Source organism: Sorex fumeus, unplaced genomic scaffold (assembly GCF_029834395.1).
Source record: "Sorex fumeus unplaced genomic scaffold, SorFum_2.1 ptg000033l, whole genome shotgun sequence".
Classification (NCBI taxonomy): domain Eukaryota; kingdom Metazoa; phylum Chordata; class Mammalia; order Eulipotyphla; family Soricidae; genus Sorex; species Sorex fumeus.
In genome coordinates this window covers 30928502-31172627 of record NW_026606090.1, presented here as the reverse complement: position 1 = coordinate 31172627, position 244126 = coordinate 30928502, and the positions used below count along the sequence as shown (strand labels likewise).

Genomic DNA, 244126 nt, shown 5'->3' with positions numbered 1-244126 from the left:
ATATTCAAGGCTCTCTCAGAGGTAGGAGAATGAGACCCATCATTGTTACTGGTATTTGGCATATTGGGTACGCCACGGGGAGTTTGCCAGACTCTGCCATGTGGGCAGGCTACATTCGGTAGCCTGCCAGTTTGTCCAAAGTAGGAATGAGATAATAAGATGTTAAGCTGAAATATAATGCATCTTTTTCTTCTTAGTAGGTCTCATTCTTGTAATACATTTTATAATGATGATGTCTTGCAATGGCCTGTAATATGGCAATAGGAGAAAAGGAAAATGAATATTACAGGCAGGTTAATTAAAACATTCCTAGAAATTTGAAACTGAAAACAAAGTGTAGCCCAAATTCTTCTCAGTATGAGCATTCAGTCATGTTGGAACAGCTGTTTTGAGGGGAAGTCTGGAGTGAGTAGGGGAGATGAGAATTTGAACCACTCAACAGCCGTGAACTCAGGCCACACTACTGACACTTACTTCTAAGAGTGTCAGTGGGGTGGTGAGAGCACCTTCTGGATGTTGACTGGGTTAAGCATGCCCTGGGGTGGAACCGCAGAAGGCTGCTCTGGTCTGACTAAAGCCAGGCATGTAAGCAGCCACGCTTCTCCGCCTTTCTTCTTCACAGATCCACCTCTGAAAACTGGAGGAGACATCAGAGACTCCTCCGTGCTCTTCAGATATTTTAGAAAATCTCTCCCCCTGGATCTGTGCTGTCCCTCAGACATTCCGTGTTCTCTCTACTGGATGAAGCCCACAGAGCTCTGGGGGGAGAACACGCCAGGCCTCTGAGAACACTCTTGAGGCTTCCCAGTGTTCCAGAGGGAAGAGTCAGCATAGGCCCCCCAGAAGGGCTCCTGGAGGTCATGGTGCAGGCACTGAGAAGAAGGATTACCTGACTAGGTCACAAGGAACAGACACCATCCTCCAATGATCCATTAACCACTGACACCAGCCCCAACAGCCTCAAGACAAAACTTCCTGCTCTGTCTATGACCTTGAACTTCTAGTTCACTTTCCCAAGCTCTTATAAACCCAACCCATTTCCCGTAATTTAACCCTAGCCACAACCTGAGAGTGGGCTGATTTTGTGGGACATGTATCCAACATCTCAATTTGCTAGTCCTTGATTTGAAAAAAAAGAAAAAAAGATTTTTTCCTTGCATCAACTTCTATTTTTCTTTTTCTTTCTTCTTTCTCTTTTGTCTTTCTTTCTTTCTTTTTCTTTCCTTCTTTCTTTCTTTCTTTCTCTTTTTTCCTTCTTTCTTTCTTTCTTTCTTTCTTTCTTTCTTTCTCTCTCTTTCTTCCCTTCCTTTCTTTCTTTTTCTGTTTTTTGTTTGTTTGTTTGTTTGGGGGCTACACCAGGCAATGCTCAGTTGTCACTCCTGGCTCTTCTTTCAGGAATTACTCATGGCCATGCCTGGGGACTGTATGGGGTGCCAGGGATTGAACCCAGTTGGTTGCATGCAAGGCAAATACCCTGCCCTCTATACTATTGCTCTGGTATCCCTTTGCGTCATCTCTTATCTCCTAAACATTGGCCTTGAAGTGATAAGCACCCAAACTTGGATTTGGTACCCCAGAATGTAAAATAGTAGATAGGAGAGTCTTCAAACATTTGGTCTGTCCATGGTAGTCACACATCTCTGCACAGTCTTGAGAGTGAGGTGGTAAGGACAGCCTAGGATACAGTCACAAGGACAAAACTAGGAGACATGAGCAGAGGCAGAAATGATGGTAGAAGTGATGGGGAAGGGGTGTCCCTAATGTCTAGCTGGGACTGACTCATGAGACAGGGTGATCATGACCTGAACAGAAAGAAATCCCCATGAAAGACTTACTTTGGAGGCGTGAGCAGAGAAGATTGGACGGTGCAGATGCAGATTATGTTTGAGGGATCTGCCTATAAAAGCTGGAGGTACAGGGTTCAAAAACGAATGGAAGAAAACAGCTTTTCTTTCTATGTTAAAACTCAGCGGTAGGGCGTTTGCCTTACAAGCAGCCAACATGGCCGACCCGAGTTCGATTCCTCTGCCCCTCTTGGAGAGCCCGGCAAGCTACCGAGAGTATTTCGCCCGCATGGCAGAGCCTGGCAAGCTACCCGTGATGTATTCGATATGCCAGACACAGTAACAAGTCTCACGATGGAGACGTTACTGGGCCCTCTCGAGCAAATCGATGAACAATGGGAGGACCGTGACCGTGACCGTTAAAACTCATTCCTTATCAGGAAATTGGGGATGAATAGACAGAAAAGAAGATTCCTATTGTGTGGGTACAAAAAAAATCATGTCAAAGTTATCCAGATGAAAATAAGGCCTCTGAGAGCCATGCCAGAAGAATAGAGCCCACGTTGAATAGCCAAATCTACTTTGTAAGTAAGAAGGTGCCCAGGCTAGACAGCCACCTTTCCTTACTCTCTTGGCAATCTGTCAGCTTCATGAATGAGCTCTGGAGAGACCAGTCAGCCTTGTCCAGTGACAGCCAGTCTGACGGTGCCCAACACACAACGGGAAGTCAGGAAATAGCAGTTGACAGATTGGCAGACCTGAGCGGGTGGTGAGGAGCTAAGCCCTGGCTTGGACCTAGGTGAGACTTGGGAGTGCCAGGCAGCCTGGCATTCGCCTGCAGAGCGCCCACTGCTTCTAGGACTTGGCCGTTAGGTCTCCATATGTCTCGCCTTTTACACAGCCCTCCCTCAAGTTCTCTGCCCCTTCCTTCACTCCTTTCTGTATTTATTCCTCATAACTCTGAGACCGTTCTTAAATCTGTACATCAGACCCTCTTACAAACAGCCTCAAGGCAGTTACGTATCAGAGGATCAGTGGACTAAAAAGAATAAGAACAGAGGCTGGAGAGAACTAGCCCAGAAGTGGGGACGCTTGCCTTGCATGGAGCCAACCCAACACAGCAACCCCTCATCTGAACTCTGAACCCCACCAGGAGTGTTCTCTGAGCACAAATCCAGGAGTAATCCCTGAGAATAGCTGGGTATTACTCCCAACCAATAATAATAATAATCCAAAAATAAATTCCTACCACAAGAGTCACAATGACTTTAGAATTAAGACTGTTGCTTTATCTTGAGAGAAGTATCCAAAATATTTATGCATCTCAAAATTCACATAAACCAGATTTTGTTTTTCCAGAGGAATAAATTTAAGTTAGGGAACCAGTGCACCTAGAGAGTTGAAACATACAAGATCTTACTCTCAGAACCTTGTTAGGATGGTACTGATGGTTACAACCATATCACCACCAAACCACCAACAATTTTCCTTTATCTATCTCAGGTTATACACATTTTGCTCAGCTAAATTAGTGGTACCTCTGCTTATCAGCTACCTTATATGATCTAAGCACCTACATTTAAGATTTACTCCATTCCAGGAAAACTGTTTTCCTCCATCCTACTGGAAGTTTCTGGGTCTTCCTTAGGGCATCCTATGTCTGTTTTGATTTGGAGGCTTAAGTTTTTCAGCAAGCCTCCAAATTGGAAAAGTTACATCTCTTGGCTATGTTTGCAAATGATTTTTGACTTTTTGGTCAGGGAAACTCGTGCCACTCATTACATTAGTAACAGTATGATCACATAACTGGAGTAGCAGAGCAGTTTTTTTCTGTCCACAAGATGACTTTTTCTCTGAAATAAAAATAGCACAAACATTCTAATCTTCAACTTGAAACACGTTTTTTGAGACAGGGGTTGGGAGATTCCAATGGTTCAATTTTTTATGTATAAAACAAGACAGCTCTACAGAGCATTAGTCTGAAGTGCACATAAAATGTGATCACGTATTGATAAAAATCGAAAGGGCCTTGCCTTTGGCAATATTTTATATTGCAAGATGGCATTCTCCGGACCATTTCTGGAAAAATACATATTGCAGGCATCAGAACTTTGCATTTTTTAGTTAATGAATGAAAAGACAGAAACTGCAGGAAATAAATAAAATATGAGGTCAAGCAACTATTTGTGGGTTTTGGTAAAATTACTTTCAAAAATATTTCCAAAGTGTGGTTGGGATGTGGCTCAGTGGTAGACTCACATGTATAAGGCTCTGAGTTCAACCCCCAGCACTGATAATATAAATAAAATAAAATATTCTGTATAAATAAAATAAAATATTCTGTAGGTGAGATAATCCATCTTCTTACAGATCTTTATGAGCTTATTGGTAACTGTATCATCAGTAGTTTGGGTACTGATTTAAGAAGTGAAAAATATAGGGGTCTCTATTGGAATAAAAAGTAGACTACAGAACAGAAAAAAAATACATATAGGATACGCTCCAGACTCCGAAGGTAATACAGGGCTTTGGAGTCAAGAAGCTTTTCATTAATAAAGCAAGGATTCCAAATTTTGGATTGTGAGTTATACTAATAAAAAGTGTATTTAAAAAGTCCAAATTCCAGTAGATGAATCATATAAAATTGAACTGATACTCCCCGAATACCCTGAGTGTTTAGGCTCATTGGAACAGGTCCCATATTTGTGGGTGTGTGGCTGCACCCAGCCCATATGTCTTGCTCAGAGCTAGACTCGGCACTGCCCAGTCATTGATGGACTGGTTTCGATTGCTGAATGTCTCCCTGGAAACAGACCTCCACTGAGGGGAGCTTTGCAGCTCAAGTTCGGAGCTCGTTTCCTGGGTTTGCCACATCTAATTACAGACCCTCCCTGCCTCATCTGGGCTCCCAAGTTCCTAACTGGACAGGCTCCAGCCTGTATTGCTGCCGAACTGCCATTTGGTTCCTCCAGTCCAGGACACCCTTGCCCTGCAGGCCAATCCATCTGCAGCTCAGTGCCCCAGCCACTCACCTGGTAACAGTCAAGTCAAATCAGAAGTGAGTATCGGCCCTCAAAGAGTGACCAGAAAACAATGATTCTTTGTCACGCAAAGAATGTAAAGAAAAGCTTTCTGGGGTAGAAGTGAGAGTATGAAACACCCAGGAGAACTGAAACCACCCCTGAGGTTATACAGCCCTTTGGTTGACCTGAACTGAGAAGCTAGAAAGTTCAGGTCTTGGCTGTGCTTCTGGAAAACACCCAGGTCCTGTGGCTGACTCTGTTCTATATGGAATGCTGAGAAGAAAACAGAGATGTCTGGGGGGGGGGGGGGGGGTGGTCACTGGATATGACATAACACTGCAATGAAGAAACTGAGTCCAACAAATTGTCCAGTGGCAGTAAAACTGGAGCTCCCCACTCAAAATAGGCTTCATTGTCAGGAAGCCTATTCCCTGAGCCATTAATAGGTTGGAGGAATTCCACCGGGGCTCTTATTTCATAACACTTTTCCTCAACAATGATAAGAATCCTAAATTTTGATTTTCACTTCAAAAATGAATTTCCACAATCAGCTTAATAAGAAGCAAATTCCTTCCCTCTTCCTCATCTCCTTTACCTCCAACATTTTTCCTGCCCTCCCTCATGCCATCAGAATTCCCAACTGTCGTTCTAGATTCTATCTCATGCTTCCTTCCTTTTCCCACTCTCACCCCAATCCAACTTCTTACCAGTTGAACGATCCCATAGATGCCAATGACCTGGTTAGTCTCCACTCAGAGCCTTCATTCCTCCTTGCCATTTTCATTCATCAGGACTCCTCCTGGCCCACTGCCAGGCCACTGGTCCAGAGGACACCTAACCTGGGGAACCAATCTGTAAATAGCACTGCAGTAGCTTGTGCTTCTGTGTCTCTTTGTATCATTTCTACACCATCTGATGTTTGATCTGAAGAGTTTTGCCAACACAGGCTTTAGTTGCCATTGGAAGTTAAACAGGCCCAGTTGAAGAGCAAGTACTTCAGAAGTGGTACTTGCACTGTAATCATCTTATGGAAATCTCAGTGTTTTAAAAAGAAGTATAGTTTAGGTAATATGGTCACAATGGTGTTAAAGCTTATGATACTGATGTCATAAGCTTTAATAGTCATTACACTCCATCACCACCAAAGTGCCCATGGCCCTCCACCACTGTCCTTATGTCACCTCTAGTCTGATCTTCATGTCCCTCTACCCTTCTTCCCACTGTTCATTGATTCCGTAGATAAATTTTGTATGCCAAGCCGCCAAAGTTGACATTATTCAATCTGGTCTGTTCTTATTTTCTATCTCTGTATTCCACAGAAGAGTGAGATCATACAGTATTTGGTTTTAACTCTCTGACTTATTTCGCTTAACATGGTACCCTCTAGTTCCATACACATGGAAATAAAGTGCATGATTTTATATTTTCCATAACCACAACATATTTATGCATTCATCTGTCATAGGATATTTGAATTGTTTCCATATCCCAGTTAGTACACTAAGCACTACAATGAGCATAGGTGAGCACGTGTGTTTTTCTGAATTAATATGTTTGAGTTTTGGTGTAGATACCAAAAGCGAAATTTGAGTCCCATGAGAGTTCTAGTCTTACTTTCTTGAGAAATCTCCATATTGTTTTCCATTGTTGTAAGTGCAAAATGCCAGTCTCATAGAGTTCTGAAAATTAAAGTGGAATTTGAACTCTGTATGTGTACGTATGCACTATGTATTAAAAAAGCCTGGATAATGCCTGTTGCACAACAGCTCACTAGGTCAGACAGAGCTCTCCCTTCTTCTCATATTTATGATGAAGCTAATTGATTCCTCTGAGTGAGGGCAGGGCTTACTGACACACTTCTAACAAGAGAATCATTGGACCTTTACAATGGACTAACCCATTCCCATTACACTCTCACTGAATAATTAATTGCCTTTAGTAAATTTCAGTTTTGCTCCTAGTTTTGTACTAGATTAACCTCTGACCCATGAATTTCAACACAAAAAACCTGTCTTCCTCAGTGCTGACCCAGCGCTTATTCCTGGCCAACACCATTTTCTGCAGGGGGTTTCTGTGCAGACTTGGGTATGGAGAGAGCTTTTGAAGGATGTAGTATGAAGAAGGTGGTTGGGTTCACTTCAGGTAAACAAATGTAAGAGGAACAAAAGTCTAAAACTGAAATATTTGGGATATAAAAATGTTAAAAATCAATGAAAATAGTTTTTAAAAAGTTTAAGGAGAAGCAGAACACAGGAGTCAAGGAAGGCAAAGGCCATTGGGATTCAAGTTGGAGACACTGATTTATCAGTCATTTGGTTATGACCAAAAGACTGGACTTCCTTGACTAGAGTTAAGGATGAATATTGTGCCTTGGAATGCCCATTTCAGATGGAGTGATCCTGATGCCAAAGCTCCTTCTGCAGCTCTAGTGAACTGTGTGGGGCGAGCACTGGGATAAGCATTCCCACGAGGAGTTGGCTGGCCACAGAGCCAGATGCCTCAGATTATCTTCAAAGGCAGGAGCTGAATTGAAATATCCATCAGGTTTAGCTAATATTTCAGAAATAATCTATTTTTCCTCTTTATTTCAGGGATCAAATACAGAATATCACACATGAAAGGAAAATATTCTACCAATCAACCACATCACTGGCGCTATGGTGTTAATTATTTTGCAATATATAAATATATCAAACGAGCACATTGTGTGCCCTGGTATATACTGTGTCATATGCCAATTATAACTCAATAATGTTGGAACAAAATGTCCATTGCATAAAGCAACAAGGACCTAGTCACCTAGTCAGAGTTGTTTCCACATCATGCTGGGTAGAGAGGCATGTAAGAATTTAGAAGGGAAGAGAATCAGAATAGATTTCTTCTTTTCAAGGAACTTTGAAGAGAAGAAAAATGGAGGAAGAGTGCATTGAGTATGGCACTCATTAATGGTGCATATGGTTGTTATCTACCAGACTAAGAAAGGTTAAAAAGTATAGTAATTAATCATCACAACTTTTTATTGATTTAATTTATGATCATTTTAATTTCTAATAACCTTATTTGTCATTCCTTTGAGATTTATTGAACCAAGTAATATGTAATATATTTGCTATATGCCTGCCACGGGACAGGGACATGGGTGGAGAGACTGATGTTGGAACATCTTATGTCTGAAACAACTCTATTATGAACAACTCTGATTAAAGAGTCTTAATAAAAAAAGAAAAGAAAAAAGTGAGAGAAGGGTATCTATGAAGAAAAAAATAGATCAAGTTTGATTGCTCATTTAGGTCACTGTCACTGTCACTGTCCTCCCATTGTTCGATTTGCTCGAGCAGGCCCAGTAACGTCTCCATTGGAGACTTTGTTGTTACTGTGTTTGGCATATCGAATACGTCACAGGCAGCTTGTAAGGCTCTGCCGTGTGGGTGAGATACTCTCGGTAGCTTGCTGGGCTTTCCGAGAGGGGCGGAGGAATTGAACTCGGGTTGGCCATGTTGGCTGCTTGCAAGGCAAATACCCTACCGCTGTGCTATTGCTCGATAGCTCATTTAGGATGGAACTTAAACAAGTTTGTGAAAGTGGTTGCAGGTATGGGACCCAGGATCCCACCAATAGGATGAGCTATATGAGAAAGGGGGTTAGATGAGTTGATGGAAGAGCTCAGAGTGGGAAGAAGATGAGGAAAAGAGAAACTCCAGCACAGAGAACTTATGGATTCCTGGAAAGCCTAAACTTCCTCCATAGAACAAGGCTGCTATCCAGACAGTACCTAAATGTGCGATTGTAGAAATTTTTCAACGTTGTGGCTCTTCCAACAGACTGCTAATAATTTTAATAATGGAGATGACAAGTCTTGAGAATATAGGTCAGCCACGGCTATAATCAGAATAGGGCCCAAGAAAGGTTCTGAGGGTAAGCTCCAGTCCCCTGCATGGTCTGAGAAGGATCGACAGGAACCACATCATGCAACAAGTGGGGAAACAAAGCTGTGGATGTCAGGACTGAAGTGCAGCTCTCCTGGTTCAGACCAGCACAGCCCACTTGGGTGTTCCCTAACCACTACCTTATGTGCCCACACCCCAAGAAGTAGATAGTATACCTTCTGCCGGCCAAAAATATATTAGCTGGGATCGATAGACTAAAACAGAAACTCCAGTAAACTTCTGTCAAATATCAAATCATATTTTAGATCTTGAGAGCCCAGTTAACCTCTGTACATAAATAAAAATGAGCCTGGCTCCATGCTAACAAAATTTGATTTTACAATATTAGCAAAGAGCCACAATGTTAGGACTACAGTACTGCAGTATTCTAATGGGACTAGAACTCAAAGCCCTTGATATAATTCTCAAATCACAGCTCAGAGGAGCTCAGAGGACTAAGAACAGCAATCACCAATGTGGGGACCAGGAGATAGTGCAGCAGTTAGGGCTCATGCGTAGCATGCACCCCACCAGGGTTTGATTCCTGGCACCACGTGGCTCCCTAAGCATAACAGGATGCAGTCTGGAGACCCCAAGCACCACAGATTGTCACCCTGAAGTCCCCAAAACCACTGAGGTAGCCCAGGAATCTCAGGCTGCCTGACCCCAACAGTCTCAGGCCTCAGGCCCTTGCATTTGAACCCTGCTCTAAAATAAACAATGTATGAATATTTGGAAATGATGTGATAAAGATTGGCATTTTTCATTTTGCTTTGGATCTCACACCCTCAATGCTCAGGGGTTACTTGTGGCTCTTCACTCAGGAATTACTCCTAGAAGTGCTCAGGGGAACATATAGGATGGCAGGGATTGAACTCAGGTCTGCTGTGTGCAATGCAAACGTCCTAACCACTGTACTATTGCTCTGGCCCCAGCCTCTGTTTTTTTTGTGTGTGTGTTGTTTTTCATCACTGCCTCTCCTCCCCTGAGCTGCATTTGTTATGAATGGGGGCCTACCTGATCCAAGACATTACCACAAGGCTTTTCCACCTTCAGGTTACATACTTTTCAGGTAGCAGGGAAGGAACTGGGACCTCTGATAGAAAACTAGCAGTGAACTATGCCATCAAATCCACCCGACACTCTTGGAATACATACTATCACCATTTTAGAGCTGAAATGACAAAGAGTTGATGATATTAGGAACCTCAATCTGCCATCTCAACAGGCCCATCTCCTCAGCTCCTGAACCTCTGCTTGCAGTTACACCCTACCAAGTAAGATTACTCTCCAGCCTCCACGCCGACCTCTGCCACTTCAACTGGACCAACTCCACAGTTTCTGAAGCATGCGCTGCCTACAACAGCTCATCAAATTTCACACTGTGTACAGTTATACTTTCTATCATTGGGTGAAGAAGGGCAGGGAAGGTAAAGAACAACTCTCAGCCCAATTTTTCAGAGAGTCCTGGTGGGGGTTAAGTACAAAGGTTGGACTTCAGCACAACAGGAATACAGCAAACCCAGTGACACAACCATCAAATTTAGTGAGTGAAAACAATAACAGAAGGCGCAACCAGCTAATAGATCCTCAGAAAATGACTTCAGTGACACCATTGTGAAGATGTTTAATGTGCTCAGAGAAACGATGACAAAAATAGTTGGCAAAGCACAGGAAAGTATGAGTACTGAAATTAGAAAGCTCAAGCAGAAATGAAGAGCCTGAGAGGTGACATGAAAACTCAGGAGAAGCTTGAGCATAAGAGGAACAGCAGCTGAGAAAATACTCAAGAAGCTTCAAGATGGTATGGAAGAAACTGTTAGAAAACAACAATGGGTAGAAAATTGCCTGGAAAGAAATATATTCATTTCTTTCATACCAGAGACTGGAGGGAGGAGCTCAAGAGGACCCATATAAGAACCATGAGAATTCCTGAAAACAGGAAGGCAAATCCAACAAAGCAACAATAGCTAAAGAAAGAGTTTCCCAGAGTTGAGGAATAAAGGCACCAAGATCAAGAGGTCCAGAGGGTCCCAGACATAAACAGACTCTAAGGGCACCTTGTATTCAAGACAACAAAATCCAAAGATGGAGACAGACTATTTAGAGCAGCATGACCAAAAAAAGGAACTTACATATGAAGGAAAACCCATAAGACTCACAGAAGATCTAGCTAATGAAACTCCATGAGACAGAGAAGAATTGAGGAATATAATACAAATATTCAATGAACTTAACACATCACTAGGAATACTCTCTCCAGCTGGGTTGTCATTCCTATTTGAAGGGACAGCAGAGAGCTTTAGGAATAGGCAAGAACCTGGGAAGTCATAGCCTCAAAACCAGTCTTGCGATAAGCACTAAAGGAGTTTTTGTGAAAGACAAGACAAACTCCTCAGAACTTGGCATTGAATATGGCATCCACTCATGGTACTTAGAATGGTCCTCTACTACATTAAAAAAAGAGATGTTTACCCCTATCCTGGTAAGATATTTTATACATTTGTAATAACAAATTAACATTTCATTTATATGGAGTGTTATAAACCTGATCGGATATTTTTAAGACATCCATAGAGATGTTTATTACAATTCTTTTTAAAAAATTTTATCGATTCACCATAAGATATAATTACAAGCTTTCGTGTTTGAGTTACAATCACACAATGATCAAACACTCACCCTCCACTCATGCACATTCCCCATCACCAATCTCCCCAATATATCCCCCCTTCCCCACCCTCCCACTGCCTCCATGGTAGGCAATATTCCCCATACTCTCTCTCTCCTTTTGGGCATTATGGGTTGCAATGCAGATACTGAGAGGTTGTCATATTTGGTCCTTTATCTACTTTCGTCACACATCTCCCATCCCGACCGATTCTTCCAGCCATCACTTTCTTAGTGATCCCTTCTCTATCCCAACTTTTCTCTCCCCACACACTTATGAGGCAGGCTTCCAACTATGGAGCAATCTTCCTGACCCTTATACCTACTGTCCTTAGGTGTCAGTCTCATGATGTGTTATTTAATACTCCACAAATGAGTACAGTCCTTCTATATCTGTCTCTTTCTTTCTGACTCATTTCACATAACATGATACTCTCCATGTTTATCCACCTATAAGAAAATTTCATGACTTCATCTCTCCTAACAGCTGCATAGTATTCCATTGTGTACATGTACCAAAGTTTCTTTAACCAGTTATCTGTACTCGGGACTTGGGTTGTTTCCAGATTTTGGCTATTGTAAACAGTGCTGGAATGAACATGTTTATTACAATTCTTTACTGATTAAGCAGTAGCTATAATATTTTCTAACAGAAAGCCAATATTTCCTTTCTTAGGATAAAACACACTTTTATAATTCTATAGACCTATTCAGATTCTCCACTTATATTTTTGTAAGTCTTTTAACACTTACTGAATTTTACATTTGTAGAACGTATCTATTTCCTGTAAATCTTAAAATGTATTAGCACCAACTTACTCATAATACAAAGTTTTTAACATTTATATACCTGTAAAAGTATAGTTTTTGAAAAAAAATTTCCTTTATTAACTTATCACTGATTCACAGTTTTATAAATAGTTTTGCTCTATTCACCTATATGTATGTGTACCCATCTCCACAATTGAGAAAAAGAGATCATCCCAAATATGAGATAAATAAGAAATAGGAAGGGAACAACAAAAGGTCAAACTCATCAGAAGTGAAGTATTTTCTCTATAGAACTGAGCTTACGTGGTGCAGTGGTGGCAGGAAGGGTCTTTGGGACACTAGTGGAGGAAGGTGAGCTCTCTGGTGGTAGGTTAAGTGTTGCAATGACGTGTCCATGAAAAGTAGGAGTAACAATATTGCAAATCCCAGTACCTAAATAAAAATGGTTTTAAAAAAGAAACATCTCAAGATCACTAAATTAAGTGTCATCATCATTTAAATCCAGATCTGCTTAATCCTAAAGCTTCTGCTCCTTCCAGTACACTAGAAATCTCCAGAGAGAGCAGCTGGGCCAGCAGCAGTACCTGGAGACTTGGCAGAAAACTAGATTCTCTTTCCCCAGCCCAGAGCAGAAAACTAGATTCTCTTTCCCCAGCCCGGAGCAGGCAGGGAAGACTGTGAGGGTAGAGTCCACCAACCTGTTTCAACGAACCACCACAGGGTTCTGGTTCAAGCTGACATGGAACTGCCTTCCCATTAAAAAAGGATGTCATGACTGGTGCCGGATGGTCGTATTTTGCCACCTAATCGCCACCACATAGTCCTCACACGTTTTTTTTCTGTAATACCAGGATAATTTTTAAAAATAGATTTTACATAGTGGTAGCACCTACTGTGTTGCCATAAAAAAGTTGACATGATAATATATGTAGGACTGCAACGGTCTCTGGAGTGAGACATGTATAACCTAGTGTAGCAGAGTCTCCTGCCCCTGCGCCTGGCTGTCCTCGCTGAGGCCCCTTGGAGGGGGCGGGTTGAGTTTCCCTCCCCGCCCCAAGCAGAGCTCCAACAGCCTAAGACCTGCAGAACTAGCCACAACCATGCTGAGACCACTCTCCACACGCATGAAGGTACCAGCAGAGGAACAAAGGCATGCGGGTCCCAGGGCTGAGATCTCTAAGCCTTCTCGGATTGGGGCTGAGCATCCTCCACCCAGATCCTCCAAATTCCAGTAGGCGGGGGTCACACCCACCAACTGACCCCCTGGCGCTATGTAATCCCATCAATGGCCAAGACCCAGAGACTACAAAACCCAGCTCCCAGAAGAGAACCGCGCAACATCTTACTATCTCATTCTTACTTTGAACAACCTGGCAGGCTACCGAATGTAACCTGCCCACACGGCAGAGTCTGGAAAACTCCCCATGGCGTACCCAATATGTCAAATACCAGTAACAATGATGGGTCTCATTCTCCTCACCCTGAAAGAGCCTTGAATATGGCACTCTAAAATCTCAGGGCTAGGATGAAAGAGACGTTACTGGGGCCTGCTCGAGGCAATCGGCGAACAACAGGATGATCGTGATAGTGATAATATGTGATGAGAAGACTGGAAACCACCTGTGTTGGCAGGGACATGGGGAGAACGCGACCTCATTTACTGACGTGGGAACATCTGGTTCAGCCTCTATAGAAAACAGTATGGATATTTCACAAAGTAGGCATAGCACTCCCAGATGGCCCACTATTCAACTTACTGGCTTCTCCCTGAAAAATTGAAAAAACATATGTGCACACCTATGTTAATTGCAATGCTACGGATAATAGTCAGGATATAGAAACAACCCAAGTGTCCAATGACAGGTGATGGATATAAAAAGTTATGATTTATTTAAACAATGGAATAGTATGCAGCTAGAAGAAAAGATGAAATCATGAAGTTTGCTGCAAAGTAGATAGAACTGGAGGGTATCATGTGAAGTGAATGAATTAGAGGGAGAAGAACAAATACCAGATGATCTCACTCCTCTGCAACTACAGAGTGACAAGGAAATAGTATCAAATGATAAGAAGCCTCTCCCCTGGATGACAGCTGAGATCACCAACTGTGTAGGGTAACAATGGGGCAGGGGCAGCTAGAGGTGACAGGAGGACACTAGGGGAGGGTCAAAGGGCGCCAGGTGGTGGCAGTGAGACACACTGAGTATGCAGATCAAGATCACAAACATGAACACGGTTGAAAACAGGTGCCTGAGACTATCAGCAGTCAATAGAAATAAATACAAATGAATCTGCGATGATCAAGTAGCGACACGTACACCCACTGAGAAAGGCTGGGATCTGGAACCTCCATGCATCCCCTGGGGCAGTCTTGGAGGAAAGAGGGCAGCCAGCACCCAGGGCACCTCAGGCAGCCCCATAGCTAGGTCTCAGTGTTTTTATTTTTAAACATTTTCGGTATTGATTGAGGTACTGTGATTTACGATACTGTTGATGATGATCTTTAAAGAACAACAGTAGTGACAGAGAGGAAGCATGCTTTGCCAGATGTCGTTGACATCATTTCTTCTACAGAGCTGTGGGTCGTGCGGAATTGCCAGCCAGGAGCTTGGTCCCCCAGTGACAAAGCATGGATTTCTGAAGAGCTGCCATCCCCTGTCACACCTGCTTTTGGTGGACATCCACTGTGTGTGTGTGTGTGTGTGTGTGTGTGTGTGTGTGTGTTGCCCTGCGGGGGGTTAGGGGACTGCAGAGGCAGGGGAGTTGTCAACTTGCAGCCTCTGGGAGGGTGGGGATGAGCATTAAGCAGATACCCCCTCTAACTGGTGGATTTCATTTTCTACCTCTCCCAGGTGAAGGGTGGGAACACAGCATGAATGAGGGCGCAGATGCCTGGGTGGACCCTGCACACCCCCTGCCCAGCTATTCTAGAACAAAGAGGCAGGACAGAAGGATTCACTCTTTTCTTGGATGGCAGTGCTCACCAAGCTTGCCCCGCTGCCAAATGATTCAAACCAGCAGCAGTCCCTACCCAGCAGACCCAGCCCACAGTCTGCTCTCGAAACTTCCCAAACCAACGCCGAAACTTGCCCCACCCAGGCTGCCTCTGGGCCAAGAAACGAAACAAAAATGCAAGGAGAACAGTCAAGGCCCAGACAAGTAGGTGTGCTGCCGTGTTTTATTAAGCTGTGCTGATCGAAGCTTAAACAAACAGGCACTCACACCTACAGCCGGGGAAGGGCAGGAAGCAGTCGCCAGGTGTGAGACTGTGAGCTCAGGACACCTGGAGTCCACAGGAGCACCCTGGTCTCCTGGAGAGTCCCATGCCCTTCAGGTGCTCAGAACCCATGCTGTCTTGGAGCATTCCTGCCCAATGCCATGGGAGCAGAAAGAGCTGTCATGTGAAAGCGCCCAGAGAAGCAGCTCATTTACACGGGATCCGTGTCAGGGGGGTGCTATTATGGCCTGGTGCAAGGTGGGTTTCTTTTTTTTGTTTTTTTTTTTTGGGACCACACCTGCCAGTACTAGTGACTGTTTATATGGGTTACTGGGAGTTGAACCCGGGTCGGTCACGTGCAAGGTAAAATTGCCCTACCTACTATGCTATAGCTTCAACCCACAAGCTGGGTTTCTTGATGTGGGATACTGTTTAGACCCTTTGTTTTCTACAACTAAGGCAGTTGTGGAAGCAATTTTGATTAAAATTAAACACTAGTCAAACAAGTAGTTCATTCTTCTATTTTCTGCTGCTGCTTTGATTGAAGAGTAGTTCCTCAGATTTATTTATCAAATATTTCAGATCAAGGAGTCTCGCAAAGGAGAATAGCACTGCACTGTCCTCTCGTTGTTCATCGATTTGCTCGAGCGGGCCCAGTAACGTCTCCATTATGAGACTTGTTGTTACTGGTTTTGGCATATCGAATATGTCATTTTTGCCATGTGGGCAAGATACTCTCGGTGACTTGCGGGGCTCTCTGAGAGGGGCAGAGGAATCGAACTCTGGTCGGCCAGGTTGGCCACGTGCAAGGCAAACGCCCTACCCGCTGTGCTATCAGCCTTTCGGCTGAGATCAAGTGCAAAGGAGGATCTGCAGTAATAAGCCATGACTCACCTCCCTTAGCTCCCCCAAATGACAGTAAGGTCAGGTTGCAGCACTATTGATTTTCCAAGTGCTCATTATCTGTCTTTTCTGTGGGGGCAGGCTATTAAAGGCAGAGAGGGTAAAGATCACGCCTCGCTGATTAGCTCACTGCAGAGCAGCCTGCCAGTGCTGGGGACAGGCGCAACTCTCCTACATGGCTGGCGACAGGACTGTCTCTGTAGATCCGATTGAAAAGCATACTGGTTGCCCACTAATCAAATCATGTATTCTCTGTTTCTTGGGATCTGCACGCAGTTTGAGATTAGAACAAAGAATTTGAAAATGTTCCATGAACCTGGCCACAAGACAACATGACATCAGAGGCTTGGTGGGAGGCCAGGAGGGGTGGACAGGCACAGAATTTTTTTGTAGAACTAGAAGCAAAGGAGAGTTTGAGTCTGCAAATACAGATAAATTTCATTTAGTTGCAGGTCAATCCTGGCCCATACATAACCTAGACCTAAGTCACTGTCACTGTCACTGTCCTCCCGTTGTTCATCGATTTTCTCGAGCGGGCCCAGTAACGTCTCCAGTGTGAGACTTTGTTGTTACTGTGTTTGGCATATCAAATATGTCACAGGTAGCTTGCCAGGCTTTGCTGTGCAGGCAGATACTCTCGGTAGCTTGCTGGGCTCTCCAATAGGGGCGGAGGAATTGAACTCGGGTTGGCCATGTTGGCTGCGTGCAAGGCAAACGCCCTACCAGCTGTGCTATCACTCCAGCCCAGACCTAAGTAGTATGAGTAAATATAAACAGTCCATTCACCAGATCAATACAACTCTAAAGGTAATTACGGGCTCAAAGGAGGGAAACGAAATAAAAACAAAGGGGGAACTGTCATGACAGACTCCAGCCAACGGAGATCGGAAAGTGAATCCTTCCTTCTTTATATACTGCTTCATCTCACTAAAGTTACGTAACAACTTGAATTTTTTGCAAATTGGAAATGCCGCCTCTTACCTGGTGGTACAGTTCTGGAAAGGTGAGCCCGTGTCCAATTGACTGTGGGTGCTATTTAGTCACACACAGCAGCCATTGGAAGAACCACAGCACAGGACAGCTCTGTCTGTATCAGTTTAAGTGCTGACGTGGAGGACCAGCCCCAACAGATTCTTGCCCAGTAAGACCTAAGAGCTCTGGGCTAAAACTCAAGCACCTGGCCCAAGTCAGGCACTACACACCCTCGCCGTATAAAATGACACAGTCCTCTGGCCAACTGGCAGACGCCAACACCCGCTCCAACCTTCCACAGCCTGCTCCGCACAGGGAACCGGATCAGGTTCTTCTGGTTGGTTTCTCTTTCCCACCAGCTGTCAGCTTTTATTTAAGAGAGGGGAGGGGTGGGGGGGGAGGAGAGATAGGAGAGAGGAGAGAGACATCGCAGAGAGAGAGAGAGAGAGAGAGAGAGAGAGAGAGAGAGAGAGCATCAGACCAATGGACGTCTTCTCCACACTCCCTAAGCCAGACTTCACTTGTGTAGGCCAGCCGGGAGGTGTTTTTTTCTCCACGAAGGACCCATTTCTTAGACCTACTCTCCCTTCCTGACATAAAAGCCTCATTTTCCTTCACAAGAAAGGAGACAGAGAGAGTTGGAAAATGAGGAAGTTCTGAAACATGAAGATGGATCATAAAAAACTAACAGTGAATGCAGCACAATAGGCCCAGACCTAGAAAACAGAATAGAGGGCAAGGTGTGTGTGTGTGTGTGTGTGTGTGTGTGTGTGTGTGTGTGTGTGTGTGTGCATGCCTGCACCCATGTGGATTGGTATGTAGAAAGAGATGCTTTACTCAGTGGTTTCAAGGTATCTTGGTAGAAAAAGCTTATCTTAGGGATAACAACCTAGGAAGGTAAGTTACAATGGGGGTGTTACTTGGGAGGCCTTGCAGCCTTATCATAAGTGGACCCGACAAATTAATTTCCTTTGTCTATTTATTTAACCCCAGCGTGTGTGTGGTGGGGGCGGGGGGAGGGCACCAGAAGCGATTGTATCAACTCTGTGAGAGGTCAAGGAGTCCTGTTCTTCCTGATGAACACTTGCTAACTTGGTGACAGGAGTTGCAAAGTGACTAATAACTCTTCTGGGATAGTTGCACTCACCACTTACTACTCTCCAAGGCCCTGAGTTTCATGCTTCCCATTTCATCTTCAAACTAAACCTCTAAGAGATAGTACTGTAGAAAATCAATACTCCAGAAGAATGAGGGAGAGAGAGAGAGAGAGGGAGAAAGGATAGCTCGTTCTCAACAGCATGAATTGTGGCCCACCGACAAACATCTGGAACTCTCTTTGGTTGTCACCACCCCCAGATGCCACTAGCTTACAGTGGGCTTCAGTTAGGGCTGCCAGACTTGCCACCATATACATCCTGCGTCTCATGACAACACCAGCTCCAAATGTCAACAGTGCGGAGACTGAGAAATTGCGATTTTTTTTTTTGTGGCCTACAACGTACTTTAAATTATATTATCCTGATTTGCCTTTATAAATATTTTAACTAGGTTATCACTTGATCTCTTGGCATCCCGTTACTCATCGATTTGCTCGAGCCGGCGCCAGTAATGTCTCCATTTGTCCCTGTCGCGTGCTAGTGTAGCCCAATGGCGTCTGCTCATTCTAGGAACAAGAGCCTCAAACCGATCATTCAGGAGTTGACGAAGAAGTCTGACCATCTCGTAGGTGGGCAGCCACATGATCTTTTGCTGTCCCTTAGAATCCAGTCGGTAATGGCTCTAGTCCAGCGGTCATCTCCAAATCTCATTATGTGTCCAGCCCATCTGATTTTTGATGCCTTGGCAAACGAGACAGCGTCCCTGATTCTTGATTGTCGATGGAGGTCGGAACTCCGGATTCTTTCTCTCATTTGACTGGAGTGTGATATTCCAAGCATAGCTCTTTCTATTCCTCTTTGAGAGACCCGAATAGCGTCCTCATCCTGTTATCATAGGGCCCAGGTCTCTGAGGCATATATTAATGCAGGAAGAACAGTGGAATCGAAGATATGTGCCGGGAGCCAGAGGTTCTTTGTCCTCTTAGCTATTTCTTCGATGCTTTTGAAGGCATTCCAAGCCACTCCATCCTCCTGCGCAACTCAGGTGCCAGGTTATTCGTCATGTTGACTTCTCGACCTAGATACACATAACTGTTGCATTCAGAGATGTTTGTTCTGTTGAGAGCAAATGGAACATCAGGTATGAGACCATTTCTCATAAACACTGCAGAAGCCAGGAAAAGCATTCACAACGCCTGCCCGTTCTTCGCCAACTACAAGACCAAGATGACTGCCCTCCGAGACCAAGAGCTCCCCTCCGACGTCCTAATGGAACTATCACATCTTCCAGAAGGGCAATGGAGAAGATTTTCCATGACTTCTACTCGGATCTCTTCAATAGCCACATCCACCTGCCCACATACCAAATTCCACAGGATGGATATGTCGTTCCCAAATTTCTCCCTTCCAAAATCTGACACGCCATTTTGTAGGTAAAGAAGCAAACAGCACCCGACCCAGACAAGGTCAGACCCAAACACCTGAAGAACCTGCCATCAGTACTCATCAATACACTGACTCGGCTCTTCACATACTACCTGTCTGAATGCAAGGTTTTGTCCCAATGGAAAACTAGCAGGACTGTACTGCTGTACAATAAGGGAGACATCCAAGGCACTGACAACTATCACCTGATCTGCCTGTTGTCTGTTGTCTACAAGCTGTTCACTCGAGTCATCCTGATTAGGATTGGCAGAACATTAAATGAAGGACAAACATGCAAGCAAGCCGGGTTCCGAAAAGGATTCAGCACAATCAATCATATCCACATAATAACCAAGCTCATTGAGGTTTCTCGGACGTTCAAGATGCCGCTCTGCCTAACGTTCATTGATTTAAAGAAGGCCTTTGATTCTGTTGAGACGGAAGCGGTCATCGAAGCCCTACCCAAACAGGGCATTCAAACTCAATACATCAGGATCCTCCGTGAGCTCTATTACGATTTCACCGCCAGGATCTCACTATTCTACAAGGAAGTGATTATCCATGTCAAGAGAGGGGTTCAGCAGGGTGGTACCATTTCACCGAAATTCTTCAGTGCCACCCTCGAGAACGTCATGCGACAACTGGAATGGGAAGGAATGGGAGTGAAGACAGACGGTCAGCAACTACACAACCTCCTCTTCACTGATGACATCATTCTAATAACATCAAACATTAGCCAAGTGGCACAAATGCTGGCCGACTTCGACCGTGAGTGTGGAAAGGTCAAACTACAGCTGAATCTCATGAAGACTAGGTTATCAGCATACACTTTATCACTGAGTCACATCCCAGCTTTAGCCATTTTATAGATGAAAGTTTATACTTAATTATGGTGAATGGTTTTACTACCATTTTAGTGAGGAAACATCAGGGCACCTGGGGCTCCTCATAGCCACTCTGGACTCTTTCTAGTCCCTACCACATACTCTCTATTAAAATAGAAATGGAGCCATTTACAATGACTCTATATTGGTGTTGTTGGTCATGGCTGAACTGGGTGACAGGCACCTAGGGACCACATTAAAACAACTCTTACATTCTGATCTTCTGAATTTTCTCTAAGTTTTGGCTGTGTTATTTTTTTTTAAGTAGCTCTTTGGAAAGTTGTGTTGGGTTAAGTCAAAACTAATTGCTGAAGTGAGATTTCAGCTCTGCAGAGCTGTCCCTGTGCTGTGGCTCCTCCACGGCCTCCCTTTTCAGGCAGCTCCGAGAAGTCCCTCACGAGACCGTGGGTGCAGGCTGAGCGCACAGCAGGTGGTGTGGCCTGTCGGGGGTGCCGGTCACTTTCAAAAGGTCACAGTGAGCTGCTCTGATTTATTCCAGTCTCTGCTCATCCCAGAATGTGTCTCCTGGGAAGAGGGGATTTCACACCCCCAGGATGCGGGGCTGTCTTGAAAGGTGGCTGCCACCAGCTGTATCTCTTCACCCCGACAGCTGACGAGACCGAGGCTGGGTGGCATAGGACCAGGCTCCCAGACTTTCCAGAGAAAAGCAAAAGGACAGGTAGGCACACTGTCCATCTTCTCCCACCACCGCCAATGACATGCTTTTGGGGTGACAATTTGACAATGCTTAGGCATAATTTCCTTGCTAAAAAGGGGGAAGAAAGGGGCTGTACTAAAAAAGCAGGCAAGCCGGACATACAAAGCTTTCCTGCTGTTACCTATCACTCCCACAAGACAAACACGGGCCACACCTCCCTCAAGTCCCTCCCAAAGAAACAGCCAGAGCCCAGGTTGGGCTGGGAGGAGGACGTGAGGCAGGCAGTGAAAGTGCCAGGAACATTCACCTGTTCCCATGGCAAAGGTCACGGGCTGTGACCATCACCCTCCTGGGATGGGCAACCCTGCAGGCACCTGACAGGAGGGAGGAGCCCTGGAACGGCGGATGGTTGCTAGGGTCTATTTCATTGGTGTTTCCAAAGTCCATGGGGGGGGGGGGGGATCCTGAGGTGAAGTGGGCAGGGGAAGGGGAAGGAGAGACAACTGCCACACCCCAATTAAAGACAAACACATGGGGTCTGGAGGGGGGTTTGGGGGGCAGTGCTGCCAGCAGGTCAAACTGGACCCACGAGGTGAGTATATCAGCAGCCTGATGGAACCTTCAGGCTCCCTGATACCCCAAATGCTGCTGTGCCTCTTGTCAGACTCCAACAACTCAGGATCAAGTTTTCTGAGAAATTAATTGGCCCAAAGTTAGGTATGTGGGGGCCACGCCCACCAACCACCTCCAGCTCAGTTACATATGCTCATTTATTGGCCTTGCTTCGGAGACCTGTAAATAAATCTCAAAAGAGATCAAAAGCTGCAGTTAATCTTGGATCCGCACAAGGCTGAACAGACCAGGGTAAATTCGAGTGGGGCAGTTCAGCCTGGCGCCTGCCCAAGCAGAAACCCAGCTGTTGCTTCCTCACACAATCCAAAATGGCCACCCTGCCTCCGGCCGGACTCCACTGCCTCAGGACGGATCCCACCCAGATATTAACCCGTTGAAAATCCAAGCACGTGGGTTTTGTGACTGAAATCTCCAGGCTTTCTGAGTTGCGATCGGCTACCTCCCCCCACTTCCCAATACTGGAGCACTGGCAGTCACCCCCATGAACCAACTCCAGCTCCACCATGTGAGCTCCACTACTGGCCTTGCCACAGAGACCCATAAATAAATCTTGAAAGAGACAAAAAGTCGCAGTTAATCTTGGATACGTGTATGACTGAAGAGACCAGGGTAAATCGGAATGAGGAAGGTTGGCCTGATGCCTGCCCAAGCAGAGCCCCAGAGGTCACTTGCTGCCACAATCCAAAATCGTTGCCATACCCCCGGCCTGACTCCACTGTCTCAGGAGAGACCTCACCAAAATATAATCGGCTGCAAATTCGGGTATGCGGGTTTTCTGGCTGAAATCTCCAGGCCTTCTTGGAGTTGAAATGGGCTACCCTCCCCCGCCCCACCTCCCTGTACTTCCAGAAGCCTCAGCAGTCACGTCCACACCCCAAAGCTGCCACTCTGTTATAAAAGCTACTACTCCAGTCTTACCGTCCCAATAAAAACACTGAATGCCCTGAAGAAACACAACGACCTCTTAGTACTGCAAAGCATAGTGCACAAAAGGAGAGAAATAAGAAATGTGCCTGCCACAGAGACAGGATGGGTTGTAGAGACGGGAAGTGGGTGTCGGGGATGGTGGGAGGGAAACGTAGGACATTGGTGGTGGGAAAGGTACACTTAGGTGGAGGGATGGGTGTTGGATAATTTTATGACCGAAACCCTATCATGAACAGCTTCGTAATGGTCTATCTCATGAATATTCAATAAAAAAATACCTCCCCCCAAACAAAAGCCCTCAAAGGATCCAGGAGAATGTGAAGTAAAGACAGCTGGAAGCAACAAAAAAATAATCAAACATAAAAACGCATTCGATCCTCCCTCCACACACGGTATTCACTGTTATACTAAAAGTCTGACACCCTGTGTAGTTAAGGGTAGGTTTCCATGAAAACAAACACAAATCCCTATGCAAGTTCTATTTCTTTTTTCACCAAAATTCTTATCATGAAGGTGGGGTTTAGGGGGAAAGGATGTCCACAGGTTAGGGAAAAGAGTTTAAAGCTGACTACCCAGGGTTGAAGAAGTGGCTCCAAGGGCTGAATGCACGCTTCGATGAGAGAGAACTGGGTTAGATCTGTCACCGAGTGGCCCCCACTTGTATAGAACAGAGTAACCCCTGAACACTGCCAGGGGTGCAAAATTCCAAAACCTCTGAGGAACCAAAACCTGTTTTATGCATTACTCAATAAACACCTAAAAATATACACATATCTCCAAACAACCTAAAAAGTAGAGTGAATTCAGTAAGTGCAGAACTGCAAAAAAAGAAATTTGATTGACTGATTGGAAGAAGGTTCTGAGAAGTCCATTTGAGCCCCAAGCAAAATTATAAGCCAGAGTGTAAGTTCTGTGATGTATAAGACAGAGAGAAGAATTTGACTTCGAACCAACTACTACTCTAGTTGTGGAACAGAAAGAAGTTGTCAAAGAACTCAGCTTCTGCTTTCATTGAAACATAAAAAGTGATAATTTAGACAGCTGTGTGGCTAATGGCCAGGGTGACTTTATTTCAGGGAACAACAACAAAAAATAACACACAAAATATAATGATTTTCCTAGACACCACAGTGACTGGCTTATTTCATTTCTGTTTTATCACTTTATATGGAAAAAAAATCAACAGACACACACTAAAACATACCTTGTGGCCCCTTAAATTAGTGAATTTAAAATTAAAAGTGAAGCAATATTTTGTACACTTTGATTGAAACTCTATTTACAAATTAAATTGCACTTATGAAGATAGCAACATTTCTAATAGGTTGCTTTGATTTATTGTGTTTTTTTTCATATCTTGATATAAAATTTAAAATGTTTTCTTCAATACAAATCATACTTTCTTTTTGCAGCACATAATTTATCACCTGAATTTCCAGAACCATTTTTCTCTTGTGCTTCTCTGCTTTATTACATGTTACAAATGGCACATACCTCTTTCAAGAAGATACAATCAACATCGCACTCAATGTAAGAGATTCATTCATAAAGAGTTAATGGGTAAGAAAAAAAAACAGGAAAGAAACATTATCAGTCCAATCCTTTGGTTCATCTTTTTTAAAAAAATGAATTGATAAAATTTACAAATCAGGGGTTAACTTTTCTTTCTGGTAAAAATCAAAACTGACAAGTAGACTGCTGATTAAAATTCAACACTGCTTAAAAAGTACCACATTCCTCAACTTATATCACTGCTTAAGGACTCAACCAGGTACAACTGTATTGACATGACAACAGGATACAGTAAGGCACAAGCGGATGGTACAAATAAAAACAAATACTTTAGGACTGGTGTGTTCCTTTTCTGCACAAATGCTAAAATATGTACCGTTTTCAAGATAAAATAACAACAAAAGACATTTTTGAAGGGGTTATGAAACTATCTATACAAAAAATTTTTTAATTTATACCATCTGAGCTGCCAAAAAAGGGTTTTAGAAAGTACTGACTTTTCCCCAGACATAAAACTTTCATCAATAGGTCCAAGAGACTTGGGTTCAGGACGTTCCAGCATTCGAGCTCTCTCCCTTACCCAATGTAAGACAAAGCGAAGGTCATACGATTACAGTAGTGCACGCTACTTCTCACCATCAGCTGCCGTTCAGAAGGTGCCCAGGGCACCTGGTGAGCCCTGGTGTGCCGCCCAGCGGGGCCCAGGGAGGAAGGCACTTCCACAGAGAGCGTGGACCGCACCCTGTGGCACCAGGCAAGGCTGACAGGTTCTGCCTGCCCGAGGCTCCTCCACAGCAGGGAAGACACGGGAGGTAAGACTGGAACGGAGAAACGCTACACGGATGTGGTCACTCGGTCAATGGCGTGATTGACCTCGTTTTTGTTGGAATCCAGTCCTTTAGCAGCATTCATGTCGTTCCGCAAATTCTCCACTGTCTTTTTCATGTTCTTTAACTCCCCCGGGTGTGGTGTCGCTCGCCTCAGAAGTGTCCTCTAAAAAAAAAACAGACAGTGGAATGAGTGGCCAGGGTTAGCTCCCTCCCTCTTTCACATGAGTAGTTGATGGCCAGGGCCTTCCCCTGTACATCTCCCCTTACCCCAGATCAGAGTTGGGGAGAAAGCTGCCCTGGGACCCCACACGCGGGCCAGTTGCTTATGGAGGATGAAAGTGTTGCCTACAAGTGATCTGGTGGGGATAATAGGGCCACTTTTGGAACATTTAAAAATGTTTGAGATGGTAAAGGTAAAAGGTAAAGGCCCTCCCGTTGATCGTCGATTTGCTCGAGCGGGCCCAGTAACGTCTCCATTGGAGACTTTGTTGTTACTGTGTCTGGCATATCGAATACTCTCGGTAGCTTGCCGGGCTCTCCGAGAGGGGCGGAGGAATCGAACTCGGGTCGGCTATGTTGGCCGCTTGTACGCCCTACCCACTGTTCAAGTTCCGTTGTTTGAACAGCAGGGGGAAAAAAAAAACACAAAAACCTTTCTAAGGCATGGGATGTGGAGGAAGAAAAATATAATGGGGGGAAAAAACTTAATTAAAGTCATTGTGATGTTCTACTACTACCCCAAGTGGTTTTGACTTTCTTCAACCCTGAGGCACTAGGAGATGAAGAGAAGAGGAAGTCAGAGTGATTTTCTTATTTGGCTGCTGTCTGTGCTACTTATGGATTAATCAAGACAGTTCACATTCTCCTAAGAAAGACACAGTGCTGGAAGTAACTGGCTATAGTCAATTATTAATTGGAGGTGGTCTTAGGGATAAAACCCAGGAACTCAGACGTGCAAAGCATGTGTTCTACTAGTGACTCACATCCCTGGCCATGGCAATTACGTGTTATGTAACATGTTACATGCTTATCTACCATGAAATAACACTGACATCTTCTAAATTGTAAGTCTACGAATTTCACAAGAAGCTAAAGCAGGTCAACAAAACACTATGAGAGCAACTCAAGAGGCAATGAAGTGACTGGTGATAGAATCCCATCCCAGCAAGTCAGGAGGTCGGCATTAAGAGTTTAAGTCACTTGGTCATGCCTGATTCCCATTTTCACTCCACTCTGTAAAAGCACATGTACCCTGTTAGATAATCTCCTGTATGGTGATAGCTGGAATAACAATGACTACAGACAAGAATTTAAAACCCACCTCTGTGGTCTGAGAGCTGCAAAGGCTCCCTCTAAATCCCATTTATGACACATTCGACTAAGTCAAGGAGCTTGAAGAAGCCAAAATCAGCTTGTGGGAGGACTTGAAGGATTTCCTCTGAATCCTAGAGAGGTTGGATAGCTGAGGGACACTTTCGAGTGTGGGTGAGAATGTGAGGTGGGGCAGTTTTTTCACATCTTAGTCCTCACTACTGAATTACAACCTGGAAAGTGGACTGCCAAAGACCACGGCCCACAGTGGGATGATGATGGTGTCCTGGTTTCATGGAGGAGAAAATCCAGGTTTAACAGAAGGCAAGTCCATGAAGGAATGTCTAAGGTGGCAATAGTGATATGAGGGTGGTGGTGGCAGAGGACAGAGTTTATGATGAACAGCAAAATGTAAAAAAAAAAAAAATCCCACAAATATCTGTTATTATTAAGAAAACAGTGGGGGGAAGGGACACCCCCCCCCCCCGTGGGGTTCTTGGAGGCCCTGGGCCCTCCATATCACTGGCCCATCAGGCAGCCTCAGTCTGGCCAAGCACTGCCGCGTGACCTTTGAGCTTCTGAGCACTGTTTTGGAGGTAAAAAGAAAAAGAACTGAGTGAATGTGTGGTGAGCCATCAGCTTCACACTCAGGAGTCCCCTGGTGAAGGGGGAGAAATAAAAATAGAAAACGGTGGAGGTGGACCTATCACACATATACAACAAACAAGAGATTTTTTAAAAAATGAATCATAGAAAAAAATTTTAAAAAAATTGAAAGTAGAAGGCAAACATGAAATAGAACATTAAAGGCATCTATACATGATGCCTATTTTTAGTCAAAACTGATTTTAGTTTTGAATTCACATAAAGGCCAAGAGCCTCCTCCACTACCGTTTCATTGTCCTCGTCCTCCTTCTCATCTTCCAAGAACCGGATGGCGCTGACTCTGTGCACGGCACGCTCGTTCCAGGCCTCGTCGGAGACGTCACTCACCAGGTTCTCCAGCGCCCCACAGCGGGGCAAGTTCTCTGTGGGGAGGAGATCTCGGTCAACAGAAGCCTCGGCCAACCTGAATAGTTGCTGCATTTCCAGAGGGAAATCACAGGTGTGATCCCACAAGCAGAGGCCCAACTGCTCAGTCTTGGCTTTATAAAACAAACTCCAGGGGGCCCAAATGATAGTGCAGCAGGGAGGGCACTTGCCTTGCATGTAGCTGACCCAGGTTGGAGCCCTGGCATCCCCTATGGTCCCTCAAGCACCACCAGGAGGAACCTCTCAGTATCTCTGGGCATGGCCCAAAACCTGAGCTGAAAAAAATCTCAAAACAGGCCCTGGGGCCTGGGTTTACCTATGTTTTCAATAAAGTCTAATTTCATTTGAAGATTGTATAAAGTACGTGCTACTTGTATGTGTGCAACATGTCACTGTCACTTGGAAAGTCTTTCTTCTACCCTATGACTCCTGGTCCTCATGGGGTACTCATGCTGAATCAGGGACTTTTCTCAGGATCAAATTCGACCACTTTGTTCTCTGGGGTCTTAAATACTCATGGGCCAAAGCGTGCAGCGAACTGTGGCCTTAGCAAACCCCCGCAGTTTTTTCATCAAAACCTGCTCTCAGGGGCTGGAGCAATAGCACAGCAGGTAGGGCGTTTGCCTTGCACGTGGCCGACCTGAGTTCGATTCCCAGCATCCCATACGGTCCCCTGAGCACTGCCAGGAGTAATTCCTGAGTGCAGAGCCAGGAATAACCCCTGTGCATTGCCAGGTGTGACCCAAAAAGCAAAAAAAAAAAAAAAAAAAAAAAAACCAAACAAACAAACAAAAAAAAAACCCTGCAACCTGCTCTTAGCACAAGACTTAAGGTAAAACAGTCTGATGTTATACTGTTATCACTATTTTTACTTTTAGGCCATACTCAGTGGTGCTCAGGGCTTATTCCTGGCTCAGTGCTCAGGGATTACTCCTGTAGGGGCCGGGGGCAGGGGTGGGGATCATGTGGACAGCTAGGGATCAAACATGGGTGAACCGAGTTCAAAAGCAAGTACCCTGCCCACTGTACTAACTCTCTAGCCTCTGTGTGTGTGTATGTTGTGTGTGTGTGTGTGTTAAATATATATGATAATGAGTAAATGTATAATGATTCAAAAGAACTCACTGGCTTAAAAACAGTTTGCCTGTGGTGTCCCACACGAGTCCTCAAAATTATCAGTCTGGATTTTACGAGACTATATTTTCAGGAGTCAATGTGCATTTTCAGCTTTAGTTCTGACCCCAAGCCAAAAGTCTACCGAAGAAACTTCAAACATGGATGCGGACGCACTTAATCCCAGAGGAGACCCACTGCCAGCTCACCCAGGGTGGTGGTTTTCAGCGTGGATTGGATACACGGCAATGGCCTTGAGGAGCGAGTTTATGGATAGAAACTAGCTCCTACTAATTCTCCAAGTTAAAAATTCACCTGGGCAGGTAGGTTCAGAAGGCAGCTGAGGAAGTAAGACGCAGGTTAGGATCTTTTCTCCTGTGGTCTGGTCTGTGTCCATCTGGAACGTAAGCAGAGGCTGCGACTGGTTGTCAGATAACCACAGAGCCTTCAGCTTCAACGTGGTCAGGGACAGAGGCAAATGCAACAACCTAAGTGAAAACAGGAGACACCGGATCTCAGCGGACATCATTGAGTCAAGAAGAAATTCGACCTCCTGAGACTGGATTCAGTAAAAAGACACCACTCTGACACTGCAACCTGGGGTTCTTCTCTCGTTGACACTTAGGTGGGGCTCTGCTCTGCTCTTTGCTGTCCCTTGTCTCTCCCATTGGGACCTCCAGGCCACAGAGCAAAATATGAAGGAACAATACAGCACACTGCTTTTGTCCTGGTCTAAGAGATCTCAATGTAAAGGAGAAAGCTGGGCGAGAGGGCGGTCGTGCGGTCAGCATCTTTAGGGAAGAACTGGAAGACCTGAGTCCTGCCCGCTTCAGAGGCAAAGGCCTCCCTGGCTTTAGGGCTGCAGAAGTCACAGGATCAACTATTGTTTCCGGTGGCATCTTTGGGACAGGAGGAAGGCGCTGCCTGAGACGTTGAAGAGTTTAAGTCGTGGTGGAAAATAACGTTTTGTATTTATTTTTCATGGATTCCCTGTGCATTCTCAGGGGAGATTATTTTAGGCATCCTACTTTAAACCTTTATCTTTCAGTTTCAAGGTGCTCCCATTTCATCTCCTATGTGATAACTGATATTAATATCAGGTTGTTTCCCTTTCAAATGAGATGCCACGTGTTAAAAGCCCTAAAAGAATTACAATATGACACCTCAAGAGTAGGGTTCTTGGTATTGTTTTTGCTTGCACAAATATCCAACAATTGGCAGCAACCGCCTATCATATAAATAGCACTCAGGTAATTGGGACTTTGCCAAAGATTAATCTAATACAGTCATTTTCAACAAGGGGCAATTTTGCCCCAAGTGGAACATCTGGCAATGTTTTTAAACACCTTTGGGGTGAGGGGAGCCCTGCTGATATCTAATGATTAGAGGTCACAGATGTTGCTAGGCAGTGCTCTACAAGGCATGGGATAATTCTACGAAAAAATAAGTATGTTGGGGGCCGGAGATGGTACAGTGGGGAGGTGTTTGCCTTGCAAGTAGCCAACTTGGGTTTGACCCCAGCATCCCATATAGTACCCTGAGCACTACCAGGAGTGATTCTGAGTGCAGAGTCAGGAATAAGTCCTGACACTGCCAGTGTGGCTTCCCCTCAAAACTATGCAGCCACAAATATTAACACTGCCAAGACAAAAACACTGTTTTAATGAAAACCAATGCTCTACACAAATAAAGTTTACTTTGAAAACCACCAAACCCCAGAGATTCCAGGAGTTGAGGGTTTGAAGAGTTCAAAGTTCTGTTTATTCAAGTATTTTTACTTTAAGGATGACTCGCAGCAAAATGACTTCAGAGGCGAGATAACCGTCACCTTTTGTTAACTACAACATGAGACATACTTCCTTACATATCTGGCCCATTTATTCCAGAAGAGATTATACGACAGCATGGACTCTTGGGTTTATTTCCTTCATAAAATGGTATACCCACCTCTGCTCAAGGCATGTGGGAAGCCTATGCATAATTCACCCACAGATTAATCTGGCATTATCAGAATTGTATACCATTTTATATGGACAGACTTTTGGAAACTAAGTTAGATTTTTACATAGAGATATGAAGAGGGACAGGAGTACTAAATAGTAAAATTAATCTGAGTAAAATGTAAGCACAAAGTGCTTAAGTTTATTTTAAAGACGTAAAAGGGTAATAAAATCAGCACAGAGCATAACAACAAACACATTATCAACAAGCTTCTCAGAACCTTCCTGTAGTGCAAAATAATTGTCATGCGTTAGTTTCGGAAATGAGGACCTGTTTTTCTGCTCCTCACAATCAGCCCAGTAAAAGGTCTGTTGGTCCCACACAAGCACTGGACAGAGCAGAGGGCAGGAGTCGGGGTTAGGTCCTAAAGAAACTGCAAAGATGTCTTTAGACAAACACCTGGGGTCACCGCTAAACTTATTATGACAGCCAAGATATGGAAACAACCCAAACACCTAACTACAGACAAACAGTCGAGAAGTTGTGGTATATATGCACAAAGAAACACTGCATTAAGGAAGAACAAGATCACACAATTTGCCACGGAGTGGATGGAACTAGAGAAGACGATGCTGAGTGAAGACAGTCAGAAGGAAAGGGACAGATACACAACAATCTCTCTTCTACGTGGGACTTAAAGACACACACCAAGGTACCAACAAAGGGCCAGAGGCAACACAATGGAAGATCAGATTTACACAAGGGAGGTGGGGAGGGCTCAAGAAGGGAAGAGTCCTGGGGTGCTTGGGAGAGGGAGGGGGCACAGGTGATGGGTGTGGTGTTGGAATCCTGTGCATGGGGAATCATTGATAGCATTGTAAACCAAAGAATCTCAAAAATAAACAAATTCTACGCAATGAGAATTGTATGTGCTTGAGTCCCTGTGAAAAAGAATTGATACTAAGGTGTTTCACTGAGTCATATTAGGGGAGAAATATGCATTTTTTTAACCCCTAGCATCCATTTCATATGTGACAGCTTACCACGAAAAGGACCATGCAATGGGCCTGTGGGGACAGATGACTTCCAATTCCCCTGATTCTGCAGCAGCAGTTCCTTCAGTGGGAAAGAAATGGAGACCTCCTGTGCTTATACAAACAATTGTTTCTCCCACTGGCCTCCAGTCTCTCATACAGAGGCCCAAAAGCAAAGAAGTGGATGTATTAAGTCAAGCACTGAATGCTGTTCTTTAGAGAAATATCTATAGGGACCAGAAAGATAGTGGAGGGGTTAAGATACTTGACTTAACTTTAAGGCACTTACCTGATTTTCTCCCATACATTGCACATGTTCCCAAGCACACCAGGAGGGACCCCCGAGCACAGAGCCAGGAGTAGTTTCTAAGCATGACCAGGCTGTGGTCCAACCCCATCCCCCCCAAAAAAAAAATCCCAACAAAACAGGGGAAACTACCTGTAACATACCACACTATTAAATCTTCAAGCACACTGCCTTTTTATTTTACTGACCAAAAGGACCATTTCTCTGGAAAGCAGGTTATTTCTGTCTTAAAGTAATTTAACCTAACATTCACCAGAATGTTAGTTTCAAGTCTTACATAAGTAATCTACAACCAGAATTCCTATTTTTCTTAGTCACAAAGGCATAAGGAAAAAAACATCTAGATTTCAAAACTGGCACAAATTAGAGAGACTCAAACATAGTCAAACTAACTTCTCCAACTAATACTGGCTTCCCAGACAAGAGCTAAAGCCAACGTATAAGGCTAAATGGACCATCCATAACAATTAACAACTTCTAAAGATTACAAATTGTATGGTAACAGCAAAAATAAGTGACCAGGTTCTACAATGGTCTTATATTCACAATAACTAAGTCATGCAACAATAATGAATTGTCTATAACACCTCTAGTCTGAGAAGTAAGATGGTCAGCCTTAACCACCATGTACACACACACACACACACACACACACACACACACACACACACACCCCTCTGCTTCTCTTTGGTGAACCATCCCGCCCACACTCCAATTAGCCTCCACTCCAAAGAATATTCCTGCTTTCCAGAGTGAATGATATCATTTCAGTGTATTCTGTAACCTTTTGTACCCAACAGCATCAACACAAGAAACCAATCTCATCTGTTCACATTTTCCTGTTCTGCTGGAGGCCATGTTCCCCCCAAATAGAAAGTCTATGGTTGCCATTTCCATCAGTGAAGTGGCATAAGAACTAAAACTGTAGCACTGTAGCCCTGTCCTCCTGTTGTTTATAGATTTGCTCGAGTGGGCACCAGTAACATCTCCATCGTGAGACTTGTTACTGTTTTTTGGCATATCCAATTCACCACCAGGAGCTTGCCAGGCTCTGCCGTGCGGGCGGGATAGAGTGGATACTCTTGGTAGCTTGCCAGGCTCTCCAAGAGGGATGGAGGACTCGAACCCTGGTCGACCACGTGCAAGGCAAATGCCCTACCCGCTGTGCTATCGCTCCAGCCCAAGAACTAAAACAAAGGAATTAATACAAACCATGAACCTCTTATACCTACTATTGCCTATGACCTGCCAGGTCCCAAACAACCTTCCCCACCACTGAACTACCGTAGCAACTACAATGTCAAGTTTGTTCAACTCCTAAAAACAATATGGAAAGTATCATGCTAAGCGAAATGAGTCAGAAAGAGAGGGATAGACATAGAAAGATTGCATTCATCTGGGGGATATAAAGTAACAAAGTATGAGATTAATACCCAAGAATAGCTGAGATCAGCACCAGGAGGATTACTCCATAACTTAGAGGCCAGCCGGGTATCCTAGAGGAAAGGGCTATTCAGATAGAGAAGGGAGCACCAAATAAAGGATGTTTGGAGGATCCTCCCAGGAGGGGAGATGCATGTCGAAAGTAGACTATGGACTGAACATGTTTGCCACTCAATGCCTCTTTTGCAGACCACAACACCCAAAAGGAGAGAGAGAACACAGGGGATTGCCCTGCCACAGAGACGGGGAGATGGGGGTTGGGGGTGGGAGGGATATTATCCATGGTGGTGGAAAATGGGCACTGGTGGAGGGATGGGTATCTGATCATTGTATAATTGAAACCAAAGCACAAAAAATTGTAAATCTACAACTTTAAAAAAAATAAAATAAAATAAAGGGAAAAAAAAAAAACAATCGAATTAATAGTAACTATTATTGCATAATTGATTCTGGTTTCGCCAACTAGATTCTAGTTGCAAACCCAACTCCAAACTTTTCAAAAATGTTTCAAGTTCTAAATATTTACAGAACATAATCTGTGAAAAAAAATTCAACATTACTAATGTAGCAAAAGGGACAAATTCCTTTACTGTCAATTTTCTACTTCTTTATGGGAACCACTTTTAACATTTGGGTGTTTTTGATGAGTCTGAAAACAACACTGAGAACAGTATGTACTAGCTCTTTTCACAGAGGCGCTCATTCTTTAACTGTATGACAACACGTTTGTGTTGCATTTTATCCTTTAATATCTAATTTCCCTCCCCCCCTTGAGAGAAAACTGACATCTAATATTGGGGATGTTTAAGATATCCAATGCAATGATCTATGCTTTTACCGCAAAATGATTACTAGAACAGGGTTCATCACCTCACAGAACTACCTTTTTTGAGTGAAAACATTTAAAACTCGTCTCTGTCAGAGATTTCCAGTGTATACCCTTCTCTTTCCCTTCTGCCCAGCTTTTGTCTTTGTTACGGCAGTGACCAGTGACCACACATATGCTTGGCCAGAGTACTCTCCCATCTACATGTTCTGTGGGGTCTCAAACAGGGATTCTAAAACCTCATTTCCTTAGGCTGGCAACCACAATCTGTTCTGTTTCTAAGTCTTATTTTTGTTTTCAGGTTCTACAGATAAGTGAAATCTTAGTCTTCCTCTGTTTGACTTAGTCCACTTCATGTCTCAAGATTCATCCACGATGTTGAAAATGAAAGAACATCATTTCCTTTGAAAAACAGGGGCTGGAGTGATAATACAGCAGTAAGACACTTGACTTAGATGTGGCCAATCTGGCTTTGGTCCCGGGAACCCCACATTGTCCCCGACCCTAGCCTGGCAGAAGTAATCTTTGAGCACAAAGTCAGGAGTAAGCCCTGAACACTGTTGGGGCTGACACAGAGAAAGAAAACAAATAAGCTAAAGAGAAAAACTAACTGAACTGTCGAATCATATGGCATAGTCCCATTTTTTAAAATTTCTTGGGATGCCGCCATGCTGTTTTCCATGGTGGCTGTACCAATATACATTTTCACTGACAATAACACAAGAATTTCGTCTTCTCCATCTTCTCCACATCCTTGCCAATATATACCACCTCTTGCTTTGGTTTTAGCGACAGGGTAAGTAATAAGCACTGTAATAGGTATGAGGTAGTATCAACATTTTTAACGGTAAGAATCAAAGGTATAAACTTCTTCATTGGAAGTCATTTTTTTCTAAGTATTGGTTCAATTCGTACTACAAAGAAGATTCTCATATAATCAAATTTAACTGGTGGGTACTCCTACGGGAGAGTTGAAAAACTAAGGTAATGTATCCTTCTGTACCTTCTCTGCCACTGTCACAAAAGGCTTGGGCTTAGTTTCTCATTACATTTTATAGTTCTATCCATGCTATACCTTAATGTGTTATACTTATACAAAGCAAAATATTCAGAAACTAAAATTTAGTATCCCTTCTATCATCTGCTAGTTTTATATGCTTGAGAAAAGAGGCAGAAACTTCTGTGCAAAAGGGTATGATTTCCCATGGTATGGCATTTTTGTAGGCCAAAAGGCTGACACAGTAGCTTTTTTTTTATTAGTTTCTATGTTGATACTTTAAATAAGTAGTGATTAAATATTTTAATAGCCTTATATTTGGTTATGAATCTATATATACCTAGAATAAATGATACACTTGGCTGACTCAGATGACAGCTATGTAACAAATTTTTTAACTGGGTTTTCTCCACTCCAAACCAAGCATATTAAAGTCCAACGTTCCCTTCTTTTGAGAGACTTGGAGCATGAGGTCTTTCATGTGGAAAACATGTGGACAACAGAGCCATCTTTCTACTCAGCAAACTGTGATGTAAATTCCTATTCACCAGGATGGCAAGAACCAGGGATTAAAGTAATAGAAGGGCCAGAAGGATCAGCCCACAGTTTGGAAGCCTACCTCATGTGCTGGGGGAGAAGGCAGTTGGGACGGAGAAGGGACCACTGAGTCAATGATGGCTGGAGGGATTTCTCAGGATGGGAGATGTGTGCCCACTCAGTATCTGTATTGCAAACTATGAAGCCCCAAAGTAGAGAGAAAGAAGGAAGGTGCCTGCTACAGAGACAGGGGGTGGGATGGCAGGAGGGTTACTGGGGACACTGGTGGTAGAAAATGTACACTGGTGGAGGGATGAGTGCTTAATCATTGTACGAATGAAACTCAATCATGAAAGCTTTGTAACTTTATCTTATGGTGATTCAATCAAAAAACTTGAAAAAAAAACAGACAAAACCCCAAAGAGTCAAGAAGTCATATTAGGATTAGCTTTAAAAAGATGGGCACTCCCAAAAGCCAGCACTCATCCCAATGCCGGCTAACCACTGCCATTTCTTTAGCAGTGCTGCCTGCAATCCATCAGCAAAAATAACAACCAGGGGCTTGGTGTCTGACCTAGGTCCCAGCACTCTTTAGATTGGTGCCATTTACCATTTAAAATCATTGCACCCCTTTCCCCGGCTGAGCACGACTTCTAACTGTCTCGCATTCAAAAGCAATTATTTTAATTCCCTGTGGAAATGAATCCGTGACCTGAGCTACCTCACAGTAGTTTGCTTTACATTTTGTGAAACAATAACTTTTAACATTTTCCTTCAGTGGGAAACTACTTATCAAGGCATTTATCACATGCTGGGCACAGTGAAGGCACCAACAGTCCCAGGACACATAAAACATAATGACTAATTTGAGGAAACTTTTAGTGGGTGTGTGTGTGTGTGTGTGTGTGTGTGTGTGTGTGTGTGTGTGTGTGTGTGTGTGGTGGGTGGATGGGAGGTGGCGTATGTACCTGTAACTAGGGCAGTTATCATCTGGGGCTGGAATCCCTACGTTTGGGGAGATTTTACAGAGAGACTCAGAAAAAAAGGCAGCTTCTAGGGATGAATACAAGCCTGAGAGACAGTACAGTGGGTCAGGTACTGTGCACACGGCTAACACTGGCCTGAATCCCTGAGCACAGAGCCATGAGCAAATCCTGGGCATAGGCAGGTGTGGTGTGATCCAGTCTCATTCCCACACCCTCCACCTGGAAAAAAAAAAGAGCACAAGTAAAGAAAAAAAAGTAGGGTGATAGAGAAGAGGCTCCAATGTGAAAGAAATAAAGCTTGAAGAGAAAAAAAATTTTTGGACTGTGTCTCACTTGGCAATTCATAACTACACTTGGGAGGGAAGTTTTTAAAGTCCCAAGAGGCTCAGGGTCACTGCTAAAGCCCATTGAGATTCCTCATTAAAATCTAGCTTCAGCTCATTCAGGCTCTTTTTGTCAATGAGGAAACGAAGGCACATGAGATGACTAAGCAAAAACCAGTTATGAAAGCTACGATAACATGGGTCTCCTGGTTCTTTTTACACTCCTGTCCGGCTGTTCTGGGAAGCATTTCACAGGAATATCAACTTAGAGTCTGTCCATCTGAGCAACTTAAAGATACATAGCAAGATGGCAACAAAGATCCGCAGGCAACATAATGGGAGACCTGATTCCCATCACTGAGCTGGAGGGGTGGGTTTAAGAGGAATGTTGGGAACAATATAAAGTAAATCTGTCATGTGACTAAGGAGACAGGTTGGGGTTGGAGTTGGGAGAGAAACTGGGGACACTGGTGGAGGGAAGGTAACACTGGTGGTGTTAGAAGGCTAAATGTCTGAAACAACTGTATTACGAACAACTTTGTAAATCATGGTGTATTGATAAAAATAAAAATTTAAATTATAAATCCATAAAGGCGAAGCAAGTTTGGACAAACTTGCAGGCTATCGAATGTAGCCTGCCCACACGGCAGAGTCTGGCAAACTCCCCGTGGCGTACCAAATATGCCAAATACCAGTAACAATGATGGGTCTCATTCTCCTAAAGAGCCTTGAATATAATCTCAGGGCCAGGATGAAGGAGACGTTACTGGGGCCTGCTCGAGGCAATCGACGAATAACAGGATGATGAATGATGAATGAATGAAAGGCGAAGCAATGATTCAGTAGTGGGTAAAATCATTTTCTCAAATTCATGCATGCAGAAATGAAACATTTGAAGCCAAGCATCCTTGTTCCAGACCACACTGGGGTGTTCTTCTTGACCCTCTTTTCTCAGCCTTCTTAAGGGGATTTGGTACTTCTGGAATAGTATTTTTAGATCTGCATGAGGAAGTCCTGTCTCCACCCTTTACCTAAGAATGGGTCAAGATTTTCCTAGTTTTTCCAGAGAAGCAGAAGGAGCACTTCCTCTCAATTCAGATGTTGGCCCCTATATACCTGATATTCAAAATATGTTATTTTTCTCATGTCTGTGAGAGTACCACACATAAACTATAATAATAAAGTTTTTAATAATTAAAAAAAAAGGAGTACTGAGTCCTTGGGAGAGGGAAGTGGGTACACTGGAGATGGGTGTGGTGCTGGAATCAAGTGCATGAAAAAACATTATTAACATGGTACACCAAAGAATCTCAATCAGTAAAATTAAAAAATATGTTAATAGCATGGCTTTCTAAACTGCGGATCACAGAACTGAATGTGGGGGGTCCTGAAAAAAAATCTTGCAATATTAAAAGATTTCTAAACATACAATTGAGCACAACAAATTCAAAATCAAATATGTAATGAATCCAAGATGTTTCTCATCCATATAACAAGTCACATGGTTTTGGGCTTTTTTTTTCCCCTTTTCTTTTCTTTTTTTTTTTTTTTTGAACAAAAGGGTCCCCAGGTGGTGAAAGTTTAAGAAGTCCTGCTGCAGGGCATGGTCCCAGGTATCTGCTCCCCTCAGGCTCACTCACTGCAACAGTGAGCTTGGGGGTTCCCTGAGGCCTGGGCAGCTCCACTGATCAATACACTCTTCAACACGGAGCAGAGGAAAGACGATGAAGCAGCAGAGCATGTGAGCATGAAGAGGCACTTGTTCCTCATGAGCAAAGCAAACAGGAACATGCTTACCTGTTCCCTGCCACGTCCAGGACGTGAAGCTCCATTGCCTGTGAGAGCTCTGCGGGGATCCGGGTGAGTCTGTTGTCACGAACGCAGAACACAGTCAGGCTGCAGCAACCGCCGATCTACAGTGGGGAAGAAAAGGCGTTGTTTGAACAGCTTCTGTTCGATTAGGTAAGTTCACGCTCCTTTGACAAATGCAAGCTCTGTTCCATTCTTATCAAGAATTGTCATGCCCACTGTCGCTGTCCTCCTGCTGTTCATCAGTTTGCTCGAGCGGGAAGCAGTAACGTCTCCACTGTGAGACTTGTTGTTACTGTGTTTGGCATATCCAATCCGCCATGGGGACCTTGCCAGGCTCTGCTGTGCAGGCAGGATACTCTTGGTAGCTTGCTAGGCTCTCCGAGGGGGATGGAGGAATAGAACCCGGGTCGGCCACGTTCAAGGCAAATGCCCTACCCGCTGTGCTATCGATCCAGCCCTTATCAAACATTAAATATGGCAAACACACGCTGATCTCAGTTATGACCTGCTCGTGAAAGTACACAACTCACATCTCAGTCCTTGCCATAGTTGATATTATTATTAAAGCAGGTAATTAAAGGAAATTGAGCTATTTGTATGGAAGGAAGAAGGAAGAAAGAGGAGGGAGGAACAGGATGAAGGAGAAGGGGGAGGAGGAGGAAGGAGGAGGGGAGAGGGGAGAGGAGGGGAGGAGGAAAAACAGAAGGAGGAGGAGGAGAAAGTGGAAAAGGAAGAGGAGGAAGAGGAAGAGGAAGAGGAAGAGGAAGAGGAGGAGAAGGAAGGGAAGAAGGAGGAGAAGGAGGAGGAGGCGAAAGAGGAGGAGGAGGAGAAGGAGGACAAGAAAAAAGAAGAAAGAAGAACAACAACAAGAATTCAGTGATTCTCAAATAAGCTGGCAGTTGTTTTTACAAAGGGAACCTAACCAGGAGAGTAGAAAAATAACTCGATCCCAGACACAACCTTCTGCAGGACTCCACACAGGACTGTATTCTTCTTAGACTCGCCATCCTCACTAAAATCAAAGACTGGCACAGCTCGCGAAGGAAACTATGAGGTCTCTGTGACACACGGAAAAATACTCCAGAGGCTCCCAGTTAGGGACTTGAATTCCCAATGATATCTGCATGTATTTTCTGCCCTTTCCTATTTACGTGTGTTTAATGAGTATATCACATCTTTAAAAGCAGAAGGCATAATCATGAAATTGCAATGCAGTTATCTTCATGGGAAAGTTTGTGAGAATTAATGTAAAGGTTCTGTCCGTCAGAATTAATACAAAGATTCCGAAGTAATATATTTCACTGCAGTATTTACCCATGATGGACGGTCAATAAAAGTAAGCAAGCATGAAGCCACAAACTCACATCCATCTCCAGCCATCTGGAAAACTTTCAGATATGTAGAAAGGAGTTTAGATGGTACCTTTTATTTCTTTGTGTAGACATTTTTATCCAATAAAACTGGTTAATTCACTCAAGGTACAAAATTGCTTGAACTTTTGGATTCTCTTTCCATTTGTATTTGGGCCACTCCTGGTGGTACCCAGGGTCCACTCCTGGTGCAAGGCTTGGGGGGTCACTGCTGGTATTGTGAAGGGAAATGTGATGCAAGGGATGGAATCAGGCCCCCTGGCTAATGCCTGCACTCCAGCCCTTTGTATTATTACTCCTGCCCCAAAAGCACTATTTCTTACAGAAATGCCTTTCTGCTGTCTTTCTCAAGTTTGTCAATCACACTGGTATTAACTAAACATTCTCTAAACTATAAAATATTCCGTAACTGTCTAATAGCACAAACTATCATGTGAGGGATTCTAAGATGGCCTAACTTAACACATAACTTCATATAATCAGGGTGCTTGTCATGCAGAGTGTACATCCTATGTACTTACACGAGAAGCCTACATACCAACCAATATTTTTCTCAGGTAAGTATGTTTATATACACGACATACATTCGTTTACTGATGAAAGGTAACTACTTATCATGTGCTTATATGTATAGTAAGGGGGAAAATTTTCTTCTAGAGGAATCTTTAGAATAGGTTTTCATGTCTTGTCAACATGAGGCCTCAATTCATGTCCTAAGAGCATTCTGCAACAGAAACTTGTGTGGGGTGTAGCATTTCTCCCTTTCCCAAGGAAGATAATCACTGATTTTACTCCAATACCCTGGAATATCATAGAAAGAAAATAATACAAATCCAGATTTGAGGACAAGATCAAATTCTTTGATAAATTTAGATGGTCCTAACAACGATCTACTCATAGGAAGGGAATCCAAGGATCCCCTCCATTACCCCTCCATAATCTTGTTCCTTGAAAGGGTCTGTGTTCACAGTGGGCTTGTTAACTAAGGGGAGGTCTTTCCTGTGACTGAGGTTAGATATCTCTCAACACTGCTGTCCTGGCCTCGCTTTATGTGTCTGGTCTCTGTAGGCAAGAATAGCAGAAAACGCTAGCTCCTCACTACATGAGGTGCAATGACTTCCCTCCTGCTCAGTGTGCAGTGCCAAGACTCAATCCTGATTTGGGCACCGTGTCATGAAGTTATTCATTGTCCCAGTCACCTGTAGGGTATCTGCTTAGGGTCTCATCCTATAAACCACGTGAACATTTTCAATTGTATTAGGTGCATGTAATATCTAATTATAAAACCAAAACCAAAAAAAAAAAAAAGAAGCTTTGATTACAAAGCTTGTTGGGTAGAGTTCTAAATGTTGTCAGAGTGATAAAAGTGATGGGCAAGTTGGCATACTTGAAGTGTTTGGTGGGGGGAATGAACTGTTTACAACCTTTCTATTCTTTCTCCTTTCTACTCTAATCTGTAGGGCTGAACAGCAACTGTACTCAGAGCTTGCTAGGCGTGCTGGGCTGTCGGCAAACTGACTTCCTGCTCTCCACTAAGTGTGGTTCTTGGAAGTTGATGCCCTGCAGCAGGGAATGCTGGGATGCCTCAGTCAGTCCTCCTCAAAGGCACGCACTGTCCCAGACTAACATTCAGAGTCCTCTTCCCAAATCAGCCAGGAAGGGATGGCTGGAACCTTGATTTTTCAGAAAATGCGATTAAGCAGTCAAACCCATAATTCAAAAGATACAGTTCTCTGTACAACGTCAAAGGGGACTGCGGCGCAACAAAGGGAGTGTATGCTTTGAGATCATACAGATGTGGGAGAGAACTTAGGGTCAGTCATGTGCTTTGTGGGTTTGGCCACATTACTTTAACCAAAAGTTAACTATAAGGATTATATGAGAATGAAGCCACAAGTATAATTTAGCACCTATCACAGAGCCTGGCTTATTGCTGCTGCCAAATAAATGTGGTTGATATTGTTTTTCTAAGAAGGGATGTGAAAATTCCAACCCCAGAAGTCTGGTACAATCAACACTCAAACAAGTGTGGGATCTGTGCTGATGCTAGCAAGCTCATCCAGGATCTACCTAAATGTCTTTAAGCAATCTGTCTTCCTGGGAGTGTTTCACAGTGCCAGAACATGCTCAGTACTGTCTCATAGCTATTATTCACAAACATTCTTGCCTTTCCTTTTGGGTCTGGGAGATATAGTTTACCGGTTCTTTCGCGGTCATGAGGATAAAATGTCTCCATCACTTAGAAATTCTGGGAAGCAGAGTAACTGTTTAAATAACTCATTACCAGTTATGTAGGAAGCTGATATTTTTAAACTCTCTTAAACCACATAATAGCACCTTCCCAGAATACAAGGGGTTGGACTTGGATTCTCTGAGAGTTACAGAATATAACTGAGAATCGGGTTTAGCTTTTTATAGTGTTTCAGTTTTAGACTGGACTGTTCTCAGCTGTTCGTTACTGATCTAATCCCTCTCAAGGAGATGGGATCTGTAGATCATTTAGAAAGCCTTTCGTCAGGTCAACTTGCAATCAGTATAAACTGTCTGCCCCTGACATAGCACTAAAGAACATAAGCACACTGATTCAAAGATTCAAAGAGAAATACTTTCCCTTTTGTCTGCTTCTGTGCCACTTTGCGAATGTCTACCCTAAATGTAAGGGAGCTTTCATTTCCTTTCAATAGCTTCCTGGTAATACTATTTACAACATAACCAAACCCACATTTCACACAACAAGAAAAATGTATAAAAAGCAAAATATGGTCAAAATACAATCTAAATGGAAATCATACGATGTGTAATTTTAGAAGACAAAGATTATTTTTGCCCTTTCTCATTATCATCTGTGTCATATTATTCAATGCTCCTTTCTTCATAAATATTTTGACAATGTGGCTTTGGGACTCCCTGATTTTTGGTCACCACCAACAGCTACAGCATTCTACTTTTCTAATTATACAAATACAACATACGTTGACTGGAAAATAAAAAACATACACATGTACACATGAAAGTACACTGGATATGTAACTCAAAATAAATTCTACCACAAAGGGATAATCAACATTAACAATTTTGGAGGTCCAATCTCTTGGTGTCATTCCCATGCATTTGTGATTATAAAAATCAACTTTAGCAAAAATTCGGGCCAAAATATGACATCAAGAATATTGTCCCATATTTTTACCTTTCTAAAAAGATTTTATCAGCCACTTCATTCTATGGATTTATCATAAATTAAATAAATCATATTAGATACTGCTGGCTAGTTCTTCCATTTCTCTGCTGTGCAATCTGGGACAATTAATTTCTCTGTATCTTGGTTTCACAATCTGTTGAATATTGATAATTTACCTATCCCTCGTAAAACTATTGTGAAAATATGACAAGAATAAACATGAAATGCCTTGGCACTATGCCCAATATGGGGTGTGGCACGTTAGCTGCTCCTGTGTGTAATAAATTTCCTTTTCCATCATTCTTTATGTATATCTGTAATTCTTTATTAGAGATAAATTCTTGAAGTGGACTCACAGAATTAAGTCTTGCACATTTTGGAGGAGAGTGTACACTGGTGAAAGGATTGGTATTGGGGCACTGTATGTATGAAACTAAATCATGAATAGCTTTGTAATACACACTCAATAAAATATTTTTGAAAAATAAAGAAAAAACTGGATCTCAAAAAAAAAAGACAAAAAAGACTTGCACACTTTTGATTCTATTACCATAGTCCCTTTCAGAGAAGCCATGTCCATATTAACAGACTTTTTCCTGTACTTTTGCCAACGTGTACTTTCTAAAGCTTTGAAATAGGTGAAAAAACTTAAATTTTTGTGAAAAATGGCAGAGCTAAAAATTTCCCACAGTAGCCTTTTCTCTTTGCCCTTTCTATTAATCACTTGATGCAATTATTTGGGATGGGGGTGAGGAGTATAAAACTTGTTCTTATTTTTATCTACTCTCTATATCTTCTTTTATCTCCATGATGCCCAAGAATATGTAAGAGAATAAGGGAAAGCCTTCATTTGTGATGGAACATTACTCTGCGTCCCAGGTGCCCTCACCTCTCTGAAGGTCAAAAACCTAATTTTCACATAGACAACTTTACCATTTGCATCATCTTTACTGAATTATTTTCTCTCTCAAGTTTAGGAAAGTTCCTCCATACTGAAGTCCAGGGTCAACAATGTTTTAATATTTTTAGGTAATAAATGATCATTTTTAATTTGCCAATAATTTTATAATATAAGTTTAGAGTCTAATGAGAACTTATACTAAAATTCTTTTAAACAATAACAATAAAAACACAGAAAGTGACCCACAAATGAATATATCATTATGACAGTTTTTTTGCATATTGTACAATTACGTAAAGGTAAGGTAAGGTAAAGGCCCTCCCGCTGATCGTCGATTTGCTCGAGCGGGCCCAGTAACGTCTCCATTGGAGACTTTGTTGTTACTGTGTTTGGCATATCGAATACAATTACGTACAGGCAATTAATGTTTATGGGTGCCTGGTAAAGACAGGACTTGGTGACCTTCAGATCCTGTCCTATCTTACTTGAATGGGTAACTTGTGGGTCAATTAGGGTCACTTAAGTTTTGACTCAATAGAAAAAAAAGACTGAGGGGAGTGGGGGCAGAGCAATAGGACCCGCTGCTGGGTGCTTGCCTTGCATGCAAGCAGGAGTAACTCCTGAGTGCAGATTCAGAAGCCCTGAGCATCTGGGTGTGCACCCAAAAAAAGAAAGAAAAGAAAGAAAAAAAGAAAGAAAGAGAAGACTGGGCTTTAACCCTTCTTCCAGCTAGAAGTTCTATATAATAGAGATATTTGAAGGTACAATTTACCTAAGGGATATTATTGGTTCTCTTCCATCAGACCTATGCTCACATACAAGGTAGACCAATTCTGCCTAAGGAATCATATTTCAATACAGACCCTTCTTACTTCTTCCCTCCACCCAAAATGAGTTTTTTTTTAGGAAACCTCCTTTCCCAGAAACATAAACTTAAGCAACAGGATGAGAAATCAAAGACACAATCAGTGGCTTGAAAAAAACAAAACCAGAAGCATGCCATGTGAGCAAATGAAGCAAATCTAGAGTTTCCATTGGAATAGCATTATGCCCACAAACTTGAATACGGTGAAGACAGATGAGCCGCCAAATGAAGTCTTTTAGAATTTCTGAGTCACTTAAAATGTAATTCGCAGAACAGCATCCTTTAGAGAGAAAATAATCTGAACAAATCCGACAAACACATAATAAAAGAAGGTTCCATGCAAGTCATTTAAAAACAACAACACTGAACTGAGGAGAAAATATCCAGTACTGCACAATGAAGAACACACAAAGCAGTCAGCTGATTTGAATCTTCATGCAATTAAGCGAAATGGAAGTCAGAGATGCAACTGTGGTCTGATTAATACTTACAAGTTAACAAGTTACCTGACTTTTCTAAAATTCCAAGCAGCTAACAATTAAAAAAACAAGAGACATTCGTTGATTTGCAAATGTTTACCACAAATAACACCACAGAACACAAACAGACTTTGTTATTGTGACCCACACAGTACATTTTTCTCTTCAACCATTTTGGGGGAAAAAAAAAAGCCAATACATGTTGCTACAGACTAAGGAACTGTGCTATGAAACAGACAATACCAACTGAAAAAAACACAAGAATATAGAGCAGCACAATATATCAAAGCAATGGCATATTAGCAAATAAAGGGAATAAGATATTTAATAGATAAAGTGAAGTTGGTCAGCATTTGAGTGTAGGTACATCATGCAAGTGACTCAGCTGTTCAAGAGGAAGTGATCAAGTTTTGAAAGGAAAGGAAACAATTGGTAAGGTGTAGGGTTTGATCCAATGGTATCAAGCTGGGACACAGAGTCTCAAACATACACAGTCTCAAACCCCCCCTTACCTCCCCCCGCCCCACCTCCCGGCTGTCTCAAGACCTGCCACAGTCATTCAAGGCAGGATGGCGCACCCAGACCAATGCGGCACAGCTGAGGTCAGGAGGCTCTCAGTGGTTTGGCTGCCCTGTGCAATGGTCAGAGGCAAATACCCAACCATTTCTGCTGGGTTACCAAAGTATGACCCACAGCAGAATTGAAGACATGTACTTGGTGCAGTTCCTACTCTAGGAACTGAGTGTGGGTGATGGGTGCAGAGTGGCGATGGCAGTGAGGAAAGACAGGATTCCTAAGATCTAAACCCTCTCAGCCTGATGGAACAGCGAAGGAAAGTGGCGTTGTCTTTAGACCTATCGACAAAACTCTTAATGCCAGAAAAATTACTCAGATGATGACGTAGAAAATGGATAAAATACGAAAGCTAAATAAAATGGTTTGGGGCTAAAAATATTTTCACAAAGCTTTCAGTTTCCACAGTCCAAAAAGAAAGAAAGGAAGGAAGAAAAAAGCTGTTCTAGGATATTTATGCCACAACCAGCACATAGTAGGTTTAATCCTCCCAACACAAACATTAAATGCAAGAGAAAGGGTGACTGTGGTGATAGTTTTACCAAAAGCAGAGTCCTTGTCGAGAAGGTGTTATTCTAAAATAACCAAAAAGGAAGGCGGAAGCTGGAGATGGGAACTGAAGCTTTCTGAGGGGTAACATGAGAAGTCAATCTGGCACTGATCTTTGCTTGGCATTCACCGTGGCAATACTCCTAAAATGTACCGATTTTCTGGACTGCCCTCAAAAAACAACAACAAAAAAGAGAATCTGATCTTTCTGTACCAAACTGAGGTCCTTCTTGTCTTACAAGGTCACAACAATGGAAATGGCCGTGCTGACTGCCACACCTGAAGAGTGAAGCCTTCACTGGCCAGGCAAAGACATGCAGAGGCTGGGAGTCGGGAGCTCCTTCTCTGGAGCTTCCGTCTCTCCACCCCCCCAGCTCTAAGGAAAGCTACTCATGGGCCCACTCCCTCAGTCTTAAACTGAAGCTCGCCTCATGACCACAAGAGCTGTTCTGAGGTTTCAAGGGGTCAACAGACATGAAATTCCCTAGGCCAGTCCATGGCATCAGAAAGACAAAACAGTCTTTGTTTTCTACTTCTTCCTTGTTGATATGCCCCATCTATCATCCAGCCCCATGTATGGGAGAATGCATTTTGAGCAGAGGAAAATTAGTGTACAGAAAAAAAGCAACTCCTATGTTTTATTTCATTTAGAGACTGGAACCAAAATGTCTTGATCAGTAACAAGATCTCTTGGTGGAGTCCCAGTGTTTCTGAGATTTCTCTCTGCTGGAAAACCGTTATTTACATGCTGGTGTTCAGACTAGTAAGATGTCAGAAGGTGATCCCATTTAGAATGAAAAGCCCCTGGCTTCCAAAATGGGGGTGGTGACAGCCAGCAGTTATCCAAGGAAAAACCTGGGACACCCTGGGAAGAAGAACACACTGGGCAAAGGAAAAGAAACCAAGCTCAAATTAACCCCTTCAGAAATACACTAGGAAAATAAGAAGCCCTCGTGTTCTAGCTGACTGGACGGCTTCCCTGAAACTATTCTGAGAAAAGATGTCAGAAAGTGTCAGAATAGGCCATTCCAAAGGAAACTATACCTGGCCAGCAAGAACATCACTGAACACAGAGCCTTTTCATGTGTGGTCCTGAGGAAGGAAAGGAGGTCCACCCCCATCTCATGGGTGCCCTAAGCACAGTTTTAAGCTAAGCTATAATGCTAATTTAGAAAACAAGTTCAGGGCCAGAGTGACAGTATAGCACGTAGAGCATTCGACTTGCACAGGCTGACCTATGTTCAATTCTGGCACCCCATATAGTCCCACGAGTCCACCAGAGTGATTCCTGAGTGCAGAGCCAGGAGTAAGTTCTGAGTTACATTGCCAGATATAACCCCCAAACCAAAACAAATAAACAAAAATAGAATTAAGAAAAATTAAGTTTAAGTTCAAAACCTCGTCCAATCAAGCCCTCCTGGATCTAAAGAGAAAGCTTTCTTTCTAAACAATGCCCTGGAAGCCTGCTTATTTGATCTACAATGGGTTTCCTCACAGATCCCTGCATTTCCTCCTCTCTTGACAAAGCTTAAATGCCTCTTGGCCTGCAAAGAGATGCTCTACAAGGGATGGCGACTCTTGACGCATTGACAAGAAAAATCCTAGGAATCCAGCTTTAGCTTTCATTTTGCCTTCCTCTATGAGAATGCCTTTGTGGAGAGCTCATTCACTCCTCCCCAGACATGAACACTGTTCAGTGTTCAAATGCCCAGAAACAGGGCTGCATCAGCATTAGGATCCATGCTTACAATTCCCTTGGTTCATGCGCTAGTTTCGTGTCACAACAAAACTCCAAGTTATCTATTTCCTCTTGCAAACTAACTTCTGCCAGTGATGTCTGTATGGTATATTGGTATCTTCTGTATGTCGAGCTGGAAACCTGAGTCATTCGTCATCCAACTACACAACCAATCAGTTCAGCTTTCCCAACAAACTTACAGTCTTGCAGACCCACTTATTCTCTCATTATTGTTGCTCATTCATTGATGTAATTCCTCCAACCATCTCTAGATTTACAAGGAGAGATCACACTTCAAAAAGGATCACATACGTCTTTTAAAGTATATGACTTTTATTTTTAATCTCCGGTGAATTATTTCAGTGAAATGATAATTTTTTCTTAAAGCACATACCTCTTTTGGTAATGACACTAATTTATTTCTGTCTGCATTCAAGTTACTCAACTTCTTAAGTTTTCCAATGCTCTTAGGTAAGGCCTGTTAAAGGAACATTTTAATCAGTAAGTTAATATTCTGCTTGAAAAAGTGTGGCAAATATTAAAACAGCTCTTTGCAAGGACCTAAGGAATAGAATTTTATCCAGCTTCCTCCCTACCCATGCAGGGAAAAAAAAAATGGTAACAATAGTTCTTGAGTACCAGATATTTGCAAAGTTCACTCAGGGGATGTAGAGTTCAATATTTTACATCTGTGTTGAAATGGTAGAATGTTCCAGTGAAACGAAATCAAAGGCACAGACCAGGGAATAGAGAAACACCTAGCAAAGGAGGCAGCTCATCAGTCCCCAGCTGAAAATTCACATCCAGAGTCACTCCTTTCCTGACTGGACCCTTGAGAACTGCACTGAGACTGTGGTTTAGACGGTGATGGGCCGCAGAGTTCTGGCTACAGCTGGAAATCAGGACCCCAACTGGGTGCAGAAGGCCCAGGAGAGTAGGAGGGAGGGCCGCCAGGGGAGCACAGGGCCCCCTGGAAACAGGCTGCGCCCACGACTGGAGTGGGGAGTGTGTCTGTGAGACTCGCATGGAATCCAGGCTGAATACCAAGTTTGGAACTGTAATGCTATTTGTAAGACTGAAACCTCAAACCACAGTAGGAAGATTCACTCCCTCCCATCACTCCTGCCAGAGAAGGCCTCTGACTCCTTTTTGTCAAATTTTTTTTCTTGATCAACTGGGCCAGGGGTTCAGTGAGAGCATCTGATGATGTGGTGGGGGCAGGGCTACTTCCAGTTTGCCCTGGGAGGTGGCTCCTGGCAGTGCTCAGGACCACCAGTGGTAGCAATGGAAACTTGGTCCCAGTACACAAAGCATGCGCTCAGCCTGTTGAGATGTCATGATTCACAAGTTCTTTTTTAAAGGTGTAACTTAAGGAAATTTCCCTACAGTCCACCCAAATTACAAGTATAATCTCCTTGGCAAGTCTTTTTTGACAGAGAGCGCACAGGATGAATCGGCATTTGAAATGCATATGACACTTACCAGGAGCCGGTTTTCTGTAAGAACCAATTCGGTGAGGCTTTCACAGTCCCCAACCGTGTCAGGCAATTGTGAGAGTCTGTTCTGATCCACCTTCAAGATTGACAGTTTCTTTAGTTTTCCTGTAAAAGCATCATTTAAACTCATTAGTTGTTTTCCAATCATCACTTGGTCCTTCCTATCTGCTGCGGGGTTTTTTTTTGTTGTTGTTGTTGTGTTTTAATCAGCCATTCATTCTCCCTGCCCCGCAACCGGCTTTTCACATTTTGAAATCACATTCTCACTTATATCACTAAGAGTAGGGTTAAAATAATTTGCATAGAGCATGAAAAACAGCCAGCAATTAGAAGCAAATCATTTTAAAAGTTACTACCTAAAAATAGTCTATTAAAGCCTGAGCATTTAAAGAAAAAGCAAAAGGCTCTCGAGGGCTCTTTAAGAACAGTAGATGTTTCTTGTACAAAAAAAAAAAAAAGACTCTCACTCCTTACTTAAGAAATCTTTAATACCTTCCTTGAAAAACCTTACTCCTGGAATAAGCAGCATACTTACTAAAAGCCAAGCCAGTAAAGTGCAGCTTATCATCCATAACGGAAAATGATTCAGTGGTGGGTTTGATCATCAAGCATTTCTGTCTGTGTAGAAGGAAGCAGTCATCTCTGGAAAGACTTCTACTCACTCCCTGGGGAAGGCCACCAGTGCTGGGTGTAACTGAGCATCTCAGAGCCTGATAGGGTGAGGGAAATCCTCACTGTTCCCGGGCTTACTGTAAACTACAATCTGAGGGTCTGCATCCAGAAAGCAGATATTGCCTAACCCGTACAATGGGACCCCCAAAATGTAGGATGGGAGTACTATCAGGCCTTATGTGCAGTTACAGGGGAGGACAGAGAAACTTACTCCAAAGCTCTCTGCAAAAACGTAGCCAAGACACACTGTCCCCATGGGCTTCTCCCATCTTGCTCACAGAAAGGAGAGGCTGGCATGCCCAGCCCCACTCAACTATCACAGCCCTGACACACCTGCCCGCAAAAGAAGTCCACCACAGAAACTCAATGCTGTGAGCTTTTCCCTCACATCTTCTGGTAACTGGGCACTCACTCCTTCCTTCCTCAATTGATTTGCAGCAGAGTTTTTACACATTTCCCCACCTTCATCTTTTTTCCCCCCTCCCGTACCATCTCTTCCCCTGAAGTAAATTTTCTGTTATCAAGTCCACTGGTCTGTCTTTTCATTTTTGTTTGGCCTGTTCATCAATTCTGTGTCATTACGCTACACCTGTAAGCTCTTTTTCTTTTCTTTCTTTCTTTTCTTTTTAAATTTTTATTAGTGAAACACCATGAGGTACAGTTGTAGACTTACACATTTTTGTGCTTGGGTTTCAATTATATAATGATCAAATACCCGTCCCTCCACCAGTGCCCATTTCCCACCACCACTGATCCCAGTATCCCTCCCACCCCCCATCCCACCCTGACTCTGTGGTAGGGCATTTCCTTTTGTTCCCTCTCTCCTTTTGGATGCTGTGGTTTGCAAAAGAGGCATTGAGTGGAAACCTTGTTTGGTCTATAGTCTACTTTCAGCATGCTTCTCCCATCCTGGGAGGATCCTCCCAACACCCTTTATTTGGTGCTCCCTTCTCACATGTACTCTTTTCTCCTGGTTTTTCACAACACTTAATTCCCTAGAGCTCCTTCCATTTTTCTTGTGAATGGCAGAATTTCACCTGTGTTTTTTTTGTTTGTTTTGAACAGTTTCGTAGTATACTGTTGTAAAATGTAATCTGTCTTCATTATCCAAATCACCCACGTTGGTTGCTTCCATATTTTAGCTACTATAAATAATGCCACAACAAATACTGAAGTAGATATAACTTTTTACCAGTTTGTGGTGGTACCAGTGATCAAGCCCTAGCCTTCCTGCACGTAACCTAATACTTGCTGCTTTGGATGTAAACCATTTTCACAGGTTTATGGTGGTATACTATCGTGGTCTTAATTAGAATTTCCCTGATTTTTCATGTGCTTATTGACCAACTGTAAATCCTCTCTGGACAAAAGATTTTTAGATCTCCTGTCTACTTCTTGACTCAGTTATTTATTTGTTTTCTCTTAAACTGCCTGCATTCTTAATATTCTTTGACTACTAACTCCTTTATCTGATGCAGGTGGGCACTGTGTTGCTTTCATACTTGTTTTCATCAATGCTCTGTCCACATTTTAGCTTGAAAATATTCGCTTCATATTTTTGGAAAGGGTTCTGTTCATATTCTCTTTTAATGTACAACATCTTTTACTTTTACTTTTAATCTAATCCAATTGTTACTTTCATTTCCCTTAGACTAGGGTGTAATAAACCTATCGAAAGCACTTTTTAAGAAATCAAATTGAGAGTCACGGGCTGAGATAGTATAGTGGTTAAAGCACTTTCAAAGCACTTGCCTTGCACAGGATTAACCCAGTTCAAGTCCCTAAGCAACTCCAGGCGAAAGCCCTTAGCACTGCCAGGTGTGACCTCAATGGCCATGTCCAAAATATATAAATTGAGATTCACAATCTTTTATTTCATATGTAATAAATGTACTCCACAGGCATCTCATGCCTCCTACTTCCTTTTCTAAGCAACAATCAACCTCAATTGCTACAACTGCTTCCACTGAATATTTCTACTAACAGTCAAATTCACCATCAATTTTCTAACCATATTTCATCAAAATGCAATGTCTATCTCCTGCTGAGCAGCTATTATCAACTTTCGCTTTCATCTCAACTACGTATCAGAAAGGAAGTGGTCCTCTGTACCCAACTATGTAGTGTCCCCAACTATTAAAAACCTTTTTAAAACTTCCTTTGATGTTTCACAAAGCATCAAACATAGAAATCCTATGTCAACTGTATGGTTAAATATAGTTTCTGACCATTTCAAAGTAGTTTTGCCACGGGAAAGCTGCTCGTTCACATCTATTTATGCCTTCTCCATTTCCATTTATTTTCTCACCGTGGACTTAATTCCTTTATGGTAAATGAAACAATCTGAACTGTTTCTTTTATTTTTTGCTTTCTAAATAAGCAGCATAGAATGGCTTAAGTGAAGGTAATTCGCAGCATACTACCAAGGTCTCAACTTAACACAGTTTCTCTGTAACAGTCCTCCCTAAATCATGCAATCAGGTCTATTTAGGATGTCAATTAGAAATTTCTTAGTGACTGTGCATGAGCCTGAAACTCATTTTTATTAGTGTACTGAGCCCTATTAAAATCACTGACAAATTGTAGATGAAGTAGATGAGTCAATACTTGAAAGTATGAACACCTAAAACTGCGACTGAACCAAGACAACAAACACTTGATTACAGAGAAACTTAAATGGTAATGAATATTTTCTGCACACGTGATTTGAAAACACACAGAGCAGCAAGAAGAGTCACATGTCCTTCACCTAAGCATGATGACCAAAGGATCCAAGTTCAGTCCAAAGGCTCCAGACAACACCCAGTACCTACAGTGGTCAGTGTCTCAATACGTACCGATGCCATCTGGAATGACTTCTAGTAAGTTCTGGGAAATGACTAAATCTGTTAGTGAAGTCAGGCCACTAATTTCTTCAGGAAGTCTTTCCAACCTGTTTTCAGAGACATCTAAGCATAGCAGGTTCTTCAGATTTCCTATTTCCTACATCAATGACAAAGAAATACAAACTCAGGCATTAAAGCAGTAACGAGAAATTTGCTACAGTAATTATTTTGGGGGCTGTGGGGGGGCAATCAAATCTCAATGTAGTCCAAAGGATGCTTCTGTAACATATACTTGCATATACTTGGATAAATTTCCAGATTCCCTTCCAATGAAAATGAGAAACTATGAATCACAGACACAGAGCTGAGAGGGATGCAAAAACCTCTAAATTTCAGAAAAGCAAGAAATTATTCTCACCAAGTAGGAAGAGACAGGCACCAAGAATGAATAAATGACTATAAGGGCACACAATAAGAAAAAGGGGGGCTAGTCTCTATTCCCTGAAATTCAGCAAAGCATCTCTTCAAGGCACACTCTGCCAGCAAGCCACCTGCTTCTCATCTCCCACGACAAGCAGTACTTTTTATAAGGAACATCAGTGTGATCCTTGGCAAAACTGGAGCTCAGAGACCCACAAACACCTCTACCTTTAGCAGCAATACAGAAGAGAAACATGGTTTTTTTTTTTTTGAAGCAGTTTGTCTGGAACTAGGGACAGTAGTATTACGAGAAGTTACTTGACTTTAATAAAATTAGTATTTTCTATTATCTCTTCTCTTAATCTCTACTTTCCATTCCCAGTGGCACTATCATAAATTCCTGCTTACCCTCTTACCCAAGCTGTTTGCTCTGTCTACTCAAATCAGAGCCCAGGAGGTCTCAGTCTATGTTCTAATCTGTGCTTCTAAGCTTTCCCTCCTGGAAACTCAAGCTAGTACTAGTCAAGGATTCGCGTAACCCACTCAAAAGGGGGACAATTCATGGCTCCCTGGTGTCTGAGTATAAATTCCTCAATCTATATTTAATCTGGCTGATAGATTCTTCCCTGCTTCTCTCCTGCCTCATATGCATCCTATTCCTGCATTTCCTACTTTTAGGACTCCAGAATACATTTTTATTCCTTTACAGGACACAGTCTACTTTTGTTCTACTTTCTTCATGAATTTCCTTTAACAATGTCTTTGAATCCTTTTTACTGTGCCATCAATGAACACACACACAAAGTTCTAATCACATGAGATTGTTTGGTGTGTTTATTCTGGTTTAATAGCCATTCATACGAGAAGCAAATGTGATTTTAAATATCCATTTAATCTAGAACCACTGGAGTTTTGTGTTTAGTATGAGGCATTTGGACATCATTTATCTGCATCGTGAAAAGTACTCTGGCTTTGAAGATACCAAGGAGATGCCTACTTCTGTGGGTGCAATTTGCTTGCACAGATTTCTTGTCGACCTAGCCAGAAGGCAGATGTGTTTGCTAAGACTCCAAAAGCTGTCTGTGTACTTAGAAGCCTACACACAATAAAAACATTTCATTTGGAACTTGGTTCTCACATGAGAGCTGTATGAAAAACCTGAACACCATGACATGCCAGCAAAATCATAAGCATTATTTGGAAAAAGACAAGAAATAAATGCCTGTAACATTGTTTTTGTATCAACTATTCCCGGGCGAAATGTGGTCAAAATTATCCCAGAGTACTTGGCACACCACAAAGAGTGGCAGAAATGTATATCATCAGAATCAGGAGGCCTGGCAATTTATGAATTTGCTGGCTTGAACTAAGCCATACGGACAGCAAAGATGAAATAAAATACAGATTTCAAGAACGAAAGGGTATATTTTCTATCTTCAGAAATGGTGGGTTGAGGATTTCAATTTTTCTATGGCAATAGAGCATGATGAATGCTCAATATTCCTTTCCAAATGTTTTTTTTTCAACTAATACAGTTGGCATTCAAGATCTTTGCTAGACGGAATCTTCAATAGAAGCACGAGGACGCTGCACGTGATTTTATAATGGGAGGAGACACGGTGAAGTACCACTCACCTGAGGTAATTCTGACAACTGATTTCCATCCAACCAGAGATCCTTAAGATGTAGGAGAGCTCCAATTGACTCTGGCTAAACAAACAAACAAATTATGTTATGCTAACAAAGGTTTAACTTTCAGTTTTCTATGAAAAAAAAAAAAGACTTCTGGGGCCAGAGAAATGGCTCAATGGTGGAGCACAGGCTTTGCATGCAGGAGGCCTAAGGATTGAGGAGAATGTTTGCTCAGACTTCTCCAATATCAGATCTCCTTCCTAAAAAGCCCCAATTTCCCCAGGAGTGACAGCCATTTCTGCTTATGTCCATCACCTGTAGTCCCTGCCCCTCTCCACGTCCCCCTCCGCCACCCCTCCCTCCCTTCCTTTCTCCCTCTCCCTCCCCTCTCCCTTTCCCTCTCTCTCTCTCTCCTCCCTTCTCCTTCTCCCTCTCTGTTGTTGTCGGTGCCAGGGATGGAATCCAGGTCTGTGCATGTAAGGTATACGTGCTAGAACCCATGTCCATGCATGTAAGGGACATGCTTTTCACTGCTGAGCCACAACTCAAGCACTGAACTTTCTATGATGCTCTCAAGCTGCCTTTGTAGAAATACCAGTTCATAGCAATCACTAACAACCCACCTGCCCAGCCAAATATTCTGTGATTATAACCTGACCAAGTTAATTCAAATCTCTCTCGAGTGCACACTTACCAGATTATATATTTCATTGTTTCCTAAATCAAGTTCTTCTAGCCTCCGTAGTTGAGCAAGAGAACTATAGAAGGGAGAGGAAAAGGAGCTCTTAGAACTTAGAATTGCTGAGCAGAATGGTGTTCTCACTTGGTCTAGTTTCCAAAAATAAACTCCTTTTAGATGTTACGGTAGAAGATAAAGCACAGGAAGTGTTATTAAGCTCATGCCTCCCAATCTTTCCGAAAGACACCGCTTCTTTCAGACAAAATATTGTAGTACTTTTCCTTTTTTAATGCTAAATTAATTTAGCCCGAGACCCTCTTAAAAGTTTTCCCAGAGACTCACTCAGGAAGATATGTAAGAAGATTCTCTCTCAGTTCCAGTGACGCCAGGTTATAAAGACTAGAAATGAAGAGGGAAAAAGGTGTAAGGAAAAATTCCTGAGATTCTTCTTACTGCCCTCTTCCCACATATACACACTAAAACTTGCTTAGGATGAAAATATATGTGACTACCAGCCCCCAGCCATAAAAAAAAAGAACATAATCTCTACCTCCCAAGTCTTAATATTAACATTTTAAATGCAGTGTCATCATTTGAAGGCACCCTCATTCGAGTAAAGGACAACTCCTGGAACACAATATATCTTCTGGACATTAGGATGTGTTATTGCCATAAAAACAGTCATGTCTTGAATCTCATGGACATATTCTTCACTTCAGAGTGCTTTTTCAAACCTCAGTGAGAGCCAATCTCTACCAAAAAGGGTATTCAGAATCCAGAAAGCCGAAGTGTGCTACATAAGATTGAAAGTCACGGGGCAAGTGGAAGAAGTACCATAGAAGGAACTGTCTGTCAGGTGCATCAGGGATACGTAGAAATGTACCTTACAAGTGCTGGGAACACAGGAATTATAATAATGTGGCCTCTATTCCTCTCACAACCCAGAACGGTTCTCTTTAGATTTTTCTGCCTCTTGGGTATAATGCACATCTACTGGAAGCCCAGCGAAATGAGTGAGATGATGTTCTCCCAACCAATTTTTTATCTGGGTTGAATTCTGATAGGTAATAGAAATCCTGGATCTCCAGAAACCCCAAATATCCAAATGATGTTAGCACTGACCAGACACCTGATAAGAACTATTACTTATCTAACCCCCTCCAGCGCTGTACCAATCTGTGCCAAGAGACTATTCCAGGTTTTGCTGATATCACTGTGTAACATCAAAATTTGGAGTACTTTTATTTGTGAATTCACAAAATACAAAGAATTATCCAAATACTCTAATCAACCTTTATCCTCTATTCTTTTTCCAACATAACATCCAGAATAGTGAATATAATGAATACTAACAAAGGTGGCTTCACAACATTAAAAAAATGTAGATATGATTTGCAAGAACAGTATATACACACTAATGTTCCTCTAAATCAATATATGTTACAAAGAAATATTACAGATTTAATACCAACATTTTTCAAAAATTATATAACCAGGTAGTTTTCTGAGGCTATGTTTACACAGAAGAAACAGCAATAAGAAAGAATGGAAGGTGAGAAAACTATTGCGCATTTATCTATTTTCATTTCTTTTGAAAAAAATATTGTAATTGAGGTGTCATCGTTTATAATACTACTGAAATACATATACCAATCTCCGTTATCCACACGAAGGACACTGAGGCATTTATAGGTTTGGTTATTTTAAAATTATGATCAACACTTAGAGGTTATCTTTAAATTTCATCCTGAGGCTAAAAGGTATAGGCCACAATGGCAATAAGCAAATAATGCAAAATGCCAAGAGACCAGTGGACATACGTAACTTAATAATAGTGAAAAGTTAGATTAAATGCACAATGTCCATCCCTATTATGCTAAATTCCAGATACAACACCCTGCCAAGTAAAAGGGTTCTAGGTTCAGAATCCTTTTCATTCGAACCTTATTAAGCTCTTCCTGACATTAATAAGTTATTATTCACATCATTTAAGATTCTGAGTTTGAAAGGTTGTGAAAATACCTACTTTTGGTTATTTCCCACCGCACATTCACATCCACATTCTAGCTATCCATAAGCAATTTTAACCGATAGAGAAAAACATGAATGTGTGAGTGGGGAAAAATATTCCTGCAACCTTTCAAAACTGAGAAAGTAATTCTCTGACATCACATTTCCCCATCTTTTTAAAATTAATAAATGTAGACACTCTAATCAGACCCCCTTCCTGCTGAGGTGTCACCTATGGATTGTACATGGAGTCTGAGTCTAAGACCCAGAGGAACTACCTCGCTGGATTAGCTCAGCTGAGGCACTCACCACTGAAGCACCATCTCACATAAAATGAATATGAGATTATACGTGTGTGTGTGTGTGTGTGTGTGTGTGTGTGTGTGTGTGTGTATGGGTGGGGGGTGGCAATTAAAATTTATTCAACTTTCCCTTCAAGTTAACACACACCACTTTGAGCCTTATTTCCCTTAAGTATCCCCTGTGTTTCAACAAGAGTTCTGCACAGAAACATAGCTACATGATAACATCCATCACAGAAGTTGTCCCCAAGACAGAAAACCACCTCGGAGGACGGGCACCGAGAGGCTGAAATGTTGGTGCCAACCAACTGCTACCTGAACACCCACTGGACGAGGAACAGAAAGCAAAGAAGCAACGCTGACCGCAGGTAGGCCCAACTCCTGCCTGAGTGGACTTCAGGGCAGTCCTGACTGGTCACTCCATTTTTAAATTTTATTTTGAAGGGGAGGTGCACACTCTGAAGTGCTCAGGGCTTGCTCTTGGCTCGATGCTTAGGGACCACTCCTAGCAGGGCTTAGGGAACTTACGGGAGTCTGGGATGGAAGCTTAGCTGGCCTAACTGCTGTATTGGGTGTCTGGGGAATCTGCGTTGTTAATCACTAGCTTCTGCCATCCCTTACTCTTCGGGTGAGTCAACTGAGTCAAGCCAATTTTGTGAACATGTAATTCATTTAATAAATGTGCAAAATAAAATATTCAAAAAGAATTAGCTTCTCTCCCAACTTTGCTTTAAGTTTTTCTTTTGGGGCCATACCTGGAGATGCCCCCGGGACTGTATGCCACGCTGAGGATCAGCCATGTGCAAGGCAAGCACCTCACCTGCTGGACGTGACTCCAGCCCTTCTCCCAACTCTGAGCCTTGTTCATCCATCGCCATCTATCTCACACTTTAAAAAAAATTACTTCTGCATCTAGAGTTTTCCCTGATGCAGAGACAACAGACATGCGTATATTCTATTTTCCCACATGCAAGGGAGTACCCTATCCGTGCCTGGCACTTTTTGCTCTCCTCACCTAGCAGGTTATTCTCATTAATTCGCTGGACAGTATCTCACTGTCTACACACAAGACTTAATTTCTTTACTAAACTCTCCGTTATTACATATTTTACCCTTTAATTTCTGGGTAACTGCATTTCTATGTAGTACTGTCAGCATGACGTCATCCTACTACCAAAAAATTTTATTTTTTTAATCTTCCCTGCAACTCCTACCACTTTTACCACCGAGTGAGGTTTTAAAAAAACCCAACAACTAAATAAGCTCCAAGCAGGAAAAAATGTGTTGAAGCATTTAATCCTGTCACACAAATGCTTACTGTCTCACACTAAATGCTTTAATGTTCTTTACAGCAGGGACAAAAGCCATACTCTTTTGTAAGTCAGAACGTAGGCCAACTGTATTTTTAGGATTCTATTTCAGGGACTGGATGAGTGGTTACTTTAAAAAAAAATTTACATCTGTTCTCTACTACAGTTCAAAAAAAAAAAAGCTTTTTAAACCACTTATATTTTTGCCCCATTTAATATACAAATTCATAGAAAATAAAAAATAAATTAAAGGCTACACTAAGATAGCACAGGCAAACAAACGACAGCACAGCATAAAATTCTTAAAATATAAGATCTATAAATATTCAAGGCAACAATAAATTTAGTAAGGAAAATTGTTGGGGCTTGGGAGTTTGTTTATACATATTTAGTAGTTCATGCTTTTCAAAACCAAATTAATTTTTAAGGAAACTTCTGTTTAGAAATTCTATTATCGTAGTAGCTTTGATTTAGAATTTTTCTTAAAAGCCATTGGAGAAAAAAAAAACTTTTAAAAATAAGCAGATAATTTATGATGAAAATTTCAAAGCATCAAAAAAATAAATCAAATATATCAACAGTTTTTTAAAAAAGATTTATTCTTATTATGCAACACATATGCCTAATACATCATCAGCCTAACAGTAGGTCTTATTTACAAAGGCCATATCGCTTAGCTCAAGCCCATTAAATTAAGATCACAGTCCCAAAGGCAGCGAACACAAAGTCAGACCCATTTCTTTACTTGAATCTGCTAGAGATCTAAGGGCCTATTTGCCCGACTTCTACTACAATCAAATATATATGTTTATTGATAACAACCATTTAATGACTGACAACCATTTGGGCACTGTTCCAGTCCATTATATATGTTCCTTTTCCTTTATGAAGGTTCTATTTTGAAGAGGAAATTTAATAAAACATACCAGAAATGTTTAGATATATTTAGGCTTTCTTTCTGGAGGATGGGGGGGGGGGGGCGGGGGTTAGCAGTTTCTCTAAGGGCAAAAGATATGGAAACTCAAGAGATAAATCCAAACAATAAAGACATAACAGCATGCTCCCAGACAAAAGATGGGATTCCTGGATCCTTATTAGGAATTCCCGGTGAGGTTTTCATAGTTTCCCAAGCTTTACCTGCCTCCACATCACCTGAACATTATGGACATTCTGGCTTTCTGTACCTGTCTTACCACAAGGTGCAAGTAACTGAGAAAAAATGAACTTAGCAAACCAGAGTTTCCTCTAATAAGTGATGAGGTCTGTTATCTTTCACCTGGACCAACTTTAAGATTTCCCAAGGTCTAATCTATTTTCAATTTTTGATTAAATATAATACACATACTATAAAAATCCACCATTCCCCCCCTATTTTGGTAGTGTAGAATAATGAATCCAGGTCTCATGTATGCAAGGTAAAATCAACCCTTTTTCTTTTTTAATTAGTGAAACACCATGAGGTACAGTTGTAGGCTTACAAACTTTTGTGCTTGGGTTTCAGTTATACAACGATCGAGTACCCATCCCTCCACCAGAGCTCATTCTCCACCACCAATGATCCCAGTAGCCCTCCCACCCCCCACCCCATCCACTCCACCCCACCCTGCCTCTGTGGCAGGGCATTCCCTTTTGCTCTCTCTTTCCTTTAGGGTGTTGTAGTTTGCAACAGAGGCATTGAGTGGCAATCATGTTCAGTTTACAGTCTACTTTCAGCACGCATCTCGCATCCTGAGCTAGTCCTCCAAATTTCCTTTACTTAGTGCTCCCTTCTCTATCTGAGCTGCCTTTTCCCCCAGCATGTGCTGCCAGTTTCCAAGCCATGGAACAGACCTCCTGCTACTTATCTCAACTATTCTTAGGTGTTCGACTCCCATTCTGTTACTTTATATTCCCCAGATGAGTGCAGTCTGTTCCTCTCTTTCTGGCTCACTTCACTTAGCATGGTACTTTCCATGTAGAACCACTTGTATGTAAATTTCATGACTTCATCCTTTCTAACAGCTGCATAGTATTTCATTGTGTAGATGTACCAAAGTTCTTTAACCAGTAATCTGTTCATGGACATCTGCACTTCTATGTTCATTGCTGCACTGTTCACAATAGCTAAAATCTACCCCTCTGATGCACAGAAAGCAGTGTTTTGTTTTGTTTTTTAGTATTCACAAGATTGCACACACGTTTAATTCTAGAAAAATGTCATCATTACAGAAAATAAACCTGAAGTCATTTGAAGTCATTTTTATTCTTACCCTGCCCCAAATGCTCCCATAGCCACTAATCCATTTCTTGTTTCTAATGATTTGTTTATACTGGGGTTTCATATAAAATTCGGTGCTACAAGGTCACAGAGTGTACAGGGGTTAAAAAAATTTTCTTACCCAGAGCCGACACTGGTTCAAACCCAACCCACCTGGTCCTCTGAGCACTTATAGGAGCAACCCTGAAGGGCCCACTGGGTATGATTCAAACAGCTCCCCACAAACTAATCAGAGAAAAAAAATTAAATAAACCATAACATTTTAAATTGAAATGACACAACATGGGGCCTTTTTGTATCTGAGTGCAACATATTGTCAAGTTTCATCCACACTGTAACATCAGTGCATCATCTCTTGGGGGGGGGGGGGGCAAGTAATATTCCAGCACAGAGATAATAACACATTTTACTGACTTATCAGCTCATGAAAATTTGTCTCTACCTTTTGCTTTCACAAACACCTCTAGGAACACGCATGTACAGGTTTTAGCATAGGCATGCTTTCAACTCTCTGGGGGATATAACTAGAAATGGAATTGCTGTGTTCAACTTTAAGAGGAAGTGTTCTCAAATAAGGTCCTATATTATCTTACATTTTGAGCAAAAATATCATGCAGGAGGATATCAAATTTTCCACATCCTCACCAATATCTGATTCCCGAGTTACAAAGCACAATATTAACTGTCTTCCTGTGTCCATACAGAAAGGACATTGCTTACAATACAAGTTCAGTGTCCTTAGAAGGATCTGATCTTACAAGCTAAGAGAATCTGATTAGGGAGAAAAGGTGATTAACTGGCTGGGGAGGAGAGCATAGAGACAGAGTTACAAATAAACAAAAGAGTGGGAGTTACTTGGGAGCACTGGGATGGGTATGATCCGGTTAACCTAAGCTACCTGAGGAAGGAAAAAACAGTGTTATTGTACATTTGATAAATTGTTTGTCTTTTTTTAGTGTCTTCCTGGTGAGTGTGAAGTGGTATTTCACTGTAGTATTGACTTACATTTCCCTGATGATTAATAATGCTGAATATCTTTTCATATGCTTTTGTCATCTGTATATCTTCTTTGACAAAATGTCTAACAATTCCTTTGCCCAATGCCAAGCAAGGAGGAAGTGAGGAGAGATGAATGAAGAGCAAGCTGGGAGTGACACTGAGGCATTGGTGGACAGCCACAAGCACATTAGTGGTGTTAAGATTTGGTAACTGTGTGCATCATAAACATTAACACCTTTGTAAACTGTGATCTAAACTACAGTAATGGAATTTCATGAAACCTTTTAAAGACGCTAAAATAAAATCTCCTGCTCCTTTTATATTAAGTTTTCTTTTTATTATTCGGTTATGATCACATAGTCTGAAGTCTGTCCTTATTGGATTCATAATTTACAGATACTTCTCATTTATCCTGTAAGGTAAGGTAAGGTAAAGGCCCTCCCGTTGATCGTCGATTTGCTCGAGCGGGCCCAGTAACGTCTCCATTGGAGACTTTGTTGTTACTGTGTCTAGCATATCCAATACTAGGTTATATTATTATTTGTTACCAGTGAACTTCTGGAGCGACGGCACAGTGGGGAGGGCATTGGCCTTGCATGCGGCCAGTCAGCTGACCTGAGTTCGATTCCTACGCCACTCTCGGAGAGCCCGGCAAGCTACCAAGAGTATCTCGCCCGCACAGCAAAAGCCTGGCAAGCTACCCATGACATATTTGATATGCCAAACATAGAAACAACAAGTCTCACAACGTTACTGGGTCCGCTTAAGCAAATCGATGAACAATGGGAGAACAGTGCTACAGTGCTACAGTGACCTTCAATACTTGCACAGAGCTTTTCAATTTTAATGAAGTACTATTTATCGATTATTTCCCCTTTCTAACATGGGCTTTTAGTGTCATAGCTAAGAAAACACTGTCTAATTTAATATTATGGACAGTTAGTTACATCTGTTTATTTCTTTTACGAGTTTTTTCAGGTTGGGCTGTGATATTCAGGACTCTAATTCACTCGCAGCTAATGTTTGTGTGTGTTTCGGGGCAGGAGTATAATTTTAATCTTTTGGATAGTTTGTAAAAGGAATTGTTTCCTTAAGGAGCCTTTAAATATAAAATCATGTCAATCTGCAATTTTTGAAAAGTAAAAAAAAAAATAATATGTGAGCTCTCTGGAAAGGAAGATGGCGGCCGCACGGGAGCCTTGTGGACAGCAGGTTTGAGCCGGGGGCGGGGGGCAGCAGGGGCCTCATGGGAAGGGGGGCGTTCTGGGCCGTCCTTCACGCCCGACCGAGGTCACCAGTTGCCCCCCACGAGCGACTCTCCAGCACGGCCATGACTCCAGAGCACAGAAACCAATCTCTTAACTATCTAACTTTTAATAGAAATACTTCCAGGGTTAATAAGTGAAACAGCAGAAATCCAAAACCGCGCAGCTGCAATAGCGACCTCGCGACATCATTTTATTCTTAAACCAAGCTGTAGAAAGCAAATCATTTCACAACACTGTTTCAGCATATCTGATTGGGGGGGGGGGGTCGTAAACTCTAAACAATAATTGTGTATCTTCTATCGAAACAATGTATCTAGTCAAAGTAGATAGAGTATTAACTAGAACTCATCTGCCTCACAGGAATTGTGAGGGGTGGGAGGTGGGGTTCTATTGGGGTTCGCGGTTAAAAATAAGTATTGGTAAAGGGAAAAGTGTTTGATACTTACATGACTGAGACCTAAACCCGAAAGCTCTGTAACTTTTCCCACAGTGATTCAATAAAGAAATAAACTATTAAAAAAAATAAAAAAAATTAATGTGATTTATTTGATTAGAAACTGATACAACTGGATCTTAGGAGATGTGTTTCCAGTATTAAAATGCTGGAAGACAAAGTTACTCATTGTACCTGTATTGGAAGTTTCCTCAAAATAAAATTATCCTACCTCTCAAGATCAATATTGCAAACCACAATGCCCGAAAGGGGGGGGGGGGGAGAGAGAGAGAGAGAGAGAGAGAGAGAGAGAGAGAGAGAGAGAGAGAGAGAGAGAGAGAGAAAATGTCTGCCTTAGAGGTAGGCAGGGGTGGGGTTGGAGGGTGCTGGGAGGGAACCTGGGAAACTGGTGCTGGGAAATGTGCCCTGGTGGAGGGATGGGTGTTGGAAGACTGTATGACTGAAACCCAATCATGAACAGCTTTGTAATGGTCTATCTCAAAGTGATTCAATAAAGAAAATTAAAACAAGTAAAATTATCCCTTCTGGTTATATCAGTAGCTTTCCCAAATGCCATATTTGTTTTGTTTTATTTGGGGTTGGTGGAGGGGGGCATACCTGGCGATGCTCAAGGGACCATCTGTGATGCCCAGGATCAAATCTGTATCAACCACCTGCAAGGCAAGTGTCCTACTTACTGTATTTTCGCTCCAGCCGTAAAGTCTTTGTATTCTTTTTTATTTATTTATTTATTTTTGGTGTGGGGGAGAGAGTAAAGGTGGGGACCAACACCCAATGATGCTCAGGGCTTACTACTGGCTCTGCACTCAGGGATCACTCCTGGTGTAGCTTAGGGGGCAATATAGGGTTCACTGCACCTAAGACAAGCATTTAAGTGTTTTAATAAAATTTTAAAACGTAACTGTTACCCGGGCTGGAGTGATAGCACAGTGGGTAGGGCATTTGCCTCGCAAGGGGCCAACATGGCCAACCTGAGTTTGATTCCTCTACCCCTCTCAGAGAGGCTTGCAAGCTACTGAGAGTACCTCACCTGCACGGCAAAGCCTGGCAAGCTCCCTGTGATGTATTCGATATGCCAAACACAGTAACAATTGTCACAGTGAAGAAGTTACTGGGCCCGCTCGAGCAAATCGATGAACAACGGGAGGACAGTGACAGTGACAGTAACTGTTACCGAGGTACTGTTTCCAAGGCCTCACTGAAAAATCAATTTTCTTAGTATAGCTCTCTTAAAGTCTACCACACATTTGGAATTTTACTAAGAGGCTCTCCAGAAACACTCCCCTCCTCAAATGCTCCCTTCCAGACTAACTTGGCAGCTTCCGTGACAGATGAAGTCATTTATTCAAAATTATCTATAAAGGATTTAAAGAGTTCTTCTAAAAAGTCAAATTTTGACGCCAGAAGATAGTATGGGGGTTCTCTCTTAGCCAGCCCCAGCTTGGTCCTCCTCACACTGCATATGGTCCCAGAGCAGAGTGAGGAATAAACCCTGACCAATGCCAGGTATTCCCCTCCCCCAAAAAATAGTGCACGTAAGAAAAACATTTCATGAAATAGAAAATTCAGAGGCACATGTTTATTCTAAGACTTCACAGAGTAAAGTAAGGCTATTTCATGACAGAAACCGAGTTCAAATCCCACTCCTCCCACCCACTGAGACACAAAACCGGGCAGATCATTTGTCCCCACTGTGCAAACGAAGGTAATGAAACGCTGAATGCCCAGTGCTGACTTCTGAGGTGTGGGTGTGCAGAGACAGGCGAGGTGCCTGCCCACCACTACGTGCTGCTCCCACTGGGCAGGTCAGGAGCACCTTGCCTTAGCTTAATTCCATTCGTGCCAGGGGAACGAATCCGACTGCTCTCACTGATCCCTGGAATAACTCTGAGCTTCAGATACAAAAGCAGAAAAAGAAACATGATAAACGTCAGAACTATTATTAAAAGGATGACGCTCACCAGTTTTTCTAGGAAGGCATTTTCCTCTCATGGTTTCAGACACTGGGAAAATCAGGCAACACCAACCTACAACTCATCTTCATTGGAAGGTTTCTTTCACCAGCACAACGAAAAGTTCTCACAGTTGTTTCTTCATATCAACTGTTTGTAGAAACTAAAGTGTAGTACAGTAAGCTTTTTTAAAAAAAGTGACTGTAGAACAGGCCCTTGAGGTCGTAGCACTAAACTTCCAGAACCTCACTGGATTGCTCTACCATCTTAGAAGCAAGCAGTGGAAAGGAGACGATGCTGTGTACCTCATCGCACATCCGTTTCATATTTAAGTCAAGCCACGCTGAGGTGGGTAAAAGCACTGAGTTAAATGTACGACTGCCACTCTTTCTTATTACGACATCTTATTATCTCATTCCTATTTTGGCCAAACTGGCAGGCTACCGAATGTAATCTGCCCACACAGCAGAGTCTGGCAAACTCCCTGTGGCGTATCCAATATGCCAAATACCAGTAACAATGACGGGTCTCATTCTCCTAAAGAGCCTTGAATATAATCTCAGGGCTAGGATGAAGGAGACGTTACTGGGGCCTGCTCGAGGCAATCGACGATTAACAGGATGATTTGTGATTTTGTGATTTGTGATTTTTATGTATGTCATATTGTATAACTCTATAACCATGAGAGTAATTTTCAGAGGCATACATTTTTTAAGATGTTAGACAGATGTTATTATCTCATTCTTACTTTGGACAAACTGGCAGGCTACCGAATGTGACCTGCCCACACGGCAGAGTCTGGCAAACTTCCCATGGCGTACCCAATATGCCCAATACCAGTAACAATGAAGGGTCTCATTCTCCTAAAGAGCCTTGAATATGGCACTTTCTTAAAATTTATCTCAGGGCTAGGATGAAGGAGATGTTACTGGGGCCTGCTCAAGGCAATCGACGAATAACAGGATGGTCGTGATTCATGATTCGTGCCACTCTTTCAGGGTACCACACCAATGACACCACACAAATACGAAACAAATAGACTTCTATAGAGACAAAGGACTGAAAATGCTTTGATGTGTGAGTGAGGAAAGAGCAGGGCAGGTAACCCTCCAGTTTGGAATTTATTTCTTCCGATCACTGGGGTAGGCTTGAGCCAAAACATAGTAAAATCTCAGTCATTGAGAGAAAAATCACTGTGGAGGTTAGGGAGAGAGAAGGCTGGTTTACAAAAGAAAATTGCAAAAGAAAATTTTAAGTTCACTTTCGTAAAAGGTTTGGAAGCTTTCTGCTCAGTTTGAGAAGACTGGGGGATCTGGGGGAGGGTCTATGTCCATGATGAACTTGGAAGTGAGATACTACAGCCGTTAGACCCTTAAAAAACAATTGCTACATCAAGCATCTGAAATAGTGGTCTCCAAGCTAACTTGAAAATATTCGTAGCAGGCATTTTTGAGGCAAATATCAAATGCAGTAACAAAAATCCAGAACTTGTGCTCCACCGGTACAAACAGGGACCAGCGAAGTCTACCGATCAGAGATTGATTCTCACTCCACGGTGCTCTAGAGATTTCTAGAGGAATCCCAAGATGCTCACAAAAGAAGTGAGAGAACAACTTGTCCCAAGCTTCCCTGGTTTTCAAACAGTGTATTCTAGAATGCTAGCCTCACATAACCAAAAGTACACATTCATAAATACACATGTAGGACTTACTTTTAAGGATAAAACAGATATGAATATATATATTTTAAATGTAGGAGATTAAAAACAAAATATCTCTTAAAGCATTTTACATAAGTGACAAAAATCTTTTACTTCTCATTGAGAGAAATGTAAAAAAAATTCCTTACCATTTATCAAAACTTTTTTTTTATATGTGGGGACAAAACAATTTGCTTCTACATTGTTTTGACAGTTGGTATAGTGCTTTAATAGATAAAACTAAGATAGAAGAAAAGGACCATCACCAAATTATCTGGATCCAAGAACCATATCCATCTGCTACATTTTTTAAATCATTTTACTAACTTAAACAATTCTTCTGATTCTGGAACGATTTTTGTTAAAATTAAAGATCAAAGCCCTGAATTTGGCCAATAAATTATTACTTTCCCCAAGATCAAATACCTGTTCATGAAGACTGATTATCAGAAAGCACTATAATAAAATATTTTTTAAAATTTGAAATTGGGGGCTGGAGCAATAGCACAGAGGGTAGGGCATTTGCCTTGCATGCAGCCAACCCGGGTTCAATTCCCAGCATCCCATATGGTCCTCCAAGCACCGCCAGGAGTAATTCCTGAGTGCATGAGCCAGGAGTAACCCCTGTGCATCGCCGGGTGTGACCCAAAAACAAAACAAAAAATTGAAACTGAAATGAACAAAGCGACTGACCCACTGACAGATGACGGAATAAGGACGTGGCTTTATCTACATATTCAATGAACTATTACTTTGTCGCCGAAAAAAGGGTAAAATCATACCTACTGAAGAAAAAAAAATGGATGGGACTTGATAATTATGAATAACTTTATTTAATAAACAAATAACTATTTAAGGTATTTATTTCATTCACAAATACTTCAAACAAACTGGCCAAGAACAACAAAACTAGGAACCCCTATGACAATGAGTTGAAATGATTACACTGGGCAAGAACTAACGGTTGAAAGTAGGTAGAGGGACTGATTACCTTTCATACCTATATTGCAAATCATAATGCTCAAAGGGAGACAGACAGAGACAGTGAGACAGAAGTAGAGACAGAGAAGAAAAGTGCCCATGGTAGATGCAGACTGGCAGGGCCGGGAGGGAAACTGGGGACACAGGTGGTGGGAAATGTACCCTGGTGGAGGGAAGTGTGTTGGAACACTGAATGACTGAAACAATTCATGAACAACTTTGTAACTGTGTGTCTCATGGTGATTCAACTAAAAACAAACAGGCAAAGCTAACTGCTGCCCTCTGGTTTCCAGGGAAGTGGGTGGGGGATGGAGAGAGATCAGAATAGAGGACTTCTGTGGTGGGAGAGCACTGAACCGCACTGGTGGGATGCTGGTGAGTCCTATAACGGCACTGGTGGGATGGCGGTGAGTCCTATACATACAGCAGGATGAAACTATCCCCTTGCAACTCAAAAGTTTGTGAGTCAATGATAAATCGATAAACTAGGGAGCAGAGCGGAAAGTTGCAGACTTAAAAGATAACTGGAGAGTTTTGGAAAACCCACCAAAGGTGAGTCAGTTCCTCATTCATTACTGAGCATCACCTTTACTTTGAAGGGCTGAACAACATGCTGACGACGTGTCCTCACAAACGAGGTGAGTGAGCGTGGGACATTTGTATTTGAGGAAAAGAAGAGATGTGAATTTTTCGGAGGTGGCCAGTATGCCTTGGGTGGTTCCAAAGATGTCCATGATCATTCCATACCATATCACAAAATACAGTGATTGTTCTACTAGCTAGGAAACCTGCTTTAATGCATAGCAACCACACAGGTGGGAACAAGTTCTGCAGACGGGAACCCCGCACTGGGGCACCCGGGCAGCGATGCTGGGAGAGATGCTGCTCTCCTCCACAGGCTCCACGAGCCAACGATCCTAGTCCTGCGGACTGACAGCAGCAACAACACTGAGCATGAGGGAAGGCAGGGAAGCAGCAGGAAACGCACCGGAGACCTGCAGTGTCTGACATCTGAGAGACACAGCACTAAATACCAGCTGCTAAATACCACGTGAACTGTAGTTCAAAGAGTCCGGTTTCAACACTGTCTGGAACTCTCTGCCTTCCCTTGGAAACCACATCTTTGCAAGCGGGGTTTTCATCAGCTGCTGTGATACAAGGCAAGAGGAAAAGAAAATAAAGTGGGAGTTCAAGAAGCTGAGTGGGTCACAAGAAGTACCTACAGCCCACAGCAAATAATTGGGAATGTTTAGGAATGAAAGTAAATATTCCTCCAACTTACAGGTATGACTTTTTCAAGCCACTATTCTTTTCAAACAAAAATATTAAGTAGTTTTGACCTGTTTAACATAAGAATTGTGGGGTGGGCTGGAGAGACAGGAGAGGGTTTAAGACGCTTTTCTTGCATGTGGCGAAACCCCAGTTTGATCCCAGATTTAACCCCTAGCACACATGCAGTCCCCTGCATACAAGTACGAGTGATCTCTGAACACTGCTAGGATAAATCATTGTTTGAGATCGCTGGCATACTAAGAAAAAATGACTGAGCCCTAAGGATTCCAGTTAATGACTGGCAGGTACAAAACTAAGGTTTGGGACCAGGAGAGCACGTGCTAAGGAGATGGATGTTCACAGAGCCTCTGAATTTCCAAACCAAGAGCCTGCCCATCCTTTGCTTCTGTCTTACCCATCCTTAGCGACCAAATCCATGAGAAACTCCACTTCAGAACCAGTATTCCAGTAAGACAGACCATTCAAGTGGGCATTTCAGGTGCCTTTGACATTTTTGTGGACGGGCATTTTCCCCACTGGGCTTCAGGCAGGAATCTGAGGCGCGGCTGGGGGACAGGAGCACTTCCTGGGCTGGAGCGATAGCACAGCGGGTAGGGCATTCGCCTTACAAGCGGCCAACATGGCTGACCCGAGTTCGATTCCTCCGCCCCTCTCGGAGAGCCCGGCAAGCTACCGAGAGTATTCGATATGCCAGACACAGTAACAACAAAGTCTCCAATGGAGACGTTACTGGGCCCGCTCGAGCAAATCGACGATCAACGGGAGGGCCTTTACCTTTTACCTTTTGACATTTTTGTGAATAAAAAACATTTGTGCCTTGTGCACAAAACCAGGCTGTTTGCACTGCTTGCTTACTAAATATTCAGCTAAATATGTGCAAAGAAATAATTTGAGGATTTTTTGGTGAGCTGAAAAATATTTTCATGAGCCAATTTCATTTGTTTCAAAAACTGCTTTGTTAAAAGTTTAGCGAGCTGGGTGCAGAGGTGATGTGTCAAGGCAGTAGCTGCCTTGCTGTGTGAAGCTGAGAGCACAAGGCCCAGGTCTGCCCCAAGCCCCCAGTGGCAATCCCTGGCATTACTGGGTTTGAGCCCTAGCACCACAAATGTGACCCTGGTAGAACACATCCAGTGTGTCCATTCCCTGGAAATTCCAACTGGGACCCCAACATCATCGTGACAATAAGAGAGAGACTGCTCATGCGTATCTGCACAACTCTTTCCAGAGCTTTTTCAGCAGGTCTCGGACACAGAGGTGCCCAATATTCTCCAAAGAAGAGATTGGTTCTTTGATTGTTTCTTTCTTCCAAAAGAATATGAGGTGTCTTTAGAGTGTGTGAATCTTAAGCCCAAAAGGTAGAAATCATGGAGTTTCTGGATACTGTGATAATGATGATCAAAATCCTATTTTGTAAACATTCCAAAACTGGACAAACTGATGTTGTAAGAATCAGTTGATCCACTTATCTGACTCTGCCCCACCATAACCACCACATGTTCTTACTTCCTGGGTAATTATTCACTGCAGGGTTCAAGTTCAAGTAGCATTTTATTTTGGAAGAAATCAGTATACATAAAGCCATAATAGAACTGTTAGCTGACTGAGTTTACAACAAGAACAAGACCAAAACAATACTTTTATTATGGATACAATATATACAAGAAATCCTGAACATAGGCAAAACAGAAATAGAAGCTAATGGAAAAGGATGTAATAATACAAATTGTAATTTATTTTTAAATGATTATTAAATACCACTCTCTTTTAAAGTCCTGAATGGGGAATGAGTGGAGCACTCTGGTTTAAGAAGATACTTTTCTCTGAATGCATTAGACTTCTTTAAAAAAAAAATCATGGATCAGGACCAGAAGGCTGAGAAAGACTGGAAGGTACCAGAGAATTAGATTCCAGATACCCTGAGCAGCAGAAGGAAGCATCAGTTTGGGTAGTTAAATGACTTATCTATTAACAAGAAATACATAAACACGGTACAGCAAAGTGAAGTGTAAGAGCACAAAACCCATATTCAAATGTTGCTTCCTCTGCAACTAATCCCACAAACTCAGGGGCTGCCAGAGTTAGGGTTTCTGCTCCTTGTCTCCTTCTCCCAAGGGGTAAGGAACATGTTATAATCTGCAAGTCTAGTGGCATAATGCTAAGATACTAATGTGCAGAAAGAAAATTATGAACTTGCTCACTGAAACCAAATCAGCCAGTTGTCTTCTGCCTGCACAGAAGGGCAGGGAAGGTGGGGAAATGTCTGTTAAACATATCAATCTATTTTGCAGGCCTGAGAGAAAGGACAGAGGTTAAGGTGCTTGCTTTGCAAGTGGCCAGCTCTGGTTTGATCCCTAGCACTGCCTATGGTCCATTGAGCATCACCGGCAATGATCCCTGAGCACAGAATTAAAACTGTGACCCTACAAAAAGACAGGTACCCGTAGAACCAAGATATCTGGGTTTAAGGAGGTATCGGGCATGGTATAAAAGAAGTTGTACGGTGTCCCTGCATGACCATCCAGAAACTGAAGGCTGCCTATAGAGATGTGAAAGTTGGCAACAGATGAAGCTGTCGGCATCTCCGGTTCAGCATCCTTAGCAGTGGAGTATGTGGATTCAACCTTATCTCAGAATCCTCATCAAGAACCATTCAAAAATGCTTAGAACTATATGCTGAATAATCATGCAAAGTTCCAGAGTGAAACTATGAGGGGATCCCTCCCAGCTCATGAGGCCCTTTATTACTCATTCTCTTTACTGGACTCATTTCAATTTATGCCTTGTATGAAAAAGTACAACATTCAAAAGGAAAAATCAGGAGGCTAGAACCGTAGTATAGTGGATGAAGTGCTTGTCTTGCAGGAGGCTGACCTGGGTAAAATCCCAAGCACCCCGTATGGTCCTCTGAGCCCTGTCAGGATTGATTTCTGAGCACACAGCCAGGAGCAAGCCCTGAGCACAGCTAACAGTGAATCCCTCCAACCCCCTCAACAGACACACAAAAGGAAATCAGAATCCCTGGATAGACAATAGATGCATCGAAAAGTATTACTTTTTAATCGTTTTTGTTTTGTGAAACTTATTTTACAGAGAATTTCGGCATCCTTTAGGACTTGGGAAAGAATGCTAAGATGCTCTACTATGGGCACAATGCTTTTTCTGTGCTGTGAATGAAGACACATGCCACTATTTCATGCATTGGCTCGTAGACCACAAAAGAAAATATAAGTATATTCAAGAAGTTCATCATAAATTTTAGGTCTATTTGTAAGGGGAGTTGAATATGCACATGCCCTGGAAACCTTCATTCTTGGAATGGGGATTTTCACTAGAATCATGCTTTTTTCGGTTTGATGTGATTCTTTTTGGGTAAGGGTAGCCATTGGTTTGAGAGAAACAATTGACGTGTATAGCAGTTATAATGATCTTAGCAACTTGTCATGACTCATCTCTTGCTATGCTGGTTCTCAGTATCACACATCTTGTGATTTTTGCAAGAAATTCATTAGAAAGCATGCTTCAAAATTACCTGGAGGGAAAGAGTTTTGGAAATAGACACACAATATGCTGCCTACCATGAAAAGATGAAGAAGACTGACAAAAGACACAATAATATCTAAACCTTCCTGAAGGAACACCTTTTCCAGAATCAAAGCCCAGAGTAAACTTTGCTTCTGTGAAATAGAAACAAGGCCGCTAAGCAATTAAAAAGAAGATTAACAACCTTAAATTATCTTCCCAGTGGGAACTTTTTGTACTTCACATACACATTCTGTGTGTGTGTAGAAAGAAGTAAATGCATATTAAAGTACAATTTTCATGAGGAATTGGTCTTACAATCATGTTCCTAACCTTATAAAAAAATTTTAAGTAATGAAAGTGTTGATCTTCGTCTTTTCACCCCGTAATACCTTAGGTCTAGAGTTGAAAGTGGTCTTTAAGCTTCTGTTGCTGTTGTTTTAGGGCCACCCCTGGCAGAGATCAGGGCTAACTCTTGCCTCTGTGCTTCCTGGTGGGACTCAAGGGATCAGATTCGGTACCAGGGATCAAACCCAGCTCAGGCTAGGTACAATGCAAGCACCTTACACACAATACTATATTTCGCTGGCCCCTGTTCCTTGAATTTTTTAAATATGTAGTGGCCAAAAACGTCTCAATAATGTGCTCAATAAAAGTGAACTTTAAATGTTTTTAGAATTTGCCTAAAGATCAGAATGGGATGAACACAATCGACTGGTGCAGTGACTAAGACTGGAAATCAGGGGCTAGCCAGACCCAAGAAGACTCAATAGGAGGTGACCAACTTGGAGAATGGTTTTCTTTCTCTGGGGGGCTCTTTCTCATTGCAATATTATTAATGGCATCTAAAAATCAATGCATTTTGAGTTGGGGCAAAAGAAGCATTTTAATCTAAAGGTTTTGGGGTTACTTGATTTTCAAAAAAATATTGGCCTTTATTTCTGCTACTGATCCTTTCTTTAGATTTTATCATGTTTTCAATGCATTAAAGCCGTATCTTGAAACTCTTGAGTTGCTTGTCTTTGTACCTTGAACTACTGCAATAAATGCAAGGTTTCTTTTGGTCTGATTATACAGCTTTAAGTTTTAACCGTACACTGCCTCACCTTTTATTCTTCTAATAAAAATTTCAGAAATCATTAAGTTTTTGAATTTCATTTAAAAAATCTGTAGGGGGGCTGGCACGATAGCACAGCGGGTAGGGCGTTTGCCTTGCACGTGGCGGACCCAGGTTCGATTCCCAGCATCCCATATAGTCCCCGGAGCACTGCCAGGAGTAATTCCTGAGTGCAGAGCCAGGAGTAACCCCTGTGGATTGCCGGGTGTGACCCAAAAAGCAAAAATAAATAAATAAATAAATATGTAGGAGAATATAACAGAGTACTAAATCTGAAGCTAACAATAATTTTTGTTTATATGTTTTAGCATATCATCATATTTCATATCTCCACATAACACAACACATATTTGAGGAAAGAAAATTTTCTGAGATTAAAAAACATCAACAACAACACTGCATCTCGCTGGAATTCTTTCTGCAGAACAGACATCTACCAGATTCACTGCAGTTCTCAAAAAGAGAAAAGAAAAAGTTATTAATTGAGTGTCTGAGAACTTAGGCAGGACAGGAAAATGCAAGGGAAATCCTTTATGACGACCAGTGAATACTGGCCCACCAACCAACTTAGACTGTTAAGACTTGCCAAGCTGGTCTATAACTTTACATGGTTAATATTGAGCCTCAGCCATGAGCCTGCTGTAATACAGAGTCCTGTGGTATGGAAAAAATCTGCTAAGACACCTCAACAGAATCGTAGGTAACATGTACCCAAACATTAATTTGGCAGTACACGGCAAAGATTTTGTTTCTTGCCATGGCTGTCCGCCGGACCTCTAAACCGGAGGTGTGGTGTGGAAAGACGCTCATCCCATTTCACCCTTCTCCCAATTCCACCCCAGCTCTCCCAACTCCAACTCCTCACTCCCTGTCCTCAGGGCATAGTTCACCCACAAGGTCGGAAATAACTGCTGTTTTGGGACACAAAGTTGTCCTGGTGGGTCCTCTACCCGTAGCTGGCTTTAAAATTAATGAGATTTTGGTTTCTAACAGTACTTAGTAACCACCCATACAATTCATGCATTGGAATTCACCAGTTTAAAGAGAGGTTCCAAACCCAGCAAACTACGTTTCTTACTAGGAACCATGTCAGCCCCCTTTATAGCTATTATATTTAGGGGTGACTGGATGTGAAAATATGAGAGGCTGGCTGTTTTTCTTGAGGGGGGGATAATGAAGATTGGGTGAGTGGTTTTCGGAATAAAAACACAAGAGCTCCAAGAGGGAGAGAGGTGGAGCTGATGATCTCAATACCCTTTCACCCTGAAAACACACACGGGACATGAAAACTTACTTGCCAATATTTTCAGGCAGGGACTGCAATGAGATGTCATTTACAGAAAGACATGTCAAATTCTGTAATTCAGGAAAGCTTTCTGGTAATCTAAAACAAACAAACAAAGGTTAATTACAAAAGAAAAGTGCATACTAGTATATACTAAATGTGAATAGAATCATTTCTTTCAACATGCTAATTAATGTAACTTCCTAAAATTCTATGACATATGACAACTTTTTGTTTATTTCAGGGCCATCCTTGGTGATGTTTAGGGACCTGGGAAGTGCTCTGGCATGCAAAGCAGTGTTTTCAATCACTGGTCTGCAGAAATCCCCTGCAAGTCCATGAAAATGTTATTGAACTACTATGCTAGGCACATGTACAATATGCCAATGTCAATAAGTGAACCAATCATTGAGACATGGCAAGGCTGTCCTATCTTCTACTTGAGACATTTATTCATAAGGAAATAAAACAAAGACTTAATCCAAATAGAAGACTGGCGATGGTAAACATGATAAATTCTTAGTGATCGGATGATCAAGAAATAAAGGGATTACATATCAAATGAACAATAAAAAGGGGGAAATGTTCTGAGAATCATGTGTGCACCCTGGGTGGGGGGAAGATGGAGTTGTTGCTGCTAAAAGTGCACAAAAGTGAAAATACAATGATTATGCAAAAATAAAGACAAATTTTAACCCAGAAGATTATATAAGACAGATGCTCAGAATATTTTTCCCAGAACAAATCTTTGGATTTCTCAGAACTGGTCAGGTTACAATTGCCATTTGAGAACATTTTTCTTTTAATTTGATTTAAGATGCCAATCATATTAGCTAATTATGTTTTACTATATTCTACATAATTTTTGTATTTCCCTTAGATTCTACAAAACTAATATTTCAAAACAAAATTATTGTTTAAAAAATGACAAAGTTTATGGTCAGTATTTCCATAGTTATTAGTACTTAGGAAGGGAGAAAAAAGCTAACTGAAGGCAAAAAGATCTCCACATGCTGAACACAGTGACAGTCCGTGCACACGAACATGCTCAGAGAGTAAACAGAAAACAGGTTTAATTTTTTTCAGGGCTGGAGGTGGGCAGAGGTGATCTAAAGATAAGCGTCTAAATTAGATTCTTTTCAGGTTTCTTTAAAAAAAAAAAACAACTAATCCTTCATTATTGTTTGATACATTTAATACAGGTAATCCCAAGCTTGAAGACAAATCCAGGCCTGCCAGACAAGAGTATTCACAGGGATTTCCATAAATATATCTTAAGAACCTTTTGCAAAGTTCTTTGACAAGAAGACCACGTCTATAACCTAACAGGGATAAGATGCTTGATATAATTAATAGGATGCACCCAACATATTTTGAGTTATTAAAAGGAACCACACCAATTTTATAAACTTGAAACTAGCTACGATTCTTTTAATTATAAGGAAAAAAATCAGAGTGCATTATTTTTTTTTTCAATTGGCTGCAAACATTACCAGTTACCATAGCGTATGAAGCACAGATCAAAAACTGAGAAGACGGAATTCTAGTCTGAAATGACACCCAGAGATTTCCTGGTCTCAAAAAAAAAAATGGTCAATTCACCTATTCAAGTTTCTGTTTCTTTAACCATAAGACAAGTAGGCTAAGCAAAATAATTTTTAAGTTGTCATCCACTCACTGAGATAGTTTAATTCTTAAAAGAACATGTCTGCCAATTAGAATGACTTTTATTTAAGAAACCTGTCAACTACGAGGCCAGGGTACAAAGTGAGCAAAACCTCACACAGTGTGTCATAGTCAAGAGAGTTCTGAGACAAAGGAGATGCACCTACAGATGTCGAGAAAGGAGAGCTTGAGGAGCAGAAATGGACACTAAGCAGCCGACGGTCTACGAACAGGAGCAGCATAATGAGTAGCGGCCAGACGGTGCAGGGGGCCGTGCAAAAAGGGGGGGTCTGGGCTTAGACCAGGCCAACAATGCCTGATCGCTAGCGCTGTTTACTCCAGAAGTTAAAGTCGGGTTGGACATACAACAATAAATTAACTCTCTCCATCTAGTTGGGGAGTGTTGGTCAAAGACATAGCTTGAATGTAAACCTTGAGTATTTGGGGAAAGCATGCAGAAACTGAAGGGAGAGTAACCAGGAAAAGACAAAAGGTAAGTAGATGAACCGTGGGGGGGGGTCTGGGGGAGAGTAGACCAGCACACGAAACAAGTAGTCTACCAACACCTGTACTACTGCAGAATGTGGTGTATGACAACCGAAGGCAAGGAAGTGGACAGACAAGTCAGGGCTGGTGCTGTGGTTCATCTCTTTCTTTTTTTTTTTTCCTGATTTCAGAAATTGAACCCAGGCCCTCGCACTTGCAAGACAAATTTTCTATAACTGAGTCACATCCCTGGTGTTTACCTCTATCATAGAGGAACAGGGAGCTACACTATGGTTTCAAGAGGGTCAACTGCAGGGACAATGGTCAAGAAAAAGGCCAGCTATTATGGTCCCCAAAATGGAACTGGCCTCAATGCCTGCTGACAGATGAAACTGGTGCCTTTTGTGACAGCACGGATGGAAATTGAGGCGGTTAAGTTTGGCAGCCAAAGACAACCGCCAGATAACTTTGATCACTTGTGGAATATAAATAACCAAAGCAAACAAAGTGCAAACCTACACAACACACAACAAACATTTCACAACACAATCTCACTCGGAAAAACACAATCTCTTTCAGAAAAGTGAAAAGCTAATGGTGCTGTAAAACTTAAACAAACCCTCACAACACAATCTCTCTTGGGCTATGAAGATAAGGTCGTGGCCAGAGAACGGTGGTACAGGGGTGGGGGGATTCTTGAGGACAGTGAGACTGCACTGGAACTCTGGTGGTGGGGGTTACGGTAAGGTTTTCATAGGAGTGAAGCTGTACTCTCAAAATGTCGTGATACTGGAAACCAGAGTAAACCAGGAAAATTCTATTTTAATGGTTAAAAACAGTCTTTTAAGAAGAAAGCAAGTTGTCGAGTATAAGATTACTGGACTTCAATTTTTCTTAAGAGTGAATGCTGTTAATTCGGTGAAATTCAAAGGAGAGAACGCGGGAATATATTAAACATATTTGTAATATATTTACTTGTTGAAGCTAAGGAGTTTATTTATGGGAGACACAAAACTTTCAAAAAAAGCATATCCCAGAATCCACAGAATAAGAGGGTCCAAGCAATTTTGAACTGGCTGAAATAAATCTCCAAATTTTGACCTCAGTTTTCCTTGGTCCTTAAAAAAAATAATAAATAAGAAGGGGAGGGAAGGGGAAAGGGTGGGCAGCGGTAGGGGGAGAGGAAGGGAATGGAAAGGAAGGGGAAAGGGAAGCAGGAAAGAAGGAGGGGAGTGGTAGGGAGAAAGAAAAGAGAAGGGGGAATGAGAAGGGGGAGGGACTAAATGAAAGGGGGAGGGGAAGAGGAAGAGGGAGGGGAGGGGAAGGACGGAGGGACAGAAGAGCAGTTCTTCCTGAGGCTGCGTCCACAGCGGTCTTGAGGAAACTTGAAAACCAACCCAGAGAGACCTCCGGAACACAGTGCAATGGGCCTTCCCTGCTTGGTCACACACAGGAAGCGACTTATTCATCCTGGGGACACAGGCCCCCGGGCGGCCAGCAGCCAGCAGGTACTCCGGGCAGTGTGTGCTTTCATCTCAACACAGGAAGGACAAAAGTGGGGCCGATACTAAACGGTGAGAGGTGGCTCGGACCCAAAGAAATCCTCTCAGCGATGAGGAAAGTGATGGTGCCGGTCAAGTTTCAAAACTCAAAATGGGAGGACAGATGGGAGCGTGCAGGGTCGGGGGCAGGGCAGAGAGACGGTCCAGGAATTATCTGCCTGATCCTGCCTAGGTCCCCAGCACCACAGCCTGTCCCCTGAACACAGAGCCAGGAGGAAGCCCTGGTGAGCAGCCCCAGGTATGCCCCCACCGAAAAATAAGTAGAATAAAACAACCGGAACAGGCATTAGAGAGAAAGCTGAGACAGTAAATATGTTTCAGTATTGGACTCAAGAAAAAAAAAAAGCTCCAATAAGACTTTTCTTATGAGCAATGTCTCTGGGAAATTTATCACTCAGAAGTCAATCCTATCACAAAAGAGACTGACAGATCGATCTACTTCTCAAATTTATCAGAGAAGTTACCTCAGAAGTGTGCTGCTCATTTCAGTTTTGAATACATATTACTCATAACTCCTAACGACATTCTTTTGATGGTCCATGGAGCGCCTTTCATTGCTCAGTGCTATTTATGAGGACATCTCTGTGGACCCCAGTCATGTCCAAGACAGCCGGCTACCTAGGTCCCTCCAAAATGCTTAACTGGTTGTAATCTTAAGTTGGTTCTCAAAAAAGAAATCTTTAGTACGAAAGAAGAAAACAAGCCAAACAGTTACCTGGTAAGTGGGTTTCCACTGAAGTCAGCGACCTGGAGTGCTTTACAGAATGAGATGCTTTCTGGAATTTCAGGTATATCTGTAAAAGTAGGGGGGGAGGGGAGGATCATTTACCACCACAGTTAACAGCTTCTCCCAGCCTCACCATCATTTTCCCAAACTGAGCAACACTGAAGTAGCCCAGTCAAGTTTGGGAACCTCTGCTTAAGATGAACCAGGGTCCTAAGAGAATTATCTGGGAATCATTACCTCTATTCAAATCAGACAAAGATTTCAAAAGTCTTTCTATTTACTCAACAGAAGGTATGTTTACAGAAGTACTTTAAAAGAAGAGTTTGCAAAAACAATTACCATTGATCATCATCACCATTCTAAAAGTCAGTGGCAGAGAGAGGCTGCAATTTGCATTAGGCTTTTTCCTCTTAAGTTTTCATGTGGCAGTACTAGTACAAACTATTTCAGAACATACCTTTTTAAATTATGTATTTTCTTCTAGTTATAAACATAACTACTTGGAAAACAAAGTCCAAAGAAGAATCTAAAAACCGCCAACACTTTCATCAACCAGAGATAACATCTGATGCTGGTATATTTTTTCTTAGCTGTCATATTTTTTCTTAGCATACAGACAGAAAGTACATGTATGACTATATGAATAGACTTCACTTCAAATATAATCTAGTAATAGATCCCTGTCTGGTTTTTTTTTGGTCACAGATCACAGATCACAGATCATCCTGTTATTCGTCGATTGCCTCGAGCAGGCCCCAGTAAGGTCTCCTTCATCCTGGCCCTGAGGTTATATTCAAGACTCTTTTAGGAGAATGAGACCCATCATTGTTACTGGTATTTGGCATATTGGGTACACCATGGGGAGTTTGCCAGACTCTGCTGTGTGGACAGGCTACATTCGGTAGCCTGCCAGTTTGTCAAAGTAGAAATGAGATGTCATAATAAGATGTCGTGCAGCCGCGAATGCGGCTGCGCAGTTCCGGGAGCTGGTTTTTATAGTCTCAGAGTCTTGGCCGCTGATGGGATTACATGGCGCCAGGGGGCCAGGTGGTGGGTGTGACCCCCGCCTACTGGAATTTGGAGGATCTGGGTGGAGGATGCTCGACTCCAATCCGAGTAGGCTGGGAGATCTCAGCCCCGGAACCCACGTGGCTTTGTCCCTCTGCCAGTACCTTCATGTGTGCAGAGAGAGGTCTCAGCATGGTGGTGGCTGGTCCTGGAGGTCTTTGGCTGCCGGAGCCCTGGTCGGGGCGGGGAGGAAAGCTCAACCCGCTCCCCTCCAAGGGGCCCTGGCGAGGAACAGCCAGGCGCGGGGGCAGGAGACTGCACTGTTCTCATCTGGGAGCTGGATTTTATAGTCTCTGAGTCTTGGCCGCTGATGGGATTACACGGCGCCAGGGGGCCAGGTGGTGGGTGTGACCCCCGCCTACTGGAATTTGGAGGATCTGGGTGGAGGATGCTCGACTCCAATCCGAGTAGGCTGGGAGATCTCGGCCCTGGACCCCGCGTGGCTTTGTCCCTCTGCCAGTACCTTCATGTGCGCGGAGAGTGGTCTCAGCATGGTGGTGGCTGGTCCTGGAGGTCTTTGGCTGCCGGAGCCCTGGTCGGGGCGGGGAGGAAAGCTCAACCCGCTCCCCTCCAAGGAGCCCCGGGGAGGACAGCCAGGCGCGGGGGCAGGAGACTTTTTTTTTGCACTTAACATTATTTCACAAACATTTTCCCTGCGATTATTTTTCCAAATAGTGTGCCATTCTTCCACCCAAAAAGACCACTGTGTATTTTTTCATACTTCACTTAATCAATCCCCTGCTGCTGGACATTTAGGTTGTTTCCAAGTTCCTGATGTTATAATTATATTGATGTCCACTTCTGATTATTTCTTTAGGCTAAGTTCCCAGAAATGTAATTACTATGTCAAAGGTATTAGCATCTCTCTAGCACTTATTAACTATGGTTAAATTGCCCTAGAGGGGGGTAAGTCATACCTATTTAGAACATCCATCAGCCTCTGCAAGGTTTTCAATCCAACATCTGTCTCCTTTGTTTCTCTTCAAAAATTTTTATAGCAGTAAACCCAGACAGTGCGAGGGTGAGGGCAGGAAGGACAGACAAGTTGGGGGTCAAATTCAGGGACCCCCACATGCCAGAAATGTGATCAGGCACTGGAGCTATCTCCCTGAGTTTGCTTCTCTTCAATTTTAATATGTGATTTTTAGAAAGTCAATGTCATAGGCAAAGTAGCCCGGCAATGCTTCTCATTATACCTCTTTTGTCACTAATGAGGCTTAAGAGCTTTCCCCACATTTATTGGCCACTAAATACTATGATTTTGAATAACCAAAATGGTTACTTTAAAATACTCTTTCTCTTGGTACAAAAACCTGAGATTATAGCTCTTTATTATAGCCATAAAGGGCTAGTTTACAGCAGTCAATCTTAAGAACTTTTGGACATGTTAACACTAAGAAAAGCCGAAACAGAAAAGCTTCTTCTGGTTCCATGCTCCTTCTTCCATCAGTTTGACAAATGCCAGCTGAGCCCATGTATATTATTAATGTTTCTAAAGTGGGGGGGAGGGACAAGGAGAAGGAAAACAATAAAGCGGGGAGAAATGGAAGCCCTGGCTCAACCATAACCAAGAAACAGAATCAATCAAACTTGACTCAAATTTAAAAGCTCAAAATATGCAAATATGTGGGTATGTCATCTTCACTCTTATTTTCTGCCTTGCAAGGTCATACAGATCGTAAATAACATACACTGCGATCCTAGCTTCAAATCTGTGTCATAAATATCTATCTTTTCAGAGAGAACTTATGCACAGTTGAGTGTGGAAGAGGTTTATAAAACACACAAATATTTGTAGGCCCCGCAGTATAAACACACCTATTACAACTTTACATCTTGCCAGAAATCATTTTCATTTCCATTATGGAAGATGGACTCTTAAGGTTTAGAGAAAGGAAGACGGTGTTCACTAGAGGTCTGTTTCACTGAGTGCCAGTCTGGTACTCCGCTGTGCCACCCAGACTGAATGAACAGAGCTGATTCGCTCGGGAACGCATTCTTACCCAACAACACCCCAATGAGGATGCTGGCCTCATTCTGTGAGGGGCTGGTCAGACTCTGTGCCCTCTTCTCCCACCCCTGCAGGTCCTGGGAAGAAGTTTGTTCTCGTAAGACTGAGGTCCAGTCACCTCACACATACCAAAGAAGAAGACAGAATTGAGATTTAATAAAAAGTACATTACATGGCATTCTGCTCTATCAAGAGATAGAGAGAAGACATGTATGTCAGTCAGGCAGAAGCCCTTACTTTCTCTATCGCTGATGCTTGGAAAGACGGACAAACCAAGGGAACACAGGAATAGCAGATGCAGGAAGCTCTGGTCCAGACTGCTGAGAGATGTAGGGGTCCGAGGATAACAATAGCAACTGCCAGGCAACACACTGATTCAGTACAGGAGCTGACTACAAGGTTTATTGTACGGAGAGTTACTCCGTCTAAACTGCTGGCTAAGAAATACTTTGGATGTAAAGATTAAGTTTTTCAGATGACAACTGCAAGTACTGATTACCAGTTTGGCTTGGGCGAGTTACAACAGAGAGAGAGAGAGAGAGCGAGAGAGAGAGAGAGGAGAACATCCTTTTATTCTCAAATACCAACCAAAATATCATCTCCTTGGGGTCTCTTTCCTGGGGCCCAAGTTTAGACTTGCTTACAGGGTTTACCTCTGTAAGATCCTTGTAAGACCTGTCAGACTTGGGATTCAATAATGGTTAGTTGAAGGAGATCACCCTTGATAAAGATGAACTCACTGGGAAGAAAGACCACATTAGCACTGTCTGTTGTATTCCCTAAATTGGCAGAGCATTAAGCAGAGTCAATGGGTTCTGAGTAGTACAAAAATGAGAAACAGACACTTTCAAGTTTCCTCAGGACAGGTCATTCCTTCCATTGAGTCATGAAACACCTCCACTGGCTCAATATTACTTCCACTTTACCAGTGAGAAAAGTGCTCAGTCCCGGTTCTCTTTCAAGAAATAGTAAAATTTTACATGTGTGTACAGTCATAAAATTAACACGGCATGTATATATACACATACATTCACACATGCACAAATGGGTAGGTTTGCTCTCTCAATGAGGCTGGCCTAACTTTGTACCATTGAAGATTATACTTTGAATTCTTTCGAACCTCCTCTCTAACCACTCATATTCAATTCCAAATCCTTCTCACAGGTGCCTGCTCCCTCTCCCTCTCTCTCTCCTTCTCTTTCTTCCTTTCCCTTTCCCTCGCCCTCACTCCACTCATCACTATCAAGCTAGCTCTGGCCGCAATTATCTTGATGACTATGCGGAACCAGGGATCAAGCTGAGGTGACCTCTTTCTTAGTCTCTCCACCTACCTGATTCATTTACCATCATATTAGACAGTCGGAAGAACAATCTGGAGCCCTTTTCCAAGTCTACAAGGTTTGTGTCTCTAGGCAAACAATTAAGTCTACCTGTACCCTAATTTCCTTATCTGTGAAACACATCACAGGCAGATTATTTTTAAATAACGCCAGCATATCATACCTGAACATCTGCAGAAGTTCAGAGAAGGGAGAAAACTAGACAAAGGAAGCTTCTCTTTCATGCCATGGTCACTCCAACAGAAGCACAAGCATGAATGTGAATTTTGGAAGCAGTGGGGCACCCTAGGTAAACTGTGATTGACAGTACAATTTGTCTTGAACTTCGGGATTCCATCTGAGAGTATCTGGAGAGGTTACGAAGTTATCTTGCAAGCCTATTACCAAATGCCATGTGGATCATTTTCAAAATGAATTTGCTAGGCAAGGAGTTTCTTCTTCTAAAAAGGAGGCAAATCCTGATTCCAATTTAAGGGTATGAATAAAGGGACATAAATGAAGCTTGTGGCACACTCTAGTTAAACTTTTTATTAATGGAGGGAGGCGGGAACAGACAACGTAGCTCAGCAGGCTGAGCACATGCTTTCCCCATCGGAGGCCCAGTTCAATCCCCTGTCGAGGGTGTCAGCACACCAGAAGTATTCCCTGAGCACCAAGTATGGCCCCATGTCCTTCCCAAACCCAAAATAATGGTTAGGGATCAGTGAAGAGGATCATTATTTTCCACTGAAAATCAAATAATTACACAGTTGTACTTAATAAAAATATTAAATCTTGGGGTCAGAGAACCAAGACAGCAGTTACAGCACTTGACCTGCATGCAGCTGACCCCAGTTTGATCTCTGGTTCCACATATGGTTCCCTGAACCAGTACGGCCAAGAGTGATTCCTAAGTGAAGAAAGAGTTAAGGGGAAGCCTTAAACATTGTAAGTAATATCCTCAAAAGTAAACCAAACCAAATGATGGTGGGTCTGGGTAAGGCCTTGCATACAGCCAACTGGGCTTTTATCTCTGGCACTGCCCACACACCGCCAGGAGTGATCCCTGAGCACAGAGCCAGGAGTAAACCCTAAGCACAACCGGGTGTGGCCCAAAGAAGAGCCTCACCGCACTCAGAGACCTTCACCCAGTGCACCTTCGTCGTGAAACCACCTGAGCCTTACTGAGCTCTCTGAGCACCAGGAAACCGTCCCGGGCTCAAGGGCTTACAGAGCCCACAGGCAAAGAGGTGAGGACTTGTCCGTGGACTCCTTCCCCACCTGCTCTATTTCCAACGCATGTTGCTTTGTCTTTTAAAGGAATGAATGAGGCCGGGGTGGGAGCGATGACTCCGCAGGCTGGAGCACATGCTCTGCCGGCAGGCAGCCCAGGTTCAAAACCTCCAAGCCACTCCACAGTGCTCTGAGCCCTGCGAACTGCCAAGTTTGCCCCAAGTGCTGTCTGTTTGCGTGCTACTTTTAAGAAGAAGAAAGGCGTGGGGTCAGGAGAAACTTCACAGCCCCTGCCGCTGGTGCCGAGAGCCCCGCCGGAGTCACCGCTCTGAGTCTCCACCACCCGGGAGGAGCACCCACCCTCCGTGCTGGCTCTTTACCCTCTGGTTAAATTAAATAACTCTATTTTCAAAGACAGAATAAAAATAACAAGAGATTTATAGTATGTGAGGGGGGGGGAGGTCACCCCTGGTGGTATTCAGAGGCTACTCCTAGCTCTGTGCTTGGGGTCAGTTTGAGAGTGCTCAGGGGTCTTCTTCATGGTGATGAAGGCTGAGTTGGGGCTCGCTGCAGATGAGCATAGTGCCTCAATTCCACCACTAACGTCTCTGGGTGACATTGGACTTTAATTCTGTGGCACAATTCATCTTTCCCAATTGATTATGACTTAGTATTGAAATTAAATTAAGTACTTGGTCAAGTTCAGAATATTTGAGTTCATAATTATCTCTCTCTTTTTTTTCTCTCTTTGGGTCATACCCGGCGTTGCATAGGGTTTGCTCCTGACTCATGCACTCAGGAATTACTCCTGCCGGTGCTCAGGGGACCATATGGGATGCTGGAAATCGAACCCGGGTCAGCCGTGTGCAAGGCAAACATCCTACCCACTGTGCTATCGCTTCAGCCCCATAATTATCTCTTGCTTAATACAGTTCCCACACTAGGGAAAAAATGCAGTAAGCATAGCTGACAAAAAGCACTAATAGGGTGTCATAAATTTTCAATGAGATGTAAGATGCCAGCTGCCCAATACTTCGCCCTCCTGGAGAGCACTTGTTCAAAGGTGAGTATGAAAACTTCTCCCAACATTTTGCTCCCTAGACATGCAGCCTCACTCAGCTCAGGGATGTATCTCTGGTTCCCACTGTCTTCCTTTACTGAGATAGTGAGTAAGGATGACGTACCACACTGGACCTGGAATCAGAAGACATATCCCAGGGCCAGTATCCCTACTTAACAGAGTTGTAAACTTCAACTGCTCTGAGCCTGTTTCCTCATGAGTGGGGTTTTTGCATGCTCTGACTCATTCACCAAGCAAGACAAGGGGTGCTCAAGAAGCCTGGGGCCCCCTGGGAATTCTCAACCAACCAGGCCAGCAGTTCAATGCAAGGGCCTGAGGGTACAGTGCTACTTGGCTGCTGTGGGGCTAGGGATGACCAAGTCACTGGAGGAAGTCGTAGGGTCTTCCAGAGACACACCAGTGGTGTTCAGGGGGTCCTGTGGTGCTGAGAATTGAACCAGGGCCAGCCATATGCAAGGGCAGTAACTTACTGCTTGCTCTCTCTGATCCTGATGAATATTCTTGTTCACGCTTGGCTCTTCAAATACCAGTGCCACTCTTGGGAAGCATGTGCACTATGACCCGCGCTGGCCAAGGCCACTGTGCTGACGTGTGCAGAGCAGAGCTCCGCTCCCGGCCCATCTGCCTCCCAGCTCAGGAAGACAGTGAAAGGGTGGCTGGCAAGACAGACAGGAGCAGCGCTGTATGTGATGGCACATACCCGGTGCCCGAGGAGACCACACGGAGAGACAGGGAGGGCAAACTCACAGGCCTGAGAGCCCGAGCTACCCCTGGCCACCAGGGAGGTCGAACTGCAGCTGAGGAAGCAAATCAAACTCCTATTACGGGGCGGGAGAGGCAGAGGGAGGAACTGAGGAGCTTGGAGAGAGCTTCACAGAGGCGACCCAGCAGGAAGGGAGACGAAGACTACTTGGAACTCACTTTCGTCTTGGGGATGACACAAAGCAGGTAGTTTGAGGGGAAGCCAAGAGACTGAGGAGCCAGTGGATAAGCAGGAGGCGGTGGATACAGAGGAGGGGCGTGTGAGACCGCGGCTGCCCAGCACAGGTCGGAGACACCGTTCACTGTTGGCAAGAGGAATGAATGAAGAGCTGATGCCGTTCTCTGAACAGGCAGCCAAATTTGTTCGTTGAAAGGGACTGACTGCTATTTGGACAGAGCACTGTCTGTCTATTTTGACTGCCATCTGTCCTGACTGGGAAGGGGTCTGGTTGGAGTGGGAGTGTTGAAATCTCTCGGTCTTTTCTTCAATAACAACCATTTTTCTTAATCGAAATACAAAGATTACAACCTTGCCTCGGAGTTCCAGTCATAGAAATATACCCCACTCCAGGTTTCTCAGACAGGTGAGGCAGGTATGCCTTCCAAACACCCAGGAATAGAGAAGAAGGGGGGTTGTAGCTTGAAGAGAAACACAAGGGCCAGGGGGAGAGTTGCAGCAACGGGGCGCAGTTAAGGTGGTTGCCTTGCACGTGGCCCACCTGGTTTGTTCCTGGGCACCTCGGATGGTTCCTGGAACTCCACCAGGAGTAAGCCTTGAGCACAGCCAGGTGTGCCACCCCCCCCAAAAAAAATTGCAAAACAAAACCAATAAAAAAAAGGAAAATTCACCTTTTTTGGTAGGAATGTGGAGTTGGAAAATCTGTGTTGTGTGCAGAGCCACAGAGAAGTGAGTGGACAGGAAGAACACTGCAGAAGCTGACTCCTGTCTGTGCTCAGGTGACCAAAGGCAACGTGGGTAGTGTTCAGTATGGGGGGATCTGAAGTGTGAAGACGGGAGAATCGTGACTCCAAGGAGGGACGGGAAGGTGGCCAGGGGGCAAGAAAGCCTAAACATTGAGAGCAGTCTCTTGGGATGAGACCCGCCGATTTGCAGCAGAGGCAAATTGTAGGATAATACTGTTTGTCCTTTCTGCCTTGCCACAGGGAGCTTACGTTTGCTGGGTTACTCCCACCACAGTGCTCCCATTCCTGTGTTTAGTTGTAATCTCTTTCTTTTTTTTCTCCTTACATCCTTTGCACGGTTAGTTACTTCAGAGCAATAACTCTTTGTGTGGACACAGGAAGACAGTTAAAAAGACAAGCCTGTAACTTGGGAGCTAACTGACACCAGATAATATTTACTCCTGGGCATCTGTTTTCTCAACTTAAGCTCAGTTGCCCTTACTTCTTAGCACCCAAAAGCAGGGTCCTGACGAGGGACTGGATGGACCCAGGGCAAGCGTTTAGCTACCCTGACATCAAAACGGGCCTGGCCAAAGTGCCGTAACACTTAACTGTAAGTTCAGAGCATGGTCTTGGACAAATTCTGTCATGATCCAAAAAGGAACATCTAAATTAGGACCCTGCTAGGGTTAGGAAAGATTCATCTGGTCTGAGCACTGTAGTCTGAGATCTACAGCGAGATGTTCCCAGGAGAGGCACCCTACAAGCTTAGTGTAGGGTGTACTGTAGTGTACTGTAGTATACTGTGTAGACACAGGACTATAGTGTACTGTGTCCATACAAAATAACTAATGTTAAGAAGTAGAATTAAGGTGTTAATTAATATGTTAATTAAGTTACTGTTCTAAGGAGAAGAGAAAGACAATATTTACAAGTTAATAGAGTCTGATTAGGAGATAAAGTGATTCACCAGTTGGGGAAGTAGAGCACAAAGAGGTTCTAAGGAGTGAAAGCACTGAGATGGGAGTAACCCAGTAAGCCTAAACTCCCTATGGCAAGGCAGAAAGGACAAACCAATGTTATCTGACCAGCAAATGGCAAAAATCCTATGGTCCCAGGCAAGAAGCAGGTCACCACCACAGTAAAAACTAGTCTCAGCAAAAAATCAAACAAACAAAAAAACAAGAATAAAACAAAATAACATTGCATCTGCCAGCCAGTGCTGCAAGGCGAGGGCCGGGTGGTCTTGTGGGCATCGAATGTGGGACCCGATTATGTATGAAAACCTTGAATCAAGGCCTGGCCAAAGGCAGGATTCAACCAACACAGGGAATCCACAAAGCACAGAGAAGAAAGCACGCGTGCTTGGAGGAAGAGACGCTGACGGGCTGTAGTAAAATGCTGAATGTTGTGACTTTGGGCACACTCGGTACACCGTGTTGCTTCATTTAGAATTATTTACTACTTGGGTAAAACAAGGTCCTTGTGTGCCAAGCAGGCTGGCTGAGGAAGACAGTCTGAGGACTGCGCTGCAGGCTGCCTGACTCAACCCTGCTTAAAAATATCTGGGATTGTCAAACAAGACTAAATATGAAGGCACGATCCAAGACTGCATTTGCTGCCACAGCTGTTCCCCTGGGGGGTGCAGGAAAAGAGAGGATGCTGAACGGCGGGTTTCTGCAAAGGCTTCATCTCATTTATCATATTATTCCAGTGCCCACAGACCCACCCAGGAGGCAGCCAGTCTCACAGACAAAGACGTAAGGAAGCCCCACCAGCCTTTCCAGGGCTTGTGAAGGGAGTGAGCTGGGCCAGCTCAAAAGGGTGGACAGAGAAACCTTTGTCCGTGTTCTACTTTGGGTACTTGTGCTAAGCACAAAACTTTCCTAGTCTGGGAGGTTTTCACCTAACTCCAGCCATAATTACCAAAATAACCTTTAACATCTCAGGTTTTCCTCCTCCCCAGCAGAGCTGGTTAAAACACAAACATATCTTTTAAAAAATAAAGAAAAGAAAAAACACACAAACACTTTGGATATAAGATTCTAATTCAAATTCGCATATATACACAAAACTCTGGCACCAAGTAAAATACCAAACACCCCCCCCCCAAAAAAAAGAAAAAATAGAAAGCACTGACCGTCCTATAAAACAATGCAAACAGTTTGGCATTCTTTTCTTTTCTTTTCTTTTCTTTTTTCTTTTTTGGGTCACACCCGGCCATGCACAGGGGTTACTCCTGGCTCTGCACTCAGGAGTTACTCCTGGCGGTGCTCAGGGATGCTGGGAATCAAACCCGGGTCGGCCGCGTGCAAGGCAAACGCCCTACCCGCTGTGCTATCGCTCCAGCCCCTTGGCATTCTTTTTAATGACCCACCTCCCACAATAAAATATATATGACTCTGACTGATGGTAAAACTGTAACTAAACATCCAAAACTAAAACCCAAAACGGAAAAGTATTTGCATTCATCAACTATTATAATACTGAATCAAAATTAGTTCATTTAAATTCTTCTCAATAACATGCACACAACAAAAAAAAATCACAACTGGTATTAATATTGAAATTCTCTTAGGTTAATGGCATTTGCAATCTTTTGATCCAAAAATAAAGTCTCTTTCATCTTCCCTAGACCCCAAGAATCTTAACCTCCTCTGAAGTCAAGTTCGCCCCTGCAACTAGGTGAGACCCACGTTTTAGGTGAAGAGCAAAGGGCCTGGCTTATATTGCCTTGGGAAATGCACCAAGGATGCTGAGTGTTATACTACATGATCTCTGACACATTAAGCCCCCCCTAGATTCTATCCCCAGCACCATGAAATATCAAAGAATGAAATACGCTTTATCTTTCCATCAGAATTTGTGTTCCTTGACAGCTGGGCGAAATATCCCGCTGCACTCCGTGTTGGTCTCCATGTCCCCAACCACGCACAGGGTTTGTCCACTGAAGAACTTGATGGCAGGCACAGTCCTAATCCTAGGGAATAGGCTGTCCAGACACCTAGGAAGACTCTCTTAGGAATCAACCAACTGAAGAGACGAGAGGACAGAGGGCCCAGTGACAGGCCATCTGGTTGGTTCTCCACAGCTCTCAGCAGCTTTTCTCAGTATCCATCCCTACTGCAGGTCCAGTAAGATCAGAACAGCACCAAAGCTGAGGACAGGAGAACTGTCCTGAGCACTTGATGGAAGAGTTGATCCCCACTGCTAGGGTTCTGGTTCATCAGGTTCAGGCACCAGAGAAGGGCTCTGTGTGGCAAGCCATCCCTCCTCAGTGACATGCAGACACGAGGACCTTTAGGCTGACTCAGATCCATGAGACGTTTCATTGGTTGGCCTCAGCTCTGACTGCAGAGCCAAAACACCTGAGCCCCCATCACCTGCAAATCCAGTGAAGCGGTCAGGATGGCATGTGGGCAGGATTTTGTTCAGAAAATTCCCTCTAACCTAAAAGGCACCAGCTGAGACCACTACTGATGGCCTGCTGCCCGCCAGTCTCGAGTGGTGTCTGATTCCACCCACCATCTGCCTACACAATAAAGCTATTTCAGCTTCTTGACTGAAGCAAAGGCAACAGTTAAGGAAGGGCTGCGCTGCTGGTTTTGTTAGGTTACCTCAGCTGGAAGGTGCAACAGCTGTGTAACTAGGGAAAGCTGTTTTGTTGTTGAGTTAAAGATGGGAACCAATGGCAGAAGGAGACGGGTAAACAGGAAGTGGGGCTATTTAAATGCCACCTCCCGTTCTCCAATAAATGTTTTCAAATCAACCTCTCTTTTATTTTTCCATTTAAAAATAAAGCCTACAGGGAAAATAAATCCCGGCATCTGCACTTACAATTTAGTGAATGATGTGAAATCCATTTTGAGCAATCCCTCACCTGTAACACAAAGCAATCCTCTTCCACCTCTCTATACCTGCAGACTGACCGACATCAGTCTGTGGATCAGTGGAAGAACACTAATGAAATGTCCTATATTCTGCAGGACTTCCTACAAAGAAAGGTGTTAAACTAGAAAATAAAACACAAAGATATTCTTTAAGAAGTTCAAAAACATAGTGACAATATTTAAAGAAATGCTGTAAGAGCTAAAAAATCATAGTTTGTCAATGATTTGAGAAAAAGGCATGGCATAATGCCTTTACCTTCTTAAAATGAACATCAGAACTTCAAAGGATTCATCATATGAGGCATGCAGATATAGTTTTCTGATGCTGCAAATAGAGGAATGTCCCTGAGTTCTTAGAATTATAATGAGCATTACTCATAATTCACTGTTTTGAGAGAAAAATTGCAGAACTAATGCTATCTTTTGAATTAGAGAAAATTATAGGAAATTTGGGACTGAGAATCAAACATTGTGTTTTAGCTAAATTTCACTCTGCAGGTTATAAATAATAGCAAGTTAGGTTCTATTTCCAATTTCAGCCAGGGCCAGGAGAATCTGGAAGTGGGCATCGGAATTAGTGACTTCTACTGAATATATAATATTCAGGAATAATATCCAGGGGTTGCACTAAGAAGCGACGCTGCCTTGTGGTCCTTAATACACGTTGAGTGACTGGTCTGAAGTGTCCAGAGCCTGTTCCTCCGATCTCACAGTCTCCTCTCCACCAATTCAAGTTTAGGACAAGAAAAGTAAGAGAGAAAATAATGTGCTTGTTTTCTTTTGCACTTTTTTTTGAGATATAATGTGGGTTATCATAATGGATCTTTGATTTTTTTTTTAATTTTTATTAGTGAGACACCATGAGGTACAGTTGTAGACTTACAAATTTTGTGCTTGGGTTTCAATTATACAATGATCAAATACCCATCCCTCCACCAGTGCCCAATTCCCACCACCACGGATCCCAGTATCCCTCCCACCCCCCATCCCCCCCATCCCACCCTGTCTCTGTGGCAGGGCATTCCCTTTTGTTCTCTCTCTCCTTTTGGGTGTTGTGGTTTGCAAAAGAGGCATTGAGTGGCAATCATGTTTGGTCTATAGTCTACTTTCAGCATGCTTCTCCCATCCTGGGAGGATCCTCCCAACACCCTTTGTTTGGTGCTCCCTTCTCTATCTGAGCTCCCTTTTCTCCTAGCAAGTGTGGCTGGCCTCAAAGCCATGGAGCAAAATTCCTGGTACTAATCTCAGCCACTCTTGGGTGTTAGTCTCCTATTTTGTTACTTTATGTTCCCCAGATGAATGCAATCTTTCTATGTCTATCCCTCTCTCTCTGACACATTTCACTTAACATGATACTTTCCATGTAGTAAACTACAAAACGCTACTTCAGGAAATAAAAGAGGACATGAGAAAATGAAAAAAATGTCCCCTGTTCATGGATCGGGAGAATTAACATTGTCAAAATGGAAATACTTCCCAAAGCACTGTACAAATTCAACACGATCCCTATTAGGATACCCATGACATTCTTCAAAGAAATGGAGAAAACACTCCTGAAATTCATAGGAAACATTAAGTCCCCATGAATAGCTAAAGCAATTCTTGGGAAAAAGAAAATGGCAGGAATCAAACTCCCTAACTTCAAACTCTACTTCAAAGCAGAAATAATTAAACAGCATGGTACTGGAACAAAGGCAGAGCTGCAGACCAATGGAACAGGGTTGAATATACTGATATCTCCCCCCAAGCATATGATCATCTAATCTTTGATAAGGGGGCAAGAAAAGTGAAGTGGAGCAAGGAAAGCCTCTTTAACAAATTGTGCTGGCAAAACTGGATGACTACATGCAAAAAAGTGGGCTCAGATCTCTGCCTAACGCCATGTACAAAGTAAGATCAAAATGGATTAAAGACCTCAACATCAGACTGGAATTCATAAGGTACATTGAAGACAAAGTTGGCAAAACCCTCCATGACATTGAAGCTAATGGTATCTTCAAAGATGTTACGTCACTGGCCAAGAAAGTGAAAACAGAGATAGACAAATGGGACTATCTTAAACTAAGAAGCTTCTGCACCTCAAAAGAAACAGTGACCAAAACACAAAGACAGTCTACAGAATGGGAAAGGATATTCGCCGAATACACATCTGACAAGGGGTTGATATCCAGGATATACAAAATATTGGTTAAACTGCACAAGAAGAAAACATCCAACCCCATCCAAAAATGGGGCAATGAAATGAACAGAAACTTTCTCAAAGAAGAAATCCGAATGGCAAAAAAGCACATGAGAAAATGCTCTACATCATTAATCATCAGGGAGATGCAGATCAAAACCACAATGAGATACCATCTCACACCTCAGAGACTGGCCCACATTCAAAAGAACAAAAGCAACCGATGCTGGCGCAGATGTGGTGAGAAAGGGACACTCCTTCACTGTTGGTGGGAATGCCGACTGGTTCAGCCCTTTTGGAAAACAGTATGGACGGTTCTCAAAAAATTAGAAATTGAGCTCCCATTTGACTCAGCAATATCACTCCTGGGAATATATCCCAGAGAGGCAAAAATGTATAGTCGAAGTGACATCTGTACTTGTGTGTTCATTGCAGCACTGTTTACAATAGCCAGAATCTAGAAAAAACCTGAGTGCCTGAGAACAGATGACTGGTTAAAGAAACTTTTTACACAATGGAGTACTATGTAACGATGGATCTTTACATTTTAAAACTGGGGAAAAACATATTCTGAACTGAAGTCATTGTTCCATAAACAAATGTGACAAAAAGTCATACCTGATATTAGTTAGCTTGACTCCATTAGGAAGTATTTAATTTCTGTTGGGTGTTTTTTGGGGGAAAGAAGTGACAACTGGCAGTTCTCAGGCTTACTCCTGGCTCTGCTCAGGGGTCACGACTCCTGGGCTGTGGTGTCAGGAATTTAACCTGGGTGGTCGAATCAGGCAAACCCCATACTCACTGTAGTAGCTCTTCAGCTCTCTGTTAGGTTATTATATAAATGACCCCAAGGTCAAATCCAAACTCAAATTAGTTTTCCTGAATTGAGACACATATAGGATCCTGCTCTGGAAGTCTGATTACATAGTCCTTGGGTAGGATGGGGAAAAGATCTTCCCCACTCCACCCCCAGATTCTTGTGTAAATATCCACAGTGGAGTAACTCTGCTTCAGGAGAAGAAAGACCATACTCTAAAGTCTAAATTCCAAGATACAAAGACACCTGCTTGCATCAGTTCTGAAAACCCATTTATCTGTGGTTGAAGATTGCTGGGCTGGAGTGATAGCACAGCAGGTAGGGCATTTGCCTTGCAAGCGGCCAACATGACCAACCTGAGTTTGATTCCTCCGCCCCTCTCGGAGAGCCCGACAAGTAACTGAGAGTATCTCGCCCGCACGGCAAAGCCTACCAAGCTCCCCGTGATGTATTCGATATGCCAAACGCAGTAACAACAAAGTCTCACGATGGAGACGTTACTGGGCCTGCTTGAGCAAATCGATGAACAACGGGAGGACAGTGATAGTTATGACTGGTAGAACATGTTGATTTGCTGACCTCAGTCATCCTTCCCCATTTCCCTTTTTGCACTACAAATATAGTTTTTTCCACATGGTCTGAGCATCTCTGGGGGTAACTACAGCTAAGTGTTTCCCAAAGTGGGTGAACTCCCCCACAGCCCCCCCCCCTCAGTGGGTGGGGGATGCCCTGGAACTACCCAGGAGAGGCTAGAGTAACCTCAGATGCAATCGCAGAGCACTCTGTTCACTCACAATAAATGTGCAGGTACATGCTTAGTGACTTGTTTTGTTTTATTTTGTTTTTCCGGAAAGGGGGTGGTAAGCCAGCCAAATAAGTTTGGGAACCTCCGTTGTAGCCTGTCATCTTTCCTTCTGCCACAGCAGTGACAACATACCTGCACGGACATGCACAGAAAGTGCAATGCAAGTTTCTAGGCAGCTTAAACTTAGAAGATCCAATGTCCTTTTTATGTAAGGACTTAAACGTATACATTCTAAACATCACACATCTGTGGCAGCGGTAAACCTGTCAGTCTAATCTTTTCTCTGCTACTCAACTTCCAGTTTCTAAGTAGATTAACTTTATCCACACAATGTGTCTCTGGGCCAAATATCAGAGCTACAGACCCAAGATTCTGTCACAGTACAGCAATCACAATCACAAATCACAAATCCTCCTGTTAATCGTCGATGGCCTCGAGCAGGCCCCAGTAATGTCTCTTTCATCCTAGCCCTGAGATTATATTCAAGGCTCTTTAGGAGAATGAGACCCATCATTGTTACTGGTATTTGGCATATTGGCTACGCCACGGGGAGTTTGCCAGACTCTGCCCAGTGGGCAGGCTACATTCGGTAGCCTGCCAGTTTGTCCAAAGTAGGAATGAGATAATAGTATCACAGTACAGCAACATCTATTTAATATGGGCATCTGCGAGTCAAAAAAACGATTTATCTCTCATTCACTCAGTTCTCTTGTATCCTGTTTCTCTCTGAAATTACGATGGAAGGAATGGAAGCAAAGTCCCAAAGCCAAGCCTATGAGTCCCCCTCCCCCTCCCAGTCATTTATTGGCTCATTGATCCCATTATGTGACTCAGGAGCCGGACTGCACAGGGCGGATTAGGGGGCAGAAGGTGAGGAGACAAAGGTGAGTAAGAAAGGGGCACTATCTGCCTGCCATGTCTGCGTCTCACAGTTGGTGAGGCAGAAAGGCATAAACACGGAGCCCCTTCTAGGGTGACCCCTACATGGCTAACTTCACCGGGCAGGGAGTTTAGAAACAGGCAATGACTTCCTTCCCTGCCCACACCAATTTTCCACAATGGCCACTTACGACTAGTGTAACTTCTTAATCTCAAGGTGAAATAGACTCCCAAACATAATGGGATAAATGCAATTAATCTAAAGGATCTTGGAAACATTATCTGTCAGTTGTCTTCAACACTTAATCCAGAATTAAGCGTCTAAAATATTTACCCCTGACCCAGCCACAGCTCAGAGAGACGTTTGTGTTACCCCCACGCTTGCTTCCTGGGTCTGCACAGCTGTAACAGCAGCGACGCCTGGACAGCTCACTCCCACGCTAGACACTGAGCAAACACACACACACACACACACATACACACACACACACACACACACCATGACCAGGGAATAATGGAACCTTGTCATGAATCAGATCATGATTAGCTGTCCAAAATACACACCGCCCTCATAATCACTGATGTCCTTTAGAACTGCCCGACCCGGCAGGAAATAGTGATGGCCTGGGTTTCCTCCAGAAAACGGTGATCACAAGTACTTTCCAGGCTTTGCCATCCTGTAACTTCTCAGAGAGTCAAGGTTAAAGCACAAAACAGCAAGCAGAGGGTGCCATCAACCACTTTTGATACTGCATTTCACTGCCAAAGATGCACTTCCAAACGCATAATCCAACGAAAACTATTCCATTCACCTTTATTCACTAACTTTCTGCCCTACTTTACACCGCAGCCTTTCAGGAAATGCTTCCTTCCACATTGCGGCTGGTTTTCCTGTTTCTGTCTAGTCCTTACTAATCTTTTCCTCAAGTTTTTATCCACCAGTCCATTCGTGGTGACACTCTCCCAGTCACTGTCACTGTCACTGTCACTGTCCTCCCGTTGTTCATCAATTTGCTCGAGCGGGCCCAGTAACGTCTCCATTGGAGACTTTGTTGTTACTGTGTCTGGCATATCGAATACGTCACGGGGAGCTTGCCAGGCTCTCCCCAGACTGAGCCTTTTTTTTCTCCAGTTTTGTAGTTTGGGGGCCACACCTGGCTGTGCTCAGGCCTTACTCCTGACTCTGCACTCAGGAATCACTTCAGGTCGGGCCTTAGAACCCTAGGATGCTGGGGATCAAATCCAGGTCAGCCACATGCAACGCAGTGCTCCACCCACTGCACCATCGATCGCTCTAGTCCTTTTGTTGTTTTTTCCTTTTCTGCTTTGTTTTCAGACTGGGCCTTCCACCGTTTGTGCTTCTTCATCCGTGACACCTTCACCTCCCCAGCCCCTGGGGTCAGTCATCCCTGTGAGTTTCATCACACTGTCCTGCCACTCTAGTTCCTGCATTGCTGCTTAAGAAGTCAGACTCTTACAAGCAGCCCTCTTCCTCTGCTCTCCCCACGACAGGGGGATTCTGTAGCCTCTTCTGCCCTTGCATCGTCCCAAGTCCTTTCAGGGGTTACACGACCTATCACGCCTGTAGTTTCGGTGGTCACCGACATGTGGATGACTCCCAAACCTTATTTCCTGTTCAAATTTCAGCCACAAACTCTTCTCTGCAGCCCCGGACAGAATGTCTTCCATGCGGATAACACAACAGCATCTCCCCCACAGAGAAACTCCTATCACCCTCCTCAGGCCTGGCCCTATCTTTAGTGCCTCCCATCTCCTCTGATTCAAAGTGGAAATCTGGCCCAGATGCAGACCAGGACCCCTCCCCACCCCCACCCAGCAGGTTATCTGCTGACACCCCCCTCCCCCCAGGCCTGCCTGGTGTCTTTTCTCCAACCGCCACACACGGATCCATTCCACTCTCTTAACACAGATACTGGCCCTCCGTCCACCACCCTAATTAACTCCCTGCTCCCTGCTAGCACCAGAGATGCGGGCCAGGCTCCGGCTGGGACCGCTCCTGCTTCTGCAGCTTCCCGAGGTATTTTCAAGAAAACGCGCCATAGTTAAGTACGTGGGTCCTTTGTCACTTGCTGTCATCTCCCTCTCTGGCTTCCTCTCATGCCAGGAGCTCCAGCAGCATCCTGCATTTCCCGCATTCACAGCGCCGTTTCAAGCACTCGGTCGTGCCCTCCTATTACTCACCGGCCCAGAGACGTCCTCCTGCTTCTCTCCCTCTGCCTGCTACTCGTTCCTGGGAGCTCGAGTTGAGTGTCATCTTTCCCCGCCCAAACTCCTTGCTTGCTTAGGAGTGATGAGGGCCTCCTACCGGTGCTCATTCCAGCACAGGCTCAGGCAGGTTCGTCTAGTCCTGTCATCACAGATGAACTGGGCCTTCCACCCTTGCATCCGCCACCTGAGTGCCACTGCACAGCCATCTCTTATCTCTATCTAGATCCTAGCACAGAACTCAAATACCTGGTGCTTGTGAGCTATTCCAGAAATGAATAAAACACATTCTAAATTGTATTCCTCTGAGTGTTTAAAAAAAATAAAACAGATAAAGGGATATACCAGACACTTTCAGCATCTATATTGCAAACCACAATGCCCAAAAGGGGAGAAGGAGGGAGAAAGGGAGGGAGGGAAGGAGGGAGGGAGGGAAATGGGGGTGATGGGAGAGAAACTGGGGACACTGTGCTGGTGCTGGGAAATGTGCACTGGTGGAGGGATGGGTGTTAGAACACTTTGACTGAAACATAATAACGAACAGCTTTGTGAGGGTCTACCTCACAGTGATTCAATTTTTAAAAATCTTAGAACAACAAATAAAATAAAATGCTTTCCTGCCCCTAAGTCCTTTATCTCAGGGAAATGCATATTCTAGCCAAGACCTCACTTGTAACTTGTACCTTGTTGGACGTTTCCTAGTAAAATACACTGCCTTAAATTAGAACACGACTTTGAGTTGATCCCTTCCCATCTGGAATCCTAAGGATGGTCAGAACAGTTGTTGTAACAGCCATGGGGGATTCTGAAGACACGAATCAATTTGACTGGCAGTAGAAAAAGGCTCCAAGGGACCAACACCTCTGCTCAGAAAATGCCGGTTACCTACAGGGAGGAGACGGCTCTGCCAGGCTCCAACCTGTCAACCTTGAAGCCTGATGAATCTACAATAAAAGCTAAAGGCTCGAAGTAGAAGAGCAGTTGTGTTTCTTCTGACTGCCAACATGCAGAGTCCCTGAACAGAGCCAGGATCTAAAACGCAGGGGAGCAGGGAAGGATGGGTTACGCAGGGAGTGCTCCCGATGGCGGTGAAAACGTGCATTTCTATGGCATTTGTCTTGACAACTTAGGTCTACCTTCAGACTGGCCCAGGTACCAGCCATGCTGTGTCCCAGCGGTTGGAAACTGGTTCAACAGACCACAGAATTAACTGTCCTGTCTACGTTAAACAAGGAAGTGAGGGACACCGGTGACCCTGTAAGTTCGCCCGAGGTGCCTGCAGAGAATCTGCACCACGCAGACCCACCTCTTACCCCCTCAGGTCCCCTCCCCCTGGGCTGCCTTTTGTTTGAGCAAAAGTTGAGTTACTGGCACTGAGCCCTTCCGTATCTAATTTGCTTCAAGTCATTTGTTCATGGTGACCTGCCACTCACTGGCCCACTAACTAGAAGTACTTTTCTTTCTTTTTTTTTTTTAAACAATTTACAATACAGTCAAACAAAGACTGAACAACAAAGTTAAATACTTCAAGATATCAACTCTTAATAGGTAATGGCACTTTCACCAAGCACCTTCACAAACAGAACATATATTAGGTAAACACAAAACTGACTCTACCTCAGGGTGCACTGAAACAACAGAGCATTTCTTGATGCCTGGTCTGCTTCTGCCCACATTCTCTCCATCGGTCCCTCTCTACCTGCATGGCCCTAGGGGCTAAACGCACCTCCCAGACTTATTTCAACAAAAGAATCCTCCTCAGGACAGACTTCTAAACTGCTTACTCACCTTTTCACTCTGGCTGGCTGACTTTTAGCTTATCATATCCCTCAGGAAATTCTTGTCTTGTCAGTCACCCTACACCAACACCACCTTTGAACCTCTATAGCTTGCTATTGATGTTAAGTCACTGATCTATTCCTGTTTTCCAGAAAGCCAAAAAGGCAATTTCAAGGAGGTAATTAATTTGCCTCCTGAAACACTGACGTGTTCAACAGTGATGGCATGGAATTTTTCATAACCTACATTAGTTAAATAAATAAAAGAAATATTTGATGCAAAACTCCAGGTTTTCTTTTTTAAAAAAACAAAAACCAGTAATGAAATGGGGAAAAAAATAAAATAAAAAACGTCAATGATGATTACTTATGTGGAGGAAAATACAAAATGTTTATATTGGGGGCGGGGAGGAATGATGATTTGAATCTAAGAAACTTGGGATCAAATAAATGTGGCTACAATTCACTAGCAATGTGCCAGAAACTTTTTAACCTGAGTTTAACTTTTTTCAATAGAAATATAAACTGACCAATAACATGAGTTTGAGGCACACGGTATACTGATTCAGAAGTTTCCTATATGGTGAAACGATCACCACACCACATCTACTTAATGGCTGTGAAAATAGTCACAAATCTTCCTTCTTATGATGGGGACTTTTAAAAATCTATTTCCTTAGCAACTCTTAAATACTCAGACACAGTGTTACTAGCTACAGAGACTGTGCTCCACGTTACATCTCCATGACTGACATATGAGACTGATTTTCTCATACATAAAAAGAGGATCCAAGTCTACTTCCTGGAGATGATTCAAGGATTAAATGAGATGATACGCAAGAAGCACTTCATTCTCTCAGCTGGAACACAACCAGCACCAATTGCATCATCAAAACTGGAAAAGAAGTCATCCACATACTTCATGTTTGGAGTCTTCACAATGTGCTTTTGCCTGTATTCTCAGGAATAGGTAAAATGCAATTATTTTGGTCCACAGCAAGAACAAAAAAGGAAAAAAAAACACCCAACACTACCAGAACGGAAATACTCAATTTTGCAAAGAAGAATTCCAAGGAGGAAATTTGTCAGTGGATTTCCTGGTTGCTGTGGGCAGTATACCAGGTGAAATGACCCTGTGTGGGCTAGCCAGGTGAGTCATTCAGCTCCCAGGCCAATGACATCTGGTCAGAGAAGGCCAGGGAAAATCTGCTGCACTAGAAAAATCCACCTGGGGAGAGAGTAATGGCGAAGCTCACAGAACTGGGCAGGTCAGCATGTCTCTCTTCTGGGTCCCCAACAGAATTCTGAGCCCCGGCCTGGTGACTGGAGAACATAACCCCGATTAAAGAGCAGGAGATGCTGTTACCCTCAGTGGCTGCCCAGGGAGGCCAGCCCTGCTCCCAGGAAACAGGCCTCTGCGCAGTTCTACTCACCTCTCTCAGAGCTCCCAGGGTTTAGTCCGGGGCTCTGCTGTCTGTGGGCAATGTACCAACTTCTGCCATGGTGGCCTTTTGCCAAGGCAGCTCAACAACCACCTTAGAAGCGTTCACAGTGGGTTTACTGAGAAAGTCCTGCTCTTTCACTTAAGAGCTCGTTAAGTGAGATAAATTCAGCGAAATCCATTTCTGGCCAAACAAGAAGCACTAACCACCTCTAAAGCTGTGCCAGTTTGACTAGTGGCTGAAGTCCATCACCAGGTACACTTTTGAGATTAAAGGTGTTTTACGGTGATTTTCTCCTGTCTTCGCCTCCAAATTCAGAGTATCTGCGTCACAAACTTGTCTACACCATTGCTCCTGAATACAGGTGAAACCAATCAGTCCTGCCTTTACCACTGTAACTATGATCTGAAAAGAACTACAAGTTCTGCTCCTCTGGGCTTCTTAGTTTTGCTTCAGCACATGATGTGTGTGACCTGGGACACAGCCCAACCTCTGCAAGCCTTAATCTGTCTCATCAGCCATCCTGAGGCACTTCTCCTCTCTCTTCGGACAAACCCACACCACTCCGGGAACTGGGGATGGGGAAGAAGCCCCCTTGCTCTTCCTTCACCGGGCACAGGGTCCGCCGCCTACAGCTTCCTCTCCCCACAGTTCTCACTCCAAGCTGTACAGAATGCGGCCAGGACAAAATGGCAGCACTAATGCTGAGTGTAGACCAAGTGCAGCCACCACTCCAGGCTGCCCTGCAGAGTCACAATATCTCCGAGTCTGAGATCCATGCTGTTGCCCCTCCACTTCACAGACGAAGGGACGGAGGCACAGAGCAGTTACAAAACTAAACCAAGATGGTGAAGGTCGTTTGAGTCCGCAGAGCCTAGAGTGACGTTTCTCAATTGCGACCCCCGGGGTATACTATGGCATCCAGAGATGAAAATTACATAAATAGGGAGGGGCCATGGCATGAGACTAGAGGGTCAACTTCAGGGCCAGGGAGGGTCACAGGAGGGAAAAGAGGTGGGAAGGGAACCATAGTCCCAGAGGTTGAGAAACACTGCTCAAACGCCCTGCTTCTTAAATCGACGGGGTTGCGAAACCGAACTTGGGAGGCAAAAAAAGAAAGTGCAACAGTCAAAGGTTCCTGAACTCACAACAACCAAATACTGAATGAAAATAAAAAAATCGTCCACAGGATAAATCCAAGGCGCTTTTGGCAGCTCTGGCCTCTTCGTTCTCAGGAGAACGATGTGGAAAGTATAAGCTTAACCTGGCCTCCCTGGGAAGGGTCATTCGCAGAGAAGAGCAAGAGTCCCAGCTTGAAGCAAGTCCTTCAAATGTTCCTCAAACAGAAAACTAATGGTCACACTATATTTTAAACTTATTTCTTAAAAGTCAAATTCTGAAACGTCCATACACTGCAAAGATTTGATGCCATGAATAAGCTAGAGGCCATCAATCTCGTCATCTTTGCTGGGTTTATACATTGAGGTGCAGCTCTGGAAAGGCAATTCCAGCTTCACTGGGCATCTGAATTTTCCACCCACCATAAGACTGTGACTCTGCAACATCACGGGCACAACACTGTACAGTGTATGAATGTGTGTGTGTGTGTGTGTGTGTGTGTGTTTAGTTGGCCTGCAGGTGATTGGTGATATAAAAACACACAATTCCAACTGATATTCACCAGACTTCTTGGACAAAGAGAGCTCACTGCATTTCCAAGCCCCTTCTGGTGAAGCAGGAGACTTAAAAGTGACCAGGAGAAAAGGGATGGAATCACTGCTTCTTGGCACAGCCCATAAAAAGAGCCCATGTGCAATCCCCTATTTTCCCTCCCTCCCACAAGGCCACGCCATGAGGAGGAGTCAGGGCTGCAGTGACCAGAACCCCACTGCCCACTAAAATCGCAGTCAACACCTTCTGGCCCCCTCACCCCGCCCACCAGCAGGTGAGTACTGACTGTATGCTGATCCCAGAGTCGCTGAGCCTGGGTGATCTGGGCACTGTTTCATCAACAGTCTACCTGGACTAATGCTGAGAGCTTAGCATGTACCTGCCAAAGCTAATCTTTTACAGCTGATTAGCAGCTATACCATAACGAATGAACCCCACTACAAGGCACAGTTCCAGCTCTCACTGTGACATACTATGTACTTAATGGATTCTTGGTGACTCTTAAAATTGGCCGTGAATAACTAATAAGCACGGAGATTTACATATTAACGATATGCTGAGTTCATAAATCCGTGACAGACATTTCTCTAAAAGGCTCTCCAAGTGTACAACTGAAACACAGAAACTGTTTTAAAATGGCCTGATTCCAGTTCCAAACCCAAAACGCCCTTCACGTTTAATCAGTCTGAAACCTCGGCCCTGAGCATTTCCACCGAGAGGAAAGCTGTGGCTATTCTTCGTTCCCTACAAGTGCCCATAACTTTGCTTCCTCATAGTGATGAGGGTTCAGTAAAAAGTCTTCCTGAAATACCACAGACACAAGAAGTAAGGCTTGAAGCAAAAGTAACAATAATAAACTATAGTTCATAATAACCATATACATGTTTCCAGGTTTTTTCAGAGACAAGAATCCAAACTCGTAATCCATTCCACATTAGCTCTAGACAGGCGTATTAGGCCGAGTATTCAACATTTCCAGGGCAAATTTAAAAATCAGACTGTTCCTATATATATATAAGCCTCCAAGTGCAGTTCGTAGCACCACGTGCTTATCCCGCCTTTCTTCACAGCTCCCAGCCCTCCCAAAGCCAGGTCTCAGAGCAGCACGTCACCCCAAAAGATGGTACCTGCCTGCAGCTGCGTGGAGGCTCCACATCCCCCTCCACCTTACACACACACACACACACACACACACACACACACACACACACACACACACCCCAGGTCAGATCACACAGCAAGACAGGTCAGCACACAGCTAAAGGCAGAAACATGCTGCTTACTCGTCATCACATTTAGAGTCAGAAGTCATTACTCTGATTCCTACGTACAGTGCCCAATTAAAAATCACATGAAAGCTTGCCATCCCATATGTTAAAAGTTTCACTGCATTTCAGGTGAATCCAGTGCCACCGTCTTTGTTTCTGTAGCCTAGTCAGTTCAGGCACAACCACCAATACTCTGGGGAAAATTCACCATATAGCAGAGAATAGCATGTAAAGACTGGATGAATGAGAGAGTTGGGGGTGTGGGGGGAGGGGGAGGGAAGAACACAAGTAAGATAAGGGGGGGCTACTTGAACAGACAAAACATTTCCTGAACCAGGAATTAAGTGAAGAGATGACTCAAAAAAATATATACACATGATGTTGGTCTGAGATTCGGAAAGCTACCATTTCTATTATAAAGCTATATAAACAAAAGAACTAGAAAAGGAAAGATCCAAAGTTGTAAAAAGCCTATATCTTATCCAGGACAGACAGAATCTTCGAAGAGAAAATAAACAATGCTGGCAGGAATGAAGAGTAATAATGGCTGACTCTCTTCCACATGAACTGTTTTTTGTAAACTGCTGAGTCAGATTTTGACTAAAGTGTGATTTATGGGGTCCTGTTTTATTTACCTAAGTTGGCATTAAATAACATTTTTTTAAAAAAATTCTAGGGGGCTGGAGTGATAGCACAGCGGGTAGGGCGTTAGCTTTGCACGCGGTCAACCCGGGTTCGAATCCCAGCATCCCATATGGTCCCCTGAGCACCACCAGGGGTAATTCCTGAGTGCAGAACCAGGAGTAACCCCTGAGCATCGCCGGGTGTGACCCAAAAAGAAAAAAAAAATTCTAAAACCCTTATGTGCTGAAAATCTATGCACGGCCAGAGACTGATCACCCAACCTTGCACTTACTTGACAAATGTGAGTTCCTAAGAAAGTAAAACACAATTGGAGTGCAAGTCATGAGCAGGACCAGGAGCTCGCGGCATGCGCAGAGGAAGCAGAGGAACAGCCTGAGGACCAGCACAGTCACTCGGAGGCTGAGATGCTCAGGTTCATTCTCCTCTGTCCACTCACAAGACCCTGATCCGTGTTGGTAGTTTCCAGCTGTGAGTTTGTCTGCCAAAATCTGATCAACCAGCTAAAAGTGACCTGGTGTAACCTCTAGTCATGGTATATCTAAACACGCCCGAAATATACTCATTTTGGCAAACAGTAGTAAATTCAGGCTGCCTAGAGCTCCTTCTGTTTAGTTTTGAAGAGTTAGCTTTTTTGGGGGGGGTGGGAAGGGCAGGAGGAAATGACGACAGACACCCACAGAGATGAGACTGAAACCGGTTTTTACTCAAACAAACTTCAGACTTGATACAGTCAAGCCATTGTGAGCTTCTCTTCTGCTGCCTAGTCTGGGCCCCAATGCAGTGCTCTGTTTATCAGTACACTGCGCCCGAGTCTGCACCTGGTGTGAGAGCTCCCTGGTCAGGGCTGCACAACTCTGCTTCTTAGGGCGCTTGGTGTTAGAGCCACACGTTTTCATGTCACCATCCCTAATAGAAGTCCTGGGGCATCTCTTCACTTACTTTAAGCTTGGGGACCAAGATGACAGGTGATTTCAGCCCAGAACTTGCTTCTTTGCCTTTGCATTCAAAATTTTCTAATCTTGAGGCTTTTTTCCATTTGAATTTTCATTTTTCTTTTGTAAGGAAGAGGACTTAATGTACACACAGAGACACATACTCATACAAACACAAAACCCAATACTCGCCTTCTACTCCCATCTTAATTCAGATAATAATAATAATAATGGCTCTTAAAGTGGAGGTGGAAAGAAATTAGGCTTGTCAGGTTTTTCTAATCACATTCCCGCACTACAGGGGTTTGTGGGAGTTTGTGTTGTTTTCTGTTTGTTTGTTTTTGTTTTTGTGCTATTTAACTCTGAAGATGTAGAGAAATCTAAAGATTGAAAAGACTTGGAAGAAACTCTACAAATAATCTTCGAAGGTGGGAGTGCTGTCACCCAGGCAGTGTTCAGGGGTCGAGGGTCTGCTCCCAGCTGTGCAGGCCAGATGGTTCAATCGTGTGCTGACCCAGAAAAAATGGCTCTGCCTGACACAGCTGCGACCAGGGAAAGAGTCAGTCTGCACGGTGTGCGCTCAGCCCTGTGAGCTAGCTCCCGGACCTTTCCTGCTGTTTGGGAATATGAAAAAACACCAAGGACTTACTTAGCTCATACAGCTAAAAATTCATCAAATTTACTCGTCTCTACTGTAGTTCTTGTGGTAATACTTCGCTCAGATTGGCTTAAACCTCTTTCAAACCTGGCATGTGCTTAGACTAACAGTTTCTTTTTCACCTTTTTTTTTCCAATGAATGGTTTAAACATCCATTCGGGGGAGAAGAAATAGTACAGCAGGTAGGGCGTTTGCCTTGCATGAAGTCAACCTAGGTTTGATCCCTGGCACCCCGGTTCCCTGAGTCCTTCCAGAAGTGACCTCTGAGTGCACAGCGGTAAGCCCTGAGCACTGCTTGGAGTGAGCCTCCCCAATCCCCCCCCCAAAAAAAAATAACAACAAAAAATTCTAAACACTGAAAAAAATTGTAGTAAACCACAAGAAATTATTCTCCCCCCTCCCAACAAATCTTTATTTTGGGGGGGCAGTGTTCTTCCATACAGTACTCAGGGGGGCTCCCGGTGCCATTCCCAAACAAGTGGGCCAGAGGCTTAAATAATACTCAGGCTCAGCGGCACTCAGCTCGGGCCCGACTGCTCCATGCTTGGGTCCTGTCAAGGCAGTTTTCTATTATCTGTCTCATCCCTTAAAATCAATTTTTCACATTTAAGATTTCCTTTGTTTAAATTTCAGGAAGCAAATTTCCTTCCACCACTAGATGAAAAGAAAGCTATTATCATCAACTGACTAAAAATGATAAAAGTTAACAATAGATATAATAGAGGATCATTAACTTTTCAAAAATTTAGTCCAAAAGATGTAAAAAAAAAAAAAGTAAGGCTACTTTCTCACTCAATATTAAAATCTGCTGTTTGGCGAAACCACTTCAAATCATCTCTAGCAGTGTTGGTGGTGTGTGCCTTATTCTTGGGGAAAAACTGAACTAAACGGGTAATGAAAAAGAAAAAACTGTGGTGTAAGTCAAATTACAACATAGACTATAAAACTCAAATTACTAGCCCTGCAGGCAGGATTCATTAAGCATTAAGAAAGTCGCCCTAGATTCTTGGCTAGCAAGTTGCCTATGAGGTCCGTCCTCTTCCCACACACCTGGAGATCTTTTCCTCAAACAGCCAAGAATCAGGAGCAGAGAAAAGGAAGTGTAGGGACTTGAGCACACGTGCATTGCCACAGAAAACTCAATGCAGACCTGAATTTGATGCCTGCAAACTTTTTCGACAGGATTTCAACAGTACCTGCAAATGCCAATGCCTGCACACCAGCCGCATGTTAATCTATGTTCATTCACACACATTTTAACATAAGATAATCCTAGCAACACGAGTCATTCAAATTTGATAAGCACTGCCCAACAGATTTGTGGGATCTGATCACCAACTCGCTGTCTTCCTCCTTCCATGGTCAAGCGATGCTGTCTAGGAAGTCGGGAAATGAGAAAGCCCATCACGATGCTACAGTGCTGAGCACAATTTCAAAGGAACAGGTCATGACCCTGGAGGGGGCAACGGGAGATTCAGAAGCTCCTGGAGGCTTCCAAATCTGAGTTCCATCTGCCCCATGCCTGCAGCCATCCCAGAGAGGAACTCGGGCAACCTCTCAGGCCACAGACCTTGGAACTTGACTGAGAAAATCCACATTAATGTGAACTTGAACCTGAAAGGGAAAAGAGAGGGAGGGAAACGGGGAGGAGGAAGAGGGTGAAGGAAAATGAGAGTGGAGAAGAGGGAGAGGAAATGCAGAGATTTGCCTGACCTGCAGGTAACTGGAGCCGCAGGCTCCTGGTGGCTATTGTAAATAATGACCTTATCTGACTGTCATCTGTGCAGTTTTTCATGCTCAAAGCCCATTCCCTGCTCTCATATCATTTGCTCTGTCTCTGTCTCTCTCTCTCTCTCTCTCTCTTTCTCTCACTCTCTCTCTCTCTCCTTTGCTCTATAGAGCCCAGCCCCCTAGCACTGCTAAAAGGGCCTGATAAGAATGCACAGGACATAGGATCCTTCACACACATCCGACATCTACAGAAAGGCTGAAAGAGGAAACAACAAAGAGGAAAGTAACCACATGGGAGAGAGCTCTGAGTTCTCCCCAGCCCTGGGTGACGGCTGCTGGAGTGGCAGAGCAGGAAGTCCTCTCTCCAGCAATGGGCGTCCGGACCAAAACGCGGACAGTGACAAAGCGGACAGCGGGAGATGCCAACTTCCCGCAGAGTCTCCATGCCGCCGGAGCGGGCACTTCCCAGTTTGTAGCTCTCAGCATCCTGCACGACCAGGGCACCAACCCCGCTCTTCTCTCTCCAGCTTTTCCTGACTCCCACTATTTTCCTTTTGAATGACGATTTCAAAGTGACTATTTTTTTTTCTCCAGGCTGAGTGACTCAATGACCATTCTGCAGAGTCACGGTGTCTCTTTGCAGAGTGAACAGTCACTCTTTATAACCGTGGTAACAGCTTAGATAAGAGACAGTAGCTTCAATTACAGCATATAGGCAATAACAACAACTGCCCTAGAGGCGGTTGTGTCTCTTCAGCAAAAGAGAAGCTGCCCATCAGCAAGTTCGGAACCGAGGGTCTGGGCCATGTTCGGTCTGCACTGCTCGGCTCCCCTGTCCAGAAGCGGTCAATTCTCAAGGCCAATATTTGGCTTAAAATATACACTGTGTATTGGAGCAATGGTACAGGAGATAAAGCGATTGCCTGGCATGCAGCCAACCCTGATTCCATCCCTACCACCACATATGGTCAGTCCCCCAAGTACTATCGCAAGTGACCCCTAAGCACTGCCTGGTATGGCCCTAAAAGCCTCCCCCATCAAAAAATTATGCTGGGTCGGACTGGGGAGATAGCTTGCTGGAGTGCATGCTAGCACGCAGGAGACTAGAGCCGGAGGCCCAGAACTGCATGTTCTCCCGAGCACTACCAAGAACACCCCCTGAGCACTGAGCCAAGAGTAGCATGCTTGGTATGGCCCCACCCCCAAATAAAACAAAAACAAGTATATTGGATTAACCATTCCACACCTGGGATATTTTCACTGGCCAACAGCTGCCACAGCAGAGGAAGGAGACAAAAAAGGGCACAGATATAACCATAACCACCACCACCAACTGACCCCCCCCAAAAAAATTGAGGGGGACGGGGGAAAAAATTGAATCTAGATAGGCCAGGTTTAAGAAAGTCAGTAAGACATAGAAAGATTGCATTCATCTGGGGAACATAAAGTAACAAAATCGGAAACTAACACCCAAGAATGACCGAGATTAGTACCAGGAATTTTACTCCATGACTTGGAGGCCAGCCACACATGCTAGGGGAAAAGGGAGCTCAGATAGAGAAGGGAGCACCACATAAAGGGTATTGGGAGGATCCTCCCAGGATGGGAGAAGCATGCTGAAAGTAGACTATAGGCCGAACATGATTGCCACTCAATGTCTCTTTTGCAAACCATAGCACCCAAAAGGAGAGAGAGAACAAAAGGGAATACCCTGCCACAGAGGCAGGTGGGCTGGGGGGGATGGGGGGTGGGAGGGATACTGGGATCCGTGGTGGTAGGAAATGGGCACTGGTGGGGGGATGGGTACTCGATCATTGTATAATTGAAACCCAAGCACAAAAATGTGTAAGTCTGCAACTGTACCTCATGATGTCTCACTATTAAAAAAATTTTTTTAATAAAAAAATAAATAAATAAAATCACTACCATCTTAAAAAAAAAAAAAAGAAAGTCAGTCAGAGAGAGAGAAAAGCAGAGTACCCACAAACAGAAAATGGCAAGAAGCCAGTCAGATGTGTGGAGCCCCCAAAATGGTATCATGCACTTGGAGGTCTGCTCCACCCCCAACCCTTAGTATCAAAACCCTTTCACCTAAGAAAGCACCTAACCCTCCTGCAAGCAAACAAACCAAGACAACCCCCTAACCCAAATACCTGGTATTCACTTTCCTCAGTAGTCTCAAACTTGAACATAATTCTCACAAAAAGCGAGAGCAGAGCCTATGTCACGGACACGTGGCTGGGCTGAAAGATTGTTTCTTGTGAGATATGTCAGATGACAGCCACTTAGACTCCCAGCAGGAAGTCAGGGCATTTTTCACTGTGCTTTCAATGAAGTGCTGATGGTCACTGCCTGCCTTCTAGCAGTGATCCATGGCAGAACGCTCCGATCTGCACTTTCAGGCTTCTGTGGAAGCCTTTGGTCAGAAAGATGGAGACTTGAGATTCACTGAAAAGAAACTGAAGGCACTTATGCAGCAAAGTAGCACTGTAGCATTGTTGTCCCATTGTTCATTGATTTGCTCGAGCGGGCACCAGTAACGTCTCCATTGTGAGACCTGTTACTATTTTTGGCATATCGAACACGCCACGGGGAGCTTGTGTACCATAGGCTCTGCTGGGCAGGCGGAATACTCTCGGTAGCTTGCCAGGCCCTCTGAGAGGGACGGAGGAATCAATCCCAGGTCGGCCACGTGCAAGGCAAGCGCCCTGCCCGCTGTTCTATCACAGCACACTGCAGCAAAGTTTAAAAAAAAAAACAAAAAACAGATCTGTAATCTGGGGGACAGAAAAGGACGATCATCTAAATCATTTAGAGTGTAAAGTGTGCTGGAGCCTGAGGAAATTATGCCAGTGTCCTTGCAAAACCTGAATTCCATCACTGCAGACAAGACCCAGGGCCGCTGGGAGCGACCACTTTAAATGAAAGTAATTAATCAACTATGCTGAGCAAGCAGGAGTGCAGGTCCACTAGGGAGCCCTGGAAGAGCCATAAAACGCAAGGTTAAACCAAGGTAGCCACTGAAAAGGGAGAGGTTAAACAGGATGTACTCCGACCCAGGGTTCAATAAAAAGACAGTAGCTTTATACGGAAGTCTGGAAATCAAAACAAAACTCACAAATACCCCTCATAAACTCAAGTGAGCAGAACCACCAGTGGCCTAATTAGAACTAAATTATCTGAAAGAAGCTATCTCACCCCGCAAGCAGGTCTAATCGCTGCAGAGACAGATTCTCATAGGAGCACAGATTCACTCTGGGTAAGTGAGTCACAGCTAGGAGAAACCGTTCCCCACGAGAGGCGTCTGCAGTGGCTCCCAATACCACCAAGTGACCATGCCATCAGCATTGAAAGTCACATTTAAGAAACTGAGTGGCAGAGCTCCACGATGTTCAGCCAACTCTGACCAAACCAATTTTGAACCAGACTGACTTGACTTTGATAAAAATTACTGCCTAAAAACTGAAAAATAACAACTTTTGAATTAAAAAGTCATTGACTTTGGGGGCAAAAACCTTTTTGTTAATTGCTAGTCAATAATGGTATGAATTTCATCCAAAAATATTCTGAGCGTTCTCACAACCAACAGGAAAAGAACCTCCAGTAACACTTATCCAGTTCTAATTAGCATAAAGTGCCCCCAACACCAGAAGAGCCAAGGCTTTCTCTTACCATTTCGGGACACGTCGAGTTCTACCAGCTGCATGAAGTTCGCTATTTCCGGAGGGAGCCGCTGTATCTCATTATCACTAAGTCCAAGCTTTCGTAATTTGACGAGCTGGAAAAATTGCTGAAAGAAAAACAAATAGTTTCATGTAAGTCTCACATATATCTGCAACTTCAACTCTTTGCCCAAAAAGAAACCGAAGACAGTATGTCTTTTCAAAATTAGTGAGGCCCCCTGGAACAGAGAGAAAGCACGGCGGTTTAAGTGCTCCCTTTGTATGTGCAGGAAGGACCCAGGTTTGATTCTGGGCTTACACAGGTTCCCCTTAATCGAGTCTGGAGTAGACCCCTAAGCAACTCTGGGTGTGGCCCACCATTACAAGCTCCATCCTAGCCCATCAAGCACTGTAGCACTGTAGAAATGTCCTCCCGCTGTTCATCAATCTGCTCAAGCGGGCACCAGTAACGTCTCCATTGTGAGACTTGTTACTGTTTTTGGCATATTGAATACACCATGGGGAGCTTGCCAGGCTTTGCCGTGTAGGCAGGATACTCTCTGTAGCTTGCTGGGCTCTCGGAGAGGGACAGAGGATTCTAACCCGGGTCAGCCGCGTGCATGGCAAACGCCCTACCTGCTGTGCTATCACTCCAGCCCACCAAAAAAAAAAGAAAACTAATGAGGATATCACCAATGTCAATTTCTTATTTCTACATTTACTCATATGAAGAGGTTACACTGAGAAAAGCTAAGACAAGGAGTATCTATACTCATGCAACTATTTTTCCATATCTACCTAAATTCTCTCAAAATAAAGTTTTTTAAAAGTTTTTTTAAAAAATTAATTACCAGGAGACTTGTAATTGTTCCTTAAACCATTCATTATATTTTTCTACTTAGGGAAGTGGATGTTATATCCACAAGGTTAAACAAACATATAAAAACATTCAGGTGAAATATGTTGGGATTTTGTAGTTTTTTTTACTGAATCACTGTGCGGTAGAACCTTACAAAACTGTTCATGATTAGGTTTCAGTCATACAGTGCTCCAACACCCAACCCCCACCACTGCACACTTCCCAGCACCAATGTCCTGAGCCTCCCCATAATCAACCCCACCAAATCCCCTCCAGTAGAAGCAGACACAGCTCTCTCCCTCTCTCTCCCTCTCCCTCTCCCTTCTCTCTCTCTCTCTCTCTCTCTCTCTCTCTCTCTCTCTCTCCCTCTCTCTCTCTCTCTCTCTCTCCCCCTCTTTATTCCTCTCTCTTCCTCCCTCCCTCTCCCTCTCCCTCTTCCTTTGGCACTGTGGTTTGCAATACAGATTTCTGAAAGGTTATCATGTATATCTCTTTACCTACTTTCAACACTCAGTTCTTGTCCAGCGTGATTATTTCCAACTACTATCATCATGCTGGTCCCTTCTTTATCTTAACTACACAAGTTAAATGTTTTTTTTAAGACATTTTTTAATTGGTCAGCAATGACTTCCGACAATTTCTCTGTATCGTTCCAATTTTAGTACATGTGCTGCTGAAGCGAGCACTAGACAATTTCTAAGTATACCACAAACGTGTGGAGGAGACAAATGATATTTGGCCAATCAAAAAAAAAATAAGTGTTGGGTACTTCCACTATTCCTGAGTGCCTTTTCCTCACATTTTTTAAAGGCTTTACTAAAATGACAAACAAAAAATGGAAAGATGGATATCAATTTGGGGGGGCGGGGAGAGAGAGAGAGAGAGACAGACAGACAGACAGACAGACAGACTAATAGAAAATTAGGTCAAGGCACCTGTGGAGGAAAATGACCGATCAAAAATGTACACAAAGCACAGTTAGGTCCAGTAAGTCTTCTCTAGCCTGCTGCTGGCCAGGCTGGAGACGGGAAAGGACGGCACTGGGGAGAGCTGACTCCAAAGACAAGAGAGGGCGGGGAGAGCAAGATGCCCCCGGAAATACCCTCCTCTGGCTGCAGCAGGCACCAGGGCAGGCCCACAGCAGAATGGGATAGGGGTTTGGCTCTGTGTGCCACCGGGCACACAGAGCTTGTGGTCTTTCCTTGCCCCATTCCCAGCCCCTTCACTCCTTCCTTTCCATCCTCAGTCTGGCTCTTTCATTTAAACAAGGTCAAGTTTCTCCAGATAACCCTAGAGGAAAATTCCCAACAAGCAAGAAGGTGGCGGGGGGGGGGGGAGCGTGAGCACACTCACGGAAAAGGGTAAAATATATATAAACACATATACATATATGTGCATGTGTGCGTGTGTAGAATGTATAAGAGGGAACAAACTCATCAACCCAAAAGCATACTAAAATACCCTTGGAGAAATTAGAGAAAATGAAGCAACATAATGGCATTTTTTTAAGTTCCAAAAACGAAAACACAGGAACGGGGATAACAAACTGAAGACACTGAGGTTTCAATAAAGTAATCTAAAACAGGATGAAGGATAACGTGAATAAAATCCCTAAGAATGTACAATGAGAAGATAATGAGATGGAGAGGTGGCAGGCAAGAAGACCATAGCCATCAGTACTACATCCAGTTAAATGCCTTTCGAAACAAAAAATACTAAGGAGTATGCACTATTGGCTTGAAATGGTCAATAAAAGGAATGAAAAAGACATATACTGAAGATTATGGAATTTCACAACTCCAGAAATAAGGAGACTTTCAACGTTTGGTGGGAAAGCTATTTAGAGCAAAGCCTGGGAGTCAGAATGGCACTGGACTCATCACCCTGAAAAATAAGGCAGCAGAGAGACAGGGTGAGAGAGCTCAATGGGCTGACCTGGGTGGGTCTCAGCACTGCACTACGTATGGTCCCAGGAACAGCAGCCTCTGCATACCAACAGTATGCAGATGGCTCCAAATCCATCCACCCACTGCCACCCAAAACAGGCAGCACTACTGTCACAATTCCAAGAAACAGTATTCCCAGACTAAAACTGCATACCCAGACAAACAATCCATGGGGTATGATGGCAAGAAGACATTCATTTTCTGATGTGCAGCATCTCAGAATATGTCTCCTAACCCTTTTCTCAGAAAACCATCAAAACGGGCGAGAATCTAAAAGGCAGACATAAGATCCCAAAATGAGAGAACAAAATGGAGAAGAAAGAAAACTCCCAAGATAAAGGAGGGAGGGAGGAAGAGAGAGAGAGAGAGAGAGAGAGAGAGAGAGAGAGAATTCCAAGACTCCAGCTGAACCAAGGGTCCTAAGAGTAACAGCCCACACCACAGAAAAGAGAAAGGTTCCCAAAGGGAAGGCTTGGAAAATCAGTATGTAAATAAAAATATACCGAAGAGATCACTTGATGTGTTTGGAAGCACTGAGAAGACAGACTTAATAATAGCTTACAAATAGTAGAGAAAACAGAGAAAGCAACAACAACAAAAAATGGGGAGGTGCAGGGTAACATTGCCACTCCCGCCACAGGGAGGGGCATAAAAGTATAAAAAATATATAATCATATGTCTAAGATTTGGGCGGAGTCATTTATATGTTGATAAAAATCTATCTTTATATTATGTTAATATTGAGCACATGGGGGAAAACTTGGTGCTCAAGACTCATCTTTCATAAAATGAAGACAAATCACTTATAAAGGGGTTTTAAGTGTAGAAAAAAAGAAAGAACAGCGGGTAGGGCGTTCGCCTTACAAGCGGCCAACATGGCCGACCCGAGTTCGATTCCTCCGCCCCTCTCGGAGAGCCCGGCAAGCTACCGAGAGTATTCGATATGCCAGACACAGTAACAACAAAGTCTCCAATGGAGACGTTACTGGGCCCGCTCGAGCAAATCGACGATCAACGGGAGGGCCTTTACCTTTAAGTGTGAAAAGTCAAGGTACACCGGAGGGGAAAGGGTGTTGCCCCATTCGCCCTCTCCTCTCTGGAAAGAAAGATGGCGGCCACATGGGAGCCTTGTGGACAGCAGGTATGAGCCGGGAGTGTGGGGGCGACTAAAACCTCATGGGAAGGGGGGCATTTCGCTCCGCCCTTCACGCCCTACCGAGGCCACCAGTTGCCCCCCGCGAGCGGCTCTCCAGCACGGCCACAGCCCCAGAAGCACAAGGGCTTAATGCAGAACCCAGCAGCTTGGAGCAGAAAAGTGAAAGGACTATGCGTTAATCCAGGCAATCATTTCTGCCCAGAGGGGAAAGGGTGTTGCTCCCCTCCGCCCTCCTCCCTCTGGAAAGAAAGATGGCGGCCACATGGGAGCCTTGTGGACAGCAGTTATGAGCCGGGGGAGTGGGGGCGACTAAAACCTCATGGGAAGGGGGGCGTTCCGGTCCGTCCTTCACGCCCTACCAAGGTCACCAGTCGCCCCCCGCGAGCGGCTCTCCAGCACAGCCATGGCCCCAGAAGCACAAGGACTTAATGCAGAACCCAGCAGCTTGGAGCAGAAAAGTGAACGGACTATGCGTTGATCCAGCCCATCAAGTCTGCCGGAGGGGAAAGGGTGTTGCCCCATTCGCCCTCTCCTCTCTGGAAAGAAAGATGGCGGCCACATGGGAGCCTTGTGGACAGCAGGTATGAGCCGGGAGTGTGGGGGCGACTAAAACCTCATGGGAAGGGGGGCGTTTCGCTCCGCCCTTCACGCCCTACCGAGGCCACCAGTTGCCCCCCGCGAGCGGCTCTCCAGCACGGCCACGACTCCAGAACACAGAAACCAATTTCTTAACTATCTGACTTTCAGTAGAAATACTTCCAGGGTTAATAAGTAAAATAGCAGAAATCCAAAACCAACATTTAATTCTTGAACCCAGCTGTAGAAAGCAAATCACTTCACAATGCTTTTTCAGCATGTCTGATTGGGGGGGGGGGGGGTAAACTCTAAATAATAGTGGTGAATCTTTTATTGAAACAATCTAATCAAAGCAGATAGAGTGTTAACTAGAATTCATCTGCCTCACAGGGACGGGGAGGGGTGGGGGGTGGGGTTTTATTGGGGTTCTTCATGGGAAAAAATAAGTATTGGTAAAGGGAAATGTGTTTGATATTTGCATGACTGAGACATAAACCTGAAAGCTTTGTAACCTTTCCCACAGTGATTCAATAAATAAAAAAAAAAAAAAAGTCAAGGTACAAGAGCAAGGCATCTAGCAATGTGGAGACAAATATGAGTAGAAACAGGAATTAGTGAATTTTAACTAATATTTGCATCTATTAATTTGCTAAAAATATAAATAGCTTAAATAGAGGGAAAAGGGTCTACTAAATACTGGGTGTTCCAAATAAGATGCTAACATTTAATAAGCTTCATCTTTTATTGATGAGAGAACTATATACTAAAGTAATAAAAAAGAAAGAACCATACTTCAAATGTCAGTTTGTGAAATGCAAAAAATAAAGTTTGCAAGTCCTTAACAACAGTAAGTCTGGACATCTGTCCTTGTAATATAATTTAAAATAAATTACACTGCACAAAATGTTTCTGTACTGTTATAAACAAAAACAGGGAAAAAACCATGGGAGAACATGGATATCAAAATAAAGGAAATGATTAGCATGTTATTAAATAACTAAATATCAAATACACAACAAAAACAAATAGAATTGCAAACAATTGTAAAGAAGAATAAAATTGCAGGTACACTGTGTGTAAAAGCAAATATTGATGTTGACAGGAAGGAAACAGGAAGGAGATGAATAAGGCTAGGTGATAAGAAAAGTACGAGCTTTAAATTAACTTTGAACCCAAAAACTTTTTCATAAAATGAGCTATGAGTCTCACCAAACGAATGCTGCCAATTAGCTCCAGATGATAATGAAAGTACTCAATTAAAGAACCTGTCCTTTGGATTTCTTTAATCATAGAGTTGAGATTAAGTTTTCTTAAGGGAAGTATTGAAATTTCTTTCCACTGGTTATACTAAAGCACTAGCTGACACAAACACTATTCAAAACAGCCACATATCTGAATAATTGCGCTTATGCCAATTGTTCAAAGAGTCTGACAGTTCCATAAAGCGTCAATGTGTTTACTCAAGCATAAAAGGCTCACTTTGTTTTTCAATAATGGCATAACAGGACCAGCACAAAAACCATCTCAAGGCCATACATTCGGGGACCATTCAGAAACAAGAAATCAAGTCAGTAAGGTACTTAGCTCTATGGTGAACAATAAGTTTGCCTGTCTGTAGAAGTGACAGCCTTCAAATCCCCACACCCCGTAGAAATCTTAGCAACAAGCAAATTTAAATTTTGTTCCACATGTTAAAAGGATCTTCAGATAGAGCCTGTTACAAACAGTACTTTATCTTACTTGGGAAGCACATACCAGATGTGAAAACAACCCTATCTGACGGGATCTCCAAAGGAAAACAGTTAATTCCTCGACTCTTTCTCTCATTATCCTGATAGGACCTTATTTGACATCCAAATGACATCCAAATGCTTTAAATTAACAACTTTCTCCTAAGTTCAACACAATGCAGGTAAAATGAAACTAGTCTCAAATTTTTAACTTCCTCAACGGGGGGTGGGGGACTGTGGGACTCAACTAGCTATGACACCTCTGCCTATTTCATGGGATCAGGCAGGGCACAAGAAGAACCATTCCTATAGCTGTGTTGGCAGGGTGCCTCTGGGCAGAGTGGTGACGTGAAGGAACACACAGACACCATTCTTCCACGATGCCAAGCTTGACCATAGCACACTGACCCACTTAGAGGACATTCTGTAGAACTTCATCCAAAGAAACACAAGCCACCTTAGATGGTTGGTTGCACCCTACTCTTCTCGAAGCCACCATCATTTTTAACAGTCTATAAATTGGTTGAATGAACAATTCCCTCCCCCCTCCTCCCCCTGCTTCATTTCTGAAACACTGTGACTTCTGGCAGAGCTGGTAGGACCACATGGAGTGCAAGGGATAAAACCCAGATTGGCCGCATGAAAGGCAAGCACATTACCAGTTGTCCCATTTCTCTGGCCCTGAACTTTTTTTAGTTTTACAACTCGGGAAACAAAATACAAAACTGTTTAGCAAAGATATCATCTTCCTTAACTCGTGAACAATGAAAAGCATTCCATCTGGAGGAAGACAAAGAATCACCATGACCCAAATATTGTCACTGTCACAATGCCTCCCATTGTTCATCGATTTGCTCGAGAGGGTCCAGTAACGTCTCCATCGTGAGACTTGTTGTTACTGTGTTTGGGATATTGAATATATCACAGGCAGCTTGCCAGGCTTTGCCATGCGGATGAGATACTCTCGGTAGCTTGCTGGGCTCTCCGAGATGGGCAAAAGAATCGAACCTGGTTCGGCCGAGCCGGCTGTGCGCAAGGTAAACGCCCTACCACTGTGCTATCGCTCCAGCCCACCCAAATATTATCACTAACAATAATGTGACTGGCTGGCAACCTTTAGTAAGGAATTCACTATGCGTGGCAGTTAACTAACGGTTCTACAGGGACTGCAAACTTTCATCATCTCAATGTTGCACAATGCTGAGACTTATATCTATTAGTTAGTCTTTGCCTCATAACAAACTATGCAAAATCTTTTTTTTTTAAAGCATTTAAAAATTAAGTCTAACATTTCTGTGGGATGCCTGGACAATTCTTCAGCTACTTTCACCTAAGCTAATTTATGCAACGACATTCATCTAAAGGTTTAGAAATGCCATCCTGGCTTCCCTCTTATCAATCTAGCAATTATTACCAGCCTCAGCAGGAAGTCCTCCTTTCTCCAGAAGACCTCCTGCCCTCTTCCTGAGGAGCGAGTGACTTCCTTACAGGAAGCTCTCCCAGCAGCACTCAAAAGTGACAAAGGAAGAGATTATAAGGACTTGTAGGGCCAACGCCTTAAAATTTGCATAATATCCTTTCGTTCACATCGAGGAGGTGAAGAAATGGTTGGTTGGCACGGGCAAATGGAAGGACAGCAGAAATTATACTGAGGAAGAGTAACGGAAGGGGAGAAATCTAGTAGATTAAATGACCTATCACAGAATGAGGCTGGAGTCTCCAGCATGCAGAGGACAGAGTAAATCTAGTTTATCCCAGAAAAAAAAAATCTATAATTGATCACAGACTAATGACTCTTCTAGGAGACAAACTAAATAAAAATATAACTATATAATGAAGACATTTTGGCTAAGACACAATTTTTGGATTCGTGATACCTTTTGATATATGATAAAGAGGGAGAACACAAAGAAATATTCACAGGGGAACCATTTGGTACAATACACCCAAAAATTGATTTGAAAGGGTTTTAGCAAATGCTCAAAAATATAAACTATGAATGAAGTGTTTTTTAAAAAAAATTTTTAATTCCTTTTTAAAAAAAAAATGTTTTGGGACAGAGGTGTGGAAAAGGAATGAGACTGGGTATGTTCCTCCTCTGGTCCTCTTTCTGAATTAAAATAACCCATGACTGTAGAACTCTTCAGTGCTAAACTTTTTGAACTTTTAAAAACTTACTGTGTACTATAAAAGAACAAAATACGAGGCCGGGGCTATAGTACAGTGGGTAGGGCATTTACCCTGCATACAGCCAACCCGGGTTCGATCTCTGGTATCCCATATAGTTCCCTAAGCACAGCCAGGAGTGATTCCTGAGTGCAGAGCCAGGAGTAATCCTTGAGCATCGCTGGGTGTGACCCAAAAAGCCAAAAAAAGAGAAAAAAAAGAACAAAATGTTACTAGCACACAATCTAATAAGCATGGGGGTACAGGGTTATAAACACGCATACAAATGAAAAAAAAGTGAATTAGCGGCTGCCTAGGAAATGGGGAATGACTGATAGAATGAGAATTTTTAGGGGGTGATAAAAATGCTCTAAAATACTCTTCATGTCCATCCCCTTATAAACAAATTTCATGGCTTCATTTTTCCTAATAGCTGCGTAGAGTTCCATTGTGTAGATGTACCATAGTTTCTTTATCTAGTCATCTGTTCTCAGGCACTCAGGTTGTTTCCGGATTCTGGCTATTGTGAACAGTGCTGCAATGAACACATAGGTACAGATGTCATTTTCACTGAGTGTTTTTGCACCCCAGGGGTATATTCCCAGAATATACTGCTGGGTTAAATGGGCGCTCAATATCTAATTTTCTGAGGAATTCCCATACTGCTTTCAAAAAAAGGGTGGTGGATCAATCAGTATTCCGCCAACAATGAATGAGAGTCCCTTTCTCCTCACATCCGCACAGCGCTGGTTGTTCTTATTCTTTCTGATGTGTGCCAGTCTCTGTGGTGTAAGGTAATATCTCATTGTTGTTCTGATTTTTGATTTGGACACATAAGGAGATTTAGAGACGACCACTGGACTAAAGCCGTTACCGACTGGATTCCATGGGACGTCAAAAGACCATGTGGCCTCCCATCTACCAGATGGTCAGACGTCTTCATCAAGATCATGAATGATCAGTTTGAGGCTCTTCACGTTCCTAGAATGAACAGACGCCATTGGGCTACACTAGCACACGAGAGGGACAAATGGAGACGTTACTGACACCCGCTCGAGCAAATCGATGATTAGCGGGAAGTCAAGTGATCAAGTGATCAAGTTTTGAATTGCATTTCTCTGATGATGAGTGATGCAGATGCTAAGTGAAATAAGTCAGAAGGAGTAGGACATAGAATGACTGCACTCATTTACGAGATATGGGGGGAAAAAAAAACCATAGTATGAGAGAAACACTCAAAGACGATAGAAACAAGGGTCAGGACGAATGGTCCATAGTTGGAAGCCTGCCTCAAGGGCTGGGGGAGAGGGCTGTTGGAAAAGAGAAGGGACCATTATGACAATGATGGTTGGAAGGGATCAATCTGGATGGGAGAGGTGTGCTGAAAGTGGGCAAAGGACCAAACATGATGGCCTCGCAGTATCTGTATTGCAAACCATAATACCAAAAAGGAGGGGGGGAGAGAGAGAGAGAGAGAGAGGAGAGAGGTGCAACAGAGGCAGGCTGGGAGGATGGGGGAATGGGCATGACAGGAGGGATAGGGGGATACTGGTGATAGGAAATGTACACTGGTGGAGGGATGAGTGTTGGAACGTTGACTGAAATTCCATCGTGAAAGCTTTGCAACTGTACCTCTCAGTGATTCAATAAAAAATAAATAAAAAGAAAAATAATATAAAATAAAAAGTTCTTTAAAATACATTGTGGTAAAGGCTACAAAACTCTGAAAATACTAAAAAAATTACTGAATCATCCATTTACATGAGTATGCTGTATGGTACATGAACTCTACCTCAAAGTTTACGTGATGCATAGAATTGGTAAATATTAATGAAGAAGGAAACCCTTCAGCAATAAAAGGTAGCTAGGAGCACAATAATTATTTAATTGGATGCCTATATGCATCTGTAAGATTAAGGGTTTTTGTTTTTTTAATCTCCTGTCAATAGATGAGGAAACTGAGGTTCAGCAACTGCTGGTTATTTAGTGGCTTCCCTGACGCTACTGCTGGTTGACCGCATTAAGGAAAAATTCAAAGCATGAGGAAAGGATGATGGTGTAATCAGTTCCCAGATAACCAGGTGGCAATGAAAAAACATTTATGAAACTATCTGAACGTGAAATAAAGTCACCGAAGAGGAGGAGTTCTTGCTGAGAAAAGGGTAACTTCCAGACCTGTGCCAGTGCCAAGTCCCACCCTGATTCACTGGCGGAGAGGAAGAAAAGCATGTGTCAGTGCAGCCTACGTGCTAGGCTGCTGCCACCCTGATCTACATTCTGAAAGAAAAGTGATCTAAACATATAAGAAGAAACATCAACTGCTAAAGAATCATGGCATGAAGACATAACCACAGGTGTCAAGCCTTAGACACTGGGAAGGCAGAAGAGAACGTAAAGCAATGAACAAAACTTTGATTCACATTTACAATATGACAAGGGGGGGGCAGGGAGGAAGGAGCAAGTAAGGAAAGTGCTCTTGGTCTTCAAGGAGAAGGTATCAGCCCAACAGCAAGACAGTCCTGGTGAAATTCGAAAGACTAACACTGGGTAAAGGTAAAGGTAAAGGCCCTCCCGTTGTTCATCGATTTGCTCGAGCGGGCCCAGTAACGTCTCCATTGGAGACTTTGTTGTTACTGTGTTTGGCATATCGAATACGTCACAGGGAGCTTGCCGACAATTCAAAATTTTAAACATTTTTAGTTAGAAAAAGAACGGAGTTCAGGGGCCGAACGGATAGAACAGCCAGTAGGGTGTTTGCCTTGCATGCAGCCAACCCAGGTTCAATCTCCAACATCCCATATGGTCCCCTGAGCACCACCAGGAGTAATTTCTAAGCACAGAACCAAGAGTAATCCCTGAATATCATTGGGTGTGGCTCAAAATTTTTTGAACAAAATTAATTGAACATCTATTTGGCTTCTTGGAAGAACATTTTATTTCTTTTTGGGGGCTATGTGAAGTGGTTATATCCCCATCCTTTCATGGTTTGTTTAAAGATACAATAGACTAAAGTTTGAAAACAAAAAAAATCCTTTAGATTAAAAAGAATCTTGTTTTTCTGTGGTACAAAATATAAGTGCCCCAAAATTGAATGATCCTTAGTTATTTGGTATAAGTTCTTTTATTCTCAACAGATTTATGTTTATTTTTCTTTCTGCTTTTTGGGTTACACCCTTCGATGCACAGGGGTTGCTCTTGGCTCATGCACTCAGGAATTACTCTTGGCGGTGCTTGGGGAACCACATGGGATACTGGGAATCAAACCCGGGTTGGCCGCGTGCAAGGCAAACACCCTACCCGCTGTGGTATCTCTCCAGCCCCAACATATTTATGTTTAAAAGTAGTTTTTTTTTTTCACAAAATTCATTTTGTCTCTTTAAAAAGAATAGATTGTGGTATATTTGCAGTTTTACATTGTTGTTTTTTTTCATAAGCCATGAATACACGTGTATTTGTCATACTATTAAATTTTCTCCAGAAAAACAGTATAGACGATTCTTAAAAAATTAGAAATTGAGCTCCCATTTGACCCAACAATACCACTCCTGGGAATATATCCCAGAGAGGCAAAAGAGTATAGTCGAAGTGACATCTACACTTGTTTGTTCATTGCAGCACTCTTTACAATAGCCAGAATTTGGGAAAAAAAAAAAAAAAACTGAGTGCCCGAGAACAGATGACTGGTTAGAGAAACTTTGGTAAAGAAACTCCATCTACACAATGGAGTACTATGTAGCTGTTAGAAAAGATGAAGTCATGAAAATATAAGTGGTACTACATGAAAAGTATCATGCTAAGCGAAATGAGTCAGAAAAAGAGGGATGGGCATAGAAAGATTGCATTCATCTGGGGAACATAAAGTAACAAAATAGGAGACTAACACCCAAGAATAGCCGAATTAAGTACCAGGAGGTTTACTCCATGGCTTGGAGGCCAGCCGCACACTCTAGGAGTAAAGGCAGCTCAGAGAGAGAAGGGAGCACCAAATAAAGAGTGTTGGGAAGATCCACCCAGGATGGGAGATGCACGCTAAAAGTAGACTATAGACCAAACACGATTGCCACTCAATGCCTCTGTTGCAAACCACAGCACCCAAAAGGAGAAAGAGAAGAAAAGGGAATGCCCTGCCACAGAGGCAGGGTGGGATGGGGGGATGGGGGGTGGGAGGGATACTGGGATCAGTGATGGTGGAGAATGGGCACTGGTGGAGGGTTGGGTACTCGATCATTATATAACTGAAACCCAAGTATAAAAATTTGTAAGTCTACAACTGTACCTCATGGTGTTTCACAAATAAAAATTAAAAACAAAAAATTTCTCCAGAAACATTTTTTAATCATCATTATACTCATTCATGTCTTGAATTTATCATGTTGTGTTTGAGGACCAATCTTCCTCAAACTCATGTTTCAGTTTTTTTTTCTTTTTCTCCCATTCTCATAATCGACTCTTCTCTGTGCTGTGCCAACCATTTCCCAGGCTTATCAATCCTGTGCCTTCCCCTTTTCCTTCCGTTTCCCCTTTTACTCCATTCTCACTAAGGGCACATCTGAATCCATCTTACTATGCTGTTGGAGGGGCCCATCCTGCAGTGCTCAGGGATTTTTCCTGGCACTGCATTCAGGGATCACGCCTGGTAGGGCTGGGAGACCACAGAGGGTGCTGGGGTTTTAACCTGATCCACTGTGTGCAAGGCAAATGCCCTAGCTGCCGCACTATCTCTCTGGCCACAGTCATATATTTTAAAACAGGACTGCAATAATGCTAAATTTTTCACACAATGTACTCAGGAAAGCTTCACATGACTCAAATGGAACAAAATTTTATGTGGTGGACACCATGTCATTGAGTCAACACAGCTAACCCCATCACCCAAGCAATAGCAGTAACAAGAGCCACAGGGAAGAAAAATTTGCCTGCTACCTACAGCCTTCTGAAGTGAAGGAAAAGATGTTAAAACAAGATGGAGTACTAAACTCTCCTGGGACATCCAGGATCCGACATAAGACAGGTGTATCAGTAATTAAAACCCAAAGCTGAAGATGGAAATCCTAATAAATGAGGCAGAAAATGCTGGGATGGGATAATATGTGTCTTGTCCTCAGAAACCACAGCTGTTAGTCCCCTTCAGGTTAAAAAAGTCAATGAGGCTGTTTCATGGTCAGTCACGCCATAGCAATTACATCAAAGACTCCTTTCAGACATCAAATAAGAAGGGGAGATTGTGAGAAACTGTGTGATATTGTTTCTGAATTTTCACAGCAAGTACCCCAATGTTTTTACATCAGTGCCTCTGAAGTGACAGCCTCCGCTAAAATATAGGGGCTGCCCTGATGAGGGCTTACCATAGAGGAACAGAATACCTGCCTGAGAATTTTTCTCATCGCCTGAAATAATAAATGAAACATCCCCTAGCAAAAGACGGATCCTCCCATAAGAAAGGGAAAATGGAGGAAATCACAACACGGATTTAAAAGATTAACCTTAGTTACCAGATAGTATCATTCAGGAATGATTCATAATCTCTAAAGCTATATTTAATGGCATTTTCTTTTTCTTTTTTTTTTTTTTTTACAGACAAGAGTCAAATTATTTTATTTTTTTTTTTATGTAGGAGTACTGCTATTTATTCAGCCACTGATTAGGCTGATTGAATTGTGCATGAACTCCACCTTACTTTTTTTTTCTCCTATTTTTTATAATTTTATTTATTGAATCACCGTGAGAGCAGTTACAAAGCTTTTGGGTTTAAGTCTCAGTCATACAATGAAACACCCGTACCTTCACCAGTGCCCTTTAATGGCATTTTCGATAAATAAAAATTAAGTAAAAGGGGAAAGAAATGGACTTTGCCTCTTATTCCATAATGCTGAAGACAATCAAATGGTTTTATAACTGTTATCAAGAGACCATGAAGGGTGGGGAAGAGCCAGACTAACCAGTTAACAGAACCTGAAGGGCCAGACTCCAGCACGGAGCTGCATAGCTAAGCCCTGCTGCCAGTGAATGGTAGAAATGACGGTACTATACTTATTTTGGAGTGTGTTCCAAGAAACTGCCAAAGCACTTTTCCAAAAGAGTAGGGACTGCACCATTAAACAGTAGGATATAATAAATACCAAAGAACAAATGATCTCAACCACCACAAGTCTACCCAGAAGCTCCCCAGTAATTTAAACAGGCAACTTGTTCTTGCTCAGATGGACGGGGAGCTGGGGGTGGCAGGCACAGGAAACGGCACTAAGGACTAGCAGGCATCTAGAAACAGGATGACAACCACACAATTTGACAGTGAGAAGGGCGTCATCATTTCAAACATTCACAAGAGCCATCAACATACTTTTTGGCATTTCTATAATCACATTTTTTAAGACAACAGTCATACAATCTAGTAACTTGAGTATTAGTATGCCTTTCTAAACACTAATTTGCATTCCAGAGTGTTTATAACTCCTGTGAGGGAGGTGTTTTATCTTCAAAACAGATTTCCTCTCATATTTAAATGTCCCCCACACATCAAATTCACACATTTCCACTGGACAAGCACAACTGTTAGTGAAAAGAAAGACTGGAAAAAAACAGGGTAGATTCCCTAGCAACTCGCAAACAGTTGTACAAAAACAAAACAGAGCTCAGGCCGAACACCACATTTTAGCTCCACAAACTGAAACTAAATATTAAATTCTAATATTAATCCAGAGGAAGAACCACAAAGACAGGCCTAATTTTGAAGACTTTCTGAATCACCCTACTGTTTAAGGGACAAGACAAACCATGAGTGCCTGACGGTCACCTATAATTAAATGTCGAGGTCTAGCTTCTGCTGTACAGCTCTCCCAGAATCACTTTTTTCCGATGCTTTTGACATTCTTCACACTTAATTTTTACTGTTTACTGCAGCCCAGGTAAGAGACCACCCTGACTGACATTCCTCAACCTTCATCTCATTTCCCGGGAGATGCAGCATGGTGCTGGCACACAAGTAGCTTCTGCTCACCTCCAAGGATGGGATTCTTTCATTGCAGACTCATTCTTCAAAGAAATTCTGACCAAATTCCTCTAGTGTGGACTTAGACAACTATAAACTAAGTACTCAGTATATGCCTTCCTTGGTGAGATGATCCAAAAAAATATTCACGGAGAAAGGGAATGTAGAAATCCTTTGGATAATTCCAAAATATGAGTCCCCAAGTACGAAATCTGCCAGCATTCTTTTAAAGCCTGGAATTCCCTGGAAGAAGCCAGAGCCCCCACATGTCCAGACAAACTGATACGGGCCACTCCCTCTAAGCTCCAGGATCATTTTCTGAGATTGCACTGTGCTCCCAATGGCTTCTATACTATCACTATTTTCCAGTCGAGTGTCAACTTTTACCTACGTGGATACAATAGAAGGAAACAAGACCATCAGCCTATCCATGCCATGGCTCATGCCATCCTATTGTAGCATGGCATGCCATGGGCACTGCCTCCTTATGTTCTCTGGAAAGCACCTTCCAAAGTCTAGCATGGGAGACTCATCAAAAGACTACTAAGTAACCAAGGTCTCAGACACATGGAAGAAAACAATTTAAAATTCAAAGACAACAGTATGAGAAGAGACTTCCAAAGTCAACTTTCAAAAGACCTTCTCCACCCTTTACCCTGTAGGAAAACAGGTAAGTAATGATGAACACTGTCTACTAAGCCAGACACCAGGTGGGAGTCCTGCACACATGCACACATTTCAGCTCACAACCTAAGACAAGCTGCTCCTCCCACCTCATCAATAAGGAAACGGAAGCATAGAAGCCACACAGGTTGTACGCCTGGAACGTGTTTACCAGGTGCTCAGCTGGGCCAAGATTCACATTCACGTCTGGAGTCCCTACCTGCCTATTACAAAGAACAGGGAAAGGAAGCATTCTGCAGTCTTAAGTAGGCAAGCCCAGCTCCTGTGTCTACTGGCTGGTTGTGTGCCTTCATATAAGTCCACTTCTCTGTGCCGTAGTATCTGCACACAAAGAGAGGGGTGGCAGGCATCACAGTAATAGTCCCCATGCCTCACAGAACTGCAGGGACAACTGCATGAGAAGACACTACTCTTGTGTCTGGCATGTGAGCCATGCTTAACAAATGTGTCCTATTATTCCACCACATACCGCACTGTTGTGTGCATCCAAATTACTAAACTTTTCAAGTGTAAGAAATTTAGACTCGATTATTTGACATTGCTGTCCTCAGAGTGTATGGCTTAGGAAGGTTTTGAGGGCTAAGCAAGAATCATGCAGATATATTTTAAGATGCAGCTTTTAAGAGCGGACCAGAGAAGAAACTGCATCATCCAGAGACTGCTGGGACCAGATAATTTAAAGGTCTCAAGAAGAGTCTAGTTAACAAGTCCCGTCACTCACAGTCAACCAAGTACCCAAACTACAACCCAACACAAGCAAAAGCAAAAATACCCCTCAAAGGAAATATTCCACACTGACTGAATCATCAAAAATAAGTAATGTAAAGAGAAATAAAAGCATGAAAGGGCTGGAAGATTTCAAGGAAACGTAAGAGTTGAGTAATCTAGAGGAGTGTAAACTCAAGACTTAGAGTGAGTACCAGGGGGGCTCAGAAGAAACAGGAGGTGGGAGGAAACTTTCAGCTGGGAGGCCTACTTGAGAAAGGGAAAGGGCTGGAGGTAGGACAAGAGGCAGTCCAGGAACTACGGCACCTGCCTTGCCTGTGGTCAAGCCTGGCTCAATCCCTGGTACCACTGTCCCAGAACACTGCTGGATGGAGGTCTGGTGGCCCCTACGCACCTCCGAGTACAGCCCTGAGCACTGCTGAGCTGGTCCAATCTGGTCCCCAGCACCACAGCATTTTCTCAGGCCCCTGTACTTAATCGCTGGGAGAGGTTCCTGGGCCCCCGGGACTCCACTCAGGCTCAAATAAACAAATAACGGGGAGTGAAGGACCCTGGCTCAGAATGTCTGCCTGGCAAGCACACACCGAGAGTTCGATCCCCAATGCCACTACATGTGCTGAGGCCGATATGAGAAGCCCTGCTGTTGGAGCCTGGCGATTCTGCCAGCTCTGCCTCTTGGTACCCCCAGGAGAGTTTCAGCTGCACCACTGTGGGTGTGTGTGGACATGATAGCCACAGGACCACAACCCCCAGGACACTCCAAAAGCCACTGAGCTAAATACAGGATGAATATGTGTACTGCAATCAGAAAGTGCTACCCCCTGCAAGCACCTCAACCAAGCTTGGGCATAACCCCCCCTCACTCACTGAAACCAAAACAGTAAGGAGGGGCTGCAATCAGAAAGTGCTACCCCCTGCAAGCACCTCAACCAAGCTTGCGCATAACCCCCCCTCACTCACTGAAACCAAAACAGTAAGGAGGGGAAAGGGAAGGGGAATTAAAATGACAAGATAAAGCTTACAAACAAAATACACACACTGTTTAGGATAGCTGGGTCAGCAGATTCCCAGGGGCACCGCCTGGCTCAGAGCCCACAGGCAAGGCCATGTCGGGTAGGTGGGAGGAAACTTCCGGCATGTCCTGACCCTGAAAATAACCTGCAGCCAGGCCTTGAGCACCTGAGATGGCCAATGGACTCCACTAAATGGCCGGCTTAATTCCAGTACCAACAGCCCTGGATACTAATTAGGAAACAGGAAGGAGAACAGGTGAGACAAATTACCTGTGTTTCTTTTTCCTGACCCTTGAACTGAGTGCTTCCAACTCCCAAGTGGGTTATATTCCAAGCCTTCCTTTGTAGGTCAGGGCTGGAAATTCAAGAGGGCCTTTCCGCATGCACAGATACAAGACATGTTGGGATTAACTCCATAGGCAAGCCTTTAAGAGTCTGCTCCACCCCTCCCGGTTACAGACGTGTCTTCCCCAAAGCTTTGCAATGGCTGTCCTCTGGGTGCAAGACAGAACAAAGTATACCCTCTTCGCTGCCGCAAACCCAGGACACTCCTAGCCAGGACATTGTCTAATAACAACATGGACGTTTTTGCAGGCTTTGGCAGGTAATAAAGTGCCTTCTCACCCCTGGTTCCACCAACAATGAAACCCATGAGCGACCAGTAGACACTGTGATCTTAACAAGTGTCAGGGAAAGTTCCAGAGCCACACCATCGGTCCCACAGATCACCTGGGCCCTTTCCAAAGATTGTGTACTAACTGCGCTCAATATTCCCAACCTCGAATCCCATGATCTTACAGCTTCTGAGCACCGGGTTCCAGGCCTTTTTACAATAGTCTTTCTCAGACTTTCAACATTGCCCTCATCCCCAAAGGACACAACTTCCAGAAGACCTCACCAAACTGCTTGGGCAAAATTACATCTGCTTCTCAAATGCTTTCTCTCTGCTCCTCCACATCAACGAGACACCATAATGATAAACTACATCCTAACCTCCATCACATCCCACAGAACACCGCGGTCCTGCGGTAGGAAGGTCCTTGACATGCAGCCATCCAGGGAAGGGATGTACTACTCTTTTCATTCACATGTAACCAGATGTCTGGATTCCTAAGCAGTTATATGGATTCCTACACCTCACATCAGACTGGATCAAGCTAACTCTCTGAGTAGCAGGGCTGGAGACTCTAGTAACAAGTACTCCCAGCTTATTTTTTGGGTCGAGTGAGTCTGGGGGGCCCTCGTTTGATCACTGGATCTCCAAAGCTGGAGTCACCCAGAGGAATACATCGAGTAGTCTGTGTGAGAAAGAACCAGAGTTAGGCGTCCATTTATCTCAACAGTTCAGAAAGCATGGTGGCAACAGTGCTGCCATTTATGGTACTGATGCACAGAGTCAGTCACTCCCCCCACCACAGTGTCCCAGAACCTCCACCGCTGTCCCAATGGCACCTCTAGCTTGCCTCTTCACTCAGCCTCACCATTTCCTCCCCTGCTGAGCAACTGTTATGATCCAAGGCCAAGGCTTTGTCATCATCTAACAAGGTGTATTCCCTTGTTTTTCCCTTGCAGTCCCTTGTTTCCTCCCCGACTCCCCTTTGACTTCTGACCCTCACCGTTGCGGCAGTGTGCCAGGGATCACACACCTGCTTGCCATGTCAAGGATCACAATGCAGAGCTGGGAAATTGCACTGGACCATGCTGGGGATTCACCCCCTCACACGAGGCAAGCAATAGATCAGTGAGCCACATCTCCAAGGCCCTATCTATGGATTCGAAACAAGGCAGCAGAGTTCCCAGGAGGGTGCAAGTTGATGCTGCTTAAAATGACTTAGCGATCACAATGGTTTGTGATCTGTGAGATGCAAATTTAATGGTGAAAAGTACAACTGCCCACACCCACCCCAAAATGTCTCAAAAGACTTCTGGGATGAGGAAAGGGGAGAGAATAAAAATAAAGTTGAGGGAACACCGGTTAAAGTGAACAAAGCAAAGGCATAATTCCCCGTTGACACCTAGGAAGAGTTCTCCTCAAGCCCACGCACTTGTCCTCCAATGGCTCTGTACTGAGGAAAGACAACGCTATGTGTAGGGCAAGCTGAACATGATACAGTGTGCGTGCTGAGGTCTGGCAAGGCATGGGCACCTTCAGAGTTGTGTCCTTTCTCCAACACAAGCCCTTAGTGTAACTCCGGAGACACTTTCGGCAGTTCTCTAGTCTCCTCCTGTGACCTTGAGTCAGGGTCTTGGTGGAGTACTCAAAGCACGTGTGAAAGGACAGGAGAGATTCCTTATGTCCTAAAAATAACTGAAAACAAGACCCTAGGCTTGAAGAAGGTATGACCTCCTTAGGAATGAAATTAAAAATTAAAGTCAGGGTCAAAGTGATAGGACAGCAGGGAGGACATCTGCCTTGCAAGCAGCCAACCAGGGTACCATCCGTGCCCCACACTGTCCCTGAAGCCCCGTCAAGAGTGATCCCAGAGTGCAGCGCAGGAGTAAGCCCTAGGTCTGCCAGGTATGGCGCTCTCCCCCTGCTGATGCATGTCCCCGGCAGTCTCTCCTCACAGGGCCAGGTGGGGTAGTGTGGAGCTGCACGGGAGAGAGTGGCAAGCACCGGGAGGAGACAGACTGCGCCCGCAAAAGCACTGGTGCATGCAGGGTGCTGGGGGCAGGGACAGGGAAAGGACACCACGATCTAGTAGGAGCTTTTGCCATGAGGGGAAAGCAGAGAGGAAGAGAGTCTGTGCCCTTTCCAGTACACTTTCAAACGCACAGGAGCCAGCAATAACCAGAGAAGAAAAGTGACAGAACAGAGCCATCAAAGAGAAAAGCAGACACTGCCTAGTCTTTTCTAGACAGAATATTATAAAATATAAAAAATTATTATTATTAGGGCTGAAAATGACTTACGGGTGACCCGGTCAAGGTCCTAAAAGCTAGCTATTCTCTCTCCCCCAACTCCCCCACCTTAAGAGTTCCTAGTCTGTTGCAGACATGCTCCCCCCATAGGGGACTGGAGTTGTATGTGTGGGGGTGGAGGGGCACTCTGTGGCAGCTAGTTTCTAAAGGTGATTCTGACTGCAGTCAAACCAGGGAGGCACTACTGGGGAAACGGGATTTCTAGCTCTGGAAACCAGCGAAGAACAGCTTCAGTAGAATCAGCTCCCTTCTTCCTGACCCCGAGGCCTTCCAGCTCCTTGCTAACAACTCACAATATGTTCATGTGGCATGCCACAATTCCTAGGGCCACTGGCCCCTAACTTCCCTTTTCTGAAGCCACAGGGTAGGATGAGAGGTCCCTGCAACCCTGACTTTACAGGCACAAAACGCACACACACACAATACTGACAGGCTCCCAGGGCCAGCGTGATAGGACAGCAGGGAGGGTGTTTGCCTTGTACGTGGCCAACCTGGGTTCAATCCCCAGCATCTCATGTGGTCCCCTGAGCACCACCAGGAGTGATTCCGGACTGCAGAGTCAGGAGTAACCCCTGAGCATTGGCAGGTATGGCCCCTCCAAACCAAACAAAAATTCTCTGTCAGGCTCCTATGACTTGACTGTCAGGTCCCTGTTAATTTTCAATCTAGGATCCATAGAAAGAGCCCCCAGAAGAGAACAGGAAGAGGCCAACATGGCAATCAGGGCTCGAATGAAAGCAATGACTAGCTGCCCAAATTAGCAGGTTTCTACATGATTACATGTTGAAATAAGGAGGCCACCTTTTAGAACCTGGTCATTTCTTCAGGATTCCATCCTCTACACAGACCCATAAAGCTTGACATCCAAAGCATATTCCTCCCCTCTGCAAAGTCAAGATTCTGAACAGACTGCCATTATGAAAGGTTTGATGAACCACCTAAATGTCTGAAGAAAACTGCATGTTCTCTCCCAGGTAGGGTGGCCAGGGTAACAGCACTACTGTCCAAGGAAGGCACTGGGGCACTCTTGGTTGAGAGTAACAGTAAAGCAGACTAGTGATGTGACTTGCTCACAGCCCAGGAAGAACACAAAAGTCAGAAGAGCTGCAAAAAAAAATGTCAAATGCTCTACAACTATTTGAAGACATGTCACATGCTACAAGAACCACACTGGCTCAGTATGGCCCAGTAGCGGGAAAAGCAAGAAAAATGTCCCTTATACACAGAAGCAATATGCGACCCTGTGGGGGGAGAAAGAATACAGGTTCAGCTAATTCGTTTGTATGTTTTTATAAAGGACACTAACAACTGAGGGTTTAGCTGATCTAGAAAGTGTCTCCAAGACATTGTGATTCTACAAGTTCAAGTTTCATGCATGTTCTTCCTCCCACTCATAGTTGACCTACGCTCTTAGATAACAACTTGTGATACACATTTTGGCCTATAATTAACTAGGATCAAGTACGGTGTTTGTGAAAAGCAATCTACTGGCATCCAAAAGAGAACATAATTAGAACATAATGTCACATCCCTGATGGAGAGAGACAAAGGAAACTGTCACTGCGTCAGGTTGTAGATACATTGCACAACTTTTCATGAGTAAGTCAAGCCTGCCAGTGTTATCAACTGGACTTTTTCACAGGAACACAGGATATACTCACTATGTAAGGGTCTATTATTAAAAAAAAAAAAAAAGCATACCCCCCTCCCCCCGCAACACACACATCTTCTTCAATCACAAGCATACTGTTGTTGGTTAAGGCTGCTTACTCATGGCTCTGTGCTCAGGATCACTCCTAGCAGGGACAATATGGGGTGCCGGGGATCGAGCCCAGGGTAAGCTGCATGTGACCATATACAAAGAACTGTATGATCTCTCTGGTCCACAAACAACTTTTAAATATGGGATTTCCACCAGCCTCTGTCAATATTTTCCATGCTAATGGGCACTTCTTGTTCTCCATTTAGAGTTCACACAGAAGGTCTCATAGATGAGAACGGCATTATGGTGGGATGACAGGTCCAAGTGACTCCTCAGCACAAGGCAGTGAAGCCAGGGCTTTCCCTCTGGTGCAATCATGTGAGGAGCAGGGGAGATGGAGACCCAGGAAAGCCTTAGAGTTTGAACTTGGGGAGATGCATCAGAACATCACAGCTACTTGTGATGTCTGAGTTGGAAGAGTCTGAGGAAGGATCTCCAACAGCTCCCCAACTCCAACCCCTCTTCCAGGACAGGGACCCACTAATCAGAAGACTGTCATAAAAGTAAGTAAAGTAAAGGCCCTCCCGTTGATCATCGATTTGCTCGAGCGGGCCCAGTAACGTCTCCATTGGAGACTTTGTTGTTACTGTGTCTGGCATATCGAATACTCTCAGTAGCTTGCCGGGCTCTCCGAGAGGGGTGGAAGAATCGAACTCGGGTCGGCCATGTTGGCTGTGTGCAAGGCAGACGCCCTACCCGCTGTGCTATCGCTCCAGAAGACTGTCATATCTCCCAGGAATGCACCTGGCCTAAATGTTCAAAAAACAAGAAGTCAGAGAGAATGAACTTCTTTGTGCAGCCTACACCATGAAGACCTAGATGGGAACAAACCAGAGTGACCAAAAGTTCAGTGAGCAGTCACTGAAATTTCAATACTTTGGCAGCAACAGACAAGGTGGTCCTCTGATAATCCTGAACCAACCAACAGCTCCACTTTCCACGGGCCAAGCACGACCTGGCCTCCTGCCCAGGAGCCAATAGAACATGAGATGCCGGCCCACCCTGGCCACCTACAGAGGACGGGCTTGCTCGTCACTTACCTAGGGGGGTGATGGAAGTGCCAGGAATGTTCTGGGCTCTCCAAATGCCAGAACTAATCTCTTAGATGACAGCCATGCTGAAGGAATAAATGTGACCTCATTTCTCCCTGACGTCCTCGGTTCACGGGGGATTCTTCATGCAAATATACTTTCTCTGGATTATGTTTCTTGATTTCAGCGGTGCCCGTCTGTTTAAACACTAAAGAGGCCAGCTGAACGCACGTTCCTTGGCCTCTCCCTCTCTCTCTGGCATCTGAGTCTTTGCTGTTGCTGTGAGATCCCCAACTCCTCTACAATTTCCCTCCCTCGATTGCTATGTTCTTCTTGTCAAGGGTCTGTACTCCTCACTAGCCACATGACACTTGAACAGTGGATGAGCTGTTCTTATAGGACCTAGAAATATCCAGCTGGGTCAAGTACAAAGTGAAACAATTTCCTAACACATGACAAATAAAGCAATTATATATTCTCTAACAGTTTTTATTTCAAAACAATCACTGACAAGGTACAAAAACTTTCTGACAGGCCCCATTCAAAACGGAAAGAGAACAGAATGCTCTCTCAACATTATTTTAAAAATAAATAAATATGTCTGTGGGTAGGGCGCTTGCCTTGCACACGGCCGACCCAGGTTCGATTCCTCCGTCCCTCTTGGAGAGCTTGGCAAGCTACCAAAAGTATCCCTCCCACACGGTAGAGCCTGGCAGGTTCCCCATGGTGTATTCAATATGCCAAAAACAGTAACAATAAGTCTCACAATGGAGACATTACTGGTGCCCTCTAGATCAAATCAATGAATAATGGGAAGACAGTGCTATAAGTGCTACAGCATGAGAAAACCAAGCATTGCCCTTGTCATCTTTCCAGTCAGCCATGTAACGCAGCATGAATAACATGGGTCAGAATGGTTGCTAAAAGAGAGAAAAAAGTACCCCCTTTCTTAGTACTGGGATCTACACAGAATCTCTGACAGCTACAACATCCATTCAAGAGTAGAGAGGAGGATTTAGAAAAGCAAGTGACTACCTCCCAGATGAGATAGGCGGTCCAATAGTCTTTTTTTTTTCTTTTTGGGTCACACCCAGCATTGCACGGGGGTTACTCCTGGCTCTGCACTCAGGAATTACTCCTGGCAGTACTCAGGGGACCATACGGGATGCTGAAAATTGAACCCGGGTCGGCCGCATGCAAGGCAAACACCCTACCCACTTTGCTATCGCTCCAGCTCCTCCAATAGTCTTAGAGTAGAAGGAGAATACAAAATGGAGAAGCACAAACATCAACTAATTATACGAAACAGAAGTGCCCAAAAGAGGCTCAAGTGACAGGCATGACAGAGCCCTGTGCCAGCCGACTCGGCTCTTAAGTGGAGGAGCTATGGTGTTTTGTCCAGGCACTCTCAGAAATGTGTGAATTTTAGGTCAAGGACAACCGCACGTGGCCCACCCAAGGTTCAATCCCCAGCATCCCATAATGTCCCTCGAGCCTGTCGGGAGCAATTCTTAAGTACAGAGCCTCAGTAAACCCTAAGCATTGCTAGGTGTGGCCCCAAATCAAAAACAAACAACAACAACAAAAACTATGAATTTTGAGATCAAAAGGGGGGAAAATGGAGAATGTAATAACAAATCCGCCCTGGACCATACTCTCCATCAGTCATAAACTCAAACTGGTAACAACGTTCTGGAGAAAGGGGCCAGCCAGGACAGCAAAGGGCCTGGGCCGGGGCTTAGGCGAGGAGAGTCCGGCCCAGCTCCGTCCCACAGAACAGGCAGCTCTCAGGAATAACAAGCTGTGCAAGGCCCAAGGCAAACCTGTCAGGGCCCACAGGGCACAATAATGATTCCTGGCAGGAACACAAACAATTTTCTGCAGTGAACGCTGAAGAGCAAACTCTACAGATCACAGCGGGAACCAGAGAAAGGAAAAAATAATGTTCACTTTCAGCTGTTCCACGAGGGCGTGAAGCGGGTGATAGGTGCTTAATTGTTCTCGGACGGCAAAAAAACAAATTGTGACACCTGAGGAACAAATAAGTCGACTGTTTTCTGAGAAGCAACTTTTGTATGGCTGCGTCTGTGGGAGACCACGCAGCAGCAAGCCCACAGCCCCTGCAGTAACGCACTGACAGGCGAGCTTCTAGAGTGTCGCTTCGTTCTGCTTGTTTGTGGGGAAAGGCAGCGGAGAGGTGGTACTGGGGTTTACAGCACATGCCCTGAATGCAGAGGATTCAGTTCTGATCTCCGGTATCACAATATCACAGAGCCTGCTGAGCACTGCCAGCTGCAGCCCTAAGACTCCTGAGCACTGCTTGGTGCTTCGTCAGGCCCTGGTACTGAACCTTCCAGACTCGATGGCTAAGAACGTGTAGCAAAGGGATCCTCTGAGCACCACTTGGAGGAAAATATATATATGTGTAATATACCTATAAAATATATATATAATATATACATATATATTTCTGTGGCTGGAGCGATAGCACAGTGGGTAGGGTGTTTGCCTTGTAAGTGGCCAACATGGAGACCCAAGTTCGATTCCTCCACCCCTCTCGGAGAGCCTGGCAAGCTACCGAGAGCATGACAAACCTAGCAAGCTACCCGCGATGTATTCGATATGCCAAACACAGTAACAACAAGTCTCACAATGGAGATGTTACTGGGCCTGCGCAAGCAAAATATATATGATATATACATATATTACATATAATATATACACACATTTTTTTAAAACAAGGTATGATTTCACTACACATACATCAATGTCTTCCCATTTTCCTATGATCATGACTAATTTGCAGAATCTTTAAACAACATCTGGAGCACACCATAGTAGATACTGACATCTCATGGAATCATGGACAAAGAGAAGAGACACAGGCTGAGAGAGATTCAAAACTCCATTCACACTACTCAGTATTTATTGAGTTTGAGATACTGACATTGACCTTTACACACAAACTCCGTTCAAAGCTCCGTAGAAGATTCTTTACCCGAAAGGACGCAGCACACCCTAGAGCAAGGCTGTAGCAGAAAGTTTTTTTTCCGTTTTACAGCAAGGAAAGAATACAAAGATGGAAGTTCAAAAAGGTGAAGTAATTTGCTAAAGGTCGACAATAAGGAAAGAGAGAAGCAGATGTCTGAATTCAGTCCCCAGTTCCTACCTTCCTTCCAGCTGATGACACAATCTTTTCCTTTCTGGAGATCTTGAAACTAGTACGAAGAGGGTGGAAAAAGGTCTCTCAACAGCGATTTCAGTAGAGCCAATGAGATTAAATTCTGCCACTAGAAATGTTAAGTCCTGTCTTTGGATCCAAAAAAACTCAACTTCTGTACAGAATAGTGGAAGCTGGCCCAAAGGCAGCACGTGAGCACAAAGACCTGGGCATGATTTCAAATGTAAAGCTCAGGGTGAGTCCAAGAGTTCTCCAATACACACACCTAGCCGCACTGGCTAACCTGCAACTCAGGATGAATCAAGTAATGACACATTCACCACAGGATGATACCCAAAATGAGAGCAGCGATGGATCCTGGTGATACAGCTCCCTTGCGGAGCTCCACATTTTTAAAAGGGTTTGAGTGAAATGCACAGGAACCTAACTAGGCACAACCAATGAACTACAAGTTTTCATTGAAAATGGAACCATACACAGCATCCCGTTAAAGTTGTGTAGCTAAAAAGTAGTCTATAGACCAAATGTGACTGCCACTCAGTGCCTCTCTTGCAAAACACAGTACCCAAAAGAAGAGAGAGAGAACAAGGGGGAATACCCTGCCACAGAGGCAGGGTGGGACGGGGGGATGGGAGGTGGGGGGGATGCTGGGACCCGTGGTGGTGGAGGATGGGCACTGGTGGAGGGGTGGGTACTCGATCATTGTATAACTGAAACCCAAGCACAAAAATTTATACGTCTATAACTGTACCTCATGGTGTTTCACTAATAAAAAATTTTTTAAAAATTAAAAAATAAATAAAATTACTGCACAAATAATTAAAAAATAAAAAATAAAGTTGTGTAGCTCAATGTTTCTCAACTAGAGACTATGCAGCCCCCTGTGGACTCCCAGAATATTCCCAGAACAGGGCTGGGGGTGAGGGCACAGTAGAACACCTCGGTGCTACAGTACTGTCTTGCACACAGCTGATCCCAGTTCAACCCCCGGCAGACCTTTTGGTCCTTCAAGCACCACCAGGAGTGATCCCTGAGCTCGGAGTCAGAAGTAAGCTCGGAGCACCACCAAGGTGTGGCCCAAAAACAAACAAAAACTTCAATATTCCCAGGGGGCCAACCGGTGAAGCTCACAGTAATTGGAGAGTGAGAAGGCCGGGAATACAGCACAAGCATGGAGGCACCTAGTAGGACAGGGGAGAAGGGAGAACAGAAGAAAGGGGGGGAAGGGCTGAAATGAAAGGGCTGACAAAGTAGGTCTAGGCCAGAGAGAAAAACGGCACCGCTCCTTGTCACTGGACTTCTCTTCAGAGTGGAAGCTAAGGTTTTAGACCGCTTTACGGCCTCTGCTCACAGCACTCCAGAGACATCCCCCAGGGCTTACTCTACATTCACTCGGCAAACCTTGATGCTCCCCTAGGAAGAGAGGGGAGGGCCCTGCCTTCAGGTCTGCTGGCCCACCTCCAGCTCTCTCCTCCCAGTTTTGGATCTGCCAGAAGCCTGAGTCTCAGGAACAATCAGAAGATCAACGTGAAGGTCAACAAAGGGGTGGGTTGAGATGCAGGCCCAGAAGATACCCAGATGCCATTGCTCCAAAAGGCCTTCACATTCTCAGCCTTCACATTTTAACCTCTTTTCATTCCATCTCTCTGCCACTGGATTTACCTTTCTGGCGAGACATTCCAGTTCTCATCGGATCCTTCGTTATCTCTCTCTCCCCCAGCCCCCTGCCCCAAGCAGCTCTCAGCAATTATTCTTTTTTTCCCTTTCCTGATCTGACAGTTTTCGTCCAGGCTCAGATCATCCCCACATGGTCAGTGCTGGCCATTTCTCTGATCCGTCCATCACGGTGCAGCTGACTGTGGAGTCCACTATGGTCCTGCACTCTTACCGACTAGCAAAGTCAGTGCCCTCCCTGAAGGCTTCAAACTCCAGACTCGCGTGTGGTTCCAGAGCACTTAGCTACTCCACTCGTGTCCCTGTGCTCTGCCTTCAGCGACTCAGACCCAACAGAGGGAAAGCACTTATGCCATGAGATTAAGCACGGATTGATGTCGTTTTCTAGAAGTGCGAAGGAAGATTTGGGGAATTGTTTCAATGATCCTACTGCCTATCCTAGGGAAGATTCAAGAGCAGACTTTCGAAATGAAGTTTATTTAGAAAAAAAAACATTTTAAATTTAACTCCTCCCTCCTAGACCACATTGCTTGCTCAGCGCTCTCTCTCTCTCCCTCTCTCTCTCTCTCTCTCTCTCTCTCTCTCACACATACACACACACACACACACACACACACACACCGTGTAGAAATAAGATGTTGTAGGGGCTGGAGAGAAAGTACAGCAAGAGAGTTCTTGCCTTGCACATGGATGACCCGGGCTCAATCTCCAGCACCCTGAGTTCAGCCAGGAATGATCCCTGAGCAGCAATGGGTGTGACCCCTCCCCCCCAAAAAAAAACCACGATGTTGTCTAGAATCCTATCCGTATATTTCTGTTCTTTTATAAAAATTCACCAACAGCGATCCTGACAACTACTAGCTGACAGACAGTCTCCCTCTCCACAGGCTGCACCAGTGTGCTGCATATGCCTCACCATTCTCTGCCAGGCCTTCACTTCATTTCCTTCTCCTTTTTTTCCCATTCTTTTACTTTCATCAACCCCCTCTCTCCAACCGCAAAAATGCATTAATAAAAACCTTTCGATGTATATCCCGATGCACCGGTATTTCGATTTTTACAACAGAATGCCCAAACTAGAATTGCTGGGCTAGATTTTCAGCTTAAGTCAAGACTACTGGAATATCTCCTAAAAGAGCCGGTCCACTCATGGGGCCTCCACATCCACCGCTGAGCTGTATCCTCACAGGGGGACCTTGCAAGATAATCTGTCGCAAAGCCTGTGCAGGCACAGAGCAGCTCTGGAAAGAGACAAAGCAATGTGGTGCATTCCTCCGAAGGGAAGTTGAGTGCAGGAAAGGGACAGAAAGGGACAGAAACGTGCTTCATCGTAAGCACGTTTGCACTGGGATGTCTTAATGTTTGACCACATCCACGCACTACCCATTCAAAATACAAAATGCTCTAAAATATTCGCAGATATTTCCAAGAAAAAAGTCTCAAAGCAGCAGAACCATAGCTGTAGTGACTGAGCCTAGCCCTAGCATATGCCAGGCCCCAATCACATGGTTCCCCCGTCACTGCTGGGTGTGGTCCCAGGGTTCACTGAACATTGCCCATGTGGCCCTAAGTCCCCAGTATCAGCTGGGTGTGGTGCCCAGGAAAAACGAAAGCCAACAATCCCATGTTTACTCCATGCAACTAAATGATATGAACTGCAAGTAAGAGAATTTGGTTGGAACTTCGATTCCAGGAATACAGAATTAAGGCAAACCTTTCCTTCAAGGAATTCAGAGTCCAACGAAGAAGCAGATCTGTGTGCCGGGCATCTGCCACGGCCCGTGGCCATTAGAGACTGGAGCTCACTCAGGAGCCGCTTTCCCTGCTGGAACCCTCGGTGAGACTAGGGGGGCAGCTTTCTTCCGCCTCTCTAAACAATTTGGGTGTTTTGGATAACAAATACAAGTTCATACCAACTTTTTTAATTTCTGGATTTGTCAAGTTTTCTAAAATAAGCATGTAAATCATTCCCACAAACAGGGGCAAAAAAAAAACCAATCGTCAAAATCAAAAATTACAGCTTGCCAAACGATTTCGTTTAGCTAACAAGTCTCTAGTAGTCATTAAATATCTGACTATCTTCTGCCTCAGCTAGTAACATAAAATCAGTAAGCTGAAAAGCTTTGAAAGGCGAAGAGCACTGAGTTTTCTAGAAGGCATTCAGACTACTTCGGAACACTTGGCAGGGAGCAGGAGCCAGCAGGGCAGAATGAGGAAAATTTATGGTTAGCGCCTCTGTGATCTGAACAAATCCATACCAACCTACAACCCCCGAGGCCAAAGCTTTCTCCCAGCAGGGAAGAGGAGGGCACCTGGGAGATCTGAGACTGAGAGTCACCGAGAGAGGAGGAGTCTCACCACAAAGCAGCAACTGCAAGTGGGAAGAAAGTTCTTCTTTTTCTTTTATCTAGTTGATTTTTCTTTTCCCCATCATTCACTCTGTGGCTGTTGCTGCAGTAACTGGGGGCAGGGAGGGAGGGGCCGCACGCCGCTCGGCTGTGATGTTCACCGTCCCACACTTTTAGTCGTGGGGCTCCTGTGCCATGGTGAGCCAGAGAACACACGTCTCTATCGTGGTTCTGGGGATCGCAAACGTCAGTGCCCCCAGGACTGCACTGGCTCCTGGGGCAGTGCTGGTGATCAAAACTCACATCCATTCATGCCAGCGAGGCAGTGGGTCCACCACGAGTCATCTCAGCGAGTTTGGGAAGAGGTTTCTGCGAGTCAGGGGCTGCTGCGACATATACCCAACAGCCCAGTTTTATGATCTTATACTTACAACACTGGGAGGCAGGAATAAGGAAGAAACGGGTTGGAGAACCTGGCAGGGGTCATCTATCACCCTGGTGAGTTCTTAACAACCTTGCTAATGGACTCAATACTGGATCTCATTTTCCAAAGAAACAGACCTGAGAGCAAATTCCTTAGGAGAACTCCACCCACTCCTGGAAAACTGCTGAGCTAGCTGGGGGTGGAGACAATTCGGAATGCTTCTCACTGACAAACAGATCCTGACCCTGCAGATCCTCCTCTGACTGCAAGTCAGTCAACCCACACTGGACAGACAGAAAGCACCCTGCAAACCTTTCAAAGCACAGTTACCTGAGGCCAAACAACCTGCCAGTCCTGCTGATTCTGACACCAGCCTTCACTTCCACCCACCTGGGCAGGAGTTCCCCAACCACCACCCAGGTCTCTGAGACTACAGCAGTCTAGTGGCTCTTAGGCTCTGGCAATCTTGAACTCAGGCGGGCTGCCCAGACCTATGAGAACTCAGGAGAGCAATGCCCCTGGGCAGTAGTGAATAAACATGTCTGGTTACCAATCAGGCTATCTCAAACACTGATGTCCCCTCCGTACTATCTGCTCTCTCAAACTCCTGGTCACCCAGGCTCTGGTGGAGTAGCAGACATCATATGGGGATGGAGAAATTCATGCACAGGGATGATCAAGAAAACAACATGGAAAGCACCCCCCACTGTGACAGAGCTATGCCAGTCACCTCAAGACTTCAAAGCAATAACTACCTCACTGCTGCTCATGGAGACATTGGTGGAAGAGAAAGTATAAGCGTAAGAAGTATCCAAAGAGAAGCCATAAAGCTAAAGATTATAGCAGCTGCTGCTGCACCACACACACACACACACACACACACACACACACACACACACACGACAGGACTCAACAGCAGAATGGAAAAAAATTGAAAATCAAATTAGTGCAATCAAATTGGGAAACTGTGGAAACCACCCAAAAATATGAGTATGAAAGCATTAAAAACAATGAAGGGGGGAAGGGCCACAGCACAGCGGGTAGGGAATTTGCCTTGCATGCAGCTGACCAGGTTCAATCCCCAGCATTCCATATCGTCCCCCCCGCCCGAGCACCACCAGGAGTCATTTCTAAGTGCAAAGCCAGAAGTAACCACTGTGCATCACTGGGTGTGCCCCAGAAAGAAAAAAAAAATGAAGGAAACGCGTGATCTGTATAGGATAATACTGAAGAAAAAAACATTCATATCACCAGGGTTCCAGAAGAAAATGAAAGGGACTGTTCATATCTGAAGAAATAATAGCTGAGAACTTCTCCAAGATGAGAAGCAGTTTAGTCTTCCAGATTCAAGAAGTTCAGAGTTACAAACAAACTAAGCCAAAAAGATGCATGCCATGTGCATTATAATCAAACTGTCCAAAATAAAGCTGAAGAACGCAATAAGAGAGACACAAAGAGTCACATATAATATGGGAACACTCATAATACCATCAGCAGATTTCCCCACAAACTCCACAGACCAGAGGGACTGGCATGATGTGTCAAACATGATTAAGGGAAACCTCCAACCCAGACTCCCCTGCCCTGCCCCGTTCAGTGACCAACCGTATTTTAAGGACAAGTAAAGAGCTTCTCAGAAAAACTAACTTAACAGAGTTCACTGTCCCAACACCAACCGTCCAGGATATAGTTAAAGAACTTTATAAAAGGAAAAAACTCCCACTTGGAAGTAGCAAGATAACTAAAAGTCATAACATGTGAAGGAAAAGGAGAGTAATAACAGGAACTGTATTTCCAAGTTTACGGTTCCTCTCCATGTTATTGCCATTCTTTTTACAGGTTTTGTTCATGTCAGACCTTGTATTTCTTTATTTGAAAATTTATACTTGGTTCTCTTTTAAAAGAGCTTATTTCTCCATTGAGATTTCACATATATTAATGTATTTCTTAACATTTTTTACAAATTTTGTTGTTGCTTAGTTCAACATTTGCTCAAAATATTAACCAAAGATGGTTGGTTAATATTTTTTCTCTTTTGATAATGGGTCATGATGCCCTAACTCTTCTTTTATTGGATAATTTTGTGTTGTACCCCAGATGTTTTACATATTACATTTGGATTTTACATTACTCTCCTGGAAAATAAATTAAAAAATTAGGCTGTCAGGTAATATAAATCTGATATTATCTATATCAATTATATGGTAGTTAGATACTTCCCACCTTTCAGTGGTGATATCTTAGAAAATCTGACTCTTTGATAATGAATTTCCTTTTTACTGTAATTTAAGACTAACCTTTCATTTGATATGCCGTACCATTGAAATTTTAAATATTTTTATTACCTTTATCTTCTATTATCTCTACAGTGATGTTGCTTTTCTCCTTCATTACACTTGTTATATTTGAAGCTGCTTTCTTATTTTTTAATCTGATACACCTCTCCCAAAGATATCTCAGTTTTACTCATCTTAAATGAGTTTCGGGCCAGGGAGATAATATAGTGAGTAAGGGACTAGGCGCCTTGCATACCAGCTGACACAAGTTTGATCCCTGGCACCCGATAAGGCCCAGAGCCTTGCCAGGAGTGACTCCTGATCACAGAGCTAGCAGTAAGCCCTGGGCACAGAGGTGTATGGTCTCCCAAAACAAGAACAAACAATAAAAGAGTTGCTTGCTATCCATTAATATAAATAAAAGTAGGCTTCATTACATGCATCTATGGAGCTGGAGGTACAGCTGGTAGCTGCAGAAGTGGTACTGAGGGGAGCAGGCCTTCGAGAGGAGGGCAGCGCTCTTTGTTGACCATGGCGCTGCTTACAAAAAGGTTCACTGTTTTAGTTGTTTCTTAATGATTCTTAACCACATTACTATATGTAGCTCTTATTGGCATGCATCAGGAAGAGTCAACTGAAACACTGTGTAAGAGCATTCACAACTAACCGAGGAGGAATCAGAAAGACGAGTGCTTGGTGGTGTCTGTTATTCTTCATGAAGTTACTGGCAAGCAAAGTATTCAATTTACAAAAAGTGTCCTAGAACACATGTTAAACCCTTACAAAGGAGTTTGAATGCACAATTTGAATATCTTATTGCAATAAAGCCGTATTTAAAAGCAAAGACGACAAGTCTGGTTCTTTTTAGATTTTGATAACTCAGAACGAACACAGAAAGGCGTTGTAGGGACTCCAGGCACTTTGCTTTTCCAGCCCTGTGATTTCTCTTTCCCTGTGTTTTGTCTTTCTGTGTGTGTGTGGTTATTGTTGTTGTATCCATAAAATTTAAGATCCTGGTGAAAGATATGACAAGGGAATCAAGTCAATGAGCATATGTATATATTCTGTCAAGTATAAATACAGAATTACTACTATCTAACGAAAATACACAGACGCGATGTCTCTTTTAGCCCAACCCTCAATTATTCCAAATATAATGAGGTCAAGAATGGGGAAACATACCAAACGAGAAAATACAAGAGCCCTTTGGTACCACGCTCACCACGATTCATATGCTAAAGATATCTAAGAAATAACCCAGTGTCAAAAGCATTGAAGATTAAAGTCTTTCACCTAAAAACCGCTTCAGAAACTTGAATTACATCAGACCTACCTCCAAGCATTTGACAAAAGAGCACACATTATAAAAGCAAAACTTTCAATTAAAATTTTAGATGATTAGCAGGAAAAGAATGCGGAGTTACTCCACTTCGAAAGTTACAAAGGGAAGATGAAAACCAACAGCAGCTAATGCTTGGGTACTTGTTAAACCTGCTTATATCCTGGATACAGGAAGCGTTTTGTTTTCACAGCAACGTGGGCCAAAATCAAGGCCTTATTTCTCAGTGCTTGCATTAAAAATAAAAATAAAACACTCTGTAAAAACTGGCCTGTCAGTCCTCCAGAAGATAAAGCACACCGATCCAAACAAGAAGTTTCACAGGCACAACTGTCTGTACACAAGTGAACCCTGACTAGGTGTGTTTGTGGACACAGCAGGAAGGAGAACTTCACCCGGGTCTGTCCATTGCAAAAAGGAAAAAAAAAAAGGAATGTCCCAATTTTCCTGGAGGCACAAAACAAAGTAGAGACCAGCTCACAGACTGCAGAATCCCTGGGCCTTGTTAACACTATCATCACGCAGTGAACTGAGAGAAAACCCAATGAGAGGCAGTCCTCAGATACAGTTCCAGGGTGCATATGAACATGCTTGTCTATACACACACACACACACACACACACACACACACACACACGAGACACAGAGACATCCATCAGTAAGACTGGGGGCTGACGACTGGTCCAACCCTTTTGGAAAACAGTATGGACGATTCCCAAAAAATTAGAATTCGATCTCCCATTTGACCCAGCAATACCACTCCTGGGAATATATCCCAGAGAGGCAAAAAAATACAGTCGAAGTGACATCTGCAATTGTTTGTTCATTGCAGGACTCTTTACAATCAATAGCCAGAATCTGAAAAAAAAAAAAAACTGCACTAGGACAGATGACTGATTAAAGAAACCTTAGTACATCTACACAATGGAGTACTATGTAGCTGTTAGAAAAGATTAAGTCATGAAATTTACATACAAGTGGTACTACATGGAAAGTATCATGTTAAGCAAAATGAGTCAGAAAGAGTGGGATAGACACAGAAAGATTGCATTCATCTGGGGAACATAAAGCAACAAAATGGGAGACTAACACCCAGGAGTGGCTGAGATTAGTACCAGGAATTTTGCTCCATGACTTGGAGGCCAGCCACACGTGCTAGGGGAAAAGGAAGCTCCGATAGAGAAGAGAACACCAAATAAAGGGTGTTGTGAGGATCCTCCCAGGGTGGGAGAAGCATGCTGAAAGTAGACTATAGACCAAACATGATTGCCACTCAATGCCTCTCTTGCAAAACACAATACCCAAAAGAAGAGAGAGAGAACAAGGGGGAATGCCCTGCCACAGAGGCAGGGTGGGATGGGGGGGGGGGGGGGGGTGGGAGGGATGCTGGGACCCGTGGTGGTGGAGGATGGGCGCTGGTGGAGGGATGGGTACTTGATCACTGTATAACTGAAACCCAAGCACAAAAATTTGTAAGTCTATAACTGTACTTCATGGTGTTTCATTAATAAAAAAAAATTTTTAATAATAAAAAAATTTAATTTAATTTAAAAAAAAAGATTGGGGGCTGAGGAAGTCACAGCCACTTAAGTCAACCGTGGTAGACTCTCATGAACTGGAACAAGCCACATGGTATTAGCTAGAAGAAATGAGAACCAATCATCCAGGTGCCCCACCTAAGACAGGATCTTGACAGGGAAACCAAAGTTTCTTTCCAATAGTAGATAATAAAATGCATCTACACCAGAGAGTGGAGCCACATACCGTCCTGCACCAGCCCTCCCCTGATGCTATCACCACATTCAGGATGAGAAAACAGAGGCTCTGAGGTGCTGAGCAACTTTGCAAGATCGTGGAACCTGGGGACTGGAGCGGTGGTGGACAGAAGCAAGACAAAAATCGAAGTTCACGCAACCACTAAGCCCACTATATCCAGTGCTTGTCGAAGTGGACCCAGGGAATCGCCAGCACTACTGACCAGGGACCCTTGCTAAAGCTGTAGATGGATGCAGTCCCACGCACCACCCCTGACCCCACCTGATAAATAACGGTCCCCACAGGTGGAGCCCAGATACCATACTCTGAAACACCCCACGTTGTTCATTCTTTCACATGTATACCAGCGCCTGAATTGTGTGTGCGCTGCTCCATAAGCATGCCAGCACTCAACCACGTTCACATCAGTGTTGAACATCACTCAGGGCACCCACATGTCACTCGTTCTGAGTTTCCTGAGCTCGAGGGCCAGAAAGACAGGGATGCAGGTCTCAAAGTCTATTCTAGCATTTCAAAGGCCAGTTGAAATTGTACACTTTCCTCCAAAAGATAAACTGAGGATCTAACTGAAACGACTTGGGAAGTGGAACAGTTTAACTATCGTGTAAGGGGGAAAACGTCTCCAACATCATGCTGAAATAGGGAATAATCGGTGACGACGCCAAGCAGGCCGTGCTGCTCACAGATCTAAGCACTGACTGTCTGGACTCGCCTCCAGGACTCACTGCCTCAGTGTCTGAGCTTCGTGCTATGTTGGGAGACGATGCAATTTACAAGATGGATCCATGACCTTATTTTTTAGACTGAATTCTTAGCCTGTCTCAAACATCCAAGGTACTTTAGCAAAGGGACACAGTTTTTCAAACACCAAGTGATGGCAAAATAAATATGCAGGGTCCAGACAGTGTGTTAAAATTTTAAGTAAAACTCACAATTAATTAATTACTTGGAAGGAATCCATGCATTTGATGTGCTAGTGCCCAAGTTTCAATACCTGTAGTCACAACACAATTAATTCACAAGTTAATTCACTAAGTTTAAAAACTAAGAGAGGGGGAAATAGTTTTTAGTTTTTGAAGATTTCTTGACTTCATTTTATAGTACTTTGGCATGGGTTGTATTTATTTCCAAAATGGCATTTTTGCCTCTCTTGGCAAGTTTCACTGTGAGTTTTTTAATTATGAAGCAAAATGGCCTTTCTCCACCATGCCTTACAGGATAATTTTTAAACTTTATGTGAGTATTATGTCAAAAAGTGAATCTACTGAGAAAGTAACTGGCCTTTCTGAGCCAATTTTCCCAGTTTCTGTAATCATCTTTATAAAAAAAAAATTATACTCAGGAAAAAATGAAAATATATACTTATGAAAAAATGAAAAAGGCCAGGGAGATAACTCAGGGGGCCAGAGGGGTGTGCCTGCATAGGTACTAGTTTGATAGCTAGTACCAAAATTAGCCTTGGAGCACCACCAGGTGTGGTCCAAGTGGCCCCAAACACCATTCAGCCCATTCAGCCTGCCCTGATTCACTGAACATCACTGGGATAGACCCCAAACACTGCTCGGAAGCCACCTCCCCTACCCCCCCAAACACACATACACATACACACACACACAATATATATATATATGGAAACAGTATGCATTTTCACCAAAATAATTTTTAAAACCCTTTAATCTACATTAATTAATTCAAGCGGTACCCTATAAGAAAATTAACTGGAGCTAGAGACTTAAATTCAGAAATAAGAACTGAGAAAAATGATATGGGGAAGAGGAAAGGCTGTGAAGAAGCCGAAGAGGAAGGATGAATCAAAAACCAAATAAATGGTGGGGAAATAAGGAAAAGAACCTACAGAGAGAAAAAGAAGAGTGCGGCAGTTTCAAAAGGAACTAGCAAAAAAAAAAAAAAAGTCATGATCTGCAGTCCACTTAAGCCAAGGGTTCAGATTACTATCATTTTCTATTAGCTCTTGCTGAAAAAACTAATTAGCTAGTTAGCTCTGAATCTCTCGCACCTCCATGCTCGAAACAGCATGAGAAGACCCGGGAAATAACGCAGTGCCAAGACTCTGGGATGCAATTTCCACCTCCTGCCACAGTTTTAGGAACTGTCAAGGTGTTTGCAGAGCAGATGGTGCAAACGGGCAGCCCACACGGCCCAATCTAATCTATATGTTTGGTACTCGGGAATTTTTGAAATTTTTGAGCATGATGTCAACACCTAAAAATCAGGAGGTTTCACATAACGAGGACTTTGAGACTGGATGGCAAGGGGTAGGAAGGAAGCTGGCCCAAGGCAGGAGCGACTGGCCCACTGTCCACCTAGCTGATCAGGCCCTGTACAAGTTCCTTCTACTATAGGGCTGTCCACAGCTAGACCTCAAATTCTGCGGCACATGTGCCCTTCCACAGACATCCAAATGTCCTACACAATGTGGGAGGCAGGGATGGGGATACCGGGGGAGGGAGGGGGAAGGGGGTTGGGGGTGCAGGGTAAGAATCAGGCCTCACAGTCTGGGACTTCCGTGGGGCTGAGAACCTCCACCCAACCTGTTCATGGATGGCCATTCCCAGCCCACACTCCGGAATACTGACCTCACCCAGTTGGTCCCTTCCACGCACCTTCCGCTGCAGTGTTTGGGGGCCACCATGCCCAAGTCCCTGCACGCAGATCAGCCACTGCCTGTGGGGTTCCCTTCTTTCTCCCCCTAAACAGCATCAGCATCCTCAGTTGCCTCACAGCCCCTCAACCTGCCATCCGCTCTCCTCTAAGGGGAACCAACATCCCCAGTGCACCTCTCCCGATCTCTCACTGTCTAAGGGAGCACTCCAGAGGACGACTACCAACTAGGAAGCCTGACAACAATGACCATACCGGTCAGTGTGGCTGACATCCCCTCACCAAAGCCAAGCTCTTTAACCCAGCATTCAAGGGCACAAACGTATGCCACTGACACCGTCTCCTTAGACTTCATGCCTCCAACAACACTACCCTGCGGTGGCCCCTGCCATCCACCCACAAGAACCCTTGGCTGCCAACACCCTCGCTCAGGCCTACAGGTGAGGGACGGATATGGCCTGAGTGACAGAGCATACAGCAAGCCTAGGCGAGCCCCAGTGTCGATCTCTGACACTACATGGACCTCTAAACACAACTGGGCCTAGGTCCCCCCCGAAAAATAAATAAATAAATAAATAAAAAGAAAAGAACAAAAGATAGGCCCTTTATAATCTGCTAGTGTTTGACGCCAGCACTAAATTCTGACAGCCTGGGGCTGGAGCACAGCGGGTAGGGCGTTTGCCTTGCACGCGGCTGACCCGGGTTCTATTCCCAGTATCCCATATGGTCCCCCGAGCACGGTCAGGAGTAATTCCTGAGTGCAAGAGCCAGGAGGAACCCCTGTGCATCGCTGGTGTGACCCAAAACGCAAAAACATAAATAAAGAAATTCTGACAGCTTAAACACAGGCCTGTCACTCACCTCAGTATCTACCCTCTAGGCTTTGGACGCAAAGGGACCAGATGCATGTGAGCTGCAAGGGGGTCTCAAGGCTGCCACCTGGCTGGGTCTGCCAAACTAAACTATGGCATGGAAAAGTATCTGCCTGGAGAAGCTGATAGACCTTGACCTCAGCCCAGCTGGTTGCCCCTACCCAAGGGACTGCAGGCAGCATTTAGCCTCAGATTTTCTCACCTGTTAAACGAAGACTTTTTAAAAACATCATCCTGGGACTGGAGCAATAGCACAGTGGGTAGGGCGCTTGCCTTGCATGCGGCCGACCTGGGTTCGATTCCCAGCACCCCATATGGTCCCCTGAGCACCGCCAGGAGTAATTCCTGAGTGCATGAGCCAGGAGGAACCCCTGAGCATCTCCGGGTGTGACCCAAAAAGCAAAAAATAAATAAATAAATAAAATTTTAAAAAAAATCATCCTGTGTTGGATCAAAAGGAGAGCCAGAGGCCACTCCTGGTGAACTTCATGGCATGTGCAGTGAGGCCGGCTGGCAGGCTGGCTACTGGCCCAGTCAGTGGGAACGGGCTCATTCCACCCTCCCTGGCAGGTCGCCCACGGTGCAGGCAGTTTGATTTGACTCCTCACTAACAACACCTTTCTAAGAGGCAAGTGAGAGAAGAGCCATCCTTCACGCAACACGACTAAAGCCAGGTTCCTCGTCTGGTTACGAGGCGTCCCTGCTGCACAGGGCCTGCTGGGGGGACTGCACAGAACAAGGTGCGGAGCCGGAAGGTGCAGACAGAAACCCCCACTGCATCCATCCTGCCTTGGCAGGATATGGGGGGCTCAAAGCGCACTAACCATCCTAAGGCACTAAAATGGGGGTTAGGTGCCAAGAGAACTGGGTCTTTACGGCTCAGCCTTTTTCTTGGCATTTCCTGCCAGGCAGCAAGTTCACCAGTGCCTGGGGCAGCAACTCCTCAAATGGCAAACTGAGGGCGACAGACAAGACCCTGAGACCTGATCTTGAGAAAGGGATTGAGAGAGGGAGCCTTGGGGAAGCAAGAGACAGGGGCCTCACCCAGGAAGGGCACCTGCACTGGACGGGAACCAGAGCACGGTGATCAAGAGGAGTATGTGAAACATGAGTCCACGGACCACGGAGATCTAACAAGATCAAAAAAGTATACTTGGGCTGACGACATGATTCAGTGGTAAAGGGTACACCTCACATGTGAGGCTTTGGGTTCAATCCCTGGCATCGGTTTCTTTTATTTTAAAGAAGTAAAGGGAATAGAGAGATGGGGGGGGGGGGGAGCAGAGGAGAATAAGGCTTGCCTTAGATGAGCTGACCTCATACGAGTTCCAAACCTGGCACTATATATCGTCCTGCAGACCCAGCTAGGAGTCTTCCCTGAGCACAGAGCCAGGAGTAAGTCCTGGGCACAGCTGGCCCAAAAGCCCCCCCCCCAAAAAAAAGAAAAAGAAAATGTCAATCTGATTGTGATCTATAGGAAATATTTACATGTACAAGCCCCTCTTTCGAAAGAATACTTGAAAACAAATATGCTCGCGATTTTTTGGGGGGGAGAAGATGGCACTTTTTGGCAAAAAACGGGAGAAAAAAAAAAGAAGAAAAGACGCATAGGATTAAACCAGAGCCCAAAGATGTGCTGCTGGCAGCTGGGGAGAAGGCGAGGTCTCACGCAGCAGCAGCCGCGGCACTGCCTCTCTGCTGCCGCCCACCATGCCCCTGCCCAAGCCCAACTTCCGTCCCTTGCCTCCCTGCCTCCCCATGTGAGAGGAAGCCAGGGGAAGGGCAGGTCCTGTGAGTCAGTCTGTTCCTTTCTTTGGGAATGCCACTGAGGAGCTGCAGAAGAGAGAGGACCAGCAAGTCACAAGGATCCCCCGCACTGACTGCCGATCACACCACCCTAAAACCACCTTCCTTCAACCTTCCAGAGCTGGGAGATCAGGAAATGCCTCCTAGGAGCCAGGCATAAGTGCAGCCAAGAAGCTCCAAAGGCACCCCTGATTCTCCAGGCCAGGGCCCTCTGCAGGGAGACAGCACCAGGGAACGGGAATCACAGACATTCCCTGACTTTGACTTAACCCTGAGAACCGAAATGAAACAGACTTATAGGGATAGGTCAAAGTATGAAAGCTAGGGTGCATGCTTGGAAAGTGCCTGATGTGGGTTTCATTCCCAGCACCAGATGGTCCTCCAAGCATTGTTGGGTGCAGCCCTGAGGCCCCCTTCACGCCCAGGTGACCCGGGAACCCCTGGCACTGCAGGGCCTAAGTAAGTCTTGCATCCTTCGGTCCCTGATCTGAACCAATGACCTAGCTGGGAAAACAATATTCTGCAATATATAAATCTCAAGTACTATACAAACTACATCTCATAGTAACTTTATCCCTCTGCTCTATGTTATAGAGATTATCTTCTTCAACAATAAGCTAGTGAGGAGGAGTGAGAAATGGGAGGATTGAAAATCTTGAATCAGGCTCTCTTTGTTCTTAGCCTCTACTGTGTATCTCAGAATCACACAGTTATCTGAGATGTGGGTCACACATAGTACCCCCCACCCCTCCCTCCGCTTTTTCTTCCCGTTTTAGAACTGTAACATGCTATTAGGTAAGTTCTGTCTGTTAGAAAACATCTATTTTTCTATTAGCCTGGTCATATTAGCATCCATTTGTAGCACCACTGAAATATGTGTGGCTCCAAAAAATACTTCAGAACCTCTTTATCATATTGACCTTGATCATACCAATCACTGCCTCATCATAAGATAATCACCTGATACCATAACTTTGGGAACACAGACAAATAGAGTAGAAAGTGAATAAGTATGAGTGAAATTATAATGGAGATGCTGCAACAATAAAGCCAGTGCTCCTTATGTTCAATAAGCCTCCCATCATTTTCCCAAATGGGGCAGATACTTATACTTCAGGAGCAGGGAAACAGCTATAAGCTACTTTCTGAAGGTAAGAAACTAAGCACAAAAGCATGGGTGTCATTGATGTTCTTTGTAAGATGGTTTCAATGAGCACGTTAAAATTTGGTGGGTTGGTTGGTAAAATGGTATTTCAGATAACTCCAATGTCATGGTGTCCCTCCCTTCCCTTTCACAGAACAGAACTCAGTGCAGACAACATGGTCTCCCTATGTCTGACCCTGAGATAGGTGGCCCAGAGACCAGGAGCTCTGGCTCTCAAATCAGACTATAGACGTGTGGTCTACAGGTCTGCAACTTACTAGGTGTGAGTGATCTTAGCAAGGTAACACATCTTTCCAAGCTCTCAAGTCCTTCATAGTAAAATAAAGATACCAGAGACAAATTACACTATGGATGTCACGAAGGCTAAATGGAAAGTATTATAGAACCAACGAGATAGTACCAGGGATAAAACATATAGCTAGCCCTTATCAGAATTTCTAGGCCCTCATATTGTCCCCCAAGCAATTCCAATGGTCACAAAGCACAAAGCCAACAGTTTTGAGCACTTCTAGGTATGGCTTAAAATCAAAGAAACCAAAAAATGGGAAGTGTTGGGGCCAGCATATCTTTGCACACAGATTTGATCCCCAACATCACACAGTTCCCTGAGCACAGTACCAGGAGTGGTCCCTCTATTCCACCTGTGTAGTCCAAAAAACAAAAACAAAATAAACAACAAAAAAAAGAATTAATAATAATACATGAATGGGAAGTGTTTAGATAATTTCAAGACATGCTGCTCAAGGGGCCAGAGCAATAGTACAATGGGTAGGGCATTTGCCTTGCTTGCGGCTGACCTGGGTTCAATCCCCAGCATCCCATACGGTCCCTCAAGCACTGCCAGGAGTAATTCCTGAGTCCAGAACCAGGAGTAACCCCTGAGCATCGCTGGGTGTGACCCAAAAAGAAGCAAAAAAAAAAAAAAAAGACATGCCGCTCAAAAAATGGTTACTCTTTTTGTTATAATGATCACTGCCCAGGCTTCCTCAACTAAATTCTGGGTCAATTAAAAATTTCAGACAAATAGCAAACTCAAGTGCATACTAGTTCCTACCCCAGTAAACAGCTCAGTAATCCTGCCGATTGAAAAAAACAAATGACAACAGCAGGTCTTATTTGCTTTACCCTAAGATACATCTCTTTATTCACCGCTACCTCCTTAAGCCCTATCACCATCAGCTCTTTACTGGCACCTTTCCATAAAAATTCTCCTTTCCTAGTCTCTCATCCACACCCATAAACTCTTCACTTCTGCAGACCAATCTCTTAATTCAGAGGCCAAGTGAACTTTCTAAATTAGCTTCCTTCAACCTTTCTATGCCTGCAGACTAGGGCCTGTCCTGCAGGTCCATGGACCAGCAACTAGAACCAAGATGGTAGAACCATTGGTTTCAACCTTTCTACACCCACAGACAGGCAGATGAAGACCACTGTTCTAAAGCCAGGTGTCTTTAGGGCTTATGATCCTCCATATTTCAAACAATCAAGCAGAGCCTCTGAGGCCAGACATATGTGAGCTCCACCATCATCCTCACCTTGATTTCCTGTCCCCCTCCATTATGCTCTCAGTTCCTCTTGCACTAGCATCTTCTCTGCCGACAACACGGCCAAGTTCACTCATCTTCAGTCATAGCAAACTTCACACAGCTGCCTTATTACATCAGGAAGATGTCACCTCCTCAAAAAGCCCTCAGAGCACTAGCTAGAAACCTCCACTTGTCATTCTCAAACTGCTTTTCCCAGTTTCATTTCCTTCCACACTTTGATGTAAAACTCTCATTTGCTTAGCCATTTTCTGGCTATCTCCCTTACCTTGAACGGAAGCTTCCTACAGACAAGGCAAGCTATCTGCCCCCTTAGAGAGAGCAGGGCACAGGCAGCAACCACCAAGTAAATGGAGAAAGAGGAAAAGGAAAAGCTCTATGCCCCTCTCCTGACTGGGCATTCCTGAACAGTTCCCATCCCTCCATGGCCAGGGAAGCCCAAATCCAACACCAAATCAGAGCCACCTAATCGGGAGACTAAGGAGTGGTAGCCTTTCAGCCTAAAACATTCTATGCAAAGTCACTCCAGCATGATACTAACTCATGTTCTGTTTTTTTTTAAATAGAACTTTTTTTCTTAGGGTCTCTTTTTTTAGGGTCACTGGGGCCAATATCTCGCAGATTTGGAGATCAAATTCAAGGCCTCCATATGTTAAGCACATGACCTAACTTGAATTACCTCCCTGCTCCCACCGAAAGTACTCTCATCATTAGCCTCCAACAATAAGTTTTGCAAAATACAATCTCTCAGGTACTCAACCCAAGGTAAAGCTTCAAACGATCACCTCTAAACTGCTTGGGTTCACTTAATAAACAGATATAAAATCCCAGTCAAGTTGCCCATTGGGCTTTGTTTCTAAAAGCTGGAAAAATGCAATTGACATGGGGGCAAATTTTAGTGCTCAAAGATAAGTACGTGCATCTGTCTTAACTCCCCAGAAATCTGCTGAATGGGTTGTCTTAATTGATTCTGGAAATCATCACCTGAACACAAGAGGATAAGTATTTGGAACGGCCTCCCCATATTATCAAAGTCTTGATGATAATGATTAAGCCTTCCACTAAACCTCACTTGGCAAACTCATGCAGCCGGGAACAACCAATGCGTGGCACTTCTATGGGTAGCCCTGTGGCAGTTAAGTCATAAAACTATCACGCAAGGAGGTCAGAACTCACAAGAACCTTGAACATCACTTACACTGTCATCCCTTTATCGCTTAGATAAGGACCGTTCAACATTCTGGAGACGATGAGCTCTGAGTGCAAACCCACAGTGCTTCTTCCACGGACGAGAAGCCAGAGCCGACCTAAGACCAGGCATACGTCCACTCCACCATGATGTTATCCTCACACGTAAGAGACTGCAGAGAGCCCAGTGAGAAGGCTCTCTGAACAAGTCTGGTTCAAATCCATTTGCTAACTCCATTCCTAGACAGAGTGGGAAACTTTGCCAAGGATGCCGTTCAAAGGGGAATTAAATGTCTGTTCTCTGTCACTCACCCTGTTAGGCAGAAAGCGTATAAAGAAAACCTGTCATTTTAAGGAACTCTATTTGCTGGGGAATAGAAATTACAAAGAGGTGAACGTAATGACACTGATGTCCATACGGACCACCGAAGAGATAAGGGACACCTTCCCAGAGGTGTCTGATCTCCTCAGTCAGATCCATGGGATAAGATCGGTAAGCCAATGAGGCAAATATGTAGAGAAATAGTAACTCAGCGGACAGAATAACAAAAATGAAGACTGGGAAGCATGAAATGTTACATGGGCACCTGACGGCAGCTAACTGTTACTGAAACCCCAGTTTCAGGTCAGAGAGGGGGGATGGGAAACAGGTCAACAACTCCAGGTTGTACTATGCAGGTTTGATAAACCACTGCAGCAAACACCACATCCCATTTGTGTTTCTGAAAGATCTCTCTAATCAAATACTTACGAGTTTGAAGGAGGTAAAAGAAGAAATCCTGGGGTGGAGCGGAGAGGGTGGGGAGAAGGGAATGACGCATGTCCTCATCAAGCTTCCTGACCTCCCTCATTCCACAAAGGACCCTGCTGACCTGCCCCAGAAAGATCACCAGCCTACAGGTGTCTGCACCACAACCTTCCCAGCCTGTCTGAAGCGACCTTCACTGGGTCAAGCCAATAGGGTCTCACTCTGAAAGTCAGGGTCCTGCTTTCCAAATGTGCCAAGAAGCCATCTCCTGAGCCCCAGAGCAGCCTCTGAGGAGTATCTGGACAGCATGAACAACATGAGGAATCCCACGGCCCTAAACCTCTCTCCCTCACTAGAGTACAGAATACCTGGGAAAAGACTTAGAGTTCCAGAGGTCTGGGACAAATACCTGATTGCTGGAGAAGGCCTGAGGGCTTTTCCAGGACTACCGTTAAGTCACAGGGATACAGAAGCAGTGGAAACAGACCCAGACCATAGGCCTAATTTTCCAGCCTTCTAGAACGATCACAGGAACTGAACACCTTCATTTTCTTCCTACAAATCACTTTGCTCTTTGGACCTTTGTTCCCTTTACTCACTGTAAAGTGAGTTTATTTTTATCATCTGTAGGCTTCCATCCAACCCTAATTTTCAAATACCTTTACAACCCCAGTGACATGTATTAAAATTTACAAAGTGAATATCCTTTCATTCAGAGATGACGCTTCTTGTAGTTCAGCTTAAAGAAACAACTGCAGAGGTGTATACAAAAGAACATGAATTTAATCAAGCATGACTGCCAAAAAACAGGAACTATTTAAACATCCAGCAACGAGAACAGCTAAATAAAGCCATCTTAGCAGAACCAATATAACAGGATACTACAGCATTAATGCTAAAATACATCTCCACATACTGATATGGATATTGTCCAAGATACATTCATACTAGTGAACATAGTTTTAAAAAAATAAGCAAACAGCAATTCATAGAGCAGAAATCCTCTTTCATTAGTAATACACAACAATATGTGAAAAAAATATGTAACAATAAGTTCTGGTATTGTTAACAGCCGGTATCACTTCAAGGGAATCAAGAAAAATATTACTAGTTTTATTCTTAAAATTTCTTTAAGCATTCATCACACACTCCTAATATAAGATTATCAAAGAGCCAACCAAGTCTATCTCCGCAGATGATCCAAAGTCAGGCACATCCCAAATTCCTATGCCACAAGTCTCATTGAGCTCAGCATCTTTGACTTCAAATCAGGCATCAGAACTCCAAGTCCCATCCCATCCCAGCAAGCTCAAAAGCCACATTCTGGCCTTCACTGCTGCTGTCTAACTTGCTCCATACTAGCGATTCCCCGACAAGTCAGCTTCCTGCTAATCTTCCCCAAGAAATGGGCAAGGAGCAAGAAAAGGTTTCCTTTTTCCTTTCCCAGGATGGTAAACGGGAAGCATTCAGAAACAGCCCAGCATTTGACATACCACCCTCTCCTAAGTCTGTCAATGGCAACAGACTTAACTTTATGCCAAAAAATATTGGAAAGGCACCAAAATCCGCCCATGGTGCATGCCCAAGCCAATTTCTAGAAGTTCCACCATGAGCTCTAGAGTTCTTAAATTTAGACCAAGAACACATGTCCAAGAGCTTCTGGAGGGTACCTGCACACTGAGTGTGTCCGTGACAGGCTCAAGCATGTTTTCTTAACTGAGGAGCAGAAGGCCCAAGTCAAAGTGTTGAAAGCACAAGCAGAGTCAGAACACAAAATGCAGGAACAGTTACAAAAAATTAAGCTTTTATTTTTAGTGACTTTTTTTTTAAAAAAAGAAAGGTGACTTGAGCAGTCAGGAAGACAGAGGGTCTCCATCTGGCCATACCACACGGGAATCAGCCAGCAACATGCTTACTTAGGTGTGACACTGCCTTTCACCCATCATGTGACAAACGCACTCATTCTTATAGTTCTTGGAAACAGAAATGCTGAAGTTCTTCCAACTGAGTCAAACTCTCTGGAATCTAGGAGTTACAGCCTAGATAAGAAGTTACAGACTTCAAAATAATGAGAGGGAAAAAATGTTTAAGACTCCAGTCTTACTTCCAGGAGTTTGATGTATTCTCTCTCTCTCTCTCTCTCCCTCTCTTCTCACATAAATATAAACACACACACACACACACACACACACACACACACACACACCTCACTGACTCTTTTGAAACACCACAGTGGTAAACTACCATTGCTGTTCACTAAATAATACCCAAAAGAAAGTAAATGGACACCTAGAAGTTTCTTCCATGCATCTTCTCTAAGATCTGGACCATGATCTCATCATGCCTCATAACAACTTCATGAAGGAAAGAGCAAACATGTTCAGGGATGTTCTCTGGACAGAAACCTAGAGAAGCAAACTTGCACTTAGACCAGTTTCTCAACCAGGGGCCACAGGGCCTTTATGAGCCCCCGGGATACTGCAATGGGGCCACAGGTGGAAATCGTGAAATGGAAGCCACGGCATGAAACTAGGGGACAAACCGGTAGGACGAGGAGGAGTGGGCACAGCAAAGGAACAAGGTCATAAGGGAAAGGTTGAGAAACTCTGCCTTAGACTCTGTGAGGGAAGAGAGGAGCCTGCGAAGGCCCCTTGGATCCTCACCTCCAAATACGCAACCTCCGTTCCAGCACAGCGAGATCATGGTTGGGATTTTTGTCTTCATTACTAAGAAATGTTTTCACAGCTATTCCTGATCATGTATAAACAGCAACTGGACCCCCAGATTTCAAGTCTATGAAAGAATCTTTTTAATGGAAATCCCTAATATCTTCTTATCCCAGCACAAAACTTGCAAATTCTGGCATATAGGGAATGTACTAAAAGGCTACAAGAATGGGCTCCAATGCCCTGTCCCTTCTGGGAGGAAGACTCTAGAAGGTGAGAGGAGAAACTGCAGATGCAGGTTCCTTTTGTGATTTTACTATCTTTAATGCATGACTCAACTCTGTCAACTCTAGAAGAATCTTATAAGTGAATACTTTTACTTTCTCACAAAGACTTCAGCTATTTTAATGTAAGACATGCCAGCAACAAATTTACCCTCGAATAAAGCTGTACAAACTAATCTCTTAAAGCATCAGCAGAGGATGCGGAGACAGAGGGTCGGGCAGATTACACAACATAGCACTCAACATCTGAAGTCTCAGGCTTGTCAGTGTCACTGAGAGTACATTTCTATAAACTCGAAGACCCCACATACAAAATTCTTCCCATTCACAAAACAGCTGGCAGTCCATTTTTGCCCCCAGTCAATGCCTCCACACAAAGCTTGCCATGCCTCAGCAATTTACAGGTTTACTACAAATATGTCCCTCAATCAAAGAAAATAACCAGGTATCAAAGTTAAGTCCTTGATACCTGGTGCCCACTAGTATTTAAAAATGCCTTCACTGGTCAGCACATGAGAGGGGCATGGCAGAAAGAGCACTGGGCCTGAGAGCAGGAAGCAATGGCGTTTCAAAGGAGCTATTTCCCCGTTCATCCCCAGGAAGATTTCTCTGTTTCCTCTGGCTTGACCCACAATAGGTTCCTGACTGGTTTTCCTCTCTACTGTTCTGGAATCCTCCTCCTCCTCCTCAACCAAAAATCTAACTGTACTGCACCTCTTCTTACAGTCTTTGTGCCACTTCTGTCTATAGAACACATTTACAAAATCACAAGGTCCTTCTAGGACCTGCCCCGTGGCCTTCTCCAATCCCTGCATCTCAGGCCTCTCTCATTCCAGCAGGCTAGTTAGAAGACGTGATTTCTCGCCACACTGACACGCTTTTGCCCTTCTTCCAGGTCAGTTGTCAGCACCTCTAAAGCCTTGCACTCAGACAATAAACTTCTGATTCGGTGGTCCAGGTCTTGTGCAGAGTCCAACTCCTGAGTGTAACACTGGCAAACACCAGCACATCCAGGTGGGCTCCCCAGCAGACAGATGGGGCTAGAGTCAAATGCTTCATCCAGAAAGGCCTTGGCCAAGTTTCTCATAAGCCACTTAAATAACTTTCTTAAGATTCAGTTTCTTAAGCCTCAGCTTTGCACTTCCAAATGGCAATGGCTATAATAGGTTACTCTGGGAAATACATCAGGAGTTAGGGGCATAAACCCCCATTCCCCACCCCAGCTCTAAGTACCTCCAGGTATTGCCCTGGAGGACACCAGCATCCCATCTCCTATTCTACCATTGAATCCTCTAAGTACTCCCAGAAGTTGCCCCTCGCCCCCTCACTCCTTGGGGGGTTCCCCCTCCCCACCACCACCACAAATCAGTTATTCAGTTTAAGAAGTTAATTTATATAGAGATTTAATACAATGTTTGGAGCTCAGCAGAATCTCAGTCAGAGGTAACTATTATAATTATTATTAACAAGTAGCAGATACTTAATGTTTCTAAATCAAAGAGTCTAACCTGGACCAAATTACAACTTCTCTCCATCTGTTTCCTCATCTGTAATGTGCAGGGGGAGGATTAAGAAAGAGACAAGAGGAAAAAGAAAAGAGGGAGCTGGACCAACACATGCAACAATTAGAAAACAATTAAGGACTAAACTATGTAATAACAGGATATCTGAAAATGAGAACTATTTCCCAGACCTGAGAAATGTATGAATCACCATGACAAAAAAAAAGGCCCCTCTTGTCCTCCTTCTGAGGCTTTACCTCCCCTTATTTTTATTATAATATTATTTAAGTGTCCAAGCAGAAAACTAGGTCTCTCTACTATGCCTTTGTTCTTATTAAACCTTAAGGTAAAACTATCTGAAAGTCGGAGGAAAACCAATAAAAGAGAACTCAATGTTAATTTAATATGACAGAGGATGGTGGCGCAATTTTATAGTCATCAAATGGCTTCTCACAGCATATTAAATCCAACACTACCATGGAACAGGTTTCTTGTAATTCGATGTGCCTATACAACCATGGGTTCTGTGACCCCTTCAACTATCCATCACTCTTCTCAAACTAGCTGCCACGAAATCTTTGTTCATGCAACTCCAGTCATCTGACATGATTTCTGGAGTAGTTCCATGTCTCAACTTGCCCCTGTGGAAGTTAAACAAATGAGTGACTGGTCAAATCTGGGGCACTATCACCTAATGGCACTACTCATACATAAGGCCATCCAGAGCCTAGCTCCTTAAACTGTGGGGCATGGCCCCATACAAGGGCACAAAACTTGTGAAATTTTTGTTTTAAAATTCCCTATTAGTTGAGGCCAGAGAGATAGATAGTACAGCAGAAGGTGAGAAAATACAGTGCCAAGTTGTTAAGGTAACAGGGTTTGATGGCACTCATTCAAAAAATATGCATTACCCACTAGACAGGGCACTGGACTGGTGAGAGATCACAGAAAAAAAAACAACATGCACGCGAAGGCATTTGAGAGTGAGTGGCACAATGAGAGAAGATGATGTCAACGCCATTGAGAAGACAGAGGGGTGCCCGTGACCTTAAAGGGAAAGACAAAATGAGTTCCCTCACACAGATGGATCTCAGCTTCTGATGTCACCTCCAACTCAAATATGCAGGTTGGGAAAGGATCAGTGGATCTACTATCAAACCTGGACCAGACCCGAGGTCACTGCTGGAAGCCATCCCTGGGAGGATCTCCCCAGAAGGAACCACTGCTGAGGCTGGTGGTACAGGTTTGGTTAACAAATAACCATTATATTTTCCACTGATGCGAGAGATGATCACGGTGGTGCCTGCTCCTGCCAATCAATGCTTTGGTTTTGATACAACCACATCTGTAGCAAAAACAGTGGTCTCTCCCATGTTAAAGAACCATAACCTCATGCTCTAAATGCCCAGCAACCAGCAAAAAATAGAGGCTCAATAAATGTGTAGTTGAGGTCAGTTTTAAAGAAATGAGTAAGATAGGAGGGGGCTAACTAACCGAAGATTTAAGAGGTGTGAAAAGCTGTAAAGGTCGGATTCTGGCTACTGTCTAAGCTGTAGAAGAACAGTTGAACAGAGGCAGAAATCTGGAATTCTACCTGTAACCAACTGGGAAAGTCTCCAGTTTCTGAAAACTCTCAATTTGTCAAATGCAGGGCTGGAACAAAGAGGGAAGTCACAGATATTTCAAAGTAAGTGATACTTTGCATGATGCTGACTCCCAGGATTGGGAGGGAGTGGGAGATATCTTTGCCGGAGGAAGAGACAGTGCAAGCTTCTCCTTTGGGAAATTTTATTTGGGGGGCATCCTTTGCTTCCACACTGTAGAGAGAAGAATCTGCAGCCAAGTATGCCCACTACCACAAGAAGCTGGGCAGCTTGTCAAGAGAGAGAGAGAGAGAGAGAGAGAGAGAGACCACTATTGTGGGGCAGGGAGGAGACAGGGCAGGGAGGAGGTGGCAAGGACAAGGGTGAACAGAGCAAATGAGTTATACAGATGTCGGAGGTGGCACAAGGAAAGACTAGGTGAGTGAAAGACATGTTTTCAAGACAGTCGTCTGTGCTGGTTTGCACACAGGCAGAGACACAGTGAGCCGGGGCAATACAGATCTTTACACAACCTCAAAACTAGACAACTAATTTCAGAACTCTGAGAACAACATTCACTCCCAAGACCTCATCCAGCTTTTGAAAAGCTTATTTACTGTATTCACAGAGTGCGATCAGCTGTGTTTTGAGTTTCCGAGAAGTTTCCATTTAGGATCAGCAGAAATACCTGCCACTTCCAAAGCCCATAATTTCCCATACCAAGTTGAATTCCCCAACATTACAAGAAAATCCGCAGAAGGCAGAAGGCAGTGAAAAGCCAAAGCAGTCCAAGGAAACCTTCTGAGTCTGCAAAACAAAGGGAAAACAGCAGAGAGAGCACTGAACAGCTTCTCCCTGAAATGTCTTTTTACTCGATCTTTAATAACTTCCTTTCAAAGCCCCTGACAAGTATCAAATAACATACTCTATGTAGTCGGCACCGGCAAAAAGCCTAAGAAACATACGACTTTCCAAGACATTTTTACAGAAGGTGAAGGCCAGACAAACACATGTGTTTGAAAACAACTGAAAATAATAACTGGATAGAACTGGAGGGTTTTTCTGCATTAAGGCATTGTCGTATCCCAACAAGGACAACCTCGGTGATTACCTAGAGCAAAACCACCCAATCAGCTGCGCATCACCACTGAAAGCTCACCAAAGACGAACACGGCCACCCGAAAGGTGGAGAAAAATACGTTTATCAAATACAGTTCTGCATTTTAAAAGATAAATGGTCGGAGCGGGAGAACGGATCAGGTCATCCCAAACCCGAAAGAACATTGCCTGGAAAGGGTTTCTCTGACGACGCTGTGGCTTTGGGGTGAGCTGAAGGACGACCAAGAAGTTCGGGATCCTGAGCTCAGTTCGAAATCGCTCACATTCACGAGTCCTCCGCCTCTCCCAACCTGTGCAGTACATCATCCGGCCTTGCCCTCCTACCTCCTTGCAAGTCACCCGAGCCAAGTTCTCCCAGGCAAGCTGGCAAGTGAAAAAAGTTCGCAGTCCCGGGCACACCCCACTCCCCCGCCGCCCCACGCAAGCGCCATCAGCAGCAGGTGTCCTTGGCAAGTCCGCCCCGGGCCCGTCCACTCCAGCACAGTCGGGATGTGTCCTTGACAGGTGAGGCCGCGGCGGAGGGACTGATTTTGATTTACATCAACGGCTCGGGGAACTAGCATCCCTTGCAAGGGGTGGGGGGGCTGGACGTGCCCTGGGAGAAGAGGCGGCCGCACAGCCGGCCGGGTACCGCGCCGCCGCCCGCCGCTCCCCGCACGCAACAGGTCCGAGCAGGCCGGCCGGCCGCGAGCGGGGGGCACTGGGGCCACCTGCCCACTGCTCCCCGGCGGGCGGGCGGGCCGAGCTCGGCTCCCGCCCTCCCCGCCCACGCCCCGGCGGGCCAGCTTCCAGCGCTCCCGAGGCTCGGCCCGCGCGATAAGGCCCGGAGCGCATTCCTGCCCAGATGCCCAGATAGGCGCCCGCGAGCGCGCCGCCGCCGCCGCTCCCGCGACCCGAGCTGCGGGGCTGGCAGGCGGGCCCGGGCGGGGCAGCGCGCGCCACGTCCAGTCCCGTCCCGTCCCGTCCCGTCCCGTCCCGTCCCGTCCCGTCCCGTCCCGTCCAGTCCCGTCCAGCCGGGCACGCTCCCCGCCACCTGGTCTCCCACCTGCCTGCCCGGGGGCACCGGCGCCAGGCGCGCACCCACGCGACTTCCCCGCCCCAAGCGCACCCAGCTCCGGAGAGGACTTGGGGGGGGGGGGGGGGAAAAGCACCCCCCAAAGCCCGAGTGGCCCCGCACGACCGTGCCAGCGAACTTCCCGGGCCGGGCCGGGCGGGAGTGTCGGAAGCGGCAGGTGAAGGCGCGCTGGAGGGTCCCCGGGGCCCCGCGGACACGCACCTCGGGCAGCTCCCGCAGCTGGTTGGCGTCCAGCAGCAGCTCCTCCAGGCTGCGCGCGTAGCGGTAGACGTCGTCGGGGACGTACACGAGCGAGCAGTGGCGCTTGTCGATGGTCTCCACATGACGGTTGCACCGCCACAGGGGCATGCAGTGGAACATCGCCGCCGCGCGCGCTCCGCCACCCGCGCCGGCCCGGGAACTCGGGCGGGAGCCGCCGCCGCCGCCGCCGCCGCGTCCGTGCCCGCCGCGTCCCGCGCCCCCCGCCGCCCGCGCCCGCTTCCGACTGCGGCCCCGCGCACTGGGCATGCGCGGCCGCGGGTGCGCGCCGAGGGCGGCGCCCGGCCGGGGGATGCTCCGGGTTTTCCCGGCGACCTGGAGCCGCCCAGCACCGGAGCGGCCGGCGGGCGGGCGGCGGGCGGCGGGGGGCGGAGGCCGCCGCGTCCCCCCGCGGCCCGGGGCGCGGCGCGGCGCGCGGGGGACTCGGGCAGTCGGGGCGCCGGCGCCCGGGCGAGTCCCGCGTGGTGCGCGCCCACTCGGCCCGCGCGCCTCTCCGCGCTCCCCTTCCCCAAAACGACTTTCTCTTCCGGGGTCAGGTCGGACCGCCCCCGAGCTCACCTAGCGCGCCCCGGGCCCAGCCTCCGGGAACCGGGCGGGCGGAGCCGCTCCCGCGCCCGCCGCTGCCAGGCGCGCGCGCGCGGGGTGCCCGCGGCCGCCGGGGGCGCGCCCCGGGGCTGCTACCTGCGGAGCGTCCGCGGCGGTCGGGAGGACCCCGCCCCCAACGCAGGGGGCTCCGGGCCGGCGGGGGTCCGGCCCGCGGGCGTGCTGGCACTCCCCTCGGGAGTCCGCGAGCAGAAAGCTAGCTGGCACAGGAAAGTTTCCGAGCCCGGGGCAGCGGCCAGCTGTTGGCACCCCGCCGCGGTCTGGGCCGGCGAGCGGGAGGAGCCGGGGGCCGCGGCCGATCCCGTGGGCTGCCCGCCCGCCTGCTCAGCATCCTTCGCCGGGGTCCGGCGTTCCTCCCTCCGGCCCCCAGTCTTGGACGCACAGGGTAGACTTCAGCCCAGAAGAAATAGCCGGGGAGGACCCCTGGATTAAGGCGTGATCGCCACTGTCCCTTTGCCCCCCTCCTGATTCAGACCGGGGCACTAGGGCCAGAACCTGAACTACACACACACACACACACACACACACACACACACACACACACACCACACACACACTCCTCTTTCTCGTCTCACTTAGCATACCCCTTCAAATAACTAAACTGGCTCCTGCACTAACTTCTTGATAAATGTTTGCCTACCAAAGCCAAGCCAATTAGAACCAATCACACTGATACCATTTTTGCCAAGTTACTCAGACCCCCCCCCTTCCAGCTCCCCACTTCTCCCGCTGCCACCCCAGTCCTCACGTCTTCTCCTGAAAGTGTCCTCAAAGTACAAGATTCCGTTTGAAACCTGCCGTGGCACCGGCCTTGTTCTCCTCTCCATCCCCTCCCCCGTCTTCTGCAGTGGGTGAAATTAAAATTTGCTGCCACGGATCCATCCACGTTTCTGCAGAAGCCAAAACCCAGAGCATGCTCAGAGATCAAGGCAAATTGAGTCCGACTGGCCCAAGGTATCTGTGGTTGCAGTCTCCGTTCAGTTCTAACTACAGGAATTGGTTTTCCCGGGGTGACTGAGAAGCATGGATCCTTTCAGATGTTACCGAGAGGGGACTGAGAAGATAGTTCAAGTGGTCTCACGTGCTTGGACAAAACTCCTCAGTTCAATCCCCCAATCCCCAAGCCACATCCACCCACCACCAGTAACTGCCAAAAATCTTAGCAGAAGAGCTTTTTTCTTCCCAAGCAATGAGAATGAATCCCATTGCCTATCTTGTGCCTGACCTTTGTCCCAGCAGCAGTATCTCCATATAGCACTTAAAGCGTCCTTCCTAAATTCCATTGCCTTGTCCATTCCTCTCTCTTTTGTTTGTCTTGGTTTGATGTCCACATTCTTGGGGAAGACTACCTGGACCTTGCTCCTTAATCCTGCTCCCTGATTCAAATCTTGCATTCCAGAAACTTATTTTGTGCTGCCCCTAGTGGAAGACTATGATTCCTAACTCATCTGGAAGGGCAATAATTTCGTTTTCAAGTTTTCCAACCTTTAACATCTGTAAAGGCCTAGCTACCCTCTTCTTCATCTTCTATTAACTTCCAGAGACTGTCTCACTAAGTTATTTTGATAAACACTAAATGTGCTTTAAGTGTATGATTGTTGTTTTTTATTTTAATTCTCATGCCTCAATCAGCATTCTCTTTGTCCACCTCCCCAGGGTGCTGATAGTTCTGCATTAGGATTATTTTTCCATCATCTTAATCCCAAGGAAAGTGTGTCCAAGTACCTCTTGAATAGCAGGTATTGTCTTTATAGATGCCTACAACTAGCTCTGCCATACACACAATATATGATCAGCAACCTTGTGTTGAGTTCATTATATGGAAAGTCAATGTCTGAATTCTTGGCTTTCCTAGCTTCCAAAGATCTGCCAAGGATCTTAAACATAAGCTAGGTAAGGGGGGTGAGGGAAGTACCATATCAACGGAAAATAGGGGAACCTACTTGTCATCCTGAAGAGTCTTGGCGTCTCAGTTCTAACTACTCAGTTTCCACGCTCCTAAAACTTCAAGTTTGTTTCCCTAATGAGTTCAACTTAAATCAAAGAAAATTTGAAAATTTCAAAGACTAAATTAATTGTTCATGGAAATGGTATCAGTTGTTTCATATAGAAGCATTTTTCACAGTCTTTGGAGCCTAAAGAGGGTCAATTTGACACTCTGGCTCTTCGCCAAATAGTTTTGCAGAATTGAACAATCAATTTAGCTTTCATTTTATTATTTTAAATTGGGGCTGTCCTGGTTACTTAGCACTTCTGTAGCCACTTTCAGCCATGCTCAATCAGGTCTGATGTGCTCTACTCCTGGTGGAGCTGGGAATTGAATCAAGAGCTTCAAACATACTAGACGTGTGTTATACCCTTATGTGATCTTTTCCATCCAACTTAACTTTTCTAACCCCAGTTTTGTCATATGAGGACTGTGTGCATCGGGTGTTATTAAGGTTAGTTAAGATGATGTACAGGGCCAGAGCAGAAGTACAGTGGGTAAGGCATTTGTCTTTCACACTGCCAATGCAGGTTTCATCCCCATCACCCCACATGGTCCCCCGAGTCTGCCCGGATTGATCCCTGAACAGAAAGCCAGGAGTAAGCCCTGATCCCTGGACAGAAAGCCAGGAGTAAGCCCTGAGCATTGCTGGTATAACTCAAAAACCAAAAATAAATAAGATAATGTATATAAAATTCTTAAGTGTGTCAAGCAAATACCAGTTCAACCAAGAAATGTTCCTCCTACAAGTCTGTCAACCAGCTTTCAGGATGACTCCCAACCTCCCTACTTTCATAGGCTCTGTAAACACTTTCTATCTTTTTCTCTCAGATCGCTCTGTAGAAACCAGCTGCCAAGTTGAACAGCTCCATGAAAAGGTCCTCATGGCAAATGGAACTGGGACAGCTGATAAGAGCCTTGCTGTTGTCAAACCTCTCTCAATAAATAACAAGGAACAGGAAGCATCCTGGAAACCAGTGCCCCAGCCACAGTCAAGCCATCAACTAGCTACAGCAGGGAAATGCTGACCAGTGACCTGGTGACAGACTCAGACCAATGAGCTAAGCTGCTCCTGCTTTTCAACCATCAGAAACTAAGGAAAACAATAAATGCTTGTTATTTCAAGCTGCTAACATTTGGGGTAATTTGTTACATAGTAAAAGGTAACTAATGATACAAAGTACCAGACAAGTTAATTTCAAACTTTGAGCATGTGATTTTTACACTGAGACACTACATTGGAAGACAAAGTAGAAGGACTAGGAACAGAGAGATAGTACAGTGGGTAAGGCACTTCCTTTGCACACAGCCAACCTGGCTTCATCCCAAGAATTCCATTTGGTCCCCTGAGCTCTGAAAGGAGTGATCCCTGAACATCACCAGGTGTGGCCCCAAAACAAAACAAAACAAAAATAGAATAACTGACAATCCCAAGTGTAGCTGAAAACATGGAATAACTGTGATACATGCATTTCTGGGAGGAGTGTAAGTTGGTGAAAACACATGGAAAGAATGTGTTTCATCATGTTTGCCACTCAATGCCTCTTTTGCAGACCACAACACCCAAAAGGAGAGAGAGACACAGGGGATTGCCCTAACACAGAGGCAGGGGGGAGGGGGATGGGGGATGGGGGGATGGGGGTGGGGGGGATATTATCCATGGTGGTGGAAAATGGGCACTGGTGGAGGGATGGGTATCTGATCATTGTATAATCAAACCCAAGCACAAAAAATTGTAAATCTACAACTGTACCTCAGGGTGTTTCACTAATAAAAAAAAAATTTTTTTTAATTACAAAAAAAAGAATGTGTTTCACATTGAAGAATGTGAAATCAAAATATTGAAGAATGATTTGAAAGTTTCTTCTAAACTTGTGAACCCTGATCGTCCTGACATTCCTCCCTTAGTTGAAAATAAGTGAGAGAGAGAGAGAGAGAGAGAGAGAGAGAGAGAGAGAGAGAGAGAGAAAGTACAGCAGAGAGGGCACTTCGTTGCATATGGCCAACTCAGTTGGATCCCTATAACTGCATATAGTTCCCTGAATCCCTCCAGAAGTGACCCCTGAGCACAGAGCCAGAAGTAATCCATGAGCACAACCAGATGTGGCCCCCAAACCAAAACACACAAAAAACTAGACTGTAAACATATGCTGATAGCAATTTTGTTAATAGGCAAAAGTTTAAAACCAAATATTAACAATTAAGAGTATTCAACAATTAAAAAAGAACAAACGATAATACATGTAACAATATAAGTGATTCTCAAGCACATATTAAAGAAGCTTGATACAAATAGTGCATACTCTTTGCATAACATTTTAGAAAACACTAATATAAAGTTTTATGACTAAAATAAATGGGTATCTATGCTTAGGGATTAGAATGAAATATAAGAAAGATTGATGAGAAAATTTGAGGAGTGGAAATATTCTTAATCTAGATTTTGGAGATATTATACACTGAGTATTATGTGCTAGACACATGGGTGAGTTTGTTGACAAGACCAAAAAAAAAAAAAACAAATGAACAGGAAAAGACATATCAGTCTCTCAGGGAGAGCATATTTACCTACCACCGACCCATCTGAGACGGAGCAAATATCCAAGATACATAAAACACTTGTAAAACTTAATATCTGAAGAAAAAATATTTTTTAAATCCATATAAAAAAATTGGGAGAAGAGGGGGCTGGAGCAATAGCACAGCGGGTAGGGCATTTGCCTTGCACACAACCGACCCGGATTTGATTCCCTGCATCCCATATGGTCCCCTGAGCACCAGTAGGAGTAATTCCTGAGTGCATGAGTCGGGAGTAGCCCTGTGCATCGTCAGGTGTGACCCAAAAACAAAAAAAATTGGGAGAAGAAATGAATAAAAAGAAAGACATATAGCAAACATATATATGAAATGCATAGCAGAGCCTGGCAAGCTCCCCGTGGCATATTCAATATGCCAAAAACAGTAACAATAATGGGTCTCATTCCCCTGACCCTGGAAGAGCCTCCAATTATTGGGAAAGACAAGTAAGGAGAGGATGCTAAAATCTCAGGGCTGGGACAAATGGAGACGTTACTGGTGCCTGCTTGAGAAAATCAGTGAACCACAGAATGACAGAGATACAGTGATTTATGAAATAAATGTTCCCATCGCTTTCTATCATGGAAATACAAATCAAACAACAAGATACATCACACCAGAGATATGGGCACACAAAATAAGAATAAAAACAATCAGTGCTGTTCTGGACATCAGTGAAAAGAAAACCTTCATCCACTGTTGATAAAAATATCAACTGCTTCAACCTCTTTGCAAAAACAGTTTGGAGGCTTCTCCAAAAAATTAAGAATTGTGTGACTCCTGAACAGCCATGATCCCAGAGGCACACAAACCAATCTCAGAACCCAGTGGCTTCTGGCAGAAATGCTTTTGGACTGTGAATTAAGCTATGGCCCCGCACCACCCTGGTGGGAAAGGGCATTGTCCCTTCCACCTTTTCCCCTTGGCGGCGGCATGGTGACCGCCATCTTTCAGAGTCTATTGGACAAAGAGGTACAAGCCTGCAGTGACGGGACCCACGAGGCCTCATGGGATAGGGGTTGGAACCTGACAAGACCCTGAAGCTGCCCACGAATAACTTCTCTGGCTCCTGAACGGCTATGATCCCAGAGGCACACAAACCAATCTCGGAACCCAGGAGTTTTTGGTAGAAATCCCTCTGGACTTAATTACTAAAATACCAGAAATCTAAAATTGCATGGCTGCTATCATGACCACGTGACGTCATATGTTCTTTATTATGAGCAATAGAAAACAATTATCTAATAATACGTTTTCAGCAAGTGTGATTGTTGGGGGGAAATTTTCAAATAATAATGGTGGGTCTTCTGTCGAAAATTGAATGTAATCAAAGTAGAGAGAGAGTAAAGTGGAAATCATTTGCCACACAGGCGAGGGGGGAAGGTTCCAGTGGAGGGTATACTGGGGTTCTTGGTGGTGGAAAATGTGCACTGGTGAAGGGATGGGTGTTTGATCATTATAGGACGAGACTTAAACCTGAAAGCTTTGTAACTGTTCTCACAGTGATTCAATAAAAAATAAATTTAAAAAATTAAGAATTTAGCTTCCATACAACTCAGCAATCTACTTCTCAGCATTTACCCCCAAGGGCTCCAGAACATTATTTCAAAAAAGAAACTTTTCTACATTCACTGCAGAAATATTTATGAAAAACAAGATCTGGAAACAATTCAAATATCAAAGAACAATTGACTAGATAAAGAAACAATTTTTCTATGTATACATGTATATATATATACATATAATACACACAAACAACCATAACACTACTCAGCAATAAGAAACACTGAAATCAGTTTGCAACCATGTTGATATAATTAGAGGGCATCATGCAGAATGAAGTCAGAAATAGGTCTAGAGCAGATATAGAACGATCTCTCGCATATCTTGGAATAAAGAAATATGAGGGTCACTGGTGGGAGGCAGACAACTGGGTGGAAGATGTTTAGTGTAGTACTAGAATATTTCATGCATCAAACCCTACTAATAATAGTTTGTCAACCATGGTGTAACCTCTGTCCCTTTGGTTCCCAAAATATTAAGGAAACAACAAATGGTCAAAGGCAGTACATCTAGAGAACTGGTCAACAGAACTAAGCTTGGTGAGAGGAATGAGGAGTAGGGTGAATTGGAGGGATCCTTGGGACATTTGTGGAGGGAAGCAAATGCTCTGGGCGGGAGGGTGGTGATGTTGGAGCAATGTATGTATTATTCTATCATCCGTATTGCCAATCACAGTAACTTAATAGAACTGGGAAGTGGGATGTAGAGAGGAGATTTCAATCTTAGTGGGAGGAAGGCAGTTATCTTGAAATCCATAATAGTCACTTTATTATTTAATAGGATATGAAAGATTTTCTCTTATTGTTGGTTTGGAGGTGGGGAGGGGCAGCATACCCAGCTGTGCTCAGGACTTACTCCTGGATCTTCACTCGGTATCACTCCTAGTGGTGCGCAGGAGACCACATGGGGTGCCAAGGATTGAACTCAGTTGACCACATGCGAGGCAAATGCCCTACCTGCTTTACCATTGCTCTGTCCCTTAAAAAAATTGTTTAATTTAGATAGGCTGATCTATTTTGTCCTTTTTAAAGTTATACATATGAAAATTAATTTTCATTATTTACAAAGTTGGACAGTGGGAAGAAATTTGCATGAATCCCAAGCTCTCTTAGGGGCCAGAGCAATGGTGTAATGCGGATGGCATTTGCCTTGATGCCACTGAACCGGGTTCGATCCTTGATATCCCACATGATTCTCAGAACATCCATGATCTCTCTCATATCTTGGAATAAAGAAATATGAGGGTCACTGGTGGGAGGCAGACAACTGGGTGGAAGAATTGTTGTTCTGCCAGAAATAATTCTTGAGTGCAGAGCCAGGAGTAACCCCTGAGCCATGCAGGGAATGACCCAAAAAAGTGTTTTGGTCACACCCCGCGATGTGACCAAAGCTCTCTCAGAAAGGATGCACTCATTCTTCAACTTCTGTATCTCCAAATTTGAACTTTTCTAAAATATTTCAAATTTTTCTAAGAGATTATATATTCTGATGAAGGGATATGTTCCATTAACCACACATCCGAACAGTTCAAGAAAGATGGAAGTCTATACAATCTCATAAGTAGAAATACAGAATTAATCAACCTTTATAATAAGAACCAAAATAACCATCTTAAAATTTTCAGCTTTTTTCTCATTATTAGATTCAATTTATATCCTCTCCATATTCTTTATTTGTAATGTTTACTTAATACTTATATTTAATATCTTGTTACTGGGCCCACTCGAGCAAATTGATGAACAATGGGAGGACAGTGCTACAGTGCTTAATAACTTGATATAACTGAATTTCAGTCTACTCTTCTTTCTTCATTTGTGCTATCTTATTCTTTCTTCCCCACAATATTTTGAGTATAAAAAGATGTTTAGGGTCAAATTTTAAGACAAAATTTAGGACACTTGCCTTGTACATGGCTGCTATGCAAATCCCAGCATTGCATATGGTTTCCTGAGTAGCAATAGGTGTGGCCCTTGAGCAGAGTCAGGAAGTGCTCCTCCCCCTCAACAAAAACTAACCCCAACTTTTTTTTTTTGCTTTTTGGATCACACCCGGCAATGCTTAGGGGTTACTCCTGGCTCATGCACTCAGGAATTACTCCTGGCGGTGCTTGGGAGGACCATATGGGCAACGTGGAGTGGAGGGCAATCTCCCTACCCGCTGTGCTATCACTCCAGCCCCAACCCCAACATTTTAAAAACTCATTTGTCTGTTGGTTTCCTAGCTGTAATGGTTCTGCTGGGGACTATAATACACTTTCTTTGATTTTTTTCAATTTACCTATAAGAATTGTGCAGGACAATTCACATAATACTTAAGAACTTAACAATTATCAGAGAGGTCCATTTGAGGTCCATCAGAGAAATCTCTGGTTCTTTATAGTTATATATATAGCATTAACACATGTTATAAACTTCTGTAGTGCAAACCCTGACAGGTTTTATTTCCTTTTTGTAGTGCAAGAGCCAAACTTAAACTTTGGTTGCTAAGACATCCACCTCAAAACAAACACAAACAAACACTGTCCTCCCGTTGTTCATCGATTTGCTCGAGTGGGCCCAGTAACGTCTCCATTTTGAGACTTGTTGTTACTGTGTTTGGCATATTGAATACGTCATGGGTAGCTTGCCAGGCTTTGACGTGCGGGCAAGATACTCTTGGTAGCTTGCTGGGCTTTCCAAGAGGGGCGAAGGAATCAAACCTGGTTCAGCGGGGCTGGCTGTGCTGGCTGGCTGAGCACAAGGCAAACACCCTACCGCTGTGCTACATCCACCTCAAAGATAGTTCACTTAATCACTTAACTTCCCGTTAGTCGTCGATTTGCTCGAGCGGGCGCCAGTAACGTCTCCATTTGTCCCTGTCGCGTGCTAGTGTAGCCCAATGGCATCTGTTCGCTCCGGGAACATGAAGGGCCTCAAACCGATCGTTCATGATCTTGACGAAGAAGTCTGACCATCTGGAAGGTGGGCGGCCACGCGGTCTTTTGACATCCCGTGGAATCCAATCAGTAACAGCTCTAGTCCAACGGTTGTCTTTAAATCTCATTACGTGACCAGCCCATCTGATTTTCGACACCTTGGCATATGAGACAGCGTCCCTGATCCTTGATCGTCGACGGATGTCAGAACTCCGGATTCGTTCTCTCATTTGAGTGAAACGTGTTATTCCAAGCATAGCTCTTTCTATTCTTCTTTGGGAGACCTGAATAGCGTTCTCATCTTGTTTGCGTAGGGTCCAGGTCTCTGAGGCACATGTTAATGCAGGAAGAACAGTGGAATCAAAGAGATGTGCCCGGAGCCGGAGGTTCTTCGTCCTCTTAGCTATTTCTTCAACGTTCTTGAAGGCGTTCCAAGCCACTCTCTTCCTCCTGCGCAGCTCAGGTGCCAGGTCATTTGTCATGTTGACCTCTCGACCTAGGTACACATAGCTGTTGCATTCGGAGATGGTCGTTCCATTGAGAGCGAATGGGGCGTCAGGAACAAGGCTGTTTCTCATAAACATTGTCTTCGTAAGATTCAGCTGTAGTCCTGCCTTTCCACACTCACGGTCAAAGTCAGCCAGCATTTGTGCCGCTTGGCTGATGTTTGGTGTTATTCAAACAATGTCATCAGCAAAGCGGAGGTGGTGTAGTTGCCGACCATCTATCTTCACTCCCATTCCTTCCCATTCCAGTCGCCGCATGATGTTCTCAAGGGTGGCACTGAAGAGTTTCGGTGAAATGGTATCACCCTGCCGCACCCCTCTCTTGACATCAACGATCACTTCTTTGTAGAATGGTGAGATCCTGGTAGTGACACTACCTCCACTACCCAGCCGCCGCCACACTCCAGGACGCTTTCTGGACCCGCGCAGCCGCGACACATCATAAGACACTAAATACCCATCTTCCGGAATTGTCGTACCACATTTGATAGGGTTCAAATATGGTAACACCTACAAGGGTGATTAGAGGTCGCCCCAAAAGCCTCTATCCCTCTCGGAAAGACTGGCAAGCTACCGAGAGTATTCCGCCCGCATGGAAGAGCCTGGCAAGCTATCCACTGTGTATTCGATATGCCAAAACCAGTAACTACAACTGGTCTCATTCACCTGACCCTGAAGGCTTCACCGACATGGCAGCACTGAGAAGGATGAGAAAGGAGAGGCCAACAAAATCTCAAGGCCGACTTAGGCTGCCACAACGAAGGAAGACAGAAATGATCGTCTGTACTTTCAATGCATGTACACTAGCATCAGATGCATCCATCGAGGACCTGATGGTACAAGCGCGAATGATCAAGTACGACATCATTGGTCTGACCGAGACAAGAACGCACGAATCTCACCATGCCGTTTTCGACAAAGATAGTTATTTTTAATAAATACATTGCCAGCCAAATTATCTTTCCGCATTGAGTTATCTCTGTTTTAGAGGTCTTGGATTATTTCAATTTATGATAACTGTCCCCTCTATGGTTCACTGCCACATCGTAGCAGGGGGTGGCAATGGTGTCAACCGGTGAAGAGTGAACCAACAGCTGCTGCCCAGAGATATAGGCATGTTTGTCAGCATATAGATCATTATAACATGCCAGTAAACCAAAAGCTTGAATTTGGTAGACTGGGAGCACCTGTAAGGGCGATTAGAGGGCGCCCTAAAAGCCTCCCTGCTCTTGGAGAGCCCGGGGAGCTACCGAGGGTATCCCGCCCGCACAGCAGAACCTGCAAGCTACCCATAGCGTATTCTATATGCCAAACACGGTAACAATAATGGGCCTCATTCCCCTGACCCTGAAAGAGTCTCCAATATGGCCGCATTGGGAAAGATGAGCAAGGAGAGGCTGATAAAATCTCAGGGCCGAATTAGGTTGCCAAAATGAAGAAGGACTAAAACGACTGTCTGTACTTTCAACGCACATACACTGGCATTGGAAGCATCCATCAAGGAACTGATGGTGCAAGCACAGAAGATCAAGTACAATGTCATTGTACTGACCAAGATGAGAAGGTATCTATGACATCATAGCATTTTCAACACTGGAGAAGAACTGTTCCTCGGAACATGTGACAGCAGAGGCATTGGTGGTGTCGGTGTCCTCAACAACACGAACTTGCCGTGAGCATCAATTCGTTCAAATGCCCAACAACCTGAATTGGATGTTTACGTTTGAATAGATGTGACTCATTGCTGTCAGTTTCTATCTTTGTCATCTACACATCAACACCCAACTAGCACTGTAGCACTGTCCTCCTGTTGTTCATCGATTTGCTCGAGTGGACCCAGTAACATCTCCATTGTAAGACTTATTGTTACTGGGTTTGGCATATAGAGTACGTCATGGGGGGCTTTCCAGGTTTTTCCATGTGGGCAAGATACTCTCGGTAGCTTGCTGGGCTCTCTGAGAGGGGCGGAGAAATCAAACCCGGGTCGGCTGGTCCAGCCACCTGCAAGGCAAATGCCTTACTGCTGCACTATTGCTCCAGCCCAACTAGAATGAAGAAGAAATTGATAAGTTCTACATGGAGCTGGAGAAGTTCTATAAAAAAGACCATACCTTCAACAAGGTCATTGTCGGTGATTTTAATGCCAAGATAGGACTGAGAAGTTCACCCAAAGAAATCTACATCGGGACCCATGGCCTAGAACGGAACAAACAGGGTGAGAAACTGTCTGAGTTCATCATGTCGACCAAGACCATCATGGTAACTTGATGGTAACAGTTCCGGCAGACCGAATCTAAACGTTGGACATAGGAGACTCCCGGTGGACAGTTCCACAATGAAATTGACCACATCATATTCAATCTACAGTTTTGCCTGACCGATGTTGCTGTTGTCCCAAAATTTCAAATGGGATCAGACCACTGTCTCCTACATGCAGAATTCTACTTCACGGAGTGGGGAGAAAGGGCTACAAAGTTTAAGAAAAGAACTCCCAGAATGACCACCAACTGGGAACTCTTTGGCACTATTGCAGCGATATGGAAGACACGGTCATTGACAACATTAACGAGGAATATGATTGACTGATTCAGCACCTCCATGACTGTGTGAGTAATACCAAGAGTGAGAAAGCCACAAGAAAGATGCCTCTCTTCGGAAATTCTCGAGCTCATTCACCAATGTGGTTTGGCCTCTGGCAATCACAAGCTAATGTCCAAGTTTGCAAAGCTGTGCAGAAAAGTGATAAAGGAAGACCTCAAAGACAGAAGAGCAGCAGTGCTGGCAGATGTGGCAGAAGCTGGGAAAAGCATTTGTTACGCCTGCCTGTCCTTCGCCAACTACAAGACCGAGATGACTGCCCTCCGACTTCCTGATGGATCTATCACATCACCCAGAAGGGCAATGGAGAAGGTTTTCCACGACTTCTTCTTGGATCTCCTCGATAGCCACATCCACCTGCCCACATACCAAATTCCGCAGGTTAGATATGTTGTACCCAGAGTTCTCCCTTCCAAAATCCAATACGCCATTTCATCAGTAAAGAAGCATACAGCAATTGGTCCAGAAAAGGTCAGACCCAAACAACTGAAGAATCTGCCACCGGTACCTATCAATACATTGGCTGAGCTCTTCACACACAACCTGTCTGAATGCAAGGTTCCATCCCAATGGAAAACCAGCAGGACCGTTCTGTTGTAAAAGAAGGGAGACATCCACGATATTGACAACTGTCACCCGATCTTCTTGTCATCTACAAGTTATCCACTCGAGTCATCCTGAATAGGATTGGCAGAACTCTAGAATAAGGACAACCATGCGAGCAAGCCAGGTTCCAAAAAGGATTCAGCATGATCAACCATATCCACATGATAACCAAGCTCATTGAGCTTTCACGAGAATTCAAGATGCCACTCTGTCTAACATTCATTGATTTAAAGAAGGCCTTTGATTTTGTTGAGACTGAAGCAATCATCAAAGCCCTAGCCAAACAGGGCATTCAAACTCAGTACATCAGGATCCTCTGTGAGCTGTATTACGGATTCACTACCAGGATCTCACCATTCTACAAGGAAGTGATCATCAATGTAAAAAGATCAGCAGGGCAATACCATTTCACCGAAACTCTTCAGTGCCACCCTCGAGAACTTCATGTGATGATTGGAATGGGAAGGAATGGGAGTGAAGATAGACAAGCAGCAACTACACGACCTCTGCTTTGCTGATGAGATCATTCAAAAAACACCAAACATTAGCCAAGCAGCACAAATGCTGGGTGACTTCGACTGTGAGTGTGGAAAGGTCGGGACTTGCACCTGAATCTCACCAAGTTCGTTTCATGAGAAACGAACTAGTCCCTGACGTTCCATTTGCTCTTAACAGAATGAACATCTCCAAATGCAGCAGTTATGTGTACCTGGGTCAAGAACTTAACATGACGAATGACTTGGCACCAGACCTACACAGGAGGAAGAGAGTGGCATGGAACGCCTTCAAGAGCATTGAAGAAGTCGTTAAGAGGACAAAGAATCTCTGGGGCACATCTTTTCGAATTCACCATTCCTCCTACACTAACATACTCCTCAGAGATCTGGGCCCTACGAAAACAGGATAAGAATGCTATTCGGGTTTTCAAAGAGGAATCAAAAGGGCTATGCTTGGAGTATCACACCTCACTCAAGTGAGAGAAGGAATCTGGAGTTTCAACCTCCATCGACGATTGAGAATCAGGGATGCAGCCTCACTTGCCAAGGTGTCAAAAATCAGATGAGCTGGACACATAATGCGATTTGGAGATGACCGCTGAACTAGAGCCATTACTGACTGGATTCCATGGGATGTCAAAAGAACACCCGGCCGCCCACCTATGAAATGGTCGGGCTTCTTCTTTAAGACCCTGAATGAATGGTTTGAGGCTCTTCGTTTTCCTGGAGCAAGCAGACGCCATTGGGCTACACTAGCATCCAACAGGGATGAATGGAGACATTACTGGTTCCCACTTGAGCAAATCAATGAGCAACGGGATGACAAGTGATCCCAGTGATGGTAATTGGGACTTTAATTTGCTTTTCCCTTTTCATGCTTTAGGTTCTTTCTGTTGTGATTGAAAGTCATTGGTATCGAATGAGTTTGCAAAACCCTAAGACCCCTGCTTAACCCCAATAAAATCAGAATTTAATAAAATTCCTTGATTCTCCCTTGCTTCCCTCACACCTCACTTCTCTCTCTTCCCCTTCCCTCTTTTTCTCTCGCTCCTCCCTCTCTTTTCCCCTTTTATAATTTACCTAGACATCATGTGAGGTTGGTCTGAAAATGAAGTAGACATTACTAAAAGAAAAAACCACTATGCCATGAATTTTATTAATTACAAGCATTTATTTAGTTCTTTGGGCTGGAGTGATTGCACAGCGGTAGGGCATTTGCCTTACAAGCGGCCAACATGGCCAATCCAAGTTCGATTCCTCCGCCCCTCTTGGAGAGCCCAGCAAGCTACCGAGAGTATCTCGCCCGCATGGCAGAGCCTGGCAAGCTGCCCGTGATGTATTCGATATGCCAAACACAGTAACAACAAGTCTCACGATGGAGACGTTACTGGGCCCGCTCGAGCAAATCGGTGAACAATGGGAGGACCATGACCGTGATTTAGTTCTTTGCATTAATATAGTATGTGGACAGCACAAAGTTTCACATTACAACTCCAAAGTTGTTATAAATGAGCATCGTTAGGTTTAAGTGGTCCAGAAAATTCTATATTTCCTTAGGTTATAAAGGTTGGTTTTGCCAGATAGAATATTTTTTATTAGCAGGCATTTTTCTTCAATTATTTGAATATATTATGTCATTCTCTTCTGTCATGCACTATTTCTGCTAAAAAATAAAACTGTTGATGGCATTATAGGGGTTTACTTTTACGCAAATTGCATTTCTTCTACTGATTTTAAGATTCACTACTATCTTGAACGTTTGACGTACAAATTATAGTGTGCTTCAAACTGGGTGTGTTTAGGTTTGTCTTTTCTAGAACTTTCTGGGCTTCCCAGATCTAGATATCTACTTCATTCACAGGAAGGTTCCCTACGGAGGTTTTCAGCCATTTATTCTTTGAATAAGATTTGTTTCTTTCTCTCTGTTTTCTCCGTCCAGGACTACAATAATAAAACACTGGTCTGCTTGATGGTTTTGTGTAATACCCTTAAAACTATATTTGCTCCTTTGCGTTGTTTCTTTCTACTTCACAGTGAATGAATTCCACTGTGCTATCTTTAAATTTACTGCTCTAAGGTTCTTAGAGAAAATAATCTAGATTAATAAACTGCTAGCAAGACTCACAAAGAGAGGGAGAGAGAGAGAGAGAGAGAGAACCCTAATAAACTGAATCAGAAATAAGAATGGAGATATCACAACAGAAACCAAAGAAATTCAAAAGATCGTCAGAGATTACTTTGAAAGTCTATATGCCACAAAACAAGAGAACCTAGAAGAAATGGATAAATTCCTGGACTCCTATAACCTTCAAAGACTGAACAAAGAAGATGTGGAATACCTGAATAGACCTAGTACTGTAGCACTGTAACACTGTCCTCACGTTGTTCATCGATTTGCTCGAGCAGGCCCAGTAATGCCTCCATTGTGAGACTTGTTGTTACTGTCTTTGGCATACCAAATACATCACGAGTAGCTTTCCAGGCTTTGCCGTGAGGGCAAAATATTCTCGGTATCTTGCCAGATTTTCCGAGAGGGGCGGATGAATCAAATGTGGGCCAACCAGGTCAGCTACATGCAAGGCAAACATCCTACCTGCTGTGCTATCGCTCCAGCCCTATTACTATCAAGGAAATTGAAAGTGTAATCAAAAGTCTTCCCATAAGCAAAAGCCCAGGTCCAGATGGATTCACTAGCAAATTCATCCCAACATTTAAAGAGGACTTACTGTCAGTTCATTTCAAGCTTTTCCAGGAAATTGAAGAAACAGAAACTCTCCCAAACAGTTTTTATGAGGCACATATCTCCCTAATAACAAAAACAAACAAAGATAACACACACAAAAAAGAAATTTACAGGCTGATATATCTGATGAACATGGATGCAAAGATCCTCAACAAAATATTAGCAACTAGAATCCAACAACTCATCAAAAAGATCACACACCATGATCGAGTAGGATTCATACCAGGGATGCAAGGATGGTTTAACATTTGGAAGTCAATCAACATAATCCATCTTATCAACAAAAAAAAGATAAAACCATATGATCATATTAATGGATGCAGAGAAAGCATTTGACAAGATCCAGCACCTGTTTATGATGAAAACTCTCACCAAAATGGGTATTGAAGGAATTTTCCTCAATATAGTCAAAGCCATCTACTACAAACCTACGGCAAGCATTATCCTCAATAGGGAAAACTAAGAGCCTTCCCTCTAAGATCAGAGACAAGACAAGGACGCTCACTCTCACCACTTCTATTCAAAATAGTATTGGAAGTACTCGCAATAGCAGTTAGGCAAGAGAAAGATATTAAGCCCATCCAGATAGGAAAGGAAGAAATCAAGCTCTCACTATTTGCAAATGATATGATACTGTATTTAGAGAACCCTAAAGCCTCTACCAAGAAGCTCCTAGAAACAATAGACTTGTATAGTAAAGTTGCAGGCTATCAAATCAATACCCAAAAGTCCATGGCTTTCCTGTACTCAAATAATGAGAGAGAAGAAAGTGATATAAAAAAAGTAAGCTCTAACAACCCGAATCGGACGTTTACATTTGAATAGATGTGGCTCACTGCCAGCAGTTTTTATCTTTGTTGTCTACACACCAACATCTAATTATGATAAAGGAGAAATTGAGAAGTTCTACATGGAGCTGGAGAAGTTCTATAAAGAAGACCACACCTTCTACAAGATCATTGTTGGTGATTTTAATGCCAAGATAGGACCGAGAAGATCAGCTGAAGAACTTCACATCGGGACCCATGGCCTAGAATGGAACGAACAGGGTGAGAGACTGTCTGAGTTCATCATGTCGACCAAGACCATCCATGGTAACTCACAGTATATATCTACACAAAGGAATACTATGTAGCTTCTAGAAAATATAAAGTCATGAAATTCTCGTATAAGTGGGTCAACATTGAGACTGTCATGCTAAGTGAAATGAGTCAGAGAGAGAAGGACAGGCATAGAAGAACTGCAGTCATTTTGTGGAATGTAAAGTAACATAATTGAAGACTAACACCCAAGGATAGTAGAGATAAGGGCCGGAGGATCACTCCATGACTTGGAAGCCAGCCTCACTTGCTGGGGGAAAAGGCAGCTGAGACAGAGAAGGAACCACCAAGTAAATGATGCTTGTAGGGCTCACTCAGTATGGGAGATATGTGCTGAAAGTAGACTATGGACCAAACATGATGGCCACTTAGTACCCATATTGCAAAACACAGCACCAAAAAGGAGAGAGAGAGTAAAAGGGAATGTGGCTGCCACAGAGGCAGGGGAGCAGTGGGGGGAGGGAGGGAGTGGCGGGAGAGATACTGGGAACATTGTTGGTGGAGAATGGGCACTGGTGGAGGGATGGTTACTCCATCATTGTATGATGAAATGTAATCACGAAAGTTTGTAAATCTGTAACTGTATCTCACGGTGATTCATTAAAAATTTTTTTAAATAAAAAATGAATACATTTACCGCTCTACTATTATTTCACTTTATCTAGTCTGATGTAGAAACCTCCAAAGATTTTATATTCCTTAGCTCTGTGACATCTATTTGCTACTTTCTTTTCTTATCTTTTGCTATTGTTACTGTTGTTTGCAGCACTGAGATGTAGCCCAGGGCCTCAGCAGTGCAAGACAAATGTACTGCTGAATTAACTGTCAGTCCTCTATGATGTGCTTTCTCAGAACTTCTTCTATATCTTTATTGAAATTCTTACTTTGTTCATGCCTTGTTCTTCTGACTCCGATTTTTGTTGAGGGACCACACCCAGCAATGCTAAACGCTACTCCTAGCTATTTGTTTAGGGTCATTCCAGTGGTACCCAGGGGAACATTAAGTTTCAGAGATTAAGCTCAGGCCTCCTGTAAAGTGAGCGCTCAGTCAACTAAAATATTTCTTAGACTCTCTCTTGACCCCAATTTGAAACATCTGTCAGGTAACTTACCTATCTCCTCTTCATTAAGATGTGTTTCTGGAGTTTCAGCTTCTATTTCATTTGGAAAATCCCTCTCCTCCTCCTCCTCCTCCTCCTCCTCCTCCTCCTCCTCCTCCTCCTCCTCCTCTTTCTCCTCCTTCTTCTTTTCTTTCTGTTTGGTTCTGTAATTTAGATATAACATGTACCTCTCCAAGTCTTGATTAAGTAATCTCACGTAAAAGATAAGGCTCTTACTATTCATCTTGGCCCAAATTTTCATCTTCCAGGCCTCTGTGATTTTCCTACGCCACATTCTTTGTTCTTAGAAGCTCACAATAATTGTGAGTATGCCAAGAGTTGTTTTGTGGTGGTTTTTTTTTTTTGCTTTTTGGGTCACATCCGGCAATGCTCAGGGGTTACTCCTGGCTCATGCACTCAGAAATTGCTCCTGGCGGTGCTCAGGGGACCAAATGGGGTGCTGGGAGTCGAACCTGTGTCAGTCATGTTGGCTGTGTGCAAGGCAAACGCCCTACCCGCTGTGCTATCGCTCCAGCCCCGCCAAGAGTTGTTTTGATATGGGTGTTTTATCACTTGCCTTATGTGTAATAGTTGCTTTGCCAGTTTCTTAATATTTTTTGGGAAAAAATTGCTGATTTAACTACATTTTGTGCTTCTGGTGAAGACTCCAAAAGGAATTGAGGTCAGGAGCCCCCTATTTTGCCAACTTGGATTAGAAAGATTTCTTCAAGAAAGATAACAAATTTCCAACTAACAATTTAAAAATAATTTTAACTGTTTGAGTACCAGATATATTTTTTTATTCCCCAATTTTATTAAGATAGAAAGGAAGGCCAATAAATAGCTCAATGGTCTGTAGTGACTGCTTTGCACTCAGGAGTTCTCTGTTCAATCCCCAAGTACTGCATGATTCCCTCAAGAACTGAAGCAGGAGTAGCTCCAGAGCACTGCCATGTTTAACTCAAACAAAAAAATCTTGATCACTTGATCACTTGACTTGACATTACTCATGGATTTGCTCAAGTGGGCACCAGTAATGTCTCCATTCGTCCCTATCACATGCTACTGTAGACCAATGGCATCTGCTTGTTCTAGGAACACGAAGAGTCTCAAACCAATCATTCAGGGAAATGACGAAGAAGTCTGACCATCTGTGTCGGATTTCGGAAGGGAGAACGTTGGGAACGACATATCCATCCAGCAGAATTTGGTATGTGGGCAGGTGGACATGGCTATCAAAGAGATCTAGGTAGAAGTCATGGATAGACTTCTCCCTTACCCTTCTGGAAGATGTGATAGACCCATCAGGATGTTGGAGGGCAGTCATCTTGGTCTTGTAGTTGGCAAAGGACAGGCAGGTGTTGTGAATGCTTTTCCTGGTTTCTGCAGCATCGGCCAGCACTGCTACTCTTCTCTCTTTGAGGTCTTCCTTGATCAGTTCTCTGCACTGCTTTGCGAGCTTGGACATTAGCTTGTGGTTGCCTGAGGCTTGGGCCAAGCCACATTGGTGAATGAGCTTGAGAGTTTCCAAAGACAGGCGTCTTTTTTATGGCTTTCTCTTTCTCAGCGTTCCTCGCACAATCATGAAGGTGCTGAACCAGTCGATGGTATTCCTCATTGATGTCGTCAGTGATGGCATCTTCCCATGTTGCCGCAATAGTGCCAAAGAGCTCCCAGTTGGTGGTCGTTCTGGGAGTTCTCTTCTTAAACTTTGCAGCCTTTTCTCTCCCCCCCACCCCCACCCCCCACTCCATGAAGTAGAATTTTGTATAAAGGTAACGGTGGTCCAATCCCATTTGGAATTTTGGGACAACAGCGACATGGGTCAGGCAAAACCGTCGATTGAATATGATGTGGTCAGTTTCATTGTGGAACCATCCACCCGGAGACTCCCATGTCCAAGGGTTAGATTCGGCCTTCTGGAACTATGAGTTACCATGGATGGTCTTGGTCAGCATGATGAACTCAGATACTCTCTCACCCTATTTGTTCCATTCTAGGCCGTGGGTCCCGATGTGGAGTTCTTCGGCTGATTGTCTCAGTCCTATCTTGGCATTAAAATCACTGACAATGATCTTGTAGAAGGTGTGGTCTTCTTTATAGAACTTCTCCAGCATCATGTAGAACTTTTCAATTTCTTCTTCATCATAATTGGATGTTGGTGCATAGACAACGAAGATAGAAACTGCTGGCAGTGAGCCACATCTTCACTTGATCACTTGACATCCCATTACTCATCGATTTGCTCAAGAGGGCACCAGTAAGTCTCCATTTGTCCCTATTGTGTGCTAGTGTAGCCCAATAGCGTCTGATCATTCTTGGAACATGAAGAACCTCAAACTAATCGTTCAAGACCTTGATGAAGAAGTGTGACCAGCTCATAGATGGGTGGTCACACGATCTTTTGACATCCCATGGAATCTAGTCGGTAATGGTTCTAGTCCAGCAGTCATCTCCAAATCCCATTACATGTCCAGCCCATCTGATTTTTGATGCCTTGGCAAACAAGACAGCGTTCCTGATTCTTGACCATCAATGGAGGTCAGAACTCCAGATTCTTTCTCTCATTTGAATGAAGTGTGATATTCCAAGCATAGCTCTTTAGATTCCTCTTTGGGAGACCTGAACAGCATTCTCATCCTGTTTTCGTAGGGCCCAGGTCTCTGAGGCATATGTTAATGCAGGAAGAACAGTGAAATTGAAGAGATTTGCCCAGAGCCGGAGGTTCTTCGTCCTCTTAGCTATTTCTTCGACGGTCTTGAAGGTGTTCCAAGCCACTCTCTTCCTCCTGTACAACTCAGGTGCCAGGTCATTCATCATGTTGACTTCTTGATCTAGGTACACATAACTGTTGCATTCAGAGACGTTTGTTCCATTGAGAGTGAATGGAGTGTCAGGAATGAGACTGTTTCTCATAAAAATTGTCTTCGTGAGATTCAGCTGTAGTCTGACCTTTCCACACTCACGGTCAAAGTCAGCCAGCATTTGTGCTACTTGGCTAATGTTTGGTGTTATTATAACAATGTTATCAGTGAAGCAGAGGTGGTGTAGTTGCCAACCATCTATCTTCACTCCCATTCCTTCCCATTCCAGATGTCGCATGACATTCTCGGGGGTGGCACTGAAGAGTTTTGGTGAAATGGTATCACCCTGCTGAATCCCTCTCTTGACATGGATGATCACTTTTTTGTAGAATGGTGAGATCCCGATAGTGAATTCATAATACAGCTCACAGAGGATCCTGATGTATTGAGTTTGAACACCCTGTTTGGCTAGGGCTTTGATGATTGCTGCAGTCTCAACAGAATCAAAGGCCTTCTTTAAATCAATGAGTGTTAGACAGAGCAGCATTTTGAACTCCTGAGAAACCTCAATGAGCTTGGTTATCATGTGGATATGGTTGATCATGCTGAATCCTTTTCGAAACCTGGCTTGCTCACATGGTTGTCTTTTATCTAGTGCTCTGTCAACCCTATTCAGGAAGACTCGAGTGAACAACTGTAGACGACAGACAACAGGCAGATCGGGTGATAGTTGCCAATGTCGTGGATGTCCCCCTTCTTGTACGGTAGTACAGTTCTGCTGGTTTTCCACTGGGATAGAACCTTGCATTCAGACAGGTAGCGTGTGAAGAGCCGAGCCAGTATATTGATGAGAACTGGCAGCAGGTTCTTTAGGTGTTTGGGTCTGACCTTGTCTGGGCTTGGTGCTGTTTGCTTCTTTACCGATGAAATGGCATGTCGGATTTCGCAAGGAAGAGTGTTGGGAATGACATATCCATCCTGCGGAATTTGGTGTGTGGGCAGGTGGATGTGGCTATCAAAGAGATCTGAGTAGAAGTCATGGATAATCTTCTACATTGCCCTTCTGAAAGATGTGATAGATCCATTAGGACGTCAGAGGGCAGTCATCTTGGTCTTGTAGTTGGCAAAGGACAGGGAGGTGTTGCTAATGCTTTTCCCAGCTTCTGCTACATCTGCCAACACTGCTTCTCTTCTCTCTTTGAGGTCTTCGTTGATTGCTTCTCCGCACTGCTTTGAGAGCTCAGATGTTCACTTGTGGTTGCCTGAGGCTTGCGCCAAGCCACATTGGCAAGTGAGCTCAAGAGTTTTCGGAAGGCGTCATTTTTTGGTTATCTCTCTCTCGGCATTTCTCACACAATCATGGAGGTGCTGAACCCGTTGATCATATTCCTCATCAGTGTTGTCAACGACAGCATCTTCCCATTCCAAAATAGTGCCAAAGAGCTCCCATTTGGTGGTTGTTCTGGGAGTTCTCTTCTTAAACTTTTCAGCCCTTTCTCCCTGCTCTGTGAAGTAGAATTTTGCAAGGAGACGGTGGTCTGATCCCATTTAAAATTTTGGGACAACAGTGATATGGGTCAGACAAAACTGTTGATTGGATATGATGTAGTCAATTTCATTGTGGAACCGTCCACCCGAAGACTCCCATGTCCAAGGGTTAGATTTGGCTTTCTGGAACTGTGAGTTACCATGGATGGTCTTGGTCGACATGATGAACTCAGAGAGTCTCTCACCCTGTTTGTTCCATTCTAAGCCATGGGTCCTGATGTGGAGTTCTTTGGCTGATCTTCTTGGTCCTATCTTGCCATTAAAATCACCAACAATGATCTTGTAGAAGGTGTGATCTTCTTTATAGAATTTCTCCAGTTCCATGTAAAACTTCTTAATAGCCACATCTATTCAAGTGTAATCGTGCAATTCGGGTTGTTAGGCATTCAAATGAATCAATGCTCATGGCCAAGTTCGTTTTGACGAGGACACTGACACCACCTTTTGTCACATGTTCCGAGGAACAGTTCTTCTCCAGTGTTGAAAATGGTGCGATATAATTGACGCCTTCTCATCTTGGTCAAACCAATGATGTCATACTTGATCTTTCGTGCTTATTCTATCAGGTCCTTGATGGATGCATCTAATGCCAGTGTATATGCATTGAAAGTACAGACAGTCAGTTTTTTCCTTCGTTTTGGAAGCCTAGTTCGGCCTTGAGATATTATCAGCGTCTCCTTTCTCATCCTTCTTAACGCTGCCATATTGGTGGCTCTCCCAAGGTCAGGGGAATGAGATCCATTATATTTACTGGTTTTGGCATATCAAATATGCCACGGATAGCTTGTCTAGCTCTGCCGTGCAGACGGGATATTCTCGGTAGCTTGCCAGGCTCTCCAAGATGGATAGAGGCTTTTAGAGCGGCCTCTAATAGTCCTTGCAGGTATTCCCATTGTTCAAACCATATTTGAACCCCATCAAATACGGTGCAGTAATCTTGGAAGATGGATATTAAGTGTCTTATGATGTGTCCAGAAAGCATCCTGGAGCATGGCGGCGGCTGGTTAGTGGAGGTAGTGGAGGTCTGCCAATGAGGTATTTATCTGGTACCAGTAGGGGTGGGTCTTCTGTGTGTAATTCCTGGGTCACTGGAGATTGGTGAAAGCAGACAGGGCAGGGTAGGGTGGAGCTTCTGGGTTTAATTCTTGGGTCACCGGACATTGGTGGGAGCAGGCAGAGGAACTCTGTTCCCGGGTCCCGGGAAAAACAAAAAAACTATAAGAAATATATGTCCTATAATGCTTCGATTTTATTCTATCATAGCCCTTCACTTCAGAAACCAACAGATGCTTCCTCAGTTTTAACCCATTCTTACTATTTTTCATTAGTGACAAATCAACTAACAAATTCTCTTCATTGTCTATTATTTTCCATTTCCTCCTACAACACACAAAGAGAAATGTTTTCAGAGTATCACCCTGTTATAGAACTAAATAAGCACGTTTATATTTATTTATTCTAACAGAAACTTGAAAGATATACGTATAAAAAGGTTAAAATGAAAGTGAATTTGTTTTTAGTGTAAAATTGATATTGGGGTAGGCTAAATCGAAGGTACTAGTACAGGTAAACTTGCTCTAGTAAAAATAAAAGCACAAAAATGTGTAAGTCTGCAACTGTACCTCATGATGTCTCACTATTAAAAATTTTTAAAAAATAAAATAAAATGGGGCTGGAGTAATAGCACAGCGGGTAGGGCGTTCGCCTTACAAGCGGCCAACATGGCCGACCCGAGTTCGATTCCTCCGCCCCTCTCAGAGAGCCCGGCAAGCTACCGAGAGTATTCGATATGCCAGACACAGTAACAACAAAATCTCCAATGGAGACGTTACTGGGCCCGCTCGAGCAAATCGACGATCAACGGGAGGGCCTTTACCTTACCTTACCTTAAAATAAAATGAAAAAAATATATAAATTGAAATTTTAACTTAAAAAAAATCTAAAAAAAAAAAAGCATGAGTATGCCTCATAATAAAGTGATAACACAGGAGCTGAGATGTGGAGCACCAGCTCACTTAAAATTTCTGCCCATGGATCAGGTAGCCAATAAGAATAGATAACAGGATGGCTAGGAATGGGATTTGGCAGCAGATTAAAGGAAGCCCCCAACCTCTCTATGTCTCTATCTCTATCTGTCTCTGTCTCTCTATCTGTCTCTGTCTGTCTCTGTCTCCCTCTCTCTCTCTTTCTCTTTCTCTCACTCTCCCCCTCTTACCCTGAGCAGCATTCTTTCTTTGGACTCATTCCTCTCTCAGGTAGGGTTGTGCCTGGAAACATGGCCCAGAAGAGGCAGGCTGCATAGACCCAAATAGAGGCAGAAGATAGGGCACAGGAGTCTCAGCCATACACACGTGGCCGTGACCAGAGACTAGGAAAGCCAGGGCAGGACAGCAGGAACTGCTGGTGTACAGCTGGAAGGTCCAGAGACAGCTACAGAGCACAGGGATGTCGCCCGTACGCATGTGTCCATAGCCAGAGACTGGGGAAACCATACACGGCATAGAGAAAGTAGAACAAGGACAGGACTTGGCCCTCATACATATGAGGCAAACGGACTACATGGGACAAGACAGGGAAGTCGTTCAGAGGATCGAGCAGTGTGGAACAGGACCTGGTCATCGCCCATAATAAAAGAGAGGCCTAGACCTCTGGGGAGGGACCCAAACCCATCTACCTTTATCTGTACAAAGAACTCTAACTTTTCATCTACCTAGTTTTGTGTGTAAATTTTTCATATAATTCTCAAGAACTTGCCAGTGCAGAAAAATACACTTTCACCCTAACAACAGGAAAAAAGGAAAGGATTTTGTGGCTTTTTTTTCCTAAAGAATTTATTGAAGCACTTAAATGGACCATTAATTAATCCATTGAAATTGAATTTGGTATGAGAACCTAAAATTTCAGATGCTAGAAAACAAAGAATATAAGTCTACAAAATCCAGTGATACTCAAATATCTCTGAGGGAAGAAAAGGCCAGATGAATCATTCCAAAGATCTGCAAAGGCTGATAGAGGATTGACTGGAAGGATCACTCAGTTTTGTTTGTTTTTTGTTTCTGGGGCCACACCTGGTGATGTTCAGGAATTACTCCTAGAGGTGCTTGGGGGACGATGTGTGATGCCATAGATTGAACCCTGGTGGGACACATTCAAGGCAAGACCTTACTGCTGTACTACCTCTCTGGCTTCAGAATCACTAAGTTTTAAGCAAGGTATTTCCGTTCATATCGGCTTGAGTTGGGACCATTTTTTACTCATTAAAGTATCTCAGGCACATTCATTATAGAAATACTCACAAGCATCTTTATCTTGACCACAACAATTATTTTGAAAAAATACCATTGTTAATTTCATGATCCTAACACAACCACAGCAATTCCTCACTAAGGTCTTTTGTAGGTTTTCACAAACTGACAGAAAAATGACCTATCGAAAACAAGTTCTTATGTAATGTGGATTTATTCAGTGACAATCAAGTTTATCTATTCTTTTTTTTGGGGGAGGGTGCTGCATGAATGATCAGGTTTTTCCATTTTTGAAGTGAAATATAAAGAAATTTCACATTTATAAGTAGAAGTGTAAGTCTATTTTCTCTGTGGAGTTAAGTTACTAATAAATAAGTCTAATAAAATAAATTCAGTGAGTGTCAAAGCTGGTTCTTCAACAAAATAACACTGGACTTCATGGGATTAACTCTTGTGTTTGTTTCTCATCTCCAATCGAAGCCGGTGAGAAGAATGGATAAAGTTCCTGACAATTCATTCTATAAGGACTTTGATTCTTTTTCAATATATTCTACTCAGTATATCTCTTAGCAAAAGCAAACTGTACAAAGTTCAATTATAAGTAAATGACCATATCAGTTTTTCCAATTTGTAAATATTTTCTCCTTTGTAACTCATAGCCGGTACAACACTATTTTCTAATTATAACTTTTCCTCTCCTTCCCGATGCAATTAACATCATTAAATCCCCTTGCCTCCGAATATTGTCCTGTCAATTTCCCCATCTTTTCTGCCTTAAAATATTGTTCTCTTCAATTCCAAATCCTTTCTGCCTTCGTCCTCATCCTTCCCTTTCTTTGCCTGTTTACTGGCTCCTCATTTCTCTCTACTTTAAAAATAATTCAAAATTAGAATTTAACTTTAATAGCATGATTTTTAGTCATGTACAGCCCAATAATTAAATATTATCTCTAACAAAGTCGGCCTCTCCTTTCTCATCCATCTCAGTGCTGCCATGTCGGTGAAGCCTTCAGGGTCAGGTGAATGAGACCAGTTGTAGTTACTGGTTTTGGCATATCGAATACACAGCGGATAGCTTGCCAGGCTCTTCCGTGCGGGCGGAATACTCTCGGTAGCTTGCCAGTCTTTCCGAGAGGTATAGAGGCTTTTGGGGTGACCTCTAATCACCCTTGTAGGTGTTACCATATTTGCACCCTATCAAATATGGTACGACAATTCCAGAAGATGGGTATTTAGTGTCTTATGATGTGTCCGGAAAGCGTCCTGGAGTGTGGCAACGGCTGGGTAGTGGAAGTAGTGTCGAGAGTGGAAGTCTGCCAGTGGGGTATTTATCTGGGTAGGGTGGGTCTCCTGTGCACAATTCGATCCCTGGGTGGTTGATGGAAGCAGACAGGGCAGGGTAGGGTGGGGCTCCTGATTAGAATCCCTTTGTCACCTGTGGTGGTGGGAGCACTCAGAGAAGCTCTGTCCCTGGGTCCGCCGAGCCTGGAGTCCAAGGTCTCAGAGAGTTCCACTTACCTTGTTCTGTGGGTCTTCAGTTGTGCGTGGGTCTCGGCCGGAGCGGCCGCGCGGGTCCGGAAAGCGTCCTGGAGTGTGGCGACGGCTGGGTAGTGGAAGTAGTGTCGAGAGTGGAAATCTGCCAGTGGGGTATTTATCTGGGTAGGGTGGGTCTCCTGTGCACAATTCGATCCCTGGGTGGTTGATGGAAGCAGACAGGGCAGGGTAGGGTGGGGCTCCTGATTAGAATCCCTTTGTCACCTGTGGTGGTGGGAGCAAGCAGAGAAGCTCTGTCCCTGGGTCCGCCGAGCCTGGAGTCCAAGGTCTCAGAGAGTTCCACTTACCTTGTTCTGTGGGTCTTCAGTTGTGCGTGGGTCTCGGCCGGAGCTGCCGCGCGGGTCCGGAAAGCGTCCTGGAGTGTGGCGACGGCTGGGTAGTGGAAGTAGTAGTAGACCTAGTAAGTTGTAGAAATGAAAGAATACAAAAGGTCAAGCCTTCACTGTTAGATCTACCTTTGCAATCTCCAAGCAAATTAATTTCTGGTGAAATGTATGACATAGAATATACATATAATAAAGTCTTAAGGCTTATGATACATATTTAGCACAATGATATAGTACGCCTGTTTATATTTTTATAGTTCTGTCACGTTTTAATGATTATATCTCTTTTCAATATAAATCTGCTTGATCTATTTCATCCTCTCTTGGGAAGTTAACTCACCTAGGCTTAAAATGACTAAGGGAAGCAAGCAGGAAAGAACAAAGTACGGTAAAAAGGAACCACAAGAATCTACTGGGAGGATACTCCACCCTGGAGATGTAACTGCAGCACATTGTGACTTCACTGGGAATAAAAAACAAGTTACCACCCAAATATGAGTTGGGCGGGGTATTTTTATTTCTTCGGAACTGCATACATGATTTTTGACACTTCCTGAGAAAGAAAGTTGGAGTATGTTTGTATGAGCCTATTTGTGTGTGTATGCGTACATGTGCGTATTTAGATTTTAAAAAAAGTGGAAACTGTACCAATGAGACAAAGTGATTTTTAAGAAATAACCAATCCAGGGAAAAATTAATTATGCAAAACTAAAAATAAGAAAGGGTGATTTGTAAAATCACACAAATCATTATTTTGTGGAGGACATCGAATACTATTACTTGTACAGTCACTCACCAGCGTTTAGGTTGCCAACATGTACATTTTGTATATTATTCACATTACATTATGTAATATCGAATCGAATCGATATGCCAGACACAGTAACAACAAAGTCTCCAATGGAGACGTTACTGGGCCCGCTCGAGCAAATCGACGATCAACGGGAGGGCCTTTACCTTTTACCTTACATTATGTAAATGTACATTATTTACATTATAATGTACACATGTAATGCACATTATTTACATTACAAGCCAACATGTACATTATTACATGTACATTATTTACATGTTGCCTACATGTAAATAAAGGCAAGAACAACTTTTTTCCATAAAATCATGAAATACGATTAGCTGTATCATAACCCTCACGCCAGATCTTTAAGACTGAAGGTTTGGGGCCACACCGAGAGGTGCTTAGGGCTTAGTCCTGGCTCTGTGTTTGGGTGTCACACCCGGGCAGTGCTTGGGGAAATGGATTGAATGCCAGGAACTGAACAAGTGTTGGCTGCCTGCAAAGCAAAGGCAGTAGCTACTATACAATGTATCTCTTTGGTCCACTCTAAGACTATGTAAGTAGACAGACTCTTATATGGTCTGAATGGTCTCCACAATTTATCTTTTGTACGTCTTGAATATTTTCTTCTAATAAATATCAAAGCAGCAAAAATAACGAGCTGCTGCTTCCAAGATTCTGTAATGAAAGGACTAAAACCTCCATCATGAGTGTCTTGTCCTACTCTCAACTGGAGTGGAGTACTTATTCAGAGAGAAATTGGCTGCCATGTCCAGAGATAGCTCTGTGGGGAAAAAGATCCAGATGAAAAAACTTGGAAGCACATCACCAAAAGCATATCAACAGTCACATAATTAAGCTTGGAGGCAGCTATTTTTTCCAGCTACACCTACAAAGTATGAATATATTGGGAGTGTGATAACTGCTTGGAGACTTAGAGGAAAAACTTTGTCTGAAAGGAGGGTACTGCATTACATTAGCTCAAGTGATCAGGAAGGTTTTGAATCTAGAAGGCAGGATACATGATACTGGAGCTGACAGCAGTGCATACCCTCAGAGCACGTCCTTGTCAGAGTCTATGTCACTGTTACTGAGATGTTGAATGGGAGAGAGAAAAAGAATGAGATCAGTATTGGGTAGTATCAGTGTGTTTCATGAACTTTGAAAGTGTCAAGGTTGTAATTTCATTTGTAAGTTAAAATATGTCCTAAGAAACTATTTCTTAGGAAGGAAGAATAGGCTCCCTCAATTCCAAACCTGCTGTTCTTATTACATCAATCAGTTCGATCTCCCTATATTTTCAGAAATATCCAGCATTTCTGGGATCAAAATCAGGTCCCGAGAAAGAGAGAGAGAGAGAGAGAGAGAGAGAGAGAGAGAGAGAGAGAGCACTTGTACCCTGGACTCCTCACTTTCTTTACTATCGTCCTAGGTCTGACTGGTTGATGGGTTCTGGTACTGGGTTGAGTTTGCTTTTGTTCTGTGTTGACTTTCCTTTCTTTCTTCCTTTCTTTCTTTCTTTCTTTATTTCTTTATTTCTTTCTTCTTTTTTTTTCTTTAATTTTAGTCTTTGGGCCACACCCTAAGGTGTTCATGGCTCTGTAATCAAGAATCACTTCTGGTTGGACCATTTGTGGTACCAAGGATCACTGATCAACTGCATGAAATTTACCCACTAATTTAGCTCTACAGCTCACGTATTGACTTTTAAAAAAATTAAAATCAATACAAAAGTTAAAAAGAAGCAATAAAGTAATTCTTACCACTCCAAAATAATCCACATCGTTAATAGTCAAACATTATAACAAACTTCCTCTGTGCATATCTGAAAGCAGAAGCTTGGTAGATATAAAACCAGTGTAGCTATTTGGATAAATATGTGTAAATAGAAATTATAAAGGAAGAATAATGATATACTGAAGGAAAAATCTTATTTATATACCATTGGTTTATAGTGCTATTTAAGTTTCAGGGTTATAGCTTTATATCTTGATAAATGTAGATAACATTTCACACTCACGTCCAAAGTTCTAACATTCACCACTGCAGAACTGATCCCTTCTTTCTTTTCCTTCCACTTTCCCTTTCCTTTCCCCTCTGGAACTGCCATTTTGTTGTGAGAGTCTCAGAGTTATTTTTGTTGTGTTTTGATAATCTTTCACAGTTTCCTTATAATCCTCATATGAGTAAAATCGTATGACATTTGTCTCTCTACTTTTGACTTATTTCACCTAGCATAATCACTTCATTTCATCCATGCTATCACAAAAGGCAACTTTTATTTTTTAATATCTTATGGTATCAATTTGGTATATATATACATATATAGTGAGTGTGTATGTATATATACACATCCAATATATCCCATATTTTATTTGTTTTTGGACCACTCTCAGCTGTGCTTAAAACTTACTCCTGGTGGGGCCTGAGCAGTAGTACAGTGGGTAAGACCTTGCCTTGCCAACTGCCAACCCCAGGCTTAATCCCAGCATACCATATGGTCCTTGCAGCCTACCATGAGTAATTTCTGAGAAAAGAGCCAGGAGTAACCCTTGAACACCACTGGGTGTGGACCTCCCCATTAAAAAATACCCAGAAAACTTACTCCTGCCTCTGTGTTCAGGGATCACTACTGGAGGGGCTCAGGGAACTATATGTGGTGCTAGGAGAGTGAACTAGATTGGCAAGTACCTCTTCAGTCCTATATCCCATATTCTCTATCTACTTGTCTTTTGAACTATATCTAGGTTATTTTCACATTTTGTCTGTTGACCATTTTACATCTACTTTGGAAAAGTGCCCAATCAAATCTTCCCATTTTAAAATTAAGTTGTTTTTGTTGATTTCTATGCATTTTTTAATTTTTTTGGATAGCAATCCCCTATTGATGTGATATTTACAATCTTCTCCCAATGATTGGGTTTTATTTCTGTTTTATTTTTTTAGTAGGGGATTTTTGTCCCCCTCTCACCACTCCTCCCTCACGGAACAAAAGTTTCTTGGTTCAGTGTAGTTCCATTTGTTTATTTTACGTTTGTTTCTCTTGCTGTTCTTGAAGTCAGATCCCCATCCAAACCTCCCATGACCAATGTCAGTTTATTGCCCATGTTTTCATCTATGTATTTTATGGTTTCAAGTTTTACACTTAAGTCTGTTTTGAATTAATTTTTATATGCGGTGTTAGGAATCCAGATCATTCCTTTACATGTGGGTGTCCAGTTTTGCACTGGTTGTCAGATATTTCTGTCTCCATTGTATTCTCTTGACCCCTTTATCATAATTAGTTGCCTATTTATGTGTGGGTTTATTTCTAGGTTTTCGATTACAGTCAGTTGATTTGTGCATCCATTTTCACTTCAAAATAATACTAGTTTGACTTCTATTGCTCTGCAGTATAGTTTGAAGTTGGGGAGCAAGATACCACTGTTTATTTTTATTTTTCATCAGACTAATTTGCCTATTTTGACTCAGAAAAATATTAATCTAATTTTGTTTTAATATAAATGGGGGGGGGCCAAGAAAAACTGAACCTCAGGTCAGTGATTTTTTACCTAAGACAAAATGATTCCTAGAACAAAGAAAATGGCTCTTGAAATTATTAAGTTTGGAGGGCGATAAGGAAAATAATAGGAGTGAGGAGAGGTGATATCCTGGGAGTGGGGAAGTGAACACACAGTGGTTCTCAAGGCTCTCAAGGTTCTCTTGCTCTGCCACAGGGATCGCTTCTGGAGAGGCTCAGGGGACCACATGTGGTCCTGGGGATTGAACCCAGATTTTCTGCAAGGAAAGCAGTCTACTTGTTGTATTATCACTCTGACCCCTAGAGTGGAGTTTTTTGTTTTTTAAAGCCATTGTTAGAAGAAGTAATTGGAAGGGAAGACAATTAGAACTCATTTCTGGGTTTTTGTGGCAGTACAAAGGAGTCTCAGACCTGTTGCTCAGCAACACGGATTGTACTGTGAAATTCTTTTTCAAAAACCAACATTTAAAAAGTTTTAGACATTGTCCTAAGGGCATAGGGATTGTTAAAATGCATTTAAAAAATTAAATTTCCTAAGAACAGGTGGTTTGGGAATGTTGATTCTCTCCCTATCTTGATCATAGAAGTAAAAGCACAATAACATACAAAAAAAATACTCTTCTTGAAGTCCCAACTCAGAGAAAAATAGTGCCAGGAAAGATAAGACATTAGTTTCCAACTCATTTCTGGGGTCAGTATTACACTGTTATACGAACTAGACACAAACTAAAAAAGATAAAGTCACAAATATCTTTTATGAATAAATATGCAAAACTCTTCAACAAAATACAAACAAACCTATGAAAAAATATCCACACAAAATATTATATCTAGAAATAATAATAATTTAAACGAATGACACAAATGAATATAATTGTACATATATAAAAAATGAGGCCTAAGTGGGATATGTTTCAGAACTTCCCATCCAAAAGTTAATGTGATATCAATTAAAACAAATAGCATATCAATAAAAAATAAGGATCACATGATTGCTTCAATAGACACATAAGAAGCATTTGTATAATGTAACATCATGATTAAAACCAAAGAGTTAGTGTAGCTGGGAGGGCGCTTACCTAGAATGTGCCCATTTAGATTCAATTCCCTATGGTACATATGGTCCTCTCAGCCCCACCACGAGTGACCCCTGAGTCCAGAGCCAGGAGCAAGCCCTGAGCACCTCTCTTTGTGGCGCCTCCAAAACAAACAAAAAATATTGTAATGATGAAATACTTTATGGTGAAAAACTATAAACCCTCTCTCTAATAAGACAAAAATGAGACGAAAACATCTACTGTTATTTCATTCACTAGAGTGCAAGAGTCCTAGCCATGGCAAGTGCACAAGAGGAAAAAAATTCAATGTATAAAAGACTGGATAAAAATAAGTGAACCTATTTTATTCACAGCTTACGTGATCTCTATATAGCTAACTAATCTTAGGAATCCACAAAAAATTAGAACCAATTGAAAAATTGAACAATGTTTTAAGATACAAAAAACAACAACGACAATCTATTATATTTCTAAACTCTGAACATTAAGGACTAGAGAGAGAGCACAGTGGGCAGAGTGCTTGCCTTATCTGTAGCCAACTTAGACTCAATTCCCAGAACCCCACGTGGTCCCCTGAGCACCACCAGGAGTGAACTGTCAGCATAGGGCCAGGAGTAAGGCCTAAGAACCACCAAGGTGTGCCCTACTTCAAAAAAAAAAAAAAAGAAAAAAGAAAACCAATCTGCGCATTAAACAATATCTAACTATGGAGCAATGTCTTCCAAAAGTTAAGGATAACATTTTGAATTTGTGAGCTTGCATCCAACTAGACTATTATTCAAATGTATAAGTAACAAGATATTTTCTGATATGCAAAGCCTCTGAAATTATTTCTTAGGAGGTTTTAGAACTTATGATGTATAAAACAAGATGACATACCACAAAATGTGGAAACTGAGCACTCGGGAGGCCCTCGGGCACAGCTGTAAAGTAGCCTGGGAGGGAAACAGGCAGGCAGGTACTAGAGCAAAAGAGAGGACTCCACAGTCTCATCCAAAAACGAATACCAAAACAATCACAAAACCAGATAAATACGGTAGTGCAATAAGAAACAAACAGAATACCAGCAAAAAGTGAAGTTTGGGAAGGGGATGGATGTTTAGAATGGGGAAATTACAAAATCAGAAGGAAAGATGCCTACAAATAAAAAGGCATACAAAAAAGAAGTAAATTATAGGAATATACTTAGTTTGGTGATGACGTTTTCACACAATATTTTTCATTATTTAATCATAAGTAATGATTTCACTATAATGGAGGCTAGAGATATGGGAGTATAAGTCAACTACATTTTTCAAAGCAGAAAGGCTCAAACTGAGAGACTATAGTAAGAACATGTATATATTTTAGTAATATGACAGTAGCACTGCACTGTCCTCCCATTGTTTATCGATTTGCTCTAGCGGGTCCAGTAACATCTCCATTGTGAGACTTGTTGTTACTGTGTTTGGCATATCGAATACGTCATGGGTAGCTTGCCAGGCTTTGCCGTGTGGGTGAGATACTCTCGGTAGCTTGCTGGGCTCTCCAAGAGGGGCTGAGGAATCGAACTTGGGTCGGCCGTGTCAGACGCGTGAAAAGCAAACACCCTACCCGCTGTGCTATCGCTCCAGCCCAATATGACAGTACCTTTTAAAAATCTAATAGAGTTCAACATGTCTAGTTCTGAGAGATGAGTAATAATAAAATAAGAAATGGCTATATTTTATTATTTTTGTTATTATTTGAGGGGATGAGAGAGCTGGTGGCCACACCTCATTTTGTTCAGGGGTCTGCTCTTAGCCATTTGTGATGCCAGGGATTCAACTAGGGTTGACTATGAGCCAGCCAAGTGCCTTAGCCCCTATACTATTTCTCTGGCCCCAAGCTATTTTTATTACAAGATTTTATACTTATTATCTGATATCCATTTTTAACAAGTAAATATATTTGATGAGACTTTAATGATGAAAGAAAAACCTCTGAAAAGTGATAAAAATGTTTTTAAAAATACTGTTTTAGCCAAAATTCTCTTCAATATAGGCATTGCCATTTATTTATTACAACTATAAAGCCCTATTAATGATAAATTATTTTATTTGGGACAACAAAACGGATACTTTGTTACTGTTACTAAGGGCTGGAGTGATAGCACAGTGGGTAGGGCATTTGCCTTGCACAAGGCTGACCCAGGTTCTATTCCTCCACCCCTCTCGAAGAGCCCGGCAAGCTGCCGAGAGTATCTTGCCCGCAGAGCAAAGCCTGGCAAGCTACTCGTGACGTATTCGATATGCCAAAAACAGTAGCAACAAGTCTCACAATTTGTTGTGAGACATTACTGGTGCCCGCTCGAGAAACTCGATGCACAACGGAAGGACAGTGCTACAGTGCCACTTAATTCTAAGAACTTAGTAAGAAATCAGACCTACATTCTAGATCTGTCTTATCTGACTTTTTCCTCCTGGTGTCTTACTTCTTGTATTTCCCGTGAAAAGAAAGTTCAGTTTAATAGAGACTTGATTTGATTGAAGCTGAACATTTTTTGCTACTTGTGCTTCCTTTGATGCTGAGCACTTTATTTTGTCACTTCTTCAAGTTAGTGATGTGAATTGTGATTAGCTGGTGAAACATATGAACCCCAGATTCCTCCGCTATAGAGATACTTGGGGAAAAAGAGCACTCATCTCACTCCTTCCATCCCTCGCAGCCTGCAGATAACTCACTGAGTCCCTTTTCTCTGTCCTGTCCTTGGAATAAGGTCCCACTTTCTCTGTCTTGATACTGAAAACCTGTCACTCTGAAATGAATCAGCATACTGAGTTGGAGTCAAAGCCTGGGAAAAGAAATGCTGGGAATCATAACAGAATATGTGAGACCCAAGAGAAGTAGCCAAAATTAGCTGCACACAAAGGGCTGGAGCACATACTTTGCATGCATGAGGGTGCAAGTCCCACCCCTGACCCCATTCCCCTTCACCCAGTTCTGCTACATGTGGAGTTGGTGGTTCCCCAGCATAACTGCACCAGAACTCTCACTGCCAGGCCCACACCACCAGAGGAGAATCAATGGATTTCAGCCCCTCCCTGAACCCACATTGGAGCGCCACTGGAAGACCCTCCTGTCCCACCACCACTCCCAATGACTGCCATAGGGCAAGGGAGAGAAAGGCATAAAAATCACAAACTTACACATTTCTAGAAGTGGAGGGATGCAGACAAACCTCCATGGTTCTTCTCAACTCTGAAAACTCCATCCTCAACACTCTGTGCTGTGTGAAGGGGATTCCTTTAAAAAAAAAAAAAAAGAACCTGGGCCAGAGTGACAGTACAGTGGATAGGGAGCTTTTCTTGTATGGCAGACAAGATCTTCAGCAACCCGTATGGTTTCCCGGGCTCACCAGGAATGATTGCTGAACACAGACTCAGAATAAGCCCTGAGACCACAAGGTGTGGCCCCCAAAACCAAAATATTAAAAAATAAATTTTCTTAAAAATTGAACCTTTTAAAAGTCATTCGGGAATAACTTTTATTAATTTATATTTTTACTCTGATCAACAAGTTCAGTTCTCACAAGAACATTCAACGTTTTGAATATTCTCTAGGCACAAATAATAGACTAAATGGATGTTTTCGGTACCGCATGAAAGACGATAGTTTGAGATGGGAAGAGAAGACTCATTTTTTTCTCCTGGTGTTTTTCTCATGTTTAGAAAAATTATTTTTGTATTCATGTTTTAGAACCACAATTCTTCTGTGGCATCTGAATAGAGGAAATATATTGGAGAGTATATCGTAATACGTAGGAAAGAAAAATGGGGAAAAAAATTCATGTTTATGTCCTTAAAAGTTTAGTAAAAGGGAAGAGGGCCAGAGGTGGTGGTGAGAGTGGAGGTGAGGGTGTTTCGGGTAGTAGTAATACCAAAATATTGTACTAAGAATTTAACATATACCGTCACAGTATCCTGCTCATTTTGAATAAAGTTTCCTTTAACATTAAAAAAAAGTTGATAAGAGATAAGCATGTTAGATGTGAACGTCAGCTAGATTCACGAACAGCTCATTTTTGTTGCTTGTCTTGGTTTTGAAAACATGATTTTAAGATCTTCCAACACTATACTAAGACGTTTTAATAAAATCATACTACTTTCAATAAAAAAAGTTGAGTAATAGTAGGATGATGCATAATTCCACAAAAATATTTTGCTACAATGACCTTTCACCTAATAATTTAGCCATCTATGAATGATGCTTGCCTATATCAATTACTTCAGTTATAACTGCAAGATAATGCTTTTTAAAGTTATATCATCTCTACTAAATTTTTAAACTGGCATTGTTCTGTGAAGAAAAAGGAACCTTTGCTTAAAAACTGGAAATATTGAATTTTAGGATTTGAAAAATTCTATTTTTGTTTGTTTAGTTTGGTTTTGGGGTCACGTCTACCAGTACTCAGGGATTACTCCTGGTTCTGCACTCAGGAATCACTTCTGGCGAGACTAAGGAGGCACATGGGGTGCTGAGATCACATTCTGGTTGACTATATGCAAGACAAGTGCCCTACCTGCTCTAGTATCTCTCCAGCCCTTGGGTGACCATTGAGCTGCCCTTTCTGTCTTTCCACACTGTATCCATATATGCACCACTCTGTTGGGAGGGGAACTTCACGTGATCCTCACTGCTAATGCCTATAAAGATTTTATGACCATTCTCTGGAAGGCATCCAAGAAGTATATTGAGAAATGAACTTACCTGATCATAAAGACAGAATTGCATTCTGTCCAGGGGCTGGGATAAGTGTACCCTACTTCTGGCTGCTCTTCTTGGGATCTGGAAACCCTTTCAGGGTCTAGTCAGACCCCTTACTCTATTCCATTCAGATCTTTCCCCGCAATCCCTAACCTTTTACCAATCATCCTTTATAATCTGCTAGAAACCCACAGAAGGAATGCTAGGTAATTAGGAGATATTCTTCCATGTGGAGGAAGGAAGGAAAGATGTTTGACATTGCTGACCCAAGATCCCAAATGTTTTATATATTCACCATGATTCAAGATCTTGCTTCTTCTGTCCTAAGTAGTATGAACAGTAACCACCCTTTGTTTCTTTATTTTGAACAGACTATAAAAATGCAGAGCTGTCCCTTTAACAATGTATTTATAGAAAATCAAGAGAAATTGCCAGCCTTCTTACTCAAAAGCATCCTTAGGGGAAAACAGCTTACATCTGAAGGAGCAGAGCAAAATGTCCCCTCCTGGGCTCGTTAAATATCTGCAAGGTTACTCTATTTCTGGCTCACCTACATCAACTGCTTAAAAGCTGTCACCTCCTCATCCCCTTTGAGCTAGGGCAATTCGGTGATGGAACTTTCAGTTTGTTTTCTCCCACACTTGCCTAAAAACCTGTCGACAAAAGCAGCCTTTACTTAGTGAAGTCCTTTTGATGTGGAACTGCTGATGGGTATTCCCTCCAGGAGGGTTCATCTGTTTTAGGAATGACGAGACACTGTTCTCCTATCTCTGATGGCTATCACTTTGGTTGTTAAAATGTTTTTTTTTTATCAATTAAAACTTTTTAGTTTTTTTTTGGGTCATACCCAGCAATGCTCAGGGGTTACTCCTGGCTCTGTGTTCAGGAATCTCTATTAGCAAGCTCGGGGGACCATATGGGATGCTGGGGATCAAACCCAGGTCAGCTGCAGGCAAAAAACGCACCATACCTGCTGAACTATTCCTGCCCCAGTGAAAACATCTGTCACTGTCACCGTCCTCCCATTGTTCATCTACTTGCTTGAGCAGGCCCAGTAACATCCCCATTGTGACACTTGTTATTGTGTTTGGCATATCAAATACGTCACGGGTAACTTGCCAGGCTTTGCCATGTGGGCTAGATACTCTCAGAAGCTTGCCAGACTCTCGGAGAGGGGCAGAGGAAATTGAACCTGGGTCAGTCAGGTCGGCTGGGTGCAAGGCAAATGCCCTACCCGCTGTGCTATAGCTCCAGCAGTTAAAACATTTTAAAATTAATCTTTTATTCAATTAAAAAAACTGTGGTTTTCAAAGTGATTTATAGTTGAGTTTTAGAAATATAATATTTCAACACCTATCCCACCACTGGTGTCAACTTCCTTCCACCAGTGTTCCCATACTCCATCCTCACACCCCAGCCCACACTTGCAACCTTGACAGGCACATTACAAAATATGGTGGCTGTAGGCTAGATATTATGTTTTTAGTGTTGTTGAATCTGTGCTTTGGATATATTGCTCTACCATTCTCCTACATCAATAGCACATCCAAAGCCCTGGCTCAATAACCCCTGAGCATCACCAGGAGTGACCCCAACACACATTCATATAAAACTTAAATCCGCCCAGGATTGGAGATGCATGCTGAAAGTAGACAATAGACCGAACGTGATTGCCACTCAATTCCTCTTTTGCAAACCACAGCACCCAAAAGGAGAGAGGGAACAAAAGGGAATCCCCTGCCAACAGAGGCAGGGTGGGATGGGGGGATGAGGAGTGGGAGGGATACTGGGACCCGTGGTGGTGGAAAATGGGCACTGGTGGAGGGATGGGTACTCGATCATTGTATAACTGAAACCCAAGTACAAAAATTTGTAAGTCTACAACTGTACCTCATAGTGTTTCACTAATAAAAATTTTTTAAAAAATTAAAATAAATAATACCAGGGCAGGAATGCACACAGTTGACATCCGTTCTGTCCTGGGAAACTCACATTGACCTACAAACAAAACCAGAAGTGATCCCTGAGTGCAGAGCCATAAGTAAGTCCTGAGCAAGGTCAGGTGTGGCCCCAAAACAAAATAAAAAACCCCAAACCACTTGTGGCTGTATATGGCCCCCAAGTCAAACAAAAACCCAAAAGTTGAAAACAAAAAGTTGATACTAGGTTTAGCAAGGCAGAAGCTCAAAAATGGAGAAAGAGGAGAAGGAGTAGAAATTCTTTAAATGTCAAAGGAGAATTTCCAGAAGACAGTTCACTTAGTCCTTACTTTTCTCTCACTCTAACAATCGATACAGGTTCAGTTGCCAGAGGTTTTTCTTTTTTTGTCAAGGGCATTAAAGATTCAAAGGAACTTTGAAGGATTTCACTTGTTATTAAACCAGTTTAGAGCTTGATATAGGTCCAAGTACTCTGGGGTTTTTCTGGAGGGTGGGGGATGGTCTGGGGTTAGTATGGTAGGAAAGATAGTTATTTTTATGTTGTTCTATTTAGTTTGGTTTGTTGGTGCCATGGATCAGACCCAGGGTCTCATACATATAGAACATACACTCTACCACTGGAGTCTTTTGTTGTTCTTTTTATCATTACTTGTCTTTATTGAATCACTGTGAGATAAACCCTTACAAAGATGTTCATGATTAGGTTTCAGTCATACAGTGTTCCAACAACCAGCCCTCCCCTGATACACATGCACATTTATCGGCAGAGTGTCCCCTGTTACCCTCCCATCATCCCCCCATCCTATCACCAGTCTGCTTCTATGGCAGACACTTCTCTCTCTCTCTCTCTTTCTCTCTCTCTCTCTCTCTCACACACACACACACACACTTTTGGGCATTGAGGTTTGCAATGCAGATACTGAAAAGTTGTCGTGTATATCCCTTTACCTACTTTTAACACTCAATTCTTATCCAGAGTGATCATTTCCAATAACTATAGGAATACTAGTTCCTTCTCTATTGTACCTACCCTCCACCCCACACACACTTGTGGTAGATTCCAACCATTAACCAGGAAGCTAGCCCTGATTTTTCCTGGCCTTGGATATTAGTCTTCATATATATATATATATATATATATATATATATCCCTCTCCTTCTGACTCATTTAACTCAGCATGATTCTTCATATCCATTCATTTATAAGCCAATTTCACGACTTCATTCTTCCTAACTACTGCATAGTATTCCATTGTGTAGATATACCATAGGTTCTTTATCCATTCATCTGTTCTTGGGGACTCAGGTTGTTTTCAGATTCTAGCTATTGTGAACAGTGCTGCAATGAATATACAAGTGCTGATGTTATTTCTGCAGTGTGATTTTGAACCCCAGGAGTATATTTCCAGAAGTGGTATTGCTGGGTCAAATGGAAGCTTAATTTCTATTTTTTGAGAAATGTCCCTATTTTTTTCCAAAAAGGTTGGACCAGTCAGCATTCCCACGAAGAGTGAAGGAGGGTCCCTTTCTGCCACATCTGTGGCAGCACTGTTCTTTTTCTTTTGGATGTGTGCCAGTCTCTCTACCACTGGGGTCTTAAATGAATACATTTCGTATCCTGCCCTGTACCCTGGAAAAATTTTAATCCCAACACTTGAAGACTCCCTAACTTTTTTTCTCATTGTAAAATAGTTCTAGAATTGATTTAAAAATTTGGATGCTTTGGGCTCCAACTCTAATGTACATAGGAGTCACCATGGGAGATGGTTGAATTCCATATTCCAGCTGAGTAGGTCGAAAAGTGTCTGGGGTGCTGCATTTCTGACAAGCCTCACCAAGGTGATGCTGGTGGTTGGTGGTTCCAGCAGGCGGCCAAGCTAGCTCTGAACAAAAGCTGGTTCACAATTCTGATACAAGCCCATCAAGTAGGTATTCTAAATTCTTTCATGAGCAATATCAGGAGGTGCTACAATTCTTTTATGGGGAGCAGTTACATATACAAAGAAGAACATTGTGCTAGGAGATAATAAATTCACAAGTACAAAGTATTACCTCTTCCAGGAGAGATCACATAGTACAGCACAATTCCAGTGGCCCCTATAACAATCAGGGAGTCTAAAAAGACAAATCATAAACTACTCTTGTTTGCAAAGTGTTTTAAGCTAAAGGAAACAATAAGTATATAAATAGCAAGAACCTAAAGCAGAAAAGTGGTAGGATCATAAATATAATATCCTGAGAGAATGCAAATAAGAGTCATGAAAGCAAAGGTCTACATTCTGACCCAGGTACTCTCAGCTATATTTTCTAGCAGCATAATCTCAGGCCAATTGTCGGATATCTCCAAGACTCATTCTCATCTGTGTGATGAGAGCAATAAATACCTCCCTGCTAGGGTCAATGTGAAATGAATTAACCTCTGAGTCACAGTGCCTGACCGATAGGAGCTTGGTGATTAGTAAACAGATAGTGTTATTTCCATTATTGTTGTTAGCTTGGGAGAAAGATTATTTGAACCATGGTAGGGAAAATGGATATGATGTGAGCAGAAGAACTGGAGAGGAGAAAGACGCATCATAAACAAAAATAGTAGCGATCTGGCATGTGTTTAGAATGTCAATTTAAGTTCGCAGTGAAATCGTGAAAGAGGGATTTGGAAGGGGAGGACCTACTCTCAGTTTAAGGAACGCTCAGTCTTGGTAGAAATGCAACAGATCAAAGTCCAGAGGTCCAGAGCAAGCTTGTGATAAAAGCTCTCTCCAAATGAAGTGGCGTGCTTTTAATTTTTTTAATTTCTAGTAAATGAAGTGGCATGCTTTTAATTTTTTAATTTCTAGTGAATCAATCAGTGTACTTAGCTTTTTCATTAACTTGCAGATAAGTACTATGGTTAAACTAAATCAACTTCCCTACCCTAAATTCTTAGAGCGATACCCATCTCCCCTTCACTTCTAGGTTATTGCTCTTTAACCATTTTTATAATGCTTTATTCTCCCATTGCTTCTCCTTTAAAACTCTTGCAAATAACTGAGAAAAGGACGTTATTTTTTGACTGCGTGAACCTCTGATGGAAAGTACATTCTTAGTAGTCTATTCTGTTACTGGTCTGCATCAAAATTACCTGGGGAGATTTATTTTTTATTGTAGTTAATTATTTATTTATTTTTATGGAGGCTGTTCAGCCAATGGGGCTTGGGGGTTACTCCCATCAGTGATGGGGGAATCTTGTAATTCAAGTGTTTACAAAATACAAAGTATGCACTCACCCTATTGAACTAGCTTGCCAGACCGAGAAACCTCATTTGACATGGGGATCAGAGGAAAGGTCAGGGAAGGAAAACTAGGACAATGGCAGCAGGGGAAAGACACCTGCCACAGACACAGGCTGGGCAGCAAGAAGGAAACTGGGGACATTGGTGGAATGGAAGTAGACTCTGCTTAAGGAGTAGGTATTGGAACATTGTATGCCTAAAACTCAATCATGAATAACTTTGTGATGCTGTAATTCATGGTGATTTAATTTAAAAAAAAAGAAGAAGAAGAAACCTCATTTTAAGAGAACATCTCCGGGTCATCTAAATATGACACCTTTGGGGTATGGTGCCACCAGCAGGTCAATCTGTAACTGTGAGGCAAGTTCATCAGCAGTTTGATGGTGCCTTCAGACTTCCAGATACCCCAAAATTGCTGCTGTGCCTTTGGCCAGACCCCAACAACTTGGGGACAATTTCACCAAGAAAGTAAACGGCCTCAGAGTCTCAGAAACAAATATCAGAACCCAACGGCTTTTGACAGAGATGCGTCCTATCCCCGCAGTAAGTTACCGGCGCCGGGCCACGCCAGAGGGGAAAGGGTGCTGTCCCTCCACCTGCTCCCTCTTGGAGGTTTGGTGGCTGCCATCCTCCAAAGGCCATTGGACAGTCAGGTTTGGGCCTGCAGTGACAAGACATATGGAGCCTTACAGGATAGGGGTGGAGCCGGCCCTTTCTCCCCACCCCAATGAGACCCCGAGTCGCCACCCACAAACGGCCTCTCTGGCTCCGGATCAAGCTGCTTAACACCATCATCCCAGAGACTCATGAGCAAATCTCGGAACCCAGCAGGTTTTGGTAGAAATCCCTCCAGATTTAATAGTTAAAATTTCGGAATTCCAAAATCGCACGGCCACTACCGCGGCCACATGACACCATATGTTATTCATAACCAGCAATAGAAAACAAATTGTCTACAGTTGCCTTTTCATCAGATATGAGTGTGAGGTAAAATCCCAAAAGATAATGGTGGGTGTGGGGCTGAAATTTTGAATGAAATCAAAGTAGAGAAAGAGTAATGTGGAAATCATCTGCCAAACAGGTAGGGGAAGGGTGTGTGGTGGGCGGTATGCTGGGGTTTTTGGTGGTGGAAAATGGGCACTGGTGAAGGGACAGGTATTTCATCATTGTATGACTGAGACTTAAACCCGAAAGCTTTGTAACTGCTCTCATGGTGATTCAATAAATAAATTTATAAAAAAGGAAAAAGATGACACCTTTTTAAAATTAATTTATTTTTATAAACTTGTTCATGATTTATTACAATAAATATTACAACACCAATCCCACCACCAGTGCACACACTACCACCATTATTTCCAATTTTTCCCAACCATCACTCAAGCCTCCCCTATAGCAGACCCTGAATAATTTATTTTATATTGCTTGTATGGAGCGATAGCACAGGGGATAGGGCATTTGCCTTGCACACAGCTGACCTGAGTTCGATTCCTCTGTCCCTCTCGGAGAGCCTGACAAGCTACAGAGAGTATCCGCCCGCACGGCAGAGCCTGGGAAGCTCCCCGTGGCGTATTCAATATGCCATAAACAGTAACAAGTCTCACAATAGAGACATTACTGGTGCCCGCTCGAGCAAATCAATGAACAATGGGAGGACAGTGCTACAGTGCTACACATTGCTATAATTTGCTAAAAATGATCAAAAAATATTTCTTTAGACGAAGGTATAACACCTTTGTTTATCTTTATATCTCACTCTCCAAAATCCACAATTATAATGCTAGACTATCAGTTGATCTTATCCCTCCCTTGGGAAGGGTGGTGGGGTTGTCAGGATAATGAGGAAAGGGAGCCCCTGCTGACAACTGTCCAACTCTCCAGGGGACTGAGCACCAGATGGGAAGAGAGATGATTCTCTAAGGAGGGATGTCTCTGATACAGAAAATAGAACCATTTTCCTGATGTGACTGACTTAATCACAAAGGCTTAGGCTCCCCTTGGAAAGTTTTTATCTTGTTTTTAGAAAAATAAACATCATTAAAATACCAAAAATGTATTTGCCTACTATGTGTCAGACAGAGTCTGGCAAACTCCCCGTGGCGCACCCAATATGCCAAATACCAGTAACAACGATGGGCCTCATTCTCCTAAAGAGCCTTGAATATAGTCTCAGGGCTAGGATGAAGGAGACGTTACTGGGGCCTGCTTGAGGCAATCGACGAATAACAGGATGGTCGTGATTCGTGATTTTCACATACTCAACAATGTATTTCTCACATCAGCCCTAGCTAGTACATATCTACTACTGTCATTGTCCCCATTTTCAGAATGTGATTTGTGAACAACAGTGATGTAAAACAATGGGCCCAATGCAAGTTTAGAAGTAGTGCAGCATGGGATTCCAGAGGTTAGGGATATAATGAACATAATAACATGAATATTCAAAAAATATTCCGCCTCAATCATAACATAGTTCCAAGGAGAAGATATGGATTTGGGAAAGTGTTAGTGTTTAGGGTGGATGGATTGAATGGGGGTTTGGATAGGGGGGTGATAAGTGAGATGCAGCAGTATAAAAGCAAAATCCTCATTTTCCGTAAAAGAATGAAAGGAGATAATATACGGTATCACTGTATCACTGTCATCTCGTTGTTCGTCAATTTCTTCGAGCAGGCACCAGTAATGTCTCTATTGTCTCAGCCCTGAGATTTTAGCATCCTCTCCTTACTCGTCTTTCCCAACGATTGGAGGCTCTATCAGGGTCAGGGGAATGAGACCCGTTACAGTTACTGGTTTTGGCATATTGAATACAACACAGGTAGCTTGCTAGACTCTGCCCGTGTGAGTGCGGGATACTCTCAGTAGCTTGCTGGGCTCTCCTCCCGTTGTTCATCGATTTGCTCGAGCGGGCCCAGTAACGTTTCCATTGTGACACTTGTTACTGTGTTTGGCATATCGAATACGTCACGGGGAGCTTGCCAGGCTTTGCCATGCGGGCAAGATACTCTCAGCAGCTTGCCAGGCTCTCCAAGAGAGGCAGAAGAATCGAACTCAGGTCGGCCGTATTGGCTGCGTGCAAGGCAAACGCCCTACCGCTGTGCTATCGCTATATATTTCTCTCTATGATCGGTTACCTATTGTCTGAACTCCATCAAACATGGTGTGGTGATGATGGACAGTGAATAGGAAGTGTCGTGTGGCCGCTTTGCAGCCGTGCGGTCCAGAAAGTGACCTGGAGCGTGGCAGTGGTTGGGTAGTGGAGGTCAGCTGCCAGGGCTGGGTCCCATGGGGCGGGGAGGGCTCTCACCCACCCCCTTCTGGGGTGCCCCAAGTGGAAACAGCCTGGCGCAGAGTTCGGTGGCATGGTTATGGGGGCCTCCTTCTACACTCCCGTCTGGGAGGAGCAGCTGTGAGTTCTGGAGGGGGGTCAATGAGGAGATTATCTGGTGCTGGCAGGGTATGCCTTATGGGTGTGACCCCTGGGTCACTGGAGACTGCGGGAAGCAGGCAGCAGATCTCTGCTCCCGGGTCCCATTGAGTCCAGAGTCCAAGGTCATAAAGTTCTGCATTGCCTGGTTTCCATGTGACTTCACTCCTGCGTGAGGCTCGGCCTGAGCAGCCGGAAAGCGGCCTGGAGCATGGTGGGGGTTGGGTAGTGGAGATTGGCTGCCGGGGCTGGGTCCCTTGGGGTGGGGAGGGCTCTTGCCCACCCCCTCTGTGGCTCCCCGAGTGGAAACAACCTGGCGCCGTGACAAGTGAGGTGTAGCAGTATCACTGTATCACTGCCATCCCTTTGTTCATCGATTTCCTTAAGCAGGCACCAGTAATGTTTCCATTCGCCCTAGCCCTGAGATTTTAGCAAGTGCCACATTGAAGGCTCTTTCAGGGCCAGGGGAATGAGAACCATTATTGTTACTGGGTTTTGGCATATCGAATATGCCATGGGGAGCTTGCCAGACTCTGTCATGTGGGCAGGATACTCTTGGTAGCCTGCCGGATTCTCGAGTGTGAGAACTAGACAGTAAGAAGTCAGTTTTATAGAAGACTATAAAACCAAGCTCCTGGGAACTTGGGTTTATAGTCTCTGGGTCTTGGCCATTGATAGGATTACACTGCACCGGAATGTAGGGGGTGGGGGAGAGGGGGCCGCAGTTGGTGGGTGTAACGCTAGCTACTAGAAGATAGGGGATCTGGGTGGAGGAGGCCCAGGTCCGAGCAGCCTTGGAGATCTCAGTCCTGGATCCCGCACACCTGGGTTCCTCTGCCTGGCTGTCCTCATCGGGCCCCTTGGAGGGTGGCGGGTTGGATTTCCCTCCCCGCCCCAAGCAGAGCCCCGGCAGCTGAAGACCTCCAGAACTAGCCACAGTCATACTTAAGACCACTCTCCACACGCTTGGACGAGCCTCACACGTGAAGGAACCTGCAGAGGTGCAGAAGTAGGGAAAAAAAATCCTCACCTGCCATAAAAGAATGGAAGGAGATAATATGCAAAACTAGAAAATTCAGAAATAACAGTATATACACATTATTAAGAACTTAGAAAGAAACTTTAAAAACAAACCAAAAGCTCAAACTAGTTACATACATAAAGTGGAAATCTGGAGAGAGGGCATGGAAAAAGGGGCTGTGAGTTTTTCCCATTGTACTCACCAACATGTTTTATTTTCATAATAATTGAGAGTTGATTAGAAAAATAAATTTGGACCAAAGAAATAGAGAAATAGACCTTGCATGCAACTGACCCAGGACCGATCCTCAGAATTCCATATGGTCCCCTGAGTACCTCCAGGAGTAATCTCTAAGCACAGGAACAGGAATATTGCTGGGTGTGGTCCAAAATAACAAAAGGAAAAAAATCTCTAATTATTTGGATGTCAGGTGCATCAACCCAGAGATCCGCTACATAGCAGTGAGGAGTGGAGGACAGAGGCAGCAGAGACGAGGAGTGAACGTAAGTGTTGTCTGGAGAGTTGGTTAAACTTTGCTTTCCTGGACCTCACTCCAGGCAAATCAAATTAGCATTTCAGCTGATTTCCATTTATGTGGGAAAAGTTGCATTTTTAACAAGTAGCTCCCTTGACTTTTTTGGGGTGTGAAAGTAAAGGTGGTCACATCTGACGATGCTCAGGAGTTATTCCTAGCAGTGTTCAAGGGACCATATGTGGTGCCAGGGATGAAACTTGGTTTGACCACATGCAAGATAAATGTTTTAACCCATGCATTATCTCTCTAGCCTCCCTAGGTAGTAGGTACATGTTAGAAATATTAAACTGTATTTCTAAATAGAATTATTTAGAGGGGAGACTAGTTAGAATATTTTTCCAATACAGAAGTGATAAACGGAATTGAAAAAATAAATGGAGTGATAAATAGTGTCAACTGCACCACCTCCGCTTTGCTGATGACATTGTTTTAATAACACCAAACATCAGCCAAGCGGCACAAATGCTGGCTGACTTTGACCGTGAGTGTGGAAAGGTAGGACTACAGCTGAATCTTACGAAGACAATGTTTATGAGAAACAGCCTTGTTCCTGATGCCCCATTCGCTCTCAACGGAACGACCATCTCCGAATGCAACAGCTATGTGTACCTAGGTCGAGAGGTCAACATGACAAATGACCTGGCACCCGAGCTGCGCAGGAGGAAGAGAGCGGCTTGGAACGCCTTCAAGAACGTCGAAGAAATAGCTAAGAGGACGAAGAACCTCCGGCTCCGGGCACATCTCTTTGATTCCACTGTTCTTCCTGCATTAACATATGCCTCAGAGACCTGGGCCCTACGCAAACAGGATGAGAACGCTATTCAGGTCTCCCAAAGAAGAATAGAAAGACCTATGCTTGGAATATCACGTTTCACTCAAATGAGAGAAAGAATCCGGAGTTCTGACATCCGTCGACGATCAAGAATCAGGGACGCTGTCTCATTTGCCAAGGTGTCGAAAATCAGATGGGCTGGTCACGTAATGAGATTTAAAGACAACCGCTGGACTAGAGCTGTTACCGACTGGATTCCACGGGATGTCAAAATACCGCGTGGCTGACCACCTACCAGATGGTCAGACTTCTTCGTCAAGATCATGAACGATCGGTTTGAGGCTCTTCATGTTCCCGGAGTGAACAGACGCCATTGGGCTACACTAGCACGCGACAGGGACAAATGGAGACGTTACTGGCGCCCGCTCGAGCAAATCGACGACTAATGGGAAGTCAAGTGATCAAGTAATCAAATAGTGTCAGGAACTTTTGCCTTGCATGTGACCAATTTAGCACAGCGGGTAAGGTGTTTGCCTTGCACGCAGCAGACACGGCCGACCAGAGTTTGATTCCTCTGCCCCTCAAGCTACCGAGAGTATCTTGCCCGCATGGCAAAGCCTGGCAAGCTACCTGTGTCGTATTCGATATGCCAAATACAGTAACAATAAGTCTCACAATGGAGATGTTACTGGGACCACTCAAGCAACTCGATGAACAATTGGAGGACAGTGACCAATTTGGTTTTGATCTCTGACAACCCATCTGGTCCTCCAAGAACTGCTAAGAGTAAGCCCTGACACTGCTAGGTGTGGCCCCCAAACAAAACAAAAATAACAAAAGAAGTAATAAAAAAAGCAATGGTAGAGATTATTTGAAAGGCAAATATTGGTGTTTACCAAAATATTGACAGTATTTGTTAACGGATACTGTAAATGCATTTATATATTGTAAATCCAATTCATTCACAATATACTTAACAATTCTAACAAATACTAACAAATTTAACCAGAAAATAAATGTTTGAGAATATAAGGTTGAACCAGAAGCACAAAGTCAGATGACAAATAACCGAGAAGGGCAATGTGAAAACTGAGAAATCCATGCAAAGAGGTTGGTTCTTGAGATGCTATTTAGAAAAGAAAACACCCGAAATAAATAAAGTCAGGATGCAGCTTACAATCTCAGATTACAAGAAGAGGGAGCATCAGGGTACATTGATTCTATTTAATAAGAATCAGGGAATTGCTGAAAATTGCACAGGTCTATAAAACAGGCTCAAATGCTCACATGGTGACTTAATATATTTTACCTAAGTCAGAATTCTGGCCTAATTGCATAACCGGCCTGAGAAAACCAAAGCTTATTATATTTCCCTTCTAAAAAGTGAAATAAATAGTTTGCCTTGTATGCTTGGTGTGAAAATAAAAAAGAAAATGTGTATAAAACTAGCTCAATCCATACCTGGCACATATTAGTTGTTCAAAACTTGATGGAGAGGGGCCACACATGGTGGGATAAGACCAGACAAGGGCCTTCTTTCTCTCTCTCTCTCTCTCTCTCTCTCTCTCTCTCTCTCTCTCTCTCTCTCTCTCTCTCCCCCCCCCATTACCCATGGACTGTACCACTTAACATGTGGGGGGGTAGGACCAGACAAGGGCCCACTCTACTGTGTACCTCTCTCTCTACCAGTCTACCATGACCCGTCAACTGTACTACTTGACTCGGTGGTGTACAGCCAGACAAGGGCCTCTCTACCTCTCTACCGCTCCACCTCTCCACCTCTCTACCTCTTCCAATACCCATGGGCTGTATCACTTCACAGTAGGAGGGTAGGAGGTACCACAAGTCACTGATCTGTACCATCATGCTGAACTCTACCACCACAAAAGTTCTGTACCATCACCAATGAACTTTACCACAAATGGAACTGTACAATTACCTGTAGCCTGTACCAAAACACAAGACCATAACATCACCCCTGGGCTGTACAAATACAGATGGTACTGTGCCATTAACCGTGAACTGCACATTTGACACGGGAGGTACAATCAGACAAGGGCCCTCTTGGCCCTCTTGGCCCTGTTGCCCCTCTTAGCATTCTTCACCCTCTCTACCTTGCTATATCTCTACCTCTCTACCTCTACCATGCTGAGAGAGCCCCTGCCACAGCATCTCCCAGGCACTGCCTTTCCCGGTCCCCTCTGGAACCTGGTCCCATGGCCCCTCAGGAGCCTGTTCCCGTGGCCCTTTGAAGCCTGGTCCCCTGGCCCCTCTGGAGCCTGATTCCATGGCCCCTCTGGAGTCTGGTTCCGTGGCCCCTCTGGAGTCTGGTCCCGAGGCCCTTTTGGCTCCTGTCTCTGCAGCCCCCTGCTCTCTCCCACAGAGAACCCATTGGTGGCCGTGGGTTGTTTCTCCATGGATGCACAGGAGGAAGCACTGTCTCCTGTGTCTGCCGTTGAGCCAGGACAGAGCCTTCGGTGGGGCAGTGAAGCCGCACTCTGGGTGCAGCCCGCACAGACAGGTTCTGGAGGGGACACCCCAGCATCTCTCTCTCATGACCACTTTTGGGCAGGGAGCTACTCAGAGGCTCAGCACACATTGGTCTGCTGTCCCACGGGGCTGTTCTAAGCCAGATGCCCGGGCATGGGGTGCTGCATGAACGGGAACCCCGGCTCTAGGTGTTTGCTTTTGTGCTGCCCATGGGAGCTGGAAACTGGCTTTGCCACAAGCTGAGGGTCTGGGATGTCCCTGACCACTGCAGGTGCACCTCACCCTCAACAGTGCCAAGAGGGAGGACAGCAAAGGAGACTGTCCGTGGTGTCCCAGGTGCGGCCCATGCCCCGAAGCCCAGTCCTTGGAGACTGTCTGGGTGCTTGTGGCTAGTGTGTCCAGGTGCTACCCCACGAGGTACCTCATAGTGGAGACCCCACGCCCGCCCATCCACTCAGAGCAGCCTGGGCCAGCCACAACCTCCTGTGTCCCTGGTGACTGTCGGGGCTAAGAGATTGAGGGGCCCCTTACTGGGGCTCGCCCTGCTCCTCCACCCCAGGAAGTATCTGAGAGGGGCACAGCAATCATCTCCACCCTGTGACCGGCTGCGGGGCAGTTCTGGACGTCCTGGGCTGGGTGTGTCTTGTGCTGGCAGGAGCCCAGCAGCCAGGCAGGTCAGCACGGTGGCCATCGCTGTCACAGCCCATTTCTACAGCTCTGGCCTTCAGTCCCCCCAGACAGTCGGGCTGACGCAGCCAGGAGACAAAGGAGGCAGGTGCCAGGTGGTCCAGGTGTGGCCCATGCCCCAAAGCCCAGTGGCCTGCCCCTTAGGTGGGGCCTGTTACCGGGAGGGCACCTGGGCGCCTGGTGTGGATGGCCCAGCTCCGGGAAAGTGAGTGGAGGCCCTGGGGATCCCAAGCACTGGGTGACGGGTGTAGCATGTCCCAAATCCTTCCCTCAGGTCCGCTGCGGGGCTGGTACAGGGGTGGGAGTCAGGGTCCGGGCGTGGGGTTCAGAGTCTAGGCCCAGGGGTGGGGGTGGGAGTCAGGGCCCCAGGGGGTATGGCCAGCGTGGTTGTGGGGAGTTGGGGGGGAGGGGGCCAGACAGGTGTGCGGCCAGCATGTCTGTCGCTCAGCCCAGCTCCCAGATCTGCAGGAGCCTGAGGGTCTGTGGGACGCATTCCTGAAGCAGCGCGGATTCTAGGCTGGTGGGCGCCTATGGTTGGCCTGGGCCGAACCCAGGCAGATGCTGGAGTGGGTGCTGGGGTGCCTGCTCAGTGCAGGCAGGTTCCCAGGGCTCAGACAGACAATAGGGAGGGGGCTGTTGTCAGCCCAGGCTGTTGGCGCAGAACGAGTAAGAGCGAGTGTCTCGGAATCACAGGGTCCTGTGTAGTATTGGCATAAAACTCAGCCCCCTTGCATGTAGGAAGACCCATGACCGGGAGCCAAGGAACAGGTTCTGAGGAGCCGTTAGGCAAGACAGGTGTCCCCAGATGCCCTGCAGGTATATTTGCATGTCCCCTGGCTTTTGCCTTTCGTGGATGGACGCTGTTGAAGCAGGGAGTCCCTGCATGCCCCCCTCCCTGCTTTCGCTGTCCAGTTGTTGCTCTCTGCTCAGTTTACCCCCAGGGAGCTGGGAAGTTTCCAGGGATGGAGATCTGGGGTGGTGTCATTTCTGAGGAAGGGGGGAGAGCCCACCCATGGCTGGTACAGGCCGGCTCCTACCTGTGCTTGGGCACCCAGAAAAGTCATGTGGTCCAGGCCAGCTTCCTCTGACCCTCTCCATCCCCTCGTGGTGTGGAGCCCTGTTGCTGGGAGTGGACACAGGCTAGCCTCAATCCTCTTGAAAGGTCACAAGGGTGAACAGCGGCCAGTGGCGACCTCCCTCTACTGTGGGTCATTCGGGCCACATACCAGGCCATTCGGGGTGCATGCTGGGCCGAGTACAGAAACAGGGGACTGCCAGCAACCTCCTGGCTTCTCTTGAGTGATGCCCATTGTGACTTTTAGGGTCCATCCGGCCCACTTGGCCCCCTTCAGGAGGGTAGGGTTCCCTTGGAGGTGGTTGTGCCAAGGGCACGTAGCTCAGACGAATCACAACTGGGGTGGGGGCGCGGAGGGGTGCCCCGGGCCGGGGAGCCAGGCACAGATGCCCAGAGGGTCCTGGTGGCCATCCCGGCACTCCTGGATGTGAGGCTGTCAGTTGGCCCGTCTACTGTGTGGTTTGGCTGGAAGTGGGGGTGAAAGGCCCTCCTGGGGTGTACAGGACAGCCGGAGCCTGAGGCTGTACAGTGGAATCCCCCCAGAGCCAGAGTTGACCATCCCTGCAGGGAAGCCTGGCAGGTGGCTCAGGAGAGCAGGGTGTGGCCTCTCTGACTCTGGTTGGGGGCGGGGGGGCCTGGGCACTCGACAATCGGCAGTACCACGGGCTGTGCCGCCCCCTAGTGGTTTCCGCTTCCTACTGCAGCTCAGAGGGGCAAGCTCCCGCTCTAGGAGCCTGGAGAGGTGTGTGTGTGTGTGTGTGTGTGTGTGTGTGTGTGTGTGTGTGTGTGTATGTGTGTGTGTAGGGGGCCTGATCACTAGCCTTGGTGGGAGTGGGTGGGGAACTGGCTGTGTTCAGTCACGGAAGATTTCCAGGGGGACTCTGAGTGACTCAGGGGCTGCCTGGCCAGATACTGTATTTCATCGTAGAATAGGGCAGATTTCTTTTCACCAACAAGTCATCTGTTCTCGGGCACTCGGGTTTTTTCCAGATTTTGGCTATTGTGAATAGTGAAGCAATGAACATAGAAGTGTAGATGTCATTTCGACTGTACTTTATAGCCTCTCCGGGATATGCTCCCAGTAGTGGTATTGCTGGGTCAAATGGGAGCTCAACTTCTAATTTTTTGAGAATCATCCATACTGTTTTCCAAAACGGCTGAACCAGTCGGCATTCCCACCAGCAGTGAAGGAGGGTCCCTTTCTCACCACATCCGTGCCAGCACCGGTTGCTTTTGTTCTTGGGGATGTGGGCCAGTCTCTGTGGTGTGAAATGATATCTCATTGTTGTTTTGATCTGCATCTCCCTGATGATTAGTGATGTAAAGGCACATTTTCTCATGTGCCTTTTAGCCATTCGGATTTCTTCTTTGGGAAAGTTTCTGTTCATTTCATCACCCCATTTTTTGATGGGGTTAGATGTTTTCTTCCTGTAGAGTTCAACCAGTGCTTTATATATCCTTGATATCAACCCTTTATCACATGGGTATTGGTAAATATCCTTTCCCATTCTGTAGATTGTCTTTGTATTCTGGTTACTGTATCTTATGAGGTGCAGGAGCTTCTTAATTTAAGATAGTACCATTTTTTTATCTCTGTTTCCACTTGGTTGGTCAGTGGAGTGTTGTCTTTGAAGATACCGTTAGCCTAAGTATCATGGAGGGTTTTGCCGACCTTGTCTCCAATGTACCTTATGGATTTTGTCCTGATGTTGAGATCTTTAATCCATTTTGATTTGACTTTTGTGCATGGTGTTTGGTCGAGGTCTAAGCCCATTTTTTTCATGTGGTTGTCCAGTTATGCCAGCACCATTTGTTGAAGAGGCTTTCCTTGTTCCACTTCACATTTCTTGCTCCCTTATCAAAGATTAGATGTTCATACATTTGGGGTTAAGAAACTCATAGAAACAATAGTCTTGTACGGTGTGCAGGCTATAAAATCAATGCCCAAAAATTCATGGCCTTCCTATAGGCAAATAATGAGAGAGAGGAAAGTGATATGAAAAAAAATAATCCCGTTCACAACTGTGCCCCAGAAAATTAAATATCTCGGAATCGGCCTAACTAAAGAGGTAAAGGACTTCTACAATGAAAACTACAAGATTCTACTCCATGAAATAAAAGAGGACACGAGGAAATGGAAACATATTCCCCTGCTCATGGATAGAAAGAATCAACATCGTCAACATGGCAATACTCCCAAAAGCATTATACAGATTCAACGTGATCCCTATAAGGATACCCATGAAATTCTTCAGAGAAATAGATCAAGCGCTCCTGAAATTCATATGGAACAACAAACGCCAACGAATAGCTAAAGCAATTTTGGGTGAAAAGACGTGGGGAGGCATTACCTTCCCCAACCTCAAACTCTACTACAAAGCGGTAATAATTAAAACAGCATGGTACTGGAACAAAGCCATGGCCGCAGACCAATGGAACAGGGTAGAATATTTGCCTTTTTAACTGTCTTCCTGCATCCACACAAAAAGCAATTGTTCTGAAATAACTAACTATGCAAAGGACATTAAGGAGAAGAGAAAGACGATATTTACAAGTGATTAGGAGACAAAGGATATTGACAGGTCGGGGGCAATCAACAAACACAAGCTCCCAGCAGCCAGGGAAAAAGGGCAAACCAACGTTATCCTACAGTTGTGGGAGCGTTTTCCAATGTAAATGGAATTGTTAGTGTGGAAGTAGCGAGATTACCACAGGGTAATGTTCATGGTCCCTGTGGAGGAAGTGAGGGCACCCCACCCCACTGCGTTGCCCCAACTGTCCCTGTCAACTTAGTCACCCCTTCCCCCTCCCACTGCTAGTCTGACACGGTTTACTACTGTCTCCTTGTCTCTGCATCACAGGCTCTGAGATCACCTTCTAACTTCACTCTGACTTATTCCTCCCACACCATGGTGGCCTCCGGGATTTCATCTTTCTGTGCAAACAGACCAAGGCTGCTGCTGCTTTTTGGGGGGTGGAGTGGGTGGGGCTACATCTGGTGGTACTAGGGATCACTCCTGACTGTGCTCAGGGACCACTCCTGGCAGGCTCGGGGGACCATAAGGGATGCTGGAGATCAGACCCCAGTGCAAGGCTGTCCTCTGCTCCAGCCCCAAAGTGTGGCTTCTGAGCACTGAGCTGTCCTGGGGCGCTGTGATGAGCATAGGGATGCGTGCATCTTTGCTCATGAATGTCTCTGCATGGAGGGAGGCCTGGGGGATGCCAAGAAGAGGGGGTCACTGGGTTGTACAGCAGCCCTGCTCTCTGTGGAGAAGTTTTGGTACTGTTTCCACAGAGGCTGGAGCAGAGACATCCCGCCAGCAGCAAATGCGGCTCCTTCCCCTACATCCTGCCAACGCTGGTGTTTTCCAGGATTTGGGGAAGTACATCGTTCTCACTGCCCTGAAAATAAGCAATGAAGAACAGTTTCTCATATGCCCACTTGCTCTCTGTTCTCCTCAAGGAAGTGTCTGTATTCCTTCCCTATTTTTCATGAGTGTGTGCGGTTTTTGTTGTTGATATTGTTGCTGAGCTTTACAAGTGCTTTGTATAAAAAATTTGGGGGCCAGAGTGACAGTACAGCGGGTAGGACGTTTTCCTTGCATGTGGCCGACACGAGTTCAGTCCCCAGCATCCTTTATGGTCTCCTGAGCACTGCAGGAGTAATTCCTGAGTGCAGAGCCAGGAGTAACCTCTGACCATCCTGGGTGTGTGGAAAAAAGGAAGAGATATCTTGGATATTTAATCTGATGTATTACGTGCAAAGATTCTCTCCCCTTCAGTATTAAATATTTTTCTGTTAGCTTGAATTTCTTCTGCCATGTAAAAACTTCTGAATTGACGTGTGCCATCTGTTTCTTTTTTGGAGTTGTGGTCTCTATGATAAAATCACAGACTGCATCCAAGACCCAGTTCCTGATGAGATCTGGTCCCCTCAGCGAAGTTTCCAGATTCTATTCTAAGCTGGAAGTCTTTCGTGCACCCTGAAGATTCTCACATGGAGTGAGACAGGTGCAGGCTCCTTTTCCTCCTCAGTTTCCCCAGTGACACTTGTTGAGCACATCTCTCGGCTCCTATGTCCTGGATGCAATGCTGCTGCCTGCCACTGGCCTCAACTCTCTGATCCACACCCGCTGTGTCCATCACTGGAGCTTACTGCTTGAAGGTCGAGAAGTGTAACCCATCTTCTTTTTCTCAGGAGAAATTTGACTGTCTGGGGAACTTCCATACACGTTTTTGGAAAGTTTGTTTTAAGCCTTTGAAGAAAGTCTTCTGGAATCCTGTGGGCACTGCCTCGAAACTGCATAGTCCTTCTGAGCCTGAGAATCTTCCAGCCCAGGAACAGGAAGCCTTTTCCCATTCCCAGGAGGCATCATCTCTCTTCCAGAGCGAAATTTCAGTGTGGTCATCTTTCTGATCATTTGCCAAGTTGAATCTTTTTTTTTCTTTCCTTTCTTATGGGGGCACATGAGCTCTTCAACTTACAGAAAATATCCACTATGATTTCTTGGACTACCGATTTTTGTGTAAACACACAAAAAATAAAAAGGCCGGTGGTCTGGCCGTTTCCCCACTCCAGGGAGGTCGATGGCGATGGTCAGGTGAAGGAAGGAGTGAAGGGCTGGAGTGATAGCACAGCGGTAGGGCGTTCGCCTTACAAGCGGCCAACATGGCCGACCCGAGTTCGATTCCTCCGCCCCTCTCAGAGAGCCCGGCAAGCTACCGAGAGTATTCGATATGCCAGACACAGTAACAACAAAGTCTCCAATGGAGACGTTACTGGGCCTGCTCGAGCAAATCGACGATCAACGGGAGGGCCTTTACCTTTACCTTTACCTTTTTATGGGGGAGGGTCACACCCAGAGATGCTCAGGGGTTACTCCTGGCTCTGCACTCAGGAATTATTCCTGGTAGTGCTGGGGATACCATATGGAATGACGGGAATCGAACCCAAGTTGGCCACATGCAAGGCAAATGCCCTACTTGCTGTACTATGGCTCCTGCCCCAACCAAATTGATTCTTAAGGTATTTGCTGCAAGGCAAGCGGCCTCTCCGCTGTACCATCTCTCTAGTCCCAGATTCTTGCTTCTAAGTCATTTTCTGGTGGAGCCTGTAGCTTTTTCTACATCAATTTTCATGCCATCAACAGATAGTTTCACTTCTTTTACAACTTGGATCCGTTTGATGATTGTTCTCCTGACTGCTATGGTGAGGAATTTCAAATCTCTTGGGTGAAAGTGGGGAATGTGGGCGTCTCAGGCAGTGTCCGCTGTTGACTGTGGTACTGGCTGTGGTGTTGAGGATGACCATTACTGGCCTTAAGTGTGTGCCTGTTAGTCCTTTTTTGTTGAGAATTGTCATGAATGGATGTTGAAACTTGTCAGAAGTTTTTCTCTGCATCTTTTTATTTGATCGTGATGTGTGTGTGTGTGTGTGTGTGTGTGTGTGTGTGTGTGTTTTGGCCACACCGGCAGTGCTGGGTCTTACCCCTGGCTCTGTTCTCAGGGATCACCCCTTGTGGGGCCTGGGGGAACATATATGGTACCAGAGATTGAGCTCAGCTGGGCCCAGTCTAGGCCAGCACCATCCTCTCTGTCCTGTGTCTGGCCCATCATGTATTTCCCTTCCCTTTGGTTGATGGTGTGTCACAGGAACCTGTGTGCATATGCTGAGCCATCCCGGGATGACCCACCTGGTCGGGCTGATCTGGTTTGCTGAGTTCCTGTGGAGGCTCTTTGCATCAGGATTCATCAGAGATGTCAGCCTGTAACTTTCCTCTTTAAACACTGCTTGTCAGGTGATGCTGGTGTCCCAGAGGCTGTTACTGTCACGAGCTCACTAGCATCTGGGTCTGGATGGGGCTTTTGTTCTTGGGATTTTTCAATCATCGTTTTCATTTCCTCACTCATTTTTGGTCTCTTCAGTTTTCTGCTTGCTCCCAAATCAGCTGTTAGCAGTTATGATTCTAAGAATTCCTTGATTTCTTCCGGGTTCACTAGCTTAATGGCCTCAAACCGTCCTGGAAACTTCTTAGGAGACAGTTTTGCATTTCAGAAGTTCTTTTGTAGCTTTACCCTTTTTATCATTGACCCAGTTTATTGGAGTTTTCTCTTTTGTCTTCACGAGTCTAAGTTTTTTTCAATTCTGTGTGCTCTCTGAGACACCCAGCTCCTGATTTCATTTATCATTTGTGCTACGTTCTTAATTTCTGTATCATTGATTTCTGCTCTAATTTTTATTATTCCTCCCCCACCGTGGATTCACTTGTTCTTCTCTAGTTCTCAAGTCGCAAACTCAGTTACTTAGTCCAGGGTGTTCATGGTTCCGCGTAAGCCCAGATAGCTGCACACTTCCCATAGTACTGCTTCTGTGGTGGCCAGGTTGGTTCTCATGGTTTCCCTTCCTGCTCATTTGTTTTGAAGCATCTTCTTTTCTCTTCATTGGCTTTCACTCTGATTCAGTAGCTGTTTAACCACACCGGGCTCAGTTTGGGAGCATTGCTCCTGTGGGAGCATTCAGGCCTGAGCTAGGACAGCAGGTAGGATGTTTGCTTGCACCAGACCAACCTGGGTTCAATCCTGGGAAACCCACAGGGAACCACGAACCCACCAGGAGTGATCCCTGAGTGCAGATTCTGGAGTAAGCCCTCGTGGGGAAAAAAAAACCCAAATGCGGAAGCTTTTCCCTGCTGTGTCCCTCTCTCCCTCCCCCCCTCCCTCTTCCTCTCCTCCACCATTCCATCATGGCATTCTGGCCAAGAAAACTCCTGCTATGATTTCTACTTTAGTGATTGAATGGACACAGAAATTGGATCACAATAATCGATCTGAGGCAAGCATGTTTGTCTCATTTGGTTTTCATTTTTCCTGGTTTTCAACGTTTCCCTCGGAGCCACTGTTCATCGTGAGAATTCGAGTGCATCTCCTGTGAAGAGCTGAATCTTGGGTTTTCTTTACAAATAAGATAGTTTTATTTATTTATTTATTTATTTATTGTTTGAGGGACTTGCATGGTGATGCCCAGGGCTTACTCCTGGCTCTCCAATCAGGAATCACCCCTGGTGCTGCTAGGGGACCCCAGCGGGGTGCTGGGAATCAAAACCGGGTTAGCTGCATGCACGGCAAGTACCCTCCACACTGTATGAATTGCTCTGGCCCTCAAGCAAGATAGGCTTTGAACAGAATTCATTTAGAAATTGGACTTTATCTCCAGGCGCAGTATGACTATCTGTACCCTTAGCAGAGTTCTGTGTTTTGACGTTTAGAGAATTTATTCATAGGAAGAAATTGGTTGCAATTTTTCTTCAGGATTTTTATTGCCATTTTTCCTTCCTTTGCTATTTTTTAATTTTAAATAGATTTACCTTCAAAGCTCATTTTTATGGAAGGGGTTAATTGACACCCAGCAGTGTTCCAGCCTTACTCCTAGCTCTGTGCTCAGGGACCGTGCCTGATGGGGCTTGGGGGACTATCTGTGGTGCCAGGGATTGAATCTGGGTCAGCCATGTTGCAATGTAAGCACCCTATCTTGTAAGAAATAGTAAGATAGTAAGAGATAGTAAGCATAATAGCTCTCTGGCCCCTGAAACTTGTTTTGAGTATTAATATAAAAACATAGAAGTACTAAGTTAAAAAAAAAATCAAAACGACTTTACTAGGAAAGACCTTTCACTGTTCTGTTCCACGTTACTTTGGAGCCTGTCAGACCCGTGTCTATGTCCGTCAGGGCTCCGTTACTGCAGTGTGGGGCATCCGTCCCTGACAGGGAAGTTAAGTGACCACAGGAGTCTGTGCAGAATGAGCCCTGAGCAAGAGCAGTGTCCGCTTATGGCTCAGAGGGGCTCATAGCCACCGTGGGAAACATCAGCTCCTTTCGTCAACAGTGATGCTCACTGCTGAAAGTTTTAAAAAGAGGGAAAGGGCACCAAAGTAGAAGGGAGAATTCAAATGCCACATTCCTAATGATTCTTAAGTAGGTCCACACCCAGAGGGGGCAACGCACAGAGTGATGTAACACGTGAGCAGAACCTGGCCTAAGCCTGAAACTGTCACGTCTCTGCTAGTTTGTGTCGAGGGACACGCGGCACAGGACGGCGGCCGCCGAGAGCAGATGCCAAGTCAAGGGCTCTGCCTATGTTTTCCGATTCACCAGGGCACTTGTCATGGGAGTCATTGGTGCCTCGCGGAACCAGTGTGGTGTGTAAAGCACTGCTGTTTGAATGAGAAAGTGTGTGTCACCCCACTTTGTTAGGTCTCCGGTCCTCTCCGTGGACACCCCCAAATCATTTTATCCCGGTGTGGGGGTCCAGGACTTCGGGTGGGGACTCGGGTTTCGGAGGCGGACTCTGAGCCCCTGTGCCCTATGTGGTGTCCAAAATGACACTTTGCCCTCTGTGTTGTTTTCCTGGGCCGTGCGGTCACACCCTCGGTCACAGCCTCTCTAACCACATGTGGGGCGGCCTGATGACAGGCCAGGCCACCCTGCGGGCACTTGGGACACCCAGGGCTGTGCTGGGGATGGAACCAGGACCCCCTGCGGGTAATTGCCTCGACCCCCGTTCTGCCTGTCCAGCCCTGGTCATGCTTTTTTGAGGACCAAGATTTTGGCCTTCGTGAACTTGCCAAGCAGTTGTGAAGTTGGAATGGGACCCCCCCTCCTCTTTCTGCACTGCCCCAACCCCTTGCCAAGGCTGGCCCTTCTGGACAGTCAGACACACGGAGCTTAGCTGAATGGCCCCTAGATGACGCCCTTACCGCTCTCGCCCAGTAGCAGATTAAAGGTGCCGGTGGGATGTCTGGGCAGCACCATGTCCACCAATAGGCGTGTTGGACACCCCCAAAAAGGGGGCCAGTCAGGTCACGCTGGCGCACGAGTGGCCCGTTTACATCTGTGCACACATTCTTACACACACATTCTTTCCCTGAGTCCACGTCTGCATACATGTCCTCATACACATTTCTGGACATGGGTCTGCATGGCTGTGCGTGAGCCTTACACACACACGTTCATGTGCATTGATGACCGTGCATTGATGACCGTGGTAGACTGAGGCATCAAGGCTACCAGGCCCGGTGGCCGGGAAGATGGGGAACTGCATGTACAGCGGGCACCACACATACTTCTCTGGAGTATAGCCTGCCTGTGTTGGGCCGGAGCAATAATAGAACAGTTGGGTACCTACCTTGTATGCAGTCCACCTGGGTTTGATTCCTGGCATCCCATATGGTTCCCCAAACCTCCCGGCAATGATCCCAGAGCACAGAGCCAAGAGTAAGCCCTGAGCATTGCCAGGTATGGCCCAAAACCTATAAATGAATATTCCTGCATCATTTATAAACACAGAACTCTCCCTCAGCTCATTCTTGAAGACTCTTCATCTGCCACCTCGGCCCTTCCGTGGACACCCCTGCTCAGGTTACACATGGATGTCTATGACTCCCAGCTATTATGTCTTGCACCAGGCCAAACCATTTCTTTCGATGATGAAACCTGCAGAACTTGGGCTCTATCATGTGGTTGGTTCCTGAAAGGTTGATGGGATGAACTAGAGGGCTTTTCTGACCTTCTGCACCCAGTTTTTGATTTTCATACGAAAAGGTCGGGACACAGATACACAAGCGTGGAGTGAGACACTCAACGCGGCTCACTGAGAAACACTTGCTGCTGGTGGCTGGTTTGTGCAGGCACAGCCCGGTCACTGTTGCTGGTGGTATTTCTGCATAGACACAGCCCCAGCCACTGTTTGTCTGTCTTTTGTCTTTCCCTCGGTGCAGTTTGAGTTCATGATTGAGTCCATCCTCTATGCCCTGGATGCATGACTAAAGGAGGACAGAATCATCTGGCCAACCAAAGCTGCACTGCACCTGGGCCCTTCAGTGCAGATCGGGTCTACTGCAGCAAGGTTCTTTTCCGGGACAATGCCTGTGAGTTCTACCTCAGTGCCCTCAAGTGAGTGTGGTGTTGAGCGTAGGGTCTCTGGGACAGGTGACTGGGAGAAAGCCGCTTGCTCCTTTCACACTGCTCTGGAACTGGGTCTCTGTGGAGCTTTTAAGTTTTCTGTGTGAATATGTGCATACCTGTTGGGATCAATCAGGGGGACCTGCTTTCCAGTCCTGATGGGATGGAAGCCCCCAGAGTGTGAGACTTCCACTGCTCATGAGCACCTTGTTGCATTGGCATCTACACATGAAATTGCCACAGTCACAACTTAGACATGCAGTGCCTTGTTCAATCTCTAATTCTATTAGAAAAAGATGAACATGGGGAAGGAGAGATAATGCAGTGAGTAGGGCATTTACCTTGCATGTGCCACACTTGGGTTTGATCCCTGATATCCCATAAGGTCCTTTGAACACTGCCAGGAGTGACTCCCCCAAAAAAGGGGAGAGAGAGAGAGAGAGAGAGAGAGAGAGAGATGTGCACTTGGATAAAAGTAGCCAATCATGTGATGAACACTCAGATCACAAAAAATGATTAAAGGTTACCAATATGAATTTTGCTCCATGGCTTGGAAGCCAGCCACACATGCTAGGGGAAAAGGAAGCTCAGATAGAGAAGGGAGCACCACATAAAGGGTGTTGGGAGGATCCTCCCAGGATGGGAGAAGCATGCTGAAAGTAGACTATAGACCAAACATGATTGCCAATCAATGCCTTTCTTGCAAACCAAAGGACACAAAAGGAGAAGAGAGAGAACAAAAGGGAATGCCCTGCCACAGAGGCAGGGTGGGATGGGGGTGATGGGGGTGGGAGGGATGCTGGGACCCGTGGTGGTGGAAAATGGGCACTGGTGAAGGGATGGGTACTTGATCATTGTATAACTGAGACCCAAGCACAAAAATGTGTAAGTCTACAACTGTACCTCATGGTGTTTCACTAATAAAAAATTTTTTAAAAAGATTACCAGCATGTATTAGACTGGAACATAGTATGAAATCAGTGCTTTTTTGCTCATGAGACCAGCATGGACTGAAAGTGGATCCTATGCCACAGAGCTGAAGTGTGGGGCCTTTCCATGGACATCCAGGTATCACCTTCAGAACCTGTGACTGGGATGTGCCACAGGGCATGTCCTGCTCCCCATGCCCACAGCCCTGGAAGAAGTGCCTGTTGTGTTCTGGATGCAATTTCTGTTGGTGAACTGTTGTACCCAGTTGCCTTCAGGAATGCCTGATGATGCTATCGGTTATGTATCGGAAGGACAGACACAAGCCCTTTCTACAGAATGGGTCATATTTTTCCTGCACAAAAATGTGTTTGGGGGCCAGAGAGCTCGCACAGCGGGGAGGGCATCTGCCTTGTACATGAGCGACTCAGATTTCATCCCTGACCCTCAATAGGGTCCCCTGAGCCCACCAGATGTGATTCCTGAGTGCAGAGCAGGAGTAGCCTTAGAGTTCGCATAATATACCCCCATCCCCACCCCCAATCTTTCTCAGTAGGAGACCTAGGGTCGTGGGCAAGGTTCTTGCTTCTCATGGGGCTGGCTCTGAGCATAAATTGGTTTTTCTACCCATTGCTCTCTGAATGCGTTCAACCTGAAGTTCCCAGAGGGAAACCCATCTGCATGTGGTCCTGGAGTTTTAGAAGTAGATTCTAAAACCACTCACTCTCCCTCTGAGACAGTGGGGACACACACAGTACATCTTTGGGGGAGAATAATGGTTATAGAAATGCTGAGGTGTATGGAAAAACTAAATTCTTGACTTTTTGGCTATTCCAAATTCTCTGAATATCATTTTTATCAGAAGAAGATTGAAAGTCAGTAAATATGTTAGAATTTTTAAAATATATGTAATTTGTTATATCTGAGTTACTGTTACTGTTACTTTTTATCCAATGATGACAACATTCTTAAAATACCTGTTTGCTGTCCAGTTTCCTCTCCTTTCTCATCCTTCTCAGTGCTGCCATGTAGGTGAAGCCTTCAGGGTCAGGTGAATGAGACCAGTTGTAGTTACTGGTTTTGGCATATCGAATACACAGCAGATAGCTTGCCAGGCTCTTCCGTGCGGGCGGAATACTCTCGGTAGCTTGCCAGTCTTTCCGAGAGGGATAGAGGCTTTTGGGGTGACCTCTAATCACCCTTGTAGGTGTTACCATATTTGAACCCTATCAAATATGGTACAACAATTCCAGAAGATGGGTATTTAGTGCTGCGCGGGTCCGGAAAGCGTCCTGGAGTGTGGCGACGGCTGGGTAGTGGAAGTAGTGTCGAGAGTGGAAGTCTGCCAGTGGGGTATTTATCTGGGTAGGGTGGGTCTCCTGTGCACAATTCGATCCCTGGGTGGTTGATGGAAGCAAACAGGGCAGGGTAGGGTGGGGCTCCTGATTGGAATCCCTTTGTCACCTGTGGTGGTGGGAGCAAGCAGAGAAGCTCTGTCCCTGGGTCCGCCGAGCCTGGAGTCCAAGGTCTCAGAGAGTTCCGCTTATCTTGTTCTGTGGGTCTTCAGTCGTGCGTGGGTCTCGGCCGGAGCTGCCGCGTGGGTCCGGAAAGCGTCCTGGAGTGTGGTGACGGCTGGGTAGTGGAAGTAGTGCAGAGATGCGATCAAGGAAGACCTCAAAGAGAGAAGAGCAGAAGTACTGGTAGATGCGGCAGAAGCCGGGAAAAGTATTCGTAATGCCCGCCTGTCCTTCGCCAACTATAAGACCAAGATGACTGCCCTCCGACGTCCTGATGGTTCCATCACATCCTCCAGAACGGCAATGGAGAAGATTATCCATGACTTCTACTCAAATCTCTTCGATAGCCATGTCCACTTGCCGACATACCAAATTCCACAGGATGGGTATGTCGTTCCCAACGTTCTCCCTTCCGAAATCCGACACGCCATTTGGTCGGTAAAGAAACAAACAGCACCCGGCCCAGACAAGGTCAGACCTGAACACCTGAAGAACCTGCCGTCAGTACTCATCAATACACTGGCTCGGCTCTTCACTCACTACCTGTCTGAATGCAAGGTTCCGTCCCAATGGAAAACCAGCAGGACCGTACTACTGTTCAAGAAGGGAGACATCCATGACATTGGCAACTATCGCCCGATCTGCCTATTGTCTGTCATCTACAAGTTGTTCACTCAAGTCATCCTGAATAGGATTGGCAGAACACTAGATGAAGGACAACCATGCGAGCAAGCAGGGTTCCGCAAAGGATTCAGCACCATCGACCATATCCACACGATAACCAAGCTCATTGAGGTTTCTCGGGAGTTCAAGATGCCGCTCTGTTTAACGTTCATTGATTAAAAGAAGGCCTTTGATTCTGTTGAGACGGAAGCGGTCATTGAAGCCCTAGCCAATCAGGGCATTCAAGCCCAATACATCAGGATCCTCCGTGAGCTGTATTGCAGATTCACTACCAGGATCTCACCATTCTACAAAGAAGTGATCGTTGATGTCAAGAGAGGGGTGCGGCAGGGTGATACCATTTCACCGAAACTCTTCAGTGCCACCCTCGAGAACATCATGCGACGACTAGAATGGGAAGGAATGGGAGTGAAGATAGATGGTCGGCAACTACACCACCTCCTCTTTGCTGATGACAGTGTTTGAATAACACCAAACATCAGCCAAGCGGCACAAATGCTGGCCGACTTTGACCGTGAGTGTGGAAAGGTAGGACTACAGCTGAATCTTACAAAGACAATGTTTATGAGAAACAGCCTCGTTCCTGACGCCCCATTCGCTCTCAACGGAATGACCATCTCCGAATGCAACAGCTATGTGTACCTAGGTCGAGAGGTCAACATGACAAATGACCTGGCACCCGAGCTGCGCAGGAGGAAGAGAGCGGCTTGGAACGCCTTCAAGAACGTCGAAGAAATAGCTAAGAGGACGAAGAACCTCCGGCTCTGGGCACATCTCTTTGATTCCACTGTTCTTCCTGCATTAACATATGCCTCAGAGACCTGGGCCCTACACAAACAAGATGAGAATGCTATTCAGGTCTCCCAAAGAACAATAGAAAGAGCTATGCTTGGAATATCACGTTTCACTCAAATGAGAGAAAGAATCCGGAGTTCTGACATCCGTCGACGATCAAGGATCAGGGACGCTGTCTCATTTGCCAAGGTGTCGAAAATCAGATGGGCTGGTCACGTAATGAGATTTAAAGACGACCGTTGGACTAGAGCTGTTACTGATTGGATTCCACGGGATGTCAAGAGACTGCGTGGCCGCCCACCTACCAGATGGTCAGACTTCTTCGTCAAGATCATGAACGATCGGTTTGAGGCCCTTCATGTTCCCCGAGCGAACAGATGCCATTGGGCTACACTAGCACGCGACAGGGACAAATGGAGACGTTACTGGCGCCCGCTAGAGCAAATCGCCGATTAACGGGAAGTTAAGTGATTAAGTGATTAAGCTGTCCAGTTTCCAGCAGTTGGCTAGTGGCTTCAGGGGCCCCCAATTAGAGCTGTGCTCCAGGGAGGAGTTGAGATCACACCTTATGGATGGCCAGTCCTGGGACTTTATATCATGACCATCCTGTTGTTCATCGATTGCCTCGAGCAGGCCCCAGTAACGTCTCCTTCATCCTAGCCTTGAGATTTTTTTTAAAGTGCCATATTCAAGGCTCTTTCAGGGTTAGGAGAATGAGACCCATCATTGTTACTGGTATTTGGCATATTGGGTACACTACGGGGAGTTTGCCAGACTCTGCCGTGTGGGCAGTTACATTCGGTAGCCTGCCATTTTGTCCAAAGTAAGAATGAGAAAATAAGATGTCGCGTGGCCGTAAATGAGGCCACGCTTCCGGGAGCTGGGTTTTATAGTCTCTGGGTGGCTGTTGATGGGATTACATGGCGCCAGGGGGGCAGTTGGTGGGTGTGACCCCTGCCTACTGGAATATGGAGGATCTGGGTGGAGGATGCTCAGCCCCGATCTGAGCAGGCTTGGAGATCTCAGCCCTGGGACCCACATGCCTTTGTTCCTCTGCCAGTACTTTCATGCGTGTGGAGAGTGGTCTCAGCATGGTGGTGGCTGGTTCTGGAGGTCCTTGGCTGCCGGAGCCCTGGTCAGGGTGGGGAGGGAAACTCAACACTCTCCCCTCTAAGGGGCCCTGGCGAGCACAGCCAGGCACGGGGGCAGGAGACTCTGTGCTGTTCTCTTCCGGGAGCTGGATTTTATAGTCCCATCAACGGCCAAGACCCAGAGACTATAAAACCCAGCTCCCGGGACTTTATATATATGTGAGAATTGTGTAGAGAAAGTTTTCTGCAGTACTTCAGAACAGGAAAAATCATGCAAATGAGACACAAGATGTTTGAAACCATTTTTTAATTTTCTGCAACATTTGCATGAATGATTCAAGTGTAATGTGTTTACTTTCCCTTGGAGAATTCTTCATTTCTTCAAGTGGCGGTGAAACCAGCATCTATAGGTTGGTGTCATTACTGCTGGTAGATGGCGTGGCTGCCACATAGAGGAGGGTCTTTTCTTTGCTCACAAAACCATTGGCCTCAGGTCACCAGCACATGGAATCCATGACTGTTTCTGGTTTCTCTGCCTGCACACAGACGTTGAAGGGTGAGCTGTGCTTTGATATCTAGAAAGCTGGCACTCTGCATGGACTCACAGCCCGGTTTAGAGTTCACTTTCAGAATATGGAGGAGGACGAACCACAGCTGGTGCTGAGCACAGGCTCCTTTCACACGTGAGTGTGGCATGGGGTGGGAGGAGATGCTCCGCTGCTTCACAGAGGCTCAGGGTGTCCACCAGAAAGAGGGTAGTGGGGCTGGAGTCACAGTACAATGGGTAGGACATTTGCTTTGCATGTAGCAAACTCGGATTCAATCCTCGGCATCCCATATGGTCCCCAGATCACTTCCAGGAGCAATTCCTGGGTGCAGAGCCGGGAGTCAACCCTGAACATTGCTGGGCATGACTCAAAAAGCAATAAATAAATGAACAGAAGGAGGGTGGTAAGCCTGGTGTGCCGTCATGGATGAAAACAAGGGGTAGTTCCTGGGAGGACTGTCTGTATCAGGGGACACTTACCAGAGTTGTGTGCGTGAGGGATCATGAGGCAGGACTGTCTGTGAGGGGCTACAGGGCAGAACTGTCTGTGTGAGGGGCCACAGGGCAGGGTTGTCTGAGGGGGCATGGCACAGAGCTGTGTGAGGGGTCATAAGGCAGGACTGTGTGTGAGAGCATGGAGCAGAGCTGCCTGTGAGGGGGTAGGGGCAGGGCTGTCTGTGGGAGAGTTCTGGGCAGGACTGCAAGGGGGTATGGGACAGAGCTGTGTGTTGTAGGTAAAGGGAAGGGCTGCGTTAGGCTAGACTGGGTCTCATGTGCCAGTACTTGTTCTTCAGTGCTCATGGGCGGGGCTGAGAAGCTTGGGAGTAGAAGAACCAACCTTGGTTTCTTTTATTTGCTTGAACACTGCCACAGCTTTTTCTACTCTTACTCAGAGAAGTTAGCAAATTGTAGGTGCTTCTGTCAGACTCTCCTGTGGGGGTGGGAAGGGGGCAAATGCTGTGAGACAGACTTCTCGTGACAGATGCTCTGTGGCTGCGTACTTGTGCCTGTGGGCGAGCCTGGCCATCTCAGTGCCAGACATAGTGTTTCCTGGGGAGTTCCCAATTCTCTTCTTTCTGTTGTGATTTTGGTTTGTTTGTTTGTGTTTGTTTTGGGGCCACACTCTGTGATTCTCATTGGTTATTCCTGACTGTGCTCTCAGGAATTACTGCTGATGGTGCTCAGGGGATCATACGGGATGCTGGAAATCAAACCCAGGTTAGCTGTATGCAAGGCAAATGCCCCACCTGCTGTACTATCTCTCTCTCTGGCCTAAAGTTCCCTCTCTGAGGTGCCTCTGGGTTCCCTTGTACCTGGATGCCAGTTGCCAGTGAAGGGTGCGTGGAAGAGTCAAACAGCGTGGGTCAGACATTGGCTGTGGCATCTAGGCCAGAAGCTAGGAGGTGTGGCTGCTGGCCACACTGTCCTGTGACTTGGCACCATTCAGCTTTCCTTGGCCTTGGATCAGATGTGTGCTGTCCCTCGGGACAAGGGTTAGGCCTGAATATCTTCAGAGTGGTCCACATGGGACCGCCGGGACTGGGGGTGATTGGAGTGGCCTGTTCAGTAAAGGGCCAGGCTGTGCAGGAGGTGATTGGGAAGACAGCTGTGGCGTTTCCTGTGGGGGTGTGACTGTGAGGCTCCTCCAGGCCTGTTGGAGTGCCAGAGTGACCTGAATCAGGAAACCCAGGATGCCATTGTCTCCTGACTGTCACTGTCATCCTGCTTACATTCTGGCTGACTTTCAGAGACACCACACTCTTTGTGTAGTGTAGATTGCGCTTTAAACATGCCAGGCACAGCTTAGAGAGTAGAGTGATTTGGGGGCACACTTCAGTGTAGCTGGAGAGGGTCTCCCTGGGAGGGAACCAGGAAATAGGCACATTTCAGGAACTGTCTCAGTAATCAGAGTCCTTGTGGACATCCATCCTTGGGTTGCGTGGAGCCAGCCCCTACCAGGCTGTGACCCCACACCCAATGCGGGGTTACCCATGGGTTTGGGAGGGCCCCTGATGGAGCAGCAGTTCCCAACATGCGTGCCTTGCCTCACAGCACTGCTCACTGGGAGCAGTGCTGTTCATGATGGATGAGCCCATGGCTGTCCACACAGGAGATGTGCTCACAGGCTCTGTTGTGCTGCAGAGAAACCCTGTGTGGAGGAGGCACATGGCTGTGGCTCTGAGTTGGTCTGTCACCTCCAGAGAAGACCCACATGGCACAGAAGATAAGGGATCACCTGGAATTGTGTTGTGCCATGGTGCTGGTTGGGGACTGGGTCACACCTTGTATTTCTCCGATCCACTGACAAAAGGTGGGAACAGTGCAGAGGTGACTCAGGTTGCTGTGAGAACAGAGCCCCTCGGCCTCTCTGTTCCACGGTGGAGGGCAGTGTGGTATGTTCTGACTGACTGCACCTGCACAAAGGCTGAGACACCATGCAGTGGGTCGGGACCACATCTTACAGGGGCTGCTAAAACGGACTCTACTCTAGACTTGGGAGGGTGTAAGAAGAAAGAAAATAACAAGATAGCTGCTCTTTACTTAATTTTCTGGTCTTCAGGCTATCTCTGGTGGTATGCAGGTGCTACTCCTGGCTTTGTGCTCAGGAGCAACCCTCTCCCCCTGGTCACTGGTGGTGCTCAGGGTACGGTATCAGTGGTGTTCAGGGGACTGTATTCAGTGCCAACATTCGAAGAGGGCCAATGGGTTGCAAGCACCTGCCTCAGCCTTGTAATGTTTTTCTGTCCCTCCCTTTTTTTTGCTACTTGTTTCATGCTGTGCTTTACCCTTTTTATTTTCGTGGGGGTTGGGGCAATACCCAGTGGTACTCAGGGCTTACTCTTGACTTTGCACTTAAGGTCTCTTGTGTGGTGCTTTGTATTGAATCTGGATCATCCATGTGCAGGGCAAGTGTCCTACCCACTGTAGTATTTCTCCAGCCCTGTTTTATAATCTTTCAATTTTAAGAGTAGAAGTGTTGGGCCAGGGAGATAACTCAAAGGGCTTCAGGGCATGCTTTAAGTATGGACTGTCCTGATCCTCTGGGCACTGCTGGAATGAGCCTTAACTATACAGCCAGAAGTAAGTCCTGAATAGTGTCACTTGTGACCCAGAAGCAAACAAAACCCCCAAACATTTCTGTATTTGGGGATGGATGGATGGATAACAGAGGGGTTAAGGGAGCCCAGTTCTGCCTCTGACTGCCTCCCTCCCCACACTGAATATGGACATGGTGGTACTACCACTGCAGAGTCTGAGCAGCACCGTCTTGGCAGGGTTTTGCAGAACCATCAGGCTCAGTTGGCTGAATATTGTGGGAGTTAACTCACGGCCCCTGCACATTGCTGGAGAGCCATGCCCCCCTTTTCCCCTTTCTGTACCTGAGTGCCATTTACTTGTCTGGTTGTAAAACATTAGCAAATATTGTGTAAATCTATCTAAAAGGGGTTGTTATTGATTTTTATCTTTGGTCTCTTTCAGGCTGGAGAAAAAGTCTTTCGAATCTGGGGATGACAGGCCAAGTTGTGCCGGGAAGAATGAGTGTGAGTGGGTGGGGACATTTCCTGGACGCCACGACCTCTCTCCCAGGCAATGCTGACCCTTTATCTGGGTGCGTGCCATTGTCAGGGTCACTATGGAGATGCACTTGAGCCTGGCGGGACTGCCAGCCTCTAGTACCTTGTGTTTGTCCTCTGGAAGTAGGCTGTGTGGAGGAGGCACATATCAGTTTGTCTCATCTAGTCACGTCTGAATCCATCCTAGGACACACACAGAAGCCTTATCCACCGTAAAAATGACTTTCCTCCGTGTGTGTCAGTCGTGTCCTTACTGCCCCGTCCAACCTCTTACCATGTGGAATGTGTGGTGCAAAACTTCGTGTGGAAGCCAGAGTTGGCCATGCATGTGGTGGCACTGTGCATGAGATCCCTGTAGAGATGTCTTCCAAGTAAATCATGTGTTGGCACGTAGTCCCTGCTCAATAAATATTTTAATATGGGGAGGTTGGCATTTGTCCTATATTTATGCATACGTGTTGTTCTTTATAAGCATGAGATCATACCGTGGGCGTTGCTTTCTAAGATGTTTCCATCTACTGGAAGTGTGTTCTAATCTTCCTTCCCTGCCCTCGTTGTTATGTCCAGGTGCCCCCTTGGTTGCAGTTCACTAGGGTCACAGGTATGTTGCTGGGGATCACGATGGCAGTGTCACTTGGATGACCCTTGGCATTGTGGGTCAGTGTTGGGCATTGAATTTGTGCTCTCACACCAGCAAGGCTGGTGCCCTATTGTTAAGTCAAGTGCCTGAACCCTACTTTTCATTGACTTCTAAATTGTACACCCAAGCCCACAATATTAGAATATGTGAGATGCCCCACATGTAACCAGCATTCAGGCCAAGATGCAGCAATGTCAGAGAGGGCCTGAGTGCTCTGAAACCCAGCCCAAGGGTGAGGCCAGACATCTGACTCTAGGTGACTTTTTCTGCTTCTGAAGAGTGTTTGAATGAAATTTTACGTAGCTTATTTGCTATAGAGTGAACACTGTGTCTTCCCCAAATCCATGTAGTGAAACCCACCTGAAATTTGAAGTTTTTTGGGACTCAAAGCCCTTGGAGGAGAGTAAGTTAAGAAGGTTGAACTCGGCCATCTTTGAAGCGTTCAGAATAAGAGAAGGAACACATGGAGGGTGCGGGATCCCGGAGGAAAAGAAAAAAGAAAAAACAGGTTCCAAAAAGAGCCGAGAGCACCGGCAAGTTCCAGATGGAGTAGGCGCCGCATCCCGCCTCCCCCAGATGGAACCCTGGTGACCAGAAGCCTCTACAAACACAGCTCGAGTATGCGGGAACGAGGACTTTTTCTCAAATCTGCCGGACTACACCTCCCAGGTAACCTCTGATTCCGGAAGTCACGCCCACAGTCCGCCCCCCAGCGCCATCTTTGAAGCGTTCAGAATAAGAGAAGGAACACATGGAGGGTGCGGGATCCTGGAGGAAATCACTTAATAATCACTTAATCACTTAACTTCCCGTTAGTCGTCGATTTGCTCGAGCGGGCGCCAGTAACGTCTCCATTTGTCCCTGTCGCGTGCTAGTGTAGCCCAATGGCATCTCTTCGCTCCGGGAACATGGAGGGCCTCAAACCGATCGTTCATGACCTTGACAAAGAAGTCTGACCATCTGGTAGGTGGGCGGCCACGCGGTCTCTTGACATCCCGTGGAATCCAATCAGTAACAGCTCTAGTCCAACGGTCGTCTTTAAATCTCATTACGTGACCAGCCCATCTGATTTTCGATACCTTGGCATATGAGACAGCGTCCCTGATCCTTGATCGTCGACGGATGTCAGAACTCCGGATTCGTTCTCTCATTTGAGTGAAACGTGATATTCCAAGCATAGCTCTTTCTATTCTTCTTTGGGAGACCTGAATGGCGTTCTCATCTTGTTTGCGTAGGGCCCAGGTCTCTGAGGCATATGTTAATGCAGGAAGAACAGTGGAATCAAAGAGATGTGCCCGGAGCCGGAGGTTCTTTGTCCTCTTAGCTATTTCTTCGACGTTCTTGAAGGCGTTCCAAGCCGCTCTCTTCCTCCTGCGCAGCTCGGGTGCCAGGTCATTTGTCATGTTGACCTCTCGACCTAGGTAGACATAGCTGTTGCATTCGGAGATGGTCGTTCCATTGAGAGAGAATGGGGCGTCAGGAACAATGCTGTTTCTCATAAACATTGTCTTCGTAAGATTCAGCTGTAGTCCTACCTTTCCACACTCACGGTCAAAGTCGGCCAGCATTTGTGCCGCTTGGCTGATGTTTGGTGTTATTAAAACAATGTCATCAGCAAAGCGGAGGTGGTGTAGTTGCCGACCATCTATCTTCACTCCCATTCCTTCCCATTCCAGT

General features: G+C 44.4%; 1 protein-coding gene across 2 annotated transcripts; it reads right to left on the bottom strand.

Annotated features, from left to right (window-relative positions):
• Positions 1 to 23936: 23936 nt before the first annotated feature.
• LRRC1 (leucine rich repeat containing 1) lies at positions 23937 to 169301 on the bottom strand. Of its 2 annotated transcripts, XM_056116767.1 has the most exons (14): positions 169070 to 169301; positions 114128 to 114245; positions 81146 to 81224; positions 76727 to 76816; positions 56614 to 56670; positions 56287 to 56350; positions 55596 to 55670; positions 53553 to 53697; positions 50030 to 50148; positions 48942 to 49025; positions 38880 to 38995; positions 29004 to 29176; positions 27435 to 27571; positions 23937 to 25395 (listed from the first exon to the last, which is right to left on the bottom strand). In XM_056116767.1, exons 1-14 carry the CDS (start codon positions 169226 to 169228, stop codon positions 25237 to 25239), a joined length of 1575 nt encoding a protein of 524 aa, XP_055972742.1. In that variant the 5' UTR covers positions 169229 to 169301; the 3' UTR covers positions 23937 to 25236. The 2 variants fall into 2 exon arrangements, with proteins under 2 accessions (XP_055972742.1, XP_055972743.1); XM_056116768.1 differs by lacking the exon at positions 76727 to 76816.
• Between the last annotated feature and the right edge of the window lie 74825 nt (positions 169302 to 244126).

Excerpts from the sequence above, each read along its gene's own strand:
- LRRC1 (XM_056116767.1), bottom strand. The coding sequence starts at position 169,228 with ATGTTCCACTGCATGCCCCTGTGGCGGTGCAACCGTCATGTGGAGACC. Across the intron at positions 49,026-50,029 it reads TTACAGAAAACCGGCTCCTG|GCCTTACCTAAGAGCATTGG; the intron begins GTAAGTGTCATA and ends TTCCTTTAACAG. Across the intron at positions 27,572-29,003 it reads TTCTGAACCTACCTGCCCAG|AGAACTTGCCCCGCTGTGGG; the intron begins GTGAATTTTTAA and ends TCCTCCCCACAG.